A 288,358-nucleotide genomic window follows, 5' to 3' on the forward strand; every position below is an offset into this window, starting at 1 on the left:
ATCCACCATCTTTAAAAAACTCATTGTATTTGAACATGAGCTTCTCATCACTACAAACTGTAAATAGATTAAACTAAATTTTGTTAAGATAAGAATTAAAAAAAAAAGCTGGAAATTTTAAATATGTTCATAACAACTTGCTTAATTATATATAGGTCAAATAGTAAGTAAAGAAACTTGTATTTATTCATATTTCTTAATGTTTATTATGCATCACAATCAAGTGAGAAGAAATATAGTCTTGAGAAAAATCAACAATTCCTTTTGTCTTTCAGCAAATGTTCTATCAACTTTTCTCCAAGACAAATCCAGACGCATTACACAGATTAATCAAAACAGAATGATAATTTTGGATATACATTTGTTGTTAATGATAGAACCCATATGTTTGATCTACTGGTATTACAATTGTCTTTACTACTGAACTGTATGCTATCACTAAGACTTTGGATTATCATTAAGCCTAAATACTGTGATATCCTTATTTATAGCGATTCTTGTAGGGCACTTCAAGCTTTAGAAGACTTGTATTCTAGACATCTTATCACTAAAATCTGTACTGCAATCGCTGAGTTCAACTATCGCAACACACAAGTCAGTTTTTACTGGATCCCTAGTCGTATAGGAATTCCGGGTAATGAACGTGCAGATTCTGCTGCTAAAGATGCATGTGGCCAACAGTCCTTCAACGTTCGTGTTACTACTTAAGACTTAATAATTGTGTAAAACACACTCTTCAAGTGGAAGTGGTCCTCTACCAATTGGGGTTAGGACATACCAGAGCTACTCACAGGTATCTGATATCAGCAGAAAGTGTACCACTATGCGTAAAATGCTACTGAAACTAGTCTGTGCGCCACATCCTTGTGGATTGCATATGCCTTATGTCGTATGTCGTAAATTTAAATTGCCAAAAAACATTCGGTTAATCCTGGGCAATGATATGGAAGTTTTAGACCGGATATTATTATTTCTATGAAGTATTAGTATTCTATATAGAATTTAATATTGTTTTTTATGTGAAACAAACAATCATTTTTGATTCTAGTATTATTTTACTCATGTATATATTTTGTTTTGTATTGTTTATTTGTTTTTGTATTTCTCTAATCCATAGTTTTAAATTTTCTTGTATATGTTGGATAATAATTTCTTTCAGAATGATTTTGATCAATCAAATGAAAATTTGATTCTATTCTGGTTGTAAACTTGAAATTTGCAACAAGATTCAATGCACATTGTTTCACTCTGAAATGTCAAAAAAAAATAAAATTTTCTAACGTTACTAATTAATTTACATTAATTTATTAATAATTTTCAAAGTTGAAAAGTTGAAAGAAAATATTTCAATTACTTTATGTAAAAGTAGCTCTTTTACAAGATAATTACTCTACTCCAATGAAGAGCTTATTATCACTAATAAAGTCTATGAAAGAATCTGTACAATTAGCTTCAAAACTACAGTAACGTGCAAATTAATCCAAACACAGATGATATTTAATAAAAAGGTAATTTTATTTAGAAAAAAAATCATACCTGTAAAATTCGTGAATATCTAATATATGCCCTCTTTTATTGTTAATCACCTCACATACACAATTTGGCATCACTTCAACAAGTGTGTACTACACATTTTTTTTGATTTCATCATGAAACCATACCAATATTATCGCTTTTTAATGAGGTCAATTTTTGTGATACAATTCATTTTTGAGAATTGTTTTTTGACTATTGCCCAAAATTTTCTAATTCAGTTTAACTCTGGGGAGTTGCTTAGCCACAGGAACATTTTAATATTTCATTCTTCAAAAATATTTTCCATTTTTTTGGCAGCATGGCACCAAATCTTGTTAGAACATTCCATTGCCTTGTGGGAATTTGTTTTGAAGTTGTCGCAACTCTTTCCTTCAGAATATTGATATATTCATCACTTTTCACATAACCATCTACTGGAAGTAATGAACTAAAGCCTTCGAATATTAAACAACCCCAAAACGTTTTTCTCTGGGGATGTTTAACTGATTGTTAGATATGAGCTGGTGATGTTCTCATCTGATGCTTTTCTAACGTTTGGAACCTTTTGCCTCTGAACATTAAAATGTAACTTGTTGGAAAACATAACATTTTCTAGAATTCTTTGGTCCAGTTAGCATGTGCTTTGGCTCATAAGAGTCCTTTTTTGCACATTGCTGGTGATAAAAGCTTCTTTATAGCTGGCTGATGAGTTTTCCATCCAGTTGCAAGAAGTCTGTGACTAATAGTTGTTACATGTTGATCTGTTCCACTGGCGATGTTCCATTGTCGATTTAAGTCCACAGCAGATAATTTTAGATCAAGTTTACATTTTTCAATAACTGATCCTGTATTGGAGTAGTTCTTCTTTATGGCTACACTGCCTTTCCTCTGAGGTAAAAAGGAATAAGTTTCTTTAAATTGTTTTAAATAGCATTCTCTGTCCCTAGTCCAACACCACACTTAGAAGCTATTTTTGTTGTGTCATATTGGTATGCTCAAAAAGAGAAACAATTTTTGAACATTTACTTAGCGTTATGTCCATGATTATATATTCAAGGCACACAGAAAAAAAATGAAAATATGGTTTTGTAATAAAAAATGAAATAAGTTTTTACAAAATACTATTTATAACATGAGAATTGCTAAATAAAAGGTACAATAACTTCACGTTACACAAACAACTTAAAAAGAATGGATGTAGTCAAACACTATAGCCACAATATAAAAATGAAAAATTTTCTATGTTCAGATTAATTTGCACACTACTGTATTATCTAGAAGAATTATTCCCATGACATCATTAATTTATATTTAAACTTAAACTAAAAAAATTCCTTTAACCAGATCACTATTAACCTACTGATAGTCTTTTAAATAATACTAATTAAATAAACCAAAATTTCCTTATCAGCAAATGCCAGAAGGATCAAGGAAACAAAGAAGTAGCATATCTATTCACTCCTGATATTATTTACATATTACCGATCTCTATGGCACAATGGTACCATCAGTCTTTCATCAAGAAGGTCTGGGTTCAAATCTCTGTCAGGCTTGGCAATTTTCATATGTTTAAAATTAATTTTTTTTATTTTGAGAATAAGTAAAAGATAAAATGAATTATATATTTATAATTCATTTCATTTTAATAAATTAATTTATTACAACAAAAAATGTAAATTTTTAAAAATGAATAAAAATGAATCTATTTTACAGAGATTTAGGTTGCGGCCTCAGAATCAAAATATTAAAAGTTGCTCGTTGTAATTTAGACTGTCTTGATGGATTATTTGGTTTATCTTTTTTACAAGAACTGCATGCTAGTTCTAATTCAATAGCAGATATTGGATCATGTGCTGTATTAACACACTTACAATTATTAGATTTGAGCAGGTGAGTTTATAAATGTTATCAAAAGTATATAAAAAAATTATAGAATTTTATTATAAGACCATACTACTGTTAGTGACCAAAAAAAACTATATATAAATATTTTTTTACAAACTAATGTCCAAAACTCTTGCTTTAAGGATTTTGAAAAGAAAATAATTAATTTCTTCAATAAATATTATAGAATGCAAATTTTAGTAGCGTTACACAATAATAATTATTAATTTAAAATTACTTTTATTTGCTAGTAATTTATCTCTAGTTATGTAATTAAATACCTACAATTTTGAATTTCAATCTGCCATTAGAAACTGTTAAAATTAATTCTTTTTTAACAGTAGAAAGAGAAAGAGAATGCCGCAGCTTTCATGTATTTTGGGTAATAAATACTCAAATGTTGAGAAATAAGTACCTCCTTATCATCTTGAAAACTATCTTTCCATAAGTAAAATAAAATTAAAAAAAAATTCCATTAAATTGTACACTAAGGTAGAACAAATTTTATACCAAATGCACAATTCTTCTTCCTTCTAAATATTAGAAATGTAGAATATATCACTCTGTAATCGCAGCCATACAAATTTAAAAATAATTTTACTGAATATAGGAGTACAACTCAACACTCATCTTATTACCTTAAATAAGAGATAGCCTTTATTTTCATTTTGATATATCATGTACTCCCTTTAAGTATTTTTAATTAATTACAACGTTTTTAAACCAAACTCGATTAGTAAAAAAAATATTAAGAATGTAGAAGAAGTATTATTTTAAAAAATGTAAAAATTTTTTATATTTATCTAGATAGATAAACCATGGAGAGTGTTTATTACCCAAAATATACAAAAGCAGCTGCATTACAGGGGCTCATCATAAACCATGATGCAATTTTTTTTAAATAAAGAGACACCAGTTTACAAATGAACTTTTACAACCAACAGAATATAGATAAAAAAAGCAAAAAAGGAAAATGTGTATAGGGACCCTACTAACAGAAAAACCAAACAAAGGTTAGAGTTAAACTCAGAATCACTCAAAAATAGCAAAGTGGAAAAATAAAAAGAGCAAATCAATATTAATCAGGAAAAAATAAAACAATGAAAGATGCAAAAAGTGACTAAGATAGGATTGTAAAGGGTCCTCAAAAAATGAACAACAACTGAAAAATAATGCATTTAAATATATTTTTATGCAGACAAAAGTGTAATAGACATCTTTTCCCCAATTTAAAATATTTGCTAAGCTAAAATTGCACCTAAATCATATATTATCTATATTAGTACTGTGTGCGGATTTGAAACTCTGCCCCAATGCCAGACAATGTTGCCATACGATCAAGGAGAATGTGATGAACCTTTATGTGGTAGTTATGCAATGAGCAAATTGGAGCGTCTCCAGAAACACTACTTATCCATGCTTAATTGTGCACCAAACACAGGGAACAAAGGATGATCTCTTCATGGAGATATGTACTGTTGATAAGAACCAAAAAGTTGTACATAATTGTTATTGTATTAATTTGTTTTTAACCTGTAAATATTTAATCATTTTAATTAAACATTTTGAAAAAACTTTTTTTATTTTTTACAGAAATCGAGTTAATAATCTTGGTGAAATAAGTTTTCTTGGAATATGTTCCGAATTAACAGATTTAGATTTATCTGAAAATCCAGTCAGTGAATATATGGAATATAGAGATGTTGTTACACAACTTTTACCGGGGCTTATTAGACTTAATGGAGAACCCCTTGCTGTACATGGTGGGTAAAATGTATTAGAATAAATTTTTAGAAATTAGTAGAATTGAAAATATCTAAACTAGAGTTTAGATAGAAATATGAATAACAATACTAACAAACTAAAAGTAGCAAATAAAACAAATGAAGAAGACTAAACAAAATTTACTTTAGATAAATGCTAGTAAAAATAAACTTAAAAAAAAATCATCCAAGATATACAAACAAATAATTCTAAATAAAATAATTAATCGATATTATGCAATCATTTTGAGGAAAATCAGACATAGAAACAAAATGGAATGCAAATCAACAATTCAAATTATAAATTTATAACTAATATGAATTCATGACATAAAATACTGTTTTAGGTAAGTGCAAGTACACTTTGAATATATCAGGGTGTAACATCTTAGAGGGTATAAAGAAAGAAATAACAGATTCTGTTATGTATTCTGAATAGTATAATATGTTTACATTTAAACATCATGTTGACCTTTGACCCCTGACAAAATTTGATGGTTGAATATGTAATCATGTTTTCTAGGATGAACTTGTGTTTCCAGTTAAATTTTCGCGCTGAAAGAGTGGATTTACTGCCAAATATATATTAAAACATGGGTTTGAGTTACCCCTATAAAATCACATAAAGAACCAACAATGGAATCTGTGAAAAAGAGTATCTAACAAAACTTTAAAAAAAAAAAGTCATTGTGGAAAAAATAAAACTTTTTGTTATTTCAACTAGATCTTATTTTATTTTGTTTTTCAGACACAGAGCAATTTGTGATACTGTTATAAATCTACATTTAATACATTATCTAAATATGTACAATTTTATATGGAACATCAGTACCCTTATATACGAATATAAAGATGTTTAGATCAACTAATTTTATTCATAAATAAATAAATATATATATATATATATATATATATATATATATTTATGACCATAGATTTAATCTAATTTTCTACATGTGTTATAATGTCAACTTTCAAGAGATTTAATATGAACACACATTCATCATTGAAAGTAGTCAGTCGTTCTTTAGTGTATTCAAATAAACCCATGAAAAGAGACGTTTGCATTCCAATGTCATTTTGATTGTTGGTTCTTTGGTGTAATTTTGAAGGTGTCTCAAACCCGTGTTTTACTATGTATTTTGCAGTAAATTTACTCTTTCAGCATGAAAATTGAACTGAAAACACAAGTTCATCCTAAAAAACATGACCACATATTCAACCGTCAAATTTTGTCAGGGGTCAAAGGTCAACAAGACGGTTAAATGTAAACATATTATACTACTATTCTGATATGTGGTTGATAGAAAAACCAAGAATTTTTGTAACTACGTTGGTCATTCCAAATTGTGTCTGAAGTTACAACAGAAAGCCATAAAACATGATAATGTTGCAGTAGCTATATAATCTTAATTTACACTATTCATCTGCTGATCAAAGTTCATTCTAGTTAAGCAGTGATCAAAGAAACATACGAAACTTTTTGTCATGTTTCTTTCAGGATAAGTTGCATGAAATGTAGTTTTTTTACACAAAGTGCTACATCAACATGTTAATGGATAAATGTATTATCTGAGTTATAATATATTAAAACCAACAAAACAGTAAAATATAGCTTGACATTATGAAAGAGGCATTTAGAAATTTAAAATGAACAGGGAACAGGTAACAACTCAATTGTGACTGATGAACTTAATCAAAAATTTTGATTACACATAATTTGCAATACATGATTTTTGATTTTACAAATGAATTTTCACAAATTCTAAAACTTTTCAGACAACAATCCAAAATAATAGTATGAGGGACTCACACAGAATGTAATTCTTCTGCATTATATTGTACAGAACATTTCTGCAGATTACACAAAGACTTTACCAGAGCTTTCTTAATTAATTATTCTTTGTCATGTTTAACATTCCTATGTCAGTAGATTATTTCTTCTCATAGATTTCCCACATTTTGCCTTTCCCTTTCTCTGCCTGATACAATGACCCCATGCCTGTACAATGTAAAAATGTTCCGTTGTTTTTTGAATAAGATACTCGCTTAATCCCAGAGTAAGATTACAGCAATCTGTTTAATTTTACACGTACGTAGACATTGTGTAATTTGGTACAGGAGTGATTCTATCTACGGATCTGTTTCATATCCAGTAATGGCAAAGAAAGCTCATGATTTAGGTTCTTATTGGATAACCATAACGTCTTAATTCTTTATAATATATTCCACATACATAATTATGTACTTGAATGATGCACCTAAAATCAGTTTACAAATGCTAAAACAATAGATACTGATTTTTCTCTATGTAAATTACATTAAATGATTCAAATTATCTTATTTTTTACATTTTGTAATTTGACAAGTGTACAGCCATAAGAAATTAATGATCACGTTGGTAATGAAAAAAATAATAAAAATCTGATACATTTAATCTGTTTCTATTAGTTTTTTGTTCTTTTTATCCTTACTTCATCTATTATTTAATTTTTTTAAAAATACATTAAAAAAAATAATTACTTTGTTACACATTATTTGTGGATTCATCATTATTCTTAAACATAAATATACATAATTAAAGAAATATTGTTAAATAATTTAATTGTTAAAGGCAAAAATTCTATGTTATATAGAGTTACTTATGTAAAACACTCAAAATAATTATTATTGTAGTAAAAAAAATTTTCACACATTACATTAATTGTAAAAAAAACTTATTGTAAAAAAAAGAATAAAAGTGATAGTCATAGTACAAAAGAAGTTTCATTTTATAACCTTGAATAAAGCAATAATATTTAAAAAAGATTTAATCATTTTATCATGAGGTTGATGAATAAGTATTTATACTGCATTTGAATTTTCTTTTAAACCATGTATTATTAAATAAATTTTTAAAGTAACCCCTTATATAATTTAAAATTATCGGAGATTCTTTTCCATTAATACAATTTTAATATCTGTAATACATTTACTTTAACAACTCTAAATAAGTAATTTTTATGTTCAAACAAATACCATTTTGCACTTCACTTCTTTTTCTTTATTTCTGTTGAAGAAAAAAATTATTATTTGTCTTCTGTTTTATACTTTTGGTTTTCAAAGTAATCTTTTCTTTACTGAAATTTGTATATTAATGACTAGAAAGAATACTCACAATTTTCTTATTCTGGTGATTATGGAACTGAAGTTATGGTATTCTGAAAATATTTACTGCAAGCTACATTTTTAAAATCATATATAACTATATAAACTACCAGCCAAAGTTCATAAATAAATTTTTGTAATAAAAACATTTCTAAACATATTAGTAATTATTATTAATGACCTTAGTATTGCAATTAATAAACTAAATATTATAATGTTCAGACCACATGTACATTAATTGAGACACAAATAACAAATAAGAGCACTAAAAACATTAGAATCAACCAAATCGCATAGTAAAACCAGGATCCATAAACAACATAATGATATTAACCCACAGTATTCAAATTTTGGCACCCAGCACTTATAAACCAAAATCTTAATATGACTGAACAATTGAGATTCACATGCACTGAATTTGACAAGAATAAAAAGAGTTTAGCAAATAAATACAGGATTATTTCACTACTTAAAATTTCCAAACCATTTAGGAATAAGATGAATATTCTTATTACCATCAAAACAGTACCTTTTTTCCTGGGGAAGGTATTGTATAATTATCTGAAGAAATCTTCTAAAATAATTTTTTTTTAATAATTTTAAAGTGATTTTAAAGCAAAATATAAAATTAAATGATATGTATTTAGAGAAAATTAAATAGTGTTTTATAATTCCTGAAAAATGGGAAAAACAGAAAAGAGCATAGACTTTTAAAATATGGTAACCAGAAAATGTTGAAAATAAATTATACTTATAAATTCTGAAATAAGATTTTAAGAAAAACTGGAGAAGAGAATAGAGACTTCTGTGGCAAAATGTTGTTAACAGAAGAGAAGTAGATAGTATGTTGGAATAAAACACAACAGTAAAAGAGAAGTATACAGGATAAAAATTATAAGGAAAGATAAGTAGCGCACTACAGTTAATATCAAATATCAAAAATGCAATACATATTTCAGTAATATATATTTAGGTAATAAAACCGTACCAAAGAATTAAAATAACATAAAATCAGCCTAAATGATCAAGTGAGCCTTTTAATCCAAATAGTTTGAATTATCAAAGGTTTTCACACAATGTATTTTTTCATACTATATTCACACGCATCAATATTCAGTTTTCTGTGATGAACTAATCCTAAAACAAAGTAACAAAAAATATAAAAGTAAATTTAGTTTCAAAGGAAATTCACAAAAATCAGTACTTCAAAGACAGAAAACACAGCAGTATTCACGAAAAAAATCCAAATTTATCCATTATATTGATATCTTTTCTCATTTCATCAGTAAAAGAGAAAATTAATCTTGAATTATATAAACATAGGATTTATATTAAAATATTTGACGGTTTGTAATAAATTTCATATAACATTGTAGACATAGTACTATCATAGTCAAGGAAACTGATGTTTAAAAAAGAATCTGAAGAAAAGGCTTCAAGAAAGATCTAGAAACATTTACATATAAAAGTGAGTAAAATTTACATTTGGTTTTTTATACATTATACATCTATAATGTACAATCTATAATGCATTTATGTAAATCTGTAATGTAGTTGTGTCATCACAACTTCATTAGCTGAAACAAAAAGCGGCCAGGAAAAATTAATTTAGAAAATCAAAGATGAAAATTAAAAATTAGGCCTGTATCTCAGTATCAAGAAGACAAAAATAATGACTCTGCAGGTGATGGCAATATAAAGATAAAAATCAATGGTGACAAAATTGAATGTGTCCAAGATTTTATTTTCCTTGGTTCCAACATCAACCTTGATGCAGAATTGGTACCTGAAATTAAACGCCGTACAGCACTTGGACAAACCGCAAAGCTTGGTATGCAGAAGATTTGGAAAAGTAGAGATGTTGGATTGGACACAAATGCAGACTTGTACAAGCGATAGTTTTTCAATTAACATGTATAGTTGTGAGAGCTGGACTCTCAGGAAATTAGAGTGACAGAAAATCGGTGCGTTCGAGTTGTGATGCTGGCGAAGACTGTTCAGAATCCCATGGACCAGCAAAATCACAAACAAAGAAGTCCTCGAATGTATAAAACCAGAAATTTCACTCAAAGCTAAAATCACAAGACTTAAACTGACATACTTTGACCACATCATGTGCGCTAATTGCTTAGAAACTTTGATTATGTTCAGTATGATTCGCAGAAAAAGAAAAACAGGATGACTATGGCACACTGGCTTGATACCATCAAAAGCAACACCACCAGGACAGTAGCGCAGCTTAAAGAAGCCGTACATGATTGACAGTCATGGAGAACATTCGCCTGTGGAATCGCCAAGGGTCAAAAACACAACTGAATGGCTAATCATCATCATGTACATTAACAATATTTTTGTGAAAAAAAGAATTGACATTAAATCATTAAATATAGTATTTGAAAGGCCTAAAAACAAGGTAACAGAAATTAGTTTTTGCATTTCTGTAAGCGATTCTGTATGGTTTAGCTTTTTCATGGCTAAGTCCATGAATCAAAATGAAAATAGTGTTCTAAAAATGAATTAATAATGAAAAAACCACCAAAACAGTACAGAAAGTTCTACCTTAAAGGGGAAGATCACTTCCAATGAAAAATCCAAAAACTGACTTTCTCTCGATTTTTCAAAAAGCTTTGGATGGATTCTTTTGGAGGTATTCATTTCCCTTAACATTGATCCTTTACTCCTCATTAATTTGCTGAGTTTTATTTAAAACTTATTTGCTATGAGTTTTATTTGCTATAAGTTTTATCCACGCTTATTTATAAAGGAATAAAAACATTTTATCACAAGAAATTTTAAAGGAATGACTCCTACATATAGATATTTTCAAGGATTCACTTTTGTATCAGGTGGTAGCTATATAAAACATCCACCTTAGGAGCTTCAGATAATACCAGGCATTCTAACTCTTGATAATATAAGTTAATACAAAAAGTTGTAAAAATCAAATATTTAAATAACCATAATTAGAATTTGAATTGATGGTCTGAAAAATGTAATTTTTGTTTCAAAACAACATACAAAACATTACAGTATTTAATGATATTCCATAATGTACAAATTTCACATACAATATGATACTTCTAAATCAGTTTGTTCAGGTAGGTTTTTTAAGATAAAAAATAAAAATGTCAGTAGTTTATTAGTACTAATTTCTTTCTAATAGATAAAAATGATGGAAATAGTGCACATGAAGACAATGAAGATGTTGACGAAGAATCGAATGATGTTTCAAATGATAAGACAAATATAGAAGAAAATGATAAGCAAGTAAAAGGTAATTTTACTTAATCTATATAAAATAGGGTTTGATGATAATTATGGCAAAACAATTAATTTATAGTTATTTATGATAGTAACAGTTACGTTGATAAATACTTCAAATTGATTACAATTTTGAATATAATTAAATGACATGAATATATGTTAATAAAAATTGTTTATTTAGTTTAAATTAAATCTGTTAACTAATTATTCATTACAGTTTGTTTAATACAACTCCAAACATACAAACATAATAATATTTTTTTTATTTTTAAAATATGTTGAATATATGTCAGAATAGCCATAACAATAAATAATTATTATAGGCAAACTGACATGAATCACAAACTGTTACTTAAAATATAACAAAGCAATTTTCAAAAATAACAATCATCCCACATTGTGCTTACTAGAAAAAATTAATAGTGAAATAGGTGCATGTTAACATTCTTTAGTGAGCCGATCATATTGCTGCAAATACTAGATATATAGTGAAAGTCATTACTATCAAAGAAAGTAGTGGCTTATTGTTCCTCGGGTGATTTATCCAAGTGGTTTGTTTAAGAAACAAATAGGTGTAGCCTACTTTTGTGAAATAATAAATTACATATTTGGCTCCAAACTTAACAGGAAAAATGATTTTATAGAAACACAAAAGCAGTAAAATATTAAGAGTAACGACAAATCTGATTTAAACAAACTTGTTATTAGAATTAGAAAATAATTTTTACGATGCCACTTCCTTCAAAGTATCATTTTGTGATGAAGACAACTTCAGCTTGCTTCTAATTTTTGAAAAAGCAGTTTTATATAGTAGAACACTGAGGTTGACCTTTTTGCATTCTGGCTAATTGGAAAATTAAAAAAGACTTATCATATATATCTAAGGACATATCATGTTAATTAGAAAAAAAAACATGTTAAAGCAAAAAAAAAAAAAAAAACATAACACTTTAAAAAACATATTGAAGCAAAATTGAGTTCAGTATATTTTTTAAAAATTACAATACATTCAATAGAATAAAACTTAAATGACCATCAATAATCAAAACATATCTTTAAAAATCTATTCCTTCTTTAAAAAAAATTGTGAATTGTACTCACTTAAATGTTGATCTTTTTTTTATGAGCTGTAAGATTATGTTAATCATTTTAAACAAAAAATTTGTAGAATTATATTCTTTTTGCTAATCCAACCAGTCCATAGTGAAAGACAAACATTCATTTGTTTTTTCACATGACAGTCCTGGATGGAAGTCATTACATCATAGTTAATTTTAACCAATTATTATGTTTCCATCAGTCTTCTCAGGTCATTTTATAATTAGTTTAACCCAAGACCAAATTTTTTTCTTAATGAATTACAGAATGGTCAATTAAAAAACTCAGTGTAGACAAAGATTGATAAAAATACATTTCCTGTTAAAGCAAAACTGTATTTGGACATTATTTTAGATTTTTTAAATAGTGCATTAATTTTTTTAAATTGTCTAGTGTGGATGTAAGCAATCTGAATAGCTGGACATCCAGAAAATCAGTGTTCAGATAATTGGCATCCAACTGTACCTTATTAAAGAAACCTGACTCTATTATATCACGTTGATATACAATTGAAACAACCTGCTTAATATGATTTGTAAAGGCACTTACACTTAACTAGTACACCAATTATATATATCTAGATATTATGTTGCTGTGTGATGTGTTATCAGGTTTAGAGGGTCTAAAAGACAACCTCTAGTAAAGTCCATCAGGACTAGGAATGGAGGGGATAGAGTGGTGACCAGGATAACATGGGGATTGAGATGTACAGTAGTGACATTTTCATATCTTGAAAGAGCTGTTTTTTTCCACAAGTACTTGAAAAGTTTGTGGATTTTATGAATTTTTATGATAATTTTTGAAATTCGAAAACCGATTCCTTTCGAAAAAAAATCACAACAGATGTTATGTGTATACTAACACATTATTTAAAACATCTTGCAGAACAATGAAAACTTCTCATAATTTTTTATTTTATTCTACAACACACATTTATACTGATTACATAATTATAAACTCATATTGTGTAAATTAAATTTAAGTTAACTCATAAATCGACATATTTCCAACATTAAATTCCCTTAATATAATAAAAATAACATTTTGTAAAAAAATCTCACTGTCTTCTGTAATTAGAATCAATTGAATCACTGAATTAATTTTTTTAAGTTCTTTGTCATATTATAATACTAATAACATCATTTGTAACTGACTTACTGTCCAGTGGAGCATTAGGTTCATATTTTTAAATTAAAAAATACCATTTTATTTTAAGTCTATATATATTTATATATATATATATATATATATATAGACTTTACATGTAGATATGTGGTGTTTTGTTTAAAAAGTAGTGAAAAATATGAATTTTTTCATAAAATTTATATTTTAGTAAACCAGTGAGTGTGTATGTTTCGATACAGTCATCAATGACAAATGGATTAGTCCAACACAGAAAGCTACAAATGGTATTTGTTAGTCCAATACAGAAAGCTAGATATGGTATTTATAAAAATCAGATTTTTGTAATGTTATGTATTTTCTGTGTGGAATGGTATCATAGACAATAAATTAAGAAAAAAAAGCATTCAAGAATTTGAAGTATGGCAACATTGTAGAATTTAAGCATTTCAAGAATAGAAGCTGTTACAAACTATGGAATAAACAAAGAATAGAAAAAAAGCCAAAGATAATTAATACCATTAAGTATGAGAAGTTACCATACTTAGGCCACATAATCCGAAACGAGTGAAAAGTATCAGCTCTTAAAAAATATCTGGCCAGATAAAGTGATTAGACAGAGGTGTGAGAGTAGGACAATTTAACTTAAGAACCTTTCAGTGTCATTTTTGAAGTCACTGTTGAACTTTTTTGAGTAGCCTTGGACAAAGTGAGGATGCCCATAATGATTCCAAAATTCAGAACAAGTACCTGTTTATCAGTATTGGTGTTGATAATCCCTTATACCTTTTTTTTAGCCTCTGAAACCACCGTTAGGTATTACTTTAGATTATGAGATGAAATTGCAATTTTGCAGCATGTGAAAGTGCCATGTAAGGCCAAGACACTACCACTCACACCACAGAGGCTGCGGTGTGTAGTAGGATTACATCCTACATCAATACTTAGTATTGATATTTGTTAAAAAAAAATTCTAAATATGAGATCTGTAAATCTCTTTAGTGGAGTGGTAATGGTAACATCTCAGCCTTTCATCTGAAGGTCTCACATTTGAATCCCTGTCAGGCATAGCATTTTTCGGATGCTACAAAATTCATTATCATCATACATCTGTAAGTGGGTGTAAGTCTGTTGTTATCAACAGTACAAATATACATAAAAACAAAAGGAAAGAAGACATTTTTTATAATAAAATTGGATTACTAACCAATCTGTAAAGTATTTTGAAGAAAACTATTTCTATATGACCTTGTACATGAATTTACAGATATATTTTCATAAGGAGTTTAAATTACCAAATATTATTATCCGTGTGTGAATAAATTTTTTTAATAACAAACCACAACTATAAGAAAGTGTAACAGTGTAAGTTTAACCTTCATCAATAACAATTTTATATAAAATAATAAGTAAATATCAAACATAAAATTATGAGAAGTTGTAAACCAAACTCAAATTTTATAAGTGTGTAATGACTGTTCATAAGTATCATAATTCCCACTTTCATAATTTGGTTACTTTGATTGTTCATATGGCCATCCAGGTAAAACCAATCTAAAATAAACACCATCCAGCACTTAAATTTCTTCAGCAAACCCATGAGAATACTACACATGTTTTTTGTGGTCTTTTTTTGTACTTTTTTTTGGAATCTACATTATAATTTACACAACATTTTATTGGTTAATAATGAATGAAAAATATGAACTTAATTTTATTTTACAACATTTTAATTATATTTTTAATTTACAATATTAAAATTTATTAATAAGAATTGCAGGAAGAAAAACCTCAATCTGTTTCATTGTTATCATTCGCAATAGATACTGGCAAAGAAAATAATTCTGAGAAAAAGATTCATCGTATTAGACCATCAACTAGTACCGGTATACGGCAATCGAAAAGTTGTATTGATCAAAGACCACAGACAGCTGGACTAAGTAGAAAACAAAAAAATTTGTTTAACAAAGAAACTATACCTTTTGGTAAGTAAAAATACTGCTCACATTCACATAAGTTACAATAAATTTAACGTTAGTTATATTGTGAAATTGTAAGCCAAAAATTATACAATTTATTCAATTAAAAGTTTTATTCAGTTCCAATAACAGGTGTCATGCACTTGTGTTACATTCAGTGCCATAGCATCAAGAGACATTGAGTACTCCAGTTAAAACATATTTTCAAGTGTGATGATGTAACCCACTGGGTTGGTCTAGTGGTGAACACGTCTTCCCAAATCAGCTGATTGGAAGTCGAGAGTTCCAGCGTTCAAGTCCTAGTAAAGGCAGTTATTTTTATATGGATTTGAATATTAGATCGTGGATACCGGTTTTCTTTGGTAGTGGTGGTTGGATTTCAATTAACCACACATTTCAGGAATGGTTGAACTGAGACTGAAGAAACCTACACTTCATTTACACTCGTACATATCATCCTCATTCATCCTCTGAAGTAATACCTGAATGGTAATTCCCAGAGGCTAAACAGGAAAAAGGAACAGAGGTGTGATGTACCAATTGTATTGCATAAGTTTTACCTTGTTATTAACAAAAATATTTACACAAGCTGTTCAGTGAACAGTAAATTTCACTCATTTTATTCTGAATTAGCTAATTCTATAACAAAATGTAATTAATACAGTAAAAATTATAACAAAATTATCTTTTGCAACTGATTGGAAGGTTCATCGAGTGCCAAAAATAATCTTTTATTATCATCCTCTTAAGCACTGTTGTCAAAGAGTACTTCCATTCTACCCCATATTTTTATTTTGTACGCTCAAATTCTTTTAACTACAATTAATGTGTAACTAAGTTATTTAAAAAGTAGTATTATAAAGAGTGCCTGTCAACCAATATTTTCCCCTTGCTAACAATCCCACAGCTGTACTGTTGCCATTTTAAAATTAACAATTTTAAAATAAAATAATTTCACATCCATCCATTATTCCACCATTCTAGTAAGGGATTTACTAGAAAATTAAAAAAAAAATTTCTTTGCCTTTAATTGCATTGTAAACACACAGATAAGTCAAAAGGTGATGTTTTGAAAAAAACTTCACTTCACTTTGTCTATAAAAGAATATATTCAAATATTGAAAGTTGTATTAGTTGATATTTATTAAAAATATCCTACACAATGTGTGAACAATGTAATACGAAAGTATAACACATATACACTACAGTCTATCCTCTACAGTATACAGATTTGTATTTATTGACTTGCTGATAACTCTTTCACTTTTCCATTCATATATTAAAGTATTTTGACTGTTTATTAGTTTAGCCCTAGGTCCAGTTGAATCCTTTTTTTGTTACATACAGCTTGTATGAAAAATATTTTAACTAATGTCCATAATCCTTTGAAAGCTATATAATAGTCACATAATATCTGTAATTAAATTAAATTCACTCAATATTTCTTATTTCTAACATTTATTGTTAAGATAGTTTCTCTTAGACAAATATAATGATGAGAAATATGTTATCAATCAGTTTTAAGTTTTTCTCACAAAAAGCACAAATTCTTAAAATTCTTGATTTTTAATTAATCATTCTATATGAAATCATGATTTTAGAATATCTTGGCTTCAGCTAATAAAATTGCTTAATGAAGATCCATTTTGAATTTGCTGCCTTTATAGGTGATGAAAACAGATGCGCTTGCATAACTCAGTTATTTCAAGTCAGCTGTTAACAACAATAGTTTAGTCATTTTGTTATTACTACAATTTTTAATCCTACCATTTTGGAAGTATGAGGAATAATCTGAATTTTTATGGAAAAAACAATTCTGCACCTGAAATTCAGGCAATTTACCTACTGAGGCATTTACATCACTGATGTAAATGCCTCAGTAGATATTTACATCAGTGATTTATAAAGCTTCTTCCTTCACTGCAGGCCTCATCCGGACATCTTGAATGTCCTTCATAGTTGCCCTCTGAACTACTAACCGAGTTTGCGGAAACACAAACCCCACACTTAGTTCTACATTTTGCAGAGTTAATTCATACATAAATATCTCATAATTTGAGGCAATTGAATAAATAACATACCACCAAAAATGTTGTTCACAACAGCAAAATTTATTCCTAGTTCCCTTAGTAAACTCAAACTTTCAGTTCATACACCTGACTTTGTGTGATATTTACAGGCAGAAAATTAGTATTCACTAAAATAAGGCAGTGGTGCTGTTCATTTCAGCAAAGAACATGAAATATATATGTTCAGAAGGGCAAATGAACGTTAATGATGTACATAGCACCCAACCTTCAGGGATAATGAATGATTTGACTGAAAAAAAAATCGAATGCTTCATTATCTCACAGATGTTTTTGATGTTTCACAATCCTTGCTTTATTAACTTGACTGAAAAATTGTGCTATCAAATTTAAGTGCCGAAATGTTAACCTACACACACAAGGAAAAACATCTTGCTACAGAGTATGAAATTTATAGCGACTAAAATGAAGGTGATGAATTGTTTGTGTTTGAACGCACTGATACTAAAGATAAAAACCGGATTTCTTATTCAAATGTTGAAATAAAGCCGCAGTTGATGTAACTGAGGCACTCATCATCTCATAGGTTGAAGAAGAAGTTCAAATAAGAATGTTCGGAACAAGAAGCTTACTGCTACAGTTTTTTGGGGGAAAAATGGGTGTCTTCCTTGTCGAATTTAGTGATTGTAGAACTACTGTGAATGCCGACACATATTGTCATGTACAATTAGAATCATGAATTTTGCCCTTTCTTGTAACTGATTAATTGTATTACTAATGTGAATAGCATTAACCTTTTTATAATTACGATACTGGTAATTACTGCTCAACCATTTTTTTATTATTAAAAGTCCCTAATTAGCATTGTGAATAGCCTCATCGACTGTATTCCTCTCAAAAAGAATGACTGTATGAACTACAAAACAATAGATATCACCTTTTATTCCACCCACCAGATTTAACTTATAATCTCTCATGTATTGATCCTACAATTGTACCTATATATTTATTTTGAAATTCAGTGTTCTACCAATCCACAGTACAAACATTGCTAAATTCTGTTTATTATGTGAAATGTAATAATCTGAGCTAATATCAGTTGCAATATAAACTTCCAATATCAGTTCCAATAATATCAGTTCTTGAATAGAATAAAAGTGAATTAATCTAGTTAGTTAGTCATATTTTTTTATTACTTTATTTGTTATTAATTCTTTTTATGTTTAAGTGGATATAGTTAATGTTAATGAAGAAAATGCAGCGAGTCGTTTAACATCAGGTGGTGTAGTATGCGGTAATTTAACAGCAGCATTGAGATCAAGAGCACGTCAAAATAAAATAGATGAAAAACTTTCATGGTGCAATCAACCATTTACTGTTCAGCAACATAAATCATCTCCACCTCATGTCGATCTAACAACCACCACTCACTGCATTTCTACAAATAATTTAAACGATGTTGATGATGATGATAATAATAATAATAATGAAAAAGATAAATCTCTCAACAATGATATACCTTTCAGTGATGATATAAAGGTAATGTCACAACACAGAATACATTAAAAAATGAGCTATATTTAATAGGATGTCATATTATAGATTTAACAAAACAATTTTTTTTCATTTAAGTGCTTTAAATCTTTATTCAAAATTTGTTCTTTTAATTCCACAAGATCTGGGAATTTACAAAACTTATTTTTTTAGCGTTATAAAATTGATGTATCTTATATTTTAACATTTTAAACAGTAGGATCCATATGGATTTTGTTGTAAAAAATTATATCTTGCCAGTCTGTTTATGGAAGTTACAATTGTACAGATCCTCTGATTTCATAGTAACTAGTGCAGAAGTAAATCAAATTTTAGTTTTAGTATAAAGACTCCTATAATCAGAAATGGATAAATAGTTTTCTTATTCAGATTAGTACATCTTAACACACTACATATATGATGTCAGGAATGGCTAAGTATGCTATGCTACTTCACAGATGGAAACAGGAATTGTCCCACAATTTTTCTTCAAGGGAAACCGTGCTGGTAAACCCTGTTCAGAGCAGCAACTCAAAATTCACAATCTATACACAAAAAGAACAGATATGACTTAATTCCGTATTATTATTATTTAAAATATAAACAATGAATTAATAATGAGGAAAATATATATGAAAATACTAAATGTGAAAAAATAAATCATAATTCAGAAGGAAGTAATGAAAATTATTCGAGCATATTTTTTTATATACACACTGAATAGAGGTAGACATTTTTTCTCTTTACTTTTTTAATCACTATTATTTATAAAAATTCATAGCGTAATACTGTTTCTGAAAAAAAAAAACATTATCTTTTATTTGTATTTTAAATGCATTGCTGGAAAGATTATTTTTAAATAGTTCAGTAATTTATTAAAAATTGCAGCAATAAGGTCCTTTTTTTATAAATCAAATTATTGAGTTTTTTCTTACGTTATTTATAATTTTTTTTTTTTAATGAAGTATAGAACTTCAAGCAGTATAGTAGAACTACTACTTCAAGTAGTGAAGTATAGAAATGTTTTTACGCAAGGTATAAAACAGAAATTTTAAATTGAAGTTTTGTAGAAACTGGAAAAAACTCAATTTGTTACAAATAGATTAATTAATTCTGTAAGAATGGACAAGAATATACTATACAACTTCATGTAAAATAAACTAAACCTAGGAATTTTATCTTATCAATATAAATTGGCTAGTTTTCTCTTTATTCTTAAGTAAAGTCTATTGCACAACTATACTATAAATTGTAAACAAGAATAATTAATTCAAAGTGCACTTCTTACTTTGAAAAGAGACAATATTATTACTATTGTTGTAAATAAGAAAAAATATTTAATAGATTTCTTTGGTACACGTACAAAAAAATGTATAATAAAGTAAAAGTCCTTTTTCATTTTTGTAAGATTATTGAACTACTTTTACTGGGAATTCAACTTTAATTTTTAATAATAATCCCATAACACTATTTATTATGACTTTCCTGTCTAGTGCTATAGCTCTAGAATGGAAAGTTTTGTAATTGGTTCAATTGGGCATGAGCATTTTTCACTGGATCTTGATGTTTTGACACCTAAGGAACAAAAAACTGGATGGAAATTTTTTAAACGTTAATGTTTGTACGCGCGTGCGCGTGTTTGTATGTATGTATGTTCAGTGTTGGCCTCTAAATCACCTTATATTTCCATAACTACTGGATCGATTTTGACCAAACTTGGTCAGACTAATAATATATATATATATATATATATATATATATATGGGGCATTTATGCCATTAAATTTTCAACTGAAACCTATTCAGTTAAGGTGTGAGGTTGTAGACAAAGGTCACCCTCAGTATATCAAGATTTTGTCTAATTAAGGTCACAATTTTATTAGACATTTGTTAACGATTAAAAAATAACAATATTTGCAAAAAAAAAAGTTTCTGCAAGATCACAACCCCAACCCAAAAAATGTTCTAAACTACTGCTACGTTGTGACGTTACGGGTAGTATTTAAAAATGTAAAAAATTTACAAGGTTTGGCTGGGTCTCGAACTAGTTCGCCCGAGCGTCAGTATTTTTGCTACGTTATGACTCGCAGCTGTAGCGACCTCCTGAGTGTTACCGCGAATCTTGTTTTATGTAAGTTGTGAAAATATATTAGTTTCTTTAGTACCGATAGTCGCCACTAGTACCGCCACACCCGCGCAAATTACACACCGGTATGCGTGCGTGCGCGCGCGCTTTAGTTAGAATCATCAAATTAATTAAACGAAATAAATATTTTATTTAAATAAAATGATAAATATTTTTAATTAAATTGTGTGTGTAAGCCGTCTATCAGAAACAACCCATACTTGCAGAAATTTCTCAGAATTCGGCTTCAGCCGCGTTTTTTAATGACAGAATAGCACAATGAATTATTAGTTTATAACATATTTGCTATTATGAATAACTTGTACGTAAATTTCTTTTATTATTTTTTAGAGTACTTCTGAAACTTAAAATAAAACTTTGAGCCATATCATAGAGATATTACTAGATATTATTCTTTTAGGAATTCAATCATTTTTCTTTTTATATTTATACATATATATAAGATCAAATATATATATATATATATATATATTTGTAATAGAAACTATTTATGTTTTTTTTTTTTTTTTTTGGGCAGGTGCAAATTGAAGCAGAAGAAAAACGTATAAAAGAAGTGAATGCATTATTAGAAGCATCAAGAAAATGGAGAGAAGCATTCGCAAAATACAGAGATACAAATAGGTTAAGCTAAGATTTTCAATATTACTGAATCATTTTTCTTGAAAATTAATTATTTTTAATAATTGGAGATGCGGTAAAGTATTTGCACGGACAAAAAACCTCTATATCTAACTTGACAACCCCCATCAACTGTTAGAACTATCGGCACGTAAATTGGCACAAAAAACTATTAGCGTTCAGCAAACATTTGGCACTGTATTAGGCCGACTGAAAACATTGTCAGTTTAATATAGATGATATTTATAACCAAAAATACATACGATGCTATTTAATTAAAACTAGTTTAGTATCCCGTTAATAATATTATTTTAAGGTACTTTAAATAATTATTTTTTCTATTCATTTTATTGCTGTAGCTCGCAAATTCCGAATTCGCTGTCGTCGGTAGATTCTAAAGAGCTCGTGTCCGATTCTGAATTCACATTTATTACAAAATTGTCGATGCGCACATCATTTTCAAAGTATTTTTTTCATCGTTGACAACATGCTGGCAGACACTACTCCACTCGGCTTCAAACGCTTTATGAAATTCCTCTTCGGCTAACTTAAGAACATCCCACATGTTAAAAGTTGTATTTCTTTTACCTACTTGCCCTTTTACTTAACTCCAAATCATTTTCACGGCATTTAAGTTCAGACGATAAGGTGGCAAACGGAAAACTGCGTGATATTAATTTTAGAAAATGTCATCTATTGGAAATTTCTTTTGATTTTCTTTGTGTAATTTTATATTATCAGATAATTTAGTTTTCGTCATAGCAGAACAGTTAATTCGTTGTTCGGCTAGCCATTTTATCTTATTGCTTTTTAAAGAGTTAGAATTCGGTTGCTTTTGTAGCAGAACGTTGTGATACGATGCGTTATCTAGTACAATGACCGACCGAACCGAATAACTTCTCACGTAGTTGAAATACGCTTCAACTACGGGAGAAGTTGGAAATACACTTCTCCCGTAACCATTTCGTGAACGTTTCGAATCCGTAGATTTGTGATAATATCCTTTCTTATTTGACTCGTACATTAGTAAAGAATTATAAATGAATCCTTTATTACAGCCGGCATGAACAATTATTAATAGTGTGAGCCCTTGGGTACTAATATTTTCATTCCCTCATAAAGGTTTGTTGAATCTACCATCGATAATGCTGTCGCATGACTACTACGGTTTCATCTGTGCATACAATCCGTCTTACTTTTTCACGAAACAGGAAAATTTGTCGTAGAAATTTCATTCTTTGCATTTTAATGTCATGCCATTCTATTAGTATTTACAAGTTGTCTTCTATTGTTTTTCAATATAAATCCCACTTTACGTAATATTCTCCTTAAAGGTCTTTTACTCCCTTGGAAATTAATTTCACTTCCGCGGGGTTTTTGCAAAATTATCTTACACGCTTTCTCGGCGAAACGAACACTGATCGCTTCTCAGTTTCATTTGATTTTCCTAATTCTTTGGACCATTCGTTTAGATACTTTTGTCGCTTGAAAAACTGTATTCAGCACTTCAGCTTTCCTCACTATTCCGGTTCCGACATCGTTTTGTAAAAATTCCGTCGTCTGACTATGAACTACTGTACCTGTTCCTCCTAACTTGGGCATTTTAAAAGAAAATAACTGTATTGAAATATTAAAAATTTACATGACCGAATTTATAACAAAGCCTTAAATGAAAACATCACAACAAATAGTAAAAATAAATCACTAACAGCTGCTATTCACTAAGTAAAATAATCTCCGTAGTAAAATGTTTATACCGTAATAACCATTTCTAGTAACAAGCGATGTGTGACATAATTCTTCACGCCTCAATGATTAGAATAGATTAAAAATAAGAAAATGAAATTCTTAGAATTGCGTGTTGTATTTACAACTATTCATAAATAGCACATTAATAATAGTAGATTCATGAATGATTCTACTATTATTAATTGCTGTACAACAGGAAGTAGGCCTAGATCATAACATCAATATATAATTTAGAATAAAATTCAACAGTTACACACGGTACATAAGTTTATGAAACATGTTTTTTATGTATTACCGAACCACAAAAGACATATAGAAAATGACGGTGTTTTTAGTTTGCTTATAACAAAGGCCAATGCATACAAAATGTTAGTACATAGGCTTTCACTCTCTACGCTAACATACGAGGTGTGTGAGAAAAGTAATGAGACTGACGTTTTACTTACCAAAGTCTGTATTTTTTTAAACAATATTATCCCCTTTAAAGTATTTCCCTTGGGCAGTTATACACCAGCGGAGTCGTTGTTCCCACTCCTGGTAGCAGCGCTGGAAGGCTTCAACTGATAGGGCTTTTAACTGGTCGGTCACAGTCTTTTGAATGTTCTCCAGAGTTAAAAAATGACGTCCTTTTAAGACGTGTTTCAATTTCGGGAAAAGGAAAAAATCACAAGGACTCAAATCAGGTGAATAGGGGGGTTTAACCATAGGAATGCGTTTTCAGGTCAAAAATTTCCTCATGGAAATGGCCATGTGGCATTGTGCAATGACCATGTGCTTCATCATTTTCATGATGAAGCATCTACTTGTCTGCAATGTCTGGTCTCACGCGAATCGCTCTTTTCTTGAGCCTTTCAAAGGACACCTTTGTAAAACACCTGGTTGACAGTTTGTCCTGGAGGAATAAATTCTTTACGCACGATACCCCTACTGTCAAAAAAGAAAATCGGCACGGTTTTGATCTTTGATTTGCTCATTTGACTTTTTTTCGGTCGAGGAGATGACGGAGTGTGCCACTCTTCGCTTTGCCGCTTTGTTTCAGGATCATCGGACGCAAATATCCAGGATTCATCGCCTGTGATAACACGATTGCAGAATTCTTGATCGTTGTCAATCCTCTCAAGAAGATCAACGCACACGTTTCTTCGATTGTCCTTCTGTTCTGTCGTGAGGTTTTTCGGCACTGATTTCGCACAAACCTTTCGCATGTCCACATCCTCTGTCAAAATTTGATGTACGGTGAAAGAGTCTAAATTAACTGTTCACTCATCATCCTTATTGTTAAACGACGGTCTGATCTTACAAGAACCCTCACACGCTCAACGTTTTCGTCATATTTTGAAGTCGAAGGTCTCCCTGAGCGAGGCTGATCTTCAACGTGTTCCCGGCCTTCCAAAAATGATTTGTGCCAGCGGAATACTTGTGCTCTTTATAAGCAATGTTCCCCATAGGCCTGTTTCAACTTTTCATAGCTCACACTCGCGGATTCCTCAAGTTTAACACAAAACTTGATTGCACAATGTCGCTCTAAATTCCGATGCTCCATTTTCGTAACACAACTTCACTGATGGTGCTGTAAAAAATAATGTGTTGGCTGAACGGAGTTGAAACTCTTACTGAGCATGTGGAAGGGATGAATAAACCGGTCTAGCACAGTCCAGTAGACACAGAGTTGCCAGATCGCTCGCAATGTTATCAATCTCATTACTTTTCTCACACACCTCGTATGTGCCAATACATTTACAATTTGCCGTTGCTGTTTATAGAATACTTTTTTTGTTGATAACGTAAAAAGTAATTAAAACGAAACATAATACCATTAACGTATTATTTTTTAATCTTTCATAACATAAAAACCAACAATAAAAAAGAAACATTAAATATTAAATTTACACAGTTACCAAACAATTTTCGAAATAAGCATATAAAAATTTAAACAAGTAAATTACCTTAAAAATTACTGACCTCCATCCCCTAGAAAGTAATCTCATGGGACAGATGATTGTTTACACTATCAGAATCACTTCTGGAAATCATGACTTCTCAGGATGTTCGTTACCCAGCCTTTTTTCTTTTTTCTGTTTACCATCCGGAAACACCGTATGGTATTACTTCAGAGGATGATATGTATGAATGTAGGTGAAGTGTAGTCTTGTACAGTCTCAGGTCGATCGTTCCTGAGATGTGTGATTAATTGAAACCCAACCACCAAAGAACACCGCTATCCACGATATAGTATTCAAATCCGTACAAAAGTAACTGTTTTCAATACCTGCTTTCAATATAAGTAAATGGCTTTCGAACTTTAACTATTCCTGAATTCAAATTTCAAAAATTCTTTTAAGCACCAAAAACATGATTTTTACAAAACAAACAAAATTTTATAACAGTAAAAACACATATTTTTTCGCGTTTGGTGAATTATCAGCATCCAGTCTGACGGGAAGCGGGTTAGCGAAACCGGATCACCATTTTTCTAAACGAAAAATAATTTTTTACCACGGATTTGCATTATACGCACAAAAGCACGTAACTCTTTTTTGAAACAGTTTTTCCAAAAGTGTTTTCCTTGTTCCTAAAATGACCTTTAAATTCTAACCGATCCTAAATTCTTTTAAAATCTTTTCAACTCCTTGGTAATGATAAAAAGTAAAGAAAATAATTTTATTGTAAACCACATGAATCCCATCGAACGATGGCCTTATTAATTTCCAGTCTCGACCGGAAATAGATTATTTTGACAGGATCTCTATGTTTTTTTCGATGGTACGTAGTACTTGTTATTACAGAACCGGAAACTATACTATTGTAAATTTATTTTTTGTTTTATAAAAATCAAGTTTTTGGTGCTTAAAAGAGTTTTTATAAGGAAGTCAGGACTAGTTAAAGTTAGAAGGTCATTTAGAGGTTAAAGGCGGCGCTTTATGGAAAAATGTTTCAGATAAAACTTATGTATCTTTGTCCCTAGATTCAAATCCTCGGTGAAAATATGTATAAAAAAATTAACTTCCAATCTAGTTAAGCCACTTCCGGTCGAAACCGGAAGTTTGCAATATGACCAAAAGGTAGAGCGCTACAGACTTGGTGATCACATTTTTTTGCATTTTCTAGAAAAATCATTTCTTTAAATTTTAGAAGGGGTGGACTATATATTATATATATATTTTTTTTTTTTGTCTTCAGTCATTTGACTGGTTTGATGCAGCTCTCCAAGATTCCCTATCTAGTGCTAGTCGTTTCATTTCAGTATACCCTCTACATCCTACATCCCTAACAATTTGTTTTACATATTCCAAACGTGGCCTGCCTACACAATTTTTCCCTTCTACCTGTCCTTCCAATATTAAAGCGACTATTCCAGGATGCCTTAGTATGTGGCCTATAAGTATGTCTCTTCTTTTAACTATATTTTTCCAAACGCTTCTTTCTTCATCTATTTGCCGCAATACCTCTTCATTTGTCACTTTATCCACCCGTCTGATTTTTAACGTTCTCCTATAGCACCGCATTTCAAAAGCTTCTAATCTTTTCTTCTCAGATACTCCGATCGTCCAAGTTTCACTTCCATATAAAGCGACACTCCAAACATATACTTTCAAAAATCTTTTCCTGACATTTAAATTAATTTTTGATGTAAACAAATTATATTTCTTACTGAAGGCTCGTTTCGCTTGTGCTATTCGGCATTTTATATCGCTCCTGCTTCGTCCATCTTTAGTAATTCTACTTCCCAAATAACAAAATTCTTCTACCTCCATAATCTTTTCTCCTCCTATTTTCACATTCAGTGGTCCATCTTTGTTATTTCTACTACATTTCATTACTTTTGTTTTGTTCTTGTTTATTTTAATTATATATATATATATATATATATATATATATATATATATATATATATAATTTTTCTAATCTTTCAAACGATAATAAAAATGTTCTGGTAAAGTGTGGGCACAATCAACTAAAAAATCTTTTTTTTTTGTAATTTTCAGAGAAAAATGTGGTGAAGAATGCAAAGAGTAAGATAGATAAACAATAAAAATATAGAGCATGTTTTTGAAAAGGAATACGATAAATTTAGATATGTTTTAAAAAATAAATAATTTAGAGTTATAATGAAAAAAGTTGGACTTTTTATCTATTTATAATTGAAATTTTTTTTAGAAAACTTATTTTTTAAACAAGAATATATTAATATTTTTTTAAATAATTTTTATCGATTTTAAATATTTGTTATTATTATTATTATTATTATTATTATTAATTTTATTTATTTTCCGAATTATTTAATTTGGATTATTTTATGAGTGTTATAAATGAATATTTTACTTTAATTTGGAAATATTTAACAGTATTCTAAAATAATATTTATAAAGCATTCATGTTTGTAACGACTATGATCGAAAGTAACTGCTTTCATTTAAATAATTTTTTAAATAAATTATTTTAAATAAATTATAAACTATTTAAATCATTCATAGATTTAAAAATAAATTATTCTGGTGTAGAAATAACCAAGAAAACGATGAAATATTGATCAGAACAGCATTAAAAAATCTGATAACACAGTTGGACTTTCCCATCAGCTGTTTCTGATGACACGCATAACTTAATTTAAAATATTTATCATTTTATTTAATATAATATTTTTATGCGCATTTAATTCGCGCGGGTGTGGCGGTATACCGGCGACGGTCGACGCTAACTAAATTAAAGCAATTTCACAACTTATATAGAATAAATTTCGCTTGTACGGCCAACAGATAGTGTAGCCGCGCGGCTTAACTCACCAGGTATCGAGTCAAGCGGACAAATGATTTCGAGAGCCAGCCAGATCGATTTACTTTTTTACACTTAAGATATTATTCATTTATTTAATTTTACCTCTGCCAGTGGCGTCACAACATTGCAGACGACTACAACAGAATTTTTTGGGGTGGGGATACGATTTTGCAAAAAAATTTTTTTTTAATCGTTAACGAATGTGTGTAAGAAAAATATGGCCTTAATTACGCAAAATCTCGAGATACTGAGGGTGACTTGCTCTACAGCATGACCTTTTAAGTTGAAAATTTAACGGCATAAATGCCCCATATATATAGAAGTAACCTGACCAAGTTTGATCAAAATCTGTCATGTAGTTCTGGAGAGATAAGGTTATTTAGAGGCCGACACCGAACACATACACACGTACATACGAACATTAACATCCGGATAATTTCCATCTGGTTTTTTGGTTCCTTAGGTGTCAAAACGCCAAGATCCGGTAAAAACCGCATATGCCATACCCAAATTGGACCGGCCGATTACAATACGTCTTCTTCTAGAGCTACAACATAACTTTTTTTTTTTTTTTTGAGAGGTGGAGGAATCCGATTTACGGACGCCGAAGCAGTGTTAGGCTCGCTATCAGGTTCTGCAAGGTGTTATTAAGTGCGTATGTATACCTGCGCACTACCGACTAAATCTCCATCCCTGGCTTCCCCTCTCCTGGAACCGCTTAGTATAGCATTTCATCAGGAGGTTAGTAATACGCCCCCACACACAGTCATGCATCAGACCCACAGGAACACACTCATCACATCGCATCCAATCACCAACAACGAAACACAACATATCTCACATCACCCATCGCATTCAGGTGATCCCCACACGTACGGGGAACCCCCTAGGCGCTCAGCCGACGGACTGTTCTCCCCTCGCACCCACCGACACCTTGTTCCTCTACGAAATTTTTCTCAGATGTTCAATTCTTCAATTATCGTCCTTACATATCTCGCAACAGTTGTCCAGTTTCTCTCATATTTCAGTATAATTAGCTGCAGGTCTTCCGGTCGGAACATTTCTCTACAATTTCAATTTCTAGATCATCTACCATATCTCTCCGAGGCTATCGAAAACGGAGGCACATGAAAAAGACATGAATCCACCACGTCGCATTCCAGATAGCGATCCGCGTGATACCAAACCGAAGCGGAAAAGGCTACTTTACCGCTATCTAGACTAGAAATAAAATACTAAATTAATGAACAAAAAAAAAAACAGGCGTCAGTGAATAAATATACCTAAAAAATAATGGTCCAATAAAGTAAAGATAATAGATGAAGAATCGGATGTCAAAAATTGAAAAAAAAAGAAATCTAATTCGTTAATTTTTGAATATATTCATAAAAACTGAATATTCGTGTATGTAAACTCAGATATTTTAGAATTAGTCATTTATTAAAATCTAAATGAATATTTAACGATCAAAAATATAAGATTTAATAGCCCGGTTTTGTATACTCATATGTTCCAAGATGGGAGCTGTCTAATTTCTTTTAGATGGAAGAATAATAAATGTCGCATTTTAGATTGTTCCAGACTATCAAATACCCCGAGCAGAATACAAATTGGATAACACTTTTTTGCAAGTACTGTTAAATTTAATAGTTAAAAGAGAAACGATGATTTAATCTTGTTAGAAACAGAATAAATTTATCGTCTATCAAAATGTCCATAAATTTTTAAGAGATGCCACTTTTATGATTAATCGAATAAAATGAAGTACCTCGATCTAAAAAGCACATAGTAGTGGTTTTATCAGTATTTGGAATCGCTCTGATGAATTATTTTTTAAATAATACGTAGAATTTTATTATCTTATTTAGTGTAATAATCTTGTCATATACAACGGCACCATCCGGAAAACGAGTAACAATGACAATAGGTTCCTTTGTTATTTTGAGGAAAAACATTTTAAAAAGATAAAGGGGCTTAAAGAGCTTCCTTGATCCACCCCGTAATTTTAATGAAACCTACACTTTTTACGAATTTTATTATCACTTTATAAATAGATTTTACATATTCCATAGGATTCTCACCGAGTCCTAAACGTCAATTATTTAAAATAAAATAAAAGTTGAAATTTGATAAATTAGCGATCATATAATTTATTCTCATAAACAATGTTGAACCTACTTGTTTACTATTTTACAATTTTCCGACAAATAAGCTGATGAATGATTATTAAAAATAAAAACGACTACGAATATAAAAATTAAAAAAAAAAAACGTAATCATGGAACAACTAATATTTTTAATGCAACGGAAAGTTGAATTATAGAAAAAAAGAGAATACGTTGCAGAATCTTTATTACTATGAGAGATAACAAAGATAAGGAGGGGGAAAAGCCGACAATGGCAATGACTTTTACGATATAAATTAATATACGTTCACGAACATGATAAAGCAGAATCAGCAGAAGTAACTGAAATAATTTAGTTTGAAAAGGCCTAGTTTTTATTACACTTAACGTCAATGTCGATACAGCTTTCACAAACGAAGTTTTAGAGAATAAAGCCGCATACGCGCATGCACCAACAAAAAAAAAGAAAGTGTAAAAAAAAACTAGTATTTATATAGTATAGTGGTACAGTACACGTGGAGAAGATTTATTTCTTATTTCTATTGTTATCTCAATTTAACAGTTAATCGACATCAGATATATAATAAAAATAACAATACAAAACATCAAATAGCAACTGTTACCGTTTCACTTTATATTTTATAAATATCGTACAAAATTCGGTCGCATACATACCTGTACTCAGAAAATAAGTTCTTCTCAACGTTTTCTTAATGATCTTAGTCTAAGTTACTGATCAAGCGCGCGGGATTAGTGTCTCACGTTAAGTCTCCACCATTAACGGTTACGGCAACGTGATACATTTGTGAGGCCGGTCTGATATTTCTGGTTTATAAAACTCCTTTGATACAGAGTGTTCAAAAAGTGACGCAACCATATGGGAAAATGAATAAGGTACAATAGTAATTGAAATTGACCTCCATTATACGATTCGCATAATTGAACACTATGTTGCATGCTCTTAAACACATTTAACGTTTGTTGAGGAAAACAACGTGTTATTTCAGCGAAGTGTCGCTGAAAAACGACACATCGCGTTCAATTTCGCTCTGCAATTCGGGAATGAGTTTTTTAAGCGGCATCCTTAAGATGTCCCACAAGAAAACGTCAGGAGAGGATAAAAGTCACCGAGGAGGCTACAACCCCTTCGAAATCACTTGTCCATGAAAACACAGTTTTAAAAAAGTCAGTATTGTTGGCTGTATGAGCCGTAGCATTGTCCTCTGAAACCACGTGCACTCTAGCCGGTCTGGAGGTTTATTGTTGCACCAAATTATGCACCATCTGTATGTTGCGCTGGACATTCAAGATGTCCGGACGAGGCCTACAGCGAAAGGAAAAGCTAATTTTAAAACTCATCAATGTAAATGTCTACCGAGGCATTTTCATCTTTGGCATTCCAACGAGGCCTGGCTTTTATTACTATGAAATGTAAAAAGTTAGAGGACGAAAGACGACTCCCGTTAAAGCCCATCAGGGCTAGGAACAGGGGGGAGTGTTGCAACCGGAAGCGTCACAAGGCGGATATCTTCCCTTACGGGAATGGGATGTATATTGCCTCACTGTTCACTGTGCCATGAAAGAATGTCACGAAAATTCACCTACGTGATATTGCACATCTAACATCCGTCCGATTTTTGTCCGTGCAGCTGATGTGCATTTTCCGTACACCAAAACCGTGAATTCTGTGTATTCACGTATTCATATAAGATGGAACTATGCCTCGTCAGACTAAAACCATTCATAGATTTCTTACCCATCTTGCTTTGTAGATGACATGAACGTTTTTCTTTTTCCTGTTTAGCCTCCGGGAATTACCGTTCAGGTATTACTCCAGAGGATGAATAAGGATAATATGTTTGAGTGTAAATGAAGTGTAGTCTTGTAAAGTCTCAGGTCGACCATTCCTGAGATGTGTGGTCAATTGAAACCCAACCACCATAGAACACCGGTATCCACAATCTATTATTCAAATCCGCATAAAAGTAACTGCCTTTACTAGGACTTGAAAGCTGGAACTATCGACTTCAAAATCAGCTGATTTGGGAAGATGCGTTCACCACTAGACCAATCCTGTGGGTTTGATGACATGAACTACTGACAGAAAGCTACAAGTTTTTCAGTGTTGGCAGGTAACAATTCGTGAACTACACTAATTCTGTACGGGAGAGACCAAACCAGCTAGATTAGGCGTCGTGCAGACATAATAATAGAATATACAGCTTGCACGTCGATCAACTTTTCTGGTCTTAGCACTTTCGGTCGACCACTTTTAGCAGCATCTGCCCCATCTTTTGGAACTCGTCATACAGCCGCTTGATGGAGGACTTGTTTGGTGAATCCATACCGTACTTTTCTCTGATAACATTCTGGGTCTGATCGTAACTGGCACATCTTATGTATTGGGAGACAATGAATATTTTGTGCTGCATTGTGCAACCCATTGTTTCTCAATTAGGCATGCAAAAAAAGAAAAAATATTCTTCCATAAGGTTGCGTCACTTTTTAAACAATCTGTATTACTGGTTTATAAAATTCTGTCATCAGATATTGTTTAGTTTTCTACAATTTCTAGTTTCGCAACACGAGAACTAATTCAAAATTGACTTTCGATCGGTTGGTAAAAAAAAAGTATTAAGTGCATAAATCACAAATACGGACTCAAAAAAATCCATCTTTGCGACACTAACACAAGTTCCTCATCTGTGTTAAAGAGTTATATATTCAGTCAGACCTTGGTAAAGCGATGATAATCAATCGGTGACAAATCTAAATTATAGGAAATGATCGAAAATCTACCACTTGAAGACAAGTAAAGCCTTCGTACGACCAGCACTGAGGGGGTAATGCATTGTTATTCAGAACATACCTTTTGGAAGCATTCCACTTTGTTTGTTTCTGATTAACCTCGAAAGCTTTTTCAACGTTTCACAATAAAATTGTAATATTATGATTGTCCCAAGTTCCATGGATTGTGTTATTAAAATCCTAAAACAATCCCAAAACATTTTTCGGTTCAGTAATGCTCGATAGATATTTTTTGGTCCACAGGAGAACGAGAGCGCGAACATTTTCCCGGTGACAATTTCTCACAGCGATATCATTCCTATTATTATTATTACAAGTACGATTATCAGTTATAAACATGATTGTCGGCGTTGTTTACTTCCGCTTGCAAGAAATACTGAATCAAGTCACGCAACTCAAAACAAACTGAAGCAACAATAAAAAGTTCCATATTCCATCGACCGACAGTAGTCAACAATGAATTCAGAACGGGCATAAATCCGCACATTTGTAGCTCATTCCTGTAATGAAATTAAACTGGCGTATGTGGCTCGATCATGTCAGGTATTCATACTAGGTTCGATTCACCTTGATCGCCACAAAAGTCTACCTATCTTAAATGCGATCACTTGGACCTGACGTAGCCACTGTCGTCTTCATAGGCCACAAGATAACATTCTTCCCGCATATAACCTGAGTCGAGAAACATTAGATAGACATTTACAGTTGTTACCATTATTAGTCCGACATATACTAAAAATATTCATGCATTCGGAAGACGCATGAATCAATCATCACCCGATCCAAGCGGTGTTTGAGGATTTTTTCGGTGGGAATCCTTGACTCATCAGTAGCTATGGGCACACGAACAAACTCTATGTCGATAAAGGTAACCCATTTCAACAGATACCGCCACAAGGCAAAGCCGCTTTGTGATGAGCAACACGACTCGGCCCGGATCCACTCGCTATGCGATGTGGTAGTACCCAGAACTGGCCGGTAGAGATTATTATTCACTGAAATAAGAGACGAACCGGGTAAGGCGCATTGATTTGAATGTATAACCTTACTTCGATAAAATTACATCCACGAATTTTAATCTCAAGCGGCCGAAACTGTGAACGTTTTGTAGTTATCTCTGTAAAAATGAGAGCTAACAGCCGCCCGTTGTACCAAAAATCGGCCCATTTTCGCACAAGGATTAATAAACCAGCCATATTAATACAACCAAGCCGCGTACTCTTCGAATCTATTTATCGGCACAGGACAGGAATCCGGCCGGGCCAATCGGAATTATTGTTCAGATGCCTGGATGACGCCTCGGCTATCTAGACGGGCGTGTAACGATAAAATATAGTTTCTAGTTTGTATAACGCATACATACAGTCTTGTACGAATTAATGTGAACAAGAAGTAATTTTTGGTTAGTTAAGTTGTATCGCTGACTCCAGATGTAGTACAGCTGTTATCTTCCATTTCAAGTATTGCCTGAAAATCTTGTTTGTTTTGTAGAGGTTATGTGTATCGCTTACCTATTTTATTTTGGTTTCTTCTAGCGTAAGTGATCTTTTTGCGATTTCGTTAATAAATTTAGAAAAGTAGCAATATGGATTTAATTCCTAAGTAAAGAAGAAAGATAATAACACTCGATGAACATTATTGTACGACTTAAAGGCGGATAGCAGCAAAGGTAAGGTTAGTCTAGGTGCAGTTAATAAGATAGACAACCTTTTTTAGACTGATACAATTTAACTACGACGAAAATACTGCTGTAGAAGAAACGTAAAGCCACCTTAAAAGATGATGCTACTTTACGTAGAATAAGTAAAAATAATCCTCAGAAAAATAAAAATAAAAATAGAAAAACAAATTCTACTGTACGCAGAATACTTCTGGAAACCGGTCGCAAGGCACGAAGGCCTATAAGAAAACAACTTCTTACGGACGCCACGAAGAAGAAAAGGCTTGTTTGAGCCAAAAATTACAAAAAATGGAGTGCTGAGACTTGGAGAAATGTCCTTCGCTCTGACGAGAATCAATTTTGTAGTTCAGGGAGTAAGCGTGTCACATGTGTGAAGAAGCAAGCGTTTGATTACATCAAACAAGTTATAAAGCATACTTTAAAGAAAATATTTTGCGAATGCTTCAGTACTTTCGACCTTAGACTATAGTCCCCATTTCTGGGATGATGAACAGTGAAAAGTACATCCCGTTATTGAGAAATAGAGGGCTCTATCGAATCGAAAACGCTGTTTTTCAGCAAGATTTGACCCCCTGCACTCATCAAAGAAAGTTAAATTTTTCATGTCTCAAAAAGGGGCCAGTGTTTGGATTGGCCTGGAAATTCACTACACCGAATCCCGATTGAAAATTTACGGGCAATTATGAAGAAAAGACTGAGAAAAATGGACTGCACTACCAAAGAGAGGTGATTTGTGCTGTGATAATGGTGTGGTTTCACCATCAAGAAATTAAAGAAATATGTAAAAAAGTTATACATTTAACGCCTAAAATAATTGAAACTGTTATCAAAGAGCGAGGAGAACATATTAAATACTGTAATTCTTTACATGTAAATATATTCTTGTTCACATTAATTTGCACAAGACTGTACTGTCGTTAGACAACCGATTTATCTGAAATAGCCAATCGGAAATCATGTTGGAATGTCTGTCGTATTTAACTTATTCTTTTCATAGATTTGTTTTGACATAATTTCGATAACAATCAGATTTGTAGGGCTATGCGTGTCCTGTTCGTTACGCGTAGAACCAATAACCGAGAATCATTTCATTAGATATCGACACATCTTATAAATCAACATTCTGTTTATACGATAATGTGGAACATTTCGCCACATTTGAAGATTAAAACGGTACATTATCGAAGAACTATTTATATAAAAAGCCGATTCTATAAAAATTGTAGTACGTTCGTAAATCGGTTACTAGTACTAATACTCCATTTAAACTTAATCCGGTGACAAAATTGGTCAAATAAATGGAAAATAAAAAAACATAAAAAATAATACGACCAATTTATCGATACAATCGTTATAGAGATCAACCGATACACTTATATTTTAAGTACTTTAAAATACGTGCAGTCATTTAAAATTTAAAAAAGATAAGTGCATCTCCTAATTTAGCATAAATATAACCTACAAAATGTAGTTTATACGTCTTTGTATTACAATACAGAAACAGAGATGAATTTTCAACGCCTCAATTCACAATATAAATCTGATTTCACACCGCATCCACAATATGCTATTAATATAACCTTATTCCGACGTAAAATGAAAATAACAATAAGAACGAAAAGAAAGAATAAATTATCGCAGTAGTCTACGTTTGCCGTTACTTGATATTATACAAAACAGAGTTAACAACAAAATGTAAAAGAAACGAGTGTGTGAATAACAGAAAAAAGAATATGCGATTGAATGATTGACCTCTCCCCACCGGTACACAACTACTCCCGTTCCATCTTACTCCGTTTACTAAGAAAACATGTCACCTCGTAACAGAGGAGCGTAATATAGAACATCTTATCAAAAATATTTCTAAGGAAATTTGTTTAAAGTTTTAATTTTAACCTTTTTTACCTTGAACATTTTTATGAAATACTTTCTAAGCAAGAGACACATTTAAACATTCAATAATATTTCAATATAAACTTATCTATTTTAGCCAGATTTATCATTTTTAATTAAAATCATCCAGAATACTTAAATCATACAAAATTTGTTTCATACAGAAAAGTAATTTTTAATAATATAAAAAATTAGTAAAGAAAAAAATTATTCCAAACCTGGAGATATTATATGCTTTAATTATTATTTTTCTCCTCATGAAGTAGTGGATACAGTTTCTCCCAGGAGGTATTGGAAAAATTTACGGGACTTATTCAAAACATCAAAATAAAAAAAAATAAAAAGAAACTGACAACACAATGGTAGAACTTTTCCCGTCATGCGACTAAAACAGTGTTCCGGGAAACTCCTTTTTTTTCTTTTTTTTTTTTTGGTTGTTTGTGGGCAAAAAACGCCTGGGCGTTATCATCGCCCGGGGGAAAGTCCTACAACTGTCGGCTTAAACGCACAATTTAATTTAAAATATTCATAATTTTATTTAAATATAATACTTTTTCGTTTATTTAATTCAATGATTCTAACTAAAGCGCGCGCGCGCATTTAATTCGTGCGGCTCTGGCGGTACTAGCGGCGACAGTCGGCAGTAACTAATGTAATTTCACAACTTAAATAAAATAAATCTCGTTTATACGGTCGGCAGACTGATATAGCCGCGACGCTTAACGCACCAGGTACCAAGTCGAGACCCAAACAGACCTACTTATTTTTTTACGCTTTAAATATTATTCATTTAATTCTATCGCTCAACTGTGACATCATAACACAGCAGACGATTACAACAATTGTACGTCAGCGCTACCGACGTTTGAAATATTAACTAAATTAAATAATTAATATTTAAAGTGCAAAAAATAATTTGGTTGAAACTCTGTCGATTTTCAAACGTCCCGGTCCAAGAGGACGAGGAAAAATGGAATTTCCCACAGGGTAAATGGGAAATTCCAAGACGGCAGACTGCGACACTAGCGCTTCTTGTAGTAACATAAGGTACTACTGACACAGTATAACCACTTAACCGCTAGTTCAAAGAATTTTTTGGGGTAGGGGTGCGAGTTTGCAAACTTTTTTTGCAAATATTGTTATTTTAATTGTTAACAAATGCGCCTAAGAATAATATGACTTGAATTAGACGAAATCTCGAGATACTTAAGGTAATCTTGCTCTACAGCCTCACCCCCGTGACCTTTTAAGTTGAAAATTTAACGGCATCAATGTTTCGTTGAACGTCGTTGAACTTCGCTTGAAATTCGGGAACGGTGTGAGGATTAATTTGTTAAACAGCATCTTTCATGTATCCCCACTAAAAATAGTCAGGAAAGGATAAACCAGGAGACCGACGGGGCCACAACCTCTTCGAAACCACTTGTTCATGATCCAAGAAAGCCAAAGTGTTGTTGGCCGGACGAGCCGTAGCATTATTCCTTTGAAACCACGTGTACTCTAGCCGATCTGGAGGTAGTGTTTAGAAATTTTCGGACCATCTGTATGTAGCGCTCACTGATCACTGTGCCGTGAAAGAATGTCACGAAGATTCGCCTATGTGACATCGCACACCTACCACCCGCATTTTGTCCGTGCAGCTGACGTGGATTTTGCGTATACCAAACGAGTGAATTTTTAACATTCACGTATCCATCAGGGTGGAAAACCGTGCCTCGTCAGACCGAAACCATTCACCGAGTTCTTCCCCATCTGGCGTTACAGATGACATGAACCGATGAGAGAAAGCTACACGTTTTCCAGTATCTGCAGGTAATAACTCGTGAACGACATGAATTCTATACCGATGCATATTTACACACTTGCGCAACACCACGTGGGCAGTACCGATAGAGAGAGGCCAGACTGGCCGGATAGGCGGTGGTACAGACTTCTTGGGACTAACAGAATACGTAGCTTGCGCGTCGATCAACTTTTCTGATTTTAGCACTTTCTACTACTTTTGACTGCATGTGCCACATTCCCTGTCTTTTAGAACTTGTATCTTGCGGCCGCCTGATGAAGGCCTTGTTTGGTGCATCCGCATCGTAATTTTCTCTGAAGGTATTCTGAGCCTGAACATAACCGGCACATCAAATGTATCGGGAGACAATGGATATTCTTTGCTGCATTGTGTAATCCATTTTTTCTCAATTTTTCTCAATTAAACATGCAACAAAAGAAGGAAACATTTTTTCATAAGGTTGCATCACTTTTTGAACACTATTAAATGTTTCCTTAAACATTCCTTTGTTTTTATAATTCACCAAATCTCTTTTTTTTTTGTATACTTCTATTGACATGATTGGCTGCATAAGTATCTGCACTATTTTATTTGTTCAATTCTTGCTTACTTTGTGCTCTCTCACTCTCTCTCTATCTAAATATATATTCTACAATTTGCAATTCGGATCATTAAAAACGACTTAAAAAATAACAGTATTTATAAATACATTTTTTATATCTCCGTACATAATGACTGATGTAATTATCCAATAATTATCGTGAATATTTATTTATGATTAAATGAAATTCCGTTATGATTCCAGTACGTGTTTTCCTCATCCAACCGTAACGAAATCGTACATCCATTATAATATAAGTAGCAGTAATACAAGGGTAATCACACTATCTGTCAATCAACAATAATATCTCAACGTTTCTTTTTTTTTCTTCTTTTCTATTCTTCTAATTTTACTTCATTGAAAATAAGATGATATAAAAATAATAATAATTAAGCGATACACGATTTCACATTGTCCAAACACAGTAGGAGATTACTTATTTTTCAATCGTAAAACTTATTTATTATTTAGCAGTAATGCAGACCGACACTTTCTTTAATGACAGTACAATTTTATAAGTACTATACAAAAACATAACTTTCTAAACGAAACCTAGTACAAAAAAAAATATAATTTCAGTTTTACTGCTAACATGATTTAGGTCGATTTGTGAATCTCTTCTTTAGACTTTAGATTGTTGTTGAAATCGGTTAAAAATAAATACTTTTTAATATATTCATATATATATATATATATATATATATATATATATACTAGCAAGCCCGTCTAGCCTGTATCTGGATCCTCGGGGCTTAGGTCAGCCCAGATGAATCCCGGAGCCAACTCAGGAGTTTTTGTTTTCCTACATCCCTGGGCCGGACATCCAATTAAATATACTCGGCCCAAAGACGTGTCTTTTGACTCTAAGGAGGTCTTCCTGCCCACCGGTTTTACACCCGGCACGGCAGGTCAACCGCTCCGGTACTAGATCTTTTCTTGCCTGCCTCTAATTCCCGCCGACGAGGACAAAGCCCGGCTATGCCGTTCCCCACCCCCGCCGACAGAAACCAGGTCTCGGTCTTTATGCCATTTGCCTCAAACCGGCGCGACCAGCACAAGGAGCGCGCGCAACCCCAAAACCAGCCACGCCGGCCGGGTCTAGGTCTTTTAATTTTATCCCCGCGAAATCTCCCCGGAGTCCCCGTCCCCTCCCCGAAACCTGCACGCCAGGGCATACAGAGAAGGGGATTTCCACCTATCCCTATTTACGATTGAACCTAACGATTCCTTCGTCTCGCCTCCTCTTCCTTAGTGCGAAGAACCGTACCGGCGAAATTGTTAAAAACGTTCCAGTTCTGCTCCCTCCTTAGCGACCACTCTACGAAAATAACCTGTTCAACGCGGATAACATAGCGAAATAACCTGAACGCGGATAACATAGTAGAGTGGTCGCTAAGGAGGGAGCAGAACTGGAACGTTTTTAACAATTTCGCCGGTACGAACTCAGGAGTTCCTCGGGGCATACCCCACGGCCGCAGAGCTTGCTTCGGTCGCTATTCCTGTCTAACCAGAGAGCTCTCCCTCCTAGACACCCGCACCGTTCGTTATCCTCATGTTTGTGAGAATAATACTGATAAATAATAATTATAGCATTCAGACTTTATAGAAACCTGAAAAAGAAACTAAATTACTAAAGATAATTACGGTAACTAAAGTAGACACACTTTTAACGACGAAAAATTCATAAACTATTTACTTTCCACGGTGTCAGAAATATAATAATGAAGTGAAAGGATTAATCTATTTTTTTTCTTAATGGAATATCTTTAATTCACAACTTCACCCTCCTGGAGGCAAAGAAATAATGAATACTTCTAATATCTTTATCTTCAAAGGAGGTAGGGCCTCGGTCGATGGCTTAAAACCTTCCCTGGAATAACGCGAATATGTCCTGCAAATTTAAAGTAATCGGTCGGTCGGTTCTCGCGTGATGTGATATATATATATATATATATATATATATATATATATATATATATATATATATATATAATTTTTCTGTTTGTTATATATATATATTTTCGAATAACCGTGACCTGTTAGATCAGTAGTAGTTTTTGTTGTTGATAAAGACTAATTTTTCCAAATCGGGAAAAATATTTTGCATAGGTAGACGATATTAATAAGTGTTTAAAACGTTTTAAAAACTTATGATCATTATTGAATTCCCGTAATTAATTAATTCCCGATCATCGTGGCTGAGTGGTAGCATCTCGATCTTTTAACTGGAGGTCTCGGGTTCGAATCCCGGTCAGCCGTGGCTTTTTTCACACGCTAAAAAATTCCATTTCCATATCCCACGCACAAGGTTTAAGCTTTTACGGCCGCCGGGGGAAAAACTAAGACCGTAATCCCGGTGAGGGTATCCCCTCGGGGGTCTCCTTATTTAAGGCACGGCAAGAATAGACCGAGTCCCGGCTGCCTGGGTGGGGCCTTGGGAACGGCATAGTTGGGCTCACGGTTATTGCCCAGGTGATTTGAGGCGATGCCACTCCCCAGAGCTGAATTTCTATTTGAGTATGTGTCCGGCTCTGGTGGGGGGGCAAATAAAGAAAAAAAAAATGATAAAGGGAGGGACTGAAAATGAGAATTGAGAGCGAACTAATGGTATTTCATACAAAGTGAGACAGACATATTATCATTGATCAGACGATCACGTAACATCACTAACTTGTAAACGCACTCGTTTTAATGCTGGTACGTAATAATTAAAAACAAAATTAATATTAGAAGGCTTCATAAAATAAAAAAGTTACATACGTTAAAGTTCTCTTCAAAGCTACGGTTTTGAAGAAGCATTTTGGAATCTTCAATTTATATATGTCTTTCATATATAAATAAATATTTAAAGTGAGAATTTTCTATCATCTTTTTTAATTATGTTTGTCATTCTATTGTTATGTTATGCTATTAACATTTGAAGAACCGAAACAATTTGAATTTAACACCGTTTTTGGTAATCTTTACTACCAAAAAAAGATAGGCGAAATAAACTTTAAATAAAACTGTCCCGAGAATGCACCCACCCTTTTCTTTGTAAAAATGCTGGTCATCTGCCCTTTTTTTACTAATTTTGATTTTTTTTTTGCAGTTTGGTTATAAAATTAACTTAAAAAATCATAATAATAAACAAATAAACCCATCGGCTTGGTCTAGCGGTAAACTCATCGTCGTAAATCAGCCGATTCCGAAATCTAAGTTCTCAGGTTCAAATCATAATAAAGGAAGTTTCTTTTATTCGGATTTGAATACTAGATTGTGGATACCGGTGTTCTTTGGAATACCGGTAGGTATTCCAAACTCAGGCCGAGGAATAGTCGGCCTGAGTTTGTTCACGGCTACACGTTTACCGGTACAGTTCATTACACTGATGATTCGCTAATAACTTTAATTGCTGATGCGACTAAAAATAAAAGTCTTTAAAAAAAAAGTAAATAGATAAATAAATAAAACCGATTTAAGAAAAAATGTCCACTAATTAAAAAAAAAAGAAAATGATTCTTTAACGATGAAAAAAATATATGACAAACAGTAAAAATTTTCAAAAATCAGGAAATTAAGAGTGTATAAAAATGTAAATATCTGAAGAAGTAATAACGTCAAACGATCTAGAAAGGAAGCGCTTAAAGAACGAACGTAGAAAATGGCGCTAGCGTCCAACTTAACACGAAATTTATACAATAAAATCTCTTTCGCATAATGCTAAATTCCGACATTACAAAACAGTAATTCTTCCGGAGGCGTTACATGGCGCTGTCTGCAAAGTTTTTTTTTTGGAAAGGATCTTTTTAAAATAGAAAATAAAATTTTAAGAAACATGTATGGACCCCATTACCAGGACCGAATTTATAAGCTAAAATCTGAAACAGAAATTTATAAGAATATAGAAAAAATAAAACGTACCATCCGGAGAAGAAGATTACATTTTTACAGGCATTTATACAGAATGAGCGAAAACAGATTAACAAATCAAATATTTAACATCTATTAAAACTAGTCGGTTTAAAGAAGTAGAAAAAGATCTTAAAACTTTTAAAATCTCCAAAGAAACCCGTTTAAATAGAGACCGATTTAGAAAATTAATCAAAGAATCTAAGTTTCCAGAGAAGGATAAAAGGAGTACATGAAGAAAACAAACAACAGAGTGAATAAATATTGGGAAAATAAAAGAAGTTTCAAACTATATTCAAACATGATCCTCGGTGGTCCAGACGAACAAAAAAAAAGGTTAATATTTACAAATTATGAACAAAGCCGCCTGACAAGGTGACTCGATTAAAGAAAGCCTAAACAGCTGTACCTTTTTGAAACGAAAAATTTTATATTTTATTTTTCTAATCCTAATATTTAACGTTTACAACTGTAGAACTATTAAAATTAGACTGCAAAGGGGGAAAAAATGAAAATATATATCGCGTAAAAAAAAGAAGTTCCAAACTATTATGCAAACGCGATCCAAATCCATTTAAAAATTTAATTATTTTATTATAACAGATGGCCGGCGATATGTCCGAGTAAAAGCAAACAGACTCATCCTGTTCATACTGGCTTAAGTTAATTTTAAATATACTTCCTTATTAATATACTTCCGAAAACAGAACTACGAGATAAGATTGGACAAACAATAAACTCGAATATAAATATGAGTTGTTTACTACCTCCAAAATGTCGTTTATCTCGACTTTTACGTTTCAACTTGTTTGCAAATATATCTTATACACGGAACAACCCGTTTGCTCATTATAACTATTTAGGTACATTTAAGTTAAATCCAGTTAAAATTATTGAACTGTAAGCAATCTAGCGATACTTTTCAGGATTTTTAAGGAGTACGATAGATCCCTACCTATAATTATAAAATGATTCATTTTTATTTACATTTTTCTGTAGTAATTAAATGAACAAAAAATTATTTAAAAAAACTATTTTCCTTCTTTGAAAAATATAAAGTTAGTTAATGTGTTTTATAATTTTTAAAGGAAGTGACCATTATTTTTTTAACTCTAGGAACAATTTAATTTTCAACTCTATGCAAAATTGAAATCAAAACACTAGAACACATTCTGTCAAGCTTAAACTATCATTCGATAATTTTCCTATTACATGAAGTTACTTTTATATTTCAAATGACATTTTTTTCTGCATACAACACTAGCACTAGTGCTACTCTAGTGCTAGTGTTAGTACTAGACTAACACTAGCACTAGTGTTAGTCTAACACTAGCACTGGATAGGGAATCTTGGAGAGCTGCATCAAACCAGTCAAATAACTGAAGACAAAAAAAAAAAAATACAACACTACACCTAAACATATTTATGTTGAGCTAATGTTTTTTATCGTCAAAATTATACCGAACTTATAGCATAATTGCTAATAAAAATTAACAATTTTTTAGTAAAAAAATTTACATCTCATTTGAGCCTCTTGTTCGACAGCTATCCGAGATAAAATTTTTAATAACAGCTTCAGAGTGTAAAACATATAAAGTATTATAAATTCTTTTTTTTTTAAATGTTTAAATTTTAATTTGGGCTCTACGATTTATTTTTTGAAAAAGAAATTTCCCGTGTCGTCAATAGAAATACTAGATTCAATTGAATTTTCAATTTTGTAAATTAAAGTATAAAAAAAATCGATATTTTTTAATTGCGGGTCCCGTTCAGCAGCCTTCTTGTTTTATGGGGCTAAAAGTTTATTTACTGGAATAAATTAATTACTTCGACAAGTTGGCCCAGTTTGGTAGGTAATTAAAAAAAAATTCCTTTCGACACGCCGGAAGGCCGGAGGTAGATTTCACCGGTGCTAAGTAGGGAATAAAAAAGATTTCTTTCTTAGAGTTAAGAAAAACTTCAAATTTATTCAATACGACAATGGTTGCATGTGAAAAAAGTTTCACGTGTTTATCAAACGAGAAGCCCCCAACTTCTTACAATTCCAGCAACATTTTGGTCTTATCAAAAATTGTTTCAAAGGTTTTTTAAGTAATGTTTAGAGGATTAACGACAACTTAAAAACGATTCTATACAGTGCTTATTAACTGAGGTATTATTTTTTTGTTTTCAAAACTCCATTTTTTCCACTCCCTGGGCCAATTGTTGGTTATATAAAATTACTTTACTTGGATAAGTTTTAAGCCCTTATCCAAAGAGTAGTAGGAACAAATTCGATATGTTACATAATAAGAAAGTTATAGCGATATTTTGTTTTTTCGAACCCCCCTCCCCACTCCCATTCCCATGGTCCGATTCTGGTCGTTAACATACTGCACCGAGATTTTCGGACGAGTGATTTTTAACGAACAATTTGAAAGTGATCGGCGAAAAAGTACGGCAATTATCGTCACCACAAAAAAGTAATATATATATATATATATATATATACATGTATATATATATATATATATATATATATATATATATATATACATGTATATATATATATATATATATATATATATATATATATATACATGTATATATAAACATTTTTAACTGACGGTGGTTTTGGGGCCTGGGTGATGTGAAACGCGAAGATATGTCGAAATTTTCCGGAAGTCGAATCATGGTACCCATTACAATAAGTATTTTTTTAATGAAATCTACCTAAAAGAAAATCTTCCACGTCACATCTTCCTTGTACGTCTATTAAATTATATATATATTTATATTTTTTATTACATTTTTTCATATTCTTTTTTGTTAATATTGCATTATTAATTACTGTAAAGTGTTTTTACAATCAGAGGTTAATAATTATTACTAAATAAATATATTTAAATTTTAAAAAAATGTTAAAGAAAAGAAATAAAGTCTCATTCGAATCGATGTGTCTTCCCTTTGTAAGATCCAAACGTCTCATAAATTAAAATTTTACTGGGCTATAACTCTGGAACCGATGAAAAAAGTACTACTATGATATATCATTGAAAATCACTCAATGAGGGCTTATTACTGCAGTTAAGAAAAAGTCAAATATCCAAATTGTTTGGATTTTGGAATTTTTTGGACACTTTTGGTCCAGTCGATCGCAATCAAAAGGGGAGGTACACATCTAGATGTTACAACAGTTCTAAATCCAAAATTTCAACATTCTCCGGCTAATCGTTTTTGTTATGCGAGATACATACCTACAGATGTCACGCCGAAACTGGTCAAGATGGATTTAGGGATGGTCAAAATGGATATTTCCGTTGAAATCTTAAAACCGAAATTTTTCGTTATTACAATATACAAGGAAGTAAAAATAGTTCTTTATGCCTGTCGATGAGTAAAAAACAGGGCAAAACTTATTTTATTATTAGTATATATACAGCCAAAAAATTTCAATTTTTTCGTCGAGGGGTTTTCTAGATATGAGAACAAAAATATTTATAAATAATGTTAAATATCCTCCCATCTCTAAATCCGATACGCTTAAAAAAATTTGGAATTTTCAATAAATTTCAACGTAATAAAAAAATATTCTACGACCACTGTATAGAAAGATAAAAATTAAAAGAGATAACTATTTCTCTCCCTTTGTTAATTTCGTCCAAAATTTAATAATTTCAACGCCACGTATATTGAAATTTTTGAGCCGTTATGGAAGAATTTATATCGAGCCGTTCCGGAAATATTAATCATAATGCTGGCCAACACATGTACGTATTTATATACGTATCTCTTTCAGAAATCTCTAAACCGTTTTTTGTGTTTTTTTTTATCAAGGGGATCTTGAGATATTGAAAACTAAAAAACCTCCGATACGAAAATTTTGGCCGATCGCTCTACTTTCCATTTGTAGATATACAGGTAGAGCAGGAGAAGAAAGAAGTGTAATCCAGGTTTTAAAGTAGTACTTCAAAGTAAAAGAGGGAAATTTTGTATTATTTTTTACGTTAGTGTTTGAAAAAAATTCCCTCCAATAACATCACTGTAATAACCGCATTAGCAATAATGAAACAACGTGTTAACAATATCAGTCAAGCGAACGCATCCATCAGGTTAACGCAGGCTGAAAGAAGCAATTTTTTTTTTTTAAATATATAGTAAACAAAAAATAACTTCAGGATGGCATCTCTAATTCGTGAAATAATAATGTATTATATAATTTACAATATCAGTTCCATATTTGGAATACTCATACTTCTAAGAATATTATATTTACGGTTAACATTACCGTCAGGAACATTATTCAAGATTAAAAAGCGACCTATACCGCCGAATTGTTTGACTAATCCGGAATTGGGCGAACATAAATATATACAACTAAACGTAAGTACTACTGGTTCATTTCACTTTTATTGTTAAATATTTACTTTTTTTTACATTTGATGTTCACCAAAAGCTATAAAATTAAATAATCTTAAATTATGAAATCAGAAGTAAAAATTAATCTGCCAATTAGTATAATAAAAATTAATGAAATTACTTTCGCTTCTATAAATAAACCTTGGGAGACTAGCAATTTATTTTGCCTTCTTTCACCCGTTCAGATCTTCCACCCGAAGTCCTGTCTGTGCTAGCGTCTTTCGCTTTGGCAGGAATGCGCATGATGGACTCTAGTTGTTGAAGTATTACGCAATGCACTCCCTTCGCCGGAGGGAGTCGCATGTGCTAACGAAGGAACTAAATTGTAATGTAGAGTAAAGAAGGTGAAGTTTTTGCAAATTTCATCGTTTAAAGATCCCCAAAAAAAACCACGAACAATATTACAGAAATTCCCGGAAAATGTGTACATGTATTCGTAAGTACGTCTATGTGTCTGCTTGTATTTTGATTAATATCTACGGACTGGCTAAACATAAATTCTTTTATGGGTAGCTTTTCGCAATTTCAAATTTTTGACATTTTGAAGCGGTCGATAAAATTGAGCTTTAGTATGATGAATGAACTTATTAATTTATTTAAAATTCCAAACTTTTGCCTCGTATTTCGAAAACCTACATATAAAAAATATATAAAATTTGGCAAATTTATATGAACACGCACAAACGGAATATATATATAAAGTGTACCGGGATGTATTTTCCGAACTTCAGGAACTAATTCAGGACACCATAATGAGAAAAAAAAATTCATATTGACATAAGCCCCATTTTGCTGTATTTTCCTTCTGGACGCCATTTTATGATTTTCAACAAAAAAAAAAATCTCAGAAAAGGGTAAACCTACTTAAGTAAATTTGGCAAATCTAAGAATAGTGTCTCATACAAAATAAAAAATTTTGAAAACGTCACCTTGAAGATCTTAATTTTTTAATCTTCAATATTTTTGTAATTATTTGTTTTATTAAATTTTTACTTATTGCAGATTTATTAACAGTTTTATTTTGAACAAAATGACATTTTGTTCAAAATCATCATGTTCAAAATCATTTTTATTAATTTACGAGTATTATTTATTATTAATAATTTAAACTCCATTTAGCGGAGGAAATAAAAACAGGCAAAAATTTATCAACTTGAATTACGGTGGGCAAGCGTACTGCCGGGTTAACTGTTTGCAATAACTCGATTGTTTGTTAACGGAATTTTACAAATGAGGTGTCATTTTGTTCAAAATTTGCCAAATTTAACTAAAGTAGGTTTACCCGTTCCTGAGAAATATATAAATATATATTTTTTTAAATCATAAAACGGTGTCCAGAATGAAAACAAAGCAAAATAGGATTTATGTCGATATGAACGTTTTTGATTACTTTGATATTCTGAATAAGTAGCCGAATTTTTGGGAGTAGTTCCGGAACATTCCGTATATTATTTTTTAGCCTTGTTAAAGTAAGATTGCATCTAATCGGGCCGATTGCTGAAGTAAATAACTGTTACAATAAGTATAATTTTAAAACCCAAAAATATGAGGGTTGAATGGGATCCGTATTTAAAAAATAAACTTTTTTAAATTTAGTTTTGATATTGAAAATCCAATTTTATCTAAGATTAATACAGAATACATGAGAAATGTATCCCATCGGACCCCGTCTTAAAAATTTGTGATTTGCTGTTGAATATTTGAATATGTTATATGAAAATGAATATAACGTTTACATGAAATTAAAAATACTACAGAATTAAATGAAAATAATACATCTAATTTTTCAGAATATTTAAAATAAATGTTACTATTAGGCAGTTATCGAAAATACTTAAAATGGACCCGAATTATACGCTAAAAATTTTTATATATATTTTTTTTAACGATTAAAAACCTCATCCGGTCAAAGCGATCAATTAGGATCTAAATATTTTACTAATTTACTATTTTGGAATTTTGGTTTTTTCTCAGTTATACTTTTAATATTGCATGGTTTTTAAGGTAAAAACTTACGTTTCATTACGAGATTCAGTTCGGAACCAAATTTATTTTGCTGCCAATGTCGATATTTTTCTCAATTTTAGTGAAGTATTTTATATTTAATCGCATTAATATTAAAAACAAAATTATGGCGTATTTATTTATTTTATTTTTTTTTTTTTATGGGGTGAAAAACGGTTGAACGTTATCATCGCCCGGATTTTCATTTTATTTTTTATTTTTTTTTAAATAAATATATAAATAAAAGTAATTAAAGCTGTTAGATAAAATTAAAACTTAAAACTACTATCACAGGAATCAAAATCCGGAATGGGTGTAAAAGGCCCATTCTCGGATAACAAAAACACTAACATGTAACTTAAAACTACGTTAAAAACTAACATATTAAAAATAAATAAAACTTAAAACTAAAAAAGGAGATAAAACTTAAAACTATTATGTTTAAAGTCTTACAACTAATATCACAAAAATCGTACAACTAATATCACAGACGAATTTGTAAAAGATAAAAAAATATGAATATATATATATATATATAAAATTTGACAAATTCCGATAGGGAGTGTAAAAGGCTCGCTACTCGGATAACAAAAACAATACATAGGACTAAAGAAATTACATTTTTATGTTATGTTAAATTTTTTGTATTAACCCTATACTATGCAAAAACAGAAACATCCGGTTTAAAACCTCTTTATCATTACACAAGATACCACGGATGTTTCTGGGTAGTTTAAATTTACGACGCAATGCCGTCCACCAGTATGTGGCGCACAGTCACGCGGCTGTTGCATCGTGCGCATAGAGGTGTTTGTCCTCTTATCAACAGGTACTCGTGTGTGACCCACGTGTGTCCTATCCGCAATCTACTTCCTCACGCCGGGATTTTCTGTATGAGGAGTCCCATGGTAACACAGAATCTTTAATCTGACGGAGTTTATTATCAACGGTAGCCGTCCAGTCACCTTGCCACCTTGCTCTTAGTATTTGAAATAAGAATCTGTCAAGAACAAAACCGGCTTACTTATGAATTTTTTTTTGCTTTATTAAGATAAAACTAGGCCGTACAGTAACGGAATAATTAATATCATATTTAAATTCCCTGCAACGTTCAGTGTAAATTTTACTTTTCTGGCAAGATTGAAAGTACGGTAATCACTCAAAAAATGAGGTATGGGGGTTTTCATTTCTCGAAAATTCGTAACCAAGGGACCCCAAAAAAAAAAAAAAGGGTAGATGGGTACATACGTACGTATGTAGTCGGTTTATATATATGTGCGTTAGCGTGTATTAAGCTAAATCACTTTTGTCTGGATAAACTGATTTTAATGAAATTTTGTACACGCTCGTGTACATGGGTCAATTTATTGGTAAATTTTTGCGATAAATATCTTCAGGGGATAGGATACCCCCAGGAGATATTGACCAAATGTTTTTTTTTGGGGGTTTGACCCCAAAAAAACGTTTGGGGTCAATTTTTAAAAACATTTTTTTTTATTTTTAAAAACTTTTTTAGGTTTATATTCAGGTATCATTATTTTTCCACTATATAAGAATAAATAACCGATGCCAGGAAATTATTACAGGTTTGTTATCAGATTTTTTTATAATTTCATCCATTTAAAAAAAAATATATATATATGAATGACAGTTTATTTTAGCCCCCAAAAATATTATTGCTTTTAGATAAGGAGGAAGAATCATCGCCTTTGGAAATCTCAAAAATATTTCCAATAAATGTTTTTTAATAAAACAATACCATCTTAAAACTTCATTACAGTGAAATTTTTTGTTAAATTACATTTTCGGCTAAAAAACTTATGTTAAAAACATCTGCGAAAATGAGATCGCAAACGGTTTATTTTTACTTCTTTGTACGAAGTAAAGAAAGCATTGTGTTCGCGAAAATTTCGGGTTTCAGTTTCAACGGAAATATCCATTTTGACTAGTTTCGGCGTGACGTCTGTACCTACGTATGTATCTCGGATAACTCAAAAACGATTAGCTGTAGGATGTTGAAATTTTGTATTTAGGTCTGTTGTAATATCTAGTTGTGCGCGTTTCCTTTTGATTGCAATCGACTGGACCAAAATTGTCCAACAAATTTTACAATAAATAATAATTCAATAATAACAAAAAAATAATCAGAAGTTATTAAAGAAATAAGATTTTATGTACTTTTAAAAACGTGTATACTCGTATGTACTTTAATACGCGTGCAAGGAAGTCTTGGTAATTTTTTTTTTTGTCTTCAGTCATTTGATTGGTTTGATGCAGCTCTCCAAGATTCCCTATCTAGTGCTGGTCGTTTCATTTCAGTATACCCTCTACATCTTACATCCCCAACAATTTGTTTTACATATTCCAAACGTGGCCTGCCTACACAATTTTTCCCTTCTACCTGTCCTTCCAATATTAAAGCGACTATTCCAGGATGCCTTAGTGTGGCCTATAAGTATGTCTCTTCTTTTAACTATATTTTTCCAAACGCTTCTTTCTTCATCTATTTGCCGCAATACCTCTTCATTTGTCACTTTATCCACCCGTCTGATTTTTAACATTCTCCTGTAGCGCCACATTTCAAAAGCATCTAATCTTTTCTTCTCAGATACTCCGATCGTCCAAGTTTCACTTCCATATAAAGCGACACTCCAAACATACACATTCAAAAATCTTTTCCTGACATTTAAATTAATTTTTTATGTAAACAAATTATATTTCTAACTGAAGGCTCGTTTAGCTTGTGCTATTCGGCATTTTATATCGCCCCTGCTTCGTCCATCTTTAGTAATTCTACTTCCCAAATATCAAAATTCTTCTACCTCCATAATCTTTTCTCCTCCTATTTTCACATTCAGCGGTCCATCTTTGTTATTTGTACTACATTTCATTACTTTTGTTTTGTTCTTGTTTATTTTCATGCGATAGTTCTTGCGTAGGACTTCATCTATGCCGTTCATTGTTTCTTTTAAATCCTTTTTACTCTCGGCTAGAATTACTATATCATCGGCAAATCGTAGCATCTTTATCTTTTCACCTTGTACTGTTACTCCGAATCTAAATTGTTCTTTAACATCATTAACTGCTAACTCCATGTAAAGATTAAAAAGTAACGGAGACAGGGAACATCCTTGTCGGACTCCCTTTCTTATTACGGCTTCTTTCTTATGTTCTTCGATTATTACTGTTGCTGTTTGGTTCCTGTACATGTTAGCAATTGTTCTTCTATTTGAACCCTAATTTTTTAAAAATGCTGAACATTTTATTCCAGTCTACGTTATCGAATGCCTTTTCTAGGTATATAAACGCCAAGTATGTCGGTTTGTTTTTCTTTAATCTTCCTTCTACTATTAATCTGAGGCCTAAAATTGCTTCCCTTGTCCCTATACTTTTCCTGAAACCAAATCGGTCTTCTCCTAACACTTCTTCCACTCTCCTCTCAATTCTTCTGTATAGAATTCTAGTTAAGATTTTTGATGCGTGACTAGTTAAACTAATTGTTCTGTATTCTTCACATTTATCTGCCCCTGCTTTCTTTGGTATCATTACTATAACACTTTTTTTGAAGTCTGACGGAAATTCCCCTTTTTCATAAATATTACACACCAGTTTGTATAATCTATCAATCGCTTCCTCACCTGCACTGCGCAGTAATTCTAGTCTTGGTAATAAAGTTTTAAAATTATTAAAAAATAGGAATTAAATATCTTAGCAAATTACAAAATGGCGGCCGTGTTTATTTTTCAATCCGTTATATCTCCATAAATATAAGTTTTATCATAATTTATATTATTTATTAAAATATAAATATATTTGGTAAGACGCTTACCAAATATTAATGTGTTTCTCTATCCGAACTTGAGATATAAAAATAACAAATTGGCGGACGGGGAAGAACAAAGGAAAACAACCATTTTTCCTAAGGATATTTTTTGTTTAGTTTTACAAGTAGAATTAGAAAAATTATAACCAGCTCACCATTATAAAATAAATTTTACAAAATTATACTATATTCAAAATTGTCACCTGCGTGCTTCTAAGAAATCTAATATTAAAAACAGATTTCTATATTAGAAATTATCCTGTATTAAAGAGCAATTTTATTTTGTTGGCAGCCGTGTTTTTTAGTTTTTAATTTTGTTTTTTTATCTGAAACGCTCTGTGGTGAATAATATTTACATTTCTTAACGGCTGATCTTTCTACTAAGGAATGGAATGCAAAGTTGGCAGGAGTCTATTACTCCCTACTTTATCGCAGAACCTGGACAGAGTCCCTTGCTGCTGGATCATTCTAATCGGGCTTGTTTTTTAAAAAGGTTATTTTTTTAATCTCGGATCTAATTTTTCAAGTTTTGTCTATTATTATTTTAGTGAATTTAAGATGGATTTAATTGCATTCCAATCCGTTGTTAAACCAGCGTTATCGAACCCATTTCATGGGCCGACCGCGGAAGGCTAGGCTTATAAAGCCTGTCCTCCCGACGTAATTCCCCTTCAGACCGTCCACTGAAGTCCTTTCGGTGCTAACTCTTTAATAGGCTAGCAGGAATACGCCACAACGGGACACTAGCTATAAGGAGGGAGCAATGCGTCCCCTTTTCCGGAGGAGTCGCTATTGCTGAGTTATTTTGTCTTACTGTAAGTTTTGAAATAGGAGAGGTTGTGTAGAAGCTCTTCATCCGCTTCTGGTATGGCTGCCCTTCAGGACGCATCTCTGCTGGGCTCTGTTCCGGACTCCAGTCCGTGATGTTGAGGCGAGTGGTTGGTCTTCCTTCTTCTTCTCCCTCTTCAACTTCCGAAGACCTTTCTACTAAACACACGCGACAAAATCCGATCCGTGTTAAATGGGACAAATTACAAGTTCACCTAAATGAAGCGTATGAAAATAGATAGATTGGTCGAAGAGGCCAAGTAACATAGCCGCAAGGTCTACCGATCTCAATTCAATTGACTTTTTCTTAAAAGACCATTTAAAGAACTTGTATCCCCGTAGTTAACATAGAAGAAATGCGCACGAGACTTCTAAATGTGATTCAGAGCATTCCTAAACACCTGACATTTTTGAAGGCGTCCAGCAGTCAATGAAAAAACGTCTGAATGGATCGAACGAGAACCACCATTTAAAACTGCTGCTGTAGTTTCTTTTATTAATAGTTTTATTATCTGATAACGATAATTTATTGTTGTTAAATAAATTTTAATTGAAAAATAGAAAGTTTGTTCAATAAACGGTATCTTTTCATTAAACAAAATCGCGTGATGAGATTATTTTTACACCCATGGTAAAAAGTAAAGGAAGTATCTTGTGATCGTGAAAAATTTCGGTTTTTAGAATTCACCGGAAATATCCATTTTGACCATTCCTGAATCTATTTTGATCAGTGCGACATCTGCACGTACGTACGTACGTACGTATGTATCTCGTATAACTCAAAAACGATTAGCCGTAGAATGTTGAAATTTTTTATTAAGAACTGTAGTAACATCTAATTGTGAACCTTCACTTTTGATTGCAATCGACTGAACAGAAGTGTCCAAAATTGGACTTTTTCTTAAGTGCAGTAATAAGCCCTAGTGAGAGCTTTTCAACGAAATATTATAACTGGTACTTATTTTCATCGGTTCCAGGGTTATAGCCAAATAAAATTTTAATTAATAAAATATTTGGATCTTACAAGGAGAACGCACGTCGGTTCGAATTTGACTTCATCTCCTTTTTTTTAACTTTTTGTTTGTAGTTTAAAAATGTTGGTTTATTAACAATTATTAACCTGTGATTGTAAAACAATTTTACAATAAATGATAAGTCAATCATAACAGTAAAAAAAAAGAATGAAAAAGAAGTTATTAGTGAAATAACATTTTATGTACTTTTAAAAATGTGTATATGTAATTTAATACTCGTACAAGGAAGTCATGTAGTGTCCAAATCAGATTTTTTAATATTATTATAATATTTTCACGATTTCAATAGTTCTTTTTTAATATAATATTTCCAATATTTTTAAATATTATAATTGCTTAAAAATATAATAAAATTATTCCATATCGAGTTATTTCATTTTATACAGGGAGGAAATGAAAAGTTGTTTTTAATCTAGAATTCAAGAATTCTTTCCGTAACTATGTTATTTATAAACGGGTACGAATAAATAAGGTATTATTTTCGTCATAAAACGCTTAACATATTTTGTAAAACATAACATTTAAATAAACCAGCAAATACAAAGAAATTAACAATTAAAAAGTTTACATGGCCGCCATTTTGAAATGGAATGAGATATCAGGTTCGTTATTTTTATACAAGTAAATCTCTAGGTACCCTAGCAATAAACAAAATTTCAGTTCTATACAATTAACCATTTCTAAGAAATAAATTTTTATATTAAAAATTGAAAATGGCGTATAGTCAGTAAACTAAACGTTTTCGGATATTTGTTGTCGGTTGAGTTTTTTCCTTATTTCGATGTGGGGGACCATCTCCTGAATTCTTGAAAAGATTTTTATAAACTCTTTGTATATGCATTAGTATATATATATACAGGCAAAAACTATGCGTACAAAATTTCAATATTTTTGGTCGACCGGTTTTCGAGATATAAGGCAAACTTGTTTAAAAATAATATTGAATATCCCCTACCTCTAAATCCGATCGACTTAAAAGTTTAGAATTTTAAATAAATTTTATCGTAATCATTTCAATGTTCTACTACCGCTCTACAAAAAGTTAAAAATTAAAATTATGAAAACTATTCCTTCCCCGTTTTTGATTTTGTCCAAAATTTGCTACTTTGAACATCCCTTACAAAAAACCTTTTAAGCCGTTTGTCGAGCCATTCCGAAAACATTAACCATAATACAGACCAGCACACATACGTACGGGTATATACGCACATACATCTTCCTAAAATCTCTAAAAAATTTTTTTGTGTTACTTTTTTTGATCAAGGGGATGTCGAGATTCGAAAAATTACGATTCTCAAAATTTTGATCGATCGCTCCACTTTCCCCTTGTAGTTAGGCTGCTGGAGCAGCAATAAAAAGAAGTGTACGTCATCAAGATTAAAAGAGGGAAATTTTGTATTAGTTATTTATGTTACTTTCTGAAATACTTTCCCTTTGATAACATCACTGTAATAACGGCAATAGTAATGAAACAAAACGCGTAGACAGTATCAGTCAAACAGATGTCTCTGTGAGGAATGTTACAGTGATCGAAGTTTATCGTATTTTTTATTTTATTAAAAAATATATTCAATAAATAAAAAATAACTTCAGAATGGCATCCTTATTTGGTGACATTCTAATGTATTCCGTATTTTACTCCTACGGTTTAATATCGGGAATAACCATACTTATAAAAATATTGTATTTATGGTTGACATTACCGTCAGGAACATTATTCAAGATTAAAAAACGACCTACACCGCCGGAATGTTTGAATAATCCAGAACTGGGCGAACATAAATACATACAACTAAACGTAAGTACTGCGCATTCATTTCAATTTTATTATTAAATATTTATTTTTTTAAATTTAATGTTCACAAAAAGCTATTATGAAAATAGATATAAAAATCTATCAGCCGATTAGAACAATAAAAATAATAATTAATAAAATTGTTAATTTTTACTTCCTTGTACGAAGTAAGGGAAGTATTGTGATTGCGAAAAATTTCGGTTTTCAGATTTCAACAGAAATATTCATTTTGACCATCCGTGAATCCATTTTGACCAGTTCGGCGTGACGTCTGAACGTATGACATCTCCCATAACTCAAAAACGATTAGCCGTAGGATGTTGAAATTTTGGATTTAGAACTGTTGTAACATCTATTTGTCTAGCATCCCTTTTTATTCCAATTGACTGGACCAAAAGTATCCAAAAAAGCCCAAAAACCATAATTTGGACTTTTTGTTAACTGCAGTAATAAGCCTTGATTGAGTTTTTTCAACAATATATCGTAAGTGGTACTAATTTTCATCGGTTCCAGAGTTGTAGCCGAATAATAATTTAATTAATGAAATATTTGGATCTTACAAGGGGAAGGCACAAATCCGACTTCATCTCCTTTTTTTTATTTAACTATATTGATTGATTAATAATTATTAACCTCTGATTGTTAAAAAAAATCTACAATAAGTAATAATTCAATAATAACAATTAAAAAAAAAAATGAAAAATTATCAGAAGTAATTAATGAAATAAAATTTGAAATGAAAGTTACATAAAATTTGATTTAATTAACAACTTCTGATATTTTTTTTTTGTTATTATTACTTATTGTAAAACTTTTTTACAATCAGAGGTTAATAAATTATTAACAAATCAATATATATAAATTAAAAATAAAAGTAAATGAAGTCGGATTTGTGCCTTCCCCATGTAAGATCCAAATATTTCATTAATTAAACTTTTATTTTGCTATAACTCTGGAACCGATGAAACTAAGTACCACTTATGATATATTGTTGAAAAGCTCCCAATGAGGGCTTATTACTACAGTTAAAAAAAAAGTTCAAAATCCATTTTTTTGGATTTTGGGTTTTTTTTGCACCTTTTGGTCAAGTCGATTGCATTCAAAAGGGGAGGTGTACAACTAAATGTTACAACAGTCCTAAGTCCAAAATTTCAACATCCTACAGCTAATCGTTTTTTAGTTATGCGAGATACGTACGTACAGATGTCACGCCGAAACTAGTCAAAATGGATATTTCCGTTGAATTATGAAAACCGAAATTTTTCGCGATCACAACTTCCTTTACTTCTTACAAGGAAGTAAAAATATATACGCCATTTGTGATATTAAATTTTGAGAATAATTAAATTTTTTGAGTTTTTGGTTTTAGCGCTCGTTGAGATTCAGTTTTAGTACGATGAAAGAACTATTAATTTATTTAAAATCCCAAATTTTTAAATTAATTGGATTTAGGAATAGAGATATTCGAACACTGTTAAACAGTTTTTGCCTCATACTTAGAAAAACCAGTGATAAAAAAGTTAAAATTTGGCTTTATATGTAAATGAATATACATACACTTATATACGGAGATTAAAAATAATATATATATATATTTTTTTTATATTTTTGTTAAATAACATTGCACCTAATCGCGTCGATAATATTGAGGTAATTAACTGTTCCAATAAATAAATTTTAAAAGCAAAAAATGCTGAAAATATCTGTATTTAAAAAATCGACTTTTTTAAATTTATTTTTAGAATTAAAAGTCGATTATAGTTAGGTTTAATGTAGACTATACGGGAAGAGTTTTTTTAAACGATACAGTTTTAAAAATGTATAGTTAGGTATTAAAAATGTTATATGCAAATGAACGTAACATTTATATGAAATCATAAATTTCATACGAAATTATAAATACTGCAAGAATTAAATGAATATAAACATTTAATTTTTCGTCGTTTGGTCAAGGGGGTCAATTTAAGATCTAAAACAATTTACTATTTAGATATTGTGTTCTTTTTCTCAGCGATACTTTTAATAATAATTTTTAAGGTAAAAACTTACATTTGATCAATAGGTTCCGATCACATCCAATTTTTGTTGCTGTCTATTTCGATATTTTTCTTAATTTTACTATAAGTAATTTTATAATTAAATCATTAACATTAAAAAAAAACCATTTATGACATTTTGAAGTGTAAAACTGTCAAGAGCAAAGCCGAAAAAGTTATGAACTTAGTGGGCTTTATTAATGATATTACGATGGACCGAACAGTAATAGACCACAGCTCTACAGCTATGCTGAAAGAAGTAATGTAAAATGAGTTTACATTACTTTTAGTAAGTAAGTAATGTCATTGCTTAATGTAATGACATTACTTACATTATTTTGTTTAATAAAATAAAAAATGGGGTATGATATTTTTGCATTTCTTGACGTTTCCATGACTCAGGGACCCCAAAAAACAAAAAAGAGTGGGGGCGTTATATTCGCATGTACGTATGTAATAGGTATGCGTGTACGTGATTTGGCGTGTTTGAAACTGAATAACGTTTGATCGGATAAGCCGATTTTGATGAAATTTTGTACAGAAACTCTTGTATATTGGTCGATTCGTAGGTAACATTTTGTGGTCAATATTTTCAGTGGGTGAAGTAAAGCGCTTTTCGGGGTCAATTTTCTGAAACTTTTTCTAATATAATTTATATTAAGCTCAGTACATGCATGTATATTTATTTAACTTACCGCTTTTAAATAAAATTTTCCCAACAATTACCCTTTTCAAAAATCTAAAAACGATATATTTTTATTTGTTGTACATTTTTTAACTGATTTTTTTCCTCGGCAAAAATTAGTAGTTTAAACGGCCCCAAAAAAAATAATTTGGGGGCAATATTGGTGGGGAGCTGATAACAGTTTAATAATAACGATTTATAAAAAATAATAAGTAATAAAAAAGGGAGTCCGACAAGGATGTTCCCTATACACGTTACTTTTTAATCTTTACATAGAACCAGCAGTTAATGATGTTAAAGAACAAAATAGATCCGGAGTAACAATACAAAGTGAAAAGATAAAGATGCTACGATTTGCTGATTATATAGTAATTCTAGCCGAAAGTAAAAAGGATTTAGAAGAAACAATGAACGGCACGGATGAAGTTCTACGCAAGAACCATCGCATGAAAATAAACAAGAACAAAACAAAAGTAATGAAATGTAGTAGAAATAATGTAGATGAACCACTGAATATAAAAATAGGAAGAGAAAATATTACGGAAGTAGAAGAATTTTGTTATTTGGGAAGTAGAATTATTAAAGATGGACGAAGCAGGAGCGATATAAAATGCCAAATAGCACAGGCGAAACGAGCCTTCATTCAGAAACATAATTTGTTTACATCAAAAATTAATTTAAACGTCAGGCGAACATTTTTGAAAGTATATGTTTGGAGAGCGTACCTTTATATGGAAGTGAAACTTGGACGATCGGAGTACCTGAGAAGAAAAGATTAGAAGCTTTTGAAATGTGGTGCTATAGGCGAATGTTAAAAATCAGACGGGTGGATAACGTGACAAATGAAGAGCTGTTGCGGCAAATTGATAAGAGACAGACTTATAGGCCACATTATAAGGCATCCTGGAATAGTCACCTTAATATTAGAGGGAAAGTTAGAAGGGAAAAGTTGTGCAGGCAGGCAACGTTTGGAATATGTAAAACAAATTGTTAGGGATGTAGGATGTAGGAAAACGACTGGCACTAGATTGGGAATTTTGAAGAGATGGATCAAATCAGTCAAATGACTGAAGACAAAAAAATAACTATTTTTTTTAATTTCTAGGCACCTTCGAAATTTTCCACGTAAATCATTAATATTAAAAAAAAACATTTATGAAATTTTGAAGTGAAAAACTGTCAAGAGCAAAGCCGAAAAAGTTATGAACTTAGTCGGCTTTATTAATGAGATTACAATGGACCGAACAGTAATAGACCGCAGTTCTACAGCTATGCTGAAAGAAGTAATGTACGATAATAAGGTAACCGACTACTTGATACCTTAAAAAAACTAATCCACGAAAATATCCAGTTTTCGTTAATTTGATTTCTTTTGAAAACATTCATTCTAATATAAAGTTTAACCAATAAAAAACTTCGATCCATAAAAAAATAGTTTCACGTGAAAAAAGCACTGCAATAAAAACAAAAAAATTCCAATTCACTCACAGTAGTGAGTGAACTTTTTTCGGCGTTAAATTCAGCCTAACTCATGAACAACTCAACCAATTTTCATTAAATTTTCACATGTGCAACTTTAGGTGCACTACTACACTATGTATAAATTTTAATAAAATTGATCAAATATTTTTACAGATTTTTCAGCCACAAAATTCACGGCTGTTTCGAGAAAATACTAAAATTGCAAATTTCACGATTTGCAAACTCCACTGTTTGCAAATTTTACGTGGCTTTAACCGCGTTCCGGGAAAGTCCTACAACTGTGTTGTGAGTCTTTTTTTTCTTTTAGGAGGATAATGTATGATTTAAATTATTAAATGACATTGGTTTAACGTAAATAAATAATTATAAATTATTATATTAGTTAAAAAAATTACCTATTTATTTAAATATTAATTTCTGATTTGGAATGGTATTTTTTATTTTTTTTATTTTTTGAATGTTGCTAGAAAATAAATTATAATCAATCATCGTGGTATTGGTCTGTTGATGCTGTAAAAATTATAATGCCTACCTGCTAGCTAAATTATATAAGTAAAAAATAATAAGTGTTTCGTAAATATTAAGCATCACTTAGCACAGAATTTGTATTTCTTTTGTGGCAATAGGAAGTATTAATCTAAAGTCTTATCGTAAGTGCACCGAACGGAATGGAAGGATAGCGGGAGATTTACGAGTATGTATCTTCCCAGTAATCGTAGAGACTTGATAAAAGCTCCTTGCTACCGAGTCGTTCTTTTCATCAGGCGTGTATTTATTTATTTAACGATGGAATTGTGTATTGCATTTCTTACATATTAAAAACTTCCCTTTTTATATGAAAAATTCCCTTTAATTTTTTCTCAATAAATTTTTTACAACAGTTGTTAACAATAATACAATCGAAGCTGTAATAATGCAATTAAAACGGCTTTAATCACTTGGGTTGTGTTTTGTAATGTGTAAGCTTAATTTACATGTAATTTAATATAAATATGCCGCAGATTAGACGCAAAGTAATTTTTGTGCAAATAAGATAGATAGTTTTTTTTTTTTAATCCTGCAATTGGCATTGTGCACCCTTTGTTTGAAGGATAAAAAGTGAATCCCAAACAGTAGGCGATTCGATAACCTTAAATGCCTGCTATTTCTACAACATGAAAAACGTATTTAAATAAATTAAAACTGTCTGAAAGTTGATCGGTCACCCGTAATTTTATTTAATTGAATATTACATAGCGATGTTTAATCCTTTGTTTCCATACCTTGTTTTCTTTTTAGTTTAATTTCATTTATTGTCGTTTTTTTAGTTCAATTTACTAAATCTTTTTTTTGTTTTTCGGCGGTCCTGTTTTTTAATTTTTATTATTTAGAATTTTGTGTCCGAAAATGTTATATAAATTGGGGAGACTTAATTTTTTTTAAATTTAAATCGGCCGCTATATGGAAAAAATGGTGGATATTTTAAACATACCAATAGGGTATTTTTTAATGCACTCAAAAATCGAAAAAATATCCCTATTTAGAGTTCTTCGTAGCTTTTCTAGTTTACAAGATCGCGTGAAGGCTCTAGATTGATACCATTTTAAGTATTTCGTGCGTAAATTGCAGAAAATTTACGATAAAAAGAGTTGTAAGAAGACGGTAATTTCTTAACGGCTTTACGTGTATTTTTTTTTTCTTTGGAACAGACAATGTATTTTTTTTGTACATATATTATAAAAATAGTATAGAATGAAAGCCGACTTAAAAAAAATCATAAAAAGTTATGAAGAAACCGTTTCAGTTATTTTTAAGTTTAGATTTTTTGAAATCGGCATCAAATAATAATTATGAATTTAACTTTTTTGTTATTTGGCATCGACTTCAAAAAAATTCAAAATTTAAAAAATTTGTTTATGAAATAAATAAATTTTACTTTCCCGTCTAGCGCCATAGCAGAGTTGTAACTTAAGAAGGCCAAGTATTTTTATCGGTTCAATTTAGGCATACGCGGTTTTCACCGGATCTTGACGTTTTGGCACATAAGGTACCAAAAAGATAAAAAAATCGGATGAAAATTTTCCGGATGTTCGTTTGTACGTGTGTGGGTTCGGTGTTGCACTCTTTATACCTCCAGAACTACTGTACCGATTTTGACCAAACTTGGAAAGATTACTTCTATATATGGAGCATAGATGCCATTAAATTTTCAACATAAAAGGTCAAGAGGTGAAGCTGTATAGCAAGGTCACAGTCAGTAAACTGAAATTTCGGCTAATCAAGGTCATATTTTTCTAAGGCTCACTTTTTAACAATTAAAAAATAACAATATTTGCAAAAAAAAATTTTTTTTTACAATTGCACCCCGCCACAAAATGCTGTTGTAGTCTTCTTCTATGTTGTGACGTCACAGGTGAGCGGTATAATTAAATAAATGAATTTTTTTTTATTTAACCTCCAGATCTACCGTTAGGCATTCTTCAGAGGATAAAGATGAATGATTTGTAGAGTCTGTGAAAATGCCATGCCTGACCGGGATTCGAACCCGGGACCTCCGGATGAAAGGCCGAGTCGCTACCACTCGCGCCACGGAGGCCGGCTGGTCGTCCTAATTTACTATGTTATAAGCTTCCTGTTCCTCTAACCCGTTTATGAATGGAAGAAAACATTGTGTAAGAAGATAACACTCGATTTGGAAAATGCTGATGCAGCCGTCCAGCCCCAAAGGTATTGCAAAGTGCGAGACCAGCTCTAGTACTTTTTTCGGAATGGATAAATATTTCATCTAACACATCCTTCTCAAATTTGGATGTACATATTAAACGTGGTCGTCCTGATTTTTTTTTCTTGTTTAACCTCCAGAACCACCGGTAGATATTGCTTCAGAGGATGAGATGAATGATTTGTAGCGTATGTGAAAATGCCATGCCTGACCGGATTCGAACCCGGGACCTCCGGATGAAAGGCCGAGACGCTACCACTCGCGACACGGAGGCAGGCACAAATGAATAATATTTAGATTGTAAAAAAGTAACTCTTTTTGGCCGGGTCTCGAACTCGATCGGCCGGTTGACTCGATACCTGGTGCGTTAACCCTCGCGAATACACCAGTCTACCGACCATATAAGCTAGATTGCAATATTTGAAAATAAGTGCAGACCGTCTCCGCTAGTACCGCCACATCCGCGCGAATTAAATACGGTATGCGCGCTCGATTTAGTTAGAATAATTGAATTAAGTGAACGAAAAATGATTATTTTTAAACTATGTTGTTTGTGTATGTGTACGTCAGCCGTGCATCAGAAGCAACTCAGTTTCCATTCCCAAAAATTCCATTTCATATTCCCAAGCACAATATTTGAGCTTAATATGCAGAATTAATTAACAACAACAAAATTATAATACGTCAATAGTTTTTAAAAAGCGACCAGGTTTTAATAATTATTTATCAGTATTATTCTCACAAAGCATGAGGATAACGAGCACAAAGGATTTCGCCTCCTGGCCTGACCGACTAGTACGGGAATAAAAACATTCAAAAAAATAACTGATTATATAAAAAATAAACGAAAATTTAAAAAGTTTAAACAGTAAAATAAAAACTGAACTCGAATATTCGTAATTATATTTTTTATCTACTCGATCTGTTTGTGGTAACTTCATATTGCTTATATTTTTTTATTTGGATATAGTTGGATCGTTGTCTTATTACAACCTTAATTATTATTTCCTGAATATATTTTAACTATTTTTACACTAAAAAATTATCATTAAATTGACTATTCATGTATTGCGTAATTTTTATAATTTTATATGATTTAAAAATAGATTTAAACACCTCTAATAGCTTCTGAATTAAATTAAAATAAAAGAATTTCAAAAATTAATTTTATTTTATATATATACTTACCGTACAAGCTATTTAATGGACGCAATTCGTATTTTTTATTTTAATTTTTTTTACTGCAATTGGTTACGATGCTATTTTTAATTTAAAAAGTAATAACAACCGTCAAGTGTTTACGTAAGTACATGATGTGCTTTGGATTTATTGTTTTTATAATGTGAATTCCTTGGCTTTAACTTATAAATAAAAATTATATTTTACAAACTGATAAATTCCTAATTAAAAAACATTTCCGTAGTCTTTACCATTATTATTCTAAAAGAGTCATTTACAATACTGCTTGTGCTACCAAACGCTTTGTAAAAAAAAATCGATTGGAGAACAAAATATCGTCAAAATTAAACAACGTAATCCTCAATTCATTTAACAAAAGTTACTTACCGTAAACTAAAAAGAAATTGTTTTTTGTTAATATTTTTACTTTTTTAAATTGTCAGATAATAATGTCGTTTAGATCCGACAATACGAGCTTCGATAAAAGGAATTTTCAATAACCGGATATTAATTTCTCAAAAATTACGAATAAAACTACTAAAAAATGTTTTTCAATACGGTAAAATATTCGTATATATAATCGGTCCATTGTGAAACTGGATTTTTATCCCCTTTTTTGCTGTACAGGTCATACTAAAATTGAATTTTATCGCAAGGTTATCTCAGAATATCCACCGGTTAAGTTGATTTTATGTGCGTCTGCAATAAATGTGACAGGAAATAAGTCGACCAGAACCTTTTATAAACAGTTATCCGATGGAATTTTCAAGAATTATTATTACTGTGGTATCCGGTCAGCGATACAAATAATGACGCTCGATTGTTCTTTACATAACAATCCCGTTACGTAAACGCAATTTAACGTACATTATTTAATTTTATATTCGCTTTTGTTTACAAATGGTTTATAGTGTTCTGCGTTCACCGTATTGGTGAATTTAAATTCAACGTTATTATTTATTGTCTACGTTAATAATTTAATATCAAATGAATTTAAGAACATATTTTATGCCACTAAGTGTAAATTAGAAGTACTCAAAGCAGCCGGAAGTAATACCTCGTTTCCAAGAATTATCTGAACAACTTTGATATCGAGTTTATTTATTAAGAAACAAAAACGAGTTGTATGAATTTAGAAAAATTAAAGTTTTTTTTAGCTGTAAACAAAGACCAGTAATCAATCTTATCCCACGTTCGTCGAAACATATCCACATCTGTGAGTTCGAATACGTTAACAATCTTCTCTTTAAGGTCATCAATATTCACTACAAGGATTTCGTATACATTATACTTCATAAAATCCCACAGGAAAAAATTACACGGAGTTATATCTAGTGATCGAGGTGGCCAAGCGATCGTCCATTACGTCCGATCCAGCGATTTGGGAATTTGTTGTTGAGGGATTCACGCACCAATAAACCCGATAATCGAACGTATACTTTTCCAGACACGTGAAACGTAGTCTCGTCTGAGAACCTAATTATTTTTTTAAGGTAACAATCATTTTCAATTTATTAACAGTCTAATTAACAGTATTTAGTAACAGTCATTTTCACAGCAAATTCCTTTTCATCAGTGCCATCTTGTGGTGTAATGTACTGCAATATTATAAAACTGTAAGGACATAATTTTAATTGTTTCATCAAAACATCGTGAACGGTAGGTCGCGGAAGATTTAACTCGCGCGCTGAACTTAAGAGTCGACTTCCGAGGGCTACGAACAGAAGATTGAAGAACGATCTCCACTCTTTCATCTGACGGATTAGGCCTAACTTCACCCTTCTTATGTTCAACAGTACCAGACAGATTTCAACTGAAATATCCATTTTGACCATCCTTGAATTCTTTTTATTTAGTTTCGTCGTGACGTCTGTCGCATAACTCAAAAACGATTAGCCGTACGATATAAAAATTTTGGATTTAGGACTGTTGTAACATCTAGTTACCTCCCTTATTAGCACCTCCCCTTTTGATTGCAATCGACTGAACCAAAAGCATCCAAAAACAGCCCGTGTTCCAAAACAATTTGGATTTTGGACTTTTTTTCTTAACTGCAATAATAACCCGTCGTTGAGAGCGTTTCAACGATATCATAAGCGCTACATATTTTCATCGGTTCCTAAATTATAGCCAAATAAAATTTTAATTAATGAAATATTTGGATCTTACACGGGGAAAGAACATCGGTTCGAATCACATTTCATCTTAAATTTTTTTAATAGACGTACAAAGAAGCCATGTGGTGTCCACATTCGATTTTTTCTGTTCAGCCTCCGGAACCACCGTAAGGTATTAATTCAGAGGATGAAATGTATGAACGTAAATGAAATGTAATCTTGTACGGACTCATGTCGACCGTTTCTGAGGTGCTTGGTTAACTGAATCCCGACCACCAAAGAACACCGGTATCCACGATCTAGTATTCAAATCCGTTTAAAAGTAAATTCCTTGTAGCGGTCTGCTATGTTGTAACATCACAGGTGAACGACAGAATTAAATAAACGAATAATATTTAAAGTGGCCGCTGGTACCGCCACAACCGCGCGAATAAAATATGCGCGCGCGCGCTTTAGTTAGAATCTACGTTATTCACGTGTTGGCACGAACAAAAGAATATTATATTTAAATGAAATTATAAATATTTTAAAATAAGTCGCCAGTGCAAGTCGTGAATCAGAAAAACGCTGCGTGACGGGAAGGAAAGTCCTACAACTGTGTTGTCAGCTTTTTTAAGAAAGCGGTAAAGACTGATTTTGATGCAGTTATAACTAATACATCAGTATCAAATAGGAAATGAAAATCCGCTCCATTTTGTTTAAAAAGGTCCGTGCTAGCGCCGATATTCTTGTTTATATTAACCGGAACATATAAAAATTAAAATTAACACGAAAATTTCATAAACATTATTTCAGTATTAATTGACATACACTAAATCGGATGAAAAATATTCTAGTCCGTCATTAAACATTTTTTTTTAATTATATTTTTCCACCGGACTGGTTTAGCAGTTAACTCGTCCTCGCAGATCGGTTGTTTAACAGCCGATTTTCGAAGTCGAAAGTTCTGAGGTTTAAATCTTGGTGAAAGTTAGTTACTTTTATACAGATTTGAATACTAGACAGCAAATACCGGTGTCCTGTGGTTGTTCATTTTCTTATCATACATATCATCCTCATCTCATTGGACCTTGGAGTCGCTTATTGTTCACTAGATGAATGGATTACAAGACACCCGTTAGGAAAATTAAATATAAATTTTTCCTTTCAAAAAGGCAGCTAGTTTAGGAAGAATGCCAATTGTTATCCTTCTTTGAGTCACCTTGCCTGGCGGCTGCACTTTGTACATACTTGTAAAAATATTGATTTTTTTTTTGTCGTCACATTTACAGGATCACATTTATATAATAGTATGGAACTTTTTTCTTCCCGTCAATATTTTTTCATTTCTTCATTCTGTTATTTCTTCCTATACTCCTGTTACCCTAATTTTTCTTTGATTCATTTTCTAACTTTGTCTCTATTTAAACATCTTTCTTTGGAGATTTTTACAATTTTAAGGTCGTTTTCTACTTCTTTAAACCGGTTAAGTTTTAATAGTTGTTCTGTTATAAAAGTTAAATATTTGTTTCGTTAATCTGTTTTCGTTCATTCTGTATAAATACCCGTAAAAAATTATAATCTTCTTCTCCGGACTGTCTTTTTATTTTTTCTGTATTTTTATAAATTTCTGTTTCACTTTTAATTTATAAATTCCGTCCTGGTAATCCGGTCTATATATATTTCTTAAAATTTTTTTCTATAAGATCTTTTAGCCGAAAAATTTTCGAAACGCTAAGCGCCATATAACGCCATTTTAGCACTTCCTTTTCTAGACTGTTAGGCGTTATCACTGGTTTTTACTTATTACTCGGCATTTACTACTTTGCAGTAACTTCCAAAAAAAAAGTCTTCGGATTTTTAATTCATCACATTTGACGTCTTCACCACGTGTTTGTGACTTTACCAGATTAAAATTTATCGGTTTTTTTTCCGTAACAGTAGGGGAAAGTGGTACAGCTTTCCCTCCCCCCACATCGTCGTTACCGGTATAGGAAAAGAATGAAGTTTATCCTTAGACATTTAAAAATATTTAAGTAGATAATAGAAAACATATATCCGGTATTAAATAAAGCTTAATGTTTTTAATTTGCGATAATCTTTTAATAAAAACACTGCGTAGCCACATTAACTTTATAGATTTTAACATTTTTTGTCGGTAATTATTGAAAATAAAAACAAGCTGTAAAAGAGGAGTTTTAATGACGTTCGATCAGAAGACAAAAAAATATTGGACCCCAATTTTGCCCTAGTTTGACTCCTAATCGAACTTAATTAAACCCCTAGGGATTTAGTGACGTTCGATCAGAAAGACAAACCAAATTTTGAACCCCAATTTTGCCCTAGTTTGACTCCTAATCGAACTTCATTAAACCCCTAGGGATTTAGTGACGTTCGATCAGAAGACAAACCAAATTTTGAACCCCAATTTTGCCCTAGTTTGACTCCTAATCGAACTTCATTAAACCCCTAGGGATTTAGTGACGTTCGATCAGAAGACAAACCAAATTTTGAACCCCAATTTTGCCCTAGTTTGACTCCTAATCGAACTTCATTAAACCCCTAGGGATTTAGTGACGTTCGATCAGAAGACAAACCAAATTTTGAACCCCAATTTTGCCCTAGTTTGACTCCTAATCGAACTTCATTAAACCCCTAGGGATTTAGTGACGTTCGATCAGAAGACAAACCAAATTTTGAACCCCAATTTTGCCCTAGTTTGACTCCTAATAGAACTTCATCAAACCATTAGGGATTTAATGACGTTCGATCAGAAAGACAAACCAAATTTTGAACCCCAATTTTGCCCTAGTTTGACTCCTAATCGAACTTCATTAAACCCCTAGGGATTTAACGACGTTCGATCAGAAAGACAAACCAAATTTTGAACCCCAATTTTGCCCTAGTTTGACTCCTAATCGAACTTCATTAAACCCCTAGGGATTTAACGACGTTCGATCAAAAAGACAAACCAAATGGTTGGACCCCAATTTTGCCCTAGTTTGACTCCTAATCGAACTTAATTAAACCCCTAGGGATTTAGTGACGTTCGATCAGAAAGACAAACCAAATTTTGAACCCCAATTTTGCCCTAGTTTGACTCGTAATCGAACTTCATCAAACCCCTAGGGATTTAATGACGTTCGATCAGAAGACAAACCAAATTTTGAACCCCAATTTTGCCCTAGTTTGACTCCTAATCGAACTTCATTAAACCCCTAGGGATTTAAAGACGTTCGATCAGAAGACAAACCAAATTTTGAACCCCAATTTTGCCCTAGTTTGACTCCTAATCGAACTTCATTAAACCCCTAGGGATTTAGTGACGTTCGATCAGAAGACAAACCAAATTTTGAACCCCAATTTTGCCCTAGTTTGACTCCTAATAGAACTTCATCAAACCATTAGGGATTTAATGACGTTCGATCAAAAGACAAACCAAATTTTGAACCCCAATTTTGCCCTAGTTTGACTCCTAATCGAACTTCATTAAACCCCTAGGGATTTAACGACGTTCGATCAGAAAGACAAACCAAATTTTGAACCCCAATTTTGCCCTAGTTTGACTCCTAATCGAACTTCATTAAACCCCTAGGGATTTAACGACGTTCGATCAGAAAGACAAACCAAATTTTGAACCCCAATTTTGCCCTAGTTTGACTCCTAATCGAACTTCATTAAACCCCTAGGGATTTAACGACGTTCGATCAGAAAGACAAACCAAATTTTGAACCCCAATTTTGCCCTAGTTTGACTCCTAATCGAACTTCATTAAACCCCTAGGGATTTAGTGACGTTCGATCAGAAAGACAAACCAAATTTTGAACCCCAATTTTGCCCTAGTTTGACTCCTAATCGAACTTCATTAAACCCCTAGGGATTTAACGACGTTCGATCAGAAAGTCAAACCAAATTTTGAACCCCAATTTTGCCCTAGTTTGACTCCTAATCGAACTTCATTAAACCCCTAGGGATTTAACGACGTTCGATCAGAAAGACAAACCAAATTTTGAACCCCAATTTTGCCCTAGTTTGACTCCTAATCGAACTTCATTAAACCCCTAGGGATTTAACGACGTTCAATCAGAATGACAAACCAAATTTTGACCCCAATTTTGCCCTAGTTTGACTCCTAATCGAACTTCATTAAACCCCTAGGGATTTAACGACGTTCGATCAGAAAGACAAACCAAATTTTGAACCCCAATTTTGCCCTAGTTTGACTCCTAATCGTACTTCATTAAACCCCTAGGGATTTAGTGACGTTCGATCAGAAAGACAAACCAAATTTTGAACCCCAATTTTGCCCTAGTTTGACTCCTAATCGAACTTCATTAAACCCCTAGGGATTTAACGACGTTCGATCAGAAAGACAAACCAAATTTTGAACCCCAATTTTGCCCTAGTTTGACTCCTAATCGAACTTCATTAAACCCCTAGGGATTTAACGACGTTCGATCAGAAAGACAAACCAAATTTTGAACCCCAATTTTGCCCTAGTTTGACTCCTAATCGAACTTCATTAAACCCCTAGGGATTTAACGACGTTCAATCAGAAAGACAAACCAAATTTTGACCCCAATTTTGCCCTAGTTTGACTCCTAATCGAACTTCATTAAACCCCTAGGGATTTAACGACGTTCGATCAGAAAGACAAACCAAATTTTGAACCCTAATTTTGCCCTAGTTTGACTCCTAATCGTACTTAATTAAACCCCTAGGGATTTAGTGACGTTCGATTAGAAAGACAAACCAAATTTTGAACCCCAATTTTGCCCTAGTTTGACTCCTAATCGAACTTCATTAAACCCCTAGGAATTTAACGACGTTCGATCAGAAAGACAAACCAAATTTTGAACCCCAATTTTGCCCTAGTTTGACTCCTAATCGAACTTCATTAAACCCCTAGGGATTTAACGACGTTCGATCAGAAAGACAAACCAAATTTTGAACCCCAATTTTGCCCTAGTTTGACTCCTAATCGAACTTCATTAAACCCCTAGGGATTTAACGACGTTCGATCAGAAAGACAAACAAAATTTTGAACCCCAATTTTGCCCTAGTTTGACTCCTAATCGAACTTCATTAAACCCCTAGGGATTTAACGACGTTCGATCAGAAAGACAAACCAAATTTTGAACCCCAATTTTGCCCTAGTTTGACTCCTAATCGAACTTCATTAAACCCCTAGGGATGTAGTGACGTTCGATCAGAAAGACAAACCAAATTTTGAACCCCAACTTTGCCCTAGTTTGACTCCTAATCGAACTTCATTAAACCCCTAGGGATTTAACGACGTTCGATCAGAAAGACAAACCAAATTTTGAACCCCAATTTTGCCCTACCTTGACTCCTAATCGAACTTCATTAAACCCCTAGGGATTTAACGACGTTCGATCAGAAAGACAAACCAAATTTTGAACCCCAATTTTGTACTAGTTTGACTCCTAATCGAACTTCATTAAACCCCTAGGGATTTAACGACGTTCGATCAGAAAGACAAACCAAATTTTGAACCCCAATTTTGCCCTAGTTTGACTCCTAATCGAACTTCATTAAACCCCTAGGGATTTAGTGACGTTCGATCAGAAAGACAAACCAAATTTTGAACCCCAATTTTGCCCTAGTTTGACTCCTAATCGAACTTCATTAAACCCCTAGGGATTTAGTGACGTTCGATCAGAAGACAAACCAAATTTTGAACCCCAATTTTGCCCTAGTTTGACTCCTAATCGACTTAATTAAACCCCTAGGGATTTAGTGACGTTCGATCAGAAAGACAAACCAAATTTTGAACCCCAATTTTCCCCTAGTTTGACTCCTAATCGAACTTCATTAAACCCCTAGGGATTTAACGACGTTCGATCAGAAAGACAAACCAAATTTTGAACCCCAATTTAGCCCTAGTTTGACTCCTAATCGAACTTCATCAAACCCCTAGGGATTTAATGACGTTCGATCAGAAGACAAACCAAATTTTGAACCCCAATTTTGCCCTAGTTTGACTCCTAATCGAACTTCATTAAACCCCTAGGGATTTAGTGACGTTCGATCAGAAAGACAAACCAAATTTTGAACCCCAATTTGGTCTAGTTTGACTCCTAATCGAACTTCATTAAACCCCTTGGGATTTAGTGACGTTCGATCAGAAAGACAAACCAAATTTTGAACCCCAATTTTGCCCTAGTTTGACTCCTAATCGAACTTCATCAAACCCCTAGGGATTTAGTGACGTTCGATCAGAAAGACAAACCAAATTTTGAACCCCAATTTTGCCCTAGTTTGACTCCTAATCGAACTTCATCAAATCCCTAGGGATTTAATGACATTCGATCAGAAGTCAAACCAAATTTTGAACCCCAATTTTGCCCTAGTTTGACTCCGAATCGAACTTCATCAAACCCCTAGGGATTTAATGACGTTCGATCAGAAGACAAACCAAATTTTGAACCCCAATTTTGCCCTAGTTTGACTCCTAATCGAACTTCATTAAACCCCTAGGGATTTAGTGACGTTCGATCAGAAAGACAAACCAAATTTTGAACCCCAATTTTGCCCTAGTTTGACTCCTAATCGAACTTTATCAAACCCCTAGGGATTTAATGACATTCGATCAGAAGTCAAACCAAATTTTGAACCCCAATTTTGCCCTAGTTTGACTCCGAATCGAACTTCATCAAACCCCTAGGGATTTAATGACGTTCGATCGGAAGACAAACCAAATTTTGAACCCCAATTTTGCCCTAGTTTGACTCCTAATCGAACTTCATTAAACCCCTAGGGATTTAACGACGTTCGATCAGAAAGACAAACCAAATTTTGAACCCCAATTTTGCCCTAGTTTGACTCCTAATCGAACTTCATTAAACCCCTAGGGATTTAACGACGTTCGATCAGAAAGACAAACCAAATTTTGAACCCCAATTTTGCCCTAGTTTGACTCCTAATCGAACTTCATTAAACCCCTAGGGATTTAACGACGTTCGATCAGAAAGACAAACCAAATTTTGAACCCCAATTTTGCCCTAGTTTGACTCCTAATCGAACTTCATTAAACCCCTAGGGATTTAACGACGTTCGATCAGAAAGACAAACCAAATTTTGAACCCCAATTTTGCCCTAGTTTGACTCCTAATCGAACTTCATTAAACCCCTAGGGATTAGGGACGTTCGATCAGAAAGACAAACCAAATTTTGAACCCCAATTTTGCCCTAGTTTGACTCCGAATCGAACTTCATCAAACCCCTAGGGATTTAACGACGTTCGATCAGAAAGACAAACCAAATTTTGAACCCCAATTTTGCCCTAGTTTGACTCCGAATCGAACTTCATCAAACCCCTAGGGATTTAATGACGTTCGATCGGAAGACAAACCAAATTTTGAACCCCAATTTTGCCCTAGTTTGACTCCTAATCGAACTTCATTAAACCCCTAGGGATTTAGTGACGTTCGATCAGAAAGACAAACCAAATTTTGTACCCCAATTTTGCCCTAGTTTGACTCCTAATCGAACTTCATCAAACCCCTAGGGATTTAATGACGTTCGATCAGAAGACAAACCAAATTTTGAACCCCAATTTTGCCCTAGTTTGACTCCTAATCGAACTTCATTAAACCCCTAGGGATTTAGTGACGTTCGATCAGAAAGACAAACCAAATTTTGAACCCCAATTTTGCCCTAGTTTGACTCCTAATCGAACTTTATTAAACCCCTTGGGATTTAGTGACGTTCGATCAGAAAGACAAACCAAATTTTGAACCCCAATTTTGCCCTAGTTTGACTCCTAATCGAACTTCATTAAACCCCTTGGGATTTTGTGACGTTCGATCAGAAAGACAAACCAAATTTTGAACCCCAATTTTGCCCTAGTTTGACTCCTAATCGAACTTCATCAAATCCCTAGGGATTTAATGACGTTCGATCAGAAGTCAAACCAAATTTTGAACCCTAATTTTGCCCTAGTTTGACTCCGAATCGAACTTCATCAAACCCCTAGGGATTTAATGACGTTCGATCAGAAGACAAACCAAATTTTGAACCCCAATTTTGCCCTAGTTTGACTCCTAATCGAACTTCATTAAACCCCTAGGGATGTAGTGACGTTCGATCAGAAAGACAAACCAAAATTTGATCCCCAATTTTGCCCTAGTTTGACTCCTAATCGAACTTCATTAAACCCCTTGGGATTTAGTGACGTTCGATCAGAAAGACAAACCAAATTTTGAACCCCAATTTTGCCCTAGTTTGACTCCTAATCGAACTTCATTAAACCCCTAGGGATGTAGTGACGTTCGATCAGAAAGACAAACCAAAATTTGATCCCCAATTTTGCCCTAGTTTGACTCCTAATCGAACTTCATTAAACCCCTAGGGATGTAGTGACGTTCGATCAGAAAGACAAACCAAAATTTGATCCCCAATTTTGCCCTAGTTTGACTCCTAATCGAACTTCATTAAACCCCTAGGGATGTAGTGACGTTCGATCAGAAAGACAAACCAAAATTTGATCCCCAATTTTGCCCTAGTTTGACTCCTAATCGAACTTCATTAAACCCCTTGGGATTTAGTGACGTTCGATCAGAAAGACAAACCAAATTTTGAACCCCAATTTTGCCCTAGTTTGACTCCTAATCGAACTTCATTAAACCCCTAGGGATGTAGTGACGTTCGATCAGAAAGACAAACCAAATTTTGAACCCCAATTTTGCCCTAGTTTGACTCCTAATCGAACTTCATCAAACCCCTAGGGATTTAATGACGTTCGATCAGAAGACAAACCAAATTTTGAACCCCAATTTTGCCCTAGTTTGACTCCTAATCGAACTTCATTAAACCCCTAGGGATGTAGTGACGTTCGATCAGAAAGACAAACCAAAATTTGATCCCCAATTTTGCCCTAGTTTGACTCCTAATCGAACTTCATTAAACCCCTTGGGATTTAGTGACGTTCGATCAGAAAGACAAACCAAATTTTGATCCCCAATTTTGCCCTAGTTTGACTCCTAATCGAACTTCATTAAACCCCTAGGGATGTAGTGACGTTCGATCAGAAAGACAAACCAAAATTTGATCCCCAATTTTGCCCTAGTTTGACTCCTAATCGAACTTCATTAAACCCCTAGGGATGTAGTGACGTTCGATCAGAAAGACAAACCAAAATTTGATCCCCAATTTTGCCCTAGTTTGACTCCTAATCGAACTTCATTAAACCCCTAGGGATGTAGTGACGTTCGATCAGAAAGACAAACCAAAATTTGATCCCCAATTTTGCCCTAGTTTGACTCCTAATCGAACTTCATTAAACCCCTTGGGATTTAGTGACGTTCGATCAGAAAGACAAACCAAATTTTGAACCCCAATTTTGCCCTAATTTGACTTCTAATAGAACTTCATCAAATCCCTAGAGATTTAATGACGTTAGATCAGAAGTCAAACCAAATTTTGCCCTACGTTTGACTTCCAATAGAACTTCATTAAACCTCTTGAGATTTAATGACGTTAGATTAGAAGTCAAACGCATTCACTGATAAGCCATCGCATATATATTGTCACTAATAACACCCACACGAGCAAACGTGTTGGTGATATTATTTCAAATATTAATGGTACGTTTCTAATTGCAATTTTTCCGGTTGCTAATAAGCATTCGTAAAGCATTATAATCGGGTAGAACAATACGTACCTGTTAAAAAAATCTAAAAATTCAATTAACGAAATAATTAAAGTTTCAGACTTTATTAAATTTATTTTCATTCCTATTAATAGGATAGAAAACGAATTGAATAAAGGTTTCAAAAGTTTTAGTAGAATTACGAGCACATAATAAGTAATATATTTATTAAATAAATATATTAAATCAAAGTAATAAATGACCCAATCGTCTATCATTTTTAAATATATTCTTAATGTCCTATATCGTTACCGGTAAAGGAAAAGAATGAAGTTTATGTTAGAGATTTAAAAACATTACAATAAGTTTGTTTGTTGCTAGGTAATTTAATTAAAAATGATACAATACATTTATATTTATTTTAGAAATATTTATTCGGTATTAAATAAAACTTAACGAATTTAATTCGTGTGAATATTTTTAATAAAAACACCGGCTAGTCTACTCAATTTAATATTTAACTTTTAACATTTATTGTCGGTTATTATTCAAAATAAAAAAAGGCTTTTGTCGTAGTTATTGTAATATATAAATAAGTAACTCGTCGATTGTATTTTATCCAAATGCGTGCTTTAATAGTAAATTTTAAAACAAAAACTTTAACGTTTTGTAATTAATAAAATCTGTTACAAATAATCGAGTTTATTTATTAGAGTTCAAAAACTCATCAAGGTCAATGATTCCAGTAAGGATTCAGTCCAGGTCAAATAAAGCCGGGCCGAGAAGGCCTTTTTAGTCTCGTCTAAGCCATGCACATATTTTTAGTAACAATGCTAATACTGTACTATGTATTTGTATTATTATTAAAAATATGGCTCTACGCTTCTAAACGTAATTTCTCAAGTTATCATTAAGGATTTTAAAGAAATTACAATCAAGTGGAACAGTATGTATTTATTCAATAGATCTAAATATTCTACAAAAAAAAAAGAAAGGAATTAACACTATGTTTAAATATATTGTTCTTCCTATTAGTATCAAAACCATTAGTAAACTTACGATAAAGTGGAAAAAATATATCTATTTAATACATATAATTCCTTCCTACTAGTCGTTGATGGATAGGAAGGTAGAAAATCAGTGAATCTGACTAAATTTTATTCGGCCTTCTTCTCATCGTTAATCTAACATATCATCGTACAGGTTTTTAGGTTAACGAAGAGAAAGTGGGCCGAATAACGTTTTACTGATGTGTTCATAATATCTTACGGTGCTGATGGCTCACGGTGGGATCAACTCCGGACGGGTCAAAAAGTTTATTTACTCTAAACTTTCTTGTACAAATAAAAACGCGTTTTTTGTTAAATATATTAATGCGCGTGAAAATGGGTGACCTTGAATATTTTGTGGTCATATTCTCTGGTTTATTCTTTCGGTTCTAATTATAATTTTTTCAGTTATAATTTTCACGATTTAAAAACAAATCATTTCACGGTAAAAAAGTAAATAATTTAAAATATGTTTTAGAATATAATATTTCTTTCAATTTGTTATTTATTTACTTTTAATTTCCCGCCTAGCGCTATAGCAGAGCTAAACTTGAAGGGAATCTACGGTAATCTGTCAAATGTTTATCGTTTGTGGTTTTCGCCGTATCTTTACATTCTGACACCTCTTTTTCCTGTTTAGTCTTCGGTAATTACCTTTCAGATAATACTTCAGAGGATATGTATGAGTGTAAATTAAATGTAGTCTTTTACAGTCTCAGTTCGACCGTTCCTGAGATGTGTGATTAATTGAAACCCAACCACCAAATAACACCGGTATCCACGATCTAGTACTCACAACCGTGTAAAAATAACTGACTTTACTAGGACTTGAACGCTGGAACTCTCGACTTCCAAATCGGCTGATATGGGAAGGCGCGTTCACCATTAGACCAACCCGGTGGGTTACATTTTGACACCTAAGGAACCCAAAAAAAAATCAATTTTTTTGGGTTCCTTAGGTGTTTTGGGAATCCGGTTTTCACGCACACGTGTGTGTGTACAGTGTTAGGTGTCGTACTCTAAATCACGTTATATCTCCAAAACTACGGGACCGATTTTAACCAAACTTGGTCACATTACTTCCACATTTGGGACATGGATGCCGTTAAATTTTCAATTTACAAGATCAATAAGATGAGACTGTAGAGCAAGGTCACCCTCAATATCTCGAGATTTCGCCTATCTTTCTTAGGCACATTTGTTAATAATTTTTTTTTAAATATTCCCAAAAAAACTTTTTGCAAAATCGCACCCACACCCCAAAAAAGGTGTAAATATACTAGCGGCTAAGTGGGTATACTGTGTTAATAGTACCTTCTCTCACTAAAAGGAGCGATAGTGTAACACTGACGATCGGTTGCTGTAGTCGTCTTTATTTTACTGTTTAGCATCCGGAACCGCCGTAAGGATGAATGAGGATAAGATGTATGAATATGACAGCCTCCGTGGCTCGAGCGGTAGCCTTTCGGCCTGTCATCGAGGTTCCCGGATTCGAATCCGGGTCAGGCATGGCATTTTCACACGCGCTACAAATCATTCAGCTCATCCTCTGAAGTAATGCCTAACGGTGGATTCGGAGGTTAAACAAAAAACACGTATGAATGTAAATGAAATTTAGTCTTGTACGGTCTCAGGTCAACATTTCCTGAGGTGTGTGGTTAACTGAAACTCAACCGCAAAAGAACACCGGTATCCACAATCTAGCATTCAAATCCGTATAAACATCTGCCTTTACTAGGATTTGAACCTTAGAACTCTCGACTTTGAAATAAGCCGATGAGTAGTGCTGTAGTCGTCTGATGTATTGTAACGTCACAGGTGAGCGGTAGAATTAAATAAATGAATCAATATTTAAAATTAAAAACGTATTTAAAGTGAACGGTAGTACCGCCATACCCGTGCCAATTTAAATACGGTATGCAAGCGCGCTTTAGTTAGAATCATTGAATTAACTAAACAAAAAATATTATATTTAAATAAAATGATAAATATAATAAATTAAGTTGTGTGTGTAAGCCGTCCATTAGAAAAAGGCCACGTGACGGGAATGTCATACAACTGTGTTGTCGGCTTTTTTACTATTCTAAAAACATAATGGAACGATATATAACAACAGTAAAGGATTATTACATGTAATACACCACTCAAAGTTTTTACGTATTATAGAATTATACAATTAATATATACGTGTTACAAGTTACTTTATGTGTAACATAGAAATCCAAATTACAATGTAATTTGAAGTTGTGTCTTACACAATTTTCTTATATTATTAATTAATATGTATGCTGTCAGTACCTTTATTACAAAAAAACAATTTTAATAATTCAATAATAACAGGTACCGATATAAATTATTTTTTTAAGACATAAATGTAAGCAAGTTATTAACTATTGTTTTAAAGGTTACATACGAATAAATGAATGAATTAACTAGAATTCTATACAGAAGAATTGAGAGGAGAGTGGAAGAAGTGTTAGGAGAAGACCAATTTGGTTTCAGGAAAAGTATAGGGATAAGGGAAGCAATTTTAGGCCTCAGATTAATAGTTGAAGGAAGATTAAAGAAAAACAAACCAACATACTTGGCGTTTATAGACCTAGAAAAGGCATTCGATAACGTAGACTGGAATAAAATGTTCAGCATTTTAAAAAAAATAGGGTTCAAATACAGAGATAGAAGAACAATTGCTAACATGTACAGGAACCAAACAGCAACAGTAACAATCGAAGAACATAAGAAAGAAGCCGTAATAAGAAAGGGAGTCCGATAGGGATGTTCCCTATCTCCGTTACTTTTTAATCTTTACATTGAACTAGCAGTTAATGATGTTAAAGAACAATTTAGATTCGGAGTAACAGTACAAGGTGAAAAGATAAAGACGCTACGATTTGCTGATGATATAGTAATTCTAGCCGAGAGTAAAAGGGATTTAGAAGAAACAATGAACGGCACAGATGAAGTCCTACGCAAGAACTATCGCATGAAAGTGTCGCTTTATATGGAAGAGAAACTTGGACGATCGGAGTATCTGAGAAGAAAAGATTAGAAGCTTTTGAAATGTGGTGCTATAGGAGAACGTTAAAAATCAGATGGGTGGATAAAGTGACAAATGAAGAGGTATTGCGACAAATAGATGAAGAAAGAAGAATTTGGTAAAATATAGTTAAAAGAAGAGACAGACTTATAGGCCACATACTAAGACATCCTGGAATAGTCGCTTTAATATTGGAAGGACAAGTAGAAGGAAAAAATTATGTAGGCAGGCCACGTTTGGAATATGTAAAACAAATTGTTAGGGATGTAGGATGTAGGGCGTATACTGAAATGAAACGACTAGCACTAGATAAGGAATCTTGGAGAGCTGCATCAAACCAGTCAAATGACTGAAGAAAAAGAAGAAAAAAAATGAATGAAAATACCTTTTTCATTATTATCGCTTAGTTTTGCATTTTTGTACCGTATTGAAATAACCTGATATCATTCTCATTTTAAATTTCAAAAGGTTAAAAAAATAAATTTATGCTGTAAATATAAAACTGAAATATATTTTTAAAAAACCTCTCTTCTTTATATAAATATATATTTATTAGTTAAAATATTAGACGTTCCTGAATCATAATAAACCTTATCTGATGTTTGACAAGTAGTCGTCAATGTTTTGTGTGTCAGCAGTACTCAATTGGTAAGTGGTCTAATGTCTGATGAGAAGACTTGTTTCTATGTATTCCTTTTCATATTTTTATCAAGGTGAAAGTTTTTACTTTTGTTTCTTTAAATAGCTTCTTTTTCGTTACTTGTAATTTTTTTAAGCATTCCCAATTTTAAATGAAAATATTTGTCATTAATTTTTTTCTCGGTCGATAAAAATATTTTTTAAAATGAAAAAATTCTTGTATCGCAATATTTCAATTTTTGTCAATCTTTGGAAGCTAGATGGGATGAATCCTTTAAGAATCAAAAAGGATTAAACTTCTTTTTTTCCTATTCATTTTTTATTTTTACCTGCTTGTACGTACGTACGTGCGTAGTATCTCGCATAACTAAAAAACGATTAGCCGTAGGATGTTGAAATTTTGGTTTTAGGACAGTGATGAGCACCTTCCCTTTTGATTGCGATAAACTGGACCAAAAGTGTCCGAAAAGGCCAAATTGCAAAACAATTTGGCCTTCAATTAATCACACATTTCAGTAATGGTAGAACTGAGACTGTACAAGACTTACACTTCATTTACACTCATACATATCATCCTCTGAAGTTAATACCTGACGGTAATTTCCGAAGGTCAGACAGGAAAAAGGAAAGTAATAAGCCCTCATTGAGAGCTTTTCAACGATGTATCACAAGTGGAACTTATTTTGATCGGTTCCAGAGTAATAAAATTTTAATTAACGAAATATTTGGATCTTACATGGGGAAGGCACATCGGTTCATCATTTTTTTTTTAACTGTCTTTTTTCTAATTTAAATATATTGATTTATTAATAATTATTAACCTCAGATTGTAAAAAAAAAAATGTTTGCGATAAATAATAATTCAATAATAACAATAAAAAAATGAAAAAATATCAAAAAATTATTAATGAAATAAAACATTTTATGTACTTTTAAAAATGTGATTGTGTAATTTAATAGGCGTACAAGGAAGTTATGCGTCCACATCAGATTTTTTTCCAGTAAGATGAAAGTTGTTCAGATAATTCCCGAACACTCGGTATTTTATTTATTAACAAATGAAATCATCTTGCACCAAAGAAAGTAAATTATGTAACATTTTATATTTCTTAGCTTATTTTAAAAGAGGCCAAGTTTCATTAAATAGATCCTAAGAAATAATCTCAAATCAAAAAAACAGATCGTTTTGAGAAACTAGTTGTGAAAAATATGAAATGACCGCCATTTTGTTTAAGAGTTACGGTAACCGGGATATTTTGACGTGAAAACTTTTGTTTCTGAATGCCCATTAAAATAATGTTTCGCATTCTACTCTTTCAATATTTAAAATTTTTGAGTTGCCTTCCCCTGTTTGAGTTTCTAGGTGTTTAGGGTGAGATCGTATATATTGATAAATTAATCGTCTCAAAATAGGAGGAGCATTTTCTAAAAAATTTTTCTTTTAACCGTTTAGTACAGTTATTTACGAGCTGTCATATTTTATCAATACCTGTATATATATTTATTGGTTTAATATTTTTGAAGCCGCGATAGAATTTCCATACCAAAAATTCCTTCATCATATTTTATATATTTATTATTTTATTAGTAATAAACTATTTACCCACCGGGCTGGTCAAGTGGTGAACGCGTCTTCCCAAATCAGCTGATTTGGACGTCGGAGTTCCAGCGTTCAAGTTCTAGTAAAGGCATTATTTACTTTTATACCAATTTGAATACTATATCGTGGATACCGGTGTTCTTTGGTGGTTGGGTTTTAATAAACCACACATCTCAGTAATGGTCGAACTGAGACTGTACAAGAATACGCTTCATTTACACTCATACATATAATCCTATGAAGTAATACCTAACGGTAATTCCCGAAGGCTAAACAAGAAAAATTAATAAACTATTTGTCATTCTATTAATGTATCCATATTATTTGATTGATATAAATATCATTTCTTTATTTTTTAATTTTTATTGTAATATTTGGTGATTTAAAATTGTTTTTATGTTACTTGAAAATTCGCGATTTTTTTTTTGTGAAGATTAAATCTAACATGCAGAAGACAGTTTTATAATTAAATTGTGTAATCAAAATTGATATGACATTTTGAACAGGAATTAATGAAACCAATTTAGATAACATTAATAATAACTCTTACTACACGAGCGTACATAGATAGGTACGTTATTTAGTTAATTGCTGTAAAGAAATTAGGTCTATTTGATAATTGAAGTAAAACATTATTACACCTTAACAATAATATACTCGTAATTTGATTTGAATTTTTTTGTTGAATGTTTTATCGATTGTATTACATCTTTGTCAATATGTTTGAAACTTAATATCTCGCGCCTTAAAAATTTAAGGATAGTGTTATTATTTTTTTCAATTAATCCACCTAATTTAGAACATTTTTAATGAAATTCACCTTCGCTATCAAAGAAAAAGCGAAACAATTTTTTTAATCTAATTCAACTTTATGCCCGTGTGAAACGCAGAAAAAAATCAAAATATATATTTTGATTACCTAACGAATTTTTTCTCATTTTTCTACTTAAAATAATTATCCTGTTATCGTTAATTTTTCAAATAATATCTATTTCAGTCACAAACGGTTATTTTAATGACGAAAAAAACAGATATTCTTATTTTTATAAGAAAATATACCTCGATTGAGTAAAGATAGACAAATGCAGCATTATTTTCGGCTTTATACGAATAGATAAACCAACGGGAAACCACTCGACTTTTCACTCTCCTTAACAAGCCTGCCATGGGATATTTGTAACTTTTTGGAATCGATGTACAATTTTTCTTTAGTGATTTTCAAGTGAACATCAAGTCGCCTGCAACCGTTACTAATATTATGCCAAGTAATATTTATTTATTTATGTAATACCAGTTACAAAGTAACAACACAGTGACACGATTTCAACAGTACTCTTTAGAGATGCGGTATTTGGCGTGTAAGTGTAAAGGAACCGGTAAATGTATAGTTTTAAATAGACTCAAGCCGACCGCTCCTAATACGTGTCCTTAATTGAAACCCAACCAGCAAAGGACAACGGTATCCACAGTCTAACATTCAAATCGGTATAAAAGCAACTGCCCTTACAAGGACTCGAACCTTAGAACCCTCGACTTCGAAAATCAGCTGATTTTGCGATGACGAGTTTAACCGCTAGACTAACCCGCCATACATGGAATAAGAGTTTTATAGTATTTTACAGATATATTAGGGGGCTGTGCCCCCTGGCCGTTTCCCCCGAGTTGACTTGTTTCTCTCGAGTGTTTTAAGCCATTGGCCGTCCCAGTAGATCAATTAGGTCTCGAATTATAATTTTCGTATTTTCAGCAGTCTGTTTACCATTTTATAATGCAGGGAGGATATTTATTTATACAGTTAATAACCACTATGACTTCGCATGTATTACGTATATTACAATATGGCCCGAGGAAACGAAAAATTTTGAAGCAACTCTCACAAAAGTAAAAAAAAAACGAATTTACAAATTTTATTTTTGAAAACAAAAAGTAAATCGTACGCCATTAAGCGACCCAAAACACAAAATTTCAATTTTTAAAAACAATATCCATAAAATGGCAGCCATTCGAACGTATGCATTCCTAGAAGGGAATGCTGACATTTTACATGGCACTTTAAACCACTTCCATCGCTGTTACAGCGATTTCTTCTCGAATCCTCGTTTTCAATTCAGCGATTGTCGTCGGGCGAGTGGTGTACACTTTACTTTTGAGATGCACCTACAAGAAAAAAATCGCACACCGACAGATCTGGTGATCTTGGGGATCGATGAATATGGCCAAACTGTGAAATTACGTGGTTACCAAAGAGTTATCGAACGGCTATCATTGACGCTCTGCCACTATGGGTCGTAGCTCCATCTTGCTAGAACCAAGAATTATGAAGATCAGGAAAGTTTTGAAGTTATTCTGCTGCAAAAGTTTAGAACATATCAACACATCGTTCAGACGTTACTGTCGTTTCATTTCTGCTTGTTTGTATACTTACCGGTGGCGGCTCGCGTATAGGCACTGTGCAACTGCAACACCCCTTATTTCCACTTGATATTATAGATTTAATATAATTAGTTCTTTATTCTTTAATCCTTTCTTTATATTTGTACAATATATAATCCTTAGCCTTAATGTCAGTAGCCATCCCCCAGTTTATGAAAAAGATACAAAAATCTTTATATGGAACTGTGCGCTTCATAGTTCCAGAGGCGTGGTGTTTGGCTGTTGTGCGCGTGCGCACATAGGAAGCTGCACGCGAGGGAGACAGAGCACTGTCGGTCCCGCAATGCCGACCCTGGCGTGCTGGTTGAAGGTAGTTTTTTTTTTTACTCCGCGTGTGTATGAAACGTTCCTAGTTCGTTTCCTTTTCTTGTTTAGTCAGCGGAAGGAATATGAAAGGGGTTTAGCTGTTTTTTCAGTAGCGATCAGAAGATATCGAAAAGCAAGGGCTTTCTGATTGCCAGATCTGCCCAAAAACACGCTGGAAAAACGAAAGAGAAAGTAATTAGTAAAAACTAATTACGTAATTGTTTCTGTGTACGTATAAATTTAAATTAAGCACTATCGAACTATAGAGTTTTTAAGCGGACATTTTATTAAGTTATTATCTAATAATACTAAAAAATATTATCTATATTGACATTTTATTATTTATTCGGTTATTCCGAAATATGTATTCGTGTATCATATTTTGAATGTGATAAAGTGTAGAATTGGATTATTATCTTGCTTTCGGCTATTCTATTTGATTCATTTTTTCGGTTCTTTAATTTTCAGAAAACTTTGACCGTGGCCTTGAAAAGGCCCAGAAAAAATTTTCTGGAGCAGAACCCCCACTAATTTTAGCTACGAGCCGCCACTGATAGCTGCTGATATGGAAATGAACCTCACAGACGTGAAAAATTTGTCAACAAAATCAGGGTCGTCATTACTCTTTTCAATAATTTTATCAGAGAATTATTGCCGCACCGCGTAGTCTGATGGTTTCAGTTCCTATACAACTTGAATAATGTACGGGTGAAACTTCAAATCAAAGGTTCTTCGGTTTAGGTTCAGTGCTGCTACAAGCTTCCTTGCCGATCGAGGCCCGAACTTCTTCGATGTTTTCTGGGATTTGTTAACCTCATGGTGTTTTCTTTTTTATAGCTGAACCCGTCTCCTCGAAATTCTCAACCCGCGTCTAGATAGCGTGGCAAGATGGAACGCGACCGTGATGTCGGAATTCCCGTTGAGCAGCAGCCACACTGTCACAATTCTTGTAAAATGCTTTCACGGCAACTGCACGACGTGTACCAACCACTGGTCCACGATTACTAAATGGCAGATAGTTGTGCACAAAAGGATGCCGTTCCCACCTTTCTACCAGCTCCTCAGGGCTGCCACCACTACTTTCAAAATTTCCCGTTTCCCTGTGCCCCACCCTATATTTCTAAATGAGGATTTGATTAAATAATTAATGACATCGTAAACGATATTATACGAACTTTTGTAAGAAGATTATTCACAGACGACTTGCCTTTTGATTGGGCAGTCCTTAATAACTTTGTTATGATACGTAATTGTTAATATATTTTCTTGTTCGTTACAATTAATGTAGAAATAGCTTCTTTTTTTTTTTTTTTGTTTAAAAACAACTACACTTTTTTATTTAATAAGCAAATTTCTTATTTTGTTTATTAAAATTTATATAGCGTTTTTTGTTGTTTTTTTTTAACATCCAGTATTTGAAAAACGTTAGTTTAAAACCTCCAAATTTGCTGACCATCATCATGAAAAGAAAAATATGTTCTAAATTCGAACAGTATGCATTTTGTAAATTTAATCTTGCATTCAAAGCTTTTCCTCGATCCACAGACTTCGATCATTTTTTGCCACAGTTGATTTCTCTAGTAAGCCCGTAGTTAGTACCTTTTGGATAATATTAATAATGAAATATCTTTTAAATTAAATATTATGTTGTTTACATAGACTATTTGAACATTTTTATTTTTTAATACATACTCGTTCGTGTTTAATTCATAAAATGTAATGATATTTGACATTATTTCATTCATATACACAACGTATTTTAAAGCGTAAAATTTCTGCCGAAAGTTAAAGGCCGTACAAAAAAAAAGACTTTGTAAGAAACGACACGATTATGTCAATTTTGACTTAATTTTAAGAATAAAGATTAATATTAAGACTAGAACCGTTAAGCGATTCTATAAAAAAAAAAGATTAAAGAAATTGGAGCGATCCATCAGGAAGAATATCGTAGGATAAACTTACCTTTGTTTTAACTTTGAATCATAATCCTTATGAAAGAAGAACCACCAGGAGGCCGAGTACAAGATTTACAACAGAACAGTCTTATGCAAGTAATCCGTGTGTAAGAGACAACCATCATGACAATAGTTTTAGCCTTTTTCTGTAACAAAATATTTCTGTAAATTTAACTGTATTTAAAAAAAACCTAACGGACTTCAAAAGCGCATGAATACATAAAAGTTATTCAAATTTTCTATAAATTACATATGTTTGAAGCCTACAGTTTTAATTACAAAAGTTTCTAGAATAGATCAAACAAAGCATCGGGGTCGTTAGTTACGTTTTTTTTTTTTTTAAACTCCGGGACCATCATTAGGTATTACTTCAGAGAATGAGATGAATGACAGTTAGCGTGTGAAAATGGCATGCCTGACCGGAATTCGAACCCGGGACCTCCGGATGAAAGGGTGAAACGCTACCACTCGCGCCCCGGAGGCCGGCAAATATTTAGGTTATTAACATAACATAACCTAACGCTAGCTTCGCTCGCTAACCTTGTCTAATATTAAAAATACAAATTATGTACGGTACTTAGGAGGAATAATTAGCTTTAAAATTTTTAGTTCCATTTTTTTATGGGTCCGACAAGTATCAAATGTTTTTACCAGCGAGAAGGACGCGTTATGGCAATGACATTCTCCCGTACTAAACGGCATTTGTATGTTTGTCTGTGTGTGCGTCTCTTTCAGATTAGCACCGGAATGTACCGATCACTAGCGGAAAATCCCGATTCGTTAATATCAATTTCTAGAGTTAAATTTCTAATTTAACTTACGTTATATCAATTTTCATCATTAAAAAAAAAATTTTTTACACAAGAGTAATCGACTTTGGATACGTAATTATCCCATTCCGAGACGCCGCCCACTAGGGCAACCCGCTCGAGAGAGCCTAGCCCGCGGCTAGGCTTTATTTATAAATTACCTGAAGCAGTATAAACTGTCATCTATTTTTTATAACATTAATTTCATTTAATATATGCTTTTAACTAAAATAAATAATAAAAAATCATTACGGTACAATAAATTAAAAGATAGATTATGGAAGATCGGCTATGTTACACGTATACATAAATGAACGTCAGAATAGATTTATCACGTGTAACAATTGAACATCTATAACGTTACTGATTGGTACAAGCCAGTTTATCGGGCAATATATTGTACATAAAATAAAAATGCTCGAGGTCAGTCTGTCGTATTTACTTATACAGTGTGTGATAATCATTAAAGTTTATTATGCACTTTGTGTCATTATAAATATTCTTCAACAATAATAGAGAATTTTAAAATATTACTACGCAATAAGTCTATAATGATTTGTGGATTAATGCATAAATGTGAAGTAAGCCACGATCCTTGGATGTCGTAAACTGCGCAAGAGTGCATTAACGGCAATTTATAGAGAATTGCATACCATATTTTGTCTACGGCTGAGAAAATATAACTTTATTGATTTAAATCAACAACAGAATACATTTTTAACGGTAAATATTTTTTTAATCTTTAAAAAACACATTACACAATAAATTTCTGTGGCAAGTAGGTTATTAGATATAAGTTCTTCCTTTTCTTTAATATGGACCGGTGTTAAAGAGGTTTCTTTCTCAGAATCCGACAAAAGATATAAACAATGTAATAACGAAATTTAGTTACCTATCGGTGTACTTTCAAAGTAACCTTTGCTTCATAATACAAGTTCGGATGAAAATCAAAATAAGAAAACCTAATAAATTAAACAATATCAGCTTCTGGTTAGTAATTGGTTGAAAAGAATAGGCTTTTGTTTGACTGAACACCTGTATCATAATGAAAATCTATCTCATTATGATACAGGTTCCAGCCGTGTAATTCAAACATAATACAGTCGTAAAAAAAGGAATAAATAATTTCATTACACGGAGAAGCGCATTTATAAAACAGCTTACATTAATTATCTCAAGTATATATATGAACTGACAACAACCCACCGAGTTGGTCTAATGTGGTGAACTCGTCCTCAACCGATTTCGAAGTCGAGAGTTTTAAGGTTCAAATCCTAGTAAAGGCAGTTACTTTTATACGGATTTTGATACTAGATAGTGGATATACCGGTGTTCTTTGGTGGTTGGGTTTCAATTAACTACAAAACTCAGGAATGGTCAACCTAAGACTGTACAAGAGTACATACACTCCTGTGATTCATACATATCATCCTGTGAAGTAACACTTTATGGCGGTTTCGAAGACTAAACAGAAAAAAGGAGGAAACTGACAAAAACGTTCTTAATACTTTCCTAGCATCGGTTATTTATATTTATTCTTATACAGTGGAAAAATAATCATATATGGAAAACGATTAAACAATTTTTACAAAATCGGTATTTAAAAAAATTATTTTAAACGTTATACAATAAATAGAAAGTTAGTTTTTCGGGAAGGGGGAGAATTTAGGGCAAACGTTTTTTTTTAAGATTGTAAGAAAAGCATATACGCATGTACTGAGAAAAAAATAAAATAGGGTTATGTTCGCAAAATTTTGAGAAAATTAACCACAAAAAAATTATCTACCCAATCTCCTGAAGATGTTGACCCCAAATTTTACCCACAAATTGCCCTGTATTCACAAGTCTCTGTGCCAAATTTCATCAAAATCGGAGAATTCAGTCAAAGGCTTTTAAGCTTTAAACACGCCGACATTACATATGTACGTACGTACGAACATTACATCCAACATTTTGTTTTTTTGTTTTTGTGGAGTCTCTGGATCATGAAATCCTGATCCCCTAGAGAAGACATCCTCCAACCACTCCCTCCGTACCTAACCCTGATGGGCTTAACCGGAGGTCATCTTATAAACCTCGGCATATGACATCTCTCAGTAGCCTCGGTTAAGGAAGCCACCCATGCGAATGCCGCAAGCGATATTCCCATCGGTTAACGACATCTCTAGTCTCAAGCAAGACTGAAAACTACAGTCGTCAAAGGACCTGAATCACCTACCTACCCGAAAGGGAAAGTGAATTCACATGCGACACAAACGCGGAAAAACACAAAAACAAAAACACGAAAATAAAACTAGTAACAAAACAACCAAAACCGACATAACACTAACAAGAAATCGTAACAAAGTAAAGTACGCAAGAACAAGACCACGCAGCACCTCAGATTCCCTCCGCAATCCGTTCCGTAGCCAAATAGTGCAGAAATTCTGCAACCACTGACCACGGGTCATGAAATGCCGAAAAGTGCACAAAAAGAAAACATATCTTATTTTTTGACCGATTACCACAACTTCCTTTTTGCAGCATAGCTCTAGAGTTATGATGCCAAGAAAGTAATGCAGGGTCATTCACGGGAACCGGATGTTTTTGAAGTGGGTTGTACTCGGGCGTTCGTGGTGGGAAGGGCACGTGGCTATACTAGAATACTAGATCGTGGATACCGGTGTTTTTTGGTGGTTGGATTTCACTTAACCACACATCTCAGGAACGGTCGAACTGAGAATGTACAAGACTACACTTCATTTATACTCATACATATCCTCATTCATCCTCTGAAGAATTATCTAAACGGTAGTTACCGGAGGCCAAACAGGGAAAAGAAAAAAAAAGTGCATACAGACCTGCATTTCCGTCCTTACAAGATAGCCGTCGTGCAGCAGTTAAACAAGCAAAGTTTCACGCAGCGATTACAATTTTGCCGACAAATGCTTATCATTTTTGAAGAAAATGAAAATCTGTTATCGTTAATGAGTGACGAAGCCCATTTTCATCCGAATGGCTTCGTCAACAAACAGAATTGCCGGTATCGAGCAGAAAGAAACCCGCATCAGCTTCACGAGAGACCACTTCATAGCCCAAAGGTGACTGTCTGGTGTGCAATAGGAAAAGTCGGTGTTATTAGACCATATTTTTTTAAAGAAAATGACGCTGCCGTAACTGTAACAGCTGATCGTTACATCGCGATGTCGAATACGTTTTTCATCTCTCAGTTACGAAACCGGGGAATCGATTTTCAAAATGTGTTATTTCAGCAGGATGGAGCTACAGCGCACACAGCAAGGGCAACGATGGCTGTTCTCTGTAACTTGTTTCCGGGACGGATCGTTTCCAGATTCGGCGATATTCCTTGGCCCCCTCCGTCCCCCGACTTGAGTAGTTGTGATTTTTTTCTGTGGGGGTTTCTGAAATCGCGTGTGTACGGCAATAAACCGCGTACATTGGAGGACCTAAAGATCGCAATTCGTCATCGCGTCACCCAGATTGATGTAGACGTACTGCAAAGAATTAAGGCCGGTTACCGTGAAAGGCTACAACAGTGTATTGCCCAAAATGGACATCACTTGCCGGACAAAATTTTTCGTTCATGAGTATGTAACAAATGCTTTGATTTAACAAGTGTTTCAGTACCGATAAAACTTTTTTAAAGTAAATATTCAATTTTTTATGATTATTTTAAAAACATCCGGTTCCCGTGAATGACCCTGTATATATATATATATATATATATATATATATATATATATTTCATAAATAAGTTATGAAAATTATTCAAATTAATAGTAAATTTTCTAATGCAATTCATTAGGTCAACAACCAAACAAACAAAATAACAAAAACAAAAGCAGAATACTCGACGTTTCGTCCAAAAAGTGGGACTTTATCAAGACAAACCACGAATGACAAAAAAACACCAGCACACTTACAACCCCCCCCCCCCCCCCAACCAAATCTAATAAAAACCAAAACCCCCACTACTGAAAATGTTATCATTTTCATAGATATTCCCATCACCATTCCAACGATAACATTAAGTTACCATCCAAAACAAAAAATACTAATCCTAAATTAAAAAACCAAAACTACACAAAATAAAACTAAAACCAACATAGATATATATAAACCAAGATATATATATATATATATATATATATATATAATACCGATAATGATGGGTTTATCAATCAAAATGCGTACCTAGTTGTAGATTTTTTTTTACTGTTCCTGAATCATTCTCTTAAGTTATTTTATTGGAATTCGTTTAATAAAACAAATAAAAGATAAATTCCTTTATCATAAACTATAACCTTTGATGCAATTTAATTGACAAAAATGAGGCAGTATATTTTTAAAATTCCATTGTATTATATTATACAATAAACACGTAATTTATTACGCAATATTGCATTTATAAAATTTAGAAAAAATCGCTTATTTGTTATGAAAAATTTTTGTATATACAATATATATTATAAAAATATTATTTAAATCTTAACCTTAATTACGAATTCAAGTAACGTATACAATTTTCGTCGATGTTTTTTTGTAAACATATTATAAATAAGCTGCATTTATATACGTTGGTCCCGCGTTGGATTAAACATAAATGATATTTTATTGCACTGAAAATATATTAAGAATATTTATTTAATAATTCAACAAGTCAGCCGTTAAAAAATTCCCTTTGCTTCAGTAAATTTCCCACCGGATCTTAGACGAATGCTTGCACTCTTGAACATTTGCGATACAATTCTAAGAATTACTATTAAAAAGGATTTGCAAATAAATAAAAATTATTAATTAAATACATAATTGGAATATTATTATTAAAAGATTATTATTAGAATAATTGTAATGTAGATTGATAGATTATACAAACTCGTGTGTAATATTTATGAAAAAGGGGAATTTCCGTCAGATTTCAAAAAAAGTGTTAAAGTCATGATACCAAAGAAAGCGGGGGCAGATAAATGTGAAGAATACAGAACAATTAGTTTAACTAGTCACGCATCAAAAATCTTAACTAGAATTATATACAAAAGAATTGAGAGGAGAGTGGAAGAAGTGTTAGGAGATCAATTTGGTTTCAGGAAAAGTATAGGGACAAGGGAAGCAATTTTAGGCCTTAGATTAATAGTAGAAGGAAGATTAAAGAAAAACAAACCGACATACTTGGCGTTTATAGACCTAGAAAAGGCATTCGATAACGTAGACTGGAATAAAATGTTCAGCATTTTAAAAAGGTTAGGGTTCAAATACAGAGATAGAAGAACAATTGCTAACATGTACAGGAACCAAACAGCAACAGTAATAATTGAAGAACATAAGAAAGAAGCCGTAATAAGAAAGGGAGTCCGACAAGGATGTTCCCTATCTCCGTTACTTTTTAATCTTTACATGGATCTAGCAGTTAATGATGTTAAAGAACAATTTAGATTCGGAGTAAAAGTACAAGCTGAAAAGATAAAGATGCTACGATTTGCTGATGATATAGTAATTCTAGCCGAGAGTAAAAAGGATTTATAAGAAACAATGAACGGCACAGATGAAGTCCTACGCAAGAACTATCGCATGAAAATAAACAAGAACAAAACAAAAGTAATGAAATGTAGTAGAAATAACAAAGATGGACCGCTGAATGTGAAAATAGGAGGAGAAAAGATTATGGAGGTAGAAGAATTTTGTTATTTGGGAGGTAGAATTACTAAAGATGGACGAAGCAGGAGCTATATAAAATGCCGAATAGCACAAGCGAAACGAGCCTTCAGTAAGAAATATAATTTGTTTACATCAAAAATTAATTTAAATGTCAGGAAAAGATTTTTGAAAGTATATGTTTGTAGTGTCGCTTTATATGGAAGAGAAACTTGGACGATCGGAGTATCTGAGAAGAAAAGATTAGAAGCTTTTGAAATGCGGTGCTATAGGAGAATGTTAAAAATCAGATGGGTGGATAAAGCGACAAATGAAGAGGTATTGCGACAAATAGATGAAGAAAGAAGCATTTGGAAAAATATAGTTAAAAGAAGAGACAGACTTATAGGCCACATACTAAGGCATCCTGGAATAGTCGCTGTAATATTGGAAGGACAGGTAGAAGGGAAAAATTGTGTAGGCAGGCCAAGTTCGGAATATGTAAAACAAATTGTTAGGGATGTAGGATGTAGAGGGTATACTGAAATGAAACGTCTAGCACTAGATAAGGAATCTTGGAGAGCTGCATCAAACCAGTCACATGACTGAAGACAAAAAAAAAAAATTGTAATGTTATTTTTTCATTTGAAATATGGGCCCATCTGTCTGGTCTAGCGGTTATCTAGTCGTCGCAAATCGGTTGTCTAACAGCTGATTTTCAAAGTCGCCATCCTGATTTCATTAGGCCCGGGTGAGAGGGGTTGCTCATTGTTCGTTAGTTGAACATATTGCAATGTACACAGTAAAATAAATTTAAAAAATGTTATAAAAATCTTAAATAAAAAATATGATCAAAATATACGGTGGTGCTACCGAGCGCCACGCAACGGTACTAACTTCTATAAAGGCTTCGAATCTTAGTAAAGCATATGATAAGTTTCGGTGCAGTGAGTCTACGTTGCAGTACGGTGTAGCACATCTAGAGAGAGCGTTTTGAAGCGTAAATTATGGATCGCGAACGACGCATTAACGTGAAGTTTTGTTTTTAAACTGCGAAAAAAGTGTTAAAAGAAATATTTGCGGTGGCCTCATGAAGGCGATTTACAAGCAGTTCGTCGAATTTCGTTACGGTTTTGAATCGGTTGAAGAACAGGACGCACTTCTTTCACATTAAAAAGCTAGAGAATGTCGGAGGAGTAGGATTCGATGAAACGGTCAACCGACTGTTACGAAAACTATGAATGTTTTAAGGGTTTATTACATAATTAAAGAAACGGTGTACTTAGAAAACGACTTGAAAAATAATTTTTTTCTCTATCGTGTGACAACATTGTGTATCACACATATCTTCTGGTAACGCAAATTTTATCAATTTAACATTTGTATCTGGCACCGTGCGATCGACTTCTGGCTTTTCTCCAAAGTAACAACGATCATGAAATGTAAAGAAAAATCAATTCAAGACATGAGGCACCCACGGCGACACAACTACAGATACTCTCGAAGAGGGCTTTCAAAAACCGCTTCATAAAATGGCCAGAACGGGATAAGTGTATTCGAAGAGAGGTGAGTGTTTTTAAGGGGGAACTAACGTTAGTGTACCTTTTACAGTAACGCATTCACCGTATTTTTATCATATTTTACTATCCGGTAGTTTTTCTTTCACACGATTAATTTATTTTGGGTAAATATCTATTTACAATGCTATATATTCTGATATGCGTAAATTTTTCTGAGGAGATATGAATTTTACAATCTTGTAAAAGTTATCGTTTAATCAAAAAACCAGCGCTATGTTATCATGATTGATTTATTAAAAAATCGTATTTAGGGCTGTGTCCCATTGCACACCCCTAAATACGATTTTTTTTTTTAATAAAGCGTGATTGAAGGATGGCAATAAAAATAAACTTATAATAGAACGAGATTAAAAGATAACTAAACTATTATTTATCAAAGTTTAGAAAGCATAGTTGACGCACAGGGATCCAGGAACGTGCAGGGGATACATTTTTGAACCGACGGGGTTGGTTTGTAACTAGCTATGACCGTTCTGTTGCGATACAACATCCTCTTCCCTTGTAATTATTATTTAACAGTGCCGACACAGGTAGAAAAACTACTGCGCATTTACGCAGGACGGCCGTACTAAGCGACAGGTGCTGCTATCTTAGTTTCATTTCCCTGCTACTAACGTTCCAAAACACGTCCTCTCGTTTTCGGTCAATCGCTACAACACGCAGCGATTAAATTTTGAATCGCGGAAAAATACATTCATCGTTGTCTGAAGCCGATGAAACTGTCGATTGAAGTGCTGTGAATAAGCGGGCGATAAAATTTCACGCATCAGAAATTACAAAAGTAAACGTTGAGGATAATCTTGCAGTAGCGACTGATAATAAGCACCGAAAGGAGATGGCTAAATCGACAGAAAATGACCATCGCATCTCTACCGAGATAAGCATATCGAAAGAACGAGTATGATACATTATTGCAGACTGGGCTGCCGTAAAATCTATTTACAGTGGGTGCCGTGTAAATCATAGAGGACACCAATGAAAGCCGTGTTGTGAACAGCTTCTGCATTATCGTTAGGTTGCTGGCTTCCTTAGATTCTTAGCCCTGCGGAGAATGGCTGAAGGGTTCTGATGCTGTTATAGTGTATAGATAGTATAGAAACCCGGGTGGGTAGGGGCCCACCTGGGTGCTTACTTCGCCAAGATAGGCGTTTTGGTATCGAGCCCCGGTTAGCTGAAATTTTTCTCTGTTAGGATTTGTGGAGAACTCTGTAATGAAACTACAGTGTGGAAGGAAGAGTGACTGAAGTAAATCAATTTCAGTAAATTTAATTGTAGGGCAAAATTGTCGTTGTTGCGATCAACACTTGTTTTGTCGGTATGAGGGTAGTATTTTTGGTGTTTAACAGGATGACTGCCATGAGACATCAAATGATGTCTCAGCCGGTGATCCATTATTGCTATAAGACATCATTTGATGTCTCAGTTTCGCAATCCATTACTGCTATGAGACATCAAATGATGTCTCAGTGTAATGTCACACTTAAGATGCAACATTATTGTTTATTTTTAATATTTTTTTGTATCAAATTATATATTATTTAAAAAATTAAATGCTGTGTATATGTTTGTGTTGTATGTAGCAGAGCAATTTTTCTTTGAATCTGAAATTAAAGAATGTTTTTTTTTGAAAATCACCAAATAAAAGCAAACTAACATAATTGAAAAGCGTAATAAAACGCAAATTAATTTTAGTTGTTTACTGACAAAGTGCTCTTAAAACTATTAAATTTAAATTTTACTTTAAACATGTCAATTCAAAGTATAATTATCAATAAAATGTGATTTTATTACAGAAGAGAGTGACTTTTAATAATTTATGTTAAATTCTGGAGTTGTAGAATTAAAAATAAATACAATCAGTTGTTAGTAAGTAAAAGATATTATAATTCAATTAAAATATGTTAAACAATCTGAGACAATCGGTGTCTCGTTATCCACGGTTGCTATGATACACAAATTGATGTCTCAACTTTATTTTTGAATATTTCAAAAAGGTAAAATCGGAGTCTAAAATTAGTAATAGGGTAACCAACCTTTATTAAAATTGGAAAGAAAAATTCCATCACTGGTGGATATTTTCAGCAAAATAAGTATAGCAGCCTTGGAAATGTCGCATTTTTCACAAATCTTTTGGTTTTCACACTGAAAACCGACCGTTCCTGAGATGTGTGGTTAATTGAACCCCGACCGCCAAAGTACACCGGTATCCACTGTTTAGTATTCAAATCCGTGTAAAAGCAACAATTTTTACTAGGAATTGATCAAGTAATGATCTGAGCTTAGTCTTTTTTTCCTGTTTAGCCTCTGGGAATTACCTTCAGGTATTACTTCAGAGGATGATATGTATGAATGTAAGTGAACTGTAGTCTTATACAGTCTCAGCTCGACCAGTTCTGAGATGTGCGGTTGATTGAAAACCCAACCACCGGTATCCACGATCTACTATTCAAATCCGTTTAAAAGTAATTGTCTTTACTAGGACCTGAACGCTGGAACTCTCGACTTCCAAATCAGCTGATTTGCAAAGACGCGTTCACCACTAGACCAACCCGGTGGGTCAAGCGCATAGTCTAATTGAAGTTAAATAAACGAAGAGTTTTTGCAAGAAACTTTCGATGCGGGGATCACGCTTCCGCGAATCGGTTAATTTGATAGCTGAGGATTGTAAGTTGCGATGGGTAGTCGCAGTTGGAAGAGGCCGTATAGGTTGGGTAAATACACTGATGAAAATATCTGTCGAGGCGTTTGCATCGGTGGCATCCTGGCAGTGGCCAAACCGATGACTGTGTTGCGTTATCAAATTTTAAGGGTCTAAAAAACTACCTCCGGTAAAGCCCTGATGGGCTTTACCAGAGAGGGTGGTGTGGCGACCGGGATCATCACAAGGTGGGTGTCTTCCCCTACGGAGGTTTGGATGTTATCGTAACGAGGTAGATGACTTCCTCTTCAATATTTTGACGACCGAGAAAATAAAATGACAATCATGAAACGCTGGCTTTATTAAACAAATTCAAAACACAACCCTCTGCAAAAAAAAATTTTCTTGACAGTGCTGCGGGTTTCCAAACGCGTGCACGATTTACTACTTGGAAGCCGGATCGCCTGTAAATTCTGTACGATACATATAGAAGTAAAAACACCTTAAGTGACGTGTGTATCGTGTTCGACAATCCGTGGAGTAAAGTTTAGCAACACGATAATGCTCGACCACACACACAGCATATAACCGCCGTGGTTTTTGTGAAATTGAAATCTGAACCCATTTATACCCTCCATATTCACTAGATTTGACGCCCTGAGATTTTCACTTCTTTCCACAATAGAAAAAGGATGTTAACGGTATTCATTTCACCACGGATGATGAACTGGAGGACGCGATGAAATCGTGGGCCAAGGAAAGACCGCCAGCATTCTTCGTCGACGGAATGAGAAAGGTCCAGGGTCGGGAAAAATGCGTATCTGCAAACGGTAACAACTCGGAAAAATAAATGTAAGTTTTTGTATCAAATACATTACATTTTTGCTATATTTGTTTCATTTGACTCTCTTTTTGACGTGAGTTATGAGCGACTGTACATTACATTTCAGCAATCCATCATATACGTTTACGTTTTCTAAACTTTGACGGATAATTTTTGCGCTGGTAAAAACGTACTCTAACGGACGTATTTATATATGTATAATATTAAAAATGCTGTCTGTTAACGGAGAATGCTCAATTGAATTCCATAATCGGCCAATGTCCTCGTCAACGCGGCAACGTTTTAGCCTCTCATCTGGAAATCCTGGGATAAAATCTAGATCAGTCTTAGTACTTTTCATACTTTAAAATATCGATTTATATTTCCACGTACAAGTTTCAAACCTATGTTGTGAATTAATACATATTTCTTTTAAATCAAATGTTTTTTTTTATACGAATTTTAATATACTATTCGTAAATTATTTATTAACAAAACATATTTCCCTGAATATTTTTAACAGACATAATATAAACAATGATTCACGCTCATTAATAACATAAAGTGCTATTTGAAAAGGTAAACAATCGTAATCATAATTATATATTGTGTGTGGTATACAAAGGTGTGAGTCATCAGTAAATAAAACATGTTTTTATATTACTTCATTTCTTGGTTATAACCAAAATTTCCTTTATCCATTCAGTATTAATTATCAGACATTTTTTATATTTACTTACCGCACAACCGCAATTAACTTTCCGTATTAAAGTTGCTTCAGCTTCTATTGTAATGAAATGGGAAATACCAGAACCGGTTACAAATAGAAATGACGATAGCTTATCATCCTGAACTGAATCCGATTGAAAAAAAAGTTAAATATTTTATTTTATTCGGTACATCATAATACGTACTACATAGATTACTTTAGGATCAGACAGGTGTTCTGATCTATGAAAAAAATAAGAAACAGCTACAATATTTGCCTGGATAGATTAAGGGAAACCTTCGTAAAACCTTGAGCAGCATCACAAAATGCACGATTCATAGAAAAATAAAAATAAGGTTTAATTAAAGTTTATATTAATTAATTAATTAAAATAGAAACACGTAAAATAATGTTTAGGTAAACACGTGAGGGCAAAAAATAAACGTGAAAACGTAGTTTTAGGACTTTTCAGTCGATCCGGAAAATCCTACAACTGTGAGTTGTTTCTGATTCAAGGCTTACACACACAACGTAATTTAAAATACTTATCATTTTATTTAAATATAATAGTTTTTCGTTCATTTAATACAATGATTTTAACTAAAGCGCGCGCGCCCTACATATTTAATTCGCGCGGGTGTGGCGATACTAGCGGCAAGATGGTCGGCACTAACTAAACTGATGTAATTTCACAACTTACATACAAAAAAATTTGCTTGTGCATTCAGCAGACTGGTGTAGCTGCGAGGCTTGACGCACCAGGTTCAGAGACAATCGGGCGATCGAATTCGAGACCCAGCCAGACCGAGTTACTTTTTTATACTTTAAATATTATACATTTCTCCGTAAGGAGTTGCCGTTCGCCCGTGCTTGCACGGGTGGACGGTATTGAAGTGCGGGGACTCTCGAGTCCCTGAGCTAAATGACTGAGTCCCGGCGGGGCCGTCCCCGTTAGAAGCGAAGCACAAAGAACCGAGTCCCGGTTGCTGGGTGATGGAGGACGGGAACGGCGTAGCCGGGCCTGGCATTTCCCTCGTCTGGCGAGTAGAGGCAAAGGCACCTCCCGGAACCGTGTTCATTATTATTTGGGGGTCTTTTTTATTAAATTTCAAACATATATCTTAAGTAACTGTGATGATTTTTCAATTTGATCGTTATAACCTATAAATCAGTAACAAACGCGTGTCGATTATGTGAATGATGTAAGTAATAAACCTTGAAATATTTCCAGATTAGATCTAAAATAATAATCTGTGTTATAGTGATGTACATGAAGACACGTTAAAGTAAAATGGATTAAAAGTGTATTTAAAAAAATGAAATTCCAAAAACCATTGGAATTTGCATCTAGATTAAAAGTAGGGATAATTATGTAAATCTTGTGGTTGTTTAAAAATATGTCTACTTTTCAAAAGTTTATTGTAAATTGATCATTAAAAATTATACTTATATTACGATGTAAAATTTGATGGAAAGAATAACAGCAGCTGTTGAAGCAATTCCTGCAGACATGCTCACGAGAGTGTGGAATGAGGTGAATTATCGGTTTGATGTGAGTAGGTGCTGTAAGCAGTGCTTATATTGATTTAGATTAAGAGGTAAAAAAACTTAGTTTCACTTCCATGTAATAAAATACATTTATTTGTAATTCATAATTAAAAAGTAAATTTAATGTAAAACCATGGAGTTTTTTGAACACTTTTTCTTTTTTTTTATTGAAATTATTTAAAAATTCAAAAAAAATATTGTTTGTCAGAGAAAATTTATTAATTGCATTTTAAATAAATTATAATAAAAATCAATTGGGTCAGTAAAAAAAAAAAAAAATCAGTAGAAAGAAACATTAAATGGGTCAGTAATTTTTTTAAATTATCAGGAAAAGGATATAAAACCACTTCCAGTTACCATTATAGGTATATCGTAACATAACTATTATGTATTGTATTGAGATACAGGAAAACAGTTTTCTGTTCTAACAGAGGTGAATTTTTTCCATGTAATTAAGTTCAGTTCTAACAGAGGTGACTATTGTTTTTAAGACAAAGGTGATAATTTTTACATTATAAGTATATTCACGATTACATTAATGAAAATAGGTACGCATAAAATATGAACAATGTGATAAAGAAAAAGTAAGCATTGACTACGAATATTATAAAGAAGGCATTTGAAATCTTAATAAAATAAGCGAATAAATGAAAACTGTAATATATATATCAGAGATAATGATGATATATTCATACATACACACACGCGCGCGCGCGCGCGCACACACACACACACACACACACACACACACACACACACACACACGTAGAGTGAAGCAAGGAAATATGATGGTTTTTAATTTATCACAAAATTGTTAATTTTTGCTGAAAAAAGCTTATTGGCAAATTCACCACTTGGGTGAAAATGAGGTTTATCAGTCATCAACAAGACAATGTTTTCATTTTCCACATAAAGTGATTACGTAGTGGATGCAAAATTCAGTCGCTGAAGGTAATTTGTTTCTTTTATCTTCTGCACAACCGCTTACTTGTATGGATGATAATGTAGTTCTTCATATTAAATTTGCCTCACCAAGCAATGGCTGATTTGAAGTTTCTCAACATGTCTCCGAGTACAGCGGCCTGGACTTCATAAACATGGTTGCTCTAACCTTTTCCACATTTTCTGGAGTATGTACTGTACGTGGAGGGCACCTGATGGTTTGTTTTTCTTCAGTGAGCATTCTGAACGAACATTATTAAGCTAATATAATATTGTGTTACAAGTGGTAACAAAGTCACGGTGGATATTAAATATGCGTCAAAACTCACACTGACTGTGGTCACTGATTTATCATTCTTCACAAACAGTCGCATGCAAAAACACAATGCTTTAACGTACACGACTGCATGATGCCGACTGAAAGTGAAATGCTATGAACAAAAGAACAGAATGTCCCCATCCGCCCTGCTTACCCACTCAAATTGGCCGAATAATATAAGTTTTAGAACCATCCTATTTCTCTGCTCCACCTGTATGATATATATATATATTACAACTGTGTCTTTTGATTTCTTACTGCAAATTTTAATATTTTCATTACATTTTATTTGTTTACAGAATGTAAAACTGCACTATGTTGAAAAAGGCGATCCCACTAAACCATTAATGATTATGTTACACGGATTCCCAGAATTCTGGTATTCATGGCGTCATCAAATAAAACAATTTTCAAAGGACTTTTGGTCAGTTATGTATATTTAAGTCTTTATTTAAGATATTCCCTAAACAAATTAAAAAAAAAGAAATTATTAGCATTATATAAGTAAATAATAAGTACCATCAACGTCCACCTTGGTAAATACGTTGTAATATATTTAGGTTATGCCAGCTTCTGTGATGCAAGTGGTAGTGTCTTGGCCTTTCATCTGGAGGTCCCACAGAATAAGAAAAGAATATATATATATTTTAATTTTAATAGATTATGGGATCATACTAATAGAATAATTATGTAATTTCATAGCCAACATAAAGAAAATCAAGGCAATAAGTACAGTGTTTATTATTTTCAATTATTTTTATTTTCTCAGGAAAAGTTAAGCATCATTTAATTTTCTCTTTTTTAAACAAAAAGTCAGTGTGAGAAAATGAATAAATAAATAAATTAAGTAAAAATCACCATAAATTTTAAGCTGTATGCAAATGACAATTGCTAATATTTTTTATGCTTGAAAAGTTAAGTTTAATTATTTATTTATTTATTCATTCTCTTATATATATAATTTCCCACACAAAAGGATACTAATTTATTTTTATACATTGGAAAACGAGAAAATACTAAAAAGCAATTTACAATAACTTTTTAACTTAAAATTTAAACTATATGACCATTTTGATAGTTTAACGATCATAATCATTGAATATATAAGAAATAATGTATAAAAAAGTAAATAAAAGAAATGATAATATTTACACAGTGATATTTAAAAAAGGTATTTCTACGGGCGTTTATAAAATAAAAATAAAGAAAATTCAGAAGTCAATTCCATAACTTTCCTGTCCTCATCGGTCAGGATGTAATTCAGTTTTGGAAAAACTGTGTGGCATAGCCAGCAAGTTTAATCACAAAATTAATTTACTAAATTAATTAGTTTAATCACAATTTTATGTTTTTAATTTTTGTAAAAGTTGGAGGCTCATGCAACAGCAGGCTTTTTTAATGATTAAAATTGAATAAATAAATAAATTGATTAAATAAATTAAAATTAATTTTTAAAAAAAAATTAAATTTTTTTAAATTTGGGAGCTCCCCATCAGGGGAGGGATATTAAGTTATCTTAATGACTTTAACACATTCAGATCATGGATACTGGTATTCTATGGCGATTGGGTTTCAATTAACCACATATCTCGGGTACAGTTGACTTTTTTTTTAATCACCATAAGGTAATACTTCAGAGGATGATATGTATGAATGTGCAATCTTGTACAGTCTCAGTTCGACCATTCCTGAGATGAGGGGTTAATTGAAACCCAACCACCAAAGAACACCGGTATCCACGATCTAGTATTCAAATCCATGTAAAAATATCTGGCTTTACTAGGACTTGAACGCTGTAACTCTCGACTTCCAAATCAGCTGATTTGACGTGTTAACTACTAGACCAAACCGATGGGTTAATTTCATAGACCTATATCATACATCTTGCCACTCTTTTAGTTTGGTTGTATTATATGATATGTTAAGTTTTTTGGTGAAATCTGTCAAAAAGAATTATAAAATATAATTTAAACAATTAAGGTGAAAATATTTTTTTTTAAATTAATTTTAAATAAAATAATATTATTGCAAACTTTAATCATTTAAAAACTAAATAAAATATAAATATTGTGATATTGAATATTAATATCGGCACCAATATATATATATATATTTTTATTTTTTTTTCATATGGAGTAGTGTCCAAGAATTATCTGAACAATTTGGATGTCTTATTAAAAAAAAAGTGATAGTGCTATCAGTGAATGGTTGGGCTCTCTTTAACGGGTAACTCAAAGTTTTCCTCTGCAAATACTACATAGCACTTCATACGTAACTGCATATGTCGTCAGTCGCTATGAATTCACAGATGAAAGCACTGTGTGTAGAGTAGATTATTGAACCAAAATACGACATAAAAGTTTGATGCAATTTTAGAACTCTGTATAACTTACAGCCTCCCTCTAGAACAAGTATTCGTGTATGGCGTGATAAATTTAAAGAAACTGGCAGTATTCAACATAAGTGCAGGCAAGCCTAGTACATCAGATGAAAAACAGACCATTCATCAGTCTTTTGTTCACAGACCTGGAAATTCAATTCTAAGTGCAGCGTACGAGTTAAATCTTCCGTGAACTACCGTTCATGATGTTTTGAAATGATTAAAATCGCGACATTATAAATTACAAATATTGCAGCACATTATACCACTAGTTCATACTGCTATAAAAGAATTTGCTGTGGAAATGATTGAAAGATTTGAAAGTGATAATTGTTAACTCTTAAATAAATGATTTTTTTTTCATTTTAAAAAATAAACATATAAAGCATATTATATTATTAAAATACCAAAAATTAGGGAAAAATATTTTTAAAATGGCATTTTTTATTAAAAAAAAATACTCTACGTACGTAGTAGAAATGCAACAACATGTATTAGAGGTCCTACATTTAATTCCTTATTAAAAGGCATGTTCCCTACTTACACTAAATGCTAACATAACACTGGAAGAAATAAGCTTACCTTCATTATTTTCTTGTAGATTATTTATTGGTTAATTAATTTTTATTGTTTTTAACAACACAGATTCATTTCAACTAGTTTTCTCAATAAATTATTTTATCACTTGATCACGAGATGCTTTTAAATTTTAACTTTTCAAAAGTGTCTCATATAGATCACTTTTTACTGTCTCAGAGCACTTATATTACTACGATTAAACTGCACTTTAATTACACACTTTATAATCACTCGAGAAAAGATTTCAGCCGGTTTTTCACCTTGGAATGCAAAAAACAGATCACTGAACGTTGCTCAACTAATGTGGAAACTTCAAGCAGCACGTTAAATGCAATATTTGAGGTTATAAACCAAACTATTTTTATTCCTCAGCTGTTCTCAGCTCATCCCAATGATGCCAATCCAATGTCGTGAAAGTGCAAAACTCCTCCTACAAATTGTTTCATTTCTACATCAATTTGTCTCTTTAATTATTGAATGTCCCTCTTATATATATATATATATATATATATATATATATATTTCACTTTCTTGTGGACACGATAACTGTCATAATTTTGCGTCAATCATTTTCAAATTGATACATAATAGACAACGACCTAAAATCCCTATCGAGTTCGCTAATGGGCAAAATTGGACCATGGTGGTGGAAATGGAGGGGGCTTTTTCGATAAAACAAAATATCTATAACGCTTTTATTAAGTAAAATATCAAACTCGTTTAAAGGTTCCTACTATTCTTTGAATGTGGGCCTTTTCTTTCTTTTTCCTGTTTAGCATCCCGTAATTACCGTTCAGGTAGATTATAAATTATTTGTGCTCTTTAACACTGTAGGGCCCGCATATAGATTTGATTATTATTCAGGAAAGGGAAGTGGTACAAGACTACCAGGGGAAAAAGATATTGGAACACAGTGGTAATATTGTGTCGTCTTTTCCTAAGAGTGCCAACCATATTTTGTACTTGGATAACTTATATTTCTATAAAATAAAACTATTTTAGCAAAACGTGGAATGTACTGACTGGGCACGTACTTCAAAATATACTACCAAATTGTAAATTACCGGATAAAAAAAGAGTTCATAAATATATATCTCGAAATAATTTATAAATGTAAGTCTTGTACAGTCTCAGTTATACCATACCTGAGATGTGTGGTTAATTGAAACCAAAACACCAAAGAACAAGGGTATCCACGATCTAGTATTCAAATCCGTATAAATATAACTGACATTACTAGGACTTGAACGCTGGAACTCTCTACTTCCAAATCATCTGATTTGGTAAGACTAGTTCACCACTAGACCAACCTGGTTGGTTTTGAATAAGAGCCTAAAACTTAATAAGGAATGTTTTTTGCTATAACCAACCATTGGCCCAGGGGGTGGAAAAATGGGTTTTTGAAGACAAAAAAATCATACTTCCTTTAATAGGCACAGCATCGAATCAGTTTAAAGTGATCCAAACATTACCTAAAACTTTTGTCTGAAACAATTTTTGATATGACCAACCCTTACGGTAAGGTATTAACAAAATTTTTCTGGAATTGTAAGAAGATGGGGCTTGTATGCTAAACATGAGAAACTTTTTTTCTCATGTAACCATTGTCGTGTTGTGTAAATTTGAAGTTTTTCGTTACTTTAAGATGGAAATCTTTTGTATCCCCTATTTGCACTGGTGAAATCTACCTCCACCTTTTTTGATTTTGTCAGTTGTTGAAGCCACGTTTGTTTAATAAACCGATTCATGTATCTTTGCAAAATTAAACAATGTCAGGTGCAGATTCACCACATGCTGTTGGTTTTATTAGCATTTAATAACCACAGCTATACTACTATTTAAGAGCAACATTAATAATTGTAAAGATACAATTAGAAACAGCTCAATGTTTAATTATAGTTAGTTAAAGAACATTAGCTACTGTAAGAGTTTTTACTTTATTGTGACTGTAACATGAAGAACAAATTGTAAAGGTAGAAAAAAATTGTTAATATGATTAATTTAATATTGCTATTTAAATATTTTTTTTATTTTTCTAATGTGTATATCTGTTCAACTAGTGAACAATAAGCAAACCCTCCCCATGGCCCAGTGAGATGAGGATGATATGTATTATTTGTAAATGAGGTGAAATCTTGTACAGACTCAGGTCGACCATTCCTGAGACATGTGGTTAATTGAACTCCAACCACCGAAGTACACCAGTAATTTGTCTAGTATTCAAATCCATATAAAAGCAATTTACTTTACTAGGATTTGAACCTTAGAACAATCGGCTTTGATAATCAGCTGTTAACAACTGATTTGGAAAAATTAATTTTCCATTAGACTAAGTCGATAGGCCTTTTTTTAAGTATTTAACAATGCACAATGGTATTTTTATTAACATTTAATTAAATTTAACTGCATAGGATAATTGCACCAGATCTACGGGGATATGGTGATTCTGAGAAACCAGCTGGAAGAAAGTATTATCAGATAAAATACCTTGTTGAAGATGTAAAAAATCTTATTAATGCTTTAGGTAAATATATATTTTTTATTTATTTTTTTTTTTTTTAATTACTATAATATCTAAGTAACATGACAGCACTTATATTACATTTACTGCTAGAATTTAAAAGTTGGATGCTTCTAATAGGATCCTAAAATTATAATTACCTACAAATAACAAGTATTAATGAACAGTAACAGTAATATAAAATTATCGTAACTTAACAAAATGTATAATCAATGTCAGGATGCTTTCATGGTTTTTGTATCAGGTTTGAATCAGATTGTAAATAATTTATAAATAAAGTAGAACTAATCAAGAAGGGAATGTAAAAGCTCCCTTATACAAATGAAAAACAACAAATATATTAAAATTCAAATAAAAGCCTGACTTCAAAAATTTGAGTTTATCAATTTTGGCTGTATCTTTACTTAAAATATTGCCAGGCTGGAATTAAGAAAGACAATCTGCTATCAGAGTAGCATACTCTGGACCAGAACTTACTCAGGACCAGGGTTAATAAATTGTTGGTAGCTGCTTTTAACCTCATGACTTGTAAAAGTCAATATTTAAATAAGGCTTAAAAAAAGACTTCTTTCAACTGACACTTTATCTTCTGACACATATTGTGTCAGATGGCTGAGACCAAGTTTATATATGGCCCATCCACTATAAAGTAAGTACATGACATACAAAAAGCACCAATCTAAGTGTCTCTCTTAATCATGATGTTCATTACATAGCCAGTCCCTACAATGAACAGAGAAAGTTTCATTCATACAGCTGAATGTCATATAAATGTCTGTAAAACTTGGCATGTTGATATGCAGCCATACATTTAATTAATGAAGCAGATTACAGGAAATAACTTCTTATCTTACTTTCGTTAGTAAGACATGGGACATGGCCGACATGGGATGCTTATTATTTTTGAGAATGCTTATGTAATTCTCAGAATGAATTGTAACTCACATTAGGTCATCTACAACCATTACGGTTGTAATAATTAACACCTATAACATGTTTGAAATTATGCTTTTGATTTCTAAATCATTGATTACATATAAAGATGTAATTTATATCTACTTTTAGCAATTTCATAAAACTAAATTCTTTGGTTTCTATTTTATTTTAATTAATTAATGAACATAACTTCAGGAAGCAATATTAAAATATTTGGTGTTACTTTTTGGAAAAACTTTTTTTTCTGTTTTATAAAAGCAAAGTTTTTCCTTTTGAGCTTTATTAATAAAACAACAACATAAAAAATTTGTTATATAATGGTCTGTGACATCTAATATTTAATTGTTTTATTTGTGTGTTTTTTGTTTTGTTTTTTTTTTTTAGAAACTAATACTAAATATTTTTGTATTTCAATCATTTCAGGACGTGAAAAAGCCACAATAGTAGCTCATGATTGGGGTGGCATAATTGCATGGTTCTTTGTCATGATTTACAGTCAAATGGTAGACAGTTATGTAATAATGAATGCACCACATCCCATTATATTTAGAAAATTTATTTCAACTAGTTTTACACAATTAAGGATGTCATGGTAATATAACTAGATGTAATTATATATTAGAATTAATTTTTTTTATTTGCTATTCAACTAGATTGAAGCATGTCTACAATCCTTTCTTTTCCAAAATATTTTTAAAATGGTTTGTTAATATATCTGCATTCCATTTGATATTTTGGATTCTAATCTGCTTCAGATTTGAAATTTTTCAAATACTTTGACTATTTTCTATACCACACTACCACTTTTAACTTTCATGCATATACAGTGAAAAAAAATGCTAGTATATTGTATTTTAGCCCCATCCAGAAACCCAACCTTTCATAAAATAATTGATCGGATGGATGCCTAATGGAAAGCTTGAACCCCTAATATCCATACCACTGTTAATCTCATTTCCAGTTCTGCTTCAGTTAGACAATTTCTCCACATCTCATCTACATTCAGTATCCTTTCTTTCCAGTCCAGAGTGTCTCGTGCATAATGGTTTTCACACTCACTGAATCCGTACTAGGGATATGGAAGACTAATAATAGGTAGTATACATTTGAATAGAATAATGGAAATTATGGTAGGCTTATGAGTTAGGCTTTAATATAATTTTTTTAAGTAATTGAAAAAATAATATGGTATTTTTTTTATCATTTCAATATAAATTAAAGAAAAAAAAAGGTTGAACTATATAAATTTGACAACCGTCACTGACTCATTCATTACAGATTATCCAGTTCCTGAATAAGTAAAAAGTTAAAATTTATCAGTTACTCGCAAGTCCAAAAAAAAGTAAAATGAATTTTCGATATAATATGAAATTAGTACGCTAAAATCCAACATAGCATATTCCAAAAACGTAATTTTTCAGATATCGCAAAAAATTATTTAGGAATTTTCTGAAGCAAATTTAAAAAAATTACATTGTTCTGATGTAATTTTTTTTAAATTAAAACAATAACAAAAATAGCAAAGTGATGATACTCTCGAAGACACCACAATTCACCAAGTACAATTAACGGCCCGACAGCCCATAATCCTTTTGAACAATCCTACTAAGCTTGTGCATCACAGAGACGGCATCCACCACTACTTGTTTAATATGTGCCTAAACAGCAACATTTCATCAAACAAAACACCTAGGTAATTTTGAACCCTAACTTGACTGATTACACAGACTTTATATTTAATGTGGGGGTTTCGACTGTATGGTAATTTGTCTGCTCCCTTCAGAAGCATATACTTTGTCTTGGCACAGAAATTTTTTAAATTTTGATTGTCCATTCAGCCTTCTGCAGCTGACAAGGCCACCTGCCAGTCCTTCCAGTTGTGGTCGTGAATTTTTTTTACCATGAACTGAAATAGACAGTCATCGGTGAAAGCCTGGGCCGTGACCCGTTCTGGGAATGTCAGTCTCAGAAATCCGTCAAAAAAGGTTCCACAGCAGGGGATTAGAATGAAACCTTGTGGGCTTCCCCTGGTTACAAATTTTTCCACAACTAGGCATGCGTCTTTGTGAACAGAGCCATGCAGATAGATAAATAGTCTCGGACCACGACCTGCAGGGCTTCAGGAACATTGCGACATTCCAAAACTCATAGAGGCTAGAACTCCAACACAAGGAAGGAAGTGATCATATCAATGCTTTCCATTCATATCGATGCTTCCCTGGAGCCGTTCCACAACCAGCCTTACCAGCAACTTACCGAGAGCCAGCAAGAGGCTGATGGGTTGATAACTGCTGACCTCACTAGGATCCCTTCCAGGTTTTAAGAGCACCCTCAACATAACCAGCTTCCAACAAGTGAGAAAGCAACCCCAGGTAAGGCACCCTGAGAACAATCTACCAAGTGACTCTTTTATGACAAGCAAAAGATGGTGAAAAAATCTGGGTCAAGTTGGTCAATCCTAGTAAATTTCTCATTGCCATTAGAGAAATCACCCAGTCTGTATCAACAGAATCCACAGCCTGCATGTCAGGAAAGGGTGTCCACCCACCCTAACGCCGATTCTGCTTCACCCTTCAGAGCATCTGGAAATAGAGTATCCAGAAATGCCTGGTAAGTTGCCACAGGTATTAAAATGTGGTCTTGGCCACCAAACCCACATCAGACACTAGACAGAATGTGCAATGGCTTTGGCCGGTAATATGATTTCACAAGCTGCCAGGGGCTGCCTACCCTGCATCTCGCGCATGTAGTCAACATTTGATTATATACATTTGGCACATGTCTTGCCAACATTTGAGTTTGGCTTCCTTGATGGCATGAACATATTTTCCATGTCCTTGCTGGTACATCTACCATGCGCTTGTGGAATTCCACAACCACATCATTGATGCTACTGCAGCGATGGTACTGTTTCCTAACCAGATGTAACCCTTGCACACAGCATGCTAAGGTCAGAGGACACCACTTTTTTCTAAGTCTCACTGCGAATAGCAGACGGTCCCTCAGATCATGTGAGCATCATATGATCCTTGGATCATATGATGTTTGATTCTAGCGTATCAAATATAAACCACCAGTAATTAGATAAGTTAAACTTACCATATTAATATCCAATAGTTGATATTCACAACCAAATTGACAAATTATAAAATGAATAGGTTTTAATGTATTTATGGAATTCAATAGCAACTGAAGATCCTGCAAAAATAGTATTGGATATTAATATGGTAAGTTTAACACTACCATCCATTCCCTGAAATGTGAATTTAGAAGTGGTCATCCAGACACAAAATGATTAAAATAAGCCTAAAAATTTGTTAAAAAGAGTTTAAGCAAAACATTATTAAATATTGTATTTATTTATCATTAAGTTATCAGTCATTTGACTGATTTGATATGATACTCTTCCTTGTTTTAGTTCAGTGGTAATTTTTTAATAACATAATTAAGTATAGTATTAATCAGTCACTAACTTGAGAGAATAAAATTTGATTCATAATTCCCTACAATGAAAAATTAGAACTAAAAATATAAGGTCTGTGTAGTGTTCTATATTTAATTAAAACAGTACTCATTTATGAAATGAAATCTCATTTATCTCTGAAATTATAGCAGTTTTAAAGGAAATCAATTGATTTCCTTTAAACAGGTTGTGAAGATGCTTTATGAAAATGGAGTCCTTTGTAGAGTGATTTATTGCAACTGTTACAGAATTTCATGAAATACGCATAGATTGAAACTATAATTATACAGAAAAAAGGTTTAAAGTTTATAATATGGGGTAAACCTTAATATTTCTCAATAAATTGTTAATAAGATAGATATGTTATATTGAATATAAGCATTTTCTTTTTGTAGTAAATACACCCTAACAATCTGACTTGAATGTTTAGAAGATTCTAACAAAGTTTCTCTTCTCTCCTCCCATTCATCTTAAGATCTCTCTATTACATACTTTATCAACCCATCTAATTTTCAATTACTACTTCCTGTAACACCACATTACACGTCTTTTTCTTTTTGTTTTTCCTATTGACCAGGGTCTTCCAACCATTAAATACTATATTATATATAACATTTTTAAGAATTCTTTCTAATCCATTGATGTATTGCGTCTAACTGCTGCGTCCAGGTGCAAAGCCTCTTTTCTTTATTACAGAAAAATATCTTCTTTCAAATAGTTCTTAAAGTTGGTACAATATAGTTTGTTCTTGCACACTAGCCGAGCCTGCAAATACAATATTTTGCTAAGGAATCAAATTAGTTTTTTTAACTTATTCTGTAACATAATTTATGGAATATACATTTTGGCTAATCTTTTGAGTCAGGGAACCTATTTTAAAAAGTAAAAATTTGAAACTCATATGCAAAATGTTTCTAAAATGGCAGGATGGCTATACTGTTTCAGATACTGCTTTTAAAACCAAACAAAAAATATCCTTAGGAAAAATGGCAGTTTCTCCTTCATTCTCTCCCTGTCCGTCATTTTATTATTTTTATATAAAAATTTATATCTCAAGTTCGGATAGAGGAACACATTAGTGATATGGTAAACGTCTTGGTAATAGTTATAAAATTAGCAAAAAATTATGACTTAAATACCTTTGCAATTTACAAAATGGCAGCCGTGTTTATTTTTCAATCCCATATTTCTCCATAAATATTAGTTTTATCAAAATTTGCTAAAATATAAAGCCTTTTATTTTGAAGAAAATGAAGTTTTATGTTTTAAAATGTGATAAATAGTCAAGATATGGCGAAAATTGATGTATTTAAATTAATGTTGTAATTTTCATGAGCTCCACTTTGCATTCAATTTGATTAAATATTAATTGTTTTTATTTATTGTTAACTCTAGTATCAAATTAAGTAATAATTTTCTCACAATAAAATTTAATATTAAATAATTTGATACTAATTTACAATACTAAAATTAACAATAAATAAAAAGAATATTTAATCAAATTGAACACACAGTGGAGGACACTAAAACAGACACAAAATTACAACATTAATTTTCCACCATAACTCGGCTCTTTGTTAACCGATCTAAAAAAAAAATAATGTCATTTTGTTGAAAATAAAAAGCTTAATATTTTAGCAGAAACATACATTTTGAAAAAACTAATATTTATGGAGATATAACGGATTGAAAATAAACATGGCCACCATTTTGTAATTTGCGACTGTATTTAAGTCATGATTTTTTGTTAGTTTAAAAATTTATTCGAACTTTAAACTATTTGAACTTGAGATACAAATTTTAATATAAAAATAATAAAATGGTGGACACAGGGAGAACGAAGGAGAAATTGCCATTTTTCCTAAGGATATTTTTTGTTTAGTTTTACAAGTAAAATCCGAAAAAGTACAGCCAGCCCATCATTTTAGAAACACTGTATATATAAAGTTGAAGATTTTCCTCCTTTTCACATACCTAAACCTTTCTTAAGAAATGTTCTATAGAAAGGTGAACATCACATCAGAATCTTTCCCACCAGTTCTCCATATTTTAAAATAATTGTTAAGAGACTTGAGTTTTGTCTGCATTAAAGCTTTTCTTGTTTATGCAAATCGCTTTTGATTTCTGCTTTACTTCGATCCTTGTTATTTTTAATAACTGATTAACAAAATTGTAATTTCTATTGTAAGATAAATATATTATATTTATCTTAACATATAATTCATCATGTTGCTTTTCATCATATTAAATTACTTTTATATTATTCTTGTTTATTTTCATACTGAATTTCTTTATTAGCATTAAATCAATGCCATCTAGTATTTCTTCAGACTCATTTTTTATTTCTACCAAAAAACATAGTCATGAGAAAATCTGAACAGCTTTTTTTGTCTTCGGATAACTATTGCAATCTTAAATTTGTCCTTCAATTCCTGTGCCACTTCTTTTACATATAAAGTTAGAAATCAAAGGGTTCAGAATAACTTCCCTGACATACTTCTTCTTAATCAAAGATTCCCTTTATCTTTTACTCTGTTCCAGGTCTACCCGTTTCTTATACAGATAACATTCAAGTCAGTCTTCTTTCTCGTTATTTCAGTTTAATTTCCTTAAAGTTTTAAAAATTTTCCTAAAATCATTTATCAGATGCCTTCACTTAAGGAAATAATCAACAAATAAGAAAGTTTTACACTTTTAAATTATATATTTGTAAAGATTTCTTTATAAATACATCCTCCCATTCAAAAAAAAAAAATGTGTTTAATTTATAAAGATTCTTAGAATATCGACCAGACTATTTAAATTGTTAAGTTATTCTATACTAAATAAAAAAATTACATTATAATTAGAATAAAACCTATAAGTTTTAAGACATAAATATAAAAAAAATTATTTTAACAGGAATTTAGATTACATGAAAATAATTTTATTATTGTTTACAGGTACTTTTTTTTCTTTCAAATACCATATTTGCCAGAGTTATTTATACAGTTGAGAGATTTAAGATTTCTAAATGTAATATTCTATACTAAGAAAAAAGTGTCACCATACAATGAAGAGGATAAAGAAGCTTACCGTTTTACTTTTGCTAAACCTGGTAATAATTTATTTTTATTATTCATATGAGGGATGGCGGAAATGTAACACACACTCGTAAATAAAAAGAAATAGTCAAATGGAACAATTATGGCTTAAAATCACATTTCATTTGCTACAAAAACTTACATTTATTTTTCTAAACAATCACCACTTACAACTACACATTTCTCCCAATGGTGAACTAGTTTGCTCATTTTGTCAATGAAGAATGCTGGAAGTCTTTCCTTGATCCATGACTCATCTTCGATGATGAAATGAATAATATTTCTCTTTAATTGCAGAAATAAGAAAGATCATGAGGAAAGAAATCTGCTGAGTATGGATAGAAAGGAATAGGTTCAAATTTTAGCTTCACAAGAATCTTGACTGTTGAGTGTGTTGTGTTTGACCAAGCAGTGTTGTATTGTAGTATTATTGCTTCTGTGGTCTCCTAAAGGGTCTTAATGTCATAATCTATTGAAGGGAATTTACTTTCAAACTGGTTTCCAAATAGTAACAGTAAGTAAGTCACATACACATGTTCAGAATTTACAAAATTTTATTGCAGAGGATTATGTTTTGAATTGTTTTATTGTGGTGAACCAGAATGCCAGTATTCCATATGCTCTGCTGTTTTTCTTCTGGGTTATAAAGATGTACCCAAGTTTCATTTCCCATTACAATATTGAAAAGGAAGTCATGATATTTTTCAGAAACGGTTCTTAACATTCCTTTTGTTGTTTGTTCCTTTCTATGAGTTTGCATCATTTTAAATTCATTTATTCACCTTTTTTTGGTGTTTCTCATCAGTCATAAAAACTAATGGACCATGGTGAGGTTCATCCTCCATATTCGCTTTATCAGCTTTTAATGTACAAAATTCTACTATTCGCCTGCTGAAAGACTTCAGTCAACAGTTTCATCAATGTAAATAACATTTTAGATGACAATGAATGTCACTAATGTTCATTTTTTCTGCCATTAAAAATTCATTCTCTACATATTAGGATGCATTAACATAGCAGGTATACTTGATTCTATAATAATGGTGACTGACAGAATATGAGGACATAAGTAAACAAGTTTTGTAATGATAGCAGGGGAATGAAACTAAAAGATGGCAACACCTGCGTCACTTTATATGAAATTTTGTTCTTCTGATACATTCCAGTGTGCATTTCATTTCAGATGCCGCTCATACTTGTTAAACTTTGTCACAATTGAATACTGAATACTGTATTGGACTAAGCTTTGTTTGCATGGGAGGAATATGGTTTATGATCTGGCATGAATAAAAGATGTTCTTATGTTCTTATTAAAAATATCAGCATTAACAAATCTTATTTTTTATATTGTACATTTAGAAAGTTGATTCAGTTCTGACATATGAGTACTGATTATAAAACAATATACATAATGCATGTCTTACTAAAAATAATTAATTGCAGTTAATGAAGTAAATTATTTTTTAATTGTATTTTAAAATAGGCAAGGTAACTCATTATCTGATTCCTGTTTATTGCCATTATTACTATTACTGAGGACAGACAAAACCAAAAAACCAAAGAATGTAATATTGTAATGTCGTGTAACAATTCAGTTAACTTTTCAGTTTTTTATTTTTAATTTTTCAGTTAACTTATTTTTATATTTCATATTTAAATTTTACACTTTTTAATATTTAAATTAACAATAATGTCATATAATAATGGTCATAATGTTAGACTAACAGTATTTTGATAAACAATTATTTGAGACGCATGTATTTGGTTTGTAATCAATTCTGTCATAACATTACACCTCTGAAAGTTTTTAGATATTATTCAATACTAGTTGTAGAGCACATGATTAACAATAGATAGTATATACGCTCAAACTTTAGTGAAAAGTAACGGAAAATATTGCTATTGTGATAATGTGATTTTGGGTAAATTAAAGAAAAAATAAAGTGATAAGAAATCTGAACTTGGTATAGATGATGATAGGGTTACTTTCTACAAGGAATTACAAAATATTACTAAATTATTTTCAATTCTTTTTTAATTTTTCAAAAAATGTATTTAATATCTTATTTACAGCTGTACTTTGTATTATCTGAATTCAAAAAAGAAGTTTCAAAATTAAATTCTATTTGAGAATTATGCTTTTAAGTAAATTATCAGTTTTTAGAAAAAAAATACACCCAAAAACAGCTGATACTGAGGTCTTTCAATTAAATAACTTGAACTCAAAGAGTAAATAACTCCATTTCCAATTTTTAACTGTTTCTTTATTTTAACAATTAGTTAACGTTTTTTGAACAGGAGGCGTAACATTTTTTTTACTAAAAAACAGGACAATATTTCTTTATACATTTATCAGAATTATCTAAAAGTGTTTTTTTACTCACATATTTTAAGCTTTCCCTACTATGGAGTTTCTGCTGTAGATTATGCTCCATTCACTTCTCAATTTTTTAATGAAGACTTCACCTTCATTACAGTAAAAGTCAGCTCATTTTGTTGTTTTATCTAGTGACTTTTGACTTACTTTTGTTTTTCTTGATGGTCATTAAAAGAACAATAAATAGATAAAATAATTCATTCCATAGATAACTAAAATATATCCTAAATGATAGTAACAGTTTAAAAATGTGTGGTAGGTGTCATAATCATGTGTAATGGTTGTAGGTAATCTGACATGTGATAAAATCAGTCACAAAACTGACATGCCACTCTCAAGATATCAAACTCTAATTTTAGGTTTACTAGTGCATGGTTACCTGCAAAGCGATTTCCCGTTGCCTTTTTTAATAAGTTTATATACTGTTGCATACCAGCATTTCAAGCTTTTTGAAACGCTGGTGATGTTCAACCCTATAAGTCTATAATTGAAATCTTCACTTCATTTACATCAAGGACTAACAGTGTAGTGAACACTATTACTCTCATAATTCTGACTCTAGTTTTCATATATCACAGCCATAAAAAAGTTTGGAACAAATAATGTGTAAAGTACTAATATATAATGTATAAAAAATAACCCAATCAATTATACTTCATCATCCCCCATTCATACCATTAGAACACCCAAAAGTCTTTCTTTATGTAGTGCGCTTACTTTTGGGAAAGAAAACTTTATTCAGAATCTTTAACAGAAAATTTATTATACAGAATGGTTTTTGATAACTAAACAAATGAGATGGGATTTGCTAATATAGGAAATAGAAATCAATTGATAAATATTTCTTTAAGGTTTTGTTTTGAATCTTAATTGACTTGTCAAAAAAATCTATTTATTTTGACACTTGACGGTCTCACATGTATAACAGAGACATATATTTGTACCAGCATAATTGTTGAACTAATGGGGCTGACATACATTCTATAATTTCTCAATGTCATTTGAGTGGGAGGTGATGAATTCCAGTTGGACACTTTCCAATACTCATAAACTTACTAAAAATACTCAGAGATGTCACCTTTCAAAAGCACGTAAGTGTTAACAAATATGATTAATATTACCAAAGTTATACGATCCTAAAGCCATCCTACTGGGAAAATACAAAGAAATATTTTCCTCAATCCCAATATTACACAATTGTGTATCAGTTGCAATTAAATGAGAAAATTAAAATAAAAAATGTATAAAGTTATGAACTTGTTTTTTTTTTTCAGGAGCACTGACACCACCAATAAATTACTACAGAGCAAATTTAATGCTAAATTTAATGCCAGATAAAAACTTTTTAAAATCCATACCAAAAGATGATAAAAATTTACCGCCAGGATTATTATTATTTGGTGAAAAAGATATAGCAATACATGTGGATAGTATTATAGGTACTGACCGTATAATACCAAATCTCTCAATTGAAATAATAAAAGATGCAACACATTTTGTACAACAAGATGATCCTGATGCTGTTAACCAGTTAATGCAAGATTTTTTCGTTAAACTTCCAAAATTAAAAAAAGAAATAGAAGCCAGAGAGTAAATGTTTAAAATAATATAAAAAATCATTACTATACATATTTTATTAATAATAATAATTATTATTTTTAATTAAAATGTCAGATCTACTGTTTTATATCTAAATACAATTAATTGTTAGCCAAAGATTATTAATGGTAGAAGATTATATAATGGTACTGCATTATCATATTAATTTTGTCTTTGTGTTTCTTGTACTCTCCTTCTAACAGGCTGAACAATATTGATGAACTTGAATTATGGTTTCTAGCTACATAGATTATCTTCTAATCTTCATTTAACTCTGAACAAATGTTTACTTTATTTTTGATTGCAAATAGCAAAAGTTTTAAATAAAATTATAAACTTAAAAAATTAAGAAATGTTAATAACAAAAAGAAAAATGTAATGCAGTCAATTAATAAAAAGAAATTTTGTATAAACTTCCAAAGTTACAATAGGTTAATTTATTTTTTACTACATGGTATACTTATAAAATAAATTATTAAGAAAGTGTTTGTTATTTTATTACTATACTTTTAAAGAAATGTAACCTTTTAATTGTTGTATATTTATTTGTTTTTAATTAAAATATATGATTAAGTACTTATTTAAATATTTATAATATAAATTACAATTTTATATTTAAATCATTAGGTTAAATCGCTTTTTAGTTACGATAAAATATTATAATATTATAACATAATTTATATTCTTTTTGTTACAATAAAACATTATTAAATCAGTATATATGATCTTGTATTATTTCATATACACTAGGCTCTTCTTCAGTGAGATGTGTGGTTACTTGAAATCCAACTAACAAAAAAATCACCATTATCGACGATCTAGTATTCAAATCCATATAAAAGAAAAACTGCCTTTACTAGGATTTGAACTTAGAACTCTCGACTTCAAAACCAGCTGATTTGCGATGACAAGTTAACCACTAGACCGGCCTGGTTGGATTATAAATTAGACCTAGTAACTAATTATATTCTCTCATTATAATTACAAGCAAAAACTTATTAGTTCTTTGACATTTTGATTCATACTTCCTATTATGACATTATTTTGATGATGTACATAATTATGTTGTTTTTTTTTTGTATAGCCTGGCGCTAGATAAAAAAAGCTTTCTTTGGCTTACAGTTTGTGAAATTGTAGAAAAACAATTACTTGAAAAATTATTATAATTAACTAAATCAAAATGAAAGTGTTTGTTTGACATTACAGAGTTTGTGTATTGGATTAAGCAAATTCCAAAATTTTTGTGGGTTGCAAATAACTCCCAAATCATCATTTTATCAGTCTATTTCATCATGATTTCAAAAAATTGAAATACACTGCTGCGTTGAGAAAGACAATTTTGAAGGCAAGGCTCAATAAAAATTAAATATGTTCAAAAAACCATATTACCAGTTATACTTTGATCTATTAAAACATATTAAAGCAGCCTAATCATTAGAGACCGGATTATATGTAACATATAAAGCTTGAAATATGCTTAAAATATGCAACTAAATAAAAAAATAGTAATTTTTATTTCAAAATCAGCATACACTTAAAAAGTAGTTGAATAACATATCGATAAATTTGATAATTAAAAATTATTTAACATTTTGTTACTTTTGTAAATGTAAACAACCAGTTACTGTTCCAAATGTTCAGTAGTAACATTGTGCCTCGACCACTTCAAAATATTTTTATAAATGGAAAAGAATCATTCCACATCCACTGAGGTAACTGGGCAGTATTTGAATTTAGGTGCTATGTTAGCACTTACTGTTTCTAGCAAAAGTTCACCCGTCCCATTAATAAAACTATCAATTTGACACAAAGGTTCAAAATCTTTGTGTTTACAAGGAAAACCAAGGAAAAGTTTACAAGGGAATACCTCTGGCAATGTGGAGTTCATTTTGCAGATTTTATTCATTAATTGAATAAATTCAGTCAACGCCAAACTTGCGTTTCAAGTTTTTTAATACTAGCAGGTATGTGGAAAAAATGAGTGCTAATCACAGCTATGTTTTTTTTATACTAGAATCGTTAAATGCTTCCTTGAACTGACAACTGTCAAAGCCTCTGCACCAACAAAGTCGTTTACTACACCTTTGATGGCCTTGAAATGTTCATTGTAAAACACTACAGCTTCAATCCATGTTTCCCGAGTTAACTACTGGTTCGAAAGGTAAAGGCACATTTCGCAGTTTTTTTTTTTATAGACTGTATTGCAAGCTGGTGTCTTAAGAAACTCTTTCTTTGTTGATAAAACCAGTTTATTTACATTCCCAAATGTATATTGCGTGGCGAGAGGGGGGAGGGGAAGAGAGAGTGATGTAAAGAGCTTGAGCATTAGAGAAATAGATTTTAGGAAATTAAATAAATTTTGCCAAAATATCAATAGTTTTAATGACACAAGTCATATAACGTGCACAGTCAAGAATATGACACACAATAACAATAATCCGAAGGGCATTCTGAACATTACATGAGATGATATGAAGAATCCATGCCTTAATCTGGTATATTCAAACGATAAACGACCACTTCCTAACAACAATCATCTTAATGACTATCATGGGATTACGTAGCGCATTTTAACAAAAAATGTTTCAAAAAGCAGGCTTAATCAGAACAGATGACCTACAAAATTTGGCGAATTCTAAACTTCCTTAGTAATTACATCAGCTTTTGCCTGAGTTTCCTAAAGGGAACCTACCTACATATAGTAAATTTATTTATAGTAAATAAACCTCCAGTCGAGTAATACAAATAAACTAAATAATTTGAAAAAAATTTTGTATATACAAAAGTTACATTGATAATTATGTTACTTCTTGACATTGAATTTGGGAGCAAACTGTCATACTATGACCTCAGCTTGTCTATTCCCTGCTCAAAGTACAGTGCCACCAAGTACCTACCTTTGTCTTTATACAAGAGTTCATCATTGTTTTTTAAGTGTTATGTAGCTTATCAATTCCACAATTCTTAGAACATATGAAAATCAGATGGTGCCAAATCAGAGCTGTAAGTGGGATAGCAAAAAATCTGCCACTATTAACTTGTTTAGCATACCATTAATGCTAACGATGTGAGGCTATGCATTGTCATAAAAAAAAAAACTAATCCCTTGCCATATTCTGTATCGTTCTCCTAAGCTATTCAACATTTCACAAAAACTGTCAATGAGTATTATCAATCCAGGTTCATAAATTCTGCCAACAAAATTTCTTTTCGATCCCAAACATGGTAGCCATCATTTTATCTTTGTTAGAATTTGTTTTTTTATTATCTGCTTGTTGAGTGAGTGGTGTGTACATCACTCTTTAAACTCTTGTCTCAAAAACTATGAACCGAATCTAATGTCTCATCCCCAGTAATAATATTTTTTAAGATATAACTTTGGAAGCTTGGGAATTATTAAAATATTATTTTATTCATATAAAATCATAATTAACTTATCAGTAAAAAAAAAATGTAGTTATTAATTATAGATTAACATATATTCTACATGTTTTTTTTTTTTTCAACGTGTATTACAATATTATAAAGGCACAAATTAACAATTACAATAATCTGACTAGAATTAGAAATTTTAAGAGTACAAAAATTTAACGTAACTCATACTTTATGTCAGATACAATATATAATATTAGTTAGCAATAAATTACTTGAAAATGTATTATTTTTTAGTTTACAACAGTTAAAATTAATATCTAAAATAAAAAAAAACAATAATATTATTATGATATTCTTCTTGTTAACTAAAGTCATTAACCGAGGTGGAAGATTAGTAATTATTTAACAATGATATAGAAATAAAGAAATCATTTTTTTGGTAAATTATGTAATATGAAAATAACTGAACACAAAAGCGATAAGTTATTATTGTAATATTGGAAGTCATTTCTGTGTTTAAAATTTAATAATACTTAACCTCCATCCATAATTATAAGTTCCAATGCAAAATCATTTCCAGGGATTTTCATACCATTTTAATTTAAGAAAACCTCACTTGCTATTTCTTATTTCAAAATATCACTATTTATTATGGGGGGTAATTATTTTATTTTATGGGGGTAAGGAACAGGTATGTAGTTCAGTAGTACTCCTTACCTTGCATTATTGTTAATTTTTTACGGCAACTGCTATTTAACATTGCTGATATAAATATTTACATCCTGTATGAGTACAAATATCAAATAAAGGTGCATCAATGAACTTTTCTCTCTTTAAGTGAACCATTTTTCTTCTTCTGACACATTCTTCTTCTTATTCTCAAATAAAAACATAATACAAAGGTTAAAAAAGCTGATAACAAAAATGTAGTGCTTTCCTGGCATCAGGTATTTATTCTTATGTAGTGGAAACATAATGATACATGAAAAAGTTACCTAATATTTTTTTTTTTAAGTTTATAGTAAAATTATCATTATATGTTTAAAGAAAATTTAAAAAAAGTTTCAATTTTTGGGGATGATGGAATTTGGGGGAAAATTATTTTAAAAAATAAGAAAGTATGCATGCATGTACTAAGCTTAATATAAAGTGGGTTATGTTTGCAAAATTTTGAGAAAATTGGCCCCAAAAAATTATCTACCCCATCCCCAGGAGATATTGACCCCAAAATTTAACAACAAATTGCCCCATATACATGAGTCTCTGTACAAAATTTCATCGAAGTCGGTTTATCCAGTCAAAAGTTCTAGCAACATAGCCCTTAAGTTATGATGCCAGGAAAGTAAAAATATTAAGTCTAAGATTTTTAATTACAGGTTATTAAATTTTCTTAAGGTTAAATTAAAAAAAAAAAATAACTCCATATTTTACTTATTGTGAAAATATCTGAAATATTTTTTTGTAATCAAACTAAATTTATTTAATAAAACATTTTAAAATCCCGTAATGCTGTCATTCATTTTTGTATCTATATAATTGTCTGGTTTAATAGTTTATTATATACTCTGATATCAGTTGACAGTTCAAGTGATTATTTTTTTTGGCAGTTATGATCTAAATGAATTAAAACATAATTTTTAAAACATTATATTAAATAAATTTATTAAGATGTCCAAAAAAATAACTTTATTTGATTATTTTTATACCTGTGTATTTCTTATGATAAAAGTGTCTCACTATGGTGAAACTGTTATATAATCAATGTGTTTTCCCCCTCTTAAACCACTTATTTTCAGTAAAATCAAACAAAATTTATGTATTGTTTTATATACAGATGGGAAATGACTGTATATGATATCTAAGAAACACACCTGATTAATATTTCAATAGAAAAATCTGTGCATTCATATTAGATTTTTTTTCAGTTCATATGACTCTCCTGTCATACATAGCAACTACTCCAGCTCTTTGGAATGCATTCAGCAGTTACTCGAAGTCTGTCATATGGGCTAAAAATACTGAGAAGGGGGATTGGTTTTTAAACAGCAGCCCCAGCTGAAAGGGCTGGCATACCTTGGTAATGTCAGGTCCAAAGAACAGCTCAGAACTCAAAAGTAGGAAGCTCAAATAACATCGGACCCGACATCTTTGGGGGGAGTTAAACTATCTCTGGGTATTCCTTATTTGAGGCAAAAGCATTTCAAGACCATAATCCTGGTGGGAAACTTCCTTCTGGGGTTCCCCAGAATTAAAACCTGGGGTTCCCCAGGCAAGGCAGAATTAAGACCGAGGCTGAGTTATACTTAATTGTAGGTTCGGCTCTGGAGAACGGGAAATAAGAAAAAAGCATTTAATTTGAGATACATCATGAACTGTGGGGTTATGTTTAAGACACCCAGGGATGGATTTGAATACTAGATCGTGGATACCGGTGGTCTTTAGTGGCTGGGTTTCAATTAACCACACGTCTCAGGAATGGTCGAACTGAGACTGTACAAGACTGCACTTCATTTACACTCATATATATCATCCTCATTCACCCTCTGAAGTATTATCTGAAAGCTAATTACCGGTAGCTAAACAGGAAAAAAGAAAGAAGGGATGGATTTTTCAGGTCCTGAAAAGTTCTCTCATATAACCGTGTTTGCTCTCTATTATTGTATAAGTGAGTTTATTTTTACTTATTTTGTGTTATTTTTGCTGTTTCTTTGGTTTTTTTTTTAACTGTGTTCTGTACTGTGTCACGTCCACAAATTATCCAGTTTGTACTTTTGACACCTATTTTTGTGGGTTTACCTGTGATTTACGTTATATTTGAATTTCTTGCATTATTTTGTGTGTAACTCTAGCCTACAGTTGCTAAGACACGTTTAGTAACAGTGTCAGCTGTTCATTTATTTGTTTACATTTTTTGTTTGCTTTTGTAACTTTGTATTGTGTTTGATCTTTTCAGAGCATTTGGCATAATATTTTGTTAATATGTTTGATCCGAATAACGATACAGTAACCAAGAAATCTGGTGCCCTGTCTTGAAAAACAAGAACAAGGAGTGCTCTCACAAGAAAGGTTAAAGCTAGTGGTTTGGATAGAAATCCTGCCACCACTGACAAGGGCATGCTTGAGGCTACGGGGTTGGCTTCTCAGGAATGTCAGAAATGGATTCAGGCGTGGCTGAACCTACGAACCCTTCCTATGTTGATTTTGAGGAGAATGGAGCCATTGGCTGCCACTTGTTAATGAGCTATTGATGAATCTTGCATGACTGATCAAGAGTCATGCTGCAATGCAGAGCGAGTGGGGCAGCCTATCACACCGGTTAAAATGAGTAGTTCTCAGATTAAAAAATGGAAAGGACTGGTGCTACAGCTGATGGCAAGATGCAGCTTGAGAAAGACGGTCTGGATTTGCTAGATGCAACTGATGAACTTCTTTCGTCATTCACAGATGGTCAGTTTACAGGCAAGAATTTATATAGACTCATTAGGAATGTGTGGTATTTGACGCAGGACTTTGTTGACCTCAGTTTGGAACTGACTAATAGCAAAAGCGACGGGTGTGATAAGGAGACTCAGACGTCCAAGATTACCCATGATGCTATTGAACGAGTTCTTGAGTCTGGTGACATTGAAGATCTTGCTGAGGTGGCCGGCTCTCACTGGAATAAGGACTTGTACTCCAAGGCGGACGTCAGGAAAGGCCTATGAGCACCTATGCTTCAATGGTTTGTAGTCGTGTGCCTGGGGTGTGTTGGAGACTGAACTCAAAGGCTGTCATTCCCGGTGGCACTGTGCTCAGAGACTGTCAGAGCACTGACATCTTTTTACACAAGGACGAGGGCTCAGATACCACGAAGGTATACGTACTTATGGTTCAGGATGAGGACATGGACTTAATTAGGCATATGTTTGAAGCCCTCTCGTAGATCCGGCGGGCGGAGGGTGGTAAGCTGGTGTTTTTTGGCCTAACAGCATGGCTTGAGATCATTTTCTGAAAGTCTTGGAATACTGGTCCAGGAGGGAGGCGGCGCCACCGACTGCTCTATTGTTAAACATGGTTGAGATTTCTACGCCCAAGGTGGACATGCCCAGAGGCCCTAAAATGGCTGTTGTTACTGTCCGTCGAAATGGCACCAACTATGCAGACCTCCTCAATAAGGTCAAAGGAGGGATTGGCGATGACATGGCTGAGGACATCCTCCTATCTGTTCGCAGGGAAAGTGCTAAGTGCTTGGAATAGAGTTCAAGATGTTGACTTGAAACACAAGGATGTGAAGAAGAGATTGGGGAAAACTCTTCAAGGAGCCCAGGTTATAGACCGAAGTGGAAACTTCAGATTGCAGTCTATTTGCATCAAGGACCTTGATACAACTCAAGAGGAGGTGGAACAGGCTGTTTGGAGGGAGGTGGGTGATGCAGTCCTCATGTGAGTCTCCCCTCTACGACCAGCTTACGGCAACACGTAGAGAGCCACTGTCTGACTCCTGCACAGAGAGGCAATGCGGCTTGCTGAAAAATTGCCTTGACTGTGATGATTTGGGCCATCACCAGAAGCTGTAAACATCAGACATCATGCTAAGAGTGCTGCTTTCTAATGCAAATAGATGCTTTCTCTCCCGTGATCTTGTGGATGAGCTAGCTATGGAGGTTTTGGTTGCATCGGTCAGACCAGCATACCGAAACACGCAGAATGCTACCATCGTGCTTCCACAGAAACAGGCAGTGAAATTGTGCCAGCACAGAAGAGTATTAATAGGATGGCACACCTGCAGGGTGGAGTTGCAACAGAAAGTAGACAGGTGCTACAGATTCTGGGAGCCTGGGCATAAAACTGTAGAATGCAGGGGCCCTGACAGGTCAAAAAGGTGCTATAACTGCGGGGCAGAAGGGCACTTCAGGGCAGCATGCAAAGAATCTGGTAGATGCGCAGCATACGGCAAGGGGGGTCACCGGATGGGTAGCCTTTTGTGTAGCAGAACTGACCGACAATGAGGATACTGCAGATCAACCTCAATAGATGTAGACTCACGCATGACCTGGTATGCTTAAATGCGATTTCTGGCCTCGAGAGGGGGGCTGGTGAGGTGGAGGTTTAGTCTGTAGGGCACAGGCTACATACGCCATAACATCTGTGGAACCTTTTAGCGAACCCAACACTTTGTTTGTAAATGGGATTACTCCCCTAACCAAAAGAAAAAAAAAGGGGGATGGATTTAGGCATGGGTTCTTACATTATGATTTGCTTTTGAAATAAATTTACCAGAGTTTATTAAAGTGTAACAATAATAATTTGAATTGTAAATAAAACGGGACAAATAATAATTATAATAGATATTACAAATGATTGTTTAAAGATATTCTTAAATGTAAAAATATTTAAAAAATTTACTTTTTTTATATTTTTACATCAATAATTTTGTTTTTGTTTCAAAAATAAGTAGTGTTTTTCAAGAAAAAAAAAACAGTTTTTGAATATTTACAGTATTTTACAAGTAATCTCTTCAAAATATTCTCATTCCCATTGTTCATGTTCTCTCAACGTCATTTCTACTTTATGAAGCAGTTCTGGAATACACTTTTTGAAATAGATTTTAGGGTATGTTTTGATAATCTTGTATGAATTCTTGAATCATATCTATGGCTGAATGGCAATTGAAATTGTCATTAAAAGAAAATTGTCTCTTTGACAGTTTTCTGACCCGCTGTGACGACAGACTTTGCTTCTAGATTGTATGCACACGCCCGTGTTTATCAACCCTTATGAAAAAATTTGTTAAAATTATAGCTGTGTTTTATACCTCAAAATTATTTAAACGTGTAGAATAAACATTGCTACATATTCTGAAACATAATTTATGATGTATTATAACATTGCAACCCTTAGAAACCACCCTAATGACAAAAAAAATTAGTTTTCAACAATTTAAAATGTTTTAATGGTGTATTTATAGTGAATTATAAACTATTTACAGTTGTTAATGTAATTTATAATTTATTGCTTGCAATTTTTAGAAGATCCTGAAAATAAATATTCTTTTGTTAATTACACTAAAAATACTGATTTTCTCATAAGATTAGTCTAAAAAATTTATCCGAGTTTAAGGTATTAATAGAAAAAAAAAAGAAAAAAAAAACAGTTAATAACTAACAATATTTTAATTATTTAAAGTATTAATTTCAGTAAACAGCACAAAAATATGTATAATTCCAAAACTGAGTATAATTTGTAATGAGAATTATCTCAATATCATAAACGCGCAGCGTTGTTATTAATAATTATTGCGTTCTTGCATTTGCAATTATGTCTCTTAAATATCCAGCAATTTAAAAATAGTGTCTATAAGTGAATTATGAAAATATTAAACGTATATAACAGTTACTTGAAAAAATACATTATAGAATTTATAATGAATTTTATTTAATACTGTGTATTTACCTTTTTATCCGCCTTACTACCAATTTTGCTGTATAGTCAAAATTGCTAGTCGGCAACTGTATAAAGGACTTTTTGGACTGGCTTTATTTGACTTATTAGAGCATTTTATTTGGGGTGGCTGTGCGATTTTGTAAAATATGTTTTGTTACGAACATTGTTGTTTTTCAATTGTTAATAAATGCCCCTAAGAAAAATATGACGTTAATTAGGCGAAATCTCGAGATACTGAGGGTTCCCTTGCTCTACAGTCTCAATTCCAATACCTTTTTCTAAATGTTATAAATGTTTCTAGAATAAAAGTAAATGTATTACATTTTTAATTAAATTGCCTATCAACAAACAAACCTACTGAAATATTTTTAAATTTCTAAGATAAACTTCATTCTTTTCTTACTCGTATACCGGTAACGATAAAGGAGGTAAAAGACTATTTAAAAATGATCGAAAAATTGGTTATCTTTTTGTTCTATTATCTGTATAGATATTTAGATTTACGATCAAGTGATAAAAAATATATTTATTAAATAGATACATTTTTTACCGCTTGATCGTAAGTTTACTAAAAGTTTTTGAACTACAATACATTTAAAAACGTTTGAAATTTTACTTACTTTGGTTTTTGAATATTTAGATCTTTTTAATAGATATATATTGTTCTACCCGACTGTAATTTCTTTCAAATTTTTAATGATAATTGCAGAAATTACATTCAGAAGCGTGGCGCCCGTATTTTTAATAATCCAATACTTTTGATATTTGTTTATAAAAAAATATGTGCAATGGCTCATCGTCAAAGCCACTGACTTCATGAAAAAAGTAATTCAAGATCGGGTTCAAAATTTGCTTTAAAATTCGGTTATAAACTATACCATGCTGTTATGCCTTAATGGTGTTTTTGGGGAGGGGTTATAGTCGGTGAAAGCCCGACTCTACTATATATACGGGCATACGGTGGCTGGTAGAGCTTTCCACACGCACGCAGTAAATTTAAAAAAAAAACTAAATAAGTAAATTACAAACATTAGAAACTCGAGATTCAGGAAATTAAAAGAGTATCAAAATTTAAATATCTCTGAGTAGTAATAAGTATATATATGTATATATGTGTTTTCCATAAAATTTACATTAACGGCTTGACTTACTGCGATGAGAACCCAAATGACTCCATGTAATTAATACTAAGTGAAGTGTCACCTATTGAAACGTCACCTAGTGTTAGTAACATTTTACTATTAACAAATTTTACTAGTCCTACTGTCTTAAGAAAGTAATATAATTATTTTTTTTGGCCCTAGGATGTGAGATCCCAAATAGTAACGGGATAATATAATACTAATCCATTTTCAAAAATCTGATGTGGACACCATATGACTTCCTTGTACGCCTATTAAATTACATTTACACGTTTTTAAAAGTACATAAAAGTTCATTTCATTCAAAACTTCTTATATTTTTTATTTAATTATTCATCGTAAAAACGTTTTTAAATTGAGAGGTTAATAATTATCAATAAATCAATATATTTAAATTTAAAAAAAGTTAAAAGTTAAATTAAAATAAAAAGGAGATGAAGTCTGATTCGAACCGATGTGCCTTCTCCTTATAAAATCCAAATATTTCATTAATTAAATATTTATTTGGCTATAACTCGGGAACCGATGAAAATAAGTACCGCTTTTGATATATCGTTGAAAATCTCTCGATGAGAACTTATTACTGCAGTTAAGAAAAAGTCCAAAATCTAATTTTTTGGAAATTTTTGGTCAAGTCCATTTCGAGTTAATCGAGATACGTAAATACGTACACTCGTCACGCCGAAACTAGTCAAAATGGATTCAGGGAACGTCATAGAATTTATATTTCTGTTGAAATCTAGAAACCGAAATTTTTCGTTATCATAATATTTCCTTTACTTCGTCAAAGAAATAAAAAAGTTAAAAAAATATATATCTGTATGAAGTCGGATTCAAATCGACGTGTGCGTGGTTACGGATCCGATACGTTCTCAATTACACCACATAACTACTTGATCGACTTGAAACAAAATTGATAAATAAACTAATATAAAATTGCCATCGGACACCACAAAAAACGTGAAGCCATGTGGTGTCACCGCAATGCAATTGTGCGACTGTCCACTTTATTAAAGATTGGAGAATCGTATCTCACTTTCAAATGAAATGCAGCAAAAAATGTTTATATATAATTTAATAGGCGCATAAGGACGTCGTCATACGGTGTACACGACCGATTTTTTATATTTAGTATCTTCATGTTTTTACCGTAATATTATTTCACGTGTGTATTTTATAATTAATCTTGTATTTTGTGAAGCTGCTCTGATCAAGGTTTACTGCGGTTTCCCTTGATCCATCCACACAAATGCTGGGGCAGTTGCATATTTACCCGTTCTCTGATCGGTTTATTCAGTGCGTTCGGAAAGTTTCTGTATGCTGGAATCACGGAAGCGTAATGACGAAACTTTCTTTGTAATTTTATTTCATTATTTTATATAAATGGACAGCTTATAACAAAACGGGAACTGTTTATAAAAGGCGTTTAAAATGAACTCCTCCAACACGTTTGGATATATTTTCAAATACTTTACCCTGCTGATATACTGGAATGTTTCGTACGTATGCCGTTATTGCGGTTTTATTTCATCAATCGTGCGTGGTCTGTTGCGATGCGATGCTTGTTTCACTGCCCCCCGTAGAAAGTAATCAGGGGAAATCAGTCTGGATGATCATGTAGGGCACAAACTCCTCAAAATGATTCCTTCACCAGGGAAGTTTCGTAAAAACGTCATTGACCTGCTAGCTTTCTTTTATTTTTTATTTTTCCTGTTTAGCCTCCGGTAACTACCGTTTAGATAATTCTTCAGAGGATGAATGAGGATGATATGTATGAGTGTAAATGAAGTGTAGTCTTGTAGATTCTCAGTTCGACCGTTCCTGATATGTGTGGTTTATTGAAACCCAACCACCAAAGAACACCGGTATCCACGATCTAGTATTCAAATCCGTGTAAAATAACTGGCTTTACTAGGACTTGAACGCTGTAACTCTCGACTTCCAAATCAGCTGATTTGGGAAGACGCGTTAACCACTAGACCAACCCGGTGGGTTTGACCTGCTAGCTATGTGCGCTGTGGCTACACGTTATTGTAAGCAACCGTGACTGATTTCTAGTTCTGTTAACTGAATAATGAAGTTCGTTAAAACAGCACTTCGCAAAACGGATCATTATTACGAGTATATATATATATATATATATATACTGAAATAATACATTTCAGTAAGAACAGACTTTGGCAGAGACGGCTCTCATGTAATACAACCAAAACCCTTGAATTTCCTGTCCCGTACTCCTACGGAACTACTGAACGTCGAATGCTGCCATTAATTTTATCATGGGAATCAACCGTCCATGAAATACAAGGCAGAACTGTCGATTAACCCACCGAGTCGGTCTAGTGTTGAACGCGTCTTCCCAAATCAGCTGATTTGGAAGTCGAGAGTTCAAGCGTTCAAGTCCTAAGTAAAGTCAGTTATTTTTACACGGACTCGAAATACTAGATCGTGGATACCGGTGTTCTTCGGCGGTTGGGTTTCAATTAACTACACATCTCAGGAACGGTCGACCTGAGACTGTACAAGACTTTACTTAATTTACATTCATACATGTCATCCTCTGAAGTATTATTTGAAAGGTAATTTCCGGAAGCTAAACTGGAAAAAGAAAGAAGGACTGTACATTACGTAATTGTTTATCGGGGTCCAAATCTCTTTGTTGAATGTCAAGCAAATGTCAGGCTTAGCCGAATTAGATCTCTCGATGGACTTGGGATCGAAGAATTGGACAACTCCAAATTAACACAGGAAGAAGACTTTGTAATAATAATGCATTTTCAAAAAAGGATCGATGAGAAATCTTTTATTAAAACACAAAAAAAAGTTTGTTGAAAATTGTGGTTAATTAAGGAAATGAAATAGAAACTTCACTATTTCGTTACTTTGTATAGTAAATGTTTGATTGAATATTTTTTTAATATACCCAGCAATGCTTCGCTGTTGCTAGATTTGAGTATATTAAATGAAAACGATTGAAAGTTTGATAAAACATTAACAAAATGAACGTTACAGAACTTTACAAAATTTCACTTTATACTTTTTCTCTATTTCCCTTTTCCCCTATTTTCTCTTTTCCTTTTTCCCGCACATAAATCGGGTCGGGTTCAAAATTACATACCGATTGTATAAATCGTCACAACTATACTCTCCAAAAAATGCTCCCGTTAAAACCCATCAGGGCTAAGAACGGGGCGGGGGTGTGGCAACCGGAAGCGTAACAACGCGGGTGTCTCATCCCCTCCGGGGTTGGGAAGTCCACAAAATGACAGTAACCGTTTTTTAAAACGGTTATAATTCCAAAAAATAGTTCAATATAATTATTCTAACTTTAATGAGCTTTTTATCTTATAGAATTTTAATCAACTTTCCTGACAGATCACACGATATAAAATTATTTTAAATTTGCTGGCCCGTCTAGTCAGAATTTGAACCCTCGGGGCTCAGGTCAGTCCGGATGAATCCCGGAGCCAACTCACGGGCTCGGGACGTACTTTATGGCCGCAGAGCACGCCGCTGGCCATTGTCTTCTACCCTGACGGCACCATACCCTGGATCCCCGCACTGTACGTTACTCTCATAGTTGTGAAAATATAATTATATTATTCAGGCTTTATAGAAACCTGAAAAAGATACCAAATTACGAAAGATAGAATAATAGTAACTATGGTAACCAGAAATTTTAAGTCGAAAGCCTATATAATAAGTAAAATGAAAAAAAATACGGTTTACGAGGTATTTCATTTTTTATTTCATCTACAAAACCGAGCTGTTTGAAATAATATTTGAACTAATGTTTTTTTTTTGCTTGATGAAATTCACTACAGAAACTCTTATTTTGGTTATGAATAAGAAATGTGATTTTTGCAGCGCGTAAAAAATATTATGCCTGACCGGAATTCGAAGCCAGGAACTCCGAACGAAAGACAGAGACGCTACCACTCGCGCCAGAGAACCCCACAATCAATTTCATTTCCTTATATTATAAAATCTGTTTGTAAGTGTTAATTTTAACGCAATTTTTTTTTTTATATTGTAAAATATTAAAACCGAGCAAATCTTTTGTTTTTATTTGTTTTAATTCTTTAGCAAACAAAAAAATATTCATGTAGCATTTTATCGACCTGGATAATTCGTTTTCATTATTAAAAATGATATCAATTTATAACTAAATCGGATGATTACCGTACATTAATTTTAGAAGTAAATCTAAACTACTTATATTAAAATCCGCTTGTACAGCCAACTTATCGATTGATTCTGAATCGATAGTCGAAATCTATCAAGATCGATAGTTACAATTTATCGATTCAACTACCATCCTAAAGATGTTACCTTTGCATTATATATAGAACTATTCCATATATAAAATTAATGTTTGTTTGATTGTCCCATATGCACTCCTATACCGTTCATTGGATTGCGATGAAATTTTGGTGAGTTGTACGCACGCCCGCAAAGGTTTTTGAATTGATTTGGCCCGCTAAGTGGCGCCGGGGTCGAGATATTTCGGAAAATTGTATTTACAGTCCAATTTGCCTCATATTTTTCGAAAACGACAAACTGTTGGTCGACACACAATTAACCCTATGTAACCATATAGTGCGTGCGAAGGACGACGGGAATGCTAGTATAAAATAACCCGACTTACGTCGCTGCGTAAAATGTCACCGATGTATGACGTCGGGAAATAAGTTTAATTAATTAAAGTTGCACATTTTTGAGAACTCGGTTGAACCGTTGCAAGTTTAAGAAAAGCGCATAATAAAAATAAGTTTTCTTTGCTTATGTACTTACGGGAAGGTAATTTTTAATATTATTTCTAAAGAAAACTAAATATAAATTGAAGTACAAAATTTATCTGATAATTTTTATATTTTAACGTATAAGTGAGCAGTTCTGAAGCAATTTCAAATTATTTTATCGTATCGCAAGGCATTTATTTTTCGCCGAACAAAACAACTGTAGTAAATCATAAATAAATCCTAATGGCCTAAAAATAATAATAACAATAATGTGATTTGACCACCCCCCCCCCCCCCGAATTTATTTTGTATATAATAGTGTAATTGAGGGTACAAATTAAAATAAAGGACTATAAATTTTCTAGCCGAATTTATTCGAAATGTATAAGAAATTTTACAGTGCAATAAATTCATTAAATTAAAAGCTGAACCTTAGATTTACGTCTTTAATTTTCTCTTCCGTTCTTGCTATTTTTATTAAATTATTCCTTTTTTGATTGTCATTAGCTTAAATTGTATTACAGACCTACCGTTACAATGCACATAGCGGTCGTAAAATTGAGATTATATATATATAGGTGATTCAGGAGGAAGGAAACATAATTTAAGAATTGATTATACAGCTTGAAATAAGCAAAAATATTCACACAAAATTAATATAGTGGCTTCTAGGTCAGCCTGTCTTAGGTTTAATTCCTGACAAGGGTTCAAAATTTTTTCGCTTAGGCTTGTCACCCGTTGACAAGCAGCACGTTATACTAAGTAATATATCGAATTCGTTTAAAATTCCAACTATTCTTTGGATAAGGACCTAAAACTTATTTAAGCAAAGTTTTTTGATATCGCCAACCGTTGACCCGGGACGTGAAAGAAATCGAGTTCGAAGACAAAAAAATCATTCCTTCCGTAATAGGCGTAGTATCGAATCGGTTTAAAGTGGTCGTTAGTTCTGTAAACATTTCGTAAAACGTTAGATATGACCAACCCTTACGGCAAGGGATGACCAAAATATTGCTGGAACGGTAAGAAGATGGGGTTTGTCGTATCGAGTAAATTTGAAGTAAAATAATTTTAGGACGGTATCTCAGAATGGATTTGACAACAAGCTTTGACGTGGTGATATGCAAAATTATGTGAAAGTCAAATTAAAAAACTTAATTTTATTCAAATTAAAAATTTGATGTTTTTGACAATTATTTCTTATGCGTGATGAATGGCAACTTTCATTTAGTTGTAAATGAAAGACATCAGAATGATGTTAATAAACAATGGGCAACGTTAAATAAAATGACTTTTTTATCATTAAACATCGAAAAATAATAATATATTTTTTTATATGAGTTTCTACAACTTGAGGTGTACTGTGACCGTTTTTGAAATTAGCGGTAAAAAATGTTTAACAGCCGAAATACGGCAAGGGTTTACTTAAGCTAATGTTTTTGTGAAAAAATTGTTGTTTTGCTATGACCTTTAAAATGTTGTCGTAACCTTATCCTAAACTTTGGTCCTTCTGATGCGTATAATCAAAGTTGTTGCCGTGACTCGAGTCTGCTTTGATGTTTAAACCGGTGTCAACTGGTTACCTTACCCGATGTTGAATTTAAGAATTCAAAAAAAGCCTTCTGTTAAAGCCTTAGTCGGTAAGCCGACTAAGGCTTTAACAGCATCTGTGTGAAAAGCGGGGAGCGTTCGTGATTTATTCGTTTTTGCCGAGTTCCTTCTTGGTATCTGCTGTTTGATTTAGACATGCACCTACCTCTGAAAGGGCCTTGTAAATCGATCGAGTTTTTGTTTTACAAGGCACGTGGTGAAGAAGAGGTAACGACAGCTAGTGTAAATACCCTGTAACGAGCAACGGTTCGCCATGGTAGGGCGGCGAGCTCTACCTGGGCTTGCGCTAGGACTGTCTGGACTAATCACTGTGGATACTACCTGCATACGCTCTTTTCAGAGCGTTTTTTCGTAATTGCATGCTCTTGGGTAAACTATCCAGCAGCGGCTAAGAGGTGCGAAATGTGACATGAGGACAATCAGGCCTCCGGCTGTTCGTATCTCGCTGCGTACCGTTATCGCATTTAAGGCTTGTCTGACAAAGTATTAGGTGTCAGAGTGTAAGTAGATAGATTAGTTTTGCTTATTCTAATTAGTTAGGGATGCACTGGCGAAGAGATCGGTTGTATAATCTGAAGAGTCTTATGGGAAAACTCAGGCGGGTTAGAAAGCAAGAGGATGTCGGGAGGGGAGTAGAGGATGTTAAAGTCTTCTCCTGTGATGACGAATGCTAATCTAGGCAGGCGAATACGTCCACCGGGATACCAAAAATCAGGCTGAATAGTGATTTCGTTAAGTTAAAGCTGGTGGCAGTTAATTCTCCCACTAGTAGCATAATTTCAGTAACAATGTGAGCAGTTGTTGGATTTCCTGAAGGCATTCGAAGCGCCTCTCCAGCGGTTCGCAGACGAGTGATATCGAGGCTTAACGAGTAGGGAAATGTTCTCTGCTTTGCCGAACGGATTTAAGACGCTTGCCTCTAAACCAATTGAAGTCAAGGAGGTTGTAGTTAAAGGAAAGAGACAGTGTCCGTCCCGGTATCAGCGCCCAGCACTTGTGCTTATTAAGGCAAAGCGGAAACTCAACGCTGCCTTAAAGGCAGCGGCAGGCAAGCGACCAGAAGTCATATTCATAAACAGGAAAGAGGACTCCACAAAAATAATGAAGAAGGAGTTTCAGGCTGCCCTCCAGGCCAATTTGAAAATTAAGAACATAAAGAATAGTAGGAAAGGTCCGGTTGTCACAGCGGATGACAAAGAGACAGAGTCGTTTCAGAATCTGTCGTTAGTAAAAGGCTAAAGGTCAAAGCGCATCAGAAATGTAAAAGTCATTGTCTGTAATAGGCATTGACCTCACTACCGAATGCGGATGAGAGCAAAATAAGAAGGTATATTTTTATTAGAGGCTTATTAAATTTGTAAATCTGTTGCTTGATTTTTAAGTAAATCAAGAGGACTTTGAGTAAATTGAATTGTAGAACAAAACTGTGGTTGCAGTCAACACTTGTTTTGTTGGCGTGAGGATAGTATTTTTGGTGTTTAAAGACACAATCAAAAATGATTTGAGTGCACGGTCTAATTGAAATAAGATAAGGAAAATGTTTGTGTGAAACCTTCGGTGTTAGGGAAGGCGCGGATCTGATATATCACATTTAATAAAAAATATTATGTCTGGAAATTAATTTACGACCAAATTCAATTTATATTTAACAATTTTAACCGATATTAATTAACAAGTTAATACCTTTTTCTGTCTTAGAGAATACAATATTACCAAATTTTTTGTTTTACTTTTCAAAACTGCAAAAATAAATACCGGTGCAAAAAACAAAAGTTCAGTTATGTAAATTACTATTAAAAAAAAATTCTGTTAATTTTCAACTAGATCGGCAATTCTGATGACGTAATTTGTTTTGTCAAATAATATATTAATACAGGTAAAAGTAAAAAAATAATTTTGAAATTAGTTAATTTTTATTTTAAATTGAAATATATATTTTAAAGCGATTATTATGAAGAAGATTACAAAGTTACGTCGGGAGGGATTCATTAGAACGATTAAACAACTGTAATACCACCACTGACCAATCAGAAACACAGAAATGTAATTAACTTGTTTTTCAATTCAATTCTTATAACAAAGTTGTTTGTCTATTTTAACGTTGGACGGATTACGATATGTAGCGAGGGAGTCGCTCGGTCTCTGCGTAAACAACCGATATGATTGACCAATCAGAGACGCAGAACGGTTATCAGTTGTTTTTCAGCTACGAAGTAAGACATCTCTTTAGTTGCGTCGCAAACGTTCACCTGTGCACATGTTCGTGTGGTATGAACAATCTTCTATAAAGAAAAACCACACAATTTAGGACATTACTTTAAAGTGAGGAACATTTATTTTATTGTATGCAACATAGATTTATTTTTTTTAATATATCGGTTTTAAATTAACATTTTTTTCTTAATTTACGGTTTAATGAAAATTAAAATTTAACGTAGAATTTTTTAAGCACGTTGCTACAGTTTATATGATGATCTTTTTTACATGGGATTTTGTTTTTTAATTTAAAATCTATTCTAGATAAATAATAATCTTCCATTTTACAAAATTTGTTTTATTCAAAAAAAGAGGGGTGATGTAATCTTTTTTTGAAATGGATACATCAATAATGCAAAATTTTTATAAAATGAATTACCGATGAATTTTATGTATAAACTAAAATGAATTTTATTCCAGAAAAAAGTATAAAACATCTTAATATTTTCAATAATTTTATAGGAATTGCCTAATTTTTATATTGCATCTAGATACATTATTTGTATTGTAAATGTAATTTATATGTATTGAATAGACATGTTTTTTCTTGCGCTTTGCTACCTTTGTCTACTGAAAATAAGTACAAATACCTTAGTTCAATGAATATATCACAGGAACTATAACATTTTATTTATAGTTTGATATATCAAATACTTTAATTATTATTGCTGAAACAGGAAATGCTTTTTAGAAACTCTATTAAAAGAAAGTTTGCATTTTGAATTAGGAAAACAGTAAGGGCAGTTATGTATCATATTTAAAACACACTTATTCTTTTTTAGTTTTTTCAGATCGTAATAATTGTGTTATCTCCCCGATAGAACAATTGGAATCTTCTTTCATCCAAATCATTGAACCACATCTTATCGGACATCCACACATTTTCACATCTCATTATTCAATTTATTTTTTCTGCAATTCTGTAGAAAATTCTTGAAATAAAAGCCGATTATCACTTGTACTAATATTTTCCATTATTGCAGATATAGTCTTCATTTATTTCTCAAGAGTTTATAATAATAAGAAATTAGCTTTTATGTTAATAAAAGATAATTTAAAATTTATTTTTGTTTCCTACATTTCTAAATTTTTCCTGGATGTCAGTTGTAGTTAACTGCATTCATTTCTGGGTCTCTTGATTGTAACCTGAAAAAGAAATCCTGTGTAAAGCTGTTTTATTGCGTAATCAACTGATCTTGTTTCAGATATTTTGTCTAAATTTATTTCATTGTTGTTCAGTTCACTAACAGAATATTCAAATCCAAATAAAACTTGTTCTAATCCATTTGATCCATTACCACGTTTTGCGAATTAACAACCGGCACACAAATTTCTGAATACTGTAATACAATCAAAAAAGTTTAATCATTATTTTTAAATTATTTTCAAGAAAGTGACAATTTTTTCTTTATCTCTGATTATACAGGTGACTAGATGGAAAGAAATTATAAGGGCATAATTGTTTTAATTACTCATTTTTCTTCTAAATGAATTTTAGTCTATGCTTTAATATATTTTTTATGTAATTCTTAACTTTGTTAGGCTAGGTACTTTGGTGGTTAAATTACTGATTTGCTATACCTCCCTTGTCACTACTTCATTCATATCAATAAGTTAGCCGATTATTTCAAATAATTTCTTCATTGAAATTATTTAAAATTTTTTCTCTGTTTTTGCTTTTCAGTTACAATTATTTTACAGAATTTATTTAATTATGTATAGCCATTAGCAAAACTTCATACAGGAAGAAAAATACAATTCCAGTTTATATTCATGCCTTTAAGCAAGTAGTCAAATGACCATATACTGTAAAGGTTCCATTTATTTTCATAATAACAAGTAGTACGTTGTAATTTTGTTCTTTATGTGAATTCTCGGTTTTTTAATGTAATGTAAATAATAGATTTTTTCAAAAACATTAATAAGCATTATTTTCCTAACCTTTTAATTAAATATTTAACTTTAACCTCTTTGGAGAGAGAAATGTTTTTACTATGTATATTTCATATACAATTATGTTTACATGGTTTTGTTGACTCATATACAGTAATTTTAATAATACATAAAATAATTAGGTAGCTTGTAGCATGTACTTCTTATGTAGCTAGTAATTTCATGCATTTTTATGTAGCTTGTAATTGCATGTTCTTTTTATGTAGCTTAGAAATATAACTGTTTTATTGTAAAAAAATTGTTTTACTAACATTGACTAACATTAATTATACTAATTTAAGTTTAGTTGATGGGTATTTTATGTATATCATTCATTCTGCTGTATATGAGTTGAATATCTAAATTTAAATGTAATATAAATCGATTTTCTAGTATTAAATTAGAACTGTCTTCAAAGAGGTTAAATTATAATTGATTCTAAGGAAGAGGATATTACATAAACCACTTGACAAGCTGTTTATACAATTTCTGCAGTTTTCTGTAAATTTATTATTTTTACTATACTTTTTTTTTAAATAAGCAGAATTTTGTGATTTGTTAATTCATAGTATTGGCTTTTTTCAATCGTATTTGATCTGTTTATGTAAAACAGCCTCGCATCTTATTTTCTTTGTGGATTTGCTTTTATTTTATAATTACACTAAAGTAATTTCTTAAATAAATAACCATATTTAACAACAAAATTAATTCTAAAATGTCCCTTTGATTATCTACATATAAACAAATTTATGAATATAACACATATAAGATTTTTTGGCTTTCATTTAAAAGATCTTCATTCTCACCCTAACTATCTAATGTTACATAAATCTATTTTTGACACCATCAAACACTATTTGAAAGTATACTGGTCTTCTGCAAAGAACAATCGAGGAACTATTACAGTATATCCGTCAGGAATCATTTTAGTTCTATTTAAAAGGCCCATCACTATTACCGTTGATAATTTTTACAGGAATGTTAAACCTAAAAATACACTACATTAAACCTTTCATATGAGCAAACTATATACATAAACCCCCTGGTTTTAGTCTTCTAGAGTATATGCCATATCTTGCCTGGTGGTTATCCACTGAAATTATTAGTTTATCTTTCTATAAATGTATTTTTTTATAAACCATTTTCCAAAACCATGTAAAACTGAAATAGAGCACATTCTGTTTTCTTATACGAGAATAGAATTTGCGATTTAATGGGTACCTGTCACCTTTTTCTTTCTTTTTCCTGTTTAGCCTCCGGTAACTACCGTTTAGATAATTCTTCAGAGGATGAATGAGGATGATATGTATGAGTGTAAATGAAGTGTAGTCTTGTACATTCTCAGTTCGACCATTCCTGAGATGTGTGGTTAATTGAAACCCAACCACCAAAGAACACCGGTATCCACGATCTAGTATTCAAATCCATGTAAAAATATCTGGCTTTACTAGGACTTGAACGCTGTAACTCTCGACTTCCAAATCAGCTGATTTGGGAAGACGCGTTAACCACTAGACCAACCCGGTGGGTTACCTGTCACCTGCTATTAATCATTTTGCACCTCCCACTGTTCACATATAGAATTAAATTGTAATTATATTTCATATTGAAAAAAAAAGTCCTCCTTATGGATTACTGAATAATATTTTAATTTTTTTCTATAATCCTACAGATAAAGGTAACTTCAATATTACATTTAGTATTTGCATTATTTAATACCCCCTTTTACACTTGGATTGTCATCAATCTCAACTTGATTCCATTTGCTATTCATTAGCAACTTTAGCTTTTTTTCAATAATATAAATTATAGACTTTTGTTTTTTTTTAATTCCAATTGGGATTGGCCATATTATGCTGTGAAAATGCATTCTTAAGAGAATCTTAAATGGGGTAATTAAGAGGTCTGGATGGTAATGCGTACATCTGCGCAAGTGCAAAAGGAAAAAAAAGAAATATGGAAAACACAAGTAAATTCATTATGATTAAAAACTCTGAGTAACTGATTTCTTTGAAGGATCTTCTATTTTTAGTATTGAAAATAATAGAAAAATCCCTTAAGTTATATTTCATCAAATCAATAACATTTTTCTGTTGAAATTATAAAACAAAAATCTTCTGGTTAATTCATATATATCCCGAGTTCAATCTTCTTATTCGGTTTCATTTTTAGATATACAGTTTCAGATTGTGTAATTGTAAAAATACACATATTAGAGTATTGCACAGATAGCAAATTTGCATTTATACTTTGGCACAGTTCAGGATGTATTATTTTAGGTTGTTACTCAACAGCTAGCAAATCTGATATGCTCTGACAATTCAGGGTGTATTGTTTTAGATTGCTGCTCAACAGCTAGCAAATCTGATATGCTCTGACAATTCAGGGTGTATTATTTTAGATTGCTGCTCAACAGCTAGACTCTGACAATTCAGGGTATATTATTTTAGATTGTTGCTCAACAGCTAGCAAATCTGATATGCTCTGACAATTCAGGGTGTATTATTTTAGATTATTGCTCAACAGCTAGCAAATCTGATATGCTCTGACAATTCAGGGTGTATTATTTTAGATTATTGCTCAACAGCTAGCAAATCTGATATGCTCTGACAATTCAGGGTGTATTATTTTAGATTATTGCTCAAAGCTAGACTCTGACAATTCAAGGTATATTATTTTAGATTGTTGCTCAACAGCTAGCAAATCTGATATGCTCTGACAATTCAGGGTGTATTATTTTAGATTGTTGCTCAACAGCTAGCAAATCTGATATGCTCTGACAATTCAGGGTGTATTATTTTAGGTTGTTGCTCAACAGCTAGCAAATCTGATATGCTCTGACAATTCAGGGTGTATTATTTTAGATTATTGCTCAACAGCTAGCAAATCTGATATGCTCTGACAATTCAGGGTGTATTATTTTAGATTATTGCTCAACAGCTAGCAAATCTGATATGCTCTGACAATTCAGGGTGTATTATTTTAGATTATTGCTCAAAGCTAGACTCTGACAATTCAGGGTATATTATTTTGAATTGTTGCTCAACAGCTAGCAAATCTGATATGCTCTGACAATTCAGGGTGTATTATTTTAGATTGTTGCTCAACAGCTAGCAAATCTGATATGCTCTGACAATTCAGGGTGTATTATTTTAGGTTGTTGCTCAACAGCTAGCAAATCTGATATGCTCTGACAATTCAGGGTGTATTATTTTAGATTATTGCTCAAAGCTAGACTCTGACAATTCAGGGTATATTATTTTAGATTGTTGCTCAACAGCTAGCAAATCTGATATGCTCTGACAATTCAGGGTGTATTATTTTAGATTGTTGCTCAACAGCTAGCAAATCTGATAGGCTCTGACAATTCAGGGTGTACTATTTTAGATTATTGCTCAAAGCTAGACTCTGACAATTCAGGGTATATTATTTTAGATTGTTGCTCAACAGCTAGCAAATCTGATATCCTCTGAAAATTCAGGGTGTATTATTTTAGATTGTTGCTCAACAGCTAGCAAATCTGATATGCTCTGACAATTCAGGGTGTATTATTTTAGATTATTGCTCAAAGCTAGACTCTGACAATTCAGGGTATATTATTTTAGATTGTTGCTCAACAGCTAGCAAATCTGATATGCTCTGACAATTCAGGGTGTATTATTTTAGATTGTTGCTCAACAGCTAGCAAATCTGATATGCTCCGACAATTCAGGGTGTATTATTTTAGATTATTGCTCAAAGCTAGACTCTGACAATTCAGGGTATATTATTTTAGATTGTTGCTCAACAGCTAGCAAATCTGATATGCTCTGACAATTCAGGGTGTATTATTTTAGATTGTTGCTCAACAGCTAGCAAATCTGATATGCTCTGACAATTCAGGGTGTATTATTTTAGATTGTTGCTCAACAGCTAGCAAATCTGATATGCTCTGACAATTCAGGGTGTATTATTTTAGATTGTTGCTCAACAGCTAGCAAATCTGATATGCTCTGACAATTCATGGTGTATTATTTTAGATTGTTACTCAACAGCTAGCAAATCTGATATGTTCTGAAACAGTTCAGGGTGTATATTATTTCAACTTTTTCCTTAACTGGTAGGAGATTCGATGTGCTCTTGCACAGTTCGGGGTGTATTATTCACATCTTAGCTTATCAGGTACCAAATATGATACAAAATTATTTTTAATTATAATTCTTGATTACAAATTGACATTGTAAATATCTATGTTGTATGCAATGAATAGTTCTAGCAAGTGCACGGTACATAAAGCATTCGTACCGCGTCAACCGCGTCGCGACCGTATTTCATCATCCCGATATCGTTCATCGGGTTTCGGTTGGGGGGTGCTGTGTACATAAATGTGTTTATATATTGGGGGGTGATATATAAATATGTTAATGTTAGAAATAGTTTATTTATAATATTTATAGTTATTCTGTGTTTATTATGTTTCTTTGTCTTTTCAGCTCATCACTTCACTACCAGCGGCTGAAGTCCTCCTTATAAATCAATTTACATTTTTTTTTTTTTTTTTATTACATCACGTAAAAATTCCTCTTGTAGTTTAAATTGCTTTATACAATTTTTTTGAAATATTAATGAGTAGGTTTTAAAATTATCCTTTTTATAAATTATTTAAATTTTATTAATTTCATTGACAAAATTAATCATTTAAAAAAGTTCAAGAAATTTAAAAAATACGTAAAGATATAGAGGCAATTTCTTAATTAACTGTAGCTTTTAAATCTGGTTATATATTTATTTTTATATATTTTTTTTATATTTATTATATTACATAAGCTATTCCTTAAATTTTTTTGGTAGATGTTAATCAAATTGAAGGTTAGAGCATATTTATATCTAATTACAGTTTTAAAAATTTTTTATTTTATTTGAAAGATTTTAAATTTTGAATACCCCCTTTGCTTTCCCAATCAGCGTTCAGCCACCTGCTTCAAAGAAGATGCATGCTTGCATGTTAGTTTAATTTTTTCAAACCAGGGTCAGCTGATTTTAGAGGTGCCATAATAAATTATTTAATTTTTTTCGCTAAGTTTTTTATTAAAAAAATTAACTTACACAAGTAGAATGATTATTTGAAAAAATTCATCTAGCTTAACAGTAATCCAAATTACTTCAAAATTTAATCAATTTTATATGTAATATATTTGCCTTTCATATTAAAAAGGTATGAACTGATTCTGGTTTTTAGTATGTAATTATTTTATCTTATATAACATATTTTGAAATTGTGGGGGAAATAAGTGATTGGTGTAAATAAAGTGTGAAATTGAAGTGCGATCAAGATTAAAGTGTGAAATTGACGTTATCTTCCTCACTACAAAAATTTACAAACTATAAATAAAAATAAGACTTGAAATAATACAGATTACCAGGTTATATTCAACATCTCATCAACTTTTCACTTCATCCTGCGTCCTATATCTTCAGAGTACCAGATCGATCGATTCTTTCAGCTGCTCGATGGATTTGATCCTTGGATTAGCCATGGTGATGAATGTAAAGCTGTGTACACAAATGGTAAAATATTAAGGTACTACTAATTCTTTACTACATCATATATATTTCCTAATAATACTAGTATTTATTAAAAGACTCCATCCATTTATGTAATGTTTAGCTTCAGTTAGAGCAACCAAGAAATGGAGCTACTCACTCTGTGGCTTCAACCAGCCACTATCACTTTCCTTGTACCAGGGGCCAAGGCCAGGGTCAGGGCTTTACCCCACCCGGTCTAGTCTAGTGGTTAACTCATCATTGCAAATCAAATGATTTCAAAGTCGACAGTTCTAAGGTTCAAATCCTAGTAGACTTTTAAATGGATTTGAATACTAGATTGTGGATATCGGCATTCTTTCACGGTAGGGTTTCAATTAACCACACATTTCAAGAACGGTCAACATGATACTGAACAAAACTACACTTAATTTGCATTCATACATATCATCCTCTTAAGTAATACCTTATGGTGGTTCCCTAGGCTAAACAGAAAAAGGTATTAGTTTAGACCCCAGTTTACATCATTGATAGGTAACTTTCTTTTTTGATACTGCAGTTACTTTTATTTCTTACTTTTATAAAAATTTTAGGTAGATCTGACATAAAATGTCATGCGCAGCACAGAAAGTTTGTGTGGCAAATTACAATATAAATGCAATAAAAGAAACATCAGTATAATAAAAAGCAGAAACTTAGTACACATATCAAGAAATACCATTATCTGGTCAATGCTTAATTTGTCTCTGATATATATATTTTATTTGAAATATAAACCACCAAAACACAGTAATTACATAAGTTAAACTTGCCATATTAATTTCCATTGACTGTTAATACAGATTGAAGATGCAAGGTACTATGAAAAATACCTCATTTCATAGTACCTTGCATCTTCAATCTGAATTAAATTCTATTTTTATTACATTAAAACTTATTCTTTTTAATGAGTTCTCTTTTTTAACATAAATTATAATGTTAATTGTGAAATTTTAAATGATATTATGAACATAAATGTAGTTGTGAAAATATTTATAATGAAAAAAAATACAAATCAATTAAAAAGAATTAGTTATAATTTAATACCAACTGAAGATGCAAGATACTGCACAAACTGGTTATTGGAAATAAATAAGGTAAGTATAACTAATCTAATTACTGTGTTTAAGTGGTTTATATTTCATATAATGTTAAATTTTAAATATATATATATATATACACAATTTTTATTTATGAATTTTGTTAGTTAGAGCAATGAAACTTCATAAGCTTACTATGTACATTTCTTGGCTTATGATATTTCAGGAAGACTGTTATTCATATTTTTATTTTAACCTTCCTAATAATATTTTGAGTATTTATCAGTTAGCAGTACATCACTTGATTTTTTCATCATTGTTAATAAAATTGAAATGCAATATATAATTAAACTAAATTATTCTTTTTGTTGACAACAATCATTTGTTTATAATGTAAAGAATAGTCATGAAAAGCAATTGGATTTGAGAGATTTCATAATGTAAAATGAATGAAATAAGAATCAAACTATTGTCGTTACAGTCATCTTTTCACTTGGATATCCCGAAACTTTTAATTATAATAAAAATGAATTTTATGTAAGTTTACAGATAGAGAGCAGGTTTTGATAGATGAAACAAAGCGATATCTTCATTTAACGCATTATTTTAATAGAAGATATACTGTGTGAAAATTTAGAAGTGGTTTCACAAGTTTTTTTCTTTTTTGACAAGGAAATTCTGTTTAGTCCTTTATTGTTTTGCTTGCTTTGGCGATGAATCAATTGCCTGACAGCGGTTTTAAAATTGAATGAAACCATGCTCGCACCTCTTTGTCAAAATTTGTAGAATATACTTGCAAAGTAGATGGTACATAAATAAATATTTCATGAATTTTAAATACCAGAGCGATCAAAGCAAGTGGAAACCTACATAAAATTGTGAAAATAATAAGAAAATAAATGATGCAGTTCATTCTATAAAAATATTAAGTATAATTTTAAAAAAATATATATATAAAAATTAGTAAAAGGATCATGTGGTGTACAGACATCCTGTATCGATTTTTGTTACCGTTCAACATTATTCTTAGCTGAAAATTTTAGCTCGGCCAAACCGGTTCATATAACACACATTCCTGTATGTGATATAGATCTGTTACCATCTATGTCGGTGAATCTTAATTCAGAATAATTTTTTTGCTTCTATTCTTGGTAAAAGCGTTCTGATCTTGTACGAGAGGAATCCCTGCTGCCTTAAAAGGGGCTTAGAATTTCTTTGAGCGAGTTGTCTTGTTTAGCAATCCTTGTAGATTACGCCTTTCTAACCTCCACTTTATTCCTTTATTTTCTTCCACCTTGATCTATTAGAATGGTGTTTTTCAATGATTTCTCACTGGATATCTAACGATGTCGGAGATGTAAAAAATTCAGTGTTCTTGGTATCTATCTAGTCTGGAATAGGGTAAAGATTTTCTTATGTACCTACCTAGCTAGCGATTCTATTTCTGTAAAAAATGTCTATATAAATAGTTCTACCAGGCTAAATATTTAAGGAGTAAAAATGGACCATCTAATCATTCCTAATAAATATTTTTGTTAGAAAAAGGTCAATGTTATCATAAATGAAATGAATTTATTAACTAAAACAAAACTATATTAATTTCACAACTGCTAATTGAATTTGTTTTATTTTCTTTTGTTTCAGGTAACTCAACGGTTCATTTAATAACCTAAGGGAGAGCTGCCATGTAAGTGGCCCTCCTTACATTGTGGTACTCCCTTTTACTATAGGATAATTTTCTATTAAAGGTACTTACTTTTGTTATTATTGTTTCATATTATAAATTTCCATGTTATTATTAAGTTGTGTAGTTTTTAAGTTGACAGTAATATTCTGATAAAATCGCGGTAGGTCCCAACTCCCAGTAGGGTCCCCTGATAGGAACTTTCCTGTAGGGAATTTTTTATGTGTACTTTTGTGTATGTTTCTGTTTCAGGTTCAACATAAATTTTACATTAAAATTACTTAGATAAGCAATGTAGATTAAGTTTATGAAAGTATATGTAAAGTTTTGTATATGTTTTTCAGGTACAATATTATTATGTATGTTTTTCAGGTAGATATTATTTTATTATTACTTAGTTAAGTCGCGTTCGCGATCCCAATCCCTAATAGGATCCCAGTAGGTTTCCCCATTGATAGAATATGATATTTTCAATGTATTTGTGTTGCATGGTTAGGTCCAATTCCTATTTCATAAAGGGGGAGGTTTTTTAGTCGGTGAGAGCCCGACACTACCGTCTGTTGCGGGCACAGACGGTGGCTGACACAGCTTTTCCCTCCTCCTACGCAAAACAAAAAAAAAAAAAAAAAAAAAAAAAAAATTAACAATTCATATTATGTACATTATTAATCTTTTTGACAAGTGATTTTGAGTTGTAGTTGCTGTACTGGGAGTACTTTCAAACTCATGGAAGTTGTGAGAAAAAAAATGGTTCCTGATTACTCAAATGTAATGTTGAAGGTGTAAAATGGAATATGGAAGCTAAAGAAAATTTTAGTTAAAATGACTATCACCGTAGTTTCAAATCTGGATTGAAGAAAGGTGAGTATCATAAATGACTAACAGAATTTTTAAAATGCAGCAAAACATGTATATTTAGAATCGTACATAGTGATTTTAACAAATTTTGGGTGCTGAATTCAAAACTTATAAATTTTGTGTAATACATTGCACTTATAGATACATAAGATTTATTTACCAATAAATGCACAATCTGTGTGATAACAATATTTCAAAAGAGTTATTATTTATGTGTATTCATTTACAATTTGTTTAAATCAGCTAAATTTTTGTTTGTTCAAACACAAATGAATTGAAATATGTTCAATACAGTTTTTAAATGTTTAAATCATCTGAACTGAATTTTTAAAATTTGTTGACAAATTTGTACAATGTTTGATCAGTTTCTCTAAATAAAAACAAACAATAGCAGTCAATCATTCTAGCATCCCATCTTCCTTGGTACACTAATGCTGCACGGTCAGAATATCCTGACGGAAATGGTCTCCCTGCTCATCACTGACAGAGCCCAAATTTTCAGGATAAAAGTCTAGGTGGGAGTGTAAGAAATGAATTTTTACATACTAAATCTTTCTACAGAAAGATTGTAGTTGTTTTAACAGTTTATTAACCAAAAAAATTTAGTTTTATCTTTTGTATTGCCTAAAAAACACCAATAATGTCTCTGAAGGACTTCCATGCAGCTAATGCACATTCACTAAGTTATCCTCAAATGTTAAATCCTTAAGCATTTTGATTTGTGGATTGATAAATGTACTCTCCTTGAACTTACAATCACTCAATTTAGGAAAACTTATTGTTAAATGATTAAATCCTCATCCATCTTGGTGTTTTTCATTGGTCCAATTGTAATGTGAAATTGTGATTGTATGATCTTACCACTCTTAATTAATGATAAATTCTTTACATTTTTTTCACCAGGCATAAAGTTCTGCTGGAATGGCCAGTTCTTTACTTAGTAAGACCTTTTGTACCATGCCTAGTCCAAAAACAAAGAAAAACAATATTTTGTAAACCCTCCTTGTAAAGCAGGAAGTAAAGCACAACTTTCAAATCACTGCAAACTTGCCACAAATGCTCTTTGTATTTTATCGCTTCTAATACTGATGCCACATTTTCATACATTTCCTTCATGTAGACTGCATGAGCTAATGGAACGGATGTCTGTTTGTAACCATTACCTTATAAAACTGCTTTCATGCTAACTTAGTAGTCAATAAAAAAAGCCATTCTTCAGGAACATGCTGAATTCCAAGCTCTTTCATCAGGGCATCGACATCAGTACAAATGCGCAATGAACTCCTCATAGTAAAGTGGGTTGAATAAGTTTTATTTCGTGTTACAAACACAGTAAATTTTGTTTTTTCTGCCAAAAGATTCAACTGTTGTAGTCTAGATGTCAAGACGTTCAGCTTTCTGCTTTAATAACTTTAAATCACAAACTATATCATTAAGTTCATATTGTTGAATTAAGTGAGGTCTCATCGGATACAGGAAGAAATTTTTCAACATCCACTACATTTTCAGATTGTTTTTCTAAAAATGTTGGATTAGATGGTGGTACAGGTATAGGTAACTCCTATCCCCCATTTGGTACCAGCTTTGGACCTGAAGATACATCTGTATATTTTATGAACTTTCTTTTTTTGAATGAAAATCCAAATATATTTGTCATACAAAAGTAGCAGTGTGAAGTGTTACAAACCATCAGTACAGTAAATAGGAGGACTTGTTGTTTCCCCTTCAACCATTCGGTTACTGAGCACGATATAGAAATAACATGAGGCACCCAGATTTCATCCCTGGATGCGCAATCAAAATAAAATTTATAGGCAGTTTTTATCGATTCATGAGTAAGTCTTTCTTTGAGATTTATGCATAAATTTACCTCTAATGAAACAATAATTGTCTGGCTGATTTGAGCATCCAAAAAGTTTTTCAGAGGCCATGTAGGAAATAAAAATGAGAAAAAGTCTCTTCAGTATTATAAAGAATTTATGAAAATATAGCAAAACAATAATAACTGTGTGAACACAACACACATTATAGACAATTGAAGCTAGACTGAATAAAATTTTAAGCTCTGTAGTAGGCAACAACAGATAACTGTATGATGTCATCATACATGTCTACTTCTCATGATACATTGCCATTTTGTGGGACTTGCATGTCGTCTCTTGTCGCATTCAATCTTTTGTTTATGGCAAATGACTATAATTATTTTATTGATTTACATTTTCAAGGTACAATTTCATCCTAAGTAACTAGAAATAAAAAATAATTATCATAACAGCTGCGGTTCTTCTATTATGTTTTAAAATAAATATTTAAACATCAATCAGGTTTAAGGTAATTCTTGATTACAAAACATTGTTCAGCTGTTCTTATGCAATTTTAGGACAAATTAAGAAAAACTGCCAAGTTTTACTTTAGTAAAAATCTAAAGCTATCATGAAAAGTCCATTCTCCACAATGTATAGACAAATATGGCATCATGTACATGAATGAATTTTGGTAAGAAAAAAAACAGTGTCTAAATATTTTGTTATTTAGATCATATATCTTATAAACATATCTGCACTACACTTTTCCCTAAAAATGCTCCACTCTCGGGCACTTGTTGCACTACAACACCAACTTTTGTAGAAATGATTTTAGAAATCCACCACCCATCCATTTTTGAACCCCTTGTTTGTTTCAATATACTGATTAACAGACAAATCTTTATCTTAATAAAGAGATTGTATTCAAGCAGTGTCTAAACAATAGGAGTAACAATAAAAATCTCCAACTTGAACCGACAACTAAAACCTTTGAGTGGCCTTTAGTGTAAGGTTATGCGTTTTCATTCAGAAGAATAATCACCATTGTGAGCAGTTTGCACGGTTTGATTTGTCCAAACTCCTTCAATTAATAATAAGATTCTGATGTTGCTGCAGTCCCAAGTTCCATGAATTCTGCTAGTAGATTCTTTTGTTCCAAAAATATTGTGACAATCATTTTTTAGTTCAATAATATCATTTGAATCTGTTTGGCTTGTTTCTCTCTAATTTTCTGGCATCATGACTATGTCTCTCATAATATTATTATAAACATGAGATTGTAATCTACAGATTTTAGTTTCACTGTATGCTTGCTCACAAAAAATGAATTGCAAAACACATCTCACAGTTGGAAACAGAGATATCAACATGTCTTTCATCAATTGCTCCTTTACCAGCACTAAACAGAATGAACAATTGATTAAATTATAAATTCCTGATCTGTGACTTCTGTGTTATAAAAGTCACGCAAGATATAAATGATACCATATAAAGTTGATATCTTTACATTTATGATGACACTATATAACAATTCAATGTCATGAACAGAATAAAAGCGCCAATTTCAAGGCTGAATATCATCTATAGTTTAGTCAGCTTCGTGCTGGTATGCAATAATTTTTGAGGGAAAGGCATCTGAAAAACAATTAAAATATCCATTTACCTCAGCAAGCCTAACTTGTGATGTGAGTTTTTATTAAGACTGGCTCAGCGTTTTTTTGGAAATAGATATGTGTCATGTCAGGTTATCTGTTGAGTGACTCCTTCAGAGACATAAAAATATTAATTATTATTATTATGAACTAGACTCCTTGAGTCGATTGGAATCCCTTATTCCTCAAATAGGAATCTATATTCCATGAATATAGATTACATCTTTGAGTTTTATATTTGATAAAATTCTGGATAAATCTCTTAGGCTGAGGCAATAGCTACTTTCTTAATGGCCCCTTAACAGAGTGATATCTCTTTGCTTATGAGACTTATATCGCAGGCAAATTATTATATTAAAAGCACAACAGACTACACTTAGATGTCTTGATGAATTAATGTACACTTCTTATAATTTAATTCACCAAATTTCTTCATAACAAAAAATATAAAATTAAATTTTATAATTTATTGGTGGATTGAATTATGTGTGAACTAAATATCATTAAACTAAAAATTATACTAATACAACTTATAGACTTGTCTGTTACTTATTTATAATAATTTAATAATAATTAAACTGATAAGTTTTCTTTTTCAGTAATGTCAGATGGAGGACTTTTATCCCAGAATTTAATCATAAATAGAATTGTGATTTTCATCAAATTAGATTGGAGAGGAAACAGTAATTGGTGAGTTTTCTATTTAATTATTACAATATATAAAATGTGCAATACAATAAGTAAAAACCATTAAAAATTTAATGTAGAAAAGCGGTAACATCAATGTACATTTAAGAATGTTCAGCAGCTCTTATGGAGGGGAAGACCATGTGTAAGGAAAGATTAGAAGGGCTCTAACAAAAAGAAAAAAAGTTCCATAGGTGTTTTTTAAGTTGAGAGAAAACATTTAAAAGAATTACGAAAACTTGGGATTAACTCATTGACTCTTGATTCTACTAATCTTTATTTATTTTATTATAATATTTAAAGGCTTAGCTCTAAAAAGAGGCTTATGAATGTAATTAAATTCCATTGTATGAATAATAATTTGTCTTTAAGATCAATACAATATTAGTAATAAAGCGATTAATTTGGATAACATCTAAAGTTTCAGGTTGTCTTTCAAATTACTTTATATAAGAGTTGAAGCATATCGTGGCAGATTTTAGTTTATCTCTCAAAGAGAGAAATGATCTACTTAATTTTCATCAGAAAGTTTTTTATGTTTTTTGGGGTAACAGTGACATCTTTACTTTCACTGTTGGGAAATGATATTTATAACCACCGATATTCTTATGCAGAATTTACAAAATTTGCTAGATTATTATAATTTTCAAATCATATAAAGACCACTTAGATTTTATTTTTTGAATCAAGTGTTAAAAGAATAAAGCTCGCAGAGACGAAAACCCTTTAAATCATTAATTCACTTTCAGGCGTGATTTTTGATTGCAACTTTCCTGTAAATTATGGTAGTAAATAATTTACTTTATAATCCACTAAAAATTTCTGTACCTGCACTTACATGTAGTTTCTGCCTTAACTTAGTTTAAAATTATATTTCAATAAATGTCATTTTGTGATAATAAAATTCTTAACAGTTAAGCCAAAAAATATAATTTTAATAGAACATATGAGATGAAGAGGTAATCACTGAAAATTAATGTAATCATTGCAGTTTATTTATTGACCAATAAAGAAAAATTCTATTTTAAATCAAACTTTTGGCATTTTGCAATGTTGTTCAGGAGAGGTACAGTGGGAAAGTTTCTGTTATCAAACCATAATTTCTAAAAAAAATAAACTCGCCTTACAGCTGCTGTTGGTGTAGTCTACAATCGGCATAAACTGTCACTTCCAATCTATTCTCAGCAATATCATATAAAATACACTTTCATGATTTATTACACCTTCAAATCTAACATTTGTCTCCGAGATCATCCTGTTATCATACAGCATTACTTTGTTCTTAGCACTATATTAAATTCTTAATCATATAAATTTATTACTTTTCATATTATACCTTAATATCTTTTGTGATAAAAAAGAAAACAAAAACACAAAAAAATGGGGATATAGTGGTTGTACTTTTAAAATATTGTTGCTATAAATTTATACATAAATTAAAATACAATACTATTGCAAAAAATAATTCCATTTTACAATTTAATTTAATCTTACCTGTAGTTATTCTATCTCTTTTTTTTTAGAGCTTAATTTATTGTTGAATTTACTACAAAATGAAGCTGTATTTGTCATATATCTACTAGTTTATCTGAAAATATAGCAAGTATAACAAATAATATTATCAAGATACCTCACAACTTACTAATGAGAAATAAATTTAAAAAAAAAAGGGACTGATAATATAGATAGATAGATAGATAGAATAGTTGTTGGTAATAAATGGATTTTTATTCTGTTTTTCATATACTGAATCAGTTCTTAAAGTATGTTCTGTATTACCTATCCAAATGCTACTTGAACAGAGTAAGATGTGTATTATAACGTACTTAAAATATCATACTCAAATGCGTGATATAATTAAAGAAAATGTATATGTATATTGCTATGTTTATTCTTGATAAATATTATTGTGCAGTGTACTGATGGGACAGCTTAACAGCAGATGTACTATTATACTGATAAGGTAATTTAATTTTTATATTTCCATTAGCAAACACGTCTAACAAGATGTAGCAATTTCCCAGTTTTTGTAAAGTATTTTAAATTCTTTAAGATAAAACAATTTCATTTTCAATTTTCTGAAATATTTTTAAAACTACTTTGTAGCTGTGGTATCAGTATCGGAGGAGAAACTTTCTTTTCAAGTTGTACCTCACAAATTGTGAACAGGTAGTAGAAATTTTATCTTTGACAAAAATGCACATGTAAATTTAGGTTCTCACTTCAAAATGTAGAATGTGGTGCACCTCAGATAAAAGTTTTTGCTTTCTTTATTGTTTATTAATGATCTGCCTCAAAATCTTTAGCCATTCATTATAACTCTTCTCACAGGTAACACAACTACTATTTCTAAAGATAATTATTAAAAAGAAATTGAGAATTGCTTAATTGCAGCTTCAAAAAATTATTCAATGGATGCATTGTAACCATCTAACTTAAAATATGTATAAAACAGTCACATTGTGCTTCTCGGGTAGACATAACATTGCAGATTGCATGGCCAGAATTCCCATTAGGGATATTGATAGCATTTTTGTTGTCCGCAGAAGTTTTTGATTTGATAAATTCTTGTGGGATGATCAAACTGATTTTGTTTGTTAACCAAATGGAGTGAACAGTTTTACTCTGAAGAATCTTTACAAAACACTAAGCTTGTAATCATTATGAACATATATTATGCCTAAATATTTTCTCGTATAATGTGTAATGTCCAGTTTTTGGGTTTTTTAAAAACATGAGTTTTGAAGAGAAAAAAAAAGAAGAGCTTTCAGTTTATTACCGATGCACACTTTATGAGAAAGGTAACTGAACAATCTGTTTATTTTACAATTAAAAGTTTACTTTTACAATAACAATATTGTTCTGTTGATGAATTAAAAAAAAGACAAACATATGATTTACCTTCAACATGTACAGATATACTATATGCTCGTAATAATTTTCAGTAACGATTTCTTAGCTGTTAATTATTTTGTAGTAATATTTCAAAATTAATGTATTTACATTAATATCATTTCATGTCTTTGATTAAATAATTGGTACTTACTTATAACGCCACTGCAGCTACAGCTTTATTTAAAAACAAAGTAGTCAATCAGATTTCGGTGAAAAATTGGCCGATATAGAGTTTAACATAGATTCAAAAGAGTATCTTTATTAATTTTAATACATGGTTATTTATATTTACTTATTTTATAAATATAATTTAATCAAACTTAACCTACGCTCGCTAACCTTGACTAATTAACAGGATTTTGTTCCGATCAGAAAAAAACATTTATTTATTAAGTGGCAAGTTATGTTAAATAATTTGTTATAATATAAAAATAAAAATCACCCTTACCAACAATTTATATTATATCCCAAGGTATTTGGGTCATTTGTCCATCCTCAGGAGAGGTATTTTTTTGTAAATTAAAACATTAAAATTAAAAACGTAAATAAAAAATTATAACTATATAATATAATTGATAACCTAACAACAAGTTGTCATTGCTGTAACAACAAGTTAGGCAAGTTATAATTATTAATTTAGATAGAAAATCATCTTCAAATTTGATATGTTCATTGATTAATTTATTGTTATTAAAAAATATATAAAATTTTTAGAGATTGCTTATTTTATAATAATCGGTGGAAAAATCTAATATTTAATAAAATTATTTGTTATTATTTTTGTAATAATTAGCTGTAATTATGTCACATTTTTATAAAATGTGATAAGCATAATTGGATTTATCGAAACAGCCTTTCTTTATACTATTATTATGTTCTTTAGCTCCAATAGAAAACGAACAGTTGGTCACAATAATATATTCTAGACGGAGGTTTACACGTTTTAAACTATAACCAACTTGTCTAAGATATTTATTTATTTGGAGGTTATTATTTTAGTAGAATCGCTATTGTTTATAAAATGTAAATATTTTACTTAAAAGTAATAGAACGTTAAATACATCTAATTTTATTTTTTTAAATTGACATTACACCCACTGGGTTGGTCTATTGGCGAACGCGCGTTTTCACAAATCAGCTGATTTCGAAACCGCGAGTTCCAACATTAAAATCCTAGTAACTTTAATATAGATTTGAATACTAGATAGCGGATACCGGTGTTCTTTGGTGGTTGGGATTCAATTACACACACATCTCAGACATGGCCCACCTAAAACTGTACTAGATTACACTTCATTTACACTCGTACATATCATCCCCAAAAGTAATACCCGATTGTGATTCCCAGAGGCTAAACAGGATCAAAAGAAGAAAAAATTAATTGAAATAAAGTTATATACAGAGTATATATAAAAAAGAGTTCATAAATATATATCTCGAAATAATTTATAAATGTAAGTCTTGTACAGTCTCAGTTATACCATACCTGAGATGTGTGGTTAATTGAAACCCAAACACCAAAGAACACCGGTATCCACGATCTAGTATTCAAATCCGTATAAATATAACTGACATTACTAGGACTTGAACGCTGGAACTCTCTACTTCCAAATCATCTGATTTGGTAAGACTAGTTCACCACTAGACCAACCTGGTTGGTTTTGAATAAGAGCTTAAAACTTAATAAGGAATGTTTTTTGATATAACCAACCATTGGCCCAGGGGGTGGAAAAATGGGTTTTTGAAGACAAAAAATCATACTTCCTTTAATAGGCACAGCATCGAATCAGTTTAAAGTGATCCAAACATTACCTAAAACTTTTGTCTGAAACAATTTTTGATATGACCAACCCTTACGGTAAGGTATGAACAAAATTTTTCTGGAATTGTAAGAAGATGGGGCTTGTATGCTAAACATGAGAAACTTTTTTTCTCATGCAACCATTGTCGTGTTGAGTAAATTTGAAGTTTTTCGTTACTTTAAGATGGAATTCTTTTGTATTAAGATGGAAATATATTTGCACTGGTGAAATCTACCTCCACCTTTTTTGATTTTGTCAGTTGTTGAAGCCACGTTTGTTTAATAAACTGATTCATGTATCTTAGCAAAATTAAACAATGTCAGGTGCAGATTCACCACATGCTGTTGGCTTTATTAGCATTTAATAACCACAGCTATACTACTATTTAAGAGCAACATTAATAATTGTAAAGATACAATTAGAAACAGCTCAATGTTTAATTATAGTTAGTTAAAGAACATTAGCTACTGTAAGAGTTTTTCCTTTATTGTGACTGTAACATGAAGAACAAATTGTAAAGGTAGAAAAAAATTGTTAATATGATTAATTTAATATTGCTATTTAAATATTTTTTTTATTTTTCTAATGTGTATATCTGTTCAACTAGTGAACAATAAGCAAACCCTCCCCATGGCCCAGTGAGATGAGTATGATATGTATTATTTGTAAATGAGATGAAATCTTGTACAGACTCAGGTCGACCATTCCTGAGACATGTGGTTAATTGAACTCCAACCACCGAAGTACACCAGTAATCTGTCTAGTATTCAAATCCATATAAAAGCAATTTACTTTACTAGGATTTGAACCTTAGAACCATCGGCTTTGATAATCAGCTGTTAACAACTGATTTGGAAAAATTAATTTTCCATTAGACTAAGTCGTTAGGCCTTTTTTTAAATATTTAACAATGCACAATGGTATTTTTATTAACATTTAATTAAATTTAACTGCATAGGATAATTGCACCAGATCTACGGGGATATGGTGATTCTGAGAAACCAGCTGGAAGAAAGTATTATCAGATAAAATACCTTGTTGAAGATGTAAAAAATCTTATTAATGCTTTAGGTAAATATATATTTTTTATTTATTTTTTTTTTTTGAATTACTATAATATCTAAGTAACATGACAGCACTTATATTACATTTACTGCTAGAATTTAAAAGTTGGATGCTTCTAATAGGATCCTAAAATTATAATTACCTACAAATAACAAGTATTAATGAACAGTAACAGTAATATAAAATTATCGTAACTTAACAAAATGTATAATCAATGTCAGGATGCTTTCATGGTTTTTGTATCAGGTTTGAATCAGATTGTAAATAATTTATAAATAGATTAGAACTAATCAAGAAGGGAATGTAAAAGCTCCCTTATACAAATGAAAAACAACAAATATATTAAAATTCAAATAAAAGCCTGACTTCAAAAATTTGAGTTTATCAATTTTGGCTATATCTTTACTTAAAATATTGCCAGGCTGGAATTAAGAAAGACAATCTGCTATCAGAGTAGCATACTCTGGACCAGAACTTACTCAGGACCAGGGTTAATAAATTGTTGGTAGCTGTTTTTAACCTCATGACTTGTAAAAGTCAATATTTAAATAAGGCTTAAAAAAGACTTCTTTCAACTGACACTTTATCTTCTGACACATATTGTGTCAGATGGCTGAGACCAAGTTTATATATGGCCCATCCACTATAAAGTAAGTACATGACATACAAAAAGCACCAATCTAAGTCTCTCTCTTAATCATGATGTTCATTACATAGCCAGTCCCTACAATGAACAGAGAAAGTTTCGTTCATAGAGCTGAATGTCATATAAATGTCTGTAAAACTTGGCATGTTGATATGCAGCCATACATTTAATTAATGAAGCAGATTACAGGAAATAACTTCTTATCTTACTTTCGTTAGTAAGACATGGGATGCTTATTATTTTTGAGAATGCTTATGTAATTCTCAGAATGAATTGTAACTCACATTAGGTCATCTACAACCATTACGGTTGTAATAATTAACACCTATAACATGTTTGAAAGTATGCTTTTGATTTCTAAATCATTGATTACATATAAAGATGTAATTTACATCTACTTTTAGCAATTTCATAAAACTACATTCTTTGGTTTCTATTTTATTTTAATTAATTAATGAACATAACTTCAGGAAGCAATATTAAAATATTTTGTGTTACTTTTTGGAAAAACTTTTTTTTCTGTTTTATAAAAGCAAAGTTTTTCCTTTTGAGCTTTATTAATAAAACAACAACATAAAAAATTTGTTATATAATGGTCTGTGACATCTAATATTTAATTGTTTTATTTGTGTGTTTTTTGTTTTGTTTTTTTTTTTAGAAACTAATACTAAATATTTTTGTATTTCAATCATTTCAGGACGTGAAAAAACCACAATAGTAGCTCATGATTGGGGTGGCATAATTGCATGGTTCTTTGTCATGATTTACAGTCAAATGGTAGACAGTTATGTAATAATGAATGCACCACATCCCATTATATTTAGAAAATTTATTTCAACTAGTTTTACACAATTAAGGATGTCATGGTAATATAACTAGATGTAATTATATATTAGAATTAATTTTTTTTATTTGCTATTCAACTAGATTGAAGCATGTCTACAATCCTTTCTTTTCCAAAATATTTTTAAAATGGTTTGTTAATATATCTGTATTCCATCTGATATTTTGGATTCTAATCTGCTTCAGATTTGAAATTTTTCAAATACTTTGACTATTTTCTATACCACACTACCACTTTTAACTTTCATGCATATACAGTGAAAAAAAAAATGCTAGTATATTGTATTTTAGCCCCATCCAGAAACCCAAACTTTCATAAAATATTTGATCGGATGGATGCCTAATGGAAAGCTTGAAGCCCTAATATCCATACCACTGTTAATCTCATTTCCAGTTCTGCTTCAGTTAGACAATTTCTCCACATCTCATCTACATTCAGTATCCTTTCTTTCCAGTCCAGAGTGTCTCGTGCATAATGGTTTTCACACTCACTGAATCCATACTAGGGATATGGAAGACTAATAATAGGTAGTATACATTTGAATAGAATAATGGAAATTATGGTAGGCTTATGAGTTAGGCTTTAATATAATTTTTTTAAGTAATTGAAAAAATAATATGGTATTTTTTTTTTATCATTTCAATATAAATTAAAGAAAAAAAAAAGTTGAACTATATAAATTTGTCAACCGTCACTGACTCATTCATTACAGATTATCCAGTTCCTGAATAAGTAAAAAGTTAAAATTTATCAGTTACTCGCAAGTCCAAAAAAAAGTAAAATGAATTTTCGTTATAATATATAAATGTGCCTAAACAGCAACATTTCGTCAAACAAAACACCTAGGTAATTTTGAACCCTAACTTGACTGACTTTATATCTAATGTGGGGGTTTCGACTGTATGGTAATTTGTCTGCTCCCTTCAGAAGCATATACTTTGTCTTGGCACAGAAATTTTTTAAATTTTGATTGTCCATTCAGCCTTCTGCAGCTGACAAGGCCACCTTGTCAGCTGCAGAAGCTGCACTCTTTCTTCCAGTTGTGGTCATTAATTTTTTTTACCATGAACTGAAATAGACAGTCATCGGTGAAAGCCTGGGCCGTGACCCGTTCTGGGAATGTCAGTCTCAGAAATCCGTCAAATATCAGGTTCCACAGCAGGGGATTAGAATGAAACCTTGTGGGCTTCTCCTGGTTACAAATTTTTCCACAACTAGGCATGCGTCTTTGTGAACAGAGCCATGCAGATAGATAAATAGTCTCAGACCACGACCTGCAGGGCTTCAGGAACATTGCGACATTCCAAAACTCATAGAGACTAGAACTCCAACACAAGGAAGGAAGTGATCATATCAATGCTTTCCATTCATATCGATGCTTCCCTGGAGCCGTTCCACAACCAGCCTTACCAGCAACTTACCGAGAGCCAGCAAGAGGCTGATGGGTTGATAACTGCTGACCTCACTAGGATCCCTTCCAGGTTTTAAGAGCACCCTCAACATAACCAGCTTCCAACAAGTGAGAAAGCAACCCCAGGTAAGGCACCCTGAGAACAATCTACCAAGTGACTCTCTTATGACAAGCAAAAGATGGTGAAAAAATCTGGGTCAAGTTGGTCAATCCTAGTAAATTTCTCATTGCCATTAGAGAAATCACCCAGTCTGTATCAACAGAATCCACAGCCTGCATGTCAGGAAAGGGTGTCCACCCACCCTAACGCCGATTCTGCTTCACCCTTCAGAGCATCTGGAAATAGAGTAAACAGAAATGCCTGGTAAGTTGCCACAGGTATTAAAATGTGGTCTTGGCCACCAAACCCACATCAGACACTAGACAGAATGTGCAATGGCTTTGGCCGGTAATATGATTTCACAAGCTGCCAGGGGCTGCCTACCCTGCATCTCACGCATGTAGTCAACATTTGATTATATACATTTGGCACATGTCTTGCCAACATTTGAGTTTGGCTTCCTTGATGGCATGAACATATTTTCCATGTACTTGCTGGTACATCTACCATGCGCTTGTGGTATTCCACAACCACATCATTGATGCTACTGCAGCGATGGTACTGTTTCCTAACCAGATGTAACCCTTGCACACAGCATGCTAAGGTCAGAGGACACCACTTTTTTCTAAGTCTCACTGCGAATAGCAGACGGTCCCTCAGATCATGTGAGCATCATATGATCCTTGGATCATATGATGTTTGATTCTAGCGTATCAAATATAAACCACCAGTAATTAGATAAGTTAAACTTACCATATTAATATCCAATAGTTGATATTCACAACCAAATTGACAAATTATAAAATGAATAGGTTTTAATGTATTTATAGAATTCAATACCAACTGAAGATCCTGCAAAAATCGTATTGGATATTAATATGGTAAGTTTAACACTACCATCCATTCCCTGAAATGTGAATTTAGAAGTGGTCATCCAGACACAAAATGATTAAAATAAGCCTAAAAATTTGTTATAAAGAGTTTAAGCAAAACATTATTAAATATTGTATTTATTTATCATTAAGTTATCAGTCATTTGACTGATTTGATATGATCCTCTTCCTTGTTTTAGTTCAGTGGTAATTTTTTAATAACATAATTAAGTATAGTATTAATCAGTCACTAACTTGAAAGCATAAAATTTGATTCATAATTCCCTACAATGAAAAATTTGAACTAAAAATATAAGGTCTGTGTAGTGTTCTATATTTAATTAAAACGGTACTCATTTATGAAATGAAATCTCATTTATCTCTGAAATTATAGCAGTTTTAAAGGAAATCAATTGATTTCCTTTAAACAGGTTGTGAAGATGCTTTATGAAAATGGAGTCCTTTGTAGAGTGATTTATTGCAACTGTTACAGAATTTCATGAAATACGCATAGATTGAAACTATAATTATACAGAAAAAAGGTTTAAAGTTTATAATATGGGGTAAACCTTAATATTTCTCAATAAATTGTTAATAAGATAGATATGTTATATTGAATATAAGCATTTTCTTTTTGTAGTAAATACACCCTAACAATCTGACTTGAATGTTTAGAAGATTCTAACAAAGTTTCTCTTCTCTCCTCTCATTCATCTTAAGATCTCTCTATTACATACTTTATCAACCCATCTAATTTTCAATTACTACTTCCTGTAACACCACATTACACGTCTTTTTCTTTTTGTTTTTCCTATTGACCAGGGTCTTCCAACCATTAAATACTATATTATATATAACATTTTTAAGAATTCTTTCTAATCCATTGATGTATTGCGTCTAACTGCTGCGTCCAGGTGCAAAGCCTCTTTTCTTTATTACAGAAAAATATCTTCTTTCAAATAGTTCTTAAAGTTGGTACAATATAGTTTGTTCTTGCACACTAGCCGAGCCTGCAAATACAATATTTTGCTAAGGAATCAAATTAGTTTTTTTAACTTATTCTGTAACATAATTTATGGAATATACATTTTGTCTAATCTTTTGAGTCAGAGAACCTATTTTAAAAAGTAAAAATTTGAAACTCATATGCAAAATGTTTCTAAAATGGCAGGATGGCTATACTGTTTCAGATACTGCTTTTAAAACCAAACAAAAAATATCCTTAGGAAAAATGGCAGTTTCTCCTTCATTCTCTCCCTGTCCGTCATTTTATTATTTTTATATAAAAATTTATATCTCAAGATCGGATAGAGGAACACATTAGTGATATGGTAAACGTCTTGGTAATAGTTATAAAATTAGCAAACAATTATGACTTATATACCTTTGCAATTTACAAAATGGCAGCCGTGTTTATTTTTCAATCCCATATTTCTCCATAAATATTAGTTTTATCAAAATTTGGTAAAATATAAAGCCTTTTATTTTGAAGAAAATGAAGTTTTATGTTTTAAAATGTGATAACAAATAGTCAAGATATGGCGAAAATTGATGTATTTAAATTAATGTTGTAATTTTCATGAGCTCCACTTTGCATTCAATTTGATTAAATATTAATTGTTTTTATTTATTGTTAACTCTAGTATCAAATTAGTATCAAATTAAGTAATAATTTTCTCACAATAAAATTTAATATTAAATAATTTGATACTAATTTACAATACTAGAATTAACAATAAATAAAAAGAATATTTAATCAAATTGAACACAAAGTGGAGGACACTAAAACAGACACAAAATTACAACATTAATTTCCCACCATAACTCGGCTCTTTGTTAACCGATCTAAAAAAAAAATAATGTCATTTTGTTGAAAATAAAAAGCTTAATATTTTAGCAGAAACATACATTTTGAAAAAACTAATATTTATGGAGATATAACGGATTGAAAATAAACATGGCCACCATTTTGTAATTTGCGACTGTATTTAAGTCATGATTTTATGTTAGTTTAAAAATTTATTCGAACTTTAAACTATTTGAACTTGAGATACAAATTTTAATATAAAAATAATAAAATGGTGGACACAGGGAGAACGAAGGAGAAATTGCCATTTTTCCTAAGGATATTTTTTGTTTAGTTTTACAAGTAGAATCCGAAAAAGTACAGCCAGCCCATCATTTTAGAAACACTGTATATATAAAGTTGAAGATTTTCCTCTTTTCACATACCTAAACCTTCCTTAAGAAATGTTCTATAGAAAGGTGAAAACCACATCAGAATCTTTCCCACCAGTTCTCCATATTTTAAAATAATTGTTAAGAGACTTGAGTTTTGTCTGCATTAAAGCTTTTCTTGTTTATGCAAATCGCTTTTGATTTCTGCTTTACTTCGATCCTTGTTATTTTTAATAACTGATTAACAAAATTGTAATTTCTATTGTAAGATAAATATATTATATTTATCTTAACATATAATTCATCATGTTGCTTTTCATCATATTAAATTACTTTTATATTATTCTTGTTTATTTTCATACTGAATTTCTTTATTAGCATTAAATCAATGCCATCTAGTATTTCTTCAGACTCATTTTTTATTTCTACCAAAAAACATAGTCATGAGAAAATCTGAACAGCTTTTTTTGTCTTCAGATAACTATTGCAATCTTAAATTTGTCCTTCAATTCCTGTGCCACTTCTTTTACATATAAAGTTAGAAATCAAAGGGTTCAGAATAACTTCCCTGACATACTTCTTCTTAATCAAAGATTCCCTTTATCTTTTACTCTGTTCCAGGTCTACCCGTTTCTTATACAGATAACATTCAAGTCAGTCTTCTTTCTCGTTATTTCAGTTTAATTTCCTTAAAGTTTTAAAAATTTTCCTAAAATCATTTATCAGATGCCTTCACTTAAGGAAATAATCAACAAATAAGAAAGTTTTACACTTTTAAATTATATATTTGTAAAGATTTCTTTATAAATACATCCTCCCATTCAAAAAAAAAAAATGTGTTTAATTTATAAAGATTCTTAGAATATCGACCAGACTATTTAAATTGTTAAGTTATTCTATACTAAATAAAAAAATTACATTATAATTAGAATAAAACCTATAAGTTTTAAGACATAAATATAAAAAAAATTATTTTAACAGGAATTTAGATTACATGAAAATAATTTTATTATTGTTTACAGGTACTTTTTTTTCTTTCAAATACCATATTTGCCAGAGTTATTTATACAGTTGAGAGATTTAAGATTTCTAAATGTAATATTCTATACTAAGAAAAAAGTGTCACCATACAATGAAGAGGATAAAGAAGCTTACCGTTTTACTTTTGCTAAACCTGGTAATAATTTATTTTTATTATTCATATGAGGGATGGCGGAAATGTAACACACACTCGTAAATAAAAAGAAATAGTCAAATGGAACAATTATGGCTTAAAATCACATTTCATTTGCTACAAAAACTTACATTTATTTTTCTAAACAATCACCACTTACAACTACACATTTCTCCCAATGGTGAACTAGTTTGCTCATTTTGTCAATGAAGAATGCTGGAAGTCTTTCCTTGATCCATGACTCATCTTCGATGATGAAATGAATAATATTTCTCTTTAATTGCAGAAATAAGAAAGATCATGAGGAAAGAAATCTGCTGAGTATGGATAGAAAGGAATAGGTTCAAATTTTAGCTTCACAAGAATCTTGACTGTTGAGTGTGTTGTGTTTGACCAAGCAGTGTTGTATTGTAGTATTATTGCTTCTGTGGTCTCCTAAAGGGTCTTAATGTCATAATCTATTGAAGGGAATTTACTTTCAAACTGGTTTCCAAATAGTAACAGTAAGTAAGTCACATACACATGTTCAGAATTTACAAAATTTTATTGCAGAGGATTATGTTTTGAATTGTTTTATTGTGGTGAACCAGAATGCCAGTATTCCATATGCTCTGCTGTTTTTCTTCTGGGTTATAAAGATGTACCCAAGTTTCATTTCCCATTACAATATTGAAAAGGAAGTCATGATATTTTTCAGAAACGGTTCTTAACATTCCTTTTGTTGTTTGTTCCTTTCTATGAGTTTGCATCATTTTAAATTCATTTATTCACCTTTTTTTGGTGTTTCTCATCAGTCATAAAAACTAATGGACCATGGTGAGGTTCATCCTCCATATTCGCTTTATCAGCTTTTAATGTACAAAATTCTACTATTCGCCTGCTGAAAGACTTCAGTCAACAGTTTCATCAATGTAAATAACATTTTAGATGACAATGAATGTCACTAATGTTCATTTTTTCTGCCATTAAAAATTCATTCTCTACATATTAGGATGCATTAACATAGCAGGTATACTTGATTCTATAATAATGGTGACTGACAGAATATGAGGACATAAGTAAACAAGTTTTGTAATGATAGCAGGGGAATGAAACTAAAAGATGGCAACACCTGCGTCACTTTATATGAAATTTTGTTCTTCTGATACATTCCAGTGTGCATTTCATTTCAGATGCCGCTCATACTTGTTAAACTTTGTCACAATTGAATACTGAATACTGTATTGGACTAAGCTTTGTTTGCATGGGAGGAATATGGTTTATGATCTGGCATGAATAAAAGATGTTCTTATGTTCTTATTAAAAATATCAGCATTAACAAATCTTATTTTTTATATTGTACATTTAGAAAGTTGATTCAGTTCTGACATATGAGTACTGATTATAAAACAATATACATAATGCATGTCTTACTAAAAATAATTAATTGCAGTTAATGAAGTAAATTATTTTTTAATTGTATTTTAAAATAGGCAAGGTAACTCATTATCTGATTCCTGTTTATTGCCATTATTACTATTACTGAGGACAGACAAAACCAAAAAACCAAAGAATGTAATATTGTAATGTCGTGTAACAATTCAGTTAACTTTTCAGTTTTTTATTTTTAATTTTTCAGTTAACTTATTTTTATATTTCATATTTAAATTTTACACTTTTTAATATTTAAATTAACAATAATGTCATATAATAATGGTCATAATGTTAGACTAACAGTATTTTGATAAACAATTATTTGAGACGCATGTATTTGGTTTGTAATCAATTCTGTCATAACATTACACCTCTGAAAGTTTTTAGATATTATTCAATACTAGTTGTAGAGCACATGATTAACAATAGATAGTATATACGCTCAAACTTTAGTGAAAACGGAAAATATTGCTATTGTGATAATGTGATTTTGGGTAAATTAAAGAAAGAATAAAGTGATAAGAAATCTGAACTTGGTATAGATGATGATAGGGTTACTTTCTACAAGGAATTACAAAATATTACTAAATTATTTTCAATTCTTTTTTAATTTTTCAAAAAATGTATTTAATATCTTATTTACAGCTGTACTTTGTATTATCTGAATTCAAAAAAGAAGTTTCAAAATTAAATTCTATTTGAGAATTATGCTTTTAAGTAAATTATCAGTTTTTAGAAAAAAAATACACCCAAAGAGTAAATAACTCCATTTCCAATTTTTAACTGTTTCTTTATTTTAACAATTAGTTAAAGTTTTTTTAACAGGAGGCGTAACATTGTTTTTACTAAAAAACAGGACAATATTTCTTTATACATTTATCAGAATTATCTAAAAGTGTTTTTTTACTCACATATTTTAAGCTTTCCCTACTGTGGAGATTCTGCTGTAGATTATGCTCCATTCACTTCTCAATTTTTTAATGAAGACTTCACCTTCATTACAGTAAAAGTCAGCTCATTTTGTTGTTTTATCTAGTGACTTTTGACTTACTTTTGTTTTTCTTGATGGTCATTAAAAGAACAGTAAATAGACAAAATAATTCATTCCATAGATAACTAAAATATATCCTAAATGATAGTAACAGTTTAAAAATGTGTGGTAGGTGTCATAATCATGTGTAATGGTTGTAGGTAATCTGACATGTGATAAAATCAGTCACAAAACTGACATGCCACTCTCAAGATATCAAACTCTAATTTTAGGTTTACTAGTGCATGGTTACCTGCAAAGCGATTTCCTGTTGCCTTTTTTAATAAGTTTATATACTGTTGCATACCAGCATTTCAAGCTTTTTGAAACGCTGGTGATGTTCAACCCTATAAGTCTATAATTGAAATCTTCACTTCATTTACATCAAGGACTAACAGTGTAGTGAACACTATTACTCTCATAATTCTGACTCTAGTTTTCATATATCACAGCCATAAAAAAGTTTGGAACAAATAATGTGTGAAGTACTAATATATAATGTATAAAAAATAACCCAATCAATTATACTTCATCATCCCCCATTCATACCATTAGAACACCCAAAAGCCTTTCTTTATATAGTGCGCTTACTTTTGGGAAAGAAAACTTTATTCATAAACTTAAACAGAAAATTTATTATACAGAATGGTTTTTGATAACTAAACAAATGAGATGGGATTTGCTAATATAGGAGATAGAAATCAATTGATAAATATTTCTCTAAGGTTTTGTTTTGAATCTTAATTGACTTGTCAAAAAAATCTATTTATTTTGACACTTGACGGTCTCACATGTATAACGGAGACATATATTTGTACCAGCATAATTGTTGAACTAATGGGGCTGACATACATTCTATAATTTCTCAATGTCATTTGAGTGGGAGGTGATGAATTCCAGTTGGACACTTTCCAATACTCATAAACTTACTAAAAATACTCAGAGATGTCACCTTTCAAAAGCACGTAAGTGTTAACAAATATGATTAATATTACCAAAGTTATACGATCCTAAAGCCATCCTACTGGGAAAATACAAAGAAATATTTTCCTCAATCCCAATATTACACAATTGTGTATCAGTTGCAATTAAATGAGAAAATTAAAATAAAAAATGTATAAAGTTATTAACTTGTTTTCTTTTTTCAGGAGCACTGACACCACCAATAAATTACTACAGAGCAAATTTAATGCTAAATTTAATGCCAGATAAAAACTTTTTAAAATCCATACCAAAAGATGATAAAAATTTACCACCAGGATTATTATTATTTGGTGAAAAAGATATAGCAATACATGTGGATAGTATTATAGGTACTGACCGTATAATACCAAATCTCTCAATTGAAATAATAAAAGATGCAACACATTTTGTACAACAAGATGATCCTGATGCTGTTAACCAGTTAATGCAAGATTTTTTCGTTAAACTTCCAAAATTAAAAAAAGAAATAGAAGCCAGAGAGTAAATGATTAGAATAATATAAAAAATCATTACTATACATATTTTATTAATAATAATAATTATTATTTTTAATTAAAATGTCAGATCTACTGTTTTATATCTAAATACAATTAATTGTTAGCCAAAGATTATTAATGGTAGAAGATTATATAATGGTACTGCATTATCATATTAATTTTGTCTTTGTGTTCCTTGTACTCTCCTTCTAACAGTCTGAACAATATTGATGAACTTGAATTATGGTTTCTAGCTACATAGATTATCTTCTAATCTTCATTTAACTCTGAACAAATGTTTACTTTATTTTTGATTGCAAATAGCAAAAGTTTTAAATTAAATTATAAACTTAAAAAATTAAGAAATGTTAATAACAAAAAGAAAAATGTAATGCAGTCAATTAATAAAAAGAAATTTTGTATAAACTTCCAAAGTTACAATAGGTTAATTTATTTTTTACTACATGGTATACTTATAAAATAAAGAATTAAGAAAGTGTTTGTTATTTTATTACTATACTTTTAAAGAAATGTAACCTTTTAATTGTTGTATATTTATTTGTTTTTAATTAAAATATATGATTAAGTACTTATTTAAATATTTATAATATAAATTACAATTTTATATTTAAATCATTAGGTTAAATCGCTTTTTAGTTACGATAAAATATTATAATATTATAACATAATTTATATTCTTTTTGTTACAATAAAACATTATTAAATCAGTATATATGATCTTGTATTATTTCATATACACTAGGCTCTTCTTCAGTGAGATGTGTGGTTACTTGAAATCCAACCAACAAAAAAATCACCATTATCCACGATCTAGTATTCAAATCCATATAAAAGAAAAACTGCCTTTACTAGGATTTGAACTTAGAATTCTCGACTTCAAAACCAGCTGATTTGCGATGACAAGTTAACCACTAGACCGGCCTGGTTGGATTATAAATTAGACCTAGTAACTAATTATATTCTCTGATTATAATTACTAGCAAATACGTATTAGTTCTTTGACATTTTGATTCATACTTCCTATTATGACATTATTTTGATGATGTACATAATTATGTTGTTTTTTTTTGTATAGCCTGGCGCTAGATAAAAAAAGCTTTCTTTGGCGTACAGTTTGTGAAATTGTAGAAAAACAATTACTTGAAAAATTATTATAATTAACTAAATCAAAATGAAAGAGTTTGTTTGACATTACAGAGTTTGTGTATTGGATTAAGCAAATTCCAAAATTTTTGTGGGTTGCAAATAACTCCCAAATCATCATTTTATCAGTCTATTTCATCATGATTTCAAAAAATTGAAATACACTGCTGCGTTGAGAAAGACAATTTTGAAGGCAAGGCTCAATAAAAATTAAATATGTTCAAAAAACCATATTACCAGTTATACTTTGATCTATTAAAACATATTAAAGCAGCCTAATCATTAGAGACCGGATTATATGTAACATATAAAGCTTGAAATATGCTTAAAATATGCAACTAAATAAAAAAATAGTAATTTTTATTTCAAAATCAGCATACACTTAAAAAGTAGTTGAATAACATATCGATAAATTTGATAATTAAAAATTATTTAACATTTTGTTACTTTTGTAAATGTAAACAACCAGTTACTGTTCCAAATGTTCAGTAGTAACATTGTGCCTCGACCACTTCAAAATATTTTTATAAATGGAAAAGAATCATTCCACATCCACTGAGGTAACTGGGCAGTATTTGAATTTAGGTGCTATGTTAGCACTTATTGTTTCTAGCAAAAGTTCACCCGTCCCATTAATAAAACTATCAATTTAACACAAAGGTTCAAAATCTTTGTGTTTACAAGGAAAACCAAGGAAAAGTTTACAAGGGAATACCTCTGGCAATGTGGAGTTCATTTTGCAGATTTTATTCATTAATTGAATAAATTCAGTCAACGCTAAACTTGCGTTTCAAGTTTTTTAATACTAGCAGGTATGTGGAAAAAATGAGTGCTAATCACAGCTATGTTTTTTTTATACTAGAATCGTTAAATGCTTCCTTGAACTGACAACTGTCAAAGCCTCTGCACCAACAAAGTCTTTACAACACCTTTGATGGCCTTGAAATGTTGATTGTAAAACACTACAGCTTCAATCCATGTTTCCCGAGTTAACTACTGGTTCGAAAGGTAAAGGCACATTTCGCAGTTTTTTTTTTTATAGACCGTATTGCAAGCTGGTGTCTTAAGAAACTCTTTCTTTGTTGATAAAACCAGTTTATTTACATTCCCAAATGTGGATTGGGTGGTGAGAGGTGGGAGGGGGAAGAGAGAGTGATGTAAAGAGCTTGAGCATTAGAGAAATAGATTTTAGGAAATTAAATAAATTTTGCCAAAATATCAATAGTTTTAATGACACAAGTCATATAACGTGCACAGTCGAGAATATGACACACAATAACAATAATCCGAAGGGCATTCTGAACATTACATGAGATGATATGAAGAATCCATGCCTTAATCTGGTATATTCAAACGATAAACTACCACTTCCTAACAACAATCATCTTAATGACTATCATGGGATTACGTAGCGCATTTTAACAAAAAATGTTTCAAAAAGCAGGCTTAATCAGAACAGATGACCTACAAAATTTAGCGAATTCTAAACTTCCTTAGTAATTACATCAGCTTTTGCCTGAGTTTCCTAAAGGGAACCTACCTACATATAGTGAATTTATTTATAGTAAATAAACCTCCAGTCGAGTAATAAAAATAAACTAAATAATTTGAAAAAAATTTTGTATATACAAAAGTTACATTGATAATTATGTTACTTCTTGACATTGAATTTGGGAGCAAACTGTCATACTATGACCTCAGCTTGTCTATTCCCTGCTCAAAGTACAGTGCCACCAAGTACCTACCTTTGTCTTTATACAAGAGTTCATCATTGTTTTTTAAGTGTTATGTAGCTTATCAATTCCTCAATTCTTAGAACATATGAAAATCAGATGGTGCCAAATCAGAGCTGTAAGTGGGATAGCAAAAAATCTGCCACTATTAACTTGTTTAGCATACCATTAATGCTAACGATGTGAGGCTATGCATTGTCATAAAAAAAAAACTAATCCCTTGCCATATTCTGTATCGTTCTCCTAAGCTATTCAACATTTCACAAAAACTGTCAATGAGTATTATCAATCCAGGTTCATAAATTCTGCCAACAAAATTTCTTTTCGATCCCAAACATGGTAGCCATCATTTTATCTTTGTTAGAATTTGTTTTTTTATTATCTGCTTGTTGAGTGAGTGGTGTGTACATCACTCTTTAAACTCTTGTCTCAAAAACTATGAACCGAATCTAATGTCTCATCCCCCAGTAATAATATTTTTTAAGATATAACTTTGGAATTAATTAACTTTGGAAGCTTGGGAATTATTAAAATATTATTTTATTCATATAAAATCATAATTAACTTATCAGTAAAAAAAAAATGTAGTTATTAATTATAGATTAACATATATTCTACATGTTTTTTTTTTTTTTTTTTCTTTCAACGTGTATTACAATATTATAAAGGCATAAATTAACAATTACAATAATCTGACTAGAATTAGAAATTTTAAGAGTACAAAAATTTAACGTAACTCATACTTTATGTCAGATACAATATATAATATTAGTTAGCAATAAATTACTTGAAAACTAATAAAAATGTATTATTTTTTAGTTTACAACAGTTAAAATTAATATCTAAAATAAAAAAAACAATAATATTATTATGATATTCTTCTTGTTAACTAAAGTAATTAACCGAGGTGGAAGATTAGTAATTATTTAACAATGATATAGAAATAAAGAAATCATTTTTTTGGTAAATTATGTAATATGAAAATAACTGAACACAAAAGCGATAAGTTATTTTTGTAATATTGGAAGTCATTTCTGTGTTTAAAATTTAATAATACTTAACCTCCATCCATAATTATAAGTTCCAATGCAAAATCATTTCCAGGGATTTTCATACCATTTTAATTTAAGAAAACCTCACTTGCTATTTCTTATTTCAAAATATCACTATTTATTATGGGGGGGTAATTATTTTATTTTATGGGGGGTAAGGAACAGGTATGTAGTTCAGTAGTACTCCTTACCTTGCATTATTGTTAATTTTTTACGGCAACTGCTATTTAACATTGCTGATATAAATATTTACATCCTGTATGAGTACAAATATCAAATAAAGGTGCATCAATGAACTTTTCTCTCTTTAAGTGAACCATTTTTCTTCTTCTGACACATATTTATCAGAGATAAACTCTCAAATAAAAACATAATACAAAGGTTAAAAAAGCTGATAACAAAAATGTAGTGCTTTCCTGGCATCAGGTATTTATTCTTATGTAGTGGAAACATAATGATACATGAAAAAGTTACCTAAGATTTCTTTTTTAAGTTTATAGTAAAATTATCATTATATGTTTAAAGAAAATTTAAAAAAAGTTTCAATTTGGGGGAAAATTATTTTAAAAAATAAGAAAGTATGCATGCATGTACTAAACTTAATATAAAGTGGGTTATGTTTGCAAAATTTTGAGAAAATTGGCCCCAAAAAATTATCTACCCCATCCCCAGGAGATATTGACCCCAAAATTTAACAACAAATTGCCCCATATACACGAGTCTCTGTACAAAATTTCATCGAAGTCGGTTTATCCAGTCAAAAGTTCTTGCAACATAGCCCTTAAGTTATGATGCCAGGAAAGTAAAAATATTAAGTTTAAGATTTTTAATTACAGGTTATTAAATTTTCTTAAGGTTAAATTAAAAAAAAAAATAACTCCATATTTTACTTTTTGTGAAAATATCTGAAATATTTTTTTGTAATCAAACTAAATTTATTTAATAAAACATTTTAAAATCCCGTAATGCTGTCATTCATTTTTGTATCTATATAATTGTCTGGTTTAATAGTTAATTATATACTCTGATATCAGTTGACAGTTCAAGTGATTATTTTTTTTGGCAGTTATGATCTAAATGAATTAAAACATAATTTTTAAAACATTATATTAAATAAATTTATTAAAGATGTCCAAAAAAAATAACTTTATTTGTTTATTTTTATACCTGCGTATTTCTGATGATAAAAGTGTCTCACTATGGTGAAACTGTTATATAATCAATGTGTTTTCCCCCTCTTAAACCACTTATTTTCAGTAAAATCAAACAAAATTTATGTATTGTTTTATATACAGATGGGAAATGACTGTATATGATATCTAAGAAACACACCTGATTAATATTTCAATAGAAAAATCTGTGCATTCATATTAGATTTTTTTTCAGTTCATATGACTCTCCTGTCATACATAGCAACTACAACAGCTCTTTGGAATGCATTCAGCAGTTACTCGAAGTCTGTCATATGGGCTAAAAATACTGAGAAGAGAGATTGGTTTTTAAACAGCAGCCCCAGCTGAAAGGGCTGGCATACCTTGGTAATGTCTGTTCCAAAGAACAGCTCGGAACTCAAAAGTAGGAAGCTCAAATAACATCGGACCCGACATCTTTGGGGGGAGTTAAAACCATAGTCCTGGTGGGGAGTACTATCTCTGGGTATTCCTTATTTGAGGCAAAAGCATTTCAAGACCATAATCCTGGTGGGAAACTTCCTTCTGGGGTTCCCCAGAATTAAAACCTGGGGTTCCCCAGGCAAGGCAGAATTAAGACCGAGACTGAGTTATACTTAATTGTAGGTTCAGCTCTGGAGAACGGGAAATAAGAAAAAAACATTTAATTTGAGATACATCATGAACTGTGGGGTTACGTTTAAGACACCCAGGGATGGATTTGAATACTAGATCGTGGATACCGGTGGTCTTTAGTGGCTGGGTTTCAATTAACCACACGTCTCAGGAATGGTCGAACTGAGACTGTACAAGACTGCACTTCATTTACACTCATATATATCATCCTCATTCACCCTCTGAAGTATTATCTGAAAGCTAATTACCGGTGACTAAACAGGAAAAAAAAAGAAGGGATGGATTTTTCAGGTCCTGAAAAGTTCTCTCATATAACCGTGTTTGCTCTCTATTATTGTATAAGTGAGTTTATTTTTACTTATTTTGTGTTATTTTTGCTGTTTCTTTGGTTTTTTTTTAACTGTGTTCTGTACTGTGTCACGTCCACACATTATCCAGTTTGTACTTTTGACACCTATTTTTGTGGGTTTACCTGTGATTTACGTTATATTTGAATTTATTGCATTATTTTGTGTTAATATTTATTTTTTTATGTTTAATTATATATCTTAAAATTATTTATATCGAACTCTAGCCTACAGTTGCTAAGACACGTTTAATAACAGTGTCAGCTGTTCATTTATTTGTTTATATTTTTTGTTTACTTTTGTAACTTTGTATTGTGTTTGATCTTTTCAGAGCATTTGGCATAATATTTTGTTAATATGTTTGATCCGAATAACGATACAGTAACCAAGAAATCTGGTGCCCTGTCTTGAAAAACAAGAACAAGGAGTGCTCTCACAAGAAAGGTTAAGGCTAGTGGTTTGGATAGAAATCCTGCCACCACTGACAAGGGCATGCTTGAGGCTACGGGGTTGGCTTCTCAGGAATGTCAGAAATGGATTCAGGCGTGGCTGAACATACGAACCCTTCCTATGTTGATTTTGAGGAGAATGGAGCCATTGGCTGCCACTTGTTAATGAGCTATTGATGAATCTTGCATGACTGATCAAGAGTCATGCTGCGATGCAGAGCGAGTGGGGCAGCCTATCACACCGGTTAATATGAGTAGTTCTCAGATTAAAAAATGGAAAGGACTGGTGCTACAGCTGATGGCAAGATGCAGCTTGAGAAAGACGGTCTGGATTTGCTAGATGCAACTGATGAACTTCTTTCGTCATTCACAGATGGTCAGTTTACAGGCAAGAATTTATATAGACTCATTAGGAATGTGTGGTATTTGACGCAGGACTTTGTTGACCTCAGTTTGGAACTGACTAATAGCAAAAGCGACGGGTGTGATAAGGAGACTCAGACGTCCAAGATTGCCCATGATGCTATTGAACGAGTTCTTGAGTCTGGTGACATTGAAGATCTTGCTGAGGTGGCCGGCTCTCACTGGAATAAGGACTTGTACTCCAAGGCGGACATCAGGAAAGGCCTATGAGCACCTATGCTTCAATGGTTTGTAGTCGTGTGCCTGGGGTGTGTTGGAGACTGAACTCAAAGGCTGTCATTCCCGGTGGCACTGTGCTCAGAGACTGTCAGAGCACTGATATCTTTTTACACAAGGACGAGGGTTCAGATACCACGAAGGTATACATACTTATGGTTCAGGATGAGGACATGGACTTAATTAGGCATATGTTTGAAGCCCTCTCGTAGATCCGGCGGGCGGAGGATGGTAAGCTGGTGTTTTTTGGCCTAACAGCATGGCTTGAGATCATTTTCTGAAAGTCTTGGAATACTGGTCCAGGAGGGAGGCGGCGCCACCGACTGCTCTATTGTTAAACATGGTTGAGATTTCTACGCCCAAGGTGGACATGCCCAGAGGCCCTAAAATGGCTGTTGTTACTGTCCGTCGAAATGGCACCAACTATGCAGACCTCCTCAATAAGGTCAAAGGAGGGATTGGCGATGACATGGCTGAGGACATCCTCCTATCTGTTCGCAGGGAAAGTGCTAAGTGCTTGGAATAGAGTTCAAGATGTTGACTTGAAACACAAGGATGTGAAGAAGAGATTGGGGAAAACTCTTCAAGGAGCCCAGGTTATAGACCGAAGTGGAAACTTCAGATTGCAGTCTATTTGCATCAAGGACCTTGATACAACTCAAGAGGAGGTGGAACAGGCTGTTTGGAGGGAGGTGGGTGATGCAGTCTACATGTGAGTCTCCCCCTCTACGACCAGCTTACGGCAACACGTTGAGAGCCACTGCCTGACTCCTGCACAGAGAGTTAATGCGGCTTGCTGAAAAATTGCCTTGACTGTGATGATTTGGGCCATCACCAGAAGCTGTAAACATCAAACATCATGCTAAGAGTGCTGCTTTCTAATGCAAATAGATGCTTTCTCTCCCGTGATCTTGTGGATGAGCTAGCTATGGAGGTTTTGGTTACATCGGTCAGACCAGCATACCGAAACACGCAGAATGCTACCATCGTGCTTCCACAGAAACAGGCAGTGAAATTGTGCCAGCACAGAAGAGTATTAATAGGATGGCACACCTGCAGGGTGGAGTTGCAACAGAAAGTAGACAGGTGCTACAGATTCTGGGAGCCTGGGCATAAAACTGTAGAATGCAGGGGCCCTGACAGGTCGAAAAGGTGCTATAACTGTGGGGCAGAAGGGCACTTCAGGGCAGCCTGCAAAGAATCTGGTAGATGCGCAGCATACGGCAAGGAGGGTCACCGGATGGGTAGCCTTTTGTGTAGCAGAACTGACCAACAATGAGGATACTGCAGATCAACCTCAATAGATGTAGACTCACGCATGACCTGGTATGCTTAAATGCGGTTTCCGGCCTCGAGAGGGGGGGCTGGTGAGGTGGAGGTTTAGTCTGTAGGGCGCAGGCTACATACGCCATAACATCTGTGGAACCTATTAGCGAACCCAACACTTTGTCTGTAAATGGGATTACTCCCCTAACCAAAAGAAAAAAAAAGGGGATGGATTTAGGCATGGGTTCTTACATTATGATTTGCTTTTGAAATAAATTTACCAGAGTTTATTAAAGTGTAACAATAATAATTTGAATTGTAAATAAAACGGGACAAATAATAATTATAATAGATATTACAAATGATTGTTTAAAGATATTCTTAAATGTAAAAATATTTAAAAAATTTACTTTTTTTATATTTTTACATCAATAATTTTGTTTTTGTTTCAAAAATAAGTAGTATTTTTCAAGAAAAAAAAAACAGTTTTTGAATATTTACAGTATTTTACAAGTAATCTCTTCAAAATATTCTCATTCCCATTGTTCATGTTCTCTCAACGTCATTTCTACTTTATGAAGCAGTTCTGGAATACACTTTTTGAAATAGATTTTAGGGTATGTTTTGATAATCTTGTATGAATTCTTGAATCATATTTATGGCTGAATGGCAATTGAAATTGTCATTAAAAGAAAATTGTCTCTTTGACAGTTTTCTGACCCGCTGTGACGACAGACTTTGCTTCTAGATTGTATGCACACGCCCGTGTTTATCAACGGTTATTATTGCAGTAAGAAGGTTTTATCATCATTTGTACGATCCAAACGTGCCCGACAGATCGCTACACGATTGTCTTTCTGCTTTTTGTTTCAAGGATTTCATGATTAGTCCATATCCCTTTGCTGTTTAATATAATTTATGATTTATTGCAACATTTCAACCCTTATGAAAAAATTTGTTAAAATTATAGCTGTGTTTTATACCTCAAAATTATTTAAACGTGTAGAATAAACATTGTTACATATTCTGAAACATAATTTATGATGTGTTATAACATTGCAACCCTTAGAAACCACCCTAATGACAAAAAAAATTAGTTTTCAACAATTTAAAATGTTTTAATTGTGTATTTATAGTGAATTATAAACTATTTACAGTTGTTAATGTAATTTATAATTTATTGCTTGCAATTTTTAGAAGATCCTGAAAATAAATATTCTTTTGTTAATTACACTAAAAATACTGATTTTCTCATAAGATTAGTCTAAAAAATTTATCCGAGTTTAAGGTATTAATAGAAAAAAAAAGAAAAAAAAACATTTAATAACTAACAATATTTTAATTATTTAAAGTATTAATTTCAGTAAACAGCACAAAAATATGTATAATTCCAAAACTGAGTATAATTTGTAATGAGAATTATCTCAATATCATAAACGCGCAGCGTTGTTATTAATAATTATTGCGTTCTTGCATTTGCAATTATGTCTCTTAAATATCCAGCAATTTAAAAATAGTGTCTATAAGTGAATTATGAAAATATTAAACGTATATAACAGTTACTTGAAAAAATACATTATAGAATTTATAATGAATTTTATTTAATACTGTGTATTTACCTTTTTATCCGCCTTACTACCAATTTTGCTGTATAGTCAAAATTGCTAGTCGGCAACTGTATAAAGGACTTTTTGGACTGGCTTTATTTGACTTATTAGAGCATTTTATTTGGGGTGGCTGTGCGATTTTGTAAAATATGTTTTGTTACGAACATTGTTGTTTTTCAATTGTTAATAAATGCCCCTAAGAAAAATATGACGTTAATTAGGCGAAATCTCGAGATACTGAGGGTTCCCTTGCTCTACAGTCTCAATTCCAATACCTTTTTCTAAATGTTATAAATGTTTCTAGAATAAAAGTAAATGTATTACATTTTTAATTAAATTGCCTATCAACAAACAAACCTACTGAAATATTTTTAAATTTCTAAGATAAACTTCATTCTTTTCTTACTCGTATACCGGTAACGATAAAGGAGGTAAAAGAATATTTAAAAATGATCGAAAAATTGGTTATCTTTTTGTTCTATTATCTGTATAGATATTTAGATTTACGATCAAGTGATAAAAAATATATTTATTAAATAGATACATTTTTTACCGCTTGATCGTAAGTTTACTAAAAGTTTTTGAACTACAATACATTTAAAAACGTTTGAAATTTTACTTACTTTGGTTTTTGAATATTTAGATCTTTTTAATAGATATATATTGTTCTACCCGACTGTAATTTCTTTCAAATTTTTAATGATAATTGCAGAAATTACATTCAGAAGCGTGGCGCCCGTATTTTTAATAATCCAATACTTTTGATATTTGTTTATAAAAAAATATGTGCAATGGCTCATCGTCAAAGCCACTGACTTCATGAAAAAAGTAATTCAAGATCGGGTTCAAAATTTGCTTTAAAATTCGGTTATAAACTATACCATGCTGTTATGCCTTAATGGTGTTTTTGGGGAGGGGTTATAGTCGGTGAAAGCCCGACTCTACTATATATACGGGCATACGGTGGCTGGTAGAGCTTTCCACACGCACGCAGTAAATTTAAAAAAAAAACTAAATAAGTAAATTACAAACATTAGAAACTCGAGATTCAGGAAATTAAAAGAGTATCAAAATTTAAATATCTCTGAGTAGTAATAAGTATATATATGTATATATGTGTTTTCCATAAAATTTACATTAACGGCTTGACTTACTGCGATGAGAACCCAAATGACTCCATGTAATTAATACTAAGTGAAGTGTCACCTATTGAAACGTCACCTAGTGTTAGTAACATTTTACTATTAACAAATTTTACTAGTCCTACTGTCTTAAGAAAGTAATATAATTATTTTTTTTGGCCCTAGGATGTGAGATCCCAAATAGCAACGGGATAACATTTTCAAAAATCTGATGTGGACATCATATGACTTCCTTGTACGCCTATTAAATTACATTTACACGTTTTTAAAAGTACATAAAAGTTCATTTCATTCAAAACTTCTTATATTTTTTATTTAATTATTCATCGTAAAAACGTTTTTAAATTGAGAGGTTAATAATTATCAATAAATCAATATATTTAAATTTAAAAAAAGTTAAAAGTTAAATTAAAATAAAAAGGAGATGAAGTCTGATTCGAACCGATGTGCCTTCTCCTTATAAAATCCAAATATTTCATTAATTAAATATTTATTTGGCTATAACTCGGGAACCGATGAAAATAAGTACCGCTTTTGATATATCGTTGAAAATCTCCGGATGAGAACTTATTACTGCAGTTAAGAAAAAGTCCAAAATCTAATTTTTTGGAAATTTTTGGTCAAGTCCATTTTGAGTTAATCGAGATACGTAAATACGTACACTCGTCACGCCGAAACTAGTCAAAATGGATTCAGGGAACGTCATAGAATTTATATTTCTGTTGAAATCTAGAAACCGAAATTTTTCGTTATCATAATATTTCCTTTACTTCGTCAAAGAAATAAAAAAGTTAAAAAAATATATATCTGTATGAAGTCGGATTCAAATCGACGTGTGCGTGGTTACGGATCCGATACGTTCTCAATTACACCACATAACTACTTGATCGACTTGAAACAAAATTGATAAATAAACTAATATAAAATTGCCATCGGACACCACAAAAAACGTGAAGCCATGTGGTGTCACCGCAATGCAATTGTGCGACTGTCCACTTTATTAAAGATTGGAGAATCGTATCTCACTTTCAAATGAAATGCAGCAAAAAATGTTTATATATAATTTAATAGGCGCATAAGGACGTCGTCATACGGTGTACACGACCGATTTTTTATATTTAGTATCTTCATGTTTTTACCGTAATATTATTTCACGTGTGTATTTTATAATTAATCTTGTATTTTGTGAAGCTGCTCTGATCAAGGTTTACTGCGGTTTCCCTTGATCCATCCACACAAATGCTGGGGCAGTTGCATATTTACCCGTTCTCTGATCGGTTTATTCAGTGCGTTCGGAAAGTTTCTGTATGCTGGAATCACGGAAGCGTAATGACGAAACTTTCTTTGTAATTTTATTTCATTATTTTATATAAATGGACAGCTTATAACAAAACGGGAACTGTTTATAAAAGGCGTTTAAAATGAACTCCTCCAACACGTTTGGATATATTTTCAAATACTTTACCCTGCTGATATACTGGAATGTTTCGTACGTATGCCGTTATTGCGGTTTTATTTCATCAATCGTGCGTGGTCTGTTGCGATGCGATGCTTGTTTCACTGCCCCCCGTAGAAAGTAATCAGGGGAAATCAGTCTGGATGATCATGTAGGGCACAAACTCCTCAAAATGATTCCTTCACCAGGGAAGTTTCGTAAAAACGTCATTGACCTGCTAGCTTTCTTTTATTTTTTATTTTTCCTGTTTAGCCTCCGGTAACTACCGTTTAGATAATTCTTCAGAGGATGAATGAGGATGATATGTATGAGTGTAAATGAAGTGTAGTCTTGTAGATTCTCAGTTCGACCGTTCCTGATATGTGTGGTTTATTGAAACCCAACCACCAAAGAACACCGGTATCCACGATCTAGTATTCAAATCCATGTAAAAATAACTGGCTTTACTAGGTCTTGAACGCTGTAACTCTCGACTTCCAAATCAGCTGATTTGGGAAGACGCGTTAACCACTAGACCAACCCAGTGGGTTTGACCTGCTAGCTATGTGCGCTGTGGCTACACGTTATTGTAAGCAACCGTGACTGATTTCTAGTTCTGTTAACTGAATAATGAAGTTCGTTAAAACAGCACTTCGCAAAACGGATCATTATTACGAGTATGTATATATATATATATATATATATATATATATACTGAAATAGTACATTTCAGTAAGAACAGACTTTGGCAGAGACGGCTCTCATGTAATACAACCAAAACCCTTGAATTTCCTGTCCCGTACTCCTACGGAACTACTGAACGTCGAATGCTGCCATTAATTTTATCATGGGAATCAACCGTCCATGAAATACAAGGCAGAACTGTCGATTAACCCACCGAGTCGGTCTAGTGTTGAACGCGTCTTCCCAAATCAGCTGATTTGGAAGTCGAGAGTTCAAGCGTTCAAGTCCTAAGTAAAGTCAGTTATTTTTACACGGACTCGAAATACTAGATCGTGGATACCGGTGTTCTTCGGCGGTTGGGTTTCAATTAACCACACATCTCAGGAACGGTCGACCTGAGACTGTACAAGACTTTACTTAATTTACATTCATACATGTCATCCTCTGAAGTATTATTTGAAAGGTAATTTCCGGAAGCTAAACTGGAAAAAGAAAGAAGGACTGTACATTACGTAATTGTTTATCGGGGTCCAAATCTCTTTGTTGAATGTCAAGCAAATGTCAGGCTTAGCCGAATTAGATCTCTCGATGGACTTGGGATCGAAGAATTGGACAACTCCAAATTAACACAGGAAGAAGACTTTGTAATAATAATGCATTTTCAAAAAAGGATCGATGAGAAATCTTTTATTAAAACACAAAAAAAAGTTTGTTGAAAATTGTGGTTAATTAAGGAAATGAAATAGAAACTTCACTATTTCGTTACTTTGTATAGTAAATGTTTGATTGAATATTTTTTTAATATACCCAGCAATGCTTCGCTGTTGCTAGATTTGAGTATATTAAATGAAAACGATTGAAAGTTTGATAAAACATTAACAAAATGAACGTTACAGAACTTTACAAAATTTCACTTTATACTTTTTCTCTATTTCCCTTTTCCCCTACTTTCTCTTTTCCTTTTTCCCGCACGTAAATCGGGTCGGGTTCAAAATTACATACCGATTGTATAAATCGTCACAACTATACTGTCCAAAAAATGCTCCCGTTAAAACCCATCAGGGCTAAGAACGGGGCGGGGGTGTGGCAACCGGAAGCGTAACAACGCGGGTGTCTCTTCCCCTCCGGGGTTGGGAAGTCCACAAAATGACAGTAACCGTTTTTTAAAACGGTTATAATTCCAAAAAATAGTTCAATATAATTATTCTAACTTTAATGAGCTTTTTATCTTATAGAATTTTAATCGACTTTCCTGACAGATCACACGATATAAAATTATTTTAAATTTGCTGGCCCGTCTAGTCAGAATTTGAACCCTCGGGGCTCAGGTCAGTCCGGATGAATCCCGGAGCCAACTCACGGGCTCGGGACGTACTTTATGGCCGCAGAGCACGCCGCTGGCCATTGTCTTCTACCCTGACGGCACCATACCCTGGATCCCCGCACTGTACGTTACTCTCATAGTTGTGAAAATATAATTATATTATTCATGCTTTATAGAAACCTGAAAAAGATACCAAATTACGAAAGATAGAATAATAGTAACTATGGTAACCAGAAATTTTAAGTCGAAAGCCTATATAATAAGTAAAATGAAAAAAAATACGGTTTACGAGGTATTTCATTTTTTATTTCATCTACAAAACCGAGCTGTTTGAAATAATATTTGAACTAATGTTTTTTTTTTGCTTGATGAAATTCACTACAGAAACTCTTATTTTGGTTATGAATAAGAAATGTGATTTTTGCAGCGCGTAAAAAATGTTATGCCTGACCGGAATTCGAAGCCAGGAACTCCGAACGAAAGACAGAGACGCTACCACTCGCGCCAGAGAACCCCACAATCAATTTCATTTCCTTATATTATAAAATCTGTTTGTAAGTGTTAATTTTAACGCAATTTTTTTTTTATATTGTAAAATATTAAAACCGAGCAAATCTTTTGTTTTTATTTGTTTTAATTCTTTAGCAAACAAAAAAATATTCATGTAGCATTTTATCGACCTGGATAATTCGTTTTCATTATTAAAAATGATATCAATTTATAACTAAATCGGATGATTACCGTACATTAATTTTAGAAGTAAATCTAAACTACTTATATTAAAATCCGCTTGTACAGCCAACTTATCGATTGATTCTGAATCGATAGTCGAAATCTATCAAGATCGATAGTTACAATTTATCGATTCAACTACCATCCTAAAGATGTTACCTTTGCATTATATATAGAACTATTCCATATATAAAATTAATGTTTGTTTGATTGTCCCATATGCACTCCTATACCGTTCATTGGATTGCGATGAAATTTTGGTGAGTTGTACGCACGCCCGCAAAGGTTTTTGAATTGATTTGGCCCGCTAAGTGGCGCCGGGGTCGAGATATTTCGGAAAATTGTATTTACAGTCCAATTTGCCTCATATTTTTCGAAAACGACAAACTGTTGGTCGACACACAATTAACCCTATGTAACCATATAGTGCGTGCGAAGGACGACGGGAATGCTAGTATAAAATAACCCGACTTACGTCGCTGCGTAAAATGTCACCGATGTATGACGTCGGGAAATAAGTTTAATTAATTAAAGTTGCACATTTTTGAGAACTCGGTTGAACCGTTGCAAGTTTAAGAAAAGCGCATAATAAAAATAAGTTTTCTTTGCTTATGTACTTACGGGAAGGTAATTTTTAATATTATTTCTAAAGAAAACTAAATATAAATTGAAGTACAAAATTTATCTGATAATTTTTATATTTTAACGTATAAGTGAGCAGTTCTGAAGCAATTTCAAATTATTTTATCGTATCGCAAGGCATTTATTTTTCGCCGAACAAAACAACTGTAGTAAATCATAAATAAATCCTAATGGCCTAAAAATAATAATAACAATAATGTGATTTGACCACCCCCCCCCCCCCGAATTTATTTTGTATATAATAGTGTAATTGAGGGTACAAATTAAAATAAAGGACTATAAATTTTCTAGCCGAATTTATTCGAAATGTATAAGAAATTTTACAGTGCAATAAATTCATTAAATTAAAAGCTGAACCTTAGATTTACGTCTTTAATTTTCTCTTCCGTTCTTGCTATTTTTATTAAATTATTCCTTTTTTGATTGTCATTAGCTTAAATTGTATTACAGACCTACCGTTACAATGCACATAGCGGTCGTAAAATTGAGATTATATATATATAGGTGATTCAGGAGGGAAACATAATTTAAGAATTGATTATACAGCTTGAAATAAGCAAAAATATTCACACAAAATTAATATAGTGGCTTCTAGGTCAGCCGGTCTTAGGTTTAATTCCTGACAAGGGTTCAAAATTTTTTCGCTTAGGCTTGTCACCCGTTGACAAGCAGCACGTTATACTAAGTAATATATCGAATTCGTTTAAAATTCCAACTATTCTTTGGATAAGGACCTAAAACTTATTTAAGCAAAGTTTTTTGATATCGCCAACCGTTGACCCGGGACGTGAAAGAAATCGAGTTCGAAGACAAAAAAATCATTCCTTCCGTAATAGGCGTAGTATCGAATCGGTTTAAAGTGGTCGTTAGTTCTGTAAACATTTCGTAAAACGTTAGATATGACCAACCCTTACGGCAAGGGATGACCAAAATATTGCTGGAACGGTAAGAAGATGGGGTTTGTCGTATCGAGTAAATTTGAAGTAAAATAATTTTAGGACGGTATCTCAGAATGGATTTGACAACAAGCTTTGACGTGGTGATATGCAAAATTATGTGAAAGTCAAATTAAAAAACTTAATTTTATTCAAATTAAAAATTTGATGTTTTTGACAATTATTTCTTATGCGTGATGAATGGCAACTTTCATTTAGTTGTAAATGAAAGACATCAGAATGATGTTAATAAACAATGGGCAACGTTAAATAAAATGACTTTTTTATCATTAAACATCGAAAAATAATAATATATTTTTTTATATGAGTTTCTACAACTTGAGGTGTACTGTGACCGTTTTTGAAATTAGCGGTAAAAAATGTTTAATAGCCGAAATACGGCAAGGGTTTACTTAAGCTAATGTTTTTGTGAAAAAATTGTTGTTTTGCTATGACCTTTAAAATGTTGTCGTAACCTTATCCTAAACTTTGGTCCTTCTGATGCGTATAATCAAAGTTGTTGCCGTGACTCGAGTCTGCTTTGATGTTTAAACCGGTGTCAACTGGTTACCTTACCCGATGTTGAATTTAAGAATTCAAAAAAAGCCTTCTGTTAAAGCCTTAGTCGGTAAGCCGACTAAGGCTTTAACAGCATCTGTGTGAAAAGCGGGGAGCGTTCGTGATTTATTCGTTTTTGCCGAGTTCCTTCTTGGTATCTGCTGTTTGATTTAGACATGCACCTACCTCTGAAAGGGCCTTGTAAATCGATCGAGTTTTTGTTTTACAAGGCACGTGGTGAAGAAGAGGTAACGACAGCTAGTGTAAATACCCTGTAACGAGCAACGGTTCGCCATGGTAGGGCGGCGAGCTCTACCTGGGCTTGCGCTAGGACTGTCTGGACTAATCACTGTGGATACTACCTGCATACGCTCTTTTCAGAGCGTTTTTTCGTAATTGCATGCTCTTGGGTAAACTATCCAGCAGCGGCTAAGAGGTGCGAAATGTGACATGAGGACAATCAGGCCTCCGGCTGTTCGTATCTCGCTGCGTACCGTTATCGCATTTAAGGCTTGTCTGACAAAGTATTAGGTGTCAGAGTGTAAGTAGATAGATTAGTTTTGCTTATTCTAATTAGTTAGGGATGCACTGGCGAAGAGATCGGTTGTATAATCTGAAGAGTCTTATGGGAAAACTCAGGCGGGTTAGAAAGCAAGAGGATGTCGGGAGGGGAGTAGAGGATGTTAAAGTCTTCTCCTGTGATGACGAATGCTAATCTAGGCAGGCGAATACGTCCACCGGGATACCAAAAATCAGGCTGAATAGTGATTTCGTTAAGTTAAAGCTGGTGGCAGTTAATTCTCCCACTAGTAGCATAATTTCAGTAACAATGTGAGCAGTTGTTGGATTTCCTGAAGGCATTCGAAGCGCCTCTCCAGCGGTTCGCAGACGAGTGATATCGAGGCTTAACGAGTAGGGAAATGTTCTCTGCTTTGCCGAACGGATTTAAGACGCTTGCCTCTAAACCAATTGAAGTCAAGGAGGTTGTAGTTAAAGGAAAGAGACAGTGTCCGTCCCGGTATCAGCGCCCAGCACTTGTGCTTATTAAGGCAAAGCGGAAACTCAACGCTGCCTTAAAGGCAGCGGCAGGCAAGCGACCAGAAGTCATATTCATAAACAGGAAAGAGGACTCCACAAAAATAATGAAGAAGGAGTTTCAGGCTGCCCTCCAGGCCAATTTGAAAATTAAGAACATAAAGAATAGTAGGAAAGGTCCGGTTGTCACAGCGGATGACAAAGAGACAGAGTCGTTTCAGAATCTGTCGTTAGTAAAAGGCTAAAGGTCAAAGCGCATCAGAAATGTAAAAGTCATTGTCTGTAATAGGCATTGACCTCACTACCGAATGCGGATGAGAGCAAAATAAGAAGGTATATTTTTATTAGAGGCTTATTAAATTTGTAAATCTGTTGCTTGATTTTTAAGTAAATCAAGAGGACTTTGAGTAAATTGAATTGTAGAACAAAACTGTGGTTGCAGTCAACACTTGTTTTGTTGGCGTGAGGATAGTATTTTTGGTGTTTAAAGACACAATCAAAAATGATTTGAGTGCACGGTCTAATTGAAATAAGATAAGGAAAATGTTTGTGTGAAACCTTCGGTGTTAGGGAAGGCGCGGATCTGATATATCACATTTAATAAAAAATATTATGTCTGGAAATTAATTTACGACCAAATTCAATTTATATTTAACAATTTTAACCGATATTAATTAACAAGTTAATACCTTTTTCTGTCTTAGAGAATACAATATTACCAAATTTTTTGTTTTACTTTTCAAAACTGCAAAAATAAATACCGGTGCAAAAAACAAAAGTTCAGTTATGTAAATTACTATTAAAAAAAAATTCTGTTAATTTTCAACTAGATCGGCAATTCTGATGACGTAATTTGTTTTGTCAAATAATATATTAATACAGGTAAAAGTAAAAAAATAATTTTGAAATTAGTTAATTTTTATTTTAAATTGAAATATATATTTTAAAGCGATTATTATGAAGAAGATTACAAAGTTACGTCGGGAGGGATTCATTAGAACGATTAAACAACTGTAATACCACCACTGACCAATCAGAAACACAGAAATGTAATTAACTTGTTTTTCAATTCAATTCTTATAACAAAGTTGTTTGTCTATTTTAACGTTGGACGGATTACGATATGTAGCGAGGGAGTCGCTCGGTCTCTGCGTAAACAACCGATATGATTGACCAATCAGAGACGCAGAACGGTTATCAGTTGTTTTTCAGCTACGAAGTAAGACATCTCTTTAGTTGCGTCGCAAACGTTCACCTGTGCACATGTTCGTGTGGTATGAACAATCTTCTATAAAGAAAAACCACACAATTTAGGACATTACTTTAAAGTGAGGAACATTTATTTTATTGTATGCAACATAGATTTATTTTTTTTAATATATCGGTTTTAAATTAACATTTTTTTCTTAATTTACGGTTTAATGAAAATTAAAATTTAACGTAGAATTTTTTAAGCACGTTGCTACAGTTTATATGATGATCTTTTTTACATGGGATTTTGTTTTTTAATTTAAAATCTATTCTAGATAAATAATAATCTTCCATTTTACAAAATTTGTTTTATTCAAAAAAAGAGGGGTGATGTAATCTTTTTTTGAAATGGATACATCAATAATGCAAAATTTTTATAAAATGAATTACCGATGAATTTTATGTATAAACTAAAATGAATTTTATTCCAGAAAAAAGTATAAAACATCTTAATATTTTCAATAATTTTATAGGAATTGCCTAATTTTTATATTGCATCTAGATACATTATTTGTATTGTAAATGTAATTTATATGTATTGAATAGACATGTTTTTTCTTGCGCTTTGCTACCTTTGTCTACTGAAAATAAGTACAAATACCTTAGTTCAATGAATATATCACAGGAACTATAACATTTTATTTATAGTTTGATATATCAAATACTTTAATTATTATTGCTGAAACAGGAAATGCTTTTTAGAAACTCTATTAAAAGAAAGTTTGCATTTTGAATTAGGAAAACAGTAAGGGCAGTTATGTATCATATTTAAAACACACTTATTCTTTTTTAGTTTTTTCAGATCGTAATAATTGTGTTATCTCCCCGATAGAACAATTGGAATCTTCTTTCATCCAAATCATTGAACCACATCTTATCGGACATCCACACATTTTCACATCTCATTATTCAATTTATTTTTTCTGCAATTCTGTAGAAAATTCTTGAAATAAAAGCCGATTATCACTTGTACTAATATTTTCCATTATTGCAGATATAGTCTTCATTTATTTCTCAAGAGTTTATAATAATAAGAAATTAGCTTTTATGTTAATAAAAGATAATTTAAAATTTATTTTTGTTTCCTACATTTCTAAATTTTTCCTGGATGTCAGTTGTAGTTAACTGCATTCATTTCTGGGTCTCTTGATTGTAACCTGAAAAAGAAATCCTGTGTAAAGCTGTTTTATTGCGTAATCAACTGATCTTGTTTCAGATATTTTGTCTAAATTTATTTCATTGTTGTTCAGTTCACTAACAGAATATTCAAATCCAAATAAAACTTGTTCTAATCCATTTGATCCATTACCACGTTTTGCGAATTAACAACCGGCACACAAATTTCTGAATACTGTAATACAATCAAAAAAGTTTAATCATTATTTTTAAATTATTTTCAAGAAAGTGACAATTTTTTCTTTATCTCTGATTATACAGGTGACTAGATGGAAAGAAATTATAAGGGCATAATTGTTTTAATTACTCATTTTTCTTCTAAATGAATTTTAGTCTATGCTTTAATATATTTTTTATGTAATTCTTAACTTTGTTAGGCTAGGTACTTTGGTGGTTAAATTACTGATTTGCTATACCTCCCTTGTCACTACTTCATTCATATCAATAAGTTAGCCGATTATTTCAAATAATTTCTTCATTGAAATTATTTAAAATTTTTTCTCTGTTTTTGCTTTTCAGTTACAATTATTTTACAGAATTTATTTAATTATGTATAGCCATTAGCAAAACTTCATACAGGAAGAAAAATACAATTCCAGTTTATATTCATGCCTTTAAGCAAGTAGTCAAATGACCATATACTGTAAAGGTTCCATTTATTTTCATAATAACAAGTAGTACGTTGTAATTTTGTTCTTTATGTGAATTCTCGGTTTTTTAATGTAATGTAAATAATAGATTTTTTCAAAAACATTAATAAGCATTATTTTCCTAACCTTTTAATTAAATATTTAACTTTAACCTCTTTGGAGAGAGAAATGTTTTTACTATGTATATTTCATATACAATTATGTTTACATGGTTTTGTTGACTCATATACAGTAATTTTAATAATACATAAAATAATTAGGTAGCTTGTAGCATGTACTTCTTATGTAGCTAGTAATTTCATGCATTTTTATGTAGCTTGTAATTGCATGTTCTTTTTATGTAGCTTAGAAATATAACTGTTTTATTGTAAAAAAATTGTTTTACTAACATTGACTAACATTAATTATACTAATTTAAGTTTAGTTGATGGGTATTTTATGTATATCATTCATTCTGCTGTATATGAGTTGAATATCTAAATTTAAATGTAATATAAATCGATTTTCTAGTATTAAATTAGAACTGTCTTCAAAGAGGTTAAATTATAATTGATTCTAAGGAAGAGGATATTACATAAACCACTTGACAAGCTGTTTATACAATTTCTGCAGTTTTCTGTAAATTTATTATTTTTACTATACTTTTTTTTTAAATAAGCAGAATTTTGTGATTTGTTAATTCATAGTATTGGCTTTTTTCAATCGTATTTGATCTGTTTATGTAAAACAGCCTCGCATCTTATTTTCTTTGTGGATTTGCTTTTATTTTATAATTACACTAAAGTAATTTCTTAAATAAATAACCATATTTAACAACAAAATTAATTCTAAAATGTCCCTTTGATTATCTACATATAAACAAATTTATGAATATAACACATATAAGATTTTTTGGCTTTCATTTAAAAGATCTTCATTCTCACCCTAACTATCTAATGTTACATAAATCTATTTTTGACACCATCAAACACTATTTGAAAGTATACTGGTCTTCTGCAAAGAACAATCGAGGAACTATTACAGTATATCCGTCAGGAATCATTTTAGTTCTATTTAAAAGGCCCATCACTATTACCGTTGATAATTTTTACAGGAATGTTAAACCTAAAAATACACTACATTAAACCTTTCATATGAGCAAACTATATACATAAACCCCCTGGTTTTAGTCTTCTAGAGTATATGCCATATCTTGCCTGGTGGTTATCCACTGAAATTATTAGTTTATCTTTCTATAAATGTATTTTTTTATAAACCATTTTCCAAAACCATGTAAAACTGAAATAGAGCACATTCTGTTTTCTTATACGAGAATAGAATTTGCGATTTAATGGGTACCTGTCACCTTTTTCTTTCTTTTTCCTGTTTAGCCTCCGGTAACTACCGTTTAGATAATTCTTCAGAGGATGAATGAGGATGATATGTATGAGTGTAAATGAAGTGTAGTCTTGTACATTCTCAGTTCGACCATTCCTGAGATGTGTGGTTAATTGAAACCCAACCACCAAAGAACACCGGTATCCACGATCTAGTATTCAAATCCATGTAAAAATATCTGGCTTTACTAGGACTTGAACGCTGTAACTCTCGACTTCCAAATCAGCTGATTTGGGAAGACGCGTTAACCACTAGACCAACCCGGTGGGTTACCTGTCACCTGCTATTAATCATTTTGCACCTCCCACTGTTCACATATAGAATTAAATTGTAATTATATTTCATATTGAAAAAAAAAGTCCTCCTTATGGATTACTGAATAATATTTTAATTTTTTTCTATAATCCTACAGATAAAGGTAACTTCAATATTACATTTAGTATTTGCATAATTTAATACCCCCTTTTACACTTGGATTGTCATCAATCTCAACTTGATTCCATTTGCTATTCATTAGCAACTTTACCTTTTTTTCAATAATATAAATTATAGACTTTTGTTTTTTTTTAATTCCAATTGGGATTGGCCATATTATGCTGTGAAAATGCATTCTTAAGAGAATCTTAAATGGGGTAATTAAGAGGTCTGGATGGTAATGCGTACATCTGCGCAAGTGCAAAAGGAAAAAAAAGAAATATGGAAAACACAAGTAAATTCATTATGATTAAAAACTCTGAGTAACTGATTTCTTTGAAGGATCTTCTATTTTTAGTATTGAAAATAATAGAAAAATCCCTTAAGTTATATTTCATCAAATCAATAACATTTTTCTGTTGAAATTATAAAACAAAAATCTTCTGGTTAATTCATATATATCCCGAGTTCAATCTTCTTATTCGGTTTCATTTTTAGATATACAGTTTCAGATTGTGTAATTGTAAAAATACACATATTAGAGTATTGCACAGATAGCAAATTTGCATTTATACTTTGGCACAGTTCAGGATGTATTATTTTAGGTTGTTACTCAACAGCTAGCAAATCTGATATGCTCTGACAATTCAGGGTGTATTATTTTAGATTGCTGCTCAACAGCTAGCAAATCTGATATGCTCTGACAATTCAGGGTGTATTATTTTAGATTGCTGCTCAACAGCTAGACTCTGACAATTCAGGGTATATTATTTTAGATTGTTGCTCAACAGCTAGCAAATCTGATATGCTCTGACAATTCAGGGTGTATTATTTTAGATTATTGCTCAACAGCGAGCAAATCTGATATGCTCTGACAATTCAGGGTGTATTATTTTAGATTATTGCTCAACAGCTAGCAAATCTGATATGCTCTGACAATTCAGGGTGTATTATTTTAGATTATTGCTCAAAGCTAGACTCCGACAATTCAGGGTATATTATTTTAGATTGTTGCTCAACAGCTAGCAAATCTGATATGCTCTGACAATTCAGGGTGTATTATTTTAGATTGTTGCTCAACAGCTAGCAAATCTGATATGCTCTGACAAATCAGGGTGTATTATTTTAGGTTGTTGCTCAACAGCTAGCAAATCTGATATGCTCTGACAATTCAGGGTGTATTATTTTAGATTATTGCTCAACAGCTAGCAAATCTGATATGCTCTGACAATTCAGGGTGTATTATTTTAGATTATTGCTCAAAGCTAGACTCTGACAATTCAGGGTATATTATTTTAGATTGTTGCTCAACAGCTAGCAAATCTGATATGCTCTGACAATTCAGGGTGTATTATTTTAGGTTGTTGCTCAACAGCTAGCAAATCTGATATGCTCTGACAATTCAGGGTGTATTATTTTAGATTGTTGCTCAACAGCTAGCAAATCTGATATGCTCTGACAATTCAGGGTGTATTATTTTAGATTGCTGCTCAACAGCTAGCAAATCTGATATGCTCTGACAATTCAGGGTGTATTATTTTAGATTGCTGCTCAACAGCTAGACTCTGACAATTCAGGGTATATTATTTTAGATTGTTGCTCAACAGCTAGCAAATCTGATATGCTCTGACAATTCAGGGTGTATTATTTTAGATTATTGCTCAACAGCTAGCAAATCTGATATGCTCTGACAATTCAGGGTGTATTATTTTAGATTATTGCTCAACAGCTAGCAAATCTGATATGCTCTGACAATTCAGGGTGTATTATTTTAGATTATTGCTCAACAGCTAGCAAATCTGATATGCTCTGACAATTCAGAGTGTATTATTTTAGACTATTGCTCAAAGCTAGACTCTGACAATTCAGGGTATATTATTTTAGATTGTTGCTCAACAGCTAGCAAATCTGATATGCTCTGAGAATTCAGGGTGTATTATTTTAGATTGTTGCTCAACAGCTAGCAAACTGATATGCTCTGACAATTCAGGGTGTATTATTTTAGGTTGTTTCTCAACAGCTAGCAAATCTGATATGCTCTGACAATTCAGGGTGTATTATTTTAGATTATTGCTCAACAGCTAGACTCTGACAATTCAGGGTATATTATTTTAGATTGTTGCTCAACAGCTAGCAAATCTGATATGCTCTGACAATTCAGGGTGTATTATTTTAGATTATTGCTCAACAGCTAGCAAATCTGATATGCTCTGACAATTCAGGGTGTATTATTTTAGATTATTGCTCAACAGCTAGCAAATCTGATATGCTCTGACAATTCAGGGTGTATTATTTTAGATTATTGCTCAACAGCTAGCAAATCTGATATGCTCTGACAATTCAGGGTGTATTATTTTAGATTATTGCTCAACAGCTAGCAAATCTGATATGCTCTGACAATTCAGGGTGTATTATTTTAGATTATTGCTCAAAGCTAGACTCTGACAATTCAGGGTATATTATTTTAGATTGTTGCTCAACAGCTAGCAAATCTGATATGCTCTGACAATTCAGGGTGTATTATTTTAGATTATTGCTCAACAGCTAGCAAATCTGATATGCTCTGACAATTCAGGGTGTATTATTTTAGTTTATTGCTCAACAGCTAGCAAATCTGATATGCTCTGACAACTCAGGGTGTATTATTTTAGATTATTGCTCAACAGCTAGCAAATCTGATATGCTCTGACAATTCAGGGTGTATTATTTTAGATTATTGCTCAAAGCTAGACTCTGACAATTCAGGGTATATTATTTTAGATTGTTGCTCAACAGCTAGCAAATCTGATATGCTCTGACAATTCAGGGTGTATTATTTTAGATTGTTGCTCAACAGCTAGCAAATCTGATATGCTCTGACAATTCAGGGTGTATTATTTTAGGTTGTTGCTCAACAGCTAGCAAATCTGATATGCTCTGACAATTCAGGGTGTATTATTTTAGATTATTGCTCAACAGCTAGCAAATCTGATATGCTCTGACAATTCAGGGTGTATTATTTTAGATTATTGCTCAACAGCTAGCAAATCTGATATGCTCTGACAATTCAGGGTGTATTATTTTAGATTGCTGCTCAACAGCTAGACTCTGACAATTCAGGGTATATTATTTTAGATTGTTGCTCAACAGCTAGCAAATCTGATATGCTCTGACAATTCAGGGTGTATTATTTTAGATTATTGCTCAACAGCTAGCAAATCTGATATGCTCTGACAATTCAGGGTGTATTATTTTAGATTATTGCTCAAAGCTAGCAAATCTGATATGCTCTGACAATTCAGGGTGTATTATTTTAGGTTGTTTCTCAACAGCTAGCAAATCTGATATGCTCTGACAATTCAGGGTGTATTATTTTAGATTATTGCTCAAAGCTAGACTCTGACAATTCAGGGTATATTATTTTAGATTGTTGCTCAACAGCTAGCAAATCTGATATGCTCTGACAATTCAGGGTGTATTATTTTAGATTGTTGCTCAACAGCTAGCAAATCTGATATGCTCTGACAATTCAGGGTGTATTATTTTAGATTATTGCTCAAAGCTAGACTCTGACAATTCAGGGTGTATTATTTTAGATTGTTGCTCAACAGCTAGCAAATCTGATATGCTCTGACAATTCAGGGTGTATTATTTTAGATTATTGCTCAAAGCTAGACTCTGACAATTCAGGGTATATTATTTTAGATTGTTGCTCAACAGCTAGCAAATCTGATATGCTCTGACAATTCAGGGTGTATTATTTTAGATTGTTGCTCAACAGCTAGCAAATCTGATATGCTCTGACAATTCAGGGTGTATTATTTTAGATTATTGCTCAAAGCTAGACTCTGACAATTCAGGGTATATTATTTTAGATTGTTGCTCAACAGCTAGCAAATCTGATATGCTCTGACAATTCAGGGTGTATTATTTTAGATTGTTGCTCAACAGCTAGCAAATCTGATATGCTCTGACAATTCAGGGTGTATTATTTTAGATTATTGCTCAAAGCTAGACTCTGACAATTCAGGGTATATTATTTTAGATTGTTGCTCAACAGCTAGCAAATCTGATATGCTCTGACAATTCAGGGTGTATTATTTTAGATTGTTGCTCAACAGCTAGCAAATCTGATATGCTCTGACAATTCAGGGTGTATTATTTTAGATTGTTGCTCAACAGCTAGCAAATCTGATATGCTCTGACAATTCAGGGTGTATTATTTTAGATTGTTGCTCAACAGCTAGCAAATCTGATATGCTCTGACAATTCAGGGTGTATTATTTTAGATTGTTACTCAACAGCTAGCAAATCTGATATGTTCTGAAACAGTTCAGGGTGTATATTATTTCAACTTTTTCCTTAACTGGTAGGAGATTCGATGTGCTCTTGCACAGTTCGGGGTGTATTATTCACATCTTAGCTTATCAGGTACCAAATATGATACAAAATTATTTTAATTATAATTCTTGATTACAAATTGACATTGTAAATATCTATGTTGTATGCAATGAATAGTTCTAGCAAGTGCACGGTACATAAAGCATTCGTACCGCGTCAACCGCGTCGCGACCGTATTTCATCATCCCGATATCGTTCATCGGGTTTCGGTTGGGGGGGCTGTGTACATAAATGTGTTTATATATTGGGGGGTGATATATAAATATGTTAATGTTAGAAATAGTTTATTTATAATATTTATAGTTATTCTGTGTTTATTATGTTTCTTTGTCTTTTCAGCTCATCACTTCACTACCAGCGGCTGAAGTCCTCCTTATAAATCAATTTACATTTTTTTTTTTTTTTATTACATCACCTAAAAATTCCTCTTGTAGTTTAAATTGCTTTATACAATTTTTTTGAAATATTAATGAGTAGGTTTTTAAAATTATCCTTTTTATAAATTATTTAAATTTTATTAATTTCATTGACAAAATTAATCATTTAAAAAAGTTCAAGAAATTTAAAAAATACGTAAAGATATAGAGGCAATTTCTTAATTAACTGTAGCTTTTAAATCTGGTTATATATTTATTTTTATATATATATATTTTTTATATTTATTATATTACATAAGCTATTCCTTAAATTTTTTTTGGTAGATGTTAATCAAATTGAAGGTTAGAGCATATTTATATCTAATTACAGTTTTAAAAATTTTTTATTTTATTTGAAAGATTTTAAATTTTGAATACCCCCTTTGCTTTCCCAATCAGCGTTCAGCCACCTGCTTCAAAGAAGATGCATGCTTGCATGTTAGTTTAATTTTTTCAAACCAGGGTCAGCTGATTTTAGAGGTGCCATAATAAATTATTTAATTTTTTTCGCTAAGTTTTTTATTAAAAAAATTAACTTACACAAGTAGAATGATTATTTGAAAAAATTCATCTAGCTTAACAGTAATCCAAATTACTTCAAAATTTAATCAATTTTATATGTAATATATTTGCCTTTCATATTAAAAAGGTATGAACTGATTCTGGTTTTTAGTATGTAATTATTTTATCTTATATAACATATTTTGAAATTGTGGGGGAAATAAGTGATTGGTGTAAATAAAGTGTGAAATTGAAGTGCGATCAAGATTAAAGTGTGAAATTGACGTTATCTTCCTCACAACAAAAATTTACAAACTATAAATAAAAATAAGACTTGAAATAATACAGATTACCAGGTTATATTCAACATCTCATCAACTTTTCACTTCATCCTGCGTCCTATATCTTCAGAGTACCAGATCGATCGATTCTTTCAGCTGCTCGATGGATTTGATCCTTGGATTAGCCATGGTGATGAATGTAAAGCTGTGTACACAAATGGTAAAATATTAAGGTACTACTAATTCTTTACTACATCATATATATTTCCTAATAATACTAGTATTTATTAAAAGACTCCATCCATTTATGTAATGTTTAGCTTCAGTTAGAGCAACCAAGAAATGGAGCTACTCACTCTGTGGCTTCAACCAGCCACTATCACTTTCCTTGTACCAGGGGCCAAGGCCAGGGTCAGGGCTTTACCCCACCCGGTCTAGTCTAGTGGTTAACTCATCATTGCAAATCAAATGATTTCAAAGTCGACAGTTCTAAGGTTCAAATCCTAGTAGACTTTTAAATGGATTTGAATACTAGATTGTGGATATCGGCATTCTTTCACGGTAGGGTTTCAATTAACCACACATTTCAAGAACGGTCAACATGATACTGAACAAAACTACACTTAATTTGCATTCATACATATCATCCTCTTAAGTAATACCTTATGGTGGTTCCCTAGGCTAAACAGAAAAAGGTATTAGTTTAGACCCCAGTTTACATCATTGATAGGTAACTTTCTTTTTTGATACTGCAGTTACTTTTATTTCTTACTTTTATAAAAATTTTAGGTAGATCTGACATAAAATGTCATGCGCAGCACAGAAAGTTTGTGTGGCAAATTACAATATAAATGCAATAAAAGAAACATCAGTATAATAAAAAGCAGAAACTTAGTACACATATCAAGAAATACCATTATCTGGTCAATGCTTAATTTGTCTCTGATATATATATTTTATTTGAAATATAAACCACCAAAACACAGTAATTACATAAGTTAAACTTGCCATATTAATTTCCATTGACTGTTAATACAGATTGAAGATGCAAGGTACTATGAAAAATACCTCATTTCATAGTACCTTGCATCTTCAATCTGAATTAAATTCTATTTTTATTACATTAAAACTTATTCTTTTTAATGAGTTCTCTTTTTTAACATAAATTATAATGTTAATTGTGAAATTTTAAATGATATTATGAACATAAATGTAGTTGTGAAAATATTTATAATGAAAAAAAATACAAATCAATTAAAAAGAATTAGTTATAATTTAATACCAACTGAAGATGCAAGATACTGCACAAACTGGTTATTGGAAATAAATAAGGTAAGTATAACTAATCTAATTACTGTGTTTAAGTGGTTTATATTTCATATAATGTTAAATTTTAAATATATATATATATATATATATATATATATATATATATATATATACACAATTTTTATTTATGAATTTTGTTAGTTAGAGCAATGAAACTTCATAAGCTTACTATGTACATTTCTTGGCTTATGATATTTCAGGAAGACTGTTATTCATATTTTTATTTTAACCTTCCTAATAATATTTTGAGTATTTATCAGTTAGCAGTACATCACTTGATTTTTTCATCATTGTTAATAAAATTGAAATGCAATATATAATTAAACTAAATTATTCTTTTTGTTGACAACAATCATTTGTTTATAATGTAAAGAATAGTCATGAAAAGCAATTGGATTTGAGAGATTTCATAATGTAAAATGAATGAAATAAGAATCAAACTATTGTCGTTACAGTCATCTTTTCACTTGGATATCCCGAAACTTTTAATTATAATAAAAATGAATTTTATGTAAGTTTACAGATAGAGAGCAGGTTTTGATAGATGAAACAAAGCGATATCTTCATTTAACGCATTATTTTAATAGAAGATATACTGTGTGAAAATTTAGAAGTGGTTTCACAAGTTTTTTTCTTTTTTGACAAGGAAATTCTGTTTAGTCCTTTATTGTTTTGCTTGCTTTGGCGATGAATCAATTGCCTGACAGCGGTTTTAAAATTGAATGAAACCATGCTCGCACCTCTTTGTCAAAATTTGTAGAATATACTTGCAAAGTAGATGGTACATAAATAAATATTTCATGAATTTTAAATACCAGAGCGATCAAAGCAAGTGGAAACCTACATAAAATTGTGAAAATAATAAGAAAATAAATGATGCAGTTCATTCTATAAAAATATTAAGTATAATTTTAAAAAAATATATATATAAAAATTAGTAAAAGGATCATGTGGTGTACAGACATCCTGTATCGATTTTTGTTACCGTTCAACATTATTCTTAGCTGAAAATTTTAGCTCGGCCAAACCGGTTCATATAACACACATTCCTGTATGTGATATAGATCTGTTACCATCTATGTCGGTGAATCTTAATTCAGAATAATTTTTTTGCTTCTATTCTTGGTAAAAGCGTTCTGATCTTGTACGAGAGGAATCCCTGCTGCCTTAAAAGGGGCTTAGAATTTCTTTGAGCGAGTTGTCTTGTTTAGCAATCCTTGTAGATTACGCCTTTCTAACCTCCACTTTATTCCTTTATTTTCTTCCACCTTGATCTATTAGAATGGTGTTTTTCAATGATTTCTCACTGGATATCTAACGATGTCGGAGATGTAAAAAATTCAGTGTTCTTGGTATCTATCTAGTCTGGAATAGGGTAAAGATTTTCTTATGTACCTACCTAGCTAGCGATTCTATTTCTGTAAAAAATGTCTATATAAATAGTTCTACCAGGCTAAATATTTAAGGAGTAAAAATGGACCATCTAATCATTCCTAATAAATATTTTTGTTAGAAAAAGGTCAATGTTATCATAAATGAAATGAATTTATTAACTAAAACAAAACTATATTAATTTCACAACTGCTAATTGAATTTGTTTTATTTTCTTTTGTTTCAGGTAACTCAACGGTTCATTTAATAACCTAAGGGAGAGCTGCCATGTAAGTGGCCCTCCTTACATTGTGGTACTCCCTTTTACTATAGGATAATTTTCTATTAAAGGTACTTACTTTTGTTATTATTGTTTCATATTATAAATTTCCATGTTATTATTAAGTTGTGTAGTTTTTAAGTTGACAGTAATATTCTGATAAAATCGCGGTAGGTCCCAACTCCCAGTAGGGTCCCCTGATAGGAACTTTCCTGTAGGGAATTTTTTATGTGTACTTTTGTGTATGTTTCTGTTTCAGGTTCAACATAAATTTTACATTAAAATTACTTAGATAAGCAATGTAGATTAAGTTTATGAAAGTATATGTAAAGTTTTGTATATGTTTTTCAGGTACAATATTATTATGTATGTTTTTCAGGTAGATATTATTTTATTATTACTTAGTTAAGTCGCGTTCGCGATCCCAATCCCTAATAGGATCCCAGTAGGTTTCCCCATTGATAGAATATGATATTTTCAATGTATTTGTGTTGCATGGTTAGGTCCAATTCCTATTTCATAAAGGGGGAGGTTTTTTAGTCGGTGAGAGCCCGACACTACCGTCTGTTGCGGGCACAGACGGTGGCTGACACAGCTTTTCCCTCCTCCTACGCAAAACAAAAAAAAAAAAAAAAAAAAAAAAAAAAAATTAACAATTCATATTATGTACATTATTAATCTTTTTGACAAGTGATTTTGAGTTGTAGTTGCTGTACTGGGAGTACTTTCAAACTCATGGAAGTTGTGAGAAAAAAAATGGTTCCTGATTACTCAAATGTAATGTTGAAGGTGTAAAATGGAATATGGAAGCTAAAGAAAATTTTAGTTAAAATGACTATCACCGTAGTTTCAAATCTGGATTGAAGAAAGGTGAGTATCATAAATGACTAACAGAATTTTTAAAATGCAGCAAAACATGTATATTTAGAATCGTACATAGTGATTTTAACAAATTTTGGGTGCTGAATTCAAAACTTATAAATTTTGTGTAATACATTGCACTTATAGATACATAAGATTTATTTACCAATAAATGCACAATCTGTGTGATAACAATATTTCAAAAGAGTTATTATTTATGTGTATTCATTTACAATTTGTTTAAATCAGCTAAATTTTTGTTTGTTCAAACACAAATGAATTGAAATATGTTCAATACAGTTTTTAAATGTTTAAATCATCTGAACTGAATTTTTAAAATTTGTTGACAAATTTGTACAATGTTTGATCAGTTTCTCTAAATAAAAACAAACAATAGCAGTCAATCATTCTAGCATCCCATCTTCCTTGGTACACTAATGCTGCACGGTCAGAATATCCTGACGGAAATGGTCTCCCTGCTCATCACTGACAGAGCCCAAATTTTCAGGATAAAAGTCTAGGTGGGAGTGTAAGAAATGAATTTTTACATACTAAATCTTTCTACAGAAAGATTGTAGTTGTTTTAACAGTTTATTAACCAAAAAAATTTAGTTTTATCTTTTGTATTGCCTAAAAAACACCAATAATGTCTCTGAAGGACTTCCATGCAGCTAATGCACATTCACTAAGTTATCCTCAAATGTTAAATCCTTAAGCATTTTGATTTGTGGATTGATAAATGTACTCTCCTTGAACTTACAATCACTCAATTTAGGAAAACTTATTGTTAAATGATTAAATCCTCATCCATCTTGGTGTTTTTCATTGGTCCAATTGTAATGTGAAATTGTGATTGTATGATCTTACCACTCTTAATTAATGATAAATTCTTTACATTTTTTTCACCAGGCATAAAGTTCTGCTGGAATGGCCAGTTCTTTACTTAGTAAGACCTTTTGTACCATGCCTAGTCCAAAAACAAAGAAAAACAATATTTTGTAAACCCTCCTTGTAAAGCAGGAAGTAAAGCACAACTTTCAAATCACTGCAAACTTGCCACAAATGCTCTTTGTATTTTATCGCTTCTAATACTGATGCCACATTTTCATACATTTCCTTCATGTAGACTGCATGAGCTAATGGAACGGATGTCTGTTTGTAACCATTACCTTATAAAACTGCTTTCATGCTAACTTAGTAGTCAATAAAAAAAGCCATTCTTCAGGAACATGCTGAATTCCAAGCTCTTTCATCAGGGCATCGACATCAGTACAAATGCGCAATGAACTCCTCATAGTAAAGTGGGTTGAATAAGTTTTATTTCGTGTTACAAACACAGTAAATTTTGTTTTTTCTGCCAAAAGATTCAACTGTTGTAGTCTAGATGTCAAGACGTTCAGCTTTCTGCTTTAATAACTTTAAATCACAAACTATATCATTAAGTTCATATTGTTGAATTAAGTGAGGTCTCATCGGATACAGGAAGAAATTTTTCAACATCCACTACATTTTCAGATTGTTTTTCTAAAAATGTTGGATTAGATGGTGGTACAGGTATAGGTAACTCCTATCCCCCATTTCGTACCAGCTTTGGACCTGAAGATACATCTGTATATTTTATGAACTTTCTTTTTTTGAATGAAAATCCAAATATATTTGTCATACAAAAGTAGCAGTGTGAAGTGTTACAAACCATCAGTACAGTAAATAGGAGGACTTGTTGTTTCCCCTTCAACCATTCGGTTACTGAGCACGATATAGAAATAACATGAGGCACCCAGATTTCATCCCTGGATGCGCAATCAAAATAAAATTTATAGGCAGTTTTTATCGATTCATGAGTAAGTCTTTCTTTGAGATTTATGCATAAATTTACCTCTAATGAAACAATAATTGTCTGGCTGATTTGAGCATCCAAAAAGTTTTTCAGAGGCCAATAGGAAATAAAAATGAGAAAAAGTCTCTTCAGTATTATAAAGAATTTATGAAAATATAGCAAAACAATAATAACTGTGTGAACACAACACACATTATAGACAATTGAAGCTAGACTGAATAAAATTTTAAGCTCTGTAGTAGGCAACAACAGATAACTGTATGATGTCATCATACATGTCTACTTCTCATGATACATTGCCATTTTGTGGGACTTGCATGTCGTCTCTTGTCGCATTCAATCTTTTGTTTATGGCAAATGACTATAATTATTTTATTGATTTACATTTTCAAGGTACAATTTCATCCTAAGTAACTAGAAATAAAAAATAATTATCATAACAGCTGCGGTTCTTCTATTATGTTTTAAAATAAATATTTAAACATCAATCAGGTTTAAGGTAATTCTTGATTACAAAACATTGTTCAGCTGTTCTTATGCAATTTTAGGACAAATTAAGAAAAACTGCCAAGTTTTACTTTAGTAAAAATCTAAAGCTATCATGAAAAGTCCATTCTCCACAATGTATAGACAAATATGGCATCATGTACATGAATGAATTTTGGTAAGAAAAAAAACAGTGTCTAAATATTTTGTTATTTAGATCATATATCTTATAAACATATCTGCACTACACTTTTCCCTAAAAATGCTCCACTCTCGGGCACTTGTTGCACTACAACACCAACTTTTGTAGAAATGATTTTAGAAATCCACCACCCATCCATTTTTGAACCCCTTGTTTGTTTCAATATACTGATTAACAGACAAATCTTTATCTTAATAAAGAGATTGTATTCAAGCAGTGTCTAAACAATAGGAGTAACAATAAAAATCTCCAACTTGAACCGACAACTAAAACCTTTGAGTGGCCTTTAGTGTAAGGTTATGCGTTTTCATTCAGAAGAATAATCACCATTGTGAGCAGTTTGCACGGTTTGATTTGTCCAAACTCCTTCAATTAATAATAAGATTCTGATGTTGCTGCAGTCCCAAGTTCCATGAATTCTGCTAGTAGATTCTTTTGTTCCAAAAATATTGTGACAATCATTTTTTAGTTCAATAATATCATTTGAATCTGTTTGGCTTGTTTCTCTCTAATTTTCTGGCATCATGACTATGTCTCTCATAATATTATTATAAACATGAGATTGTAATCTACAGATTTTAGTTTCACTGTATGCTTGCTCACAAAAAATGAATTGCAAAACACATCTCACAGTTGGAAACAGAGATATCAACATGTCTTTCATCAATTGCTCCTTTACCAGCACTAAACAGAATGAACAATTGATTAAATTATAAATTCCTGATCTGTGACTTCTGTGTTATAAAAGTCACGCAAGATATAAATGATACCATATAAAGTTGATATCTTTACATTTATGATGACACTATATAACAATTCAATGTCATGAACAGAATAAAAGCGCCAATTTCAAGGCTGAATATCATCTATAGTTTAGTCAGCTTCGTGCTGGTATGCAATAATTTTTGAGGGAAAGGCATCTGAAAAACAATTAAAATATCCATTTACCTCAGCAAGCCTAACTTGTGATGTGAGTTTTTATTAAGACTGGCTCAGCGTTTTTTTGGAAATAGATATGTGTCATGTCAGGTTATCTGTTGAGTGACTCCTTCAGAGACATAAAAATATTAATTATTATTATTATGAACTAGACTCCTTGAGTCGATTGGAATCCCTTATTCCTCAAATAGGAATCTATATTCCATGAATATAGATTACATCTTTGAGTTTTATATTTGATAAAATTCTGGATAAATCTCTTAGGCTGAGGCAATAGCTACTTTCTTAATGGCCCCTTAACAGAGTGATATCTCTTTGCTTATGAGACTTATATCGCAGGCAAATTATTATATTAAAAGCACAACAGACTACACTTAGATGTCTTGATGAATTAATGTACACTTCTTATAATTTAATTCACCAAATTTCTTCATAACAAAAAATATAAAATTAAATTTTATAATTTATTGGTGGATTGAATTATGTGTGAACTAAATATCATTAAACTAAAAATTATACTAATACAACTTATAGACTTGTCTGTTACTTATTTATAATAATTTAATAATAATTAAACTGATAAGTTTTCTTTTTCAGTAATGTCAGATGGAGGACTTTTATCCCAGAATTTAATCATAAATAGAATTGTGATTTTCATCAAATTAGATTGGAGAGGAAACAGTAATTGGTGAGTTTTCTATTTAATTATTACAATATATAAAATGTGCAATACAATAAGTAAAAACCATTAAAAATTTAATGTAGAAAAGCGGTAACATCAATGTACATTTAAGAATGTTCAGCAGCTCTTATGGAGGGGAAGACCATGTGTAAGGAAAGATTAGAAGGGCTCTAACAAAAAGAAAAAAAGTTCCATAGGTGTTTTTTAAGTTGAGAGAAAACATTTAAAAGAATTACGAAAACTTGGGATTAACTCATTGACTCTTGATTCTACTAATCTTTATTTATTTTATTATAATATTTAAAGGCTTAGCTCTAAAAAGAGGCTTATGAATGTAATTAAATTCCATTGTATGAATAATAATTTGTCTTTAAGATCAATACAATATTAGTAATAAAGCGATTAATTTGGATAACATCTAAAGTTTCAGGTTGTCTTTCAAATTACTTTATATAAGAGTTGAAGCATATCGTGGCAGATTTTAGTTTATCTCTCAAAGAGAGAAATGATCTACTTAATTTTCATCAGAAAGTTTTTTATGTTTTTTGGGGTAACAGTGACATCTTTACTTTCACTGTTGGGAAATGATATTTATAACCACCGATATTCTTATGCAGAATTTACAAAATTTGCTAGATTATTATAATTTTCAAATCATATAAAGACCACTTAGATTTTATTTTTTGAATCAAGTGTTAAAAGAATAAAGCTCGCAGAGACGAAACCCCTTTAAATCATTAATTCACTTTCAGGCGTGATTTTTGATTGCAACTTTCCTGTAAATTATGGTAGTAAATAATTTACTTTATAATCCACTAAAAATTTCTGTACCTGCACTTACATGTAGTTTCTGCCTTAACTTAGTTTAAAATTATATTTCAATAAATGTCATTTTGTGATAATAAAATTCTTAACAGTTAAGCCAAAAAATATAATTTTAATAGAACATATGAGATGAAGAGGTAATCACTGAAAATTAATGTAATCATTGCAGTTTATTTATTGACCAATAAAGAAAAATTCTATTTTAAATCAAACTTTTGGCATTTTGCAATGTTGTTCAGGAGAGGTACAGTGGGAAAGTTTCTGTTATCAAACCATAATTTCTAAAAAAAATAAACTCGCCTTACAGCTGCTGTTGGTGTAGTCTACAATCGGCATAAACTGTCACTTCCAATCTATTCTCAGCAATATCATATAAAATACACTTTCATGATTTATTACACCTTCAAATCTAACATTTGTCTCCGAGATCATCCTGTTATCATACAGCATTACTTTGTTCTTAGCACTATATTAAATTCTTAATCATATAAATTTATTACTTTTCATATTATACCTTAATATCTTTTGTGATAAAAAAGAAAACAAAAACACAAAAAAATGGGGATATAGTGGTTGTACTTTTAAAATATTGTTGCTATAAATTTATACATAAATTAAAATACAATACTATTGCAAAAAATAATTCCATTTTACAATTTAATTTAATCTTACCTGTAGTTATTCTATCTCTTTTTTTTTAGAGCTTAATTTATTGTTGAATTTACTACAAAATGAAGCTGTATTTGTCATATATCTACTAGTTTATCTGAAAATATAGCAAGTATAACAAATAATATTATCAAGATACCTCACAACTTACTAATGAGAAATAAATTTAAAAAAAAAAGGGACTGATAATATAGATAGATAGATAGATAGAATAGTTGTTGGTAATAAATGGATTTTTATTCTGTTTTTCATATACTGAATCAGTTCTTAAAGTATGTTCTGTATTACCTATCCAAATGCTACTTGAACAGAGTAAGATGTGTATTATAACGTACTTAAAATATCATACTCAAATGCGTGATATAATTAAAGAAAATGTATATGTATATTGCTATGTTTATTCTTGATAAATATTATTGTGCAGTGTACTGATGGGACAGCTTAACAGCAGATGTACTATTATACTGATAAGGTAATTTAATTTTTATATTTCCATTAGCAAACACGTCTAACAAGATGTAGCAATTTCCCAGTTTTTGTAAAGTATTTTAAATTCTTTAAGATAAAACAATTTCATTTTCAATTTTCTGAAATATTTTTAAAACTACTTTGTAGCTGTGGTATCAGTATCGGAGGAGAAACTTTCTTTTCAAGTTGTACCTCACAAATTGTGAACAGGTAGTAGAAATTTTATCTTTGACAAAAATGCACATGTAAATTTAGGTTCTCACTTCAAAATGTAGAATGTGGTGCACCTCAGATAAAAGTTTTTGCTTTCTTTATTGTTTATTAATGATCTGCCTCAAAATCTTTAGCCATTCATTATAACTCTTCTCACAGGTAACACAACTACTATTTCTAAAGATAATTATTAAAAAGAAATTGAGAATTGCTTAATTGCAGCTTCAAAAAATTATTCAATGGATGCATTGTAACCATCTAACTTAAAATATGTATAAAACAGTCACATTGTGCTTCTCGGGTAGACATAACATTGCAGATTGCATGGCCAGAATTCCCATTAGGGATATTGATAGCATTTTTGTTGTCCGCAGAAGTTTTTGATTTGATAAATTCTTGTGGGATGATCAAACTGATTTTGTTTGTTAACCAAATGGAGTGAACAGTTTTACTCTGAAGAATCTTTACAAAACACTAAGCTTGTAATCATTATGAACATATATTATGCCTAAATATTTTCTCGTATAATGTGTAATGTCCAGTTTTTGGGTTTTTTAAAAACATGAGTTTTGAAGAGAAAAAAAAAGAAGAGCTTTCAGTTTATTACCGATGCACACTTTATGAGAAAGGTAACTGAACAATCTGTTTATTTTACAATTAAAAGTTTACTTTTACAATAACAATATTGTTCTGTTGATGAATTAAAAAAAAGACAAACATATGATTTACCTTCAACATGTACAGATATACTATATGCTCGTAATAATTTTCAGTAACGATTTCTTAGCTGTTAATTATTTTGTAGTAATATTTCAAAATTAATGTATTTACATTAATATCATTTCATGTCTTTGATTAAATAATTGGTACTTACTTATAACGCCACTGCAGCTACAGCTTTATTTAAAAACAAAGTAGTCAATCAGATTTCGGTGAAAAATTGGCCGATATAGAGTTTAACATAGATTCAAAAGAGTATCTTTATTAATTTTAATACATGGTTATTTATATTTACTTATTTTATAAATATAATTTAATCAAACTTAACCTACGCTCGCTAACCTTGACTAATTAACAGGATTTTGTTCCGATCAGAAAAAAACATTTATTTATTAAGTGGCAAGTTATGTTAAATAATTTGTTATAATATAAAAATAAAAATCACCCTTACCAACAATTTATATTATATCCCAAGGTATTTGGGTCATTTGTCCATCCTCAGGAGAGGTATTTTTTTGTAAATTAAAACATTAAAATTAAAAACGTAAATAAAAAATTATAACTATATAATATAATTGATAACCTAACAACAAGTTGTCATTGCTGTAACAACAAGTTAGGCAAGTTATAATTATTAATTTAGATAGAAAATCATCTTCAAATTTGATATGTTCATTGATTAATTTATTGTTATTAAAAAATATATAAAATTTTTAGAGATTGCTTATTTTATAATAATCGGTGGAAAAATCTAATATTTAATAAAATTATTTGTTATTATTTTTGTAATAATTAGCTGTAATTATGTCACATTTTTATAAAATGTGATAAGCATAATTGGATTTATCGAAACAGCCTTTCTTTATACTATTATTATGTTCTTTAGCTCCAATAGAAAACGAACAGTTGGTCACAATAATATATTCTAGACGGAGGTTTACACGTTTTAAACTATAACCAACTTGTCTAAGATATTTATTTATTTGGAGGTTATTATTTTAGTAGAATCGCTATTGTTTATAAAATGTAAATATTTTACTTAAAAGTAATAGAACGTTAAATACATCTAATTTTATTTTTTTAAATTGACATTACACCCACTGGGTTGGTCTATTGGCGAACGCGCGTTTTCACAAATCAGCTGATTTCGAAACCGCGAGTTCCAACATTAAAATCCTAGTAACTTTAATATAGATTTGAATACTAGATAGCGGATACCGGTGTTCTTTGGTGGTTGGGATTCAATTACACACACATCTCAGACATGGCCCACCTAAAACTGTACTAGATTACACTTCATTTACACTCGTACATATCATCCCCAAAAGTAATACCCGATTGTGATTCCCAGAGGCTAAACAGGATCAAAAGAAGAAAAAATTAATTGAAATAAAGTTATATACAGAGTATATATAAAAAAGAGTTCATAAATATATATCTCGAAATAATTTATAAATGTAAGTCTTGTACAGTCTCAGTTATACCATACCTGAGATGTGTGGTTAATTGAAACCCAAACACCAAAGAACACCGGTATCCACGATCTAGTATTCAAATCCGTATAAATATAACTGACATTACTAGGACTTGAACGCTGGAACTCTCTACTTCCAAATCATCTGATTTGGTAAGACTAGTTCACCACTAGACCAACCTGGTTGGTTTTGAATAAGAGCCTAAAACTTAATAAGGAATGTTTTTTGATATAACCAACCATTGGCCCAGGGGGTGGAAAAATGGGTTTTTGAAGACAAAAAATCATACTTCCTTTAATAGGCACAGCATCGAATCAGTTTAAAGTGATCCAAACATTACCTAAAACTTTTGTCTGAAACAATTTTTGATATGACCAACCCTTACGGTAAGGTATGAACAAAATTTTTCTGGAATTGTAAGAAGATGGGGCTTGTATGCTAAACATGAGAAACTTTTTTTCTCATGCAACCATTGTCGTGTTGAGTAAATTTGAAGTTTTTCGTTACTTTAAGATGGAATTCTTTTGTATTAAGATGGAAATATATTTGCACTGGTGAAATCTACCTCCACCTTTTTTGATTTTGTCAGTTGTTGAAGCCACGTTTGTTTAATAAACTGATTCATGTATCTTAGCAAAATTAAACAATGTCAGGTGCAGATTCACCACATGCTGTTGGCTTTATTAGCATTTAATAACCACAGCTATACTACTATTTAAGAGCAACATTAATAATTGTAAAGATACAATTAGAAACAGCTCAATGTTTAATTATAGTTAGTTAAAGAACATTAGCTACTGTAAGAGTTTTTCCTTTATTGTGACTGTAACATGAAGAACAAATTGTAAAGGTAGAAAAAAATTGTTAATATGATTAATTTAATATTGCTATTTAAATATTTTTTTTATTTTTCTAATGTGTATATCTGTTCAACTAGTGAACAATAAGCAAACCCTCCCCATGGCCCAGTGAGATGAGTATGATATGTATTATTTGTAAATGAGATGAAATCTTGTACAGACTCAGGTCGACCATTCCTGAGACATGTGGTTAATTGAACTCCAACCACCGAAGTACACCAGTAATCTGTCTAGTATTCAAATCCATATAAAAGCAATTTACTTTACTAGGATTTGAACCTTAGAACCATCGGCTTTGATAATCAGCTGTTAACAACTGATTTGGAAAAATTAATTTTCCATTAGACTAAGTCGTTAGGCCTTTTTTTAAATATTTAACAATGCACAATGGTATTTTTATTAACATTTAATTAAATTTAACTGCATAGGATAATTGCACCAGATCTACGGGGATATGGTGATTCTGAGAAACCAGCTGGAAGAAAGTATTATCAGATAAAATACCTTGTTGAAGATGTAAAAAATCTTATTAATGCTTTAGGTAAATATATATTTTTTATTTATTTTTTTTTTTTGAATTACTATAATATCTAAGTAACATGACAGCACTTATATTACATTTACTGCTAGAATTTAAAAGTTGGATGCTTCTAATAGGATCCTAAAATTATAATTACCTACAAATAACAAGTATTAATGAACAGTAACAGTAATATAAAATTATCGTAACTTAACAAAATGTATAATCAATGTCAGGATGCTTTCATGGTTTTTGTATCAGGTTTGAATCAGATTGTAAATAATTTATAAATAGATTAGAACTAATCAAGAAGGGAATGTAAAAGCTCCCTTATACAAATGAAAAACAACAAATATATTAAAATTCAAATAAAAGCCTGACTTCAAAAATTTGAGTTTATCAATTTTGGCTATATCTTTACTTAAAATATTGCCAGGCTGGAATTAAGAAAGACAATCTGCTATCAGAGTAGCATACTCTGGACCAGAACTTACTCAGGACCAGGGTTAATAAATTGTTGGTAGCTGTTTTTAACCTCATGACTTGTAAAAGTCAATATTTAAATAAGGCTTAAAAAAGACTTCTTTCAACTGACACTTTATCTTCTGACACATATTGTGTCAGATGGCTGAGACCAAGTTTATATATGGCCCATCCACTATAAAGTAAGTACATGACATACAAAAAGCACCAATCTAAGTCTCTCTCTTAATCATGATGTTCATTACATAGCCAGTCCCTACAATGAACAGAGAAAGTTTCGTTCATAGAGCTGAATGTCATATAAATGTCTGTAAAACTTGGCATGTTGATATGCAGCCATACATTTAATTAATGAAGCAGATTACAGGAAATAACTTCTTATCTTACTTTCGTTAGTAAGACATGGGATGCTTATTATTTTTGAGAATGCTTATGTAATTCTCAGAATGAATTGTAACTCACATTAGGTCATCTACAACCATTACGGTTGTAATAATTAACACCTATAACATGTTTGAAAGTATGCTTTTGATTTCTAAATCATTGATTACATATAAAGATGTAATTTACATCTACTTTTAGCAATTTCATAAAACTACATTCTTTGGTTTCTATTTTATTTTAATTAATTAATGAACATAACTTCAGGAAGCAATATTAAAATATTTTGTGTTACTTTTTGGAAAAACTTTTTTTTCTGTTTTATAAAAGCAAAGTTTTTCCTTTTGAGCTTTATTAATAAAACAACAACATAAAAAATTTGTTATATAATGGTCTGTGACATCTAATATTTAATTGTTTTATTTGTGTGTTTTTTGTTTTGTTTTTTTTTTTAGAAACTAATACTAAATATTTTTGTATTTCAATCATTTCAGGACGTGAAAAAACCACAATAGTAGCTCATGATTGGGGTGGCATAATTGCATGGTTCTTTGTCATGATTTACAGTCAAATGGTAGACAGTTATGTAATAATGAATGCACCACATCCCATTATATTTAGAAAATTTATTTCAACTAGTTTTACACAATTAAGGATGTCATGGTAATATAACTAGATGTAATTATATATTAGAATTAATTTTTTTTATTTGCTATTCAACTAGATTGAAGCATGTCTACAATCCTTTCTTTTCCAAAATATTTTTAAAATGGTTTGTTAATATATCTGTATTCCATCTGATATTTTGGATTCTAATCTGCTTCAGATTTGAAATTTTTCAAATACTTTGACTATTTTCTATACCACACTACCACTTTTAACTTTCATGCATATACAGTGAAAAAAAAAATGCTAGTATATTGTATTTTAGCCCCATCCAGAAACCCAAACTTTCATAAAATATTTGATCGGATGGATGCCTAATGGAAAGCTTGAAGCCCTAATATCCATACCACTGTTAATCTCATTTCCAGTTCTGCTTCAGTTAGACAATTTCTCCACATCTCATCTACATTCAGTATCCTTTCTTTCCAGTCCAGAGTGTCTCGTGCATAATGGTTTTCACACTCACTGAATCCATACTAGGGATATGGAAGACTAATAATAGGTAGTATACATTTGAATAGAATAATGGAAATTATGGTAGGCTTATGAGTTAGGCTTTAATATAATTTTTTTAAGTAATTGAAAAAATAATATGGTATTTTTTTTTTATCATTTCAATATAAATTAAAGAAAAAAAAAAGTTGAACTATATAAATTTGTCAACCGTCACTGACTCATTCATTACAGATTATCCAGTTCCTGAATAAGTAAAAAGTTAAAATTTATCAGTTACTCGCAAGTCCAAAAAAAAGTAAAATGAATTTTCGTTATAATATATAAATGTGCCTAAACAGCAACATTTCGTCAAACAAAACACCTAGGTAATTTTGAACCCTAACTTGACTGACTTTATATCTAATGTGGGGGTTTCGACTGTATGGTAATTTGTCTGCTCCCTTCAGAAGCATATACTTTGTCTTGGCACAGAAATTTTTTAAATTTTGATTGTCCATTCAGCCTTCTGCAGCTGACAAGGCCACCTTGTCAGCTGCAGAAGCTGCACTCTTTCTTCCAGTTGTGGTCATTAATTTTTTTTACCATGAACTGAAATAGACAGTCATCGGTGAAAGCCTGGGCCGTGACCCGTTCTGGGAATGTCAGTCTCAGAAATCCGTCAAATATCAGGTTCCACAGCAGGGGATTAGAATGAAACCTTGTGGGCTTCTCCTGGTTACAAATTTTTCCACAACTAGGCATGCGTCTTTGTGAACAGAGCCATGCAGATAGATAAATAGTCTCAGACCACGACCTGCAGGGCTTCAGGAACATTGCGACATTCCAAAACTCATAGAGACTAGAACTCCAACACAAGGAAGGAAGTGATCATATCAATGCTTTCCATTCATATCGATGCTTCCCTGGAGCCGTTCCACAACCAGCCTTACCAGCAACTTACCGAGAGCCAGCAAGAGGCTGATGGGTTGATAACTGCTGACCTCACTAGGATCCCTTCCAGGTTTTAAGAGCACCCTCAACATAACCAGCTTCCAACAAGTGAGAAAGCAACCCCAGGTAAGGCACCCTGAGAACAATCTACCAAGTGACTCTCTTATGACAAGCAAAAGATGGTGAAAAAATCTGGGTCAAGTTGGTCAATCCTAGTAAATTTCTCATTGCCATTAGAGAAATCACCCAGTCTGTATCAACAGAATCCACAGCCTGCATGTCAGGAAAGGGTGTCCACCCACCCTAACGCCGATTCTGCTTCACCCTTCAGAGCATCTGGAAATAGAGTAAACAGAAATGCCTGGTAAGTTGCCACAGGTATTAAAATGTGGTCTTGGCCACCAAACCCACATCAGACACTAGACAGAATGTGCAATGGCTTTGGCCGGTAATATGATTTCACAAGCTGCCAGGGGCTGCCTACCCTGCATCTCACGCATGTAGTCAACATTTGATTATATACATTTGGCACATGTCTTGCCAACATTTGAGTTTGGCTTCCTTGATGGCATGAACATATTTTCCATGTACTTGCTGGTACATCTACCATGCGCTTGTGGTATTCCACAACCACATCATTGATGCTACTGCAGCGATGGTACTGTTTCCTAACCAGATGTAACCCTTGCACACAGCATGCTAAGGTCAGAGGACACCACTTTTTTCTAAGTCTCACTGCGAATAGCAGACGGTCCCTCAGATCATGTGAGCATCATATGATCCTTGGATCATATGATGTTTGATTCTAGCGTATCAAATATAAACCACCAGTAATTAGATAAGTTAAACTTACCATATTAATATCCAATAGTTGATATTCACAACCAAATTGACAAATTATAAAATGAATAGGTTTTAATGTATTTATAGAATTCAATACCAACTGAAGATCCTGCAAAAATCGTATTGGATATTAATATGGTAAGTTTAACACTACCATCCATTCCCTGAAATGTGAATTTAGAAGTGGTCATCCAGACACAAAATGATTAAAATAAGCCTAAAAATTTGTTATAAAGAGTTTAAGCAAAACATTATTAAATATTGTATTTATTTATCATTAAGTTATCAGTCATTTGACTGATTTGATATGATCCTCTTCCTTGTTTTAGTTCAGTGGTAATTTTTTAATAACATAATTAAGTATAGTATTAATCAGTCACTAACTTGAAAGCATAAAATTTGATTCATAATTCCCTACAATGAAAAATTTGAACTAAAAATATAAGGTCTGTGTAGTGTTCTATATTTAATTAAAACGGTACTCATTTATGAAATGAAATCTCATTTATCTCTGAAATTATAGCAGTTTTAAAGGAAATCAATTGATTTCCTTTAAACAGGTTGTGAAGATGCTTTATGAAAATGGAGTCCTTTGTAGAGTGATTTATTGCAACTGTTACAGAATTTCATGAAATACGCATAGATTGAAACTATAATTATACAGAAAAAAGGTTTAAAGTTTATAATATGGGGTAAACCTTAATATTTCTCAATAAATTGTTAATAAGATAGATATGTTATATTGAATATAAGCATTTTCTTTTTGTAGTAAATACACCCTAACAATCTGACTTGAATGTTTAGAAGATTCTAACAAAGTTTCTCTTCTCTCCTCTCATTCATCTTAAGATCTCTCTATTACATACTTTATCAACCCATCTAATTTTCAATTACTACTTCCTGTAACACCACATTACACGTCTTTTTCTTTTTGTTTTTCCTATTGACCAGGGTCTTCCAACCATTAAATACTATATTATATATAACATTTTTAAGAATTCTTTCTAATCCATTGATGTATTGCGTCTAACTGCTGCGTCCAGGTGCAAAGCCTCTTTTCTTTATTACAGAAAAATATCTTCTTTCAAATAGTTCTTAAAGTTGGTACAATATAGTTTGTTCTTGCACACTAGCCGAGCCTGCAAATACAATATTTTGCTAAGGAATCAAATTAGTTTTTTTAACTTATTCTGTAACATAATTTATGGAATATACATTTTGTCTAATCTTTTGAGTCAGAGAACCTATTTTAAAAAGTAAAAATTTGAAACTCATATGCAAAATGTTTCTAAAATGGCAGGATGGCTATACTGTTTCAGATACTGCTTTTAAAACCAAACAAAAAATATCCTTAGGAAAAATGGCAGTTTCTCCTTCATTCTCTCCCTGTCCGTCATTTTATTATTTTTATATAAAAATTTATATCTCAAGATCGGATAGAGGAACACATTAGTGATATGGTAAACGTCTTGGTAATAGTTATAAAATTAGCAAAAAATTATGACTTATATACCTTTGCAATTTACAAAATGGCAGCCGTGTTTATTTTTCAATCCCATATTTCTCCATAAATATTAGTTTTATCAAAATTTGGTAAAATATAAAGCCTTTTATTTTGAAGAAAATGAAGTTTTATGTTTTAAAATGTGATAACAAATAGTCAAGATATGGCGAAAATTGATGTATTTAAATTAATGTTGTAATTTTCATGAGCTCCACTTTGCATTCAATTTGATTAAATATTAATTGTTTTTATTTATTGTTAACTCTAGTATCAAATTAGTATCAAATTAAGTAATAATTTTCTCACAATAAAATTTAATATTAAATAATTTGATACTAATTTACAATACTAGAATTAACAATAAATAAAAAGAATATTTAATCAAATTGAACACAAAGTGGAGGACACTAAAACAGACACAAAATTACAACATTAATTTCCCACCATAACTCGGCTCTTTGTTAACCGATCTAAAAAAAAAAATAATGTCATTTTGTTGAAAATAAAAAGCTTAATATTTTAGCAGAAACATACATTTTGAAAAAACTAATATTTATGGAGATATAACGGATTGAAAATAAACATGGCCACCATTTTGTAATTTGCGACTGTATTTAAGTCATGATTTTTTGTTAGTTTAAAAATTTATTCGAACTTTAAACTATTTGAACTTGAGATACAAATTTTAATATAAAAATAATAAAATGGTGGACACAGGGAGAACGAAGGAGAAATTGCCATTTTTCCTAAGGATATTTTTTGTTTAGTTTTACAAGTAGAATCCGAAAAAGTACAGCCAGCCCATCATTTTAGAAACACTGTATATATAAAGTTGAAGATTTTCCTCTTTTCACATACCTAAACCTTCCTTAAGAAATGTTCTATAGAAAGGTGAAAACCACATCAGAATCTTTCCCACCAGTTCTCCATATTTTAAAATAATTGTTAAGAGACTTGAGTTTTGTCTGCATTAAAGCTTTTCTTGTTTATGCAAATCGCTTTTGATTTCTGCTTTACTTCGATCCTTGTTATTTTTAATAACTGATTAACAAAATTGTAATTTCTATTGTAAGATAAATATATTATATTTATCTTAACATATAATTCATCATGTTGCTTTTCATCATATTAAATTACTTTTATATTATTCTTGTTTATTTTCATACTGAATTTCTTTATTAGCATTAAATCAATGCCATCTAGTATTTCTTCAGACTCATTTTTTATTTCTACCAAAAAACATAGTCATGAGAAAATCTGAACAGCTTTTTTTGTCTTCAGATAACTATTGCAATCTTAAATTTGTCCTTCAATTCCTGTGCCACTTCTTTTACATATAAAGTTAGAAATCAAAGGGTTCAGAATAACATCCCTGACATACTTCTTCTTAATCAAAGATTCCCTTTATCTTTTACTCTGTTCCAGGTCTACCCGTTTCTTATACAGATAACATTCAAGTCTTCTTTCTCGTTATTTCAGTTTAATTTCCTTAAAGTTTTAAAAATTTTCCTAAAATCATTTATCAGATGCCTTCACTTAAGGAAATAATCAACAAATAAGAAAGTTTTACACTTTTAAATTATATATTTGTAAAGATTTCTTTATAAATACATCCTCCCATTCAAAAAAAAAAAATGTGTTTAATTTATAAAGATTCTTAGAATATCGACCAGACTATTTAAATTGTTAAGTTATTCTATACCAACTAAAAAAATTACATTATAATTAGAATAAAACCTATAAGTTTTAAGACATAAATATAAAACAAATTATTTTAACAGCAATTTAGATTACATGAAAATAATTTTATTATTGTTTACAGGTACTTTTTTTTCTTTCAAATACCATATTTGCCAGAGTTATTTATACAGTTGAGAGATTTAAGATTTCTAAATGTAATATTCTATACTAAGAAAAAAGTGTCACCATACAATGAAGAGGATAAAGAAGCTTACCGTTTTACTTTTGCTAAACCTGGTAATAATTTATTTTTATTATTCATATGAGGGATGGCGGAAATGTAACACACACTCGTAAATAAAAAGAAATAGTCAAATGGAACAATTATGGCTTAAAATCACATTTCATTTGCTACAAAAACTTACATTTATTTTTCTAAACAATCACCACTTACAACTACACATTTCTCCCAATGGTGAACTAGTTTGCTCATTTTGTCAATGAAGAATGCTGGAAGTCTTTCCTTGATCCATGACTCATCTTCGATGATGAAATGAATAATATTTCTCTTTAATTGCAGAAATAAGAAAGATCATGAGGAAAGAAATCTGCTGAGTATGGATAGAAAGGAATAGGTTCAAATTTTAGCTTCACAAGAATCTTGACTGTTGAGTGTGTTGTGTTTGACCAAGCAGTGTTGTATTGTAGTATTATTGCTTCTGTGGTCTCCTAAAGGGTCTTAATGTCATAATCTATTGAAGGGAATTTACTTTCAAACTGGTTTCCAAATAGTAACAGTAAGTAAGTCACATACACATGTTCAGAATTTACAAAATTTTATTGCAGAGGATTATGTTTTGAATTGTTTTATTGTGGTGAACCAGAATGCCAGTATTCCATATGCTCTGCTGTTTTTCTTCTGGGTTATAAAGATGTACCCAAGTTTCATTTCCCATTACAATATTGAAAAGGAAGTCATGATATTTTTCAGAAACGGTTCTTAACATTCCTTTTGTTGTTTGTTCCTTTCTATGAGTTTGCATCATTTTAAATTCATTTATTCACCTTTTTTTGGTGTTTCTCATCAGTCATAAAAACTAATGGACCATGGTGAGGTTCATCCTCCATATTCGCTTTATCAGCTTTTAATGTACAAAATTCTACTATTCGCCTGCTGAAAGACTTCAGTCAACAGTTTCATCAATGTAAATAGATGACAATGAATGTCACTAATGTTCATTTTTTCTGCCATTAAAAATTCATTCTCTACATATTAGGATGCATTAACATAGCAGGTATACTTGATTCTATAATAATGGTGACTGACAGAATATGAGGACATAAGTAAACAAGTTTTGTAATGATAGCAGGGGAATGAAACTAAAAGATGGCAACACCTGCGTCACTTTATATGAAATTTTGTTCTTCTGATACATTCCAGTGTGCATTTCATTTCAGATGCCGCTCATACTTGTTAAACTTTGTCACAATTGAATACTGAATACTGTATTGGACTAAGCTTTGTTTGCATGGGAGGAATATGGTTTATGATCTGGCATGAATAAAAGATGTTCTTATGTTCTTATTAAAAATATCAGCATTAACAAATCTTATTTTTTATATTGTACATTTAGAAAGTTGATTCAGTTCTGACATATGAGTACTGATTATAAAACAATATACATAATGCATGTCTTACTAAAAATAATTAATTGCAGTTAATGAAGTAAATTATTTTTTAATTGTATTTTAAAATAGGCAAGGTAACTCATTATCTGATTCCTGTTTATTGCCATTATTACTATTACTGAGGTCAGACAAAACCAAAAAACCAAAGAATGTAATATTGTAATGTCGTGTAACAATTCAGTTAACTTTTCAGTTTTTTATTTTTAATTTTTCAGTTAACTTATTTTTATATTTCATATTTAAATTTTACACTTTTTAATATTTAAATTAACAATAATGTCATATAATAATGGTCATAATGTTAGACTAACAGTATTTTGATAAACAATTATTTGAGACGCATGTATTTGGTTTGTAATCAATTCTGTCATAACATTACACCTCTGAAAGTTTTTAGATATTATTCAATACTAGTTGTAGAGCACATGATTAACAATAGATAGTATATACGCTCAAACTTTAGTGAAAACGGAAAATATTGCTATTGTGATAATGTGATTTTGGGTAAATTAAAGAAAGAATAAAGTGATAAGAAATCTGAACTTGGTATAGATGATGATAGGGTTACTTTCTACAAGGAATTACAAAATATTACTAAATTATTTTCAATTCTTTTTTAATTTTTCAAAAAATGTATTTAATATCTTATTTACAGCTGTACTTTGTATTATCTGAATTCAAAAAAGAAGTTTCAAAATTAAATTCTATTTGAGAATTATGCTTTTAAGTAAATTATCAGTTTTTAGAAAAAAAATACACCCAAAGAGTAAATAACTCCATTTCCAATTTTTAACTGTTTCTTTATTTTAACAATTAGTTAAAGTTTTTTTAACAGGAGGCGTAACATTGTTTTTACTAAAAAACAGGACAATATTTCTTTATACATTTATCAGAATTATCTAAAAGTGTTTTTTTACTCACATATTTTAAGCTTTCCCTACTGTGGAGATTCTGCTGTAGATTATGCTCCATTCACTTCTCAATTTTTTAATGAAGACTTCACCTTCATTACAGTAAAAGTCAGCTCATTTTGTTGTTTTATCTAGTGACTTTTGACTTACTTTTGTTTTTCTTGATGGTCATTAAAAGAACAGTAAATAGACAAAATAATTCATTCCATAGATAACTAAAATATATCCTAAATGATAGTAACAGTTTAAAAATGTGTGGTAGGTGTCATAATCATGTGTAATGGTTGTAGGTAATCTGACATGTGATAAAATCAGTCACAAAACTGACATGCCACTCTCAAGATATCAAACTCTAATTTTAGGTTTACTAGTGCATGGTTACCTGCAAAGCGATTTCCTGTTGCCTTTTTTAATAAGTTTATATACTGTTGCATACCAGCATTTCAAGCTTTTTGAAACGCTGGTGATGTTCAACCCTATAAGTCTATAATTGAAATCTTCACTTCATTTACATCAAGGACTAACAGTGTAGTGAACACTATTACTCTCATAATTCTGACTCTAGTTTTCATATATCACAGCCATAAAAAAGTTTGGAACAAATAATGTGTGAAGTACTAATATATAATGTATAAAAAATAACCCAATCAATTATACTTCATCATCCCCCATTCATACCATTAGAACACCCAAAAGCCTTTCTTTATATAGTGCGCTTACTTTTGGGAAAGAAAACTTTATTCATAAACTTAAACAGAAAATTTATTATACAGAATGGTTTTTGATAACTAAACAAATGAGATGGGATTTGCTAATATAGGAGATAGAAATCAATTGATAAATATTTCTCTAAGGTTTTGTTTTGAATCTTAATTGACTTGTCAAAAAAATCTATTTATTTTGACACTTGACGGTCTCACATGTATAACGGAGACATATATTTGTACCAGCATAATTGTTGAACTAATGGGGCTGACATACATTCTATAATTTCTCAATGTCATTTGAGTGGGAGGTGATGAATTCCAGTTGGACACTTTCCAATACTCATAAACTTACTAAAAATACTCAGAGATGTCACCTTTCAAAAGCACGTAAGTGTTAACAAATATGATTAATATTACCAAAGTTATACGATCCTAAAGCCATCCTACTGGGAAAATACAAAGAAATATTTTCCTCAATCCCAATATTACACAATTGTGTATCAGTTGCAATTAAATGAGAAAATTAAAATAAAAAATGTATAAAGTTATTAACTTGTTTTCTTTTTTCAGGAGCACTGACACCACCAATAAATTACTACAGAGCAAATTTAATGCTAAATTTAATGCCAGATAAAAACTTTTTAAAATCCATACCAAAAGATGATAAAAATTTACCGCCAGGATTATTATTATTTGGTGAAAAAGATATAGCAATACATGTGGATAGTATTATAGGTACTGACCGTATAATACCAAATCTCTCAATTGAAATAATAAAAGATGCAACACATTTTGTACAACAAGATGATCCTGATGCTGTTAACCAGTTAATGCAAGATTTTTTCGTTAAACTTCCAAAATTAAAAAAAGAAATAGAAGCCAGAGAGTAAATGATTAGAATAATATAAAAAATCATTACTATACATATTTTATTAATAATAATAATTATTATTTTTAATTAAAATGTCAGATCTACTGTTTTATATCTAAATACAATTAATTGTTAGCCAAAGATTATTAATGGTAGAAGATTATATAATGGTACTGCATTATCATATTAATTTTGTCTTTGTGTTCCTTGTACTCTCCTTCTAACAGGCTGAACAATATTGATGAACTTGAATTATGGTTTCTAGCTACATAGATTATCTTCTAATCTTCATTTAACTCTGAACAAATGTTTACTTTATTTTTGATTGCAAATAGCAAAAGTTTTAAATTAAATTATAAACTTAAAAAATTAAGAAATGTTAATAACAAAAAGAAAAATGTAATGCAGTCAATTAATAAAAAGAAATTTTGTATAAACTTCCAAAGTTACAATAGGTTAATTTATTTTTTACTACATGGTATACTTATAAAATAAAGAATTAAGAAAGTGTTTGTTATTTTATTACTATACTTTTAAAGAAATGTAACCTTTTAATTGTTGTATATTTATTTGTTTTTAATTAAAATATATGATTAAGTACTTATTTAAATATTTATAATATAAATTACAATTTTATATTTAAATCATTAGGTTAAATCGCTTTTTAGTTACGATAAAATATTATAATATTATAACATAATTTATATTCTTTTTGTTACAATAAAACATTATTAAATCAGTATATATGATCTTGTATTATTTCATATACACTAGGCTCTTCTTCAGTGAGATGTGTGGTTACTTGAAATCCAACCAACAAAAAAATCACCATTATCCACGATCTAGTATTCAAATCCATATAAAAGAAAAACTGCCTTTACTAGGATTTGAACTTAGAATTCTCGACTTCAAAACCAGCTGATTTGCGATGACAAGTTAACCACTAGACCGGCCTGGTTGGATTATAAATTAGACCTAGTAACTAATTATATTCTCTGATTATAATTACTAGCAAAAACGTATTAGTTCTTTGACATTTTGATTCATACTTCCTATTATGACATTATTTTGATGATGTACATAATTATGTTGTTTTTTTTTGTATAGCTTGGCGCTAGATAAAAAAAGCTTTCTTTGGCGTACAGTTTGTGAAATTGTAGAAAAACAATTACTTGAAAAATTATTATAATTAACTAAAGCAAAATGAAAGAGTTTGTTTGACATTACAGAGTTTGTGTATTGGATTAAGCAAATTCCAACATTTTTGTGGGTTGCAAATAACTCCCAAATCATCATTTTATCAGTCTATTTCATCATGATTTCAAAAAATTGAAATACACTGCTGCGTTGAGAAAGACAATTTTGAAGGCAAGGCTCAATAAAAATTAAATATGTTCAAAAAACCATATTACCAGTTATACTTTGATCTATTAAAACATATTAAAGCAGCCTAATCATTAGAGACCGGATTATATGTAACATATAAAGCTTGAAATATGCTTAAAATATGCAACTAAATAAAAAAATAGTAATTTTTATTTCAAAATCAGCATACACTTAAAAAGTAGTTGAATAACATATCGATAAATTTGATAATTAAAAATTATTTAACATTTTGTTACTTTTGTAAATGTAAACAACCAGTTACTGTTCCAAATGTTCAGTAGTAACATTGTGCCTTCGACCACTTCAAAATATTTTTATAAATGGAAAAGAATCATTCCACATCCACTGAGGTAACTGGGCAGTATTTGAATTTAGGTGCTATGTTAGCACTTATTGTTTCTAGCAAAAGTTCACCCGTCCCATTAATAAAACTATCAATTTAACACAAAGGTTCAAAATCTTTGTGTTTACAAGGAAAACCAAGGAAAAGTTTACAAGGGAATACCTCTGGCAATGTGGAGTTCATTTTGCAGATTTTATTCATTAATTGAATAAATTCAGTCAACGCTAAACTTGCGTTTCAAGTTTTTTAATACTAGCAGGTATGTGGAAAAAATGAGTGCTAATCACAGCTATGTTTTTTTTATACTAGAATCGTTAAATGCTTCCTTGAACTGACAACTGTCAAAGCCTCTGCACCAACAAAGTCTTTACAACACCTTTGATGGCCTTGAAATGTTGATTGTAAAACACTACAGCTTCAATCCATGTTTCCCGAGTTAACTACTGGTTCGAAAGGTAAAGGCACATTTCGCAGTTTTTTTTTTTATAGACCGTATTGCAAGCTGGTGTCTTAAGAAACTCTTTCTTTGTTGATAAAACCAGTTTATTTACATTCCCAAATGTGGATTGGGTGAAGAGAGGGGGGAGGGGGAAGAGAGAGTGATGTAAAGAGCTTGAGCATTAGAGAAATAGATTTTAGGAAATTAAATAAATTTTGCCAAAATATCAATAGTTTTAATGACACAAGTCATATAACGTGCACAGTCGAGAATATGACACACAATAACAATAATCCGAAGGGCATTCTGAACATTACATGAGATGATATGAAGAATCCATGCCTTAATCTGGTATATTCAAACGATAAACTACCACTTCCTAACAACAATCATCTTAATGACTATCATGGGATTACGTAGCGCATTTTAACAAAAAATGTTTCAAAAAGCAGGCTTAATCAGAACAGATGACCTACAAAATTTAGCGAATTCTAAACTTCCTTAGTAATTACATCAGCTTTTGCCTGAGTTTCCTAAAGGGAACCTACCTACATATAGTGAATTTATTTATAGTAAATAAACCTCCAGTCGAGTAATAAAAATAAACTAAATAATTTGAAAAAAATTTTGTATATACAAAAGTTACATTGATAATTATGTTACTTCTTGACATTGAATTTGGGAGCAAACTGTCATACTATGACCTCAGCTTGTCTATTCCCTGCTCAAAGTACAGTGCCACCAAGTACCTACCTTTGTCTTTATACAAGAGTTCATCATTGTTTTTTAAGTGTTATGTAGCTTATCAATTCCTCAATTCTTAGAACATATGAAAATCAGATGGTGCCAAATCAGAGCTGTAAGTGGGATAGCAAAAAATCTGCCACTATTAACTTGTTTAGCATACCATTAATGCTAACGATGTGAGGCTATGCATTGTCATAAAAAAAAAACTAATCCCTTGCCATATTCTGTATCGTTCTCCTAAGCTATTCAACATTTCACAAAAACTGTGAATGAGTATTATCAATCCAGGTTCATAAATTCTGCCAACAAAATTTCTTTTCGATCCCAAACATGGTAGCCATCATTTTATCTTTGTTAGAATTTGTTTTTTTATTATCTGCTTGTTGAGTGAGTGGTGTGTACATCACTCTTTAAACTCTTGTCTCAAAAACTATGAACCGAATCTAATGTCTCATCCCCCAGTAATAATATTTTTTAAGATATAACTTTGGAATTAATTAACTTTGGAAGCTTGGGAATTATTAAAATATTATTTTATTCATATAAAATCATAATTAACTTATCAGTAAAAAAAAAATGTAGTTATTAATTATAGATTAACATATATTCTACATGTTTTTTTTTTTTTTTTTTTTTCAACGTGTATTACAATATTATAAAGGCATAAATTAACAATTACAATAATCTGACTAGAATTAGAAATTTTAAGAGTACAAAAATTTAACGTAACTCATACTTTATGTCAGATACAATATATAATATTAGTTAGCAATAAATTACTTGAAAACTAATAAAAATGTATTATTTTTTAGTTTACAACAGTTAAAATTAATATCTAAAATAAAAAAAACAATAATATTATTATGATATTCTTCTTGTTAACTAAAGTCATTAACCGAGGTGGAAGATTAGTAATTATTTAACAATGATATAGAAATAAAGAAATCATTTTTTTGGTAAATTATGTAATATGAAAATAACTGAACACAAAAGCGATAAGTTATTTTTGTAATATTGGAAGTCATTTCTGTGTTTAAAATTTAATAATACTTAACCTCCATCCATAATTATAAGTTCCAATGCAAAATCATTTCCAGGGATTTTCATACCATTTTAATTTAAGAAAACCTCACTTGCTATTTCTTATTTCAAAATATCACTATTTATTATGGGGGGGTAATTATTTTATTTTATGGGGGGTAAGGAACAGGTATGTAGTTCAGTAGTACTCCTTACCTTGCATTATTGTTAATTTTTTACGGCAACTGCTATTTAACATTGCTGATATAAATATTTACATCCTGTATGAGTACAAATATCAAATAAAGGTGCATCAATGAACTTTTCTCTCTTTAAGTGAACCATTTTTCTTCTTCTGACACATATTTATCAGAGATAAACTCTCAAATAAAAACATAATACAAAGGTTAAAAAAGCTGATAACAAAAATGTAGTGCTTTCCTGGCATCAGGTATTTATTCTTATGTAGTGGAAACATAATGATACATGAAAAAGTTACCTAAGATTTCTTTTTTAAGTTTATAGTAAAATTATCATTATATGTTTAAAGAAAATTTAAAAAAAGTTTCAATTTGGGGGAAAATTATTTTAAAAAATAAGAAAGTATGCATGCATGTACTAAACTTAATATAAAGTGGGTTATGTTTGCAAAATTTTGAGAAAATTGGCCCCAAAAAATTATCTACCCCATCCCCAGGAGATATTGACCCCAAAATTTAACAACAAATTGCCCCATATACACGAGTCTCTGTACAAAATTTCATCGAAGTCGGTTTATCCAGTCAAAAGTTCTTGCAACATAGCCCTTAAGTTATGATGCCAGGAAAGTAAAAATATTAAGTTTAAGATTTTTAATTACAGGTTATTAAATTTTCTTAAGGTTAAATTAAAAAAAAAAATAACTCCATATTTTACTTTTTGTGAAAATATCTGAAATATTTTTTTGTAATCAAACTAAATTTATTTAATAAAACATTTTAAAATCCCGTAATGCTGTCATTCATTTTTGTATCTATATAATTGTCTGGTTTAATAGTTAATTATATACTCTGATATCAGTTGACAGTTCAACTGATTATTTTTTTTGGCAGTTATGATCTAAATGAATTAAAACATAATTTTTAAAACATTATATTAAATAAATTTATTAAGATGTCCAAAAAAAATAACTTTATTTGATTATTTTTATACCTGCGTATTTCTGATGATAAAAGTGTCTCACTATGGTGAAACTGTTATATAATCAATGTGTTTTCCCCCTCTTAAACCACTTATTTTCAGTAAAATCAAACAAAATTTATGTATTGTTTTATATACAGATGGGAAATGACTGTATATGATATCTAAGAAACACACCTGATTAATATTTCAATAGAAAAATCTGTGCATTCATATTAGATTTTTTTTCAGTTCATATGACTCTCCTGTCATACATAGCAACTACAACAGCTCTTTGGAATGCATTCAGCAGTTACTCGAAGTCTGTCATATGGGCTAAAAATACTGAGAAGAGAGATTGGTTTTTAAACAGCAGCCCCAGCTGAAAGGGCTGGCATACCTTGGTAATGTCTGTTCCAAAGAACAGCTCGGAACTCAAAAGTAGGAAGCTCAAATAACATCGGACCCGACATCTTTGGGGGGAGTTAAAACCATAGTCCTGGTGGGGAGTACTATCTCTGGGTATTCCTTATTTGAGGCAAAAGCATTTCAAGACCATAATCCTGGTGGGAAACTTCCTTCTGGGGTTCCCCAGAATTAAAACCTGGGGTTCCCCAGGCAAGGCAGAATTAAGACCGAGACTGAGTTATACTTAATTGTAGGTTCAGCTCTGGAGAACGGGAAATAAGAAAAAAACATTTAATTTGAGATACATCATGAACTGTGGGGTTACGTTTAAGACACCCAGGGATGGATTTGAATACTAGATCGTGGATACCGGTGGTCTTTAGTGGCTGGGTTTCAATTAACCACACGTCTCAGGAATGGTCGAACTGAGACTGTACAAGACTGCACTTCATTTACACTCATATATATCATCCTCATTCACCCTCTGAAGTATTATCTGAAAGCTAATTACTGGTGACTAAACAGGAAAAAAAAAGAAGGGATGGATTTTTCAGGTCCTGAAAAGTTCTCTCATATAACCGTGTTTGCTCTCTATTATTGTATAAGTGAGTTTATTTTTACTTATTTTGTGTTATTTTTGCTGTTTCTTTGGTTTTTTTTTAACTGTGTTCTGTACTGTGTCACGTCCACACATTATCCAGTTTGTACTTTTGACACCTATTTTTGTGGGTTTACCTGTGATTTACGTTATATTTGAATTTCTTGCATTATTTTGTGTTAATATTTATTTTTTTATGTTTAATTATATATCTTAAAATTATTTATATCGAACTCTAGCCTACAGTTGCTAAGACACGTTTAATAACAGTGTCAGCTGTTCATTTATTTGTTTATATTTTTTGTTTACTTTTGTAACTTTGTATTGTGTTTGATCTTTTCAGAGCATTTGGCATAATATTTTGTTAATATGTTTGATCCGAATAACGATACAGTAACCAAGAAATCTGGTGCCCTGTCTTGAAAAACAAGAACAAGGAGTGCTCTCACAAGAAAGGTTAAGGCTAGTGGTTTGGATAGAAATCCTGCCACCACTGACAAGGGCATGCTTGAGGCTACGGGGTTGACTTCTCAGGAATGTCAGAAATGGATTCAGGCGTGGCTGAACATACGAACCCTTCCTATGTTGATTTTGAGGAGAATGGAGCCATTGGCTGCCACTTGTTAATGAGCTATTGATGAATCTTGCATGACTGATCAAGAGTCATGCTGCGATGCAGAGCGAGTGGGGCAGCCTATCACACCGGTTAATATGAGTAGTTCTCAGATTAAAAAATGGAAAGGACTGGTGCTACAGCTGATGGCAAGATGCAGCTTGAGAAAGACGGTCTGGATTTGCTAGATGCAACTGATGAACTTCTTTCGTCATTCACAGATGGTCAGTTTACAGGCAAGAATTTATATAGACTCATTAGGAATGTGTGGTATTTGACGCAGGACTTTGTTGACCTCAGTTTGGAACTGACTAATAGCAAAAGCGACGGGTGTGATAAGGAGACTCATACGTCCAAGATTGCCCATGATGCTATTGAACGAGTTCTTGAGTCTGGTGACATTGAAGATCTTGCTGAGGTGGCCGGCTCTCACTGGAATAAGGACTTGTACTCCAAGGCGGACGTCAGGAAAGGCCTATGAGCACCTATGCTTCAATGGTTTGTAGTCGTGTGCCTGGGGTGTGTTGGAGACTGAACTCAAAGGCTGTCATTCCCGGTGGCACTGTGCTCAGAGACTGTCAGAGCACTGATATCTTTTTACACAAGGACGAGGGTTCAGATACCACGAAGGTATACATACTTATGGTTCAGGATGAGGACATGGACTTAATTAGGCATATGTTTGAAGCCCTCTCGTAGATCCGGGGGGCGGAGGATGGTAAGCTGGTGTTTTTTGGCCTAACAGCATGGCTTGAGATCATTTTCTGAAAGTCTTGGAATACTGGTCCAGGAGGGAGGCGGCGCCACCGACTGCTCTATTGTTAAACATGGTTGAGATTTCTACGCCCAAGGTGGACATGCCCAGAGGCCCTAAAATGGCTGTTGTTACTGTCCGTCGAAATGGCACCAACTATGCAGACCTCCTCAATAAGGTCAAAGGAGGGATTGGCGATGACATGGCTGAGGACATCCTCCTATCTGTTCGCAGGGAAAGTGCTAAGTGCTTGGAATAGAGTTCAAGATGTTGACTTGAAACACAAGGATGTGAAGAAGAGATTGGGGAAAACTCTTCAAGGAGCCCAGGTTATAGACCGAAGTGGAAACTTCAGATTGCAGTCTATTTGCATCAAGGACCTTGATACAACTCAAGAGGAGGTGGAACAGGCTGTTTGGAGGGAGGTGGGTGATGCAGTCTACATGTGAGTCTCCCCTCTACGACCAGCTTACGGCAACACGTTGAGAGCCACTGCCTGACTCCTGCACAGAGAGGTAATGCGGCTTGCTGAAAAATTGCCTTGACTGTGATGATTTGGGCCATCACCAGAAGCTGTAAACATCAAACATCATGCTAAGAGTGCTGCTTTCTAATGCAAATAGATGCTTTCTCTCCCGTGATCTTGTGGATGAGCTAGCTATGGAGGTTTTGGTTACATCGGTCAGACCAGCATACCGAAACACGCAGAATGCTACCATCGTGCTTCCACAGAAACAGGCAGTGAAATTGTGCCAGCACAGAAGAGTATTAATAGGATGGCACACCTGCAGGGTGGAGTTGCAACAGAAAGTAGACAGGTGCTACAGATTCTGGGAGCCTGGGCATAAAACTGTAGAATGCAGGGGCCCTGACAGGTCGAAAAGGTGCTATAACTGCGGGGCAGAAGGGCACTTCAGGGCAGCCTGCAAAGAATCTGGTAGATGCGCAGCATACGGCAAGGAGGGTCACCGGATGGGTAGCCTTTTGTGTAGCAGAACTGACCAACAATGAGGATACTGCAGATCAACCTCAATAGATGTAGACTCACGCATGACCTGGTATGCTTAAATGTGGTTTCCGGCCTCGAGAGGGGGGGCTGGTGAGGTGGAGGTTTAGTCTGTAGGGCGCAGGCTACATACGCCATAACATCTGTGGAACCTATTAGCGAACCCAACACTTTGTCTGTAAATGGGATTACTCCCCTAACCAAAAGAAAAAAAAAGGGGATGGATTTAGGCATGGGTTCTTACATTATGATTTGCTTTTGAAATAAATTTACCAGAGTTTATTAAAGTGTAACAATAATAATTTGAATTGTAAATAAAACGGGACAAATAATAATTATAATAGATATTACAAATGATTGTTTAAAGATATTCTTAAATGTAAAAATATTTAAAAAATTTACTTTTTTTATATTTTTACATCAATAATTTTGTTTTTGTTTCAAAAATAAGTAGTGTTTTTCAAGAAAAAAAAAACAGTTTTTGAATATTTACAGTATTTTACAAGTAATCTCTTCAAAATATTCTCATTCCCATTGTTCATGTTCTTTCAACGTCATTTCTACTTTATGAAGCAGTTCTGGAATACACTTTTTGAAATAGATTTTAGGGTATGTTTTGATAATCTTGTATGAATTCTTGAATCATATTTATGGCTGAATGGCAATTGAAATTGTCATTAAAAGAAAATTGTCTCTTTGACAGTTTTCTGACCCGCTGTGACGACAGACTTTGCTTCTAGATTGTATGCACACGCCCGTGTTTATCAACGGTTATTATTGCAGTAAGAAGGTTTTATCATCATTTGTACGATCCAAACGTGCCCGACAGATCGCTACACGATTGTCTTTCTGCTTTTTGTTTCAAGGATTTCATGATTAGTCCATATCCCTTTGCTGTTTAATATAATTTATGATTTATTGCAACATTTCAACCCTTATGAAAAAATTTGTTAAAATTATAGCTGTGTTTTATACCTCAAAATTATTTAAACGTGTAGAATAAACATTGTTACATATTCTGAAACATAATTTATGATGTGTTATAACATTGCAACCCTTAGAAACCACCCTAATGACAAAAAAAATTAGTTTTCAACAATTTAAAATGTTTTAATGGTGTATTTATAGTGAATTATAAACTATTTACAGTTGTTAATGTAATTTATAATTTATTGCTTGCAATTTTTAGAAGATCCTGAAAATAAATATTCTTTTGTTAATTACACTAAAAATACTGATTTTCTCATAAGATTAGTCTAAAAAATTTATCCGAGTTTAAGGTATTAATAGAAAAAAAAAGAAAAAAAACATTTAATAACTAACAATATTTTAATTATTTAAAGTATTAATTTCAGTAAACAGCACAAAAATATGTATAATTCCAAAACTGAGTATAATTTGTAATGAGAATTATCTCAATATCATAAACGCGCAGCGTTGTTATTAATAATTATTGCGTTCTTGCATTTGCAATTATGTCTCTTAAATATCCAGCAATTTAAAAATAGTGTCTATAAGTGAATTATGAAAATATTAAACGTATATAACAGTTACTTGAAAAAATACATTATAGAATTTATAATGAATTTTATTTAATACTGTGTATTTACCTTTTTATCCGCCTTACTACCAATTTTGCTGTATAGTCAAAATTCCTAGTCGGCAACTGTATAAAGGACTTTTTGGACTGGCTTTATTTGACTTATTAGAGCATTTTATTTGGGGTGGCTGTGCGATTTTGTAAAATATGTTTTGTTACGAACATTGTTGTTTTTCAATTGTTAATAAATGCCCCTAAGAAAAATATGACGTTAATTAGGCGAAATCTCGAGATACTGAGGGTTCCCTTGCTCTACAGTCTCAATTCCAATACCTTTTTCTAAATGTTATAAATGTTTCTAGAATAAAAGTAAATGTATTACATTTTTAATTAAATTGCCTATCAACAAACAAACCTACTGAAATATTTTTAAATTTCTAAGATAAACTTCATTCTTTTCTTACTCGTATACCGGTAACGATAAAGGAGGTAAAAGACTATTTAAAAATGATCGAAAAATTGGTTATCTTTTTGTTCTATTATCTGTATAGATATTTAGATTTACGATCAAGTGATAAAAAATATATTTATTAAATAGATACATTTTTTACCGCTTGATCGTAAGTTTACTAAAAGTTTTTGAACTACAATACATTTAAAAACGTTTGAAATTTTACTTACTTTGGTTTTTGAATATTTAGATCTTTTTAATAGATATATATTGTTCTACCCGACTGTAATTTCTTTCAAATTTTTAATGATAATTGCAGAAATTACATTCAGAAGCGTGGCGCCCGTATTTTTAATAATCCAATACTTTTGATATTTGTTTATAAAAAAATATGTGCAATGGCTCATCGTCAAAGCCACTGACTTCATGAAAAAAGTAATTCAAGATCGGGTTCAAAATTTGCTTTAAAATTCGGTTATAAACTATACCATGCTGTTATGCCTTAATGGTGTTTTTGGGGAGGGGTTATAGTCGGTGAAAGCCCGACTCTACTATATATACGGGCATACGGTGGCTGGTAGAGCTTTCCACACGCACGCAGTAAATTTAAAAAAAAAACTAAATAAGTAAATTACAAACATTAGAAACTCGAGATTCAGGAAATTAAAAGAGTATCAAAATTTAAATATCTCTGAGTAGTAATAAGTATATATATGTATATATGTGTTTTCCATAAAATTTACATTAACGGCTTGACTTACTGCGATGAGAACCCAAATGACTCCATGTAATTAATACTAAGTGAAGTGTCACCTATTGAAACGTCACCTAGTGTTAGTAACATTTTACTATTAACAAATTTTACTAGTCCTACTGTCTTAAGAAAGTAATATAATTATTTTTTTTGGCCCTAGGATGTGAGATCCCAAATAGTAACGGGATAATATAATACTAATCCATTTTCAAAAATCTGATGTGGACACCATATGACTTCCTTGTACGCCTATTAAATTACATTTACACGTTTTTAAAAGTACATAAAAGTTCATTTCATTCAAAACTTCTTATATTTTTTATTTAATTATTCATCGTAAAAACGTTTTTAAATTGAGAGGTTAATAATTATCAATAAATCAATATATTTAAATTTAAAAAAAGTTAAAAGTTAAATTAAAATAAAAAGGAGATGAAGTCTGATTCGAACCGATGTGCCTTCAACTTATAAAATCCAAATATTTCATTAATTAAATATTTATTTGGCTATAACTCGGGAACCGATGAAAATAAGTACCGCTTTTGATATATCGTTGAAAATCTCTCGATGAGAACTTATTACTGCAGTTAAGAAAAAGTCCAAAATCTAATTTTTTGGAAATTTTTGGTCAAGTCCATTTTGAGTTAATCGAGATACGTAAATACGTACACTCGTCACGCCGAAACTAGTCAAAATGGATTCAGGGAACGTCATAGAATTTATATTTCTGTTGAAATCTAGAAACCGAAATTTTTCGTTATCATAATATTTCCTTTACTTCGTCAAAGAAATAAAAAAGTTAAAAAAATATATATCTGTATGAAGTCGGATTCAAATCGACGTGTGCGTGGTTACGGATCCGATACGTTCTCAATTACACCACATAACTACTTGATCGACTTGAAACAAAATTGATAAATAAACTAATATAAAATTGCCATCGGACACCACAAAAAACGTGAAGCCATGTGGTGTCACCGCAATGCAATTGTGCGACTGTCCACTTTATTAAAGATTGGAGAATCGTATCTCACTTTCAAATGAAATGCAGCAAAAAATGTTTATATATAATTTAATAGGCGCATAAGGACGTCGTCATACGGTGTACACGACAGATTTTTTATATTTAGTATCTTCATGTTTTTACCGTAATATTATTTCACGTGTGTATTTTATAATTAATCTTGTATTTTGTGAAGCTGCTCTGATCAAGGTTTACTGCGGTTTCCCTTGATCCATCCACACAAATGCTGGGGCAGTTGCATATTTACCCGTTCTCTGATCGGTTTATTCAGTGCGTTCGGAAAGTTTCTGTATGCTGGAATCACGGAAGCGTAATGACGAAACTTTCTTTGTAATTTTATTTCATTATTTTATATAAATGGACAGCTTATAACAAAACGGGAACTGTTTATAAAAGGCGTTTAAAATGAACTCCTCCAACACGTTTGGATATATTTTCAAATACTTTACCCTGCTGATATACTGGAATGTTTCGTACGTATGCCGTTATTGCGGTTTTATTTCATCAATCGTGCGTGGTCTGTTGCGATGCGATGCTTGTTTCACTGCCCCCCGTAGAAAGTAATCAGGGGAAATCAGTCTGGATGATCATGTAGGGCACAAACTCCTCAAAATGATTCCTTCACCAGGGAAGTTTCGTAAAAACGTCATTGACCTGCTAGCTTTCTTTTATTTTTTATTTTTCCTGTTTAGCCTCCGGTAACTACCGTTTAGATAATTCTTCAGAGGATGAATGAGGATGATATGTATGAGTGTAAATGAAGTGTAGTCTTGTAGATTCTCAGTTCGACCGTTCCTGATATGTGTGGTTTATTGAAACCCAACCACCAAAGAACACCGGTATCCACGATCTAGTATTCAAATCCATGTAAAAATAACTGGCTTTACTAGGTCTTGAACGCTGTAACTCTCGACTTCCAAATCAGCTGATTTGGGAAGACGCGTTAACCACTAGACCAACCCAGTGGGTTTGACCTGCTAGCTATGTGCGCTGTGGCTACACGTTATTGTAAGCAACCGTGACTGATTTCTAGTTCTGTTAACTGAATAATGAAGTTCGTTAAAACAGCACTTCGCAAAACGGATCATTATTACGAGTATGTATATATATATATATATATATATATATATATATACTGAAATAGTACATTTCAGTAAGAACAGACTTTGGCAGAGACGGCTCTCATGTAATACAACCAAAACCCTTGAATTTCCTGTCCCGTACTCCTACGGAACTACTGAACGTCGAATGCTGCCATTAATTTTATCATGGGAATCAACCGTCCATGAAATACAAGGCAGAACTGTCGATTAACCCACCGAGTCGGTCTAGTGTTGAACGCGTCTTCCCAAATCAGCTGATTTGGAAGTCGAGAGTTCAAGCGTTCAAGTCCTAAGTAAAGTCAGTTATTTTTACACGGACTCGAAATACTAGATCGTGGATACCGGTGTTCTTCGGCGGTTGGGTTTCAATTAACCACACATCTCAGGAACGGTCGACCTGAGACTGTACAAGACTTTACTTAATTTACATTCATACATGTCATCCTCTGAAGTATTATTTGAAAGGTAATTTCCGGAAGCTAAACTGGAAAAAGAAAGAAGGACTGTACATTACGTAATTGTTTATCGGGGTCCAAATCTCTTTGTTGAATGTCAAGCAAATGTCAGGCTTAGCCGAATTAGATCTCTCGATGGACTTGGGATCGAAGAATTGGACAACTCCAAATTAACACAGGAAGAAGACTTTGTAATAATAATGCATTTTCAAAAAAGGATCGATGAGAAATCTTTTATTAAAACACAAAAAAAAGTTTGTTGAAAATTGTGGTTAATTAAGGAAATGAAATAGAAACTTCACTATTTCGTTACTTTGTATAGTAAATGTTTGATTGAATATTTTTTTAATATACCCAGCAATGCTTCGCTGTTGCTAGATTTGAGTATATTAAATGAAAACGATTGAAAGTTTGATAAAACATTAACAAAATGAACGTTACAGAACTTTACAAAATTTCACTTTATACTTTTTCTCTATTTCCCTTTTCCCCTACTTTCTCTTTTCCTTTTTCCCGCACGTAAATCGGGTCGGGTTCAAAATTACATACCGATTGTATAAATCGTCACAACTATACTGTCCAAAAAATGCTCCCGTTAAAACCCATCAGGGCTAAGAACGGGGCGGGGGTGTGGCAACCGGAAGCGTAACAACGCGGGTGTCTCTTCCCCTCCGGGGTTGGGAAGTCCACAAAATGACAGTAACCGTTTTTTAAAACGGTTATAATTCCAAAAAATAGTTCAATATAATTATTCTAACTTTAATGAGCTTTTTATCTTATAGAATTTTAATCGACTTTCCTGACAGATCACACGATATAAAATTATTTTAAATTTGCTGGCCCGTCTAGTCAGAATTTGAACCCTCGGGGCTCAGGTCAGTCCGGATGAATCCCGGAGCCAACTCACGGGCTCGGGACGTACTTTATGGCCGCAGAGCACGCCGCTGGCCATTGTCTTCTACCCTGACGGCACCATACCCTGGATCCCCGCACTGTACGTTACTCTCATAGTTGTGAAAATATAATTATATTATTCATGCTTTATAGAAACCTGAAAAAGATACCAAATTACGAAAGATAGAATAATAGTAACTATGGTAACCAGAAATTTTAAGTCGAAAGCCTATATAATAAGTAAAATGAAAAAAAATACGGTTTACGAGGTATTTCATTTTTTATTTCATCTACAAAACCGAGCTGTTTGAAATAATATTTGAACTAATGTTTTTTTTTTTGCTTGATGAAATTCACTACAGAAACTCTTATTTTGGTTATGAATAAGAAATGTGATTTTTGCAGCGCGTAAAAAATGTTATGCCTGACCGGAATTCGAAGCCAGGAACTCCGAACGAAAGACAGAGACGCTACCACTCGCGCCAGAGAACCCCACAATCAATTTCATTTCCTTATATTATAAAATCTGTTTGTAAGTGTTAATTTTAACGCAATTTTTTTTTTATATTGTAAAATATTAAAACCGAGCAAATCTTTTGTTTTTATTTGTTTTAATTCTTTAGCAAACAAAAAAATATTCATGTAGCATTTTATCGACCTGGATAATTCGTTTTCATTATTAAAAATGATATCAATTTATAACTAAATCGGATGATTACCGTACATTAATTTTAGAAGTAAATCTAAACTACTTATATTAAAATCCGCTTGTACAGCCAACTTATCGATTGATTCTGAATCGATAGTCGAAATCTATCAAGATCGATAGTTACAATTTATCGATTCAACTACCATCCTAAAGATGTTACCTTTGCATTATATATAGAACTATTCCATATATAAAATTAATGTTTGTTTGATTGTCCCATATGCACTCCTATACCGTTCATTGGATTGCGATGAAATTTTGGTGAGTTGTACGCACGCCCGCAAAGGTTTTTGAATTGATTTGGCCCGCTAAGTGGCGCCGGGGTCGAGATATTTCGGAAAATTGTATTTACAGTCCAATTTGCCTCATATTTTTCGAAAACGACAAACTGTTGGTCGACACACAATTAACCCTATGTAACCATATAGTGCGTGCGAAGGACGACGGGAATGCTAGTATAAAATAACCCGACTTACGTCGCTGCGTAAAATGTCACCGATGTATGACGTCGGGAAATAAGTTTAATTAATTAAAGTTGCACATTTTTGAGAACTCGGTTGAACCGTTGCAAGTTTAAGAAAAGCGCATAATAAAAATAAGTTTTCTTTGCTTATGTACTTACGGGAAGGTAATTTTTAATATTATTTCTAAAGAAAACTAAATATAAATTGAAGTACAAAATTTATCTGATAATTTTTATATTTTAACGTATAAGTGAGCAGTTCTGAAGCAATTTCAAATTATTTTATCGTATCGCAAGGCATTTATTTTTCGCCGAACAAAACAACTGTAGTAAATCATAAATAAATCCTAATGGCCTAAAAATAATAATAACAATAATGTGATTTGACCACCCCCCCCCCCCCGAATTTATTTTGTATATAATAGTGTAATTGAGGGTACAAATTAAAATAAAGGACTATAAATTTTCTAGCCGAATTTATTCGAAATGTATAAGAAATTTTACAGTGCAATAAATTCATTAAATTAAAAGCTGAACCTTAGATTTACGTCTTTAATTTTCTCTTCCGTTCTTGCTATTTTTATTAAATTATTCCTTTTTTGATTGTCATTAGCTTAAATTGTATTACAGACCTACCGTTACAATGCAAATAGCGGTCGTAAAATTGAGATTATATATATATAGGTGATTCAGGAGGAAGGAAACATAATTTAAGAATTGATTATACAGCTTGAAATAAGCAAAAATATTCACACAAAATTAATATAGTGGCTTCTAGGTCAGCCGGTCTTAGGTTTAATTCCTGACAAGGGTTCAAAATTTTTTCGCTTAGGCTTGTCACCCGTTGACAAGCAGCACGTTATACTAAGTAATATATCGAATTCGTTTAAAATTCCAACTATTCTTTGGATAAGGACCTAAAACTTATTTAAGCAAAGTTTTTTGATATCGCCAACCGTTGACCCGGGACGTGAAAGAAATCGAGTTCGAAGACAAAAAAATCATTCCTTCCGTAATAGGCGTAGTATCGAATCGGTTTAAAGTGGTCGTTAGTTCTGTAAACATTTCGTAAAACGTTAGATATGACCAACCCTTACGGCAAGGGATGACCAAAATATTGCTGGAACGGTAAGAAGATGGGGTTTGTCGTATCGAGTAAATTTGAAGTAAAATAATTTTAGGACGGTATCTCAGAATGGATTTGACAACAAGCTTTGACGTGGTGATATGCAAAATTATGTGAAAGTCAAATTAAAAAACTTAATTTTATTCAAATTAAAAATTTGATGTTTTTGACAATTATTTCTTATGCGTGATGAATGGCAACTTTCATTTAGTTGTAAATGAAAGACATCAGAATGATGTTAATAAACAATGGGCAACGTTAAATAAAATGACTTTTTTATCATTAAACATCGAAAAATAATAATATATTTTTTTATATGAGTTTCTACAACTTGAGGTGTACTGTGACCGTTTTTGAAATTAGCGGTAAAAAATGTTTAATAGCCGAAATACGGCAAGGGTTTACTTAAGCTAATGTTTTTGTGAAAAAATTGTTGTTTTGCTATGACCTTTAAAATGTTGTCGTAACCTTATCCTAAACTTTGGTCCTTCTGATGCGTATAATCAAAGTTGTTGCCGTGACTCGAGTCTGCTTTGATGTTTAAACCGGTGTCAACTGGTTACCTTACCCGATGTTGAATTTAAGAATTCAAAAAAAGCCTTCTGTTAAAGCCTTAGTCGGTAAGCCGACTAAGGCTTTAACAGCATCTGTGTGAAAAGCGGGGAGCGTTCGTGATTTATTCGTTTTTGCCGAGTTCCTTCTTGGTATCTGCTGTTTGATTTAGACATGCACCTACCTCTGAAAGGGCCTTGTAAATCGATCGAGTTTTTGTTTTACAAGGCACGTGGTGAAGAAGAGGTAACGACAGCTAGTGTAAATACCCTGTAACGAGCAACGGTTCGCCATGGTAGGGCGGCGAGCTCTACCTGGGCTTGCGCTAGGACTGTCTGGACTAATCACTGTGGATACTACCTGCATACGCTCTTTTCAGAGCGTTTTTTCGTAATTGCATGCTCTTGGGTAAACTATCCAGCAGCGGCTAAGAGGTGCGAAATGTGACATGAGGACAATCAGGCCTCCGGCTGTTCGTATCTCGCTGCGTACCGTTATCGCATTTAAGGCTTGTCTGACAAAGTATTAGGTGTCAGAGTGTAAGTAGATAGATTAGTTTTGCTTATTCTAATTAGTTAGGGATGCACTGGCGAAGAGATCGGTTGTATAATCTGAAGAGTCTTATGGGAAAACTCAGGCGGGTTAGAAAGCAAGAGGATGTCGGGAGGGGAGTAGAGGATGTTAAAGTCTTCTCCTGTGATGACGAATGCTAATCTAGGCAGGCGAATACGTCCACCGGGATACCAAAAATCAGGCTGAATAGTGATTTCGTTAAGTTAAAGCTGGTGGCAGTTAATTCTCCCACTAGTAGCATAATTTCAGTAACAATGTGAGCAGTTGTTGGATTTCCTGAAGGCATTCGAAGCGCCTCTCCAGCGGTTCGCAGACGAGTGATATCGAGGCTTAACGAGTAGGGAAATGTTCTCTGCTTTGCCGAACGGATTTAAGACGCTTGCCTCTAAACCAATTGAAGTCAAGGAGGTTGTAGTTAAAGGAAAGAGACAGTGTCCGTCCCGGTATCAGCGCCCAGCACTTGTGCTTATTAAGGCAAAGCGGAAACTCAACGCTGCCTTAAAGGCAGCGGCAGGCAAGCGACCAGAAGTCATATTCATAAACAGGAAAGAGGACTCCACAAAAATAATGAAGAAGGAGTTTCAGGCTGCCCTCCAGGCCAATTTGAAAATTAAGAACATAAAGAATAGTAGGAAAGGTCCGGTTGTCACAGCGGATGACAAAGAGACAGAGTCGTTTCAGAATCTGTCGTTAGTAAAAGGCTAAAGGTCAAAGCGCATCAGAAATGTAAAAGTCATTGTCTGTAATAGGCATTGACCTCACTACCGAATGCGGATGAGAGCAAAATAAGAAGGTATATTTTTATTAGAGGCTTATTAAATTTGTAAATCTGTTGCTTGATTTTTAAGTAAATCAAGAGGACTTTGAGTAAATTGAATTGTAGAACAAAACTGTGGTTGCAGTCAACACTTGTTTTGTTGGCGTGAGGATAGTATTTTTGGTGTTTAAAGACACAATCAAAAATGATTTGAGTGCACGGTCTAATTGAAATAAGATAAGGAAAATGTTTGTGTGAAACCTTCGGTGTTAGGGAAGGCGCGGATCTGATATATCACATTTAATAAAAAATATTATGTCTGGAAATTAATTTACGACCAAATTCAATTTATATTTAACAATTTTAACCGATATTAATTAACAAGTTAATACCTTTTTCTGTCTTAGAGAATACAATATTACCAAATTTTTTGTTTTACTTTTCAAAACTGCAAAAATAAATACCGGTGCAAAAAACAAAAGTTCAGTTATGTAAATTACTATTAAAAAAAAATTCTGTTAATTTTCAACTAGATCGGCAATTCTGATGACGTAATTTGTTTTGTCAAATAATATATTAATACAGGTAAAAGTAAAAAAATAATTTTGAAATTAGTTAATTTTTATTTTAAATTGAAATATATATTTTAAAGCGATTATTATGAAGAAGATTACAAAGTTACGTCGGGAGGGATTCATTAGAACGATTAAACAACTGTAATACCACCACTGACCAATCAGAAACACAGAAATGTAATTAACTTGTTTTTCAATTCAATTCTTATAACAAAGTTGTTTGTCTATTTTAACGTTGGACGGATTACGATATGTAGCGAGGGAGTCGCTCGGTCTCTGCGTAAACAACCGATATGATTGACCAATCAGAGACGCAGAACGGTTATCAGTTGTTTTTCAGCTACGAAGTAAGACATCTCTTTAGTTGCGTCGCAAACGTTCACCTGTGCACATGTTCGTGTGGTATGAACAATCTTCTATAAAGAAAAACCACACAATTTAGGACATTACTTTAAAGTGAGGAACATTTATTTTATTGTATGCAACATAGATTTATTTTTTTTAATATATCGGTTTTAAATTAACATTTTTTTCTTAATTTACGGTTTAATGAAAATTAAAATTTAACGTAGAATTTTTTAAGCACGTTGCTACAGTTTATATGATGATCTTTTTTACATGGGATTTTGTTTTTTAATTTAAAATCTATTCTAGATAAATAATAATCTTCCATTTTACAAAATTTGTTTTATTCAAAAAAAGAGGGGTGATGTAATCTTTTTTTGAAATGGATACATCAATAATGCAAAATTTTTATAAAATGAATTACCGATGAATTTTATGTATAAACTAAAATGAATTTTATTCCGGAAAAAAGTATAAAACATCTTAATATTTTCAATAATTTTATAGGAATTGCCTAATTTTTATATTGCATCTAGATACATTATTTGTATTGTAAATGTAATTTATATGTATTGAATAGACATGTTTTTTCTTGCGCTTTGCTACCTTTGTCTACTGAAAATAAGTACAAATACCTTAGTTCAATGAATATATCACAGGAACTATAACATTTTATTTATAGTTTGATATATCAAATACTTTAATTATTATTGCTGAAACAGGAAATGCTTTTTAGAAACTCTATTAAAAGAAAGTTTGCATTTTGAATTAGGAAAACAGTAAGGGCAGTTATGTATCATATTTAAAACACACTTATTCTTTTTTAGTTTTTTCAGATCGTAATAATTGTGTTATCTCCCCGATAGAACAATTGGAATCTTCTTTCATCCAAATCATTGAACCACATCTTATCGGACATCCACACATTTTCACATCTCATTATTCAATTTATTTTTTCTGCAATTCTGTAGAAAATTCTTGAAATAAAAGCCGATTATCACTTGTACTAATATTTTCCATTATTGCAGATATAGTCTTCATTTATTTCTCAAGAGTTTATAATAATAAGAAATTAGCTTTTATGTTAATAAAAGATAATTTAAAATTTATTTTTGTTTCCTACATTTCTAAATTTTTCCTGGATGTCAGTTGTAGTTAACTGCATTCATTTCTGGGTCTCTTGATTGTAACCTGAAAAAGAAATCCTGTGTAAAGCTGTTTTATTGCGTAATCAACTGATCTTGTTTCAGATATTTTGTCTAAATTTATTTCATTGTTGTTCAGTTCACTAACAGAATATTCAAATCCAAATAAAACTTGTTCTAATCCATTTGATCCATTACCACGTTTTGCGAATTAACAACCGGCACACAAATTTCTGAATACTGTAATACAATCAAAAAAGTTTAATCATTATTTTTAAATTATTTTCAAGAAAGTGACAATTTTTTCTTTATCTCTGATTATACAGGTGACTAGATGGAAAGAAATTATAAGGGCATAATTGTTTTAATTACTCATTTTTCTTCTAAATGAATTTTAGTCTATGCTTTAATATATTTTTTATGTAATTCTTAACTTTGTTAGGCTAGGTACTTTGGTGGTTAAATTACTGATTTGCTATACCTCCCTTGTCACTACTTCATTCATATCAATAAGTTAGCCGATTATTTCAAATAATTTCTTCATTGAAATTATTTAAAATTTTTTCTCTGTTTTTGCTTTTCAGTTACAATTATTTTACAGAATTTATTTAATTATGTATAGCCATTAGCAAAACTTCATACAGGAAGAAAAATACAATTCCAGTTTATATTCATGCCTTTAAGCAAGTAGTCAAATGACCATATACTGTAAAGGTTCCATTTATTTTCATAATAACAAGTAGTACGTTGTAATTTTGTTCTTTATGTGAATTCTCGGTTTTTTAATGTAATGTAAATAATAGATTTTTTCAAAAACATTAATAAGCATTATTTTCCTAACCTTTTAATTAAATATTTAACTTTAACCTCTTTGGAGAGAGAAATGTTTTTACTATGTATATTTCATATACAATTATGTTTACATGGTTTTGTTGACTCATATACAGTAATTTTAATAATACATAAAATAATTAGGTAGCTTGTAGCATGTACTTCTTATGTAGCTAGTAATTTCATGCATTTTTATGTAGCTTGTAATTGCATGTTCTTTTTATGTAGCTTAGAAATATAACTGTTTTATTGTAAAAAAATTGTTTTACTAACATTGACTAACATTAATTATACTAATTTAAGTTTAGTTGATGGGTATTTTATGTATATCATTCATTCTGCTGTATATGAGTTGAATATCTAAATTTAAATGTAATATAAATCGATTTTCTAGTATTAAATTAGAACTGTCTTCAAAGAGGTTAAATTATAATTGATTCTAAGGAAGAGGATATTACATAAACCACTTGACAAGCTGTTTATACAATTTCTGCAGTTTTCTGTAAATTTATTATTTTTACTATACTTTTTTTTTAAATAAGCAGAATTTTGTGATTTGTTAATTCATAGTATTGGCTTTTTTCAATCGTATTTGATCTGTTTATGTAAAACAGCCTCGCATCTTATTTTCTTTGTGGATTTGCTTTTATTTTATAATTACACTAAAGTAATTTCTTAAATAAATAACCATATTTAACAACAAAATTAATTCTAAAATGTCCCTTTGATTATCTACATATAAACAAATTTATGAATATAACACATATAAGATTTTTTAGCTTTCATTTAAAAAGTATACTGGTCTTCTGCAAAGAACAATCGAGGAACTATTACAGTATATCCGTCAGGAATCATTTTAGTTCTATTTAAAAGGCCCATCACTATTACCGTTGATAATTTTTACAGGAATGTTAAACCTAAAAATACACTACATTAAACCTTTCATATGAGCAAACTATATACATAAACCCCCTGGTTTTAGTCTTCTAGAGTATATGCCATATCTTGCCTGGTGGTTATCCACTGAAATTATTAGTTTATCTTTCTATAAATGTATTTTTTTATAAACCATTTTCCAAAACCATGTAAAACTGAAATAGAGCACATTCTGTTTTCTTATACGAGAATAGAATTTGCGATTTAATGGGTACCTGTCACCTTTTTCTTTCTTTTTCCTGTTTAGCCTCCGGTAACTACCGTTTAGATAATTCTTCAGAGGATGAATGAGGATGATATGTATGAGTGTAAATGAAGTGTAGTCTTGTACATTCTCAGTTCGACCATTCCTGAGATGTGTGGTTAATTGAAACCCAACCACCAAAGAACACCGGTATCCACGATCTAGTATTCAAATCCATGTAAAAATATCTGGCTTTACTAGGACTTGAACGCTGTAACTCTCGACTTCCAAATCAGCTGATTTGGGAAGACGCGTTAACCACTAGACCAACCCGGTGGGTTACCTGTCACCTGCTATTAATCATTTTGCACCTCCCACTGTTCACATATAGAATTAAATTGTAATTATATTTCATATTGAAAAAAAAAGTCCTCCTTATGGATTACTGAATAATATTTTAATTTTTTTCTATAATCCTACAGATAAAGGTAACTTCAATATTACATTTAGTATTTGCATTATTTAATACCCCCTTTTACACTTGGATTGTCATCAATCTCAACTTGATTCCATTTGCTATTCATTAGCAACTTTAGCTTTTTTTCAATAATATAAATTATAGACTTTTGTTTTTTTTTAATTCCAATTGGGATTGGCCATATTATGCTGTGAAAATGCATTCTTAAGAGAATCTTAAATGGGGTAATTAAGAGGTCTGGATGGTAATGCGTACATCTGCGCAAGTGCAAAAGGAAAAAAAAGAAATATGGAAAACACAAGTAAATTCATTATGATTAAAAACTCTGAGTAACTGATTTCTTTGAAGGATCTTCTATTTTTAGTATTGAAAATAATAGAAAAATCCCTTAAGTTATATTTCATCAAATCAATAACATTTTTCTGTTGAAATTATAAAACAAAAATCTTCTGGTTAATTCATATATATCCCGAGTTCAATCTTCTTATTCGGTTTCATTTTTAGATATACAGTTTCAGATTGTGTAATTGTAAAAATACACATATTAGAGTATTGCACAGATAGCAAATTTGCATTTATACTTTGGCACAGTTCAGGATGTATTATTTTAGGTTGTTACTCAACAGCTAGCAAATCTGATATGCTCTGACAATTCAGGGTGTATTGTTTTAGATTGCTGCTCAACAGCTAGCAAATCTGATATGCTCTGACAATTCAGGGTGTATTATTTTAGATTGCTGCTCAACAGCTAGACTCTGACAATTCAGGGTATATTATTTTAGATTGTTGCTCAACAGCTAGCAAATCTGATATGCTCTGACAATTCAGGGTGTATTATTTTAGATTATTGCTCAACAGCTAGCAAATCTGATATGCTCTGACAATTCAGGGTGTATTATTTTAGATTATTGCTCAACAGCTAGCAAATCTGATATGCTCTGACAATTCAGGGTGTATTATTTTAGATTATTGCTCAAAGCTAGACTCTGACAATTCAAGGTATATTATTTTAGATTGTTGCTCAACAGCTAGCAAATCTGATATGCTCTGACAATTCAGGGTGTATTATTTTAGATTGTTGCTCAACAGCTAGCAAATCTGATATGCTCTGACAATTCAGGGTGTATTATTTTAGGTTGTTGCTCAACAGCTAGCAAATCTGATATGCTCTGACAATTCAGGGTGTATTATTTTAGATTATTGCTCAACAGCTAGCAAATCTGATATGCTCTGACAATTCAGGGTGTATTATTTTAGATTATTGCTCAACAGCTAGCAAATCTGATATGCTCTGACAATTCAGGGTGTATTATTTTAGATTATTGCTCAAAGCTAGACTCTGACAATTCAGGGTATATTATTTTGAATTGTTGCTCAACAGCTAGCAAATCTGATATGCTCTGACAATTCAGGGTGTATTATTTTAGATTGTTGCTCAACAGCTAGCAAATCTGATATGCTCTGACAATTCAGGGTGTATTATTTTAGGTTGTTGCTCAACAGCTAGCAAATCTGATATGCTCTGACAATTCAGGGTGTATTATTTTAGATTATTGCTCAAAGCTAGACTCTGACAATTCAGGGTATATTATTTTAGATTGTTGCTCAACAGCTAGCAAATCTGATATGCTCTGACAATTCAGGGTGTATTATTTTAGATTGTTGCTCAACAGCTAGCAAATCTGATAGGCTCTGACAATTCAGGGTGTACTATTTTAGATTATTGCTCAAAGCTAGACTCTGACAATTCAGGGTATATTATTTTAGATTGTTGCTCAACAGCTAGCAAATCTGATATCCTCTGAAAATTCAGGGTGTATTATTTTAGATTGTTGCTCAACAGCTAGCAAATCTGATATGCTCTGACAATTCAGGGTGTATTATTTTAGATTATTGCTCAAAGCTAGACTCTGACAATTCAGGGTATATTATTTTAGATTGTTGCTCAACAGCTAGCAAATCTGATATGCTCTGACAATTCAGGGTGTATTATTTTAGATTGTTGCTCAACAGCTAGCAAATCTGATATGCTCCGACAATTCAGGGTGTATTATTTTAGATTATTGCTCAAAGCTAGACTCTGACAATTCAGGGTATATTATTTTAGATTGTTGCTCAACAGCTAGCAAATCTGATATGCTCTGACAATTCAGGGTGTATTATTTTAGATTGTTGCTCAACAGCTAGCAAATCTGATATGCTCTGACAATTCAGGGTGTATTATTTTAGATTGTTGCTCAACAGCTAGCAAATCTGATATGCTCTGACAATTCAGGGTGTATTATTTTAGATTGTTGCTCAACAGCTAGCAAATCTGATATGCTCTGACAATTCATGGTGTATTATTTTAGATTGTTACTCAACAGCTAGCAAATCTGATATGTTCTGAAACAGTTCAGGGTGTATATTATTTCAACTTTTTCCTTAACTGGTAGGAGATTCGATGTGCTCTTGCACAGTTCGGGGTGTATTATTCACATCTTAGCTTATCAGGTACCAAATATGATACAAAATTATTTTTAATTATAATTCTTGATTACAAATTGACATTGTAAATATCTATGTTGTATGCAATGAATAGTTCTAGCAAGTGCACGGTACATAAAGCATTCGTACCGCGTCAACCGCGTCGCGACCGTATTTCATCATCCCGATATCGTTCATCGGGTTTCGGTTGGGGGGTGCTGTGTACATAAATGTGTTTATATATTGGGGGGTGATATATAAATATGTTAATGTTAGAAATAGTTTATTTATAATATTTATAGTTATTCTGTGTTTATTATGTTTCTTTGTCTTTTCAGCTCATCACTTCACTACCAGCGGCTGAAGTCCTCCTTATAAATCAATTTACATTTTTTTTTTTTTTTTTATTACATCACGTAAAAATTCCTCTTGTAGTTTAAATTGCTTTATACAATTTTTTTGAAATATTAATGAGTAGGTTTTAAAATTATCCTTTTTATAAATTATTTAAATTTTATTAATTTCATTGACAAAATTAATCATTTAAAAAAGTTCAAGAAATTTAAAAAATACGTAAAGATATAGAGGCAATTTCTTAATTAACTGTAGCTTTTAAATCTGGTTATATATTTATTTTTATATATTTTTTTTATATTTATTATATTACATAAGCTATTCCTTAAATTTTTTTGGTAGATGTTAATCAAATTGAAGGTTAGAGCATATTTATATCTAATTACAGTTTTAAAAATTTTTTATTTTATTTGAAAGATTTTAAATTTTGAATACCCCCTTTGCTTTCCCAATCAGCGTTCAGCCACCTGCTTCAAAGAAGATGCATGCTTGCATGTTAGTTTAATTTTTTCAAACCAGGGTCAGCTGATTTTAGAGGTGCCATAATAAATTATTTAATTTTTTTCGCTAAGTTTTTTATTAAAAAAATTAACTTACACAAGTAGAATGATTATTTGAAAAAATTCATCTAGCTTAACAGTAATCCAAATTACTTCAAAATTTAATCAATTTTATATGTAATATATTTGCCTTTCATATTAAAAAGGTATGAACTGATTCTGGTTTTTAGTATGTAATTATTTTATCTTATATAACATATTTTGAAATTGTGGGGGAAATAAGTGATTGGTGTAAATAAAGTGTGAAATTGAAGTGCGATCAAGATTAAAGTGTGAAATTGACGTTATCTTCCTCACTACAAAAATTTACAAACTATAAATAAAAATAAGACTTGAAATAATACAGATTACCAGGTTATATTCAACATCTCATCAACTTTTCACTTCATCCTGCGTCCTATATCTTCAGAGTACCAGATCGATCGATTCTTTCAGCTGCTCGATGGATTTGATCCTTGGATTAGCCATGGTGATGAATGTAAAGCTGTGTACACAAATGGTAAAATATTAAGGTACTACTAATTCTTTACTACATCATATATATTTCCTAATAATACTAGTATTTATTAAAAGACTCCATCCATTTATGTAATGTTTAGCTTCAGTTAGAGCAACCAAGAAATGGAGCTACTCACTCTGTGGCTTCAACCAGCCACTATCACTTTCCTTGTACCAGGGGCCAAGGCCAGGGTCAGGGCTTTACCCCACCCGGTCTAGTCTAGTGGTTAACTCATCATTGCAAATCAAATGATTTCAAAGTCGACAGTTCTAAGGTTCAAATCCTAGTAGACTTTTAAATGGATTTGAATACTAGATTGTGGATATCGGCATTCTTTCACGGTAGGGTTTCAATTAACCACACATTTCAAGAACGGTCAACATGATACTGAACAAAACTACACTTAATTTGCATTCATACATATCATCCTCTTAAGTAATACCTTATGGTGGTTCCCTAGGCTAAACAGAAAAAGGTATTAGTTTAGACCCCAGTTTACATCATTGATAGGTAACTTTCTTTTTTGATACTGCAGTTACTTTTATTTCTTACTTTTATAAAAATTTTAGGTAGATCTGACATAAAATGTCATGCGCAGCACAGAAAGTTTGTGTGGCAAATTACAATATAAATGCAATAAAAGAAACATCAGTATAATAAAAAGCAGAAACTTAGTACACATATCAAGAAATACCATTATCTGGTCAATGCTTAATTTGTCTCTGATATATATATTTTATTTGAAATATAAACCACCAAAACACAGTAATTACATAAGTTAAACTTGCCATATTAATTTCCATTGACTGTTAATACAGATTGAAGATGCAAGGTACTATGAAAAATACCTCATTTCATAGTACCTTGCATCTTCAATCTGAATTAAATTCTATTTTTATTACATTAAAACTTATTCTTTTTAATGAGTTCTCTTTTTTAACATAAATTATAATGTTAATTGTGAAATTTTAAATGATATTATGAACATAAATGTAGTTGTGAAAATATTTATAATGAAAAAAAATACAAATCAATTAAAAAGAATTAGTTATAATTTAATACCAACTGAAGATGCAAGATACTGCACAAACTGGTTATTGGAAATAAATAAGGTAAGTATAACTAATCTAATTACTGTGTTTAAGTGGTTTATATTTCATATAATGTTAAATTTTAAATATATATATATATATACACAATTTTTATTTATGAATTTTGTTAGTTAGAGCAATGAAACTTCATAAGCTTACTATGTACATTTCTTGGCTTATGATATTTCAGGAAGACTGTTATTCATATTTTTATTTTAACCTTCCTAATAATATTTTGAGTATTTATCAGTTAGCAGTACATCACTTGATTTTTTCATCATTGTTAATAAAATTGAAATGCAATATATAATTAAACTAAATTATTCTTTTTGTTGACAACAATCATTTGTTTATAATGTAAAGAATAGTCATGAAAAGCAATTGGATTTGAGAGATTTCATAATGTAAAATGAATGAAATAAGAATCAAACTATTGTCGTTACAGTCATCTTTTCACTTGGATATCCCGAAACTTTTAATTATAATAAAAATGAATTTTATGTAAGTTTACAGATAGAGAGCAGGTTTTGATAGATGAAACAAAGCGATATCTTCATTTAACGCATTATTTTAATAGAAGATATACTGTGTGAAAATTTAGAAGTGGTTTCACAAGTTTTTTTCTTTTTTGACAAGGAAATTCTGTTTAGTCCTTTATTGTTTTGCTTGCTTTGGCGATGAATCAATTGCCTGACAGCGGTTTTAAAATTGAATGAAACCATGCTCGCACCTCTTTGTCAAAATTTGTAGAATATACTTGCAAAGTAGATGGTACATAAATAAATATTTCATGAATTTTAAATACCAGAGCGATCAAAGCAAGTGGAAACCTACATAAAATTGTGAAAATAATAAGAAAATAAATGATGCAGTTCATTCTATAAAAATATTAAGTATAATTTTAAAAAAATATATATATAAAAATTAGTAAAAGGATCATGTGGTGTACAGACATCCTGTATCGATTTTTGTTACCGTTCAACATTATTCTTAGCTGAAAATTTTAGCTCGGCCAAACCGGTTCATATAACACACATTCCTGTATGTGATATAGATCTGTTACCATCTATGTCGGTGAATCTTAATTCAGAATAATTTTTTTGCTTCTATTCTTGGTAAAAGCGTTCTGATCTTGTACGAGAGGAATCCCTGCTGCCTTAAAAGGGGCTTAGAATTTCTTTGAGCGAGTTGTCTTGTTTAGCAATCCTTGTAGATTACGCCTTTCTAACCTCCACTTTATTCCTTTATTTTCTTCCACCTTGATCTATTAGAATGGTGTTTTTCAATGATTTCTCACTGGATATCTAACGATGTCGGAGATGTAAAAAATTCAGTGTTCTTGGTATCTATCTAGTCTGGAATAGGGTAAAGATTTTCTTATGTACCTACCTAGCTAGCGATTCTATTTCTGTAAAAAATGTCTATATAAATAGTTCTACCAGGCTAAATATTTAAGGAGTAAAAATGGACCATCTAATCATTCCTAATAAATATTTTTGTTAGAAAAAGGTCAATGTTATCATAAATGAAATGAATTTATTAACTAAAACAAAACTATATTAATTTCACAACTGCTAATTGAATTTGTTTTATTTTCTTTTGTTTCAGGTAACTCAACGGTTCATTTAATAACCTAAGGGAGAGCTGCCATGTAAGTGGCCCTCCTTACATTGTGGTACTCCCTTTTACTATAGGATAATTTTCTATTAAAGGTACTTACTTTTGTTATTATTGTTTCATATTATAAATTTCCATGTTATTATTAAGTTGTGTAGTTTTTAAGTTGACAGTAATATTCTGATAAAATCGCGGTAGGTCCCAACTCCCAGTAGGGTCCCCTGATAGGAACTTTCCTGTAGGGAATTTTTTATGTGTACTTTTGTGTATGTTTCTGTTTCAGGTTCAACATAAATTTTACATTAAAATTACTTAGATAAGCAATGTAGATTAAGTTTATGAAAGTATATGTAAAGTTTTGTATATGTTTTTCAGGTACAATATTATTATGTATGTTTTTCAGGTAGATATTATTTTATTATTACTTAGTTAAGTCGCGTTCGCGATCCCAATCCCTAATAGGATCCCAGTAGGTTTCCCCATTGATAGAATATGATATTTTCAATGTATTTGTGTTGCATGGTTAGGTCCAATTCCTATTTCATAAAGGGGGAGGTTTTTTAGTCGGTGAGAGCCCGACACTACCGTCTGTTGCGGGCACAGACGGTGGCTGACACAGCTTTTCCCTCCTCCTACGCAAAACAAAAAAAAAAAAAAAAAAAAAAAAAAAAATTAACAATTCATATTATGTACATTATTAATCTTTTTGACAAGTGATTTTGAGTTGTAGTTGCTGTACTGGGAGTACTTTCAAACTCATGGAAGTTGTGAGAAAAAAAATGGTTCCTGATTACTCAAATGTAATGTTGAAGGTGTAAAATGGAATATGGAAGCTAAAGAAAATTTTAGTTAAAATGACTATCACCGTAGTTTCAAATCTGGATTGAAGAAAGGTGAGTATCATAAATGACTAACAGAATTTTTAAAATGCAGCAAAACATGTATATTTAGAATCGTACATAGTGATTTTAACAAATTTTGGGTGCTGAATTCAAAACTTATAAATTTTGTGTAATACATTGCACTTATAGATACATAAGATTTATTTACCAATAAATGCACAATCTGTGTGATAACAATATTTCAAAAGAGTTATTATTTATGTGTATTCATTTACAATTTGTTTAAATCAGCTAAATTTTTGTTTGTTCAAACACAAATGAATTGAAATATGTTCAATACAGTTTTTAAATGTTTAAATCATCTGAACTGAATTTTTAAAATTTGTTGACAAATTTGTACAATGTTTGATCAGTTTCTCTAAATAAAAACAAACAATAGCAGTCAATCATTCTAGCATCCCATCTTCCTTGGTACACTAATGCTGCACGGTCAGAATATCCTGACGGAAATGGTCTCCCTGCTCATCACTGACAGAGCCCAAATTTTCAGGATAAAAGTCTAGGTGGGAGTGTAAGAAATGAATTTTTACATACTAAATCTTTCTACAGAAAGATTGTAGTTGTTTTAACAGTTTATTAACCAAAAAAATTTAGTTTTATCTTTTGTATTGCCTAAAAAACACCAATAATGTCTCTGAAGGACTTCCATGCAGCTAATGCACATTCACTAAGTTATCCTCAAATGTTAAATCCTTAAGCATTTTGATTTGTGGATTGATAAATGTACTCTCCTTGAACTTACAATCACTCAATTTAGGAAAACTTATTGTTAAATGATTAAATCCTCATCCATCTTGGTGTTTTTCATTGGTCCAATTGTAATGTGAAATTGTGATTGTATGATCTTACCACTCTTAATTAATGATAAATTCTTTACATTTTTTTCACCAGGCATAAAGTTCTGCTGGAATGGCCAGTTCTTTACTTAGTAAGACCTTTTGTACCATGCCTAGTCCAAAAACAAAGAAAAACAATATTTTGTAAACCCTCCTTGTAAAGCAGGAAGTAAAGCACAACTTTCAAATCACTGCAAACTTGCCACAAATGCTCTTTGTATTTTATCGCTTCTAATACTGATGCCACATTTTCATACATTTCCTTCATGTAGACTGCATGAGCTAATGGAACGGATGTCTGTTTGTAACCATTACCTTATAAAACTGCTTTCATGCTAACTTAGTAGTCAATAAAAAAAGCCATTCTTCAGGAACATGCTGAATTCCAAGCTCTTTCATCAGGGCATCGACATCAGTACAAATGCGCAATGAACTCCTCATAGTAAAGTGGGTTGAATAAGTTTTATTTCGTGTTACAAACACAGTAAATTTTGTTTTTTCTGCCAAAAGATTCAACTGTTGTAGTCTAGATGTCAAGACGTTCAGCTTTCTGCTTTAATAACTTTAAATCACAAACTATATCATTAAGTTCATATTGTTGAATTAAGTGAGGTCTCATCGGATACAGGAAGAAATTTTTCAACATCCACTACATTTTCAGATTGTTTTTCTAAAAATGTTGGATTAGATGGTGGTACAGGTATAGGTAACTCCTATCCCCCATTTGGTACCAGCTTTGGACCTGAAGATACATCTGTATATTTTATGAACTTTCTTTTTTTGAATGAAAATCCAAATATATTTGTCATACAAAAGTAGCAGTGTGAAGTGTTACAAACCATCAGTACAGTAAATAGGAGGACTTGTTGTTTCCCCTTCAACCATTCGGTTACTGAGCACGATATAGAAATAACATGAGGCACCCAGATTTCATCCCTGGATGCGCAATCAAAATAAAATTTATAGGCAGTTTTTATCGATTCATGAGTAAGTCTTTCTTTGAGATTTATGCATAAATTTACCTCTAATGAAACAATAATTGTCTGGCTGATTTGAGCATCCAAAAAGTTTTTCAGAGGCCATGTAGGAAATAAAAATGAGAAAAAGTCTCTTCAGTATTATAAAGAATTTATGAAAATATAGCAAAACAATAATAACTGTGTGAACACAACACACATTATAGACAATTGAAGCTAGACTGAATAAAATTTTAAGCTCTGTAGTAGGCAACAACAGATAACTGTATGATGTCATCATACATGTCTACTTCTCATGATACATTGCCATTTTGTGGGACTTGCATGTCGTCTCTTGTCGCATTCAATCTTTTGTTTATGGCAAATGACTATAATTATTTTATTGATTTACATTTTCAAGGTACAATTTCATCCTAAGTAACTAGAAATAAAAAATAATTATCATAACAGCTGCGGTTCTTCTATTATGTTTTAAAATAAATATTTAAACATCAATCAGGTTTAAGGTAATTCTTGATTACAAAACATTGTTCAGCTGTTCTTATGCAATTTTAGGACAAATTAAGAAAAACTGCCAAGTTTTACTTTAGTAAAAATCTAAAGCTATCATGAAAAGTCCATTCTCCACAATGTATAGACAAATATGGCATCATGTACATGAATGAATTTTGGTAAGAAAAAAAACAGTGTCTAAATATTTTGTTATTTAGATCATATATCTTATAAACATATCTGCACTACACTTTTCCCTAAAAATGCTCCACTCTCGGGCACTTGTTGCACTACAACACCAACTTTTGTAGAAATGATTTTAGAAATCCACCACCCATCCATTTTTGAACCCCTTGTTTGTTTCAATATACTGATTAACAGACAAATCTTTATCTTAATAAAGAGATTGTATTCAAGCAGTGTCTAAACAATAGGAGTAACAATAAAAATCTCCAACTTGAACCGACAACTAAAACCTTTGAGTGGCCTTTAGTGTAAGGTTATGCGTTTTCATTCAGAAGAATAATCACCATTGTGAGCAGTTTGCACGGTTTGATTTGTCCAAACTCCTTCAATTAATAATAAGATTCTGATGTTGCTGCAGTCCCAAGTTCCATGAATTCTGCTAGTAGATTCTTTTGTTCCAAAAATATTGTGACAATCATTTTTTAGTTCAATAATATCATTTGAATCTGTTTGGCTTGTTTCTCTCTAATTTTCTGGCATCATGACTATGTCTCTCATAATATTATTATAAACATGAGATTGTAATCTACAGATTTTAGTTTCACTGTATGCTTGCTCACAAAAAATGAATTGCAAAACACATCTCACAGTTGGAAACAGAGATATCAACATGTCTTTCATCAATTGCTCCTTTACCAGCACTAAACAGAATGAACAATTGATTAAATTATAAATTCCTGATCTGTGACTTCTGTGTTATAAAAGTCACGCAAGATATAAATGATACCATATAAAGTTGATATCTTTACATTTATGATGACACTATATAACAATTCAATGTCATGAACAGAATAAAAGCGCCAATTTCAAGGCTGAATATCATCTATAGTTTAGTCAGCTTCGTGCTGGTATGCAATAATTTTTGAGGGAAAGGCATCTGAAAAACAATTAAAATATCCATTTACCTCAGCAAGCCTAACTTGTGATGTGAGTTTTTATTAAGACTGGCTCAGCGTTTTTTTGGAAATAGATATGTGTCATGTCAGGTTATCTGTTGAGTGACTCCTTCAGAGACATAAAAATATTAATTATTATTATTATGAACTAGACTCCTTGAGTCGATTGGAATCCCTTATTCCTCAAATAGGAATCTATATTCCATGAATATAGATTACATCTTTGAGTTTTATATTTGATAAAATTCTGGATAAATCTCTTAGGCTGAGGCAATAGCTACTTTCTTAATGGCCCCTTAACAGAGTGATATCTCTTTGCTTATGAGACTTATATCGCAGGCAAATTATTATATTAAAAGCACAACAGACTACACTTAGATGTCTTGATGAATTAATGTACACTTCTTATAATTTAATTCACCAAATTTCTTCATAACAAAAAATATAAAATTAAATTTTATAATTTATTGGTGGATTGAATTATGTGTGAACTAAATATCATTAAACTAAAAATTATACTAATACAACTTATAGACTTGTCTGTTACTTATTTATAATAATTTAATAATAATTAAACTGATAAGTTTTCTTTTTCAGTAATGTCAGATGGAGGACTTTTATCCCAGAATTTAATCATAAATAGAATTGTGATTTTCATCAAATTAGATTGGAGAGGAAACAGTAATTGGTGAGTTTTCTATTTAATTATTACAATATATAAAATGTGCAATACAATAAGTAAAAACCATTAAAAATTTAATGTAGAAAAGCGGTAACATCAATGTACATTTAAGAATGTTCAGCAGCTCTTATGGAGGGGAAGACCATGTGTAAGGAAAGATTAGAAGGGCTCTAACAAAAAGAAAAAAAGTTCCATAGGTGTTTTTTAAGTTGAGAGAAAACATTTAAAAGAATTACGAAAACTTGGGATTAACTCATTGACTCTTGATTCTACTAATCTTTATTTATTTTATTATAATATTTAAAGGCTTAGCTCTAAAAAGAGGCTTATGAATGTAATTAAATTCCATTGTATGAATAATAATTTGTCTTTAAGATCAATACAATATTAGTAATAAAGCGATTAATTTGGATAACATCTAAAGTTTCAGGTTGTCTTTCAAATTACTTTATATAAGAGTTGAAGCATATCGTGGCAGATTTTAGTGTATCTCTCAAAGAGAGAAATGATCTACTTAATTTTCATCAGAAAGTTTTTTATGTTTTTTGGGGTAACAGTGACATCTTTACTTTCACTGTTGGGAAATGATATTTATAACCACCGATATTCTTATGCAGAATTTACAAAATTTGCTAGATTATTATAATTTTCAAATCATATAAAGACCACTTAGATTTTATTTTTTGAATCAAGTGTTAAAAGAATAAAGCTCGCAGAGACGAAAACCCTTTAAATCATTAATTCACTTTCAGGCGTGATTTTTGATTGCAACTTTCCTGTAAATTATGGTAGTAAATAATTTACTTTATAATCCACTAAAAATTTCTGTACCTGCACTTACATGTAGTTTCTGCCTTAACTTAGTTTAAAATTATATTTCAATAAATGTCATTTTGTGATAATAAAATTCTTAACAGTTAAGCCAAAAAATATAATTTTAATAGAACATATGAGATGAAGAGGTAATCACTGAAAATTAATGTAATCATTGCAGTTTATTTATTGACCAATAAAGAAAAATTCTATTTTAAATCAAACTTTTGGCATTTTGCAATGTTGTTCAGGAGAGGTACAGTGGGAAAGTTTCTGTTATCAAACCATAATTTCTAAAAAAAATAAACTCGCCTTACAGCTGCTGTTGGTGTAGTCTACAATCGGCATAAACTGTCACTTCCAATCTATTCTCAGCAATATCATATAAAATACACTTTCATGATTTATTACACCTTCAAATCTACCATTTGTCTCCGAGATCATCCTGTTATCATACAGCATTACTTTGTTCTTAGCACTATATTAAATTCTTAATCATATAAATTTATTACTTTTCATTTTATACCTTCATATCTTTTGTGATAAAAAAGAAAACAAAAACACAAAAAAATGGGGATATAGTGGTTGTACTTTTAAAATATTGTTGCTATAAATTTATACATAAATTAAAATACAATACTATTGCAAAAAATAATTCCATTTTACAATTTAATTTAATCTTACCTGTAGTTATTCTATCTCTTTTTTTTTAGAGCTTAATTTATTGTTGAATTTACTACAAAATGAAGCTGTATTTGTCATATATCTACTAGTTTATCTGAAAATATAACAAGTATAACAAATAATATTATCAAAATACCTCACAACTTACTAACGAGAAATAAATTAAAAAAAAAAAAAGGGACTGATAATATAGATAGATAGATAGATAGAATAGTTGTTGGTAATAAATGGATTTTTATTCTGTTTTTCATATACTGAATCAGTTCTTAAAGTATGTTCTGTATTACCTATCCAAATGCTACTTGAACAGAGTAAGATGTGTATTATAACGTACTTAAAATATCATACTCAAATGCGTGATATAATTAAAGAAAATGTATATGTATATTGCTATGTTTATTCTTGATAAATATTATTGTGCAGTGTACTGATGGGACAGCTTAACAGCAGATGTACTATTATACTGATAAGGTAATTTAATTTTTATATTTCCATTAGCAAACACGTCTAACAAGATGTAGCAATTTCCCAGTTTTTGTAAAGTATTTTAAATTCTTTAAGATAAAACAATTTCATTTTCAATTTTCTGAAATATTTTTAAAACTACTTTGTAGCTGTGGTATCAGTATCGGAGGAGAAACTTTCTTTTCAAGTTGTACCTCACAAATTGTGAACAGGTAGTAGAAATTTTATCTTTGACAAAAATGCACATGTAAATTTAGGTTCTCACTTCAAAATGTAGAATGTGGTGCACCTCAGATAAAAGTTTTTGCTTTCTTTATTGTTTATTAATGATCTGCCTCAAAATCTTTAGCCATTCATTATAACTCTTCTCACAGGTAACACAACTACTATTTCTAAAGATAATCATTAAAAAGAAATTGAGAATTGCTTAATTGCAGCTTCAAAAAATTATTCAGTGGATGCATTGTAACCATCTAACTTAAAATATGTATAAAACAGTCACATTGTGCTTCTCGGGTAGACATAATATTGCAGATTGCATGGCCAGAATTCCCATTAGGGATATTGATAGCATTTTTGTTGTCCGCAGAAGTTTTTGATTTGATAAATTCTTGTGGGATGATCAAACTGATTTTGTTTGTTAACCAAATGGAGTGAACAGTTTTACTCTGAAGAATCTTTACAAAACACTAAGCTTGTAATCATTATGAACATATATTATGCCTAAATATTTTCTCGTATAATGTGTAATGTCCAGTTTTTGGGTTTTTTAAAAACATGAGTTTTGAAGAGAAAAAAAAAGAAGAGCTTTCAGTTTATTACCGATGCACACTTTATGAGAAAGGTAACTGAACAATCTGTTTATTTTACAATTAAAAGTTTACTTTTACAATAACAATATTGTTCTGTTGATGAATTAAAAAAAAGACAAACATATGATTTACCTTCAACATGTACAGATATACTATATGCTCGTAATAATTTTCAGTAACGATTTCTTAGCTGTTAATTATTTTGTAGTAATATTTCAAAATTAATGTATTTACATTAATATCATTTCCTGTGTTTGATTAAATAATTGGTACTTACTTATAACGCCACTGCAGCTACAGCTTTATTTAAAAACAAAGTAGTCAATCAGATTTCGGTGAAAAATTGGCCGATATAGAGTTTAACATAGATTCAAAAGAGTATCTTTATTAATTTTAATACATGGTTATTTATATTTACTTATTTTATAAATATAATTTAATCAAACTTAACCTACGCTCGCTAACCTTGACTAATTAACAGGATTTTGTTCCGATCAGAAAAAAACATTTATTTATTAAGTGGCAAGTTTTGTTAAATAATTTGTTATAATATAAAAATAAAAATCACCCTTACCAACAATTTATATTATATCCCAAGGTATTTGGGTCATTTGTCCATCCTCAGGAGAGGTATTTTTTTGTAAATTAAAACATTAAAATTAAAAACGTAAATAAAAAATTATAACTATATAATATAATTGATAACCTAACAACAAGTTGTCATTGCTGTAACAACAAGTTAGGCAAGTTATAATTATTAATTTAGATAGAAAATCATCTTCAAATTTGATATGTTCATTGATTAATTTATTGTTATTAAAAAATATATAAAATTTTTAGAGATTGCTTATTTTATAATAATCGGTGGAAAAATCTAATATTTAATAAAATTATTTGTTATTATTTTTGTAATAATTAGCTGTAATTATGTCACATTTTTATAAAATGTGATAAGCATAATTGGATTTATCGAAACAGCCTTTCTTTATACTATTATTATGTTCTTTAGCTCCAATAGAAAACGAACAGTTGGTCACAATAATATATTCTAGACGGAGGTTTACACGTTTTAAACTATAACCAACTTGTCTAAGATATTTATTTATTTGGAGGTTATTATTTTAGTAGAATCGCTATTGTTTATAAAATGTAAATATTTTACTTAAAAGTAATAGAACGTTAAATACATCTAATTTTATTTTTTTAAATTGACATTACACCCACTGGGTTGGTCTATTGGCGAACGCGCGTTTTCACAAATCAGCTGATTTCGAAACCGCGAGTTCCAACATTAAAATCCTAGTAACTTTAATACAGAATTTGAATACTAGATAGCGGATACCGGTGTTCTTTGGTGGTTGGGATTCAATTACACACACATCTCAGACATGGCCCACCTAAAACTGTACTAGACTACACTTCATTTACACTCGTACATATCATCCCCAAAAGTAATACCCGATTGTGATTCCCAGAGGCTAAACAGGATCAAAAGAAGAAAAAATTAATTGAAATAAAGTTATATACAGAGTATACAAAAAAGTTCTTCCAGGATTTTCATAACATATTCTACACATGAAATTAATGGAAAAAGTTCATATAAACATACACCCTAAAATGCTTAGTTTGTGAGTAATGTCTAATGACAGATTTCACCCAGACTTCAGCAACCCCGGTGAAAGAGGTCATAATGAAATTTTTTGGACATTAATTAGGGAGTAGAAATCACTAGATTTCTATGGTTTTTTACCTTAAAAGTTGAATAAAATATCTACCACAACTGTATCTGCAGTAGTTTTTAAGTAATCTGGGATGAAAATCAATAAATTAGGGTAAAAAACAGTTTTTATGTTTGACATACAATAAGTTTGTTAAATGTGTAATAAACATGTAAAACCTTTAAATAAAACTTGTAGAGAACTTAATTCCAAACAAAATGGTGTAAGATAAGTCTAATAAAATAAACATTTAGAAATATTAAAATTTTATTTAGAAACAATACAGAAGATCGTACCTACTGGTTTATAATAAATATTCAAAAACAAGCCCGCCAGTTTCAAAACATTTCTTGGCTCGCGTCTGCTTTTGTAGCTCTTCATAGTTCTTCAGGGCTATCTTTAAGTTACTAGGCAGCGTCCATAATGCGAACAATTAATTCCTCATGAGAATGTATTTTTGTTTTATATACAATATTTTTCATACATCTCCAGATGTAAAAATCTAAAAGGTGTTAGATCAGATGATCTTAGTGGCTAGGAATCTGAACCTCCACGACCGCTCCATTTCTCAAGGAAATGATGGATACATTATCCAAATGTAGGGTCATATCATGACAGAGAGAGTACACACTTATAATTTAAGATTTCATCATATGATCATCGGGTTCAGAAATTAAGGAGCCAAGTCACAAACTTCATCAAATTATAATTATTTTTGTTGCCTTCATCAGTTTGTAAACATCAAAGATTTTAAAGATTAACTAGACAGCTGTTTACAAGGTACTTAATGTAAAAATCATTTAAAAATTAACTAACTTAAGAAGATGCATTAATTTAAGAATATAGTGTAAATTCAAGTGAGTTGTATTGCAGTAATATTATTTATATTTAAAATATTGATTCTTTTGAATACTGTTGTCGATGTATTGAAAATTACTTCTTTAAAATAAAAGATTTGTCGGATGTTCAAATCCACTGAAATTGATGAGACAGACTCAAAGACTAGTTTGAATATTCTACATTCCAAATACTATCGATTAGACATTTTATAACCACAGATTTACTATTGTCTAAAATATTTATTTGGCTCATGAAATTACTAAAATCTCATTTACCACTGTAAAAAGGTTCTGTACATTAAGTGAAATGAATTTTTATTCCAGTAACAGGCTGTACTATTATCTGTCTTATTGAGTTCAAGATAATATATAAACTTTGAACAAAGTTTAACATTTTGAGGTTGTAGAAGGATATACTTTCAAACTGATTTCATAATCAACCATCGACAACATAATTCTTTTATCTAGGAGTTAAGACCATAATCCAGGTGTTATTCAAATTCTGAATTATGGAAGTTTTTGTATGACTGTGCAGAGGAGGTTGGGTTGATTACATAGAAAGTTAAATTTTATGATTGTTGTGTCATTGTATTGATCAGTTACTACTGTGAAGTCAACTAACAAACTTTAAAAATTACCATAAAACATTTGATTTAAAACAATCGTCGATTAGTTGAATATAAAATAATTATCGTTACCTCCAAATTAAGAAAAAAGGTTCACCCTCTAATGCTAATTATCTTCTTAAAATTCCTGCGATAGTTAATTCATAACTTCCTGAGAAAACAGAAACATTCCAACAATGACAGCACCAGGGTAAATTAAAAAAACAAGTGTACAAAATCAAGGTATCTTCAAAATAATGGACCTTAAAAGTTTAAAGATCAGGATTTTCATCAATACAAAAACTGTGACTACATTGATATTATCAACAAAAAATACTTTCTATTCTTTACATAAGTCATTATGTTTCGATTTAATTATTTTTTTTTTTTTAACTAAGAAGGAAATATTGTATCTTCTTCAAATTATTTTTATTATTATTAAATAGTAAAGCAAAATAGGCAACACTGTTTTTACAAGGTGGACAACAAGATGTGTATGTGTGTGTGTAATGTTATGGAATAAGATCTCACAATTCAATTACATAATTATAAAGAGCAATGCAAAAGTCACTTGACACTTGTTTATAAAAGTACTGAATCTATTTTATTTTATTTATTATAAACAGTACTTACAATTATATTTTATGTTCAAAATGTTTTCCATCTTCATTAATATATTTCTGCAGTCTTTTGGGAGCACTTTCACACTGTATGGCAAAGTTCTCTTATCACTGCCCAAATCATTGAATGCATTGTAAATTTAATATTAGTTCATCAGTAGTATAAGGCCTTCTAGAATAAAAAGACTTCTTGACAACACTCTGTACAAAAAATTCATTGGAGTAATATCTGGTGAACATGGAAGCATGTTAATATCTGCACGTCAACCAAACTCTCTTCTGCCAAACATTTCATTCAAATAATCGCCATCTGCAGTGACATAATTCGGTGAGTGCCATCATGTTGGAAGTAAATTTCTTTACTGTTTTTAGCATACTTCATGAGTACCTGGTACTACATAATTTTTAAGCACATCCTAGTATTTATCTCCTGACACTGTACTTCAAAAAGTATGGTCCAAGTACACCAAAAGATATTGTCACCCCTCCAAACGCTCACACCTGGTCGATTGAGTTTGTTGCTCTAACAAAAAATATTGGTTTTCAGTATGCAGTATTGTTTTAAGTAAGTGCAGTTATGCATAAATTGGCCTCATCAGGCCATACAATTTTAATGAATAACTCCAGATCTTTCTGTTTGTTAAGCATCGATTCACAAAACTGAAGATCGACCTGTGTCATCTTCAAGTAGCCCATGAGGTAAACAAGAAATGTAACGTTTTTAAATTTATGTTTGTGTAACATTCTTTGGATGGACCTTCGTGGTAACTCCAGCTGATAGGCTAATTGTCTTGTTGATTTTCGTGGACTTTGTGTCACTGCTAAACATATGCAATTCATTTTCCTCTGTTGCGACTGTTATTGGGCTGCCAGATCTTGGTGCATCCATGTTGTTTAAATATATCTCGATGTCTACTTCCACTCATTAATAATTACAGTATCACCACTTTTATAAAAAGTTTTTAAAGCAAAAACCTTTCTTCTTTCGTTAACATTGTTATAACTACTTAGCACTGAAAACCAAATCGAAAACTACAGCTGATTTCAATAAACTGACATACAGATCTAGACAGTTAAGTGTGTTTGTCATTGTATTGCCAACTTGACACGACTGAATAATCAACATTTTGTAATACCAACATCATGGATTAAAATTATTGTATGCTACATTTTCTATTGTTAATTTTTTTTTAAATTCTTTTGTTATTTGTAATTATTTTTTACCTAGTGTCAAGTGAATTTTGCGCCACTCTGTAAATAATATTATTTGTGATTATAATTACATGAATGTTCTGTTCATTAAATGTATATAATTATATTCTGCTGAACTAAAAGATTCATCTGTTAGCCTCGTAAAAAAAATTTAAATTATAATGGTAATATATTATAACTATAATGTGAAGTCATCCTGAAGTTAAAAGTATTATTAAAACACTGAAAAAACTGATTTATAAAACAAAAAAGAGGCAGATTCAAACATATGAAATCAAGAAATAAAGAAAGAAATCAGATTTTATAATGGTCATCTAAAGATATAAAATATGTCAAGGAACAGATACGGATTACAATAACAAGTGATTTATTATGAACAATATATTTATGATATTCATTGAAATTACACAATTAAAGAAAAAGGTTGAAAAAATAAATGAAGTACAAACTAAAAGAGAATGATCTGAAGTTAAAGCCAAATTAAATAGGAACAAGTTTACAAGTTATAACAAAAGTAGTTTCCATAGAAAGCCAAATGAATACATTTAAAAGATAAAAATAATAAAGTCAATAGAGTTGATATATTAAAAGGAACGGATGAAGAAAACAGGAACGTATAAGACAAAGGATGCAGTAAAAGGTATCAAGTTAAATACATTCAATGGAAATCGGCTAAGGAAGATGAATTGAAAGGTGCTGAGGTAGAGTAATGACAATAATTAAAGGAAACGGGTGTAAACAAAAGTAAGGAAAAATTTTAGCGAAAACAAAGCTGAAATGAAATAGCAAAAGTGCATACAATAGCGTTTAGGGTGGTAGAGAGTTCTAATAAGTATCACAAACATGGCAAGTAACTATACAGAATTTAAAGTTATAGCCCTAGTAGAGGAAATGAACCAATTTTGAAACAACCAAATTTGAAAAGCATCAAGAGACTTGAACAAGGAGCAATAACTGAGATGTACAATCAGAGTAACTATGTTATGTAGACAAAAGATGTGAGACCTCTAGTGGTTAACGCGTCTTCCCAAATCAGCTGATTTGGAAGTCGAGAGTTACAGCGTTCAAGTCCTAGTAAAGCCAGATATTTTTACATGGATTTGAATACTAGATCGTGGATACTGTTCTTTGGTGGTTGGGTTTCAATTAACCACACGTCTCAGGAATGGTCGAACTGAGAATGTACAAGACTACACTTCATTTACACTCATACATATCATCCTCATTCATCCTCCGAAGAATTATCTAAAACGGTAGTTACCGGACGCTAAACAGGAAAAAGAAAGAAAAAAGGTCTATAAATTCCAAGTATATTGGTTTTTTTCTTGTTTACTCTTCCTTCTATTATTAATCTGAGCGCTAAAATTGCTTCCCTTGCCCTTATACTTTTCCTGAAACCTCATCGTGTTCTCCTAACACTTCTTTATTCTTCTCTCAATTCTTCTGTACAGAATTCTAGTTAAGATTTTTTGATGCGTGACTTTGTAAACTAATTGTTCTTTCTGTATTCTTCACATTTATCTGCTCTTGCTTTCTTTGGTATCATGACTATAACACTCTTTTTGAAATCTGATGCAACTTCCCCTTTTTCGTAAATATTACACAACAGTTTGTATAATCTACCTATTGCTTCCTTACCTGCACTTTGTAGTAATTCTGCAGATATTCCGTTTATTCCAGGAGCCTTTCTACCAATCAAATCTTTTAATGCTCTCTTAACTTCAGATCTCAGTATTGTTTCTCCTGACTTCCTCTTCTTCCTATATAACACCACTTTCTAATTCATTTCCTCTGTATAACTCTTCAATATATTCCACCTACCTATCGACCTTTCCTTTTGTATTATAAATCAGTGTACCATTTTTTTAACACATTATTAGATTTTAATTTATGTACCACAAAATTCTCCTTAACTTTCCTGCATGCTCCTTTTATTTTTCCAGTGATCATTTCTCTTTCCACTTCTGGAACACTTTTCTTTAACCCACTCTTCTTTCGCTAGTTTGCATTCCTGTTTATAGTATTTCTTAATTGTCGATAGTTCCTTTTACTTTCTTCATCACTAGCATTCTTATATTTTCCACGGTCATCCATCAGCTGCAATATATCCTCTGAAAACCAAGGTTTTCTACTGGTTCTCTTTATTCCACCTAAGTTCACTTTTGTTACGATTTGCTTTCCATGTACAAGTTTCAAACCTATGTTGTGAATTATTCATAGAAAAATAAAAATAAGGTTTAATTAAAATAGAAACACATAAAATAATGTTTAGGTAAATACGTGAGGGCAAAAAATAAACATGAAAATGTAGTTTTAGGACTTTTTAGTCGATCCTTAAAGTCCTACAACTGCGGGTTGTTTCTGATTCACGGCTTACATACACATCTTAATTTAAAATACTTATGATTTTATTTAAATATAATAGTTTTTCGTTCATTTAATACAATGATTCTAACTAAAGCGCGTGCGCCCTACATATTTAATTCGCGCGAGTGTGGCGATACTAGCGGCAAGATGGTCGGCACTAAGTAAACTGATGTAATTTCACAACTTACATACAAAATATTTTGCTTGTGCATTCAGCAGACTGGTATAGCCGCAAGGCTTGACGCACCAGGTGCAGAGACAATCGGGCGATCGAGTTCGGACCCAGCCAGACCAAGAGTTACTTTTTTATACTTTAAATATTATACATTTCTCCGTAAGGAGTTGCTATTCACCTGTGCTTGCACGGGTGGACGGTATTGAAGTGCGGGGACTCTCGAGCCCCTGAGCTGAATGACTGAGTCCCCGTTAGAGGCGAAGCACAAAGAACCGAGTCCCGGTTGCTGGGTGATGGGATGCCGGGCCTGGCATTTCCCTCGTCTGGCGACTAGAGGCAAAGGCACCTCCTGGAACCGTGTTCATAATTATTTGGGGGTCTTTTTTATTAAATTTCAAACATATGTATTTATATATCTTAAGTAACTGTGATGATTTTTCAATTTGATCGTTATAACCTATCAATCAGTAACAAACGCGTGTAGATTATGTGAATGATGTAAGTAATAAACCTTGAAATATTTCCAGATTATATCTAAAATAATAATCTGTGTTATAGTGATGTACATGAAGACACGTTAAAGTAAAATGGATTAAAAGTGTATTTAAAAAAATGAAATTCCAAAAACCATTGGAATTTGCATCTAGATTAAAAGTAGGAATAATTATGTAAATCTTGTGGTTGTTTAAAAATATGTCTGCTTTTCAAAAGTTTATTGTAAGTTGATCATTAAAAATTATACTTATATTACGATTTAAAATTCGATGGAAAGAATAACAGCAGCTGTTGAAGCAATTCCTGCAGACATGCTCACGAGAGTGTGGAAAGAGGTGAATTATCGGTTTGATGTGAGTAGGTGCTGTAAGTGGTGCTTATATTGATTTAGATTAAGAGGTAAAAAAACTTAGTTTCACTTCCATGTAATAAAATACATTTATTTGTAATTCATAATTAAAAAGTAAATTTAATGTAAAACCATGGAGTTTTTTGAACATTTTTCTTTTTTTATTGAAATTATTTAAAAATTCAAAAAAAATGTTGTTTGTCACAGAAAATGTATTAATTGCATTTTAAATAAATTATAAGAAAAATCAATTGGGTCAGTAAAAAAAAAAAAAAAAAAAAAATCAGTAAAAAGAAACATTAAATGGATCAGTAATTTATTAAAATTACCAGGAAAAGTATATAAAACCACTCCAGTTACCAATATAGTATGTCGTAACATAACTATTATGTATTGTATTGAGATACAGGAAAACAGTTTTGTTTTCTGTTCTAACAGAGGTGAATTTTTTCCATGTAATTAAGTTCAGTTTAATAGAGGTGACTATTGTTTTTAAGACAAAGGTGATAATTTTTAAATTATAAGTATATTCACGATTACATTAATGAAAAAAGGAATCCATAAAATATGAACATTGTGATAAAGAAAAAGTAACCATTGACTACGAATATTATAAAGAAGGCATTTGAAATCTTAATAAAATAAGCGAATAAATGAAAACTGTAATATATATCAGAGATAATGATGATACACACACACACACACACACACACACACACACACACACACACACACACACACACACACACACACACACACACACACACACACACACACACACACACACACACACACACACACACACACACACACACACACACACACACACACACACACACACACACACACACACATGTAGGGTGAAGCAAGGAAATATGATGGTTTTTAATTTATCACAAAATTGTTAATTTTTGCTGAAAATAGCTTATTGGCAAATACACATTTGTTATTACATAGCATTAAATGATAGATGTTTGGAAAAATCACGTCTTTCTTTCGTGCCTTTTTGTTTATGCATTGTTGTAAGTGTTTTCGGAAATTAGCTTTCATTCTTCGTACCAGGTCTCTTGTCAATTTGGACGATTTCTTGACCAATACATCTAAATCCTTCAATTCATCTAAATATGTATGGCTTGGTATCATAAATGCGTGAATTGAGGTATCCCCACAAAAAAATTGCACATTAATAAATCTGGATACGAGGCGGTTGAGAAACAGAGGATAAATAACATCCATTGACACTCGGGCAGTGTGGGACGTTGCCCCATCGTCCTGAAACCACTCACACCATAACCATCCCCCTCTCCATAACTCAGACAAAAGAAAGATATTCATCTCAATGTAGCATTAACAACTGCAGTAACACAATTTTGTTCAAAAAAATAATTACCAATCACAAAATTTTTCCCCAATGCCCACCAAACTGTAACTTTTGGGATGTTCAGTGGTTTTTGGTGGATTTCTCAGGGATTCTCAGCAGCCCAATAACAACAATTCTGTTTGTTAACTGCACTATTGAAGTGAAAATGAGTTTTATCAGTCATCAACAAGACAATGTTTTCATTTTTCACATAAAGTGATTACGTAGTGGATGCAAAATTCAGTCGCTGAAGGTAATTTGTTTCTTTTATCTTCTGCACAACCGCTTACTTGTATGGATGATAATGTAGTTCTTCGTATTAAATTTGCCTCACCAAGCAATAGCTGATTTGAAGTTTCTCAACATGTCTCCGAGTAGAGCAGCCTAGACTTCATAAACATGGTTGCTCTGATCTTTTCCACATTTTCAGGAGTATGTACTGTACGTGGGGGGGCACCTGATGGTTTGTTTTTCTTCAGTGAGCATTCTGAACGAACATTATTAAACTAATATAATATTGTGTTACGAGTGGGAACAAAGACACGGTGGATATTAAATCTGTGTCAAAACTCACACTGACTGCGGTCACTGATTCATCATTTTTCACAAACAGTCACATGCAAAAACACAATGCTTTAACTTACACGGCTGCATGATGCTGACTGAAAGTGAAATTCTATGAACAAAAGAACAGAATGTCCCCATCCGCCCTGCTTACCCACTCAAATTGGCCGAATAATATAAGTTTTATAACCATCCTATTTCTCTGCTCCACCTGTATGATATATATATATATATATATATATATATATATATATATTACAACTGTGTCTATTGATTTCTTACTACAAATTTTAATATTTTCATTACATTTTATTTGTTTACAGAATGTAAAACTGCACTATGTTGAAAAAGGCAATCCCACTAAACCATTAATGATTATGTTACACGGATTCCCAGAATTCTGGTATTCATGGCGTCATCAAATAAAACAATTTTCAAAGGACTTTTGGTCAGTTATGTATATTTACGTCTTTATTTAAGATATTCCCTAAACAAATTTAAAAAAATAAGAAATTATTAGCGTTATATAAATAAATAATAAGTGCCATCAACGTCCACCTTGGTATCCTGTACGTTGTAATATTATTTAGATTATGCTTTTTTTTAAGATTAAGCTTACACCAGCTTCTGTGGTGCAAGTGGTAGTGTCTTGGCCTTTCATCTGGAAGTCCCACATTCGAATCCCAAACCCACAGGCTAAGAAAAAAATATATATATATTTTTATTTTAATAGATTATGGGGATCATACCAATAGAATAATTATGTAATTTCATAGCCAACATAAACAAATCAAGGCAGTACATACAGTATTTATTATTTTCAACTATTTTTATTTTCTCAGGAAAAGTTAAGCATCATTTAATTTTCCCTTTTTTAAACAAAAAGTCAGTGTGAAAAAATGAATAAATAAATAAATTAAGTAAAAATCACCATAAATTTTAAGCTGTATGCAAATGACAATTGGTAGTATTTTTTATGCTTGAAAGTTAAGTTAATTATTTATTTATTCATTCTCTTATATATAATTTCCCACACAAAAGATACAAATTTATTTTTATACATTGGAAAACTAGAAAATACTAAAAAGAGATTTACAATAATTTTTTAACTTAAAATTTAAACTATATGACCATTTTGATAGTTTAACGATCATAATCATTGGATATTTAAGAAATAATGTATAAAAAAGTAAATAAAAGAAATAATAATATTTACACAGTGATATTTAAAAAAATATATTTCTACGATCGTTTATAAAATAAAAATAAAGAAAATTCAGAAGTCAATTCCATAACTTTCCTGTCCTCATCGGTAGGATGTACAATTCAGTTTTGGAAAAACTGTGTGGCATAGCCAGCAAGTTTAATCACAAAATTAATTTACTAAATTAATTAGTTTAATCACAATTTTATGTTTTTAATTTTTTTGAATATTTGGAGGTTCATGCAACAGCAGGCTTTTTTAAAGATTAAAATTGCTTTATAAATAAATTAAAATTGAATTTAAAAAAAAAATTTCAATTTTTTTAAATTTGGGAACTTCCCATAAGGGGAGGGATATTAAGTTATTTTAATGACTTTATTGTTTGTTTAACAAATATATTTTGAGCATTAAAATTTGAAATTGCAAAAAAACAAATTTTCATTTTGAGGGCTCACATTCAGATCATGGAAACTGGTATTCTGTGGTGATTGGGTTTCAATTAACCACATATCTCAGGTACAGTTGATTTTTTTTTTAATCACCATAAATAATACTTCAGAGGATGATATGTATGAATGTGCAATCTTGTACAGTCTCAGTTTGACCGTTCCTGAGATGTATGGTTAATTGAAACCCAACCACCAAAGAACACAGGTATCCACGATCTAGTATTCAAATCTGTATAAAAGTAATTGCCTTTACTAGGATTTGAATGGTGGAACTCTCCACTTCGAAATCAGCTATTTTGCGAAAAACACTATGCCACCTCCGTGGTTTGGGTACAGTCAACCTGAGACTGCACAAAACTACACTTCATTCAAATTACATCATCCCTACTCATCCTCTGAAGTAATACCTTATGGTGGTTCCAGAGGCCAGAAAAATAAAGTTACTACAGTAAACAAAGTGAAAATGTTCCTTGCAAGGCTAAATAATGCCTACATTACAATTCAGTATTAAACAGTACATTCAGCTAGGTGAGAAAGAAATCATTTCACCCTCATTTATCTAACAAATACCTGTTATTTTTTTTAGAATGGCTATTCAGATTTTTGCAGTAAACTCAGTCTGGTGTTAAGTCACCACAACTGTAAGGTTATAGCATTTGTATTAGAAACATAAATAAAAAGGTACTGAATTGTTAGGGACAATGGATTAAAGTTATATAACAGGTTTTGATTTCAGAATAAAATACTTAAGTATTAAAATAATCAACTGTTTCATACAATATAAATACAAGTATTGCATAATGTAACATATTCCCATATATCTGGTGTCATTAATAAGCCTTGGGAGCTTATGAAGTAAATAATCTGTTAATGAAAAAAGTATATATTTCTTTGATTAATGTAATTAACAATTAAAAACATATACACATTAAAAGAATTTAAGTCACTACAATAATTTTAAATGTGTCACATAATAAGTGTTCACATTTGTCATCCAACTGTGCACTATATCAACTGGTGTAGAGTGATACAATATCAATGGACTTACAGTTGACGTGTCATTAACCAACTAGATTGCAGTTCAAAGGTTATTTTTTATACGATGTAATTTGTTGATGGTTTAAAGAAACGGAAAATTTTGGCATTTACAAATCTCTTACATTAGAAGAGAGCTGTCTATGATGATTAACTCAAAGAAATTTATCGCTTATCACAGCTTGGAGATTCCTATTTTGAAAACAACCAACAATAGTTTTTTCATAAGGCATGGAAGACTGCGCACCTATAAAAAGTTGCCTGAACAAGAAATTATAGCAAAGGTAGGTAATCAGCCTAAATAACTTGCATCGTTGAATTTATCCCAAAAAATTTGATAGATGATTATAACTTAATGAAAATTATCATTAAGCACATAACTTTCCTGAGACGAAATTGTAGAATGTATTAATAAATAAGTGAATATTAGGTCTATTTACATTCCTTGAAAAAAGATTTTACAAGAATTATTAATATCGGCACCAATATATATATATATATATTTATATTATATCGGCACCAATATATATATATATATATATATATATTTTTTTTTTTTTTTCATATGGAGTAGTGTCCAAGAATTATCTGAACAATTTGGATATCTTATTAAAAAAAAATGATAGTGCTATCAGTGAACGGTTGGGCTCTCTTTAACGGGTAACTCATAAGGTTTCCCTCTGCAAATACTACATAGCACTTGATTGCATATGTAACTGCATATGTCATCAGTCGCCATGAATTCACAGTGTGTAGAATAATTATTGAACCAAAATCCAACATAAAAGTTTGATGCAATTTTAGAACTCTGTATAACTTAAAGCCTCCCTCTAGAACAAGTATTCGTGTATGGCGTGATAAATTTAAAGAAACTGGCAGTGTTCAACATAAATGCAGGCAAGCCTAGTACATCAGATGAAAAAACAGAGACCATTCATCAGTCTTTTGTTCACAGACCTGAAACGTCAATTCTAAGTGCAGCGGAAGAGTTAAATCTTCCGTGAACTACCGTTCATGATGTTTTGAAGAAACGATTAAAATCACGTCTTTATAAATTACAAATATTGCAGCACATTATACCACTAGTTCATACTGCTATAAAAGAATTTGCTGTGGAAATGATTGAAAGATTTGAAAGTGGTAATTGTTAACTCTTAAATAAATTATTTTTTGTTTTCATTTTAAAAAATACACATATAAAGCATATTATATTATTAAAATACCAAAAATTAGGGAAAAATATTTTTAAAATGGCATTTTTTATAAAATAAAAAAAAAATACTCTACGTACGTAGTAGAAATGCAACAATATGTATTAGAGGTCCTACATTTAATTCCTTATTAGAAGGCTATGCTATCACGCATGTTCCCTACTTACACTAAATGCTAGCATAACACAGGAAGAAATAAGCTTACCTTCATTATTTTCTTGTAGATTATTTATTGGTTTATTAATTTTTGTTGTTTTTAACAACACAGATTCATTTCAACTAGTTTTCTCAATAAATTATTTTATCACTTGATCACGAGATGCTTTTAAATTTTAACTTTTCAAAAGTGTCTCATATAGATCACTTTTTACTGTCTCAGAGCACTTATATTACTACGATTAAACTGCACTTTCAGATATATACAATGTAAAAAACATTAATGATAATCAAAAAGGTATGAAAATTTGACAGACCTACTCTAAATAATAAAGAAAAAAAAACTTAAGAACACAATAAAAGTTAATTATGGAATTCCCTAAAACAGTTATATTTCTTATTATAACAAGTACAATACCAAATTTTTCGCTCATTGTCTGGGAAAACACTTTACCTTCTCTTTGTTGCAACAATTTCTTTTGCACCACATAGCCCAGTGACCAATACTATCTGTTCTAACATCCTTTGGTGGAATGTATTGTTTAGGCCCTTTGTGCTTCTTTGCCTGAATGTTTTGTTCAACATTACTTGGTCTTCTTCTTTATATTTCCATTACTTTCAATTAAATACAATGTTTAAGCCAGTTCATCACGGAATTCTTTCATATTTAACATATTTTAATCATTAACACCATTTACTTGACTTACTTCTCAGTACAATTGCAAAGAATCAATAACAGTCCAGAAGATGTTGAAAAATTCGCAAATACCATTTTCTACATTTTACTTGTACATTATATCACCTCACATCACTATCCGCATCGTCAAAACCACTCATACTATTATTGTACTCTTAACAGTTGAAGGACATGGAATATTAATAATTTTTCTTAGTTTTATGTCATACCTTTTAATTTCTGAAGGTGATTCACTACCAACATATGTGGACAAGAAAGTGGCAATTCTATTACCCTTCAATAATATTGCAGCTAAATCAACACTTTCATGTGTCATAACTTGCTCCTCATGTGAACTACGAGGTAATTAAGTTTCATGAACTCTTTTTTATCCGGTAATTTACAATTTGGTAGTATATTTTGGAGTACAGTGCCCAGACGGTACATTCCTCGTTTTGCTAAAATAGTTTCTAAAGGAATGGAAATATCAGTTATCCAAGTATAAAATATGGTTGGCACTCTTAGGGAAAATACAACACAATCTTACCACTGTGTTACCAATATCTTCTTCCCCTGGTAGTCTTGTACCACTTCACTTTCCTGAATAATATTTAAATCTATATGCGGACCCTACAGTGTTAAAGAGCACAAATAATTTAAATCCCCACTTGTGTTGTTTCTTAGAATTGTAGTGCTTCAATATGAATTTATAATGCTGTATTTTGGTACAACATATTTGCTCATCAAGAGACAACCTTTGATCAAATGTTATTTTACCAACTGCTGTGTTCAAATGTTCTACAAAAGACCTAATTTTTTGTGAGCAGTAATGAACAGGGTTACTTGATGGGAGATGCATCTCATTATTATTAAAATAAAGAACTGCCTAATATTTTCAAAACCTGTTCAGTCACAGTCTGCTTTAAATTATAAAATCTAAATTTACTGCACCAGTAGGATCTTATGCTGGTAATGATAAACTGACATGAATATCAGTATTCTAATAAATTTTTTAATCTCCAAGGTAATATTTACTGGATTTTCTTGTACAGAAAACAGATTAGTTTTTTGTTCAATCTGCTCTAAAAAAAACTGTCACTTATAAAAAAGGTGAAAAATCTGTATGGTATATCCAGTTCCAAGATTTCAGTGCTGTATGGTAATAGTAGAAATGGAAACTGGGATTCATTGTAATTTAGGTGCTTTTTCTTCCATACTTTTAATTGTTTTTGTTAGAAACAGTATTTGAAACTGATTTTCTTGTTTATGGCATAAAACTATATATTGTTTGTGATTCCTCAACCGTATATGTACTTCAGTTTGAAATTTTCACTGGTAAAAAAAAAAAAAAAAAATTCCATAAGTTTTCTTTTCCAAAAACTTTTTTCTGATTATCTTGACAAAGGACATACAATATTCACGGACCGGTTTTACAGTTACCAGCTGCTTTTGGTTTTTTATGGCAGTGACAGACTGATGCTGGATGTCCTATTGGAAAGAGTTGCCAAAAATAAATTTATTAAAAAAAAAAAAAAAAGCTGAAAAGAAACGAGTCTACACTTAATTATAATAAAAATAAAATGGATGGATAAAAATGACCAGATTATTTCATACTATCCATTCTGATGTAAGCAAATAAATGGCTGAAAAAATTATTTTTCCATTTATTTATCAACAAAATTGCCAGTGCCTTTATTTTATCATGGGAATCACGACCATCACCCGTGGGGCATAAATGTCATTTAGAAAAATTTATTATATCAATTGGAATGTCTTTAGGATAAAAGGCAGGAGTTCTTGCACAGTAAACCACACCAACAGCAGTAAAAACAAAGACTTACAGGTCATCACTTTCCTTAGAAAATACCCCAAACTGAAAAGAAAGTGCAGTCCTCAAAAGGTCTGTAAAGTCTGCTCTGAAAAAACAAAGGCAGCCTCAGGGAAAGCTAGAAAAAAGGAAACTACTTGGTGGTGTTCTGAGTGTGCAGTAGCTTTTTGTATACCTGACTGTTTCAAAATTGACCACACTGAAGCTAAGTATGTTTAAAACAGTACCACAATTTTTTATTTTCTTCATATGTATGTAACTTTTAGAACATCATAATTTTAAATAGGTAGAATAGGTATTTAATACAATATATTAAAATATATTAACTGTTAAACAATACATCATGTACAGTAATTAAATAAGAAAATTCAAATGCATAAAAACAATGGAACACATAAGGGAATCTTAAATATAAAATAAATGCAATCTTGCAAAAAAAAAAATTGTTTGGTTTTAGATATTAGCCTAAAAAAATTTAACAATTTAGATTAACTGCATTATCACCTATAACACCATATCCGAAAAACAAAACCTTTATCACAATATTTGTGATGATAAAGGTTTAACGCCAATAATGTATGCTGTACTATATGGTGAAAAAAGTATTAAAACCGAAATTATATCTACATTAATTGAAAATGGTGCCTATGTAGATGCTATAGATAAAGATGGTCGAACAGCTTTATGCCATGCATTTATTCAAGGACACTTTTATAATGAAATTCTGGTTTTACTATTAGATAGTGGAGCGAGTGTTCGTAAATATCTGACAAATCTTCGTGAAAGTAAAACACCTTTAATTTCTGTTTGTAATAATTTTTTAGATGTTAAAATTTTAATTGAATTTTTATATGGTGTAGAAGATATTAATGAGAATGATGATGCATTTCATACATCATTTTTATCTCTATTATATTCTCGTCATGTTGAACTTGCCATTTTGCTTATCTTTGATCATTCAGATTTAGTAAAGAAAAATAATAAACTAATTTTCGATACTTTTTCAAGTCGTCAATCGATTTATGCTGAAAAAATATTTTATTGTATTGTCTTAGATATAAACTATTTTGATTTCTATAGATCATTAGTTATGGATATAAATGAAAAAATATCAGTTAAAATGATAACTGTTTTAGGGAAACGTTTTTGTGCAAAATTGGTTGATTGTGAATCGAATAAACGCATTAATTATATATGGTAATGGTGATGTTACTGCAAGAAATAATAATTGAGAAACAACATGCCACCAAGTATTATTAGCTACTGGTGGCTTTCCTCATGATGCAGCTAAATCATTTATAAAACATTTACTTTTAGTTCTTCCTGAAGAGTTGGATAGATACACTGAAGTAAAATTACAATATACTAATTTTATTAATTTTTGTAATGCTGAATTAATAAAGATGCAATCTATAAATGTAGAAGATAATGTATAGTTTTTTAAATTTTGTTGTAAATTATCTAAATATGAGATGAATCTAATATCAGAATCTGATAATTTTTGTGTTTATAACGATGAGAAAATTAAACAACTATTTTCAATTTATTATGATATAATTATTATGAAAATAAATAACTGCAAGGTAACCTAATCTTGTAATTAACATTAACACATGCAAATCACATTATTCAATTGCGTACTACTTTTCTTAATATAAAATATTATTATTAAAAGAACTTACCCGGTTTACATGTTGAATTCTTTTCTGAAAGGTCGTTTAGATTCATTTAAAATATTCCTAAATATACTGAGTAAGTAAACAAAATTTGATACAGCTTTAATAACGACGCTACAGATCGGAAAGTAATAAATATTATTTGGTGTATTTGAAAACTTTAATCGTTAATAACAGTAATATTAATTTAACAAATTATCAGAAAGAAAAGATTAGATAATATATATATATGTTTGGTTTATTTTATCTACATTGCTTTATATAATGGAACAGGTAATAATATTATAAACAAATATAATTTCTCATCAACGTATCACATTTTGACACACGCAGTTCTTTTTTGTTGACGAATTATGGCGCGAACAGATGGAATGACGAGAGTCGGAACAATCCAGAAATTTTGCTATCTTGTCCCATTCACGTGCACACTCCTCACACAATCATCACTACGTACAAAGTTATCACAGGAAGTAAATTTTGTTCAGAGCCATCTTTTTATTTTACTAATGTTAGTTTTTTATTTATTATTACTTCCTTATATTAATAATACAGATTACTGCATTCATTAGTTTTAATTTTCGAGTTAATAGTTTTTAATTCCTTGTATGAAGTAAAGAAAGTAGATTATGATCGCGAAAAATTTCGGTTTTCAGATTTCAATGGAAACATCCGTTTTGACCATCCCTGAATCCATTTTTACTAGTTTTGGCGTGACGTCTGTACGTATTTATCTCGCATAACTCAAAAACGACTAGCCTTAGATTGTTGAAATTTTGGATTTAGGACTGTTGTAACGTCTAGTTGTACACCTCCCCTTTTGATTGCAATCGACTGAACAAAAAGTGCCCAAAATCCAAAAAATTTGGAGTAATAAGCCTTCACTGAGGGCTTTTCAACTACATATCATAAGTATACATATATATATTTCACTTATTTTATATTATGGACACGATAACTGCCGTAATTTTGCGCCAATCACTTTCAAATTGATACATAAAATATAACTACCCAAAATCTCGATCGAGTTTGTTAATGGAAAAAATCGGACTATGGGACTGGAAATGGGATGGCTTTTTTTAGAAAACAAAACATCGCTATAACTTTCTTATTAAGTAAAATATTGAACTTCTGTTCAAGTTCCTACTATTCTTTGGATAAGGGCCTAACATATATGTAAGTAAAGTTTTTTGATATCACCAACTATTGGCCCAGGGGTTGGAAAAAATGGGGTTTTGAAGACAAAAAAAATCATACCTCTCTTAATAGGCACAATATCGAATCGGTTTAAAGTGATCGTTAATCCTCTAAACATTACCTAAAACTTTTGTCCGAAACAATTTTTGATATGACCAACCCTTACGGCAAGGGACGACCAAAATATTGCCGGAATTGTAAGATGGGCTAAAATTGTCGTACGCTAAACATGTAAAACTTTTTTTCACGTGCAATTATTTTTGTATCGAGTAAATATGAAGTTTTTCTTAACTTTAATTTGGTGGAAATCTTTTTTATCCCCTACTTAGCACCGGTGAAATCTACCTTCGCCTTCCGGCGTGCCGAAAGGTTTTTTTTATATTATAACACTTTTAAACTACTTTCAATACAATTTATTATAAACCTATTTTTTAACCGTAATCAATAATTAAAAAAAAAAAAAAATGCTTTAATTTTGCTCTAAACTTTTATTTTCTTTTAGAATTAATTATTTTAAATGAATTTTTTTTTTGTGGTTTTCCGAGAAAAATAAATTACGATTATAAAAAAAGTAATCAAGTATACTAACTGTAACCGGCCTCAGTGACGCGAGTGGTAGCGTCTCGGCCTTTCATCCGGAGATCCCGGGTTCGAATCCCGGTCAGGCATGGCATTTTCACACACGCTACAAATCATTCATCCTATCCTCTGAAAGTAATACCTAACGGTGATCCCGGAGGTTAAAAAAAAAGAAGTAATAATAACTGTTTCTTTCCAAACCGTTAACTGTCATCCTTATTTCATAATTAAAGAGAAAAAATAACTGGATATTAATGTTGTCAATTGATATTAATAAATTATTTAAGATAAAATAGATTATGAATATTAGTTTTTATAGTGCGTGATGAAGATAAAAGTTCCTTGCCGCCCTGCCAGCGTTTTGTTGTTGTACATTATGTAACCGTTCCTCACTCCAATCACGTACGTTCAAGGTTAGCAGAGTCTTATCGCTTTTATATATCCCTTTACCCAGTGGCAGGAAATAAAGTTAAAAATATAAAATAAAACTTGCAACTTTAAGCTTTGTATTCACTTTCACAGTCTGATAGTTTTTTGAATTTCTTGTCGGGTTAAGAATTATTTTTATGTGCAAATTAAGAATGAAATATTAAAAAAAAAACTACAACAAACATTTATATAAAATGATTATTACATGTAATTAAATATTAAGTAAAAATCTCGTTATAACCCCTTTGTGTACGGTTGGCTGTTGTCCATTTATAGTTTTAAGTGAAAATTTATTCTCTTTAATATTTTAAAAAATCAAAAAAGGGAAGAAGGAGAAAACGGGAAAGGAAAAGGGAGGGAGATAAAAGGAAAGAGAAACTGGGAAAAGGAAAAGGGGACGTGATAAAATTAAAATTGGGAAGCGGGAAGGGAAAAGTTAAAGAGAGAAAGGGTAAAAAGGAAAGGTTAAATTTTGTATTTTTCCGTAATGATCATTTTGTTAATGCTTATAACTTACAATTGTGTTCTTATATATATATATATATATATATATATATTATATATATATATATATATATATATATATATATATATATATTATATATATATATATATATATACTGAAATCTAGCATAGTGAAGCATAGTCTGCTAGTTAAAATTAATAAATTATTTAAAACAGATAAGAATATTTGTTTTAATAATGCGTGATGAAGAGATAAAAAAAAGTTGTTTGCTGCGGTGTCTAGCCGGCTTTCGTTGTTTTGTAAACATTCCTCACTCCACCAACTACGAACGTTCAAGGTTAACACAGAGTCTAGTGCTTTTATAAATCTCTTACGCAATAGCAGGATTGAGTGTTATCTTATAAAACAATTAAATAAATTCAAAAATTTTTTGATTAAATTGTTTTATTCATTTAGAGCCAAGTATTGATTAAAAACGACGAAATGTATTTGTAAATATCTAAATAAAATAAAATTAGGCTTTACATGTATAATAAAGTGAATTAATAAATAGATCTACGGGTGTATGTACGCGCTTACACACATACTATATATATTTTTTTAATTCCTGATTTGATATTTAAAAAATATAGTAACACTTAATAACAAAATTGTATGTGCGCGCGCGTGCGGGTCCGTATTTACATCTACTATGTCTTGAGCTTGATTACGTATATAAAATAAATATTATATGTAATTAAATAATAAGTAAAGATCTCGTTATAACCCCTTTGTATATGGTTGGCTGTTGTAGTAATATGTCCACTTATATTTTAAGGGAAAAATAATTCTCTTTAATATTTTATCTAATTATAAGTTCGGCAAGATTGATAGTAAATTTTAAAAACAATTAAATATTAGAGGACGTGTAACCGATGGTCTAATGTAAAAAAACATTGACGGAAATTTTGTGTCTTTCGATGACTATCGATGTCGGTTGATTCCGTATGGGGTGGGGGGAAGATGGAGAAGAGCATCATGAGTATAAACTAACGAAATTCACCGAGATGTTTTGTCTTGTAGTTAGTTATTGGCGGGAATTATCGGTAGATAGGCGACTGAATACGTAGTGCAATTACTGCCTTCACATAACAGTGTTTAGTCTAATCTAATCTACATGTAACGTTATCCAAATTTCATCTTTTTATTGAGATATTCCTTATTACTGATTTAAGGTGAGTTTTATTTATTTTGTTAATATTATTACAATTTTTTAAACAATAATTGGCAGGTGTTTTATTCTGTGTATGTATTACTCAAATTATTTATTAGATTAAAAATGTTAGATTCCAGTTAACGCCGATTGATTTTTACAAAATAAATTAATAAATTTAATAATAATTAATAAATAAAGAGAAACAAGTTATATTGTTGTATTTTAGGTTATTTGGCCATTAACGGTGTATATATTTAACTAAACTGATATAAGCAAAGGGTATTTCGTGAGTGATATATTAGATATATTAAGTTTTAAGTCTGGTAATGAAAATGAATCGTGTTAGAGAGAAAATAATTCGCATCTGTATCGTTATAAAGAATATACTGATTTACTGGAGCCTCCTGGGTTCGACACCCAAAATAGCTTACCGTTTCTTCACCGATCTCAGTTAATGTTAAATATTCATAAATGAATGTATAGGGAATAACATAAAAATTTGAAAAAAATAATTTTTGATAGGAAAGAAAGCTACAAATAATCATTTTAATAAATTTGTAAAAATATTTTTAGAAATCTATCGGCGTATTTTTTATTTAACATATATATTTAACAATAATTAATCGTAAGAAAGGAAAAAAACATCGGTAGTGAGTTTGTAGAAGGCGACCGATATTTATAATTTATGTGAGGTTCTGAGTTCGACACCGAGTAATTATAATATATCTTAATAATTATGCGTACATAATATTTAAAGCAGAAATTATTCGTAAACAGTACGACATATATACAACAAACAGTTCATGACCAAATTGTTATATTTAACATTTCCCGTGTTTAATTTATATTTTTTAAGCTAAATAAAAAAAAATCACAAAATTGTTGAAAATGTATAGTCGATCGTTCTATTAGAGGAAAACTATTTTTAAGAAATATATAACGACCCTCCTTAGATAGATCGGTTGATAAATTAAGCGACTGATATACCGAAAATTCTATACGCGTAATTTTTTATTACTACAAACGCCGTTATAACTTTTCTTCTCGTCGGGAAAAATATTGGGATCAGAGGTTAAATTTTACGTAAATTTTTAATTTACAGTTTCCGTTTTTTTGTTTTAATTCCAACGAGAAATTTTTTAAAGCTTTTTCACGAACGGAAAGGCATTAATAAATTTAAAAAGCTTCGAAAACCTTAACGGTCAATTTTTTTATTACAAAGTTTTTGTAAAAATGCACTTTGAGTGAGAAAATTTAAAAAATACAAACATGTTTAAGTAGCCACCGCATACAGAGAGAGAGTGTGATGGAGGGGATGAGTAAGAGAGTGACTTAGTGAGAGAGGGGAGAGTGAGAGACACAGCTGGGTGAGAGAGCGAGGGTGATTGAGAGAGGGCTGATAGGGGGATCAACGATGGAGAGGAAGTGAGAGAGAGGATCTCTCTCTCTCTTCCTTCTCTCTTCTCTTCTAATACTATTACAAAGAATTTAACACGATTTAATTTTTTTTTTTTTAATATATAAATATAAATAATAAAATAATAATATGATTCATTATTAAATTTAAAAAAAAAATAATAATAAAAATTTTATTAAAAATGATTTTTTTTATTCATCTTGCTTACCGGTTTAACTTGAAAGATTTATTCTACGTAAATGGGACGCAACGCAGCAAATTATATGATGCCGATCTTGGCTGCCAAAGGGCCAAGGGGAAAGGAAAAGTCAGGTTAATTGGCAACATAGGAGATGTTGAAGTCACAATGTTAGAGCTGCGTTTATATATACCACTCCGTATTAAGAATAGTATTAGAAGAGAAGAGAGAAGGAAGTGAGAGATTTTTTTAAATTTAATAATTTAAATTTTTAAGATTAAGATTTTTTTTTAAATTTAATAATGAATCATATTATTATTTTATTATTTATATTTATATATTAAAAAAAAAAAAAAATTAAATCGTGTTAAATTCTTTGTGTTTGACAATAAGGTCAATGAACTTATTTGATATTTATTGTTAATGCATTAGTGTTAAAAACTTAAAAATCGTACTTGATAACTTTTTTGTTTATTTTAATTTTGTTAGTAAAATTATTGTTATTATTAATTATTATTATTTTAGTTAGTAAAATAATCACTGATCTTATACATCCGACCTCTCATTTAACCGGACTTATATATTTTATTTATCCGTAAAATTTACATAAATTATTGCTTGTTTTAAGTACTCTAATCGGTGATACATAACGGTTGGCGCTGTGGAAATGAAAAAAAATGTAGATACTTAGTATGTTTTCAATACGAGTAAAATAAATTAATAATTATTAAAATATTTTAAATAATTTATTAATTTTAACTAGCAGACCCCGGCAATTTCTTCACTACGCTAGATTTCAGTATATATATATATATATAATTTCATGTACACAATGTCATGTACCGCTTATTCTTCGCTCGTTAAAATACACGTGTAAGGTATTAGGGGGTCGAATTGTTAATATAACTGGAAAAATTTTATCTGCTATTAGCAATATTAGAATCTTTTTTTTTTTAAATTACTTTACAAAACGGATAAACTTTATCGTAATATTTAAAAAAAAATTATAAAAATTAAGGAAGAGATTATTATTATTTTAAATAAAATGTAGTAAATA

The 288,358-nt window shown here is 31.4% G+C and overlaps 3 protein-coding genes and 4 long non-coding RNA genes across 9 annotated transcripts; 3 read left to right on the forward strand and 4 right to left on the reverse strand.

The window, feature by feature from the left end:
- Window positions 1–19,425: 19,425 nt before the first annotated feature.
- LOC142332455 (uncharacterized) lies at window positions 19,426–106,391 on the reverse strand. The gene is made up of 3 exons (XR_012758305.1): window positions 106,058–106,391; window positions 88,104–88,242; window positions 19,426–19,877 (listed from the first exon to the last, which is right to left on the reverse strand). It is a non-coding gene; the product is annotated as an uncharacterized LOC142332455 (long non-coding RNA).
- On the forward strand, window positions 47,460–120,753 carry LOC142332452 (epoxide hydrolase 4-like). 3 transcript variants are annotated; one of them, XM_075378898.1, is made up of 6 exons: window positions 47,460–47,765; window positions 103,395–103,519; window positions 108,466–108,578; window positions 109,935–110,103; window positions 115,917–116,071; window positions 119,709–120,753. In XM_075378898.1, the coding sequence occupies exons 1-6, from the start codon at window positions 47,562–47,564 to the stop codon at window positions 120,026–120,028; spliced, it is 1,086 nt and encodes a 361-aa protein (XP_075235013.1). In that variant the 5' UTR covers window positions 47,460–47,561; the 3' UTR covers window positions 120,029–120,753. The 3 variants fall into 3 exon arrangements, with proteins under 3 accessions (XP_075235013.1, XP_075235012.1, XP_075235014.1); XM_075378897.1 differs by lacking the exon at window positions 47,460–47,765 and adding an exon at window positions 56,971–57,288; XM_075378899.1 differs by lacking the exon at window positions 47,460–47,765 and adding an exon at window positions 101,370–101,488.
- Window positions 120,754–139,672: 18,919 nt separating this feature from the next.
- LOC142332244 (uncharacterized) lies at window positions 139,673–158,308 on the reverse strand. The gene is made up of 4 exons (XR_012758233.1): window positions 158,146–158,308; window positions 156,297–156,390; window positions 146,914–147,046; window positions 139,673–140,922 (listed from the first exon to the last, which is right to left on the reverse strand). It is a non-coding gene; the product is annotated as an uncharacterized LOC142332244 (long non-coding RNA).
- Window positions 158,309–159,703: 1,395 nt separating this feature from the next.
- LOC142332463 (epoxide hydrolase 4-like) lies at window positions 159,704–172,425 on the forward strand. Its single transcript, XM_075378910.1, has 5 exons — window positions 159,704–159,723; window positions 160,458–160,570; window positions 161,908–162,076; window positions 167,638–167,792; window positions 171,381–172,425. The coding sequence occupies exons 1-5, from the start codon at window positions 159,704–159,706 to the stop codon at window positions 171,698–171,700; spliced, it is 777 nt and encodes a 258-aa protein (XP_075235025.1). The 3' UTR covers window positions 171,701–172,425.
- A 19,168-nt stretch (window positions 172,426–191,593) lies between these two features.
- On the reverse strand, window positions 191,594–212,183 carry LOC142332288 (uncharacterized). The gene is made up of 4 exons (XR_012758247.1): window positions 212,021–212,183; window positions 210,172–210,265; window positions 200,760–200,892; window positions 191,594–192,843 (listed from the first exon to the last, which is right to left on the reverse strand). It is a non-coding gene; the product is annotated as an uncharacterized LOC142332288 (long non-coding RNA).
- Window positions 212,184–214,088: 1,905 nt separating this feature from the next.
- LOC142332464 (epoxide hydrolase 4-like) lies at window positions 214,089–226,289 on the forward strand. The gene is made up of 5 exons (XM_075378911.1): window positions 214,089–214,117; window positions 214,333–214,445; window positions 215,783–215,951; window positions 221,510–221,664; window positions 225,245–226,289. The coding sequence occupies exons 1-5, from the start codon at window positions 214,089–214,091 to the stop codon at window positions 225,562–225,564; spliced, it is 786 nt and encodes a 261-aa protein (XP_075235026.1). The 3' UTR covers window positions 225,565–226,289.
- Window positions 226,290–245,475: 19,186 nt separating this feature from the next.
- On the reverse strand, window positions 245,476–264,041 carry LOC142332195 (uncharacterized). The gene is made up of 4 exons (XR_012758215.1): window positions 263,879–264,041; window positions 262,028–262,121; window positions 252,644–252,776; window positions 245,476–246,723 (listed from the first exon to the last, which is right to left on the reverse strand). It is a non-coding gene; the product is annotated as an uncharacterized LOC142332195 (long non-coding RNA).
- Window positions 264,042–288,358: the final 24,317 nt, after the last annotated feature.

This window comes from Lycorma delicatula, chromosome 11 (genome assembly GCF_047948215.1).
Source record: "Lycorma delicatula isolate Av1 chromosome 11, ASM4794821v1, whole genome shotgun sequence".
NCBI classification, from domain to species: Eukaryota; Metazoa; Arthropoda; class Insecta; order Hemiptera; family Fulgoridae; genus Lycorma; species Lycorma delicatula.

Excerpts from the sequence above, each read along its gene's own strand:
- LOC142332452 (XM_075378898.1), top strand. The coding sequence starts at position 47,562 with ATGGCATCTCTAATTCGTGAAATAATAATGTATTATATAATTTACAAT. Across the intron at positions 47,766-103,394 it reads ATAAATATATACAACTAAAC|AATGTAAAACTGCACTATGT; the intron begins GTAAGTACTACT and ends ATTTGTTTACAG. Across the intron at positions 108,579-109,934 it reads AAATCTTATTAATGCTTTAG|GACGTGAAAAAGCCACAATA; the intron begins GTAAATATATAT and ends CAATCATTTCAG.
- LOC142332464 (XM_075378911.1), top strand. The coding sequence starts at position 214,089 with ATGTGGTTAATTGAACTCCAACCACCGAA. Across the intron at positions 214,118-214,332 it reads ATTGAACTCCAACCACCGAA|GATAATTGCACCAGATCTAC; the intron begins GTACACCAGTAA and ends TTAACTGCATAG. Across the intron at positions 215,952-221,509 it reads ACACAATTAAGGATGTCATG|GTACTTTTTTTTCTTTCAAA; the intron begins GTAATATAACTA and ends TATTGTTTACAG.
- LOC142332463 (XM_075378910.1), top strand. The coding sequence starts at position 159,704 with ATGGAAATATATTTGCACTG. Across the intron at positions 159,724-160,457 it reads ATGGAAATATATTTGCACTG|GATAATTGCACCAGATCTAC; the intron begins GTGAAATCTACC and ends TTAACTGCATAG. Across the intron at positions 162,077-167,637 it reads ACACAATTAAGGATGTCATG|GTACTTTTTTTTCTTTCAAA; the intron begins GTAATATAACTA and ends TATTGTTTACAG.